Genomic DNA, 288,358 nt, shown 5'->3' with positions numbered 1-288,358 from the left:
GAACAGAGATTTGAGTGAATTCACAAGCAAAGTTTTAGAAATCATATTGAATTTTTGCATTTATATCTTTGAGGGGAGTCCCAGGCACTGCTAACCAGCTCAGTGACCCTGAAGGAAATGTCCTCTATGGTACCAGTCCATTCATCTGCAAATGAGAAACTAGTCTAAGAGTGCTTTTTGGTCTTTCCTATCCAGGCATCATGGGAATCTATAACGCTGGTTTGTGAATTTCTTATCAACATGATGGGCCCCCCCATGTCTGTCAGATAGCTCTGCCATTCTTTAGCAGTCCTTGATGCTCAGTAAATACCTGTCAAGAGGCCACTATGGCAGCTGGCTCTACCCAAAAGAGTCCAGTTTCCTAGAAAGTCAGTTTCTGTCAAATGAATTCTATTTTGCTCCTGGTTTACACTGTCAGAAATTAATTTTGCTTGGGCTGCCAGGAAATAACAGCTGCAAGATATAATAAAAGCACACTCAGAATGTCAGCAATCAAAAGAAAAGCACACAGTTTTCCATTTCCAGCAATGTAACGACCTAGGTAACTGAAACACTATGGCTACCAAAAAAAAAAAAAAGTTTAAAATGCTAAACAAAATATAGAAAGTCCTCCTTTAAATAAGCAAACAAAGTTCCAAAAAATAAGAGTACCTCACCTCCCTGAGGCCAAGGTTGAAGCAAGAGACCAGAGCTCAGTGACTGCCTATGCTGGGGACACCTATGGATCTGCAGGTACTTCATAGTGAAGAACCAGACCAACTTGCAGAAAGCCAGGACTCGAGTAGCCTAGGCTCTGAGAAAAAGCTGAACTAGATGAAAACCCACCCTGCAGGGGCATACAACAAAGAAAATGGGCTGGCATAGCATAGTCCTGGCTCTGGGTAAAACTAACAATACCAAAAATAACAATAAAATTTCCCTGAGATTTTATAACCACGAATTTGACCACAGACAGAGATCTAGGGCCACAAATTATAGTACCTGCATTGCCCCCCAAAAAAGGCAAGGAAAATTTCATATAAAATAAAAATTTTAAGCAAATGAGTTCACAATCAAAAATTACATAAAACAAAAGGAAACAAGCCACCAAGAGTAAAAGTCAGAAGAAATAACCAATAACAGAACCTGATTCATAAAGACTTCAGATATTAAAATTATTAGATACAAAATATAAAATAAGAATGTTTAATGTTTTTAAGAAATAAAAGAATCAAAAACACAAATAAAAACACATCTGAAAACAAACCAATTCTAACTTCTTGGAATTAAAATATTAACATTTAAGTTTAAAATCCAATGAAAGGGTTAAACCACAGGTTTAAAAAAAAAATCACAACTAAAGAAACCAAATAGATGTGAAGAAATTAAACAGAAGACAACACAAAAAGAAAACCAAGAAATATGAAAGAGAGGGTAAGTAAACAAAAGGTCTCACAGACATCTAATTGATATTCCAGAAGGAGGTAAAAGAGAATGTTGAGAATTTTCCCAAATTGATCCAATTCCAATCTCTTATTCAGGAATTCCAATGAATTCAAAGCAGGATGAATTCTAGACAAAGAAAGGATGTTAAAAGTAGCCAAAAAGCCAAGATAGAATTCTCAGAGGAATGAAAATTAAGCTGACAGAAGACTTCTCAACAACAATGACAGTAGTCAGGGGCACCTGGGTGGCTCAGTGGGTTAAGCTCCTGACGTCGGCCTAGGTCATGATCTCACGATTTGTGAGTTCGAGCCCCGCATCCAGCTCTGTGCTGAAAGCTCAGAGCCTGGAGCCTACTTTAGATTCTGGCTCTCCCTCTCTCCCCCTCCCCCACCCTCGCTCATGCTGTCTCTCTCTTTCAAAAACAAACAAATGTTTAAAAAAAAAATGACAGTAGTCAGTACACAGTAGAATAACATCTTCAAAGTGCCGAGAGAAAATAACTTCCAACCTAAGATCATGTACTTAGAGAAACTATCTTTCAAGAATAAGAGTAAAGACATTTTTAGGTAAACAAAAGTTGAGAAAATTCACCAAAAGACCCTCACTAAAAGTGCCTCTTTTTTTTTTAATGTTTATTCATTTTTTGAGAGAGAGACACAGGGCATAAGAGTGTCAGAGAGAGAGAGAGGAAGACACAGAATCTGAAGCAGGCTCCAGGCTCTGAGCTGTCAGCATAGAGCCCAATGCAGGACTCGAACTCACAAACTGCAAGATGGTGACCTGAGTCGAAATCAGACACTTAACCAACTAAGCCATCCAGGTGCCCTTAAAATGCTTCTTAAAGCATATTCCTCCAGGAAGAATTTACCCCAGAGGGCTATCTGAGCTACAAGAAGGCAGATGAAACACAAGGTATACATGTGAGTAACTAAATAATTCTGACTGTAGAATCACTACTAATAATGTTAACAAGAAGCACTTCACTTTCTAAAAACACAGCCATACTCCACTCTGATATTTCTCTGAATAATATTCATTCTTAAAAGAAACCAAAGTGAAAACACAGCTTTAACAAATATTTTTTACCCTTCCCCACTTCTTTCCTCATGCCTCCTTGCCTTCAGTTTCTCCACCTTCGGGTACATGAAGTTAAAAGTTAAACTGGCCACACCATATCTAAAGATAGAAGCAGTCATCAGAGTGTCAAACACCATAAAAAGATCAGCCAGGAAATATTTGGTGACCCAAGTAAGAGCAGTTTCGGTGGACTCTGCTGAGGTTGGAAGGGAGACACAGTAAGGGGAGAGGGGGAGGTAAGTAGCGGATGAGATGTTCGCAGGAGGACAAGGACAAGCACAGAGGTTCAGGGGCACCTTGCGCATCTGCAAAGAGCTCTTATATAGCCCCCACTCTAAGACTAGAGGTAATTCTGCCCAGGGTAAACCAGGATTCACTTAGCAGAAATTCAAACATCAGGAATACATGAATTGTGTGCAATCCAGAAGAATTAATATCCTTCTCTTTTAAGACTTATTTCTTCAAAGTTTGTGAAGATGATACTTTCTGAGTGCTGACTCCATACCAGTCATACAGCACTTTAGATTATTGTTTACTCCTCAAATGAACCTTATGAGGGGATAGCTATTTTTATACAATAAGGAAACCAAAGCTTGAGCAGTTAAATAATTTGCCCTAGGTCATGGAACTAGCAGCGGATCAAGTCAGGATTTAAACCCAAGCCAGACTAACTTCAGAGCTCATGCTCTCTCTCAGTTACTGAACTTTTTGCCTCCCTGAACTCTCTCCACTATAGGACTCTATTTACACTTTAAGTGAAGACCACCACGTGATAATAAAGCAACTGTGTGTGTATATATATTTAACTTATGTTACCATGTGTATATTTTACGTAATATGTTAATAACAAAAATCATCTATATTCTATTATAAATGTATGTATTACTTGCTTTATTTTATTTACTTTAATATAAGGCAATGACTTAAGGTCTTATGAACTCTGTAACCCACAGTCTGGGGCATCACTATTTTAGAATGCTCTCTGTCTTATTTGTCTTTGTCTTCTTTGTCTTTAGCACACAGCAGGTGCTTAATAAATGTTTGTTGAATGAAGTTCTATGACTTTCTCAGTAGTCTGTATATACATTCATGCTTTTGAATGGAGACTGTTTAGAGATTTAATAGATGATGCCAATAAGGTAAGGATTAAAAAAAACAAGACCAGTTTTCCAAAACATGGTCCAAAAATCTCTGACAGAGTCAGGAGAGATGGATTCCTTTTCCAGGAAAATAACTACTTAGCTATTTTACTTCTCTGCAGTGGTATAAATACTGTGGCGTAAACATTTAACAACAGTTTTAAAAAAAAAAAGGCCTTGATTTGTACCACTTGCTGATTTCCATGGTATAAATACTCCCGCCGTGGCTGATTTCCAGGTAACATGCCATTACCTGGTCACGGACATCTGTACTGATACCACTTTGAACAGAGCTGGAAAGAGACATGTAGTAGCCCATCATTTTCTAGTATTTCCACCCTACACATCCAATAGACACAAATAACCCCAAGAGCTTCAATTATAGAAAAACACAGTAAAATAAGTAGGAAGTAACACATTTTGAGTATGTATGACCTATGTCTTTGTTACTTATTTAATGAATAATTCATTTCATTATAATTCAGCTATGCTTATATAACTTTTTAAATGGTTGTGTTGAACAACCACATTACAAAATTCCTGAAAATGTAACAACACCTCCTCACAAGCCACCGTCAACACAGCCCTGCTGCCCTAGATCTCATTTTTCTCATCTACAAAATTTTCAGAATCATCCAAAGGAAACAGCTGAGGATTTTTGCAAAGATTTAAACTACAGGGATATTTACCACATTGTTATTCATAAAATCATAAACTATAAACAAACTAAGCCTCTGACAACAGAACAGCTACTACAACAACAACGGTAACGTTCCCCGAACACATACTGTGTGCCTGGCACCACAGTCTACTCGTTCCTAGCCTCCAGTTAACAAATTCACCAGCTGACCACCGATCATTCTGAAAAACATCCTGCCTGCAGCAAGCTGAACATCTGGCCTAGCTGGCCTCTCTCCCATAGACTGTTCTTGCGAGTAAGTCTGTGCTCTTCACAAGTAAGGTGTGCTTGGGGGGGCGCCTGGGGGGGCTCATTTGGGTAAGCAACCAACTCTTGATTTCAGCTCGGGTCATGAGCTCACAGTTTGTGAGTTCCAGCCCTGCATCGCCCTCTGTGCTGTCAGCTTGGGATTCTCTGTTTCCCTCTCTCCACACCTCACTGCTCTTGCTCTCGCTCTTTCTCCCCCTCTCTCAAAAATAAACATAAAAAAAAAAAAGTCCTTGTCCCCAAGCTTGCCTACTTGTTACACTGTGTGCTCTAATTAACCATTACATACTGCAAAGAAAAAAGTGTGATGAGAGAGTTACTATTTCTCTGAATCTCATTTCAATGATTTGGAAAGATTGCTCAAGACAAAAAAAAAGTCTTTCAAATTAGGTGGGAGAAAAACAACTCAAAAGATGGGGGAGATCATAAATATAAGAGAGTGTACTCAGGGTACACACTTACACCAAAAAAAAATTCTTTGCTGTTTATCTGAAATTTAAATTAAACCGGGTGTCCTGTATTTCACTGGCCACTCTACTGGTGACCCCTCTACATACTCCTTATCCTAAACACCCCAAGCATCAGCTTCAACTCACAGGAAAGTGTTTTATACTTATAGTAACTTTTGTGTCCCTACAGACGCCTGTCTGCCAGGAGAAAGAAAATCATTCTCCTCCTCTAGGACAAGGTTTGGGCCTCTGCTAGTCTGAAATGAGGGACTTCCCTAAAAGACAGCCTGAGCAGCTGGCTTTGTGGGAACCAGAAGTTCCCCAGGAGGTCCACAATGCTCTTAGTGCTTGGGGGCAGTGAAAAGGCAAGGCACCGCCCATAAGATAACCCTCACCTACTTGACACTTTTGACCAGGACTAGCCTAGCTCTTAACTAGGTCTGGGAAGCAAACCCAATTTCCCACAAGACCCCCTGTGCCCTTCTAGCAGCTCATCTCATACATCCAAACCCCTTTGAAATCCCCACTCCAGGATTAAACCCATCTTCAACTACAAATGAAGTCACATACATATCCTTCAAATGAGTCCAAATTCCGCTTAAACAGGAAAATGCCCTTCCCAGGCACGTCTGCCCAGAATAGAAGGTGAGACATTGTCTAAAAGCACTAGAGCATTGCACAGAGCACACGTGTGTAAACTTTTCCCTTGTCTTAAGGACCATCTATTTGGATGATGCATTTTGACACCCCCATGAAAGGTGAGGTTGCTTTTGCAATGAGGAAATTGCCTATGATTAGGGGAAAATGTGCAAGGACAGGAATGCCTCTTTGGAGAACCTCACATGCAGTAATAGCTGCCATGAAAATGACCCCAATTTTGCCTCTTCTCACTGGGGAACAAGAGAGGAATTTAACTTCCCAGCCTTTTGAAGGGGTATCCTTGGCATTAGTTTGGGATGTAGGGGATTTCTAACTTTCAAGAAAACCTATAGGTTTTAGGCAGAGGTCGCAGGAAGGCCCAGAGCTGGAAACCACATCTTGGATTTTGGTGAATGGAGATTTAACAATGATGCTGTTTGATAGTGGAAAAACTGAAAAGGTCATAATAGGATCGCTAAAATGAATGAGAGGCCTCACGGATAGAATTCTCTGTTGCCAGTAAACAAGACTAGTTAATGATGTGGAAGACATTCAATACACAATTAGGTGAAAGGTTGCAAGGGCGCCTGGCTGGCTCAGTTGGCAGAGCATGTAACTCTTGATCTCACAACCCTGAGTTTGAGCCCCACATTGGGTATAGAGATTACTTAAAAAATAAAACTGAAAAAAAAAAAGTTTCAAAACATGTGCAATAGTAATTCACCAACATGTGGGCAGTGGTAATCTCTGAGTGGTAGAATTACTGATTATTTTCTTTTTCACCAATATTTATTTACTTTTTTTAAAAACAATGAACATGAATTGCTCTCATAAAAAATAAATCAAAAAAATTCATCCTACACATATTAAAAGCCTTTAAACACTACAGAACCAAAAAATTGTGCTTTTAATTCAGGTAAAAACCAAGGAACCAAAGATCTATTAAAATCAAACCATGGCAAAGAAATTCAGTGGGCCTTCAAACCACTCTCCACCTAATAGAAATGATATTTTTGAAACTTTAGGTTTATAGACTCCCCATGAAGCCAAAGAGGGTATATGTAAGTTATAAAGATCACAATGATAACACAGTGAATGAACAGCTAGTACTTCCAGAACTGTTCCTTACTCTGCACCAGGTATCAGGCTAAACACTGGATTACCTCACTTAATCTCTTAGCAACCCTAACAAATAGATACTATGATTATTCCCAGTTTTCAAGCTTGAAGATGTAAAGTACCTTGCCTAAGGGCCCATAGATAAGAAACAGGTGATTCCGACCTCTGCCCTCACATAACGGTTTCCTCACTTTCCAAGTGCCACACCTCTGAGTGTGTCTAATAAATAATGTCTCTCAGCCATTAGGGCAGCATCCTGACCTAACTGTCACATCAAGGTCTTTTTTCTATTTTGATTATCAGAAAAGAGAAACTTTAAAGGCACAAAGAATCTTTGTACTTTCTTCAGGAGTTCTGGGTGAAAAGCTAACCCAGGTTTATGTCCTGTGCACCAGAACCAAGGTCAGCAAACATCATAAAAGGTAGAGTCTGGGGGCGCTTGGGTAGCTCAGTTGGTTGAGTGTCTGACTTCAGCTCAGGTCATGATCTCACAGTTTGTGGATTCAAGCCCCACATTGGGCTCTGTGCTGACAACTCAGAGCCTGGAGCTTGCTTCAGGTTCTGTGTCTCCCTCTCTCTGCCCATCCTCTACTCACGCTCTATGTCTGTCTGTCTGTCTGTCTGTCTCTCTCTCTCAAAAATAAATGTAAAAAAAAAAAAGGTAGAGTCTGGTCAATCAGCTGGTTATTTGTAGAACAACCAGTTGGCCTGGATTGCTTTTTTAAATGTTCTAATCAGTTACCCCACTTCTATTCCCTACTCCTACTCCTGTACCAACCATCCCACCCAGGGAGGAAGAAAAATCAAGGTGAGTATATAATAAATATAGTCTGCACAACAGGGCAGGGAATGCAGACTAACAACCAGGTGTTTCTCTACACAACAAACAATCTTTTGATGTTTGTTTTTGTTTTGTTTTGTTTTTCTCCCTGAACGGCTGTTTGGTTATCTTGTCTTTGAAAACTATGGCAACATAGAAATATACTGGCCCTCTCTTCCTGGGGTCTGCGAGCTCCGTTCCCCATTACCTAGACAAAAGTAATACAATCTTGACCTCTAAATCTATAGGTATTTACCACCAAGACTATCAACTACGCTACTTGTGAGACTTTTAACTCGTGAAATGATCCCCACAGCCCAGATCTCACTAGCAACATGGCAGTGAGGTCTATTTAGAAAGAGCATAAACAAGGCAAAGTTAAGAGGAAGCTGGTGCCTTCCCTACACAGGCCTCCTTGGCATTAATCAGGGAAAGGGTGTGTTTCAGGAGTGCCGCTTAAAGGGAGTAAGAAAACCCGAGGCTTCATTCCATAATTCTTATTCGCTACTACAGCCGTGAGGCCAGGATGTGTGTTTAAAGCCTCTTTAATTCAAAGACCTGTTATCTTTACTTGACCTTATTTCCTGTCATTGGCAAGAATCAAGCTGCTTCTATTCCCCCTAATAGCCATATAGTATAACTCTTGCTGGGAACAACCGCTGTGTGTACCTTCCTTTGTGGCAGGCCGCAATCTTGGGAAGTAATATGTCTGTTTTGAAAAGAGTCATTTACAGCCTGCTGTTTGACCTAAGGGATCCAGGAGCCCACCCTTTTCTGGCCTCATACACTGTATTTCCTTCCTGGGTTTTTCGCAGGTTTAATGCAGCACAGGTGGTGGTGTTTCCAAACCAGGTGTCTGAGGCTAAAGACATTTGCTAAAATATTCAGCTTATATCTTTCTTTTTGGCTTGGAATTTAGCACTGTGAACTGCGGAGACTTGGTGATGGCTTTACTTGATTTTTATTACATTTTTTACTGTACTTTACACGGTCTTTCCTCCCTGCAGTTTTCCAGTCCCTGGAGATGCTATAAAGTCCTTGTAGTTTATTTCCCCACACTTCTCAGTGTCCTGTCGATGCCACATACACACACACACACACTCTGCCCACTCTCCAGTTGACTGGGTATAGGCCTAGGGCTGCAACTACCTATCACTTTAAACATGGAGACATCAGAGTCCAGAGATGGTAAGGGACACCCCCACCCCAACCCACCCCCACCCATCCACCTCTGCCCTCCTCCACCCAGCCCCCTCAACTACATAGTATCATGTAGTTGATGTGACAAGGAAGGCCTGAATCCTGTCTGGTTCCCTTTGACATCATAATGGTTTCTTTGGTATAACAGAAAACCTTTTACTTCACAGTGTTAGGAGGACGAATAGAGTTGTGTTTATATCATAAGCAATGCATATTTATATATTATAGGATATAAATAAAATTTCACATCTATTTGTTTGCTTACTTAGTGTCTGTGTCCCTAACTAGACTCTAAGCTCCATGTGGGAGGGAACCAGGTAGATGGGAACCTAGAACCTTAAACAAAGGAGCTCAAAAATTTTTAAAAAGGGTTAATTTAGGGGTGCCTGGTGGCTCAGTCAGTTAAGCATCTGGCTTCAGCTCAGGTTGTGATCTCATGGTTCGTGGGTTCAAGACCTGCATCAGGCTCTGCCGATAGCTCAGAGCCTGGAAGCTGCTTTGGATTCTGTGTCTCCCTCTTTCTGCTCCTCTCCTGCTCCCACTCTGTCTGTCTGTCTGTCTGTCTCTCTCTCTCTCTCTCTCTCTCTCTGTCTCAAAAAAAACATTTTAAAAATGTTTTTAATAAATAAATAAATAAACATAAAAAATAAAAAGGGTAAATTTACAGATTTACAGATGCTAAACAGCACCATGGTGAAGAAATCATCAAAATCCAGATTGCAGAAAATATACAGGACAAACATCAGTTTCTTCAACAAATATGTTTCAGGGCCAAAAAAAAGAGGGAAGGTACCTACAGATTAAGAGAGATCCAAGGAAATGTATGAATCAGATGTGATGTGTGGCTCTAACTTGAACCAACGAAATGTTAGATTGATGAGATAATCAGGAAAATCTCAGACTGTATGGATGTTTGTTAATATCATTGTTATTTTCTTTTAGGTGTAATAATAATACTGTGGTTGTGTTTAAGTAAGAGTACCTGTTTATTAGAAATACGCACCGAAATTTACAGCTGAGCTGACAAAAATGTCAGGAATTTTGTGCAGATAATCTGGGGTAGGAGGGGTGATTGGGAATAGAGATGAAAGAAGACTGGCCTCAAGTTGATAGTTGTTGAACCCAAAGGAAGTCTATCTGGGAGGTCCATGGGACTATTTTGCCATTTTTGTATATGTTTCAGAGTTTCTATAATAATTTAGAAGGAAGGAAAAAAGGGAGAGGAAGGGGAAAAAAGAAGGGAAGGAAGATCTCAGTCTTTTCTGTCAAACTTGGGTTCAAGCCTTGGCTCTCCCATTTGCCAGCTGTGACACAGTTACTACTAATCACCGGGTTCCTTAACTGTAATGGGATGAAAAATAGCACCTGTCTCCTAGTGAGAATCAAATAAAATATATGTAAAGTGTGTCTAATAAATAGCATGGAATAAATGGTAATTGTTGTGAAGACCAAATGTTAAACATGTTACCAGAGTATAATCGATGCTAAAAATAATTACACTTTAACAACAAAAATAACTAAATGGCAGAACCCTTAATAGACCCCATGCACTGTTCTAGATGTTAGATGTTCTGCAGTCAAAACTCATTTAATCCTCATACTTAAAGTGAATCCTCTCCAAACAAGATGTAAAAGTTTGTAGTAAAGGGGCACCTGGGTGGCTCAGTCAGTTAAGAATCCGACATCAGCTCAGGTCATGATCTCGTGGTCTCAGTTCAAGCCCTGCGTTGGGCTCTGTGCTGACAGCTCAGAGCCTGGAGTCTGCTTCAGATTCTGCATCTCCTTCTCTCTCTGCCCCTCCCCCACTCGCACTCTGTCTCTCAAAAGTAAATAAACATTGAAAAAATAAATAAATAAAAGTTTGTAGTAAAGAGTGACACACTAAAGAGTGGCAAAAGTGATGGAAATTTATCTTTCAAGAATGAAGATGGAATGGGAGAAGATATTTGCAAACAACAGATAAAGGGTTAGTATCCAAAATCTATAAAGAACTTCTCAAACTCAACACCCAAAAAAACAAATAATCCAGTGAAGAAATGGGCAAAAGACATTAATAGACACTTCTTCAAAGAATACATCCAGATGGCCAACCGACACGTGAAAATGCTTAACATCACTCATTATCAGGGAAATACAAATCAAAACCACAATGAGATACCACCTCACACCTGTCAGAATGGCTAACATTAACAACTCAGGCAACAACAGATGTTGGTGAGGATGCGGAGAAAGATGATCTCTTTTGTCTGCTGGTGGGAATGCAAACTGGTGCAGCCACTCTGGAAAACAGTATGGAGGTTCCTCAAAAAATTGAAAATAGAATTACCCTACAACCCAGCAATTGCACTACTGGGTATTCATCCAAGGGATACAGGTATGCTGTTTTGAAGGGGCACACGCACCCCAATTTTAGAGCAGCACTATCAACAATAGCCAAAGTATAGAAAGAACCCAAATGTCCATCAATGGATGAATGGATAAAGATGTTATACACACACACACACACACACACACACACACACACACACACACACAATGGAGTACTACTCGGCAATCAAAAAGAACGAAATCTTGCCATTTGCAACTACGTAGATGGAACTAGAGGGTATTATGCTAAGCAAAGTTAGAGAAAGACAAATATATGACTTCACTCTTAAGAGGACTTTAAGACACAGAACAGATGAGCACAAGGGAAGGGAAGCAAAACTCATATAAAAACAGGGAGGGGGACAAAACATAAGAGACTCTTAAATATGGAGAACAAACAGAGGGTTACTGGAGGGGTTGTGGGAGGGGGAATGGGCTAAATGGGTAAGGGGCATTAAGGAATTTGCCCCTGAAATCATTGTTGCATTATAAGCACTAACTTGGATGTTAAATAAATAAATAAATAAATCTAAATAAAAATAAATTGATTATATCTTACATTAGACCACATTTGGAAAATAATATTAAATGTGCTCCAATTCATAGAACAAACAATAAATGACTAAGTTTTGAGGTTTTTGGTACAATTTTTCCTATATTACATAATAGCCTAATAGTAATATCCTTTTATTTTGTGGCATAATCATAAAAATAGTCATTCTCACAAAAATATTAGAGGACTTCATCCATTTTCTGAAGACTTTTTAAATATCTCATATTCGAATCATTCGCTTTGGAATCGTCCTGTCAATTATCTCTCCTCCAATTAATAGGTGGACAAATTCTGCCAGATTCACATTTGTTAACAGCTTTGTCTGAAATCAAGGAATTCTCCAACATCACCCTTCAGAATGCTTCATGAAGTCCTGCATCTTTGCAAAATTTATTTATGGTTTTAATTTGGATAGATGCTGATGTTAGGTTGGGTGGAGGGGTTAGAGGTATTCAAAGGGTATTAATTTTATAAATTGTTACTTATTAGAGAATTCTACTCCCTTGTGCAACCTGCCAATTGTTGGAACTAGAATACTGGATCTCTGCTGACCTCCTATGACAGTGCAAGTTTCTCTTTTTAAATTTTTTCAACGTTTTTTATTTATTTTTGGGACAGAGAGAGACAGAGCATGAACGGGGGAGGGGCAGTGAGAGAGGGAGACACAGAATCGGAAACAGGCTCCAGGCTCCGAGCCATCAGCCCAGAGCCCGACGCGGGGCTCGAACTCACGGACCGCGAGATCGTAACCTGGCTGAAGTCGGACGCTCAACCGACTGCGCCACCCAGGCGCCCCGACAGTGCAAGTTTCATGAGTATCATGTATAGCCCCATACTCCTGAAAAGCATTATTAGAACTGACATTAGAATACTTCAGTCCAAAATGGTTTAGGCCTAATTATCTTTACAATTCCCCCAAATCTCTATCTCTCATTGATTTTTATGGATGTGGAAGAAACAACATTCTCCTAAACCCATCAGACGGACAAAGCTTGGAAGAGCACCAGGGGCTACCAAAGGCAACGTTAAGAAGTTAAATATGTATCTTGGCCTTTTATAGCTCAGTGTTAACCAAAATTCAAACTCTTGCCACTTAACCAGAGAATTCCTTTCAATTCAATTCATGCAAATAAATAGTTCAGCTCTAACATACAAAGTAAAATGGGGAATGTCACCACAGGGGACAAAAGTATCACTGCATTTTAGCCTTACCTCCTAATATAGACATAGTCTTCACTGATTATTTTAAATAAGGTCTAATTTGGGGCGCCTGGTTGGCTCAGTTAGTTGAGCATCCGACTGCGGCTCAGGTCATGATCTCACAGTTTGTGGGTTTGAGCCCCACATTAGGCTCTGTGCTGACAGTTCAGAGCCTGGAGCCTGCTTCAGATTCTGTGTCTCCCTCTCTCTCTCTCTCTCTCTCTCTGCCCCTGCCCTGCTCATGCTCTCTCTCTCTCTCTCATAAATAAATAAACATTAAAAATGTTAAAAATAAATAAGTAAATAATGTCACAATGTAAAAAAAAAAAAAATCTGAGCAGATTGGACAGAGATTGGGGGAAAGTACATAAATATAACATGAGAGATTTTACTTCCTAAACCACATAAAATCTTGCAAAGATAAACACTTTATAGCCAGCTGAGTTTATATCCATAAACATGAAAATCTGCCTATACCAATGTTGACCAAACTTGCCTGAGCACGTGGGGAATCAAGTTTGGAGCATGTTAAAAACAGATACTCAGGGGGTGCCTGGGTGGCGCAGTCGGTTAAGCGTCCGACTTCAACTCAGGTCACGATCTCACGGTCTGTGAGTTCGAGCCCCGCGTCGGGCTCTGGCCTGATGGCTAGGAGCCTGGAGCCTGCTTCCGATTCTGTGTCTCCCTCTCTCTCTCTGCCCCTCCCCCGTTCATGCTCTGTCTCTCTCTGTCTCAAAAATAAATAAACGTTAAAAAAACAAAAAACAAAAACAGATACTCAGGCTCCTCCTATAGAGATTCTAACCAGTAAGTAGTTCTAGGAATAGAGCCCAGGAATTGATATGTCTTAACAAACATCCCAGGAATCCTTAGGTTCACATAAATTTAAAAAACACTGACTGAGCCAAATTAGAACTTTAAAAGCCCCTGTTAAACAATGAACACAATGCCTCCAGCTGATCTCTGGAGTCAACGTGGAGAGTAAACCGAAACAGGCTTTGGCATCCAACAGATGTTAGGTTGGATCTTGACTTTGTCCCTTAGTTGCTCAGGGCCCTTGAACAAGTAGCTACCATTACCAAGCTTCTTTTTCCTTATATGTAAAATGGGTGTAACATCAACCCACAAGTTTGCTATAGAACTAAATAAGGTAAGTGTGAGAACTCTGCACTATATATGACTGTTAGTAGTCAGCGTGCTCCATTGATTCCATTCATCTTTTATATTGCTGGAAAACAGGCCCAACAAAGAATACGATAGGGCAATACAAGCTATGAGTGTTGGCATCCTTTATACGGGTCAGGTGTATACTGCCATTATCTTTCTCTGCCAGCCCCCTAACCGCTGCTTCCCATTCATCCCTCACCCCACAATCACACAGGACTTCTTCGGATGAATGAAAGTAGACACAACCCAGCTGTATTGTGCCAGTGGAGCCACCAGGGGACAGGCTGAAGAACTAATTTTCTCTTCCCCTCAAGGGGCTCATCTCCATGCTGCACTCCCGCCTTTTATTGTCACCGCTTCCCCTTCCATTACTAGCATCGGGCATTGCTTGCACTTGCAACCTCTCACTTTTCCTTCCCTTCTTTTGCTCAGAGGCCTCAGAAAACTCTTCCTCTTACCTGCCCCCAACATTCCACCTGTGTTCCATCTGGACACCAAAACCAAGCTCAACGGAGTCTGATGAACCGAAGGGCAGCTGTATGAGCTCTTCCATCAGAAGCACAGGACAGAAAAGCCATCCGTTCAAAGGTAAAGTTGGAATAAAAAGCATTGCTATCAACCTGGGATCCTTGCGCCTCTTTCTTAACCTTTAAGAAAAACTTTCTCCAATACCAACACTCATGACCAGTCACAATTGATCTCTGTTTTCATCTTTTTTTATTGCTGCTCCTGGAGGTGAGGAACCCTTGTCCAGGCTCATGCTGGAATCACCAAGGCCTGTAAATGTGAAGGTAGAGACATTCCCCCTACTCTGAATTGTTTCTTGACACTCATTCTGGTGTGCTCTTCAGAGGCGAGTAGAGAAAACCCTGTGGCTATTGGCCTGCTCAGACCCACACTGAGTTTCTCCCCTCTTCTGTCTTTCTCTCTTTTCTCTCCTCCCCATTCATTGCCTTTCCCACTTCCCAATTCAGCACCACCAGACCTGGATTAAAATTCTGGCAATATGACCTACTAGGTGCATGACACGCAGTAACTACCCTTCTGAGCCTCAGTGTTCCCATCTTTAAAATGGGAGTACTGACAGTACCAACTTCATAAGGTCACTGTGAAAATTAAATGTATTAATAAATTTAGAAAATGTGTGTGTGCATGTACGTGTGTGCACACAAGAGGATGTGTGTGCCTGTGTGTGCTGTACTCAGCTTCATGGCTGGCACAGAGTAAGCACTCAATAAATGTTAGCTCTTGCTTTTTAGTTCCTTTGTGTCTTTTACCTATGCTGGTGTGGGCTTGCCAGCAACCCTGAGAGAATATTCCTGGGCTCCTCAAGTGCCAGACTCATTCTTAATGCCAGCGATGTGTTTAAGTAGCAGCAGAGAAGGAATGAACAAGCTTTGGTGGGGGTAAGGAGCCTGCTGGACTTTTCCTAAAGGAGATTCACTTTTCTTAGGTCCTGGTTTTCAAGCCACGACAACTTCTTCAGGTCAGGAACCAACAGAAGCTAATTTAACCTTTGAACACACTTTAATTTTCTACCCAAGGTAAGGATACATTTTAATTACGTGATTATAAACAAGGCATGATTATTGAGGATAATTTGGGAAAACACAGAAAGGTTCAAAGAAGATAAAAATCACCTGAAATCCCCTCCTTCCAGAGAAAACCACTAACATTTGCAGCCTTTTCCATATACATATAACTCTGTTTGTTAAAAATACACTCCTACCAATTTTTAATGTTTTTGTTATGTGTTTATGTTCTGCTTTTGCCACTTATATAATGAACATTTCCCAGGATTAAATATCCATCAAAAATGACTATAGTGAGGCGCCTGGGTGGCTCAGTCGGTTAAGTGTAGGACTTCGGCTCAAGTCATGATCTCATGGTTTGTGAGTTCAAGCCCCGTGTCAGCTCTGTGCTGACAGCTCAGAGCCTGGAGGCTGCTTCGGATTCTGTGTCCCCCTCTCTCACTGCTCCTCCCCCACTCACACTCTGTCTCTTGCTCTCTCAAAAATAAACATCAAAAATAATTTTTTTAATGACTATATCATAACCCATTATTAACATCTGCCATAATTATTAACATAGCCTTCACTGTTTCCAATTTTATACAATTCAAACAATCCCGAAGTGAACATTTTTATCAGAAATTTTTTATCCTCAATTCTGAGTATTTTGGGGGAGGTGAATATCCAGAGGGGGTTTTGCCTGGGTCAGAAAGGAATGCCTCTGTAGATATTGCAAAATCTTTCAGGAAGGTTGTACCACCTTACAATCCCATCAGCAAAGTCGCAAGGCCCTAAGAGGCTCCTTTGTAGTCTCGGGGTCCCCGGTGAATAGCCCCTGTGGCTTCAGACTAGAGGTTGTAAAAGGTTACTTACGGGAGCACTGGAGAGGGATCGACACTGCTTCCTGCTGCTTGCTTCAAGGGAAGCTCGGGTGTATTAAAGAGGTATCATGCTTCAAACAATTCCTGTGGCCTGACACCACCCTAAATTTCTCCATCATCATTTTAGCGAAACTCCAAAGGCACCTGCACGCAGAACAACACTGCGAAAGCCACCAACACTACCCGTAATTAAGTAACTCAGCCCGTCATTACTCCCTCCCTAACACTAAGCCCAAGTGGTAACTCTCCGCTCCCTTGTTTCTCACATGTCTCCCCACTACGCTGTAACCCCCACGAGGCGCCATCTCGTCTCAGGTATCGCCGTACGCCCCGCCCCCCTGGGGCCGTCTGCGCAGGTGCGCCGCTAATATTGTTGAATGAATGATTCCTCTCGTCCTTCAAACAGCCTTCTATACCACACCTGCCCGTAGGTGCTGGTTTTTGTGTTTGTTTGGTTTTTTTTTTTTTTTTTTTGAATTTAGGTAAAGATAAGTTATTTACAAATATTTAGATTAATAGCACTTGTTACCTCAAATGAAGAGTACAGCAGTCTGATGAGTCCCGTCACAAAAGCAGTAAGACCCACTGTAACTAACTTTGGGAATCAGGGTACTGCACCCAAACAAAACCACAGTATTTAGTTTGCTGCCTTATATCCCTTATATATCTTGTAAATCCTCCCCCCCCCCAAGTTTACAAGTGTTGTTTTGGGGCCCATAAACAGATGAGAAACTTTAATACTAGGGGCTCCTGGGTGGCTCAGTCAGTTAAGTGTCCAACTCTTGATTTCGGCTCAGGTCATGATCTCACGATTGATTAATGGGATGGAGCCACCTCCCACTGCCCCCCAATCAGGCTCCACACTAACTGTGCAGAGGCTGCTTGGGATTCTTTCTCCCTGTCTCTCTGCCCCTCCCCTGCATGTGCTCACGTGCATGCTCTCTCGTGCGCTCTCGCTCTCTCTCTCAATAAGTAAACTTAAAAAACTTTAATACTGACTTATAATATAGCCAGTTATTATATCACCAAGCAGGATGGAGTATCTTGATTGACAGACTATTTCGTCAACAAAATCCACTGCTGTTCCACAACTTGCCAGATTTAGAAAGTCACTTGAAGCAGCACCACCAGCACAAGGTATTGGCTCCACCACTGCTCCACTGCTTCCACTGGGCTGGAACTCAATACCAGATTAGAAAGTCATATTGGCCTAGGAGTCACCTCTGGAATTCCAATTCTAGTGGGATATTTTAGCTGTTCAATTTGCCCAGCTGAAATGTTCACAACACCACGAGGCTAGAGTAAGCTAGACTGTCGGGAGAATTAGTTTGCTGTCATTTAAAGTTCGAAGTGCCCAAATTAAATGTACCCCAGCCCTCTCACTCACTAGTTACATGACTCTCAGTAAGTTACTTATCCTTACAGTGCCTCAGTTTCCTCATCTGTAAAATAATCCTAATGGTATCTTTCTCATATTGTCTTCAGGAAGACGAATGAACAAATACATGTAAAGCACTTGGAATAGTACCTTGCACATAGTAAGGACCAATGAAAAATCGCTGTCATTGTCATTGCTGTGCAACAGCCATCATCCCTTCCTGAAGACATAACCTTCAACTCTGTCTCCTTCAGCTCTGTCTACCCTCACCCCTCCTGGTTCCTCCTTCTCACATCTCAGTCATTTGATGACCTCTCGAGCACCAGCAACTATGCTAAGGGATAAGGACACAATTTGCCCTTCTTTTGGTATCTAGTACAGGAGACAGATAAGAAGTTACACCTGTATGATAAAAGTTAGGATGGGGGTAGAAGTGGGCTGCCTTTGGGGGCATCTGACCCAAGCTTGGCATACCAGAAAAGCTTTCCTGAACAGAAAGACCCAGAAGATAAGCAGAAATGAGACAGCTGTGGGTCACAGGAGACAAACACAAAGAAGCAAATTGTAAGAAGAGAGCAGAGCACACAGAAAAGCCTGGAGACAAGAGAGAAGGCAAATCCAGGGCACAAGAAGAGCTTCTTAGGACAGGAACAATTGGGATGCTAGGAGGGAGCACAGAATTCTAAGGGAACAGGAGTTGAACCCCGCAGGGCCAGATCATCTTAAGGAGCTTGAGTTAGTTATAGTGGGTCTTACTGCTTTTGTGGCAAGACTTATCAGAGACTGGTTAAGAGGCACAAGACCCACGTAGAATGGTGGCCGGATCCAGGGTGTCAGTGGGAAGTGGAGAGGGAGAGAAATGAGTGAATATGTGAGAATTTAAGGGGAGAGTGAGCCAGCCATGGTGAGGGACTGGATAGGAAGTCAGGACCCTCCTCCAGACGCTGACCTGGCCCTGGATCCTGCAGTGTCTCCGGGACCACCTGCCTGTTTCACTCACCTGGAAACCCAGTGGCTCCCACCTCCATTTCTCACTCAAACAGCTATCCTGCCCACTGTTTCCCTGCCTGGACGGGCTTTCCAGGCACAGAGCTTGCTCATCCTTCCGACCTCTGCTTCAGTAGCACCTCTCAAAGGGGACTCCCTGTGCTCCCCCATGATTCCCTCTCAAGGCACTGACAGCATGCATCTGTAGCCTGCCTGATCCCCACACCCCACGTACACTTTGAATGTCAGATCCTGATGCCTGTTTTCCATCATCTCCCAGACACCTGGCACTGTGCCTCCCACACACTGGGGCTCAACAAAGATTTGTGTGGAGTGAAGGAAACACAATTCGTCCCCGACCATCAGTTGGGGCAATTCCCTTCATAATGCAAGCCTTGTGCTCCTCTCAAGAGGCATCTCCAACTTTACCCTTACATTCACATACCCCACCATTCCCTTATGGATGTGCACACACACACACACACACACACACACACAGACACACACACACACACACAGACATCACACGCATGCACATACAATTTAGGCTCAACAATGCCAACCTGACTACAATTCCCTAAGTACAAGCCTGTACACAGTTTCCCCTACAGCCCTCTTATCAGTCCAGTCAACTCCTATCTATCCTTCAAAGCCCAGCCCAGACATTACCACTTTCAGGAAGACTTTCCTCACTATTCTGTCCCAGCTAAGTTACTCCCCCTTTTCCTCCCTGCTCCCTCTGTACTGTATGGTCATTTCAGTGTGTCTGAATTCTCTACACATCTCCCCTACTAGACTCAACAGAAGGTACGTTCTACCTTTCAACTCTGGAGCTCCAGAGCCAGGTTTCTGGACTAACACTATACTTGTTACACAGGTTACCTCCTCTATTCCGTTCTGAAAGACCTGCCCCAACCTCCCAAGGCCCTGGCACCAGCAGCCTTTCTGCTTTTAGATATGGTGCTGACTCTTGATTTGGTCTGCCTGGTCCTTGCCCTTCAACAGCCAAGGGCTAGCAACAAATCAATATCCCTCCGTTGCCTTCATCCCCAACATTTTCATACAAGTAAAAGTAAATACACAAAATGGACATAGCAAACAAGAAACCAGGTACAATGGCTTCCTCTGGGAAATGAGAGAGGAGGTCTGGGGAGGGTAGGAGACTTCTTTTTGGTAAATGCCTTTTGTTGAATTTTATTACAGAAACATATTAGCTTTTCAGCTACGTTGTAATAACAAAGTCATTACTTAACAAACTGTACATCAAAGGCAGAAAGTCTTGAGACGGCAAAAGCACCATAGGTCAAAGGCCTCAAGGAGCGTGTGAAGGGGACAGGGGAAGGGGCTTCTGGGCCCATCTGCTTCCCCATCATCCCCACCCTCCATTGCTGGATGAACAAGTAGAGACATCCCCATACCCTGACACCACCACCATCACCAAACAAACAAAAATAGAATTGGTACTGTCCTCCCAATCCACCTGACCCAAGAGTTACAGGTACTGTCCTACAGGGCAGGAGAGAAAGCCCACACACCCATAACGAATGTGCCCTGGGGACTGTCTATCCCAGCAGCTGTGACCCAGGGCCTCCCCTCTCCCCATGAAGAGGGCAGCATATACCTTTATGAGCCTTACAGGGCTGCACATGTGTAAACAGCTACCCAGGTACGGTGCAGTCATAAAATGAGCACTGGGTACAAATGTGAATGGAGAAGAGATTAAGGATTTTTTGTTCTGACCATAGCTTCAGTTGGTTAGTGTCTCTGGGTCACATCTCCCCCTCCCCACCTATGCATATGGATGACCCAAAGCCATGTAGGCCCTGTTCCCAGCCACTGGAGGGGACTGGGACACCCAGTCCTGACATCAGGGCAGTGAGACTAGGGACCACTGGTGCTCTATGCCACCTCTTCTCCCAAGAGAAAGTAGCTCCTTTGTCCACAGGGTTGAAGCTAGACTGTGGGCTTCATGGGCTGGAAAACAGGGTGCCCGGTTTGTTTTATCCCCACCCCTTTATGAGCCTTGTTGAAAGGTCCTGTGTTGAACCTACCTTTGGCCATTGCGTCTCTTCATAATTATGCACAAGGCAAGGAAAAGCAACAACTGTAACTCGACACTTGGCAATTCAACTTGGCCACCTAAATGACTGCTAGCATGGGAATAAAACGCCCCGCAACAATGCAGACCCTATGGCTATTAGGGTGATTTACTCTGGACCACATGAAGTTCAGTGGCCGGGAAAGAGGGCTGAGCCTGAAATGGTCTTTCACGCTCTGTCGTAAATTCAGATCATGGCTTCAAAGGTGGTGCCAAAGTATTGGTAACCCAAAGTCAAGGGGCCTAGGTTTTGTTTTCCAGGGCAAAGGGACATCATCAATGATGGGAGAGCTCTGTGGAGGTGACCCAGGGATGGGTTCCCAGCCACCTCTCCCCTCGCTGTGTCCCTTTGGCCGGAGGAAGGGGCATAAAAGGTGTCAGTGGCCCCAATGCTCGGTAAATCACTGGGTCTGAACCCAGCTGGGCTGGGTGATGGCCTTCAGGGCCCTTTCTCCTAGAGGCCAAGCCCTGCGGGCCCCATACTCAGTGACCCCATGGATGGGTCACCAGAAGTGTGAGACCAGACAACTTGCTCAGTCACCAGAAAGGACTTCTTCCAGGGTTAGGGAGAGGTGACAGGAGAAGAGTCCTCAATTCCCCAAGAGAAATGGCCTCGACTGTCTCTCTGGATGGGAATTTTATTTCACAGAGCTCTCAGGAAAACACCACATGCTCATACTGACAACTGCATATTCTCCAACATTCATTGAGTATAGGCTTTATGCCAGGAATAGTGCTACTGAAAAAAAAACTTTTTTTTTTGTTTTTGTTTCAGAACCAAAAAGACCAATTGGACAAAGTAGATACACTTCATGTGAAACAGGTACTAAGGTCATTCATCAACAAGAGCTCCCATCTGTTAAGGGAAGGCTTTGCCCAATATTGACTTCTAGAGGTAAATAGGGTTGGAACCGCCATTTTACAGGAAATTGAGGTCAAGACCTCACCACAATTTCACAGCTAGCTGCACCTAGGTGGGTACATGCTCTTTTATATGACATTGCTACATTTAATTTACATTTAAAAATTCAGATTTGGGAATGGTGCATTTACACTTAGTGAGCAGGTCATTTTAAGCATTAAAAAAACACTCGTTTTTATACACTTTTACACATTTTTCTACATTTTCTACATTTATTTTATTGGGTGCAGTAGAGAAACAAGTTGGCATAACTCCATCCTAAGATGGATATTTATTAAGTGGAGAGAGTTACCAACCAGAGTGACCCCAGGGGGATCGGGGGTTCAGGAGACCTGGGGTCCAGTCCCACCATATCATTGGCTTGCTGTGTGATCTTAGCCATCTTCCTTTCCCTTTCTGTGCCTCAGTTCATCTTCTAAGATGAGGAAGCTTATATCTCAGACTCCCCCAAACCAGTCCTGGAGTTGGAGTTTGCATTGGTGCACTGGGAGGGGAATCTGCCACCCGACACCCCATCCTGAGAGGGTGAAGGTTGTTAGGACCCTTTATTCTTGCCTTACTGTGTTGGTCAAGCTAGATGTGCACTATCCTGGAACTGTAGAGAAGCCTCAAGTTTTATGTAGGACAAGCTTTCCCCACTGACACTGCCATAAAGACCCGGCCCAGGGATGGCAAATAGATTTTATTTTGTTTGCGTTATGTCAGTCAGGTCCAGTCAGAGGACAGAAATTGCATCAGTTATTTTAATAGAACTGCATATAAAGAATTGTTAATTAGGTAGCCAAAAGGGCAAATAAAAAAACTCTATGTATCAAGGGGAAATAAAGAATTCTATCAGCTATAGGAAACAGCTACCAACCCTACAGTCAGGGCCCAAAGGGAACTATTAAAACACAGAAGCTCGGATGAGGAGACCACGGAAGCAAACCTCCGACCCTTGAGGAAGGGGCTGGCAGGCTGGTGCCCAAATCTCTCGAACACCTCCACACCCCACACTCAATGTGTCCCATCTGGAATTCTTTTATTTTTTAATTTTTTTTAATGGTTGTTTATTTTTGAGAGAGAAAGCGACAGAGCATGAGCAGGTGGGGCAGAGAGAAGCAGAAGAATCCAAAGAAGCTTCCAGGCTCTGAGCTGTCAGCACAGATCTGACACAGGGCTTGAATTCACGAACCGTGAGATCATGACCTGAGCTGAAGTCAGACACTTAACTGACTGAGCCACCCAGGCACTCCTTGAATTCATCTTCCCTCTTCTCCTGAGATTTACCATGGTCTGCCTTCTCTATCCTAGTGATTGTTACTTCCATTTCTAGTCATTTCAGAGAGCTCCTTCACTCTTGTTCCTCACATCCAGTTAAGAATTCCTATGATTCAACTCCCTAGAGCTGCCTGCTTCTGTAGCCCTTCTCCCCAGGTACCTGAGAGCAGCCATTGTATCTCATGAAGACAACCAAATTCTCTTACAAACTCCTTTCCCTTCCCTTCTGCCTTGCTCCCTTTCAGTCCAGCCTTCAATGCCTAAAACCAATCTACATGTATTAAAGTTCCCTATTCAAGGGCTTCTTATTACTCATGTTCTAGAGCTGGAACTTTGGCAGGACACATATGGCTCTTCATCAACTGGAGATAACGTCCTGATCTTCAGCTTTATCTAGTCACTCTCTGTGCTGCCTGCTCCAGCCACACTGAACTACTTGTGCTTTCTAGGTCTTTCTAGTTCCTTCTAGCACTATTTTTTTCTGTTTGTACCTGGTAAGTCAGACCTATTTTTACAACTGTTTCTAGCTCCTCCTCTGTGTAGCCCTCTCAGATTCCCAACCTATTTGATCAGAGTTGATAAGTTCTTCCTTGAGGTGACTTCTGGCATCTTTTAAAACATCCCTCCCTGGAGATGTTATATTAAAATCACCAAAGTAGACTTCAAGACAAAGAATACTGCAAGGAAGACATTTCATGATAATAAAAGGGACAATTCTTCAGAAGGTATAATTATCCTAAGTAGAGGGGTACCTGGGTGGCTCAGTTGGCTAAGCATCCAGACTCTTAATCTTGGCTCAGGTCATGATCTCATGGTTCACGACACTGAGCCCCAAGTCGGGCTCTATGCTGACAACAAGGAAACTGCTAGGGATTCTCGCTCTCCCTCTCTCTCTGCCCCTCCGCCACTCACGCTTGAGCACGCGCACGCTCTCTCTTTCTCAAAATAAGTAAACTGAAAAAAAATCCTGAGTGGGTATGAACCTAATAATAGAGCTTCAAAAATCATGAAGTAGAGGTGCCTGCATGGCTCAGTCAGTTAAGCATCCGACTTCAGCTCAGGTCAAGATCTCACAGTTGGTGAGTTTGAGCCCGGCATTAGGCTCTGTGCTGACAACTCAGAGCCTAGAGCCTGCCTCGGATTCTATGTCTCCCTCTCTCTCTGACCCTCCCCTGCTGACACTCTGTCTGTCTGTCTGTCTCTCTCTCTCTCAAAAACAAATAAACATTTTTAAAAAGTCATGAAGCAAAACCAAAAGAGATAAAGGGGGAAATAGACAAGTCCACAACTGTAGTTAGAGATTTTGACACTCCTCTCTCAGAATTTCGTAGCGTAAGTAGGCAAAAAAGTCATAAAGGACACAGAAGACAGAAGCAACCACATCAAGTACTTTGACAACCAATTCGAAAATATTTGTGCAGCTTCTTATAAAATTAAACCCACATCTACCCTTTGATCCAACAATTCCACTCCTAGGCATTTACGCAAGGTAAATGAAAATCTATGACCACAAAGACTTTGTTCACAAATGCTTACAGCTCTTTATTCAGCCCCAAACTGGAAACAGCCCAGAGGTCCATCAGCAGATGAACAGATAAACAAATTGTGATTCATCAATAACCTAGAATTTTACTCAGCAATAAAGAAGGACAAACTATGCATGCATCAACATGGATGACTTTTTTTTTTAAGATTTTATTTTTAAACATTCTCTACACCTAACATGAGACTGAAACTCACAACCCTGAGATCAAGAATCACATGCTCCACCGACTGAGCCAGTCAGGTGCCCCAACATGGATGACTGTTTAAAAACATTATACTGAGAAGGGGTGCCTGGGTGGCTCAGTTGGTTGAACAGTTTGTGGATTCGAGCCCGGCGTCTGGCTCCACACTGATGGTGCAGAGCCTGCTTGGAATTCTCTCTCTCTTTATGCCCCTCCTCCACCCTCTCTCTCCAAATAAATAAATAAACTTTAAACAAAACAAAAGCATTATACTGAGCAAACGAAGTCAGATCTGAAAGAGCACATACTGCATATCATTTACATGAAGTTCTAGAACAAACAAAACTAATCTACAGTGACAGAAAACATATTAGTGGTTGGCTGGAGGAGGTATGAACTCCAACAGACATGAGGAAACTTTCTAAGGTGATAGAAATATTGTATTTTTTTATTGTGATGGTGATTACGCAAATGTATACATCTGACAAAGCTAATCGAACTGTAGACTATAAAATGTATGCAATTTACAGTATGTAAATTATACCTCAAAAAAAAAAAAAAGAGGCTGGGAATATAAATGGTCTGGCCACTGCAGAAAACGGTATGGTGGTTCCTCAAGAAGTTAAACGTGGAGTTATCATATGACCCAGCAATTCCACTCCTAGTTATGTTCCCAAAAGAACTGGAAACAGGTACTGAGACAGACACACGGACAGGCACATTCATTGCCTCACTACTCACAATAGCCAAGAGGTGGAAATGGCCCAAATGTCCATCAACAGATTGCAGTGATGGTTTCATGGGTGCCTATGAATGTCAAGATTGTTGCATTTTTATACTTTATATATGTGCCATTTATGGTATGTGAATGATTCTTCAATAAATCTGTCAAAATAATACAGGCATAACAAATTTTTGAAACCTGCCCAGAATCAGCATTTTTGTTCAGAATTTCTTGCAGCTGCTGTTTTCCTGGTCACTTCCTCTCCCTGCTGCATAGAGACTGGGATGGGGCTGGAATGGCTGTGGTCAGCAGGGCATCAGGCTCTATCCCATCCCCATGTGGCCCAATACAAGCTCCAGGGCCTTTTCAGCTCCCTCCCCCACAACTCCTCCCCCAGATTCCCTGGAAAGGCAAAGCCAACTCCCAACCCCTACTGATGCCCCCACCTTTCTGCCCTTCTCAGTATGTGTGTCCAATTGTCCTCCACAGCTTATCAGTTGTCCCCAGGCAGCAGCTGGAGTGTCTGCAGTAGAGAACCCCTTCCCCTGCTCCAGGCCCTTCTCTCATCTCCCTAGGCTGAGGACAGCACCTCCAGGGCCCTTCCTGTTTCCTAAACCCCAACCCAGCCCTCTGTCAGTTATTTCCAGGATGTCGGCAGTTGTCCCTTGGAGGAGATTGAAACAGTTTGGCTCTGCATAAAGCTTCTATTTGCATTAAGGAGTTTGTCACACATGCTAATGAATGGTGAGCAGACACAGAGGTGGAAGAAGGGGGGTGGCCTCTAACGAATTCTTCCTGGCTGCTGGCTGATAAGATGCAGACAAACAGATGAGTGGGGCCTCTCCTATCTCCTGGACTTAGGCTAGCTCACCTTCCCCAGCAGCTAAGCCCCCAGGCCTGTGTGCTTCTGAGGACCCCCTGGGCCAGAACAAGGCAGGAGCGGATGTGCTGGCCCAGTGAGGGTGGTCAGCTGGAGGGTTGGCAGGGCCCGACCCCGGACGGTTCCCCCACCTTGGCCAACTTCTGGGCTCCTAAGCCAAGACCCAGGGGTAGCTGAGCAACTTAGCCAAGGGCTTCAACACTTCAAGAGAACTCTCTTCTCCCTCCTTCACTCTTACTGGATTTTTTTCTTTTGACAAGAGTAGTTCTTATGTGTTGTATGGCATTTTGCAAATAAAGAAAACGTGGAAGGGGTGCCTGGCTGGCTCGGACGGTGGAGCATTCCACTCTTGATCTCAAGGTTGTAAGTTTGAGCTCCACCTTGGGTATACAGATTACTTTAAAAAATAACATCATTATGGGGCACCTGGGGCTCAGTCAGTTAAGCTTCCCACTTTGGCTCAGGTCATGATCTCACTGTTCGTAAGTTCAAGCCTCACATCAGGCTCTGCACTGATGGCTTGGAGCCTGGATCCTGCTTCGGATTCTGTGTCTCCCCCTCTCTCTGCTCCTATCCCACTTGTGCTCTCTCTCTAAAAATAAAAAAACAAAAATTTTAAAAATTAAGAAAAAATCGGGGCGCCCGGGTGGCTCAGTTGGTTGAGCAGCCGACTTCGGCTCAGGTCATGATCTCACGGTCCGTGAGTTCGAGCCCCGCGTCAGGCTCTGTGCTGAAAGCTCAGAGCCTGGAGTCTGTTTCAGATTCTGTGTCTCCCTCTCTCTGACCCTCCCTCGTTCATGCTCTGTCTCTCTCTGTCTCAAAAATAAATAAATGTTAAAAATTAAGAAAAAAATCTTTAGAAAAAGAAAACAGAAGAAAATGAAGCCACTGTGGTGTGATTCCATCACCCAGAGATAACCATTTTCATTTTGCTTTCCTTTCTTCCTTCCTTTTTTATGCATATGTTTTCATAAGCAGTATCATAATAATGATGGTAATATTTATTGAGCAAGTGCTGACTATGCACTAGGGGTCATACTAAGAACTTCACATGGATTATCCCTTTTAATTTTCACAATAACTCTGAGTGATGATGTGATTATGACCCCCATTTATGGGGTAATTTATGGAGTAATTAGGCTTAAAGAAGTTAAGCAGCTTGTCCAATGTCATCCAACAATGAAGTGGTGGGGCTAGGATTCCAACCTGGGAGATCTGGTTCCTGAACCCACACTCTCATCCTCCATGCTTTGACTAAATATTCTGCAAACCTTTTTCTGAGTCCTTAGACTTTGGTTTCACTTTTGATGACTAAATGGTAAACTATTGTCCAGATATACCAGGATCTACCAAAGCCCCAATCAGTGGACCTTGGTTGTTTTCAGTGTTTTCTATAATACATTCTCTGATGAACAACTTTATAGTTAAGTATTTGCTCAAAAACTAAAATTAGAATTTTGGGGTCAAAGCATATGTATAAATTTAAGGCTTTTGGTACATGTTGCCAAGACTGTCCTCCAAAAGTAATGACCAAATTATACCTCCTACATCCTTATCCACACTGGACTACAAAGTGATTAGAGGCAGCTCAAATTCTGCCACATGAATAATACAATTTAGATTAATTAGGGGCTCGGGGTAGCCTAACCTTTTGCAGTGGAAATTCCATCTTCCCCAAGCAGAGGAGCTGGAGCCAGAGGTGGGGCAGGGAGGATTCTAGGGCCAAAAGCTCAAGACCAACTTCTGCTTCATCGAATCAGCTGAATAATTCCAAGCTTCTCAGAAATGCCTGTTCACCCATTGTCACAGGACAGTCACTGCCCGCGTCCAAGAGAAGAGTGTGTGCAATGCCCCTGAGTCCAGCTGGCAGCAGCACAGAGAAGGGAGAGCACAGGGACCCAGGAGCCAGGACTCACGGGTTCTTATCCCAGCCCTGGCATTGCTTCTGAGCATGAGTAAGTCACGTTAAGCCTCATTTCCTTCACCTGCTAATGCTGGGAGTGCTAATGCCTAGAGTTCCCACCCCCCCCCCCACCCCCTGCCGCACCCTGTATCCCAAACTAGGGCAAATCCGTGCCACACGGTCCCCTCCATGTGCCGTCTCAAACTCCCACCCTTCAAACCGCTTCCTTTAGGAAGGGCCTAGTCCCTTTTAAAGGTTTACCTGATGTTAAGGGCTTATCAGACCCACACAGGATAATTTCCTTTTTGATTAACTCAGCTGCTTAGGGATCTTAATTACATCTGCAAGTCCTTTCTGTCATATAAGGCATCCTAATCACAAGGCAAGCCCACCAGTCACCAGTCCTCCCTCACTCAGGAGGGGGGGACTATATAGGATGCATACCTCAGGGGTGGGAATCTGGAGGCCATCCCAGAATTCTGCCTACAGCAGTGACTGTGTGGACATGAGAGGAAATGATGAATGAAGGAATGCATGAATGAATGAAGTGCTCACCTGTGCAGGTGGCAGGGAAGAGAATGGTCTAACCGGGCACTAACTTTGGGATATACCCTAGAAATCAGAATTGGACAGACCCCGGGTTCACTTCACTCTTCAAGGAGCAGGGACTGTGATAGCTCCCCCCTTCTCCCCAGAGACCTTACAGAGAAGGTGAATGTGTGATTTGTTCTCTGAAGTTTGGAGCAGGGGTAAGTGATCATAATCCAGACTGGAGTAAAGACAAAACAAAAAACAAAAAAACAAAAAAACAACAAAAAACAAAACAAAACAAAGAAAAACGGCCATACTCTCTTTGTAAGGCAACAAACTTTGATTCCAAACCCCATTTTCCACTTCCCTTCCCTTCTCCCACCTTCTGAGTGTTTATACTGTCCCCCCCCCCCCACCCAGAGGAGCATCCTCTCACAGAGAGCCACTCTGCCTGCTCAGAGAATCCATCTGAGAAAGCCATATACATTCACCCAGCCATTAGAGACTATCCAGGAAGCCACCACCACCCACACTGAGCAAGTCCATGAAGAAAGGCAGGGCCCTCAGCGCCGTTAACTCCAGGTCTCCTCTTTGTAGCCCATAGAATCACCCTAATCCATGACCACATTACTCCTGAGTATCACATGAGCCCAGAGGGTTACACAGGAGCCAGAAAGAATATTCTCGGGGAGAGGCTGAGGCCACTTCACCATCGTTTGCCTTTCCCTGAGACCAACCAAGGCCTGGTGGTGACCATCTCAGATCCCCCCATGTATAACTCAGGATGCTTTCCTCATCTAGGGGACAAGAGGGAGGGCCATCCTGGTCTGTAGCCAGTGACAAGACGCCTCACTCAGCCTCACTCATGCTATCAACCTCAGGCACAGGAGTCCTGCCTCTTTCCGAGACCTATAATGGGCCAGGTACCTTTTGCTGGAAGCCAGCGGTATAGCCATCCAAAAAAATCCTTACCCTCAAAGACCTTATATTTGGTGAAGAAGAGAGTCTGTTAACAAGATAAGTAAGTAAATACTATAACTTATTAAATGGTGTTAAAGTGCTCTGAAAAAACAAAACATAACAATGCTGGTAAAGAGGAGAGGGAAGGCTCAGTCAGGGGAGGCCCAGGGAGGAAGGAAGCAATTTTAAATAGCGTAGGCGGGAAGGCCTCCCTGAGAAGGTGACATGTGAGCCAAGTTAAGGCTTAAAGGTGAAAAGGGAGTGAGTCAGCTGGATATTTGAGTAGCTGCAAGTGCAAAAGCCTGAGGCAATAGTGTGCAGAACAGCAAGGGGGCCAGATGCAGATGGAACCACAGGGGAAGAAACAGGAGATGGGACCAGGGGGCACAGAAGGCCTCCTCAGACGTTGTCACACCTTTCTTCCGCTTTTGTTCAGAGTGAAATGGGGGCCCTTACAGGGTTCTAAGGAGAAGAGTGCCAAGATCCTACTTGCATTTTAAGGACACCTTATGGCCCCTATGTAGAAAACAAACTGTGGGGGTGTGTAGGGGTGGGCAGCCTCCCTGGGCCAGGAACAACAGGTCAGGCCCAAGGGGCCTCAGATCACAAGATAGTGGTTCTCCAGAAACAGATCTTGAGCAAATGAATTGGAAGTCGGGGTCTAAGGCCAGCTGACAGTCTGTGAAAAGCATAAGGCAGGAAGGGGACAAGGGGACATGGTTCCCAGGACCTCAGGAAGCTGGATTGTAGCTAATGGATCAGCCAAGTAGAAAGAAGAAGTGGGTGGGATTAGCAATCTAGCTGGCCAGCAAGCCAGTAAGCCTCCTTCAGGAGCCTTCAGGCAGATGGTATTTGCCCTCTTCCCAAGCACTGTTTTGTTTTGTCCTTGTCCACTCACCAAATACCTACGGAGCTCCTACTATGTAGCAGGTGCCTTGAACACAAAGCAGTAAACAAGACAATCAAGAGCTCTCTGCTTAGTGGGAAAGATAGTCAACTGATCATATAAATAAGAAATAAAATAAGTACGGGTCGTAGTAAGTGCTGTGAAAGATACAGTGTTAAGATAAAATAGCAGGGAAGGTCTCCTAAAGAGGTGATAGTTCAGGTGAACCTGGGCAAAGACCCAACCACCCAGTCGGGGAAGAAGAGTATTCCAGGCAGAGAAAAAACAGCATGTGCAAAGGCCCTGGGCAGGGGCAATCCACAGCATTTCTAGGAACCAGAGGGAAAACTCTATGGGTTAGAAAATGATACAGCAGCCTTGGTACTTCCTGCTTAGACAGTACGGGGCTGTGGGGGGCCATGAGGAGAAACAGGTTGCAGCTGCCAGGGTGCTGGGGGTGGATGTGGGTCCTGAGCTCCGGCCATGCTCACTCCGACAGAGACCCCCAGAAAATAACTGTCAGCACCAGTGGTTCCCGGACTGACTCTGAACGAAGAGCAAAGGGCACCAGTAACCATTGCTAAATGGATCAAACATTTTAATGAGCTTGTACCTGAAAATGTGATCTGGAGTATAGGAGCTTGCTAACTGTTCTTTACCCCGTGAGAGTCACATTGCTGCTCAAAAACAGAGACAGGAGAGAATATAGACACTGTATTCCTTCCAGGTAGAACTCCAAAATAAAAGAATTCTATAGCTATATTTTTAGCTCAATTTTGGGATGAAAATAGAAAAGGGAAAAATAAAATCCACAGGAATGCCAGGTGAAGGCTGCCTTTGCCACACAGGGTTGTCAAATCACATAATCTTCCAGTTCTATTGCAGAGAGCGTAAAACGTGTAGAATTAGATAGATGACATCCCACTAAGAGAAAGATGCTACTTCTTTTTCTCAACACAATAGAGAAAAGTGATAGAACTCTTCTAGACCATACAAACAGGCAAACAGCATTACTGACAAGAAGAATCAAAGCACTTTCCCCTTGGGCCTCAGTTTCCCCACCTAGAAAACAACTCAAGTGCTTCTTCTAGCTCCGTGGCTGTGGCTCCTAAAGACCAGAAGTTGGGAGGCAGATTTGAATTTCCCACCTGTTTGGACCACATGTTTGTGTCCCCCTCCCCCCCCACCCAATTCATATGTTAAAACTCTGCCCTCAGTGTGACTATATTGGGAGACAGGGTCAGTGAAGACGTGATAAAGGTTAAGTGAGATCATAAGGCCCTAATCCTATAGGGTTGGCATCCTCATAAGTAGAGGAAGAGACATCAAAGTTCTATCTCTCTGCCATGTGAGGACACAATATGAAGGTGGCCATGTGCAAGCTCTCCCAGGAACTCAATCAGCTGGCACCTTGATCTTGGACTTCCCAGACTCCAAATCTGGTGAGAAAATACAATTCTGTTGTTTAAGCCACCAGTCTGTGGTATTTTGCTATGGCAGCCAGAGTGGACTAAGGCATCACCTCTTCCCCAAAACTGCGGGGGGGGGGGCTTTCTACAGTGATAGTTGCCTAGCATCACATCCTGAAAGCCCCTGGAACACATGTAGTCTTGTCTCAAGGAGAGCAGCCACCAGAGGCATGAGCAGGAAAGGTTCTTTGGGAAGCTCCAAAACCTGCCCGGCCCTCAGTCCTTAGCCACTGCACTGCCAGGACCTGAGAGCTGAAAAAACTTCTGTCCATCCCTCTGGGAATCCATCCAGTCTTCTCCGTGCATGCCTGCTGCCTTCTCGGTGGGGAGAGAAAGCCCTGCCTGGCAAACGGGCAGCCTTGGATGCAGGAAGCACAGCCCAGGCCTGAGTGGCCTAGGAGACCTGGCCGCTCCCGACTCCTGACGTGTTCCCCCAGCTTTCCTGCTGGGACGTGTGGAAAGTGCCAGACAGGCCCCCATGGAGTGCTGGGGACTGGATGGCCCCTCCTCCAACCAGGCTGCAAACACCCCCATTTACATAGAGGCTCCCCACTCCTCTCTTCTCTTCCCTCATCTCGGTTGACCCTTTGCCTCCCCTGAGGCTCACAAAATGCCATTTCATTTCATTGTGTTTTCACTCAGTCAGGAAGACCACCCTGTTCATTAATAGGAGGACAGAGATAACAAAGCAGATCTTCAACCTTTGTTTGTTTTAAGAATGAAAGCAATTTCCTCAAAATCCAATTTTTAATGTCTTTTTTTTTTTTTCAATGTCTCAGCTTCCCTCTATAGTTAGTTCTCTCTCTTAGGCCTACATCAAGTCTTGTGCCCTTCAGAGTTACCTCCTGGAGAGCTGTTAAAAAAAGAAAACCACAAAAGCCTTGCTCCCCACCCCCCCCACCTTGGCCTCTAGGCTCCATGGCTTCTCTCCCTCCTCCCTCTCTGGCTGGTCCATCTCTGGTTCATCCCCCTCCTCCCAATTCTTAGTGCCCCACCCAGCTGACATCATTCTCTCCCTCCGGACACGTCTCCACAAGCCAAGCTCTCCTGGAAGCAGATCTGGTGCAGCCTGCGGACACCTCCACCTGGTGTCCCGTGGGTCTCCACTCCACAAACCAACCACCCCTTCCCCAAACCAGTGCCTGCTCTCAGTCCCCATCCCTCTCAGGGACCTCACTTGTGCCCAGTCCCCATGGCTCTCAAGCTGGGGCTCCCTCCTGCTCATCTTTCCCTGACCTAGAGCATCCCTGAGCCCCAGCACATCCACCTCCCCGATGTCTCTGACTTCTGCCCCCTCCTTGACACACCCAATCGTGCCCTCACTTCCTCTCATATGAACTCTTCCAATAACCTCCCAACTAATTACCAGCTGGGGAACTTAGGACAAATCACTCCACCTCCTTGAGTTTCCATTTTCCTCTCCTCAAATTTGGTGTAATGACACTCACTGTAGAGGGCTGTGGCGAGAACCAACTGTGGTCACAGGTATAAACATAAGTCACTTAGCACCGCGCTCAGCATGTGCCAAACAAATGTTAATCCATTTCTCCTTCCCCCACTTCTTCAGCCCTGCTCTCCAGCATGTGGTTTACCCTCTAGAGACAAATCCGATTTCTAGAGTGATAGTTTGCCAAACACACCCAGCAATTTTCTGCTTCCAATCATCCAGCTGCAAAAGTATTGAGTGTCTTTTTTTTTTTTCCGTCTGAAACCAAGTTGATATTGTATAAAATTATCTGGTTATTTTGATTTATCTCAAATATTCAGATCAGGAGGATACCTGAATTTTAAAAAATAATTACGCTTTTTTAAAGCTTGTCTCAGGAAGTTTTTATAAAACCAAGGAGAAGGAACTCATTCCCATTAGGCATTACCCTTCCTTCCCACTCTGCTTTTGGAAGGATTTGCAATTCAAATTGAGGATAAACTGTATTTTCACTTAGAAAAACACATTCCCTCTAGCAATGAAATTCTCTTTTGAAGAAATGCCCCCAAAAAGAGCCATATCTTTATATGTGCAACAATTTAGCAAGAAAATGCTATTGATCTTTTCTTGTTCTTATTCTTTCCCATCATCTCTGTAAAGATGGACATTTAGAACTGCACACTCACACACACACACACACACACACACACACACACAAAATCTCCTGTGTCTTTCCAGATTTCTTCCAACAAATCCCCACAAATGACAGACCTCAGATTTAATTTAAAATTATTTTAGCTGACATCAGCTGAGGCCCAGATCCTCAGTGTCAAGACGGAACAGAAAACTGCATAAAACCCATAACTTGAGCTGAATTATCCTGACAATTGCCCAAATTTCTATACCCACTGAGAGAACTACTTTCAGACCGACATAGAAGAAAAAGCACATTGGTGTATTAGGTGATGGCTCTTGGAGTGTCCAGTGTGGGAATCAGGGGACCGACCTTCTGGCCCGGACCCCTGACTGTACCTCTTCCAGCTGAGGGACCATGGACGTGCTGATATCTCTGAGTTTCAGTTTTCTTATCTGGGGTTGTTGTGAAGATTACAGTAATTAACTCGTGTAACGCAGTAAGGACGAGGCCTGGCACATGCTAAGTGCACGGTGACAACAGGAGTTGTTATTATTCCAGATAAAATCAGTGCGGTTCCAAGTAGTACAAACCTGGAGGCAGTAGAATGTAATGACCAGAGACTTTTGCTTAGATATCCTGGGCTCAAACCCTGACTCCAGTACTCACTGGCTGTGTGACTCTGGGCAAGTTACATAGCCATCCTGTGCTTCAGCGACACCGTCTGTAGAAAAAAAAAAAAAAAAAAAACAGTCATTTAAATTGTACCTGGAATCATGGAAATGTTGTGAAAATGAAATGAGACAATATGAAACACCTAGCACCGATGGTAAACGCCCGGTGAATTTTGTCTGTCATGTTTCCTTGCGTCCTACAAAAATAAAGTTAATTAACTGCTTCCGCAACTACGCGGAGGCTTCCAAAGTGGTAGATTTTCCACTTTGGTGGGTTAGTAGCCAAATTGCCTCACAGTACGCCTCCAGTTCAAGCGGCATCCCCACAGGTGAGCGGATGGCAAGGCCCCTCAGCCGGAAGGAGGTCAGACATTCCCTCGCGCCGGCACGTGGGCACGTGACCTGCGCTCACCCAATCAGACGCTCACAACTGGCAAATCGGACATTGTTAAAGCAGGGGGGGGCGGGGCTGGAGGTGGGAAGGCTGGCGTGTCGGGTTTTTCTCTCTCCTAAGGTTAATGATTGCAAAATCAACACATGCTCTTTACAACCAGGAGAAGTAGCCCTAGATACATTCAGAAAGTGTGATTAATCTCTTTGCAAAACATCCTCAATTCTCCTCGCCAGTTTGCTAAGTCCCTCTGCAGCTGGTTCTCCCTAAGGTCATAGCCATTGCTCAAGGTCAGCGGAAGTCTATTGTACTCACTCTGTTATGGCTCCGGACTTTTCCATAGTATAAATGCACCACTATTTTTTAAAAACACTCCTCTTTGGACAGGAACCTTTTGGATATCCATTGCAGTTTTCAATGTACATCCTCATTGACCAAGCAACTCCCGTTTCAGTAATCAATCCTACAGAAATAAAGCACTAGTTTTCACGTAAGGCTGCACATACAAGGCTACTTATGGCACATTGCTTGCAATATCAGAACCTGGAAATAACCTAAATGCCCAGCAATCTCCCCCAATCTGTGTTGTTTATGGCATTTGGTTTGAGGGGAGAAAACTCACTGTGAAAGGTGTTTAATGAAAACCACTACTCAAACCCAGGTGAGAATTGGGAATTTTAGATTCCTTCCAACAATGAAATTTGAGACACTTTTCATTCTTGGGGGTTAGGGGAGGCAGGAAGGAAAAATGAGATAGGTGTGTCAAGGTGGGAGCACCACAGCACAAGTGGGTCATTGTTAGGTCTATTTTACTGACGTGGACAGCAAATCTGAATCCTTAGACAACCCAAGTTCAGATTTTGCTTCCATCCAGAGAGTCTCAAACCACTTAATGCATGAAACTCACCTGGGACTCTTGGTAAACTGCGGGGTGATTCAGCAGGACTGAGGTGAGGTCTGAGTTGGCACACCTCTAGCAAGCAACGGGGTGATACAGATGCTGCTGGTCCGTGGACCACACCTTGACTGTAAGGATCTAATCGATTCACATCCGCTATCTGAACTGAATTTCCCTCATTTGTCAAATAATGTCGTTGATTAGGATGGTCATCCATGTGAGTTTTCCCAGGACTATCTCTGTTTTTGCACTGAAATTCCTGAGTCCCAGGCAAACCAGGACAGTTGGATTAGGTCAGAGTCAGGCACCTCAGAAGCCTGAGAAGTCCTAAAAATGAATGAAGTAGGCTGGTTGGGGACTTTGGCAAACAGAAGAACTTAAATATCCACTCTCTCAAGCTCTACCCAAGATTTTCCAACTTGCAACCTTGGCCCAGATGATCCCTTAGAAATTCTGAGAAACTCTGTAATAGATTTTTTCTGATGGCAGCTATAAGTGTCCATAGGTAATGATGAAAATATTAGATGAAATGAAATATTACAATGAAAATTTTAGAAATCAATGACTGTCCAGAAACAAGATGAAAATAGTTTAAAGAGAGGGCAGAAAAGGAGGCTCCCCATCGATTCGAACACTTAGTATGGTAGCCAGCCCACAACGATTCTCAACTCCCAGTTTTCACATCCTTATGTGGGTCTCTTCTATCCTGAATAGGGCTAACCTGTCTAGTCCCTAGGATATTGTGATGACAACTGTACTTCAATAATAATTTTTTTGGAATAAATTTTTGTGGAAATGATGGGGCTTGACTTCCTAGGCCAGGTCATTGAGGCTTCTGTCTTACTGCTTTTTTAGATCACTTGCTCTAGGGGAAGCCAGCCGCCATGTTGCAGGGATACCCAAGCAGTCCTGTGGAGAGATTCATATAGCAAAGTACTGAGGCCTCCTGCCAACAGCCGTATGAGGGAGACATTTTGGAGGTGGAACCTCCAGCTTTAACCAAACCTTCAGAGGATATAGACCCAGCCAACATCTTAACTGCAACCTTAGGAGAGATTCTGAGATGGAACCACTCACCTAAGCCACTTTCTATCAAACTCCAAAAATTCCCAAGGACCCAAAAACCCAAGAAGTTGCAAACTGGAAGCCAGTAGGGCTGCAAACAAGTTGTATCTTGCCTGCATAAGTTTCTTTTAATGTGAATTAGTTACCAAATCTAAAAACCAGGATATTCCCATGCACAACTGGATTTCCAGCACCTCCTGAAAAATTAGAAGCACTTTTATTCCGACAGATCAAGGACAGGCCAGAGCTGAGCAGCACCCACCCCTCCAGAGGGGACTGGCCTGCCCTGTATCAGCACACACTGCCGCCCCCCCCCCCCACCCCTCCCGCTGTCTCTCTCCCTGCCTAATGCCACTTGTTAACATTACATGCTGGCCCTCCTAAGACTCCTCCTTTACTTAGAGATCAGAACCCTTTTCACTGGTGATTCTCAAAGTGTGGTCCAGGGACCAATAGCACCTGGGAACTTGCTAGAAATGCAAATTTCTAGCAATCCAGAAATCCAGAAATTCTGGGGTGGAGCCCAGTAATCCGTATTCCAACAAGCCCTCCAGGGGATTCTGACACATAAGAAAGAACCACTGTTTCTCACAAATGAGGTTTTTGCTTGGGGGCACTGTATTAGTTTTCTAGGGCTTCCATTAAGAAGCTTAGAACAGCAGAAATTTATTCTCCTAGTTGTAGGGGCTAGAAGTGTAAAATCAAAGTGTCAGCTCCCTCTGGAACCCGGAGGGGAATTCTTCATTGACTCTTCCTGGCCTCTGGTGGATTGAGATACGTCACTTCAATCCTCTGTCTCTACATGGTGTTCTCCACGTGTGTCTTCACATCATCTTCCCTCTGAGTGTGACTGTCTCTGTGTCCAAATTTCCCCTTCTAATAAGGATTCCAGCCGTGTTGGATTAGGGCCTACCCTAAGACCTCAATTGAAGTTGATTATCTCTGTAAAGACCTTATGTCCAAATAAAGTCATATTCTGATGTCCTAAGTGAGGGTTAGGACTTCAACATATTTGGGCGGAAAGGTGGGGGAATACAATTTACCCATAACAGAAACCATTTTCTGCTGGTCAGCAAAAAAAAAAAAAAAAAAAAAAAAGACAAAATCCTGATGATCTGGCTCTACCAGTGTGCAGACTGAGCCCTCAGCCGCACCAGAAATGCCAGAAGTCTGTACCTTCAGCCAGGCTTCATGTCCGATCCTTGGGGGCCACTCAACTCCAAGTTCTCAAGGCACCTGTGAGAGCCCGGGCACTTTCAGAGACACAGGAGGAGCAAGAACCTGGAAGCAATTTGGTCTTAAATAATCGGCTCACCTGCCCTTTTTCCCTGGCACATGTATAAACAAAGAATACGATTTTTTAAATTGAGGGCTAATCATAATGTATCGAACACTGAACTGCCAGTCCTAATTCTGTGTTGTGACTTTAAATTTCTTTGAGCCTCAGATTTCTCAGGTGTACACCGAGGGGTTCGGATGACCTGTCTGTAATCTCCCTTCCAGCTCCAAAAGTCTGTGACTAATTGACATTAAAGGAACTTTCCATTTCAGAATACCTAATCCGCTCCTCTATCATTGCATAAGCCACTGTTACGTTGACTGTATGACTGTATGTAATGAATCAATTCATGTGTTTTGTCAAATATCTATTATAAGCAAAGCCCCTTGTCTTCTTTTCACAATGCATTTGACCTAAGTGAACCCATTAGTGACTTCAGATAAAAATCCGGAAGCATCTATGGTCAAAAATGAGTGAGTAGCTTTCCAACCCCCCCGCCCCCCGCCGGACAATGGAGGGGACTGGCAGTCGTGAGAACTGCAGTGTGGGTCAGCTTCTGTGCTGCAGGGGTCCGGTTATGAGTACTGCAACATGATAACCCTCGCCCAGAAAACCCACCACATAATCCAGGGCTAAGTTTCCACCCTGTCCCAGGTTTCTAACTCAAGTTGACTCTACTTCAAAAGAAGGAGAGCTTGTTTGGCCTAATACCCATGAAGTGCCGATTTCAGGAACACAACATGCTGTTAAACCACAGCCGTGTAAGCTTGTGGCCACTGAGATTTTCCAAGGATGAGTTTCACTTTTCAAAGAAAAACATGGCACCGCAAAGCCAGAGAGACATGAGGTGACGGGTGTTGGTTGGCCCCAAGAAGCCTTCTCTCCCAAAGAACACCTACTATGTGTGGGTGTGTTCTGGGTGGGGGCCAGGGAGGCACAGGAGGGCGGGCTCACTTTCCAGCCATGAGACAGTGGCTACCTCAGACTAGCTCTCCAGAGGGGAAGAGAAAGGACAGCTGGGCAGAGTCCGGCGTGGACGCGTGGCATCGTGCAGGCTGGGGAGCACTGGGGAAGGTGGCAGGGTGTTACAACCCTAGAAGCTGGGTCAAGTGGATGCTCAGCAAGACACAGCCGGGCGAAGCCCCGCTGCCAGAGCAGATGCAGAAGCCGGAGCTGGAAGCGCTCGGCCACAGGGCGGGAGGGAGGGTCCCCAGCAATCCACACAGGAGACTCAGTGTCTCTGTGAGATCACATGTCAGGCCCCCTGGGCTCCCACCTTCATATTTGGCTCCCAAGTTTGGCAGAATGGTCAACAAGAGCTGCTGAATGCCACTGGAAGATGACGCGGGTATGTCCTGTCTCCCTAGATTGGAGTTCATCTGCGTTTCAAAGGAAAGTGAGTAGCTGCGGAACTGATACAGAATCAAAACTCAGAGAATCACGACTCTTTAATTTTGTGAAGGAACTAGGGGGTGATTGAACCTAACCTCTCCTTCCATGTCAGAATCCTTACAGTGGCTTAGTTTTCCAGCTTCTGTGTGGATGCCTCCACTGACAGGGAGCTTGTTCACTTGTAAGGTAACCTGTGTCATCACCAAGGGGCTCTAGTCACCTCAAAATGTTTTCCTTATATGGTGTTAACTTCTTCCTTCTAACTTACCCTCCGAAGTGCATGCTCTGTCCTTTGAAACAGGCCTGAACCTGTATTTTCTGCAACAACCCTTTAACTATTTGAAGGCGGAGCCGCCAAAACCTCTCTAAACATCCCCAGTTCCTTGCATGGTACTTTTGTGGGACGGCTCCTGGACCTGGTTAAGGTCATCCGAACACTGCCCCTGTCCTTCGAAAAACGTGTTCTCCCCTTCCCCAAACTGAGGGCCGTTTTCCAGAGATACCAACAGCAATGTAGGTCAGATTGTGGGCTGTATGTGGGTAACGCTGGACACCTGAGCCAGGTGACCTCAAAGACCACAGATCATGGCCACTTCAGGAACTAAATGGTGATCCGGATCCACCCAGGGTGCCCAGGGTGACCCTTCCAGAGAAGCCAGGCAGCCTTGACCGGGCCTGAGGCTGAGTACTTGCTAAGCCTGGGAAGTCTGTAGCCTCTCATTGTTTGGGGTAAAAGCAGGCCCCGGGCCAGAGTCCGTGGATGCTGGATTTCATGGACACTGGTGGGGAAAACCACTGGGCCCTGAGGTTGGCATAGAAGGGAGAAGCCCGCCCCCTTGTGGACCTCTGGGGTGTGGCAAGGTGCAAAAGCACCCTGAAACCTCACTGATAAGGGATCTAGGGGAACAGCCACTTCCTGTCATGCTCCCATTTTACTGGTTGCCTCTGGCAGCCTGCAAGAGAAGTGATCTGGCCTGTCAGAGGGCAGGGGAATGGTAGCAGGGGACACATCCAGAAGTTAGGAGGTAGAGACCCCTGAATCAACTTGTCTGCCAACAGAAAGTTGGAGATAAACCAGGCAGGTGTTATTAGCTGCTGGGGAAAAAAAGCAAAAAGCAAAAAGCAAAAAAAAAAAAAAAAAGGCAGCAGGAGGCCTTTCCTCATTCAGCCACTCCCTGGGTGGCCCCAGGCAAATCACAGTCCCTCAGTGGGCCTCCCAAGGCTGAGCTGGGTGAAGGCTACATCCCTCTGAATGCTCACACATTATAGACCCAGCTGGAGGTTTCCACATGCCTGTACTGACAATAGCTTGTCATTGGTGGTGCCACACCCCCTGACTGAAGACAAGAGGGTTTATGGGGTGGCCGGGGCAAGGGCACGTGTGGAATGGGAGGCAGAGGGCACCGACTTGGCCAGCTTGGCTTCCCCACCAAGGCCCTGGAGAGCACACCATGACGTTCAGCATGCCGCAGGAAGCCCTGCAGCCATTTCTCACAGTGGTCTCCCCTACCTTGGGCCAATCCATACCTTGGGCCAATCCTAAATCTAGAACAGTCACCTCATCCTGAAACACTTCTCCACTGAGTGATGCCTGAACACTGACCCAAAGGTGTCCGTGTCATAAAATATGCTTGCCCCAGCTAGACGTGATCCAGGCCTGTTTAATGTTCAATATGGCAGTCCACAAACATTGATTCTGCCTCACGTCCAAACATCTCTACACTGTCTTTACGCAGCACTAAGCGTATTATCAAAGGTTGTGTTTTTAACGTATTTTCAGGGTAAATTCTGTACTACTCTGTAATCGATGAGCATAATTGGGCTAAATGTAACCTGGGAGATTCAAGCCAGAAGTGCTTTCCTCAACATTCTCCAGATGAAAGATAGAGGCAAATTTTAAAAATTGCATTATATTTTTAAACGGTTCGATATTTTTCCTGCACTATGCTCACAGAGACAGAGAGTCACCAAAGATGTTATTTTAAAACACTTAACTGTCCTCTGGCAAAATGAAAGGTATTGAAACCTTTATAAAATATGGCCTTGTATAAATTACCTGAAATAATGTCCTCAGGCTAATGTGCTTCTAGCTGGAAGGATCTGGGGCAAATATTACGAGGGGAGGGGTCATCTTGCACACCAAGTTTCACTAAAGCTTTGGCTGAAACTAAATAAGCCTGTAATTTCTCATTTAAAAAAAAAAGCATTATAAAGTTATTATAAGACATTTTAAGTTATTATACAAACACCCCTTAAAAATTAGAGGATTCCAGCAAGAAGTACAATCCAAGTTCTACCTAAAAAGTAAAGTCAGGTGGAACATGTAACTCTAATTGCAGACAGAACCCTTTTCAAACACCTATTTAGACCACCCAGCTTCTGCAGTATTGCCAAATTCTAAAATTGTAATGAAAATTTTAAAGTCCAAAACCTACAAGCCATCAGAGGTTCAGTAAGCAGATTGTGCCATTTCAAAACTGAAAATGTGCTTGCATAAGCAAGTCACCGGGGCTAACCTTTCTGGATAGAGAGTCTGGCCTCCAGTTCAGAACATGGCTATGCCAGGGTCAGAAATGTGACCAAACTGCGCTTTCACGGAGGTTAGCCAAGGTTCACAAGGTCATGACTGGGCCATTTTATCAGTCCTGTCAGGCTCACACCCTATTGCCTGGCATAGATAAAAACTTTATCTGTCAGCTTGCTAAATCTACTCCTCCCGCCTTATTTTCAATAAAGAAAAGCCTGGACTAGCTTATCTAAACCAGAGACTGGCCTCTTCCAATACTGTTTTCAGATGCAACTTCTGGTCTCATTTTGGGTCACTAACTGTCCATAATTAGAGTGACCGGCTTCCTCTTACCTGAAACCTTCAGAAAAACAGTGCTGGCACTCTGCAACAACATAGATTCATTATGTTTATTAAACGTACTAAGTTTATGGCTGAAGGTTTTAGGTTAGAGTAGGATGTTCTCAAGCATTACCTTTTCAAATTCATCTTTCCCCAAAGCAAAGCAAGCAAAAAAAAAAAAAAAAAAAAAATCTAAAATTAACTTTGATAGATTTTCCAAACAGGGAATCTAAACCACAGAAACATTTACAAATGTTGGACTAACTCACACTCACATTTGTATTTTTCTGATAACAAAGAAGAGAAAAAGCAGCTAAAGTTTCTTCCTCACAGAAAATAGATATGCGCAGATAACAAATAAAGCCATGCAGGTAGATGCTTAGAAATCTGGCTAAATATACAAATATAAAACCAGTGAGCTTTCCCCCCACAGGAATCTTAAATGCAAGACAAGCACCTTCAGATTTTACTTTATTTGGAAACTATCCAAATTCATTATTTTAATATTTAAAGACTGTGGTACTGTAGTAGAGACACATAAATATTATAATATACATTTAGAAATTAAATATAATAAAATCAACATGACACTATGTAAAACCTCATGTGCACTTCAAATAAGTCTGAAGGCTGGGCATTCACACCCATCAGGTTTCCCCCTGGAAACGGGTGAACCTTGCAGGGAGATCATCCACAGGGTACACGGTGGGACTAGTTTTCATTGTAGGAGGTCCATTTAGAAGCCGCCAGTCACAATGCCTGGCCAGCTCCACCGTAAATATTTTGAGAAGAATTTTTGCAAACTCTTTCCCTACGCAGCTCCTCAGGCCGCCTCCAAATGGAATGAAGCTGAACCTGGACGCATCCTCTGGGTGAGGCAGCATAAATCGGTCAGGATTAAATTCCTCCTTGTTGGTGAAGATATCTGCCACATCGTGAGTATCACAGATACTGTAGATAACATTCCAGCCCTTGGGAATCTGGTATCCCTGCAAAAGATTATGAAGTCCCAAGGGCTGACAAACTGGAATCTAACTTTCAACAACAAAAAGTTATCACTGATAACCGGACCAATTATGAGTTGAAAAAAAGGGATGTGTGGAGAGAGACAGGGCAGACAGACATTTTGATGGTGGAAACACGTGCGCACAGGGGGCAGGATGATGACATCAAAAGCATAAGAAATTGAAACCAATGCACAGGGAAGCAAGGGGAGATTCAAAACCACAACAAATTAACTTACATTTAATTCAAAAGTCTTAAGAGCGACCCGAAACCCTCCTGGAACTGGGGGATTCAGTCGAAGGGTCTCTTTAATAACACACCCAATGTATTTAAGCTGTCCCAAAATTTCCATGTCCAACTTGTTGTCTTGATTGCTTTTGCAAAGTAAACCCTATCAAAACAGTCATACAGAGGTGAGCGGTTATTTTGTGCTCCAGTAAAATCAGCCCAGCAGACGTAAACAGGGCTTAAGTGGCGGCTAGACCCAAAGGGCCCCATGTTGGGAGTTTTCCCCCTGAGGGGGAAACTGTGAGCAGCTAATGACCATTTGCCTCCACCCCTTGGCCCAAATCCACTATCTATTTACAACTCCAAGAGAAGGCTGCTCCCCACTTAGAACCACCAAGTTTCTCCCCCGCCCCCATCACCACCACCACTGTCACCACCACCTAGGAGTCCCCATTCATGCCCTTGAAATACAAATTCAAGAAAGTGGAATCCAACTGAAAATCTCCAATGCACTGCAAAAAGTGGAGAACGCACAGGAATACAAGGATCAAACCCTGCCTGAGTGGGATCACAGCTCACAATTCCTTCCTTTTTATTCACAAAGCTAATTCTCTTTCGTCACCGGCCCACCCACCCCTTGGCCCTGCGCTTTCAAAATACTCAGAGAAGTCAGCACACTTACATATTGGCAAGATGGCTAGGGGACAGCAGAATTTCTCAAGCTAATTTCAAGGCCAGTGTCCCCCTACCTTACTCTTGAGCTCCTCTCGAACCTTCTGGAGAACATGGGGGTAGAGCCCCAAGTAAGTAATCAGAGACGTGGCTGCACTAGCTGTGGTTTCGTGTCCTCCAAAGAGGAGTTCGGTTGAAGATTGCTTTAGTGCCTAAGGATGGAATAATTCAAACGTTTTTTACAAGTTTGCATGCAATTTTACACAGCAATTACTCAGAACCCAACTGAAGGTTCTGGAAAGATGAGCCGAGCTAAAAGTTTGCTGATAGAAAGTCAAGGAAGGCTACACTTTTAAACATAATGCATAGTCCCTTTCGTTCAGCTAGAACAGGGAGGCCAGTAAAATCCCACTACGCTGGGAATTCTTGAATGAAAGCCTTGGTTGTATTAAAATCGCCCAACATTCTTTATTTGTATTTTGCAAATTCCAACGTTCCCCGGAAAGCCTGGTAGGGCTAGGGGACGCTCCCTGTTCCGCTGCATCCTCTCCCACAGCTCTCCGGACCCGGTGTCTCAACGTTCCGGGTCCCATCCCTGGGGTCTGGGCGGTCTGCTGACTGTGGAGTCTGGGCGTCACCTTTGGGGACCCCAGGTACCGCCCTTGGAAAGCCAGAGGACCAAATTCCGCAGTGCCTCTTCCTGGAATTGCCACTCACCTGCATGTCCAGCCTCTCTCCCCTCTCCCACGAGTGCTCAATCAACAGCTGCAGCGCATCTTTGCAGCCACCGCCCGCCTCCGCCTCCGCCTCCGCCGCCCGCAGCCCGCAGATCTTGGCGCGAATGTTCTCCTCTATGCGCGCGTGGATGAGGTTGCGCGCCTTCATGCCCTGAGGGCAGAGAGCGCACCGCAGTGAGCTGACGCCGAGCCCCCGCGTCCCCGCGTCCCCGCGTCCCCGCGCCCCTAGCTCCTCACGCTGCAAGCTCCCTTACCCGGTACAGCCCACTGAAGGGCACGTCGATGGGCAACGAGAAGAGATTGCGGGTCATTTCCTCGAAGGCCTCCACCAGCTGCTGCTCCGCGTCCCCGCCGTTCGCCAGTCGGGGCTCACAGCCCAGCAGGATGCGCATGGCGATGCGGAACATGAGGCGCTTCACCTGGGGGTAGACCAGGAGGCCGCGTTCGCCGCAGCTCAGCCACTGCTCCAGGCAAGTGCCCACTTCTTCCGCGATCACCGGCACGTAGTACTGGAGCGCCTCGCGGCTGAAGGCCCGCATAATCACCTGGGCTCCAAAAGAGGCAAAGTGTTAAAACCGCCCCCCTCGCCTTCCGGGATCCCCTTCCAGCCCCCCTCACCCCTGCCAGATCCAAGGCACTTCTCGGCTGATAGAGCTAAACTGGGCTTGAACGGGTCCCAACCGACATCTCGTGCAGCTAGCGCTCGCCCGGCATTTATCTGCTAGAACCCCTCCAGGGGACAGGGTCCCCCTCCCTGTCCGGGCACCGCCGCCCTCACCTTCTTGCGCTGCTTGTGCGAGGAGTCGTGCAGGTTGGAGAGGCAGCCGGAGCCCAGGATGGTGCGCACCGACGCGGGCCAGTGAACCGACACCAACCGGTGCTCCCCGAGCAAGATGCGCCGCACGTTGTCGGCGCCCATCACCCGCACTGTGGGCCGCCCGAACAGATGCGTCTTGTAGATGAAGCCGTATTTCCTGCGCTTCATCTGCAGGAACTTCCTTCGCTGGGAGAGGAGGGCGGAGGAGAGAGACAGGCGTGAGGGGGCGCCGGGGAGCGCCGCGCCTCCGGCTAGCCCGGATCCTAGCCATAGTCACCTCCCTCAAAGGGACGCCTACCCTGGCTTCTGGAAGCCCTGAGCCCAGTCGGGCTCCTGAGAATCGTCCTGTCCCGCCCAAGCTCCCTTACCTGTAGCACCATCTGCAGTGTTTCCCCAAAGAAGGGGAAGCCCATAGTTCCGGGGGGCAAAGGGAGCGCGCAGCTGCGGTCGCGGCTGCTCACGCAGTACAGGTCCCAGAGCTTGATCGCGGCCAGGAAGAGCAGCAGCGGTAGCACGAAGGTGCAGAGCGCACTGGCCAGCAGCGCCGGGAGCCCCATGGCGCGCCGCGGCCTCCCGCGCCACCTGCCGCCGTCGCCAGCGCTCCGAACCCCGCCGCGCGCCCGCTTTATAGGCGGCCCAGGTTGCTGCCCACGTTACCTTGGTCAGACAATTAGTTCACCCAAAGTTCATCTTTAATTGCGGATTGGGCCCCTGGCTCCTCCCCCCGCGAGGCGCTGCCCAAAATCTTTAACCGTTTGTTCCACGCCGAGGCAGAGGCGGCACGGTGGCTGCTTCCCTCCGAACGCGCCTCCTGGGGTGCGAGGCTAGAGAGAAGCCTGCCTCCCCCTTACAAGGTGTGCGGGGCTGACCGAGACGGCGGCAGAGGCCGACTTGGGCTCCGGGGAGCGGGAACTCCAAGCCCTGGGCTTTCTGGTGATCTTTTTGGAATCCCTCGCGCCGGGTCCGACGGGCGGTCCCAGAGCTGCCTTCAATGGCTTTTCATTTTCAGGCGCCGTGTGGGCTCCCTTCCACCTGCTGGCGGAAGCAAAGGGAAGTGCGTTCAGGGCCGACTAGCTTGCCACGTCCCACGCTGGGGAAACTGAGTTCCAGAACGCAGAGCAAAACGCAGACCTCCCGAATCTCCCGAAGATCCCGCAGAAGAGCCCAGGGCCGGAACCTAAGCGAGAGCAGGAGTGGTGTGTGTGTGCAGGGCGGGGGTCAGACATGATGGGAGGATCATAGATCCCAGCTCCCCAAACCCCTCAAGGAGGTCAGCACTCATGAAGTCTTGAAAGGTCCAACTTAAGGGTACAAGAGAGCCTCCAGATCCCTCAGGACTCCGGGTGTAACCTTGCGCAAGTCAGAGCCCCAACTCTGACGCCCCAGCGGGAGACCACAGGGGCAATTCATCCACGGCTCAGCGCTCTGAGAACCGGCAGCAGCCGACCGGATTCCGAGGGCCCTGGGACTCATAGCCCCAGCTAGGCAGAGAGGAAGGGGATCCTTAGGCCTGGGAAGATGAGGTGACAGAGATGGAGAAAGGAAAGCCCAGGAGTCTGTGCTCCGGCGCTCGGCTCCATCTCTACTTGCACGACCTGGAGTGAGTCACCACAAATCCTTGCTCCTGTCTCCTTCTCCTTAATATGGAGGCGGTAATTCCCAATCCGTCTACACAACACCCCGGGATAGTTGTGTTTTCAAGATGGGCTTCTGGTTGCAAATACTTTCCCCAGTTCCGCGCACTAGATTACGTCACCAGGATGACCTGGAGCCTTCCTCCCCTCTCACGGCCCCCGCCCACCGAAGCCACCCGGGTGAGAGGGGTGCTTGGCCCTGAACCCAGGCCTCTGCCGGCCGTTAATGGGAGTGTTGAGAGAATCCATCCTCGGAAGCAAGTCTGGCCCTTGCCCAGCTGCAATCAGCGGCTCCTGCAGCCGATGCCTGATGCCCGGAGCTCGGACACTGCGGAGTGCACGTGCGCTCCCCACTTCTCACCTGGTGGGGCCACACGCATCACATCCTCAGTTTGAGCGCCGGACTCACCAGCCGCGCGGAAAGCGAAACAGAATACGTTTGTTTAAAACTAAACGCCGGCTCTTGCAGGAGCACGCCGCATGCCTCGGAAGGCGTCCTTTGTAAATGGAAAACTCTTTGATCCTAAGGGCTGTTAAATACGTGACCCTCCCGCGGTGGTCCCCAAAGCTGGCGGGATTGGAAAATGTGGAGTCCTAGGGACTGCATGGTCCCGCAACGCTCCACGCCGGAGTCGCCACAGAGCTTGCTTGGCAGTCTGCGTTTCCCGCGTAACCCTACTCGGTGTTTCAGAGGCTCTAGAGAAGGGTCTTTCCCACCGTCATTTCATCTAACCGTTTGGCGACTGCAAACGGTGCCAGCCAACTTCTGGGCACCGGCAGGAACCGCGCGAGACGCACCAGAAGTGATTCGCAGAAATCCTGGGCCCGCCCCTTTCTAGACAGCGCTCGAGCCGGTGAGCAAAACTGGCGAGCGGGGGCGTGACCTGGGGCCCATTCCCAATCCTCTGGCCTGACCTGCCTGTGACCCCTGCAGCCCGGACCGTGACATCCGAGTGAACTCTGCAGGGCCACCTCGCCAAGTTCAGCGCGCGCCGGGTCACAAGATGAGTGGGGCCTGCGTGCTGGAAATTGCCGGGGGAGGGGGAGAGTTCTAATAAATCTGCCCATCGAGACACGCGGGGGCGTCCAGCGGGGTTGTCAGGCAGGAAAGGATTAAATGTGAAAGTGAAGATCATTAAAGAACATCTTGAATGGGGGAAGAGGTCAATAAATTATCAACCCGATAAGAACTTTGATTAGAAAACTTGCCAAGCTTTCTTCAGTGGTGGTGGGCGGGATGAGCATTGGTTCCGGGGGAAAACAAAATATTTCCAAGATGTTTACAAAATAGCCTCCCGGTTGCTAAGGGTTGGGGGTGGAAGGTGTGTTGTTTTTGTTTTGGGGTTTTTTTTTTTGTTTTTGTTTTTGTTTTTGTTTTTTTTTTTTGCTGGAGGAGGGGAGTGAGGACCCAGAGGGAGACCAGAGTCAGGTCAGTTCCCAGCACCCTTCCTCACCTTTTACCCTCCAATCCCTTTCCACATCTTGGGCACCCATTCTTGTCTCAGGGTGTTACACTCGCTGTTTCCTCTGCTTGGGGAGCACCTTTCCCAGATCACCGCTGGCTGGTTCCTTCCGAAGTCACATGCCACCTCCTCACGGAAGTCTTCCACCTTCCCACCCTGCAGAGTCTAGCCCCCAGGTACCAGGTATTACAGCCAGCTTTTATTTTCCTTACAGCACTTACCACCGTCTGACATACTCTCGCTCTTTCGCTTGCTAGTTTATTTATTATCTACCTCCTTCGTAAGCATATGCAGCCCGTGAGGGCAAGAACCAGTATGCTCCTTCCTCAGAGAATCTGGAACTACTGAAACAGGAGCTCAGATATTCCCTGAAATTACTGAAAATGATGTATCGCTGGGAAATTGAAGCTGCCCCTACTGGAGCTTATAGTTAGTACCGATCCCAGAGCAGGTAAACCAGGTCTCTTACCACATACACCATGGAGGCTTTGGAGAACCTCCTTCCTATGTTTCTCCTCTCTTCCCCCCAGTCGAAATCCACCCCAAGCCTCGATCCTCCTGCCCCCTCCCCCTGGTGGAGCTTCTCAGCCCGGATGTTGTCTGCAGCCTCAGGGAGCACCCTGAGGACAGGCCCCGGTTCTGCCATTTTTGCTGGCTCCACTGCCTCCCAGAGCCCATGGCCTGGCGCCGGGCCTGTGATCAGCAGTGGGTGATGAATTGCCCTGCATGGGGGTTATGGCAGTGTCAGCCGAGCTCTCTCGGAAGGGCCCGCTGCGCTCTTGAGCTACTGGCCCTGCCTGCGCCTGCTGCTTCCCCCTTTCCTTCTGGCCCGGGGATCCACCTTAAGCATAAGGTCAGGAGGGCACTAGCTTCCTTCTGGTTCACTAAGGGGTCAGCTTGGGGCCTGGGCGGCAACTTCCCTGGCTCACCCATCATGTCCAGCTGCCCTGGCCTGTCTGAAGATGGGTGGCAGGTTGCAGTGGGCTGTTGGGAATGGTGCCACTGGAGGCTCTTGGCTTTGATTTAAACACCAGTGGAAACCTCTGTGTCAGAGTCCTTAAGCCATAGGGATCACTATGAAAGGACAAAGGGCTGAGCCCTACATGGTAGCCACAGGCCCAGAGGCCCGAGCAAGGAGTAAGTGATGGGGTAGAGGAGTCCAGATGGGGTGGCCAGTCCACTGGCCAAATAGCCCGGGAGCGCATTGCTAGTTCCTCAGGGAAGTCTTCTGTTTGTCCTATGCCATGGAGGGGGTTGAGGTAGTGAACCGGAAGGTCCCTGCAGCCAGCTATTACAGAGAGAATTCTCAGCCCAGCTCTTGGGATGTGCTCAGGAGGAGAGCTCTGGTCATACTCTGGGGTGGGTCTTTCCACCTTCCCACCAGGAAGCAGCTGCCCAGCTAAGCCTTAGCCTCCTCGCTCAACTGCTGCCGGGAAACTTCCTTCTTGGCCTTTCTGTTATCGCTAGAAATATCCCAAACCTCTATTATGTCTCAACCTCCCATGAAAATAATCCAGCCTTAGAGATATCTCCATGTGCCTGTTCTCCCTTGTATATGTGGAAAGATTAAACACGTTCTCGAAGTAGGAATTTTTCTTTTAAGTCACCAGCAGAATCCAATGATATTGAGCTGTTCAGAGCCCTAGGAGAGCCCACAGTCATGTTTCTGCTGAGACTGAGACCAGCAGAGTGGCCGCAGGTCCCAAGCCGAGGCCCGCTCCCTGAGGGCCTTCTGTTGGGCGCCTTCTCGGTATGTCTTAACTGTAGCCCAAAGCCAGACCGGAGATGCGCTTCTTCCCAAGGGTTGCAGGTCCCAGCTGCGTTCGCTGGGCCTCTGGCACGGTCCAACCCTCCCCTGGCAATCGTCCCCGCGGCCCCAAGATCCATGCAACCTCCTGGGCTTGGCACAGGGAGGCGAGGACCCGCAGCTCCTAGTGAAGATCTGTTCCCTCCACCCCTGTTAGCAAACCTAGTAAAGGTTTAAGAGGCTGGGCTCAGGACCTTTCCTTCCTCAGGGCTCAGAGCCCAGGAAGCACCTTCCCACCGGCCTGGGCGCTTCTCCCGGGCTCCGCGGGCGCAGTGGCGGGGGCTCGCGTTCCTCCGCCCTCAAAGTCTGGCACAGAGCTGCATTCGGTGACCGTTTGTTGAGCGAGTGAGCGAGCGCCCTGCCCGGCACTAAGAAACCTAAGAAGCCGCAGATGGGCGGCGCTGAGAGCGCGCCGCTGCCGCTGGCCAAGCCTTGTTCCGAAGCGCAGAGGGTCAGAGGCGTAGCCCATCTCGCGCCGCCGAAGGCGCGAGCGGGTGGAAAAAGAGCCGCAGCCCGTCCACCGGGTGCACGATGGGCACGGTCTGCATGGCGGGGAAGGCAGGCGTGGCCAGTTCCCAGCGCGCCGTGCGCACCAGCTCCACGGCCAGCAGCTGGAGCACGGCCTGTGCCAGCTCCTGGCCGAGACAGCTGCGCGCTCCGCCGCCGAAGGGGATGTAATGGAAGCGGCCGCAGGCGCCCCGCGACTCCTCGCCCGCCGCGCCGAAGCGCTCGGGGTCGAAGCCCTCAGGCGGACTGCCGTACACTGCGGCCGTCTCGTGCGTGTCCCGGATGCTATACATCACGCTCCAGCCCTTGGGAATCTGGTAGCCCTGCGAGGAATGAGGAGACCCACCTGACCACGAGGCACCTGGGACCCAGGCCCGACCCGACCCTCCACCCCGGGTGCAAACAACAGGCTTCCAAAAATCGGCAGGAACGTTCATCTAACCCGGAAGCTAGGAGAACGCTCTGCGTTCCAATTTCAGCTCCTTTTCTGCTGAGCTGTGTGACCTTAGGATGGATACTCAATCTCTCTGAGCCTCAGTTTCTTAACTGGTAAAACAGGAACAAAAATGCCCGTTTTGTTGTTGTGAGAATAGAATAAGTCTGGCATATATATTGATGGTCAGTAAATGTAATCTGTTGTTATGTATGCTTCAGTGTTTTGTTTTGTTTTGTTTTGTTTTGTTTTGTTTGTCTTTCTTTTTTCTTCTGACATTAGATCAAGAGACCTAAGTTCTAGTTCTGAACCCACTCTCTGCATGGGCGGGAACAACACAAATGACAGGGACCCTCATTCCTCTATGATCTCCTCAATTATAAGGCTCTTCTTTGCATTGAACTGAAAACTGACTCTCTACCCGAACACCCTCCCACCCCCATTCCACTTGCTGTACAATCATATTCAGGTCTGGTAGCCACACTTCAAGGAAGTGAACATGGGACTCAAACCCAGGCATCCTTAAAAGGTTGTAAGGCAGCCTTCATGTTTCCTCTATCCACCTTCAGCTTTTTCAACTATTCTACTTTTTGATGTGTCTTCCAACCCCCTAACTCTCCTGCTTCCCTAGCCTGAATAGCTTCAGGATGTCTATTCAGTGGGTCTCAACAGGTGACAGATCTTAGAATCACCAAAAACATTGTTTCTCTCTCTCTCTCTCTCTCTCCTCTCTAGGCCTCAGTTTTCCCATCTGTAAACTGGACAATGGCTCTCCCTCTGCTCCCCCTGGTGGACCTGTGCTCCTCTTCCTCTGTTTCCCTTAGAGACTGTAGAATAAAGTCTGAATTCCAAGATGCAGCATCCAAAACACTTCTAAACACCTCATGATTCCACCCACCTTTGTCTGAATGGTCCCCCTCTCTGCTGGTGTGCTGTTCCATTTCAAATGTCAGCCCCCAAAACATTTTGGTGTCATTCCTTACTACAGATCTCTATCTTCCTCACATCCATTTGGGATGAAGTATAGGCCCTGGCCTCCTTTCTCTCCTGATGATTTCCTCCAGGGCAGAATCCCCGTGGCTATGGTTCACTCCACCCCTGGTGTGGAATGGGCCACAGATGTTCCTTGGCTGTTTAAAGCGAGGGTCAGGGAAGGGAGTGCCCCATCTCTGCTTGGAGCCGCCCAGCGACTGAGCTGGGGGTCGAGGGGGACCGCAGTGACAGCCATTCAGGCAAACATCCTCAGTTTCGCAAGTTTAGGGCTCCACTCTGATGCTGCCACTGTGCCGCCCAGCCCTGACACCACCTGACTGACGTGTCAGAGCTGGAAGGGACCAAGACCACTTCCTTCCAGAGAGCAAACTGAGGCCCAGAGCGAAGAGGGAATTGCCCAAGGGCTTAATACAAACGGAGCCAGATCCGGCTAACAATGGCCGGTTCCTTGCTTGTGAGGCAGCAGAGGGTGGGGTACGGGACACAGTTGGGGGCTCTCCTTGTTTCCCACCCACACTCACTGGCTAACGGGAGTGCTGCTAACGGGAGAAAAGTATGTCTTATTCTAAAACTCGGTTCTGATTGAGTTGACCGACCCTCACCGCCGCTGAAAGCTCAAGTAGGCGGGGTTCCTAGTCTTATCCGCTCACCAGGCGCTAGGCTTCGCGCCCCCTCAACCGTGCTTTCCGGTAAACGGGACAGGGCTCGGCGCCCTTCGTAGGCGGAAATCGGAGGCCCCGGGGGGGGGGGGGGGGCGGGAAGAGGTGACCTCGCGGTCCTAATCCCCCCGACCCCGCCCGGTCGACCCCGCCCGGTCGACCCCGCGGCAGGAGGCGGCGGGGTGCGGGGCGGCGCGCGCACTTACGTCGAGCTCGAAGGTGTGCAGCGCAGTGCGGTAGCCCCCGGACACCGGCGGCAGGAGGCGCAGCACCTCCTTGACCACGCAGTCGATGTAGCGCAGACGGCCCAGCGCCGCCAGGCTGAGGTCAGGCTCGCAGCCGCAGTCGGGCCGGGGCCCCGTGCCGCCCCCCGCGGCCCCCGGCGCGCAGCCGCAAGCGCGCCCCAGCCCCTGCGCCGCCAGCTCCTGCCGGATCTTGGCGACGGCCGCCGGGTGCTGCAGTAGCAGCAGGACGAGGGACGTGCTGGCACTGGCCGTGGTGAGGAAGGCGGCGAAGAGGAGCTCCACAGCCGTCTCCTGCAAGACAGCCCGGGCGGCGCTGAGTCTCCCGCAGCGGGCCCTAGCCGCAAGGCCTCCCGGCCCTATGGCTGGGGAGCAAAGGGCCCAAATTTACCGTTGAGCAAAAGCCAGAGTGGCGGCTCCGTAAGCAGGCCCGGAGTCGATCGAATCCCAAGTCTGCCCCTTGAGAAAGCCACATATAGCAACGGCCCAAACCAGGATCTATCCACTTACTTTGGAAGGGCTCCCAGAGACGCGAGGAACTTATTCTGTGTGCTATTCTTAGTGCTTTAAGCGTTACTCCTTTGATTCTCATCCCAACCCTATAAGGCACAATTACTGCCCTCGTTTTACAGAAGTGGAAACTGAGGCTCCAAGAGGCGTTCAAGGTAGTCCCAGCGGTCGGGCTCAGGAGTCCAGTGCTCTAAACCACCTGGTGGTGCTGCCTGAATTCCTGTTGGGCGTCCTGACAGTGAATTGGGATGGGAGGAGGACAGAGGAAGGCACCTGTAGCAGCGGCGCCAGCCTCCAAGCAAAGGAGTCATCAGGGCTTCCTCCTCCAGCTGGGTGGAGTGGTCCAGTGAGTGATTAAACCTCTTCTTGGTCTGCACTGACTAGTAAGCACAGAGGAGGGCTTCATCCTCCAAGCCCCAGCACTTACTGCCTCCCTCTGCCCTCCCAGCTCCTGGTGTCTTCGTTCCTAGTGGCACCCACAGTTTGTGTTTATACATTTATTTATTTGATCATGGGATGAATGTGTACCCCTCCCTTCCCGCACCTCAAGGCCAGGGGCTGTGTTTTGCTCACCGCTATATCCTCAGTCCCAGTGTAGAGCCTGACACCAAATAGATATATCATAATATCTGTGGAATGAATGACCTGGTCCAAGGCTAACTGCCCGCCCTGGACAACATGGGGAGTCCCAGTGTCCTTCCTGGCCAGGCCTAATCTGCTTGGCCTGCCCCTGATGCCCAGACCAGAACTGAAGATTCCTGATCAGTGGGTTTCTTCCTGAGAACCTGGAGGGTGTTGTCACACCCTGTCAAACACTCCTCTTCAGAGCTAGGAACTATTCCTATCCAGGGGCTCTCCCAGGACTCATTTACTTCTAACCCCCTGGATTCTTGCAGCTCTCATAACCCCAGGAGTCAGGAGACAGATTATTAGCTCCATTCTCAAAGAAGAAACTAAGGCTGAGCTTTACCCTGCATGGGTCTTGGAAAGTGGGAAATTAACTCAGAAAGACTGGTAGTTGCTTTTGGAAGGGTTGAGGTGTTCCCATTTCTAACTTTCCCCTGCCTCCCCAACCTCTCCACTCCTTTTTGTGTTCTCCAGCAGGTCCTGGGGGCCATTCCAAAGCTTCTCTCCTTACTTCCATTGCCTGTGCTCTATGCATACATGGGGAGGGGCTCTAAACTTGGAGAGACCACGCAGTGGCCAAAGAGGTTAGCAGTGCCAGGTGACAAGGTGGCTCAGGGAAGGAGAATGTCGATTTCCAGAAGAAGAGGGAGCTTCAAGGAAGATATGGAGTTCGACCCTGAGCCCTTAGGGTTTGTAGAGAAAAGGAGTGGAGGGGGTTTCATAGACTGGGGACTGCAGAGGCAAAGGCATGGAGTGACAGAGAAGGGGGTGGGTGAGCAGGTCTGTTTGTGGCCAGAACCTGTAAGTAAGGGCCAAGAATTCATGCCTTTCCACACTCCTACAGAGAGGGATGGTGACTGGCCCAAGGCCACAGAGCTGGTGGGTATGGCTAAGCCATGGCTGGAACCCATGTCTCCCCTTTCCCCTCCCCCTAAGGAGTTCCCAGGGCTTAAAGTGGAGCCAAACAGGACTCTGTTAGGGGCCAGGAGGAAAGGATGTAGCATGTGTATGGAGACCTGCTAGGAATGCAAAAGGGGGAGAAGTAAAACCTTCCCACCACCTACCTTCAGCTCCTGCACTGAGAGCTCATGGCCCAGCTCCCTAGTGCTGTGGATAATCATGTCGAGGGCGTCACTCAGCTCGGCAGCCTTGTCTTCGTGAAGCTTCTCTGCGATGGCCTCCTCCAGGTACCGATGTAACTGGTCTCGTGCCCGGATGCCCTGATATGTGGGGAGAGAGGGGAGGTGGGACAGGAAGTCTGAGGGGGCCAGGACTCACACCTAACCCCCAAATCTTCTTCCTTGGGCTGCTCTGGTCCACTGAGATCCAGGTGTCAAGTTTCTCAGCTTAGCTTCATGCCTGGCACATAGCAGGAGCTCAATAAATGCTCAGGAATTTATCCACCATCTCTACACATAATTCTCTCTTGGTGATCACATTCTATACTGTCCCTGGTGGGGTGAAATCAGTCCATTGCCCTTTGCCTTCACTAGACTAGGCAGGGGCAGTGGGCACCAGTGTAGACAGGAAGGCACACTTTAATGGATCCAAAAGAGCTCTGGCTTAGAGAACACTACTGGAGGTGGGTCTAAGCATTAGCCTCTGTAAGCAGGTAGGCAAGAGGTAGGCAGTTCAGGGAGCAAGCACAGCAAAAGCATCTGAGCACTTGGGTTTTCAGATCATAGGAGATGGGGTTCAAATCCTGCCTCTGCTGGCCGGCTGTGTGATCTTGGGTAAGTCACTTAACCTCTCTGAGCTTCAGTTTCTTCATCAGTAAAATAAGAATAATAACACTTTAAATCAGAAAAAGCATTCAAAGCCATCAGCCTACAGCATGCCCCTTTATACATAACCATTCTTTTTATTCGGGGAAACAAAAACCAAGGCATCAGGACTGTGAGAAGCCCCAGCTTACAGACAAGGAAAAGGCAAATTCGGCCCTCCTGGTTGCTCTCTGGGCCTGGCCCACAGCTCTGAGGTCTGAAGAAGCAGCGGTTCTCTGATCCAGAAATTAGTGGGGCCGGGGCCGGGGCCGCGGACGGGAAGCCGGCACGCACACCTCTCCGACCCGGGCTAGGCCGGGGGAGTGTCTGCGGGGCTAGTGCTCCCATCGGTTCCGCAGCCATCCGGGCTTCCACAAAGGCGCTGGAGGCCGGGCCAGGGGGCACCGCTCTGGAGCCGTGCTGGGATGACGGGCTGGGTGCCCACCACGGAGACCCAAAGTCAGGAAGCCAGCGACTGCTGGGTCGAGCGCGCGGGCCCGGCAGGCGCGGCCCGGAGAGGCTGGGATCGCACAGCCAGTGAGGACAGAGGCCAGCCCCGACGCCCACCGCCACACCATGCCACCTCCCCACCCTGGGCGAAGCCTCGGTTCCCCGGGAGAGGCGACGCGTGGGGTGCGCAGAGAGACTGGTCTTCGCCTGGAAGACACACCCACGCTGGGAAGCCCCACGAGGAAGGTCTGAGGCCAGAGCGGCAGTACCTTGCGCAGGCCGCTGAAGGGTACGTCCAGGGGCAGCGAGAAGAGGTTCTCTACAAACTGCTCAAAGGTCCGGGCCAGCTCCGCGCACTGCGCGTCGTCCAGCCGTAGCCCCAGTAAGATGCGCGCAGCCATGCGAAAGGTAAGAGCCTTGGAGGCCTGGTAGACAGCAACCGGCCGGCGGGCCGCGCACCAGGAGCGCACCTCGCGCCGTAGCACCCCCTGCAGGCGGGGCACGAACCGCTGCAGCGCCGCACGGCTAAACGCTCGAGCCAGGACCTGTGGGAAGCCCGCGGCGTCAGCACTGGCCATGGTCCGGCTTCCTCTGCTCCGCGATTCCAGAGGCACCAGAATGCCAATGTCGGTCCCCTTCTCTTCTCCTAAGCGGCCCAGACCTAAATGTGTTGGCTTTTGCTATCGCCATTCCCAGACTCTAAATCTCTGATGTTTACAGTCCCTCCCATCCATCCAGGTTCCAGCTGCCACTTCCTCCGGGAAGTCGTCCCTGGTCCCTCTCCAAGGGGGGCTTTCTGGTCCCTTTTCCCCACCCATTCTGGTATCATCCACACATAGAAGATTGGAGATGAAATGCCCCTTAAGTCCCAGTCCTAGCCTTATAACCCAAAGCGGCAAAAGGTAAGGGACTGGACCAAAGCCACCACTGGTTAGCCAGGGGGCTCTGCCAGCTTCCAAGTGTGCCCCTAAAACCTAGCCCCGGCCTGACCCACAATAGGTGCCCAGGAATCGCAGGTTTTGGCTCACCTTGCGCCGCTGCCGATGAGGCTCACCGACTGAGCCGATCAGGGTGTGCGAGCCCAGTAGGATGTGCGCGCTCTGCGGCCACTGGCTGCACACCAGGCGGTGCTCGCCCAGCAGGATTGTGCGCACGTTCTCGGCGCCGCTCACGCGGATCACCGGCCTGCCTAGCAGGTGCGTCTTGAACACTGTCCCGTAGCGCTCCCGGCGGGAGCTGTGGAAGCGAGAGCCCTGCAAGCGAGGCGGAGCGAGGCTGGAGCTGCTGGGTCTCGGCTGGGGGTCTGGCCCAGGCCTCCCAACCGCCCCTTGGTAACAACTCCCTGCTCCAGGCCGGCGCGTGGAGTCTCTACAAAACCGAGTCTCAAATGGGCCTCCCGACTACCCTATTGAAATGTAGATTCTCCTGTTCCCGTTGGGGCGAGGAAGAGACTGAGGCTCAGAATGGGGATGAGAGCCCGAGGGCTCAATGGCTGAGAGCGCCCGGGCTTCCTGATTATGTGCTTGCAGGGTATAGAGCGAATGCTTCTTAGAACCCCTCTGTTCACCCTGGCGTCGTGTCGTGTCGTGTTTAAGTAGCGCTGGGGAGAACCCCGGTGACATACGGTCCCTTCGAGGGAGCAGCTGGACAAAGGCGAGGGCTGTGTATGCTCTCTGGGGCCCTGGGCGATAGGACGAGACCGGCTACGAACCCTGGGAGCACACTGAGAGCGAGGAGGGTCCCGTGGGAGTCAGGGAGGAAGGGGTCATGTCGGGGTGAGAGCACGATGGGGTGTGAGCCACTCACCTGAACTAACCAGTGCAGCGTTTCGCCGAAGAAGGGCCAGCCCATGGAACCCTTGGGCAGGGGCAGGGCGGAGGCCCGGTCCCGGCTCAGCGTCCAGCGGAGCGTCCAGAGGTGCTGGGCCAGGCTGAGCAGCAGGCCGGCGCACAGGAGAGCGGTGCCCGCTGCCCCCAGCACTGACAGGCAGCTCAGCCCCCAGGGGAACATGGCGAGCCTGCGGGGGACGGCCAGGCGGCTCGGAGCACTGGGGGCGCGAGAGCTGGGGCGCTGGTAGCACGCAGTGCTCACCTGTTCGGTCCGGAAAGGGCCTGGGGCTTGGGGACCAAAACCGAGATGTATAACCTCGGACAGGGACTTCGCTCCAGAAGCAGACCCGTAGTAGAAGGCGGCAGTGACCACACGCCCTTAGGGAACGTGCCTTCCTCTAGTCCGACGCCTTCTGGGCCCAAATGCCAGGTCCTCGCTGGGGTGCCGGCTGCCTGGGGACCGGGGACGCCCGGCACCCGCGGCACCTCCCACCTCCTCCCCGGGTCAGCGCTCCTTTGATAGAAGCAGCGAGGGAGAGCCGAGAGAGGAGCAACTCACCGGTGTTGCCAACTTGGGCTGCGGTCACCGGGGCTGTAGACCCCCGCCCCACCTCCCTCTCTTCCCGGCCCACCCTGGTCACATTTATATAGATATTGGCTCCCTCCCTACGGACCGGTCCCGACTCATACAACGTGACGTGCCCATGCATATTTAAAGCCCTCCGAGCAGAGTAGTGATTGGAGGCGGTGGGCAGCGGCACGCTCACCCAGGGACGAGGAGTAAGGAGTGGCAGCCGCCGCGGCGCTCGGGCTGGGCTGGGGGCCGCGCCCCGCGCGGATCCTCGGGCGGGGCCTGCGATTTCGCGCCAGAAGTGCCCGGCTGTACGCCGCAGCCCCGCGGGTGGGCGAACCCCGCGCTCTCGGCTAACGCGGGCTCTGTGGCATCCCCACCCTCGGGGTTGCAGGTGCCCCTTCCCCTTCCGGCACTGCAAGCTGAAAGGGTTATCCCCTTTGCTCTGTTTCAATTCCCAGGGAAACCGGGGTCTTAGATGCCTCGCATTGCAAGGACCTACAAGGGGTAGCCGGGGTCGAGATTCCCGGGCATCCCCACACCGCCCCGGTTTCTGACCTACCACTTCGGGACCCCTTCAAAACATGGTCGTGCGTGTCACTGCTGCCCAGAGCTTCACTGAGACACCCTAGTCCCACCAGAGGTAGAGATCTCCGGGCGCCCTACGGGTCTCAAGGGCCGATTTCACCGTTCCTTCCCACTCCGGAGGCCACCCCGCTCGACCCCAGTCAGTCTACCTGGTTGCTTCTCCGTTTTGTGTGGGTCCGTCCGAGGGCTCCAAATGCCCCAGGGTTCGTGCGGGTCCCTACAGTGCCACCCGCGGGTTGGCGGGAAGGGGGCGGGATGTTGTATGTATTATAGAAGAAAGGGAACCCCACACCATCACCGCCGTGGACCCACGGTGGTCTACTCCAAGCAGTCCTAAGGCGGCGTCTCTCCGGATCCGGGGACGCCTCAAAGAAAGCCAGAGAGAGACATCCCGAATGCCCTGCAGGGCTGGGTAAGGCGCGCGAGGGGCAGCCACATTCCACAGTCTTCAAAAAGAGCTAGCTGTTCACCGCTCTCTTCTAATTTCCAGATTTTATTGTGCCTGAAGAATTACCATGTTCTCCATGTAGGTTTGTTTTTTTTTTTAAATGTGCAGTACTTTAGGATTGAGGCGGTCAATAAATACTTGTATCTTTGTTTTGGTGACACTCCCCATTCCAATAACTAGGGAATAACATCAGTCTTTCTGAAGGAAGCAGTTATTTTAAATCAGGAAGCTCTGAATAGATGCAATAGCAATGCATTTTCAACTTGCTCAACATTTTTAATATTTCATCACAAAATCAAGAAATGTACATATAATTCTTTACACTTATTTTACAGAGTTAAGTATAAGTTTCTTACAGGCATAAATCCTGAAGATGGAAAAGAAATATTCAGCATAAATACAATGAGAAGAAAGTTGCGATCAGACTGATATTATCATTAGGACCACGGTGGTAATTTACACAGAAGAAAATGTACGTTCATTTCAGATTTTCCAGAGTTCATTTGGTTTGGCTTGTTTCCATACCGCGGACAGGTACTGAGATCTGCCACTGAAGAAAGGAACCTGAGCCCTGGGGTAACTTCTGTGTGTAGGAACATATCTACCCTAGCACAAGCAGCACCTCAAGTAGCTTACCCCACTTCGTTCCTGCCCTCTTTTAACTTGAATCAAACCAAACCAAATAAATCCTAGAATGGGGTCAGCTACAAACAATATAGTTAGAAATATTAACCCTGCTCAACAGCAACACTGCATCTCAAGAAAATACAAACACCTTTTCTTCATATTCAGAACCATTAAATTAAACCATCCAAGGAGAACAAATAATTCATATTCTTACAGAAATCAAGTTTGATTTCAGGGACCTTTAAAGATTTGTATACCACCCCCCTGCCGAATCTGCAGAACTGGAAAATTTAGTCTACTTAAATCATATTGAGATGAAAATAAAAGTTAACAGTCACAAAATGACAGTGAAATACTCCCATATCAGACATGATTGCATTCCAAAACTGGATACTGATGAAAAAAACCCAGAAAAATCATTCAAGTCTGAATAGAAAAAAATACTTATATGTAGAGGCATATAAGGTTTTTCTAATGTATTTACAATCAATTTCATATACAATTTTTGACCTGATTTATATGTTTTACCTTTTTTCCCTAAAAGTGAAAAAAATTAATGTCACCTTTTCCACATATAAAATAGTATCCAATTATTTAAAAATCCGTAGAAATGATATTTTTATTGTTTCTTGTTTAATCTCTCATTAGTGTCTTTTTTCTACTCCATTTTTTAATTCTGCAACCAAATGACTGTATCATGACCTGTGCCTGTTAGAGATCAATGTTGAATCACAGATTTGGTGTCACTGAGTGCAATCGAAGTCTAGGTGTGCTGGGACATACCATTCACCAAACTTCTTAGCTGTTTCACGACTGTCTCTATCAACTTCTGTTTGTCTCGATCATTCTTCCTGAACTGAGCAAATATGTTGTTCTTTTTGCTAGTATCCTTCATCCTAGGAATATATGTGAATGGAGAGGCTTGGTAAAAGGAAATTAAAAGCTATGCTGTCATAAGTAAATTATCTTGGCATGCTCTGAATTATCTCACACCAGTCCTATGCTTGAAAAATATTCTTCAAAGAAAATAGGTACTAATAAAAATACATAGATAGCAACCACACAAAAAATTAGCAGCTTCATTTTACATTCTATATGAAGTAGTGTTTTTGCATTAGTATGTAAATCTAAAGTATGTTACATTTTCTAATATCATACTATTTTCTAATATCATTCCACAAAGTATGCTAAAATACATACCCTCTATGGACTCTGCAAATCACATTCATAACAAGACAAGGTGAAAGAAAAATAACATTAGAAAATTTAAAGCAATATTTATTTATTTATTTTTGGCCTCAGTAGTGTTTCATGATATGGTAAATTTACATTTATTTTATTTAAAAAAAATTTTTTTTAACGTTTTATTTATTTTTGAGACAGAGACAGAGCATGAACGGGGGAGGGGCAGAGAGAGAGGGAGACACAGAATCGGAAGCAGGCTCCAGGCTCTGAGCCATCAGCCCAGAGCCCTACGCGGGGCTCGAACTCACGGACCGCGAGATCGTGACCTGAGCTGAAGTCGGCCGCTTAACCGACTGAGCCACCCAGGCGCCCCTACATTTATTTTAAACATCTCACATCAAATACATCACAGATATTTGAAATGTGGGAAAATAATAGATATTTTTCATACTGATAACCTAAAATGAAATATGATTAAGCGAAAGGAAAATCTGTCACATAGTGAGGGAAAAGTAACCCCTAAACTTCTGTCATTTTTAATTGGACAAGATGCACCAGCAAATGTCCTGTTACTTCAGTTCTTACTATTTTATTTTTTCTATTTATTTATTTTTTTTATCACATAGTTCTCTATCTGCACAAAGAATCCAAGTCCATCATGGTAGGATATCGACAGCAAACATGCCAATTGCTAGCCACATTTTACAAAACACCTTCTTTTCTGTGTTATACCATTAAAAAAAAAAGTTCCAATTCTCACTCATCTCCAGTAAACGTATTCCTAAGGCCAATTAAGCCTGCTATTGAGGATGCAATAGGAAAATTTTTGTTCACATGAACATAAACAGCAATCTCATATAAAAACTACACCAACACTGCACCAAGAAAGAAAGAGGCTTATGTTTTGGCCATTAAAATGGACTGAGCTTTTAAGCTCCATTTAGACATTTCTCTTTTGTTGAAAATCTCTAGTTCTTCAATCATCACTAAATCACAAAATGCTAAAATGTTATGCAAAAATGTTTTCAGAATATACTCACTTCTCCAAAAGAGTAAGAGCTGTGTTTGGATTCACCCGAAGGTACTTAGAAGCAGGCTGTCCATAATCAGCGAGATAAGTAGACCAATCCCAAACCATAAACAGGTCAAGGAGCTGAGGAAGACAGGGCAAAAATGTTAAACCAACTTTTGAGTATTTATCCACAGCTAACACATAAAGTATATGTCATTCTTGATCCTTGATCTTAATGTGTCCTCCTTCCTAGGTGGAACAGAATAAGGAATTCAATTTTTAAACTTTATCATTAACTATACTTTATAACCAAAATAGCATGTACTATCTTTTTACTTTTGAAATTCCTAAATTGGCAGGGGATGATTTTCTAATACGGCACCTGATTGCATTTTCAAACAAGTATACAATAATAAACACACTGTTCATAGAATTATATTAACACTTGTACTGATGTATAGAGATTTAATCTTTACACATTATTCAGTTTATACTCATTTAATTAGTAAGGGTTGGTGCTACTACCTGTTTGAAGAATTTCAAAGAACTTAAATTGAACCTTTTTTCTTAGAGGTTAAGTATGTTTACCTTTCAAAGAAGCCGTTTGTACCTAGACTTTTCCCAAAGTAATTTAAACCAAAAGCTCAGATAATCTCAATTAAGTGCATTAAACAACCTCTGCTGAATTCTCCCTGGTGACAGATCCTCAGTAGTGTTATGAAATGTGGGCTTCAGGACTCAGCCTGTTAACTCTAGGCAATCATTTTGTATAAACAAACAACAACAAAAAGAAGCCCTCTTGTATTCCATAGTGTTTTAAAATTGACTATTTGCTTTATAATCTCCAGTGAGAATTGTTGTCAAATATGGAAGTAATCTTTTAAAAGCAATGCCATGCCTAAACCAAAGCACCAAACTCCTTATCCAACTTTAAAACCCTAATCTCCCTTAAGCCATTTAAAACCAACTTCCTATCCCCATTTGAATTGTTTCAGAAAGCTAAATACTTTACTTACTACCTTCCTTCAGTTTTTATATTATTCTTTCTTCTTGTTTTTTAACTCACTTTATAAGTAAGGGGTGTACTGGTTTTGCTTCCAATTGAAGGAAGCATTTGTATTTACTCATAGGACATGTTAGCCAACCCATGGGCCCTAAGAGGGATAAAACTTCTGGGGTGATTAAAACCTAAACAAAGGTTACAAGAAACTAGCTCTTCTATAGGAAGGTAATGGACTTGTTTGACTCTTTTCTTATCTAACATAGAGACTTCCCTGTAAAAGGGTGAAAATTCTATAATGAAAATATTAACTGTTACTAATAAAATAAAAACCACTCTATTTTCCTTTGGACAATATTCTAGGCTACATCCAAAGTTAAAACATGGGTACAGGATCTACACCGAAACAATGTTAAAAGAATATATTGTCTGAGAGAGAGAAGTTATTTAAAGTTTAAATTTATTTAAACTTCTGTGTAATTTTTGACTCTTGCTTGGCAACAAGTACAGTTTTCCCTCCTTGTGAAAGGAGGGAAAAGTTATTTTCACACACACCCACGGTGAAAATGAAAACTGGCATAACGTCCCTGGAATGTGATTTTGTAATACCTGGTTAAGAACTTTATAGAAATGGTCGTTCTTTTTGATTCAGTAATCCTACTTCTAGGAATCGAACCTCAGGAAACAGTAATAAAGGTAGAGGACAATGATATTAATCTCAAAAATGTTATTTGTGTTATCAAAAAACTGAAGGGGAAAAAAACACCTGAAAACAGTCCAAATCTCAATATTAAGAGAATGGTTAAGTAGTAAGGTGTATCTATCTGTAAGATGAATATCATGTAGTTATTAAAATTGATGTTCACACAAAATTTTAAGTATCTGTTAAGATGCTTATGCTAAACGTTCCTACTAAAATTACATAAAAACCCATCAAAAAAGACTGGAAGCAAATTTGACTGAATGCTAAGAATGGTTGTTATTTGTGCGGTAGGATTATGGGCAACTGTTGTTGTCTTCTTTATTTTCATAACATCCCACAATGGACACGTATTAACTCTGAGTTAGAAATAAAGTTTGCCTATTTATATATTAAAATAAATTTCAATAATAAATACTCCTCACACAGTTGTTAACAAAAGCCTCATTCTGAAGGATTCTTCTTTTAGGTATAAGTATGTTTGCACAAGTGTGTGTGGGCATGCGCACAGTCAGCAGAAAGTAACCACTTAATATACTGGCTGTAATCTCCCTTTCTTTCCAGAAGGCATTAGCAACATGACCTTTGGGATTTGGAAGAGGAAGAAGCCTTAAAATAAGTCTCTTTTTCTCTTGGGCTGATCTACCCCCAGGTGGGAAAGGAGGAGTCCACTTAATGAATTTAAAACCTACACCAACTCCAGCTGTGAATACAGAATTGACTCTTTTACACAACAGCACAAAAACAGATAAAGAAATACTATGCTTACAATTTTCACAAACTTCACAAATGCTTAAAATTTCACAATTTTCACATATTCATATGCAAGTCTCTTATCACTAGAAATAACAGGAACCATAAAATTTAACCTGCTTGCCTCCATGCAGACAAGTCTAATCTACATACTTTCAAATTTATACTAATACTTTATAGAAATACTCACCGTGCATCATTAACTTGTAGATATCTAAGGAAATCTCCATAAGTCTGCACATTCATGGTTAAGTAATATATTACCAATGTGGATAAAAGGCCAAGAATCTAGATAAGATTCATTTATTCATTCAACAAATATTGACTGCCCACCTTTTTTCTTTTTAATGTTTGTTTTTGAGAGAGAGAGAGAGGGAAACAGAAGGGCAGGGAGACAAAGAATATGAAGCAGGCTCCAGGCTCTGAGCTGTCAGCACATAGCCTAACGCGGGGCTCGAACTCACTGAACCCACGAGATCATCACTGAGCTGAAGTCTCATGCTTGACTGACTGAGCCACCCAGGCACCCCTCAAATTTTCATTGAAAGTCCAGCTAGTTAACATACAGGTAAGCTCCAATCAATTTAGCATGAAGATAGAAGCTACTGATTTCTTAGGAGCAAGTGACTGGTTGCTCATTATTCTCAGCCAACAAACCCAGTGGCTATAGACTCCAGCACCATTCTGTGTCTGTGCCCCAAAGGATGCATACACATGAGTGCAGAGGAAATACAGGGCCAGGAAGCACACTGATCCCATAGTCTGATTTCTCATTTCCATGTGTGTAAGGATTTTTCAAAAGCAGAATATTGCATTTAATAAGTAAATAGAAACAAACTTCACAAAGCTAGGCAGCCAAACTCATAGTGTGTCCAACAGAGTGTAACCACTCAAGAGATATTCAAGAGGTAACTAATTGATGATGCCAGACTATTCCAAGTTTACCCGGGAGCTTTTTCCTTAGGCTTCTCAAAGTATAAAACTTGAACACCCTACAGACTTCTCTGGCTGATGCTCACAGCTTCCTGAAAAAGGTCAACGTTGGTCTGTGGACAAACTAGGGTGAGTGAATGCAGTCAACTGACTTCCCTCCACTGCTCCCAGTCTTTCCCTGGGGCATTGGTAAAGAAAATAGTTTCCCTCAAAGTAAAGAATTGGGTCTAATGTTAGTAGAGTTAAATCATCTTCCTAGAGAAAACACTAATATTTCTGAATGGTCTATCAGTGTCCTTCATCCCTATTACAAGGTCCTGTTTCACTTTTTTAAATTGAAGTAGAATTGATATACAATATCCTATTGGTTTCAGGTATACATTGTAGTGATTTGTTATTTTTATACATCACAAAATGATCCCCAAGGTAAGTCTAGTTACCATCTGTCACCATACAAAGTTATTACAATATTAATGACTATATATCCTATGCTGTACATCACATTCCCATCATTTATTTATTTTACAACTGGAAGTCTGTACAACTAAGTAATCCCTTTTACTTAGTGTGCCAACCCCCCCAATCACTCCCCTCTCTGGTAACCACCAATTGATTTCCTGTACCTATGAGTCTATGTCTGTTTTCTTTGCTCATTTGTTTTTTTAGATTCCACAGTGAAATCATACAGTATTTGTCTTTCTCTGACTTAGTTCATTCAGCATAATACTCTCTAGGTCCATTTATGTTATCACAAATAGTAAGATTTCATTATTTTTTATGGCCGAGCAATTTTCCATTATATATATATATATATATATATATATATATATATATATATATATTATATATACATATACATATATGTACATATATTAGATTTATATATATAATATATATATATATTATATATATATACACCACAGCTTCTTTATCCATTTATCTGTTAATGGATACTGTTGATGGATACTTAGGTTGCTTCCATTATCTTGGCGACTATAAATTATGCCACAATGAACATACTGGGTGTATACAGCTCTTCAAATTGGTGTTTTTGTTTCTTTGGATAAATACCCAGAAGTGGAATTGCTGGATTTTATGACAGTTCTATTTTTAATTTTTTGAGGAACCTCCACACTGCTGTCCATGGTGGCTGCACCAATTTATATTCCTACCAACAGTGCACAAGGGTTCCCTTTTCTTCACATCCTTGCCAACACTTGTTATTTTTCTGTCTTTTTGAGAACAGCTATTCTCATAGGTGTGAGGTTACATCTCATAGTGGTTTTGATTTGCATTTCCCTGATGATTAGTGATGTTGAGCACTTTTTCATGTGCCCGTTGGCCATCTGTAGATCTTCTTTGGAAAAATGTCTATTCAAATCCTTTGCCCAATTTTTAACTGGATTGTTTAGTGTGTGTACACACACACACAAACACACACACACACACACACACACACACACACTTTCACACCCACACTAAGTTATGTACATTTTTTACATATTTTGGATATTAACCCTTTATCAAATGTATGATTTGCAAATATCTTCTCCCATTCGCTAGGTTGTCTTTTTGTTTTGTTGACAGTCTCCTTTGCTCTGCAAAAGCGTTTTAGTTTGATATAATTCCACTTTTTAAAGTACAGATCCACTGAAGCAAAAGATATAACACAAAGCTAGGACATTATTCTTGGGTCCTACCTAACCTTATGCCAGGCAGTTATGGCATGAGCCCATTTTTATAGGCTGCTACCCATGCCTGCTTTGACCAAAAGGCATGTTCCCTGGTTTTTGGAGTGGTTTAAAAAGAACACAACTGCTCTGGAGCCACAGTGTGATAGGAAGGGATGAAGAAACTGGAGTGGTGCCAGAAAAAAAATCACTGACACTCACCTTCACTCTACACAGTCATAGCCTTGGGGTCTACCTCTCACATCTGGTCAGGTTTCACAGGATGCACTATATCCTTAATATTAAAACCTAAATTATGGAAAACCTCAATTCTCTACCTTAAGCTTTGCTCCCTTCAGATGGCAGTACACAAACAATACATTTGTTATTAATTACACAAAATCTCTCTCAGTCTTGTAAATAAACAGTAAGACACAGCTTTGACAGGTGAATTTATTAATTAACATATATACCTGAAATTCAAAGATGTAGATCAAACATGAACAAAAACAAAAATCTTCCCTAGATTATTCAAAAGCAATTTTACAATTACTTATTAAAGGATAAAGTCAGGTATATTATAATGAAAATTGGTATTAAGTTCTATAAATGGGTTTGTTCCAATAGTCAAGTAAAGTAATTCTACCTTAAATCCTTTTGGGAAGTAAGCAAAGTATGGATCATACAAAAATGAATAGCAAAATAATATGCCTCAGTTCTATCTCATCATGATTTATAAGATTACCTAAAATTAGTATCCTAACTTCTTTTTTCACCAAGGATTCAAAAATACCCTTCATAACTAATCTGATAACATAAAGTAGATTTATGCCAATATCTGTAAGTGAGTTGTAAGTTTCACTTCCTCAGCATTCCTTGTGTGTGTCCAGCAAACAATAAGATTCAGCCTTAAGGAAAGAAATGGTTGCATGGGTGGTCCCATTTATATGCTCAAAATAGTTGAATCGCTTCAGAATCACTGAAGAATTCATGTGTGTCAAAGCATTTGGCTTGCTGACAGTTTCTTATCCTGTCTCACTCCTGGTCTACCCCCCAAGAAACTTGGGGTCTTGGACCTGTTGAGACCACTTTATGCAACTGACACAATGAATCTAGGCCAACTTAAAACCATTCTATGGAACTCTTGAAGTGACTTTCTGTCTTTGTAAAAGTGAACCCAGATTGCCAGGTCATTTTTTCCTTGAATCTGGTTTAACTTTCTTTGTTTTGAGTCTTTTGGGTTTTGCTTTTGAAGCACCTCAGGGGCAGTGACCCAAGACAGAAGATAAATAAAGTTAAGCCAACCTCAAGAGAAAAGCAATTGGGGATACCAGGTTTGCTTTTGTAAATGTGAACAGTGACCTGGGGGCTCAGGGTCAACCTTAGTCCCCCAAATTCCCTTTTCCAAACACCAATTCCACCTGGGATCTCAGAGTTGCTCTGCAGATTCCAAAAGTAAAGCAGAAGATCATTTTTCCTTTGCCTCCAAAACACAAAGCCAATGCAAGGGTTCCTAGAGCGCTTTGGAGATTTAAACAACAACAAAAATCCTAAACCATAATACAGCTTTAACAAAGAAATATGAACAAGTAGTCACTGGGGATTCAAGAAAACTGGATCTTACTAAATTAACCCAATGGGGGGAAATACAAGTCTCCTTTTTCCAAACAGATATTAAAATCAAATGATGAGCTTAGTATGATTTTTAAAGCTCTTAGCTCTACCCCCTTTCCAGCTACCTGAAAACACCACATTTGGAGAATTCCATATGAAGCACAGAAGAGAAATTTAAGTAGCAGCCAGAAAGTACCTAGGCAAAAACTGTAAAGAAGCAGTATAGTGCCTCCATCCACATCACTTTTTGCCTTCAGGGGTTAATTGTCCTTATGCTGCCTCACACTCTCTGATACACCTGACCCCTAACCCACGCCTGCCCTCTTCAAATGTCCCATGTGCCAAACCTGTTCTCAGTCAGCCTTTCCACGCCCACCTACGTAGGACCAAGAGCAAGCTCTGGGCACGGCCCTCTGCAGAGACCTTTTAAAAGCACTGATCTCTTCAGGTTATTTCACTCAGATGAACTGCACACAGAAGAAGAATGTTCTCAAGGTATTTAAAAAAATTTTTTTTAACGTTTATTTATTATTGAGAGACAGAACGTGAACAGGGGAGGGGCAGAGAGAGAGGGAGACACAGAATCCGAAGAGGGCTCCAGGCCTTGAGCTGTCAGCACAGAGCCCGATGCGGGGCTCGAACCCACAAATGGTAAGATCAGACCAAAGCAGGACGCTCGACTGACTGAGCCACCCAGGCGCCCTTCAAAGTATTTTTGATGGTAAGCTATATAGTAGTCAGAGATAAACTAATTGGGTGGGTTCAGAATTTGGGAGAAGAGGCAAAAAAATGGGATTTATGTAATCAGATTTGTACATATCCACATTTGCTTTAATTGTTTGGTCACTATCATAGCTAAAATGGCATACAAATACATGCTATGTGTGGTTTTATGTGTTTAATTTCTTTATTAAAATTAATTTTACCAAGTAATAAATGGTTAATCATCAAATAAAGCCTATCATAGGGGCACCTGGGTGGCTCAGTTGGTTAAGTGTCCAACTTTGGCTCAGGTTATGATCTCACAGTTTGTGAGTTTGAGCCCCGCGTCAGGCTCTGTGCTGACAGCTCACAGCCTGGAGCCTGCTTTGGATTCTGTCCCTTCTCTCTCTGCCCCTCCCCACTTGTGTTCTGTCTCTCTGCCTCTCAAAAATAAATAAATGTAAATAAATAAATATTAAAAAAAACAAAGCCTATCATAAAAAATGATAGTCCACTGCCCTACCCTTCCCATTCTCAGAAGCAATCAACGTTTAACTACTTCTGTTTTTAATTATGGTGATTACTTCAGTGTCTCTATGCTTATTTTTCTAGTTTTTTAAAAGTTTATTTATTTTGAGAGAGAGAGAGAGCACGAACAAGCAGGGGGAAGGGGGGGGGAGAGAGAGAGAGAGAGAGAGAGAGAGAGAGAGAGAGAGAGAGAGAGAGAGAGAACGCATCTCAAGCAGGCTCTGTTCAACACGGAGCCCAATGCAGGGCTCAATCTCACGACAGCGAGATCACAACCCGAGTCGCTATCAAGAGTTGGACACTTAACGGACTGAGCCATTCAGGTACCCCTCTAATTTTTGATTTATCAGCTTGCAGCTATCACATATGATGGTTTACCTTAATTATACAACCTTCCTATTTTTGGTAGCTGGCACAATTTTTCTCCATATTTTGCTTTTATAAATTTATAAAATATATATAATCTTTTATAAATAATATATAAAAATATATATTATAAAAATATAAAATATAATTAAACTTCTTGCTATGTCACCTTAAAAATGTTTTTTTTTTAATTTTTTTTTTTAACGTTTTATTTATTTTTGAGACAGGGAGAGACAGAGCATGAACAGGGGAGGGTCAGAGAGAGGGAGTCACAGAGTCTGAAACAGGCTCCAGGCTCTGAGCTGTCAGCACAGAGCCCGACGCGGGGCTCGAACTCACGGACTGTGAGATCATGACCTGAGACGAAGTCGGCCGCTTAACCGACTGAGCCACCCAGGCGCCCCTGTCACCTTAAAAATGTTTTAAGACAGCTTTGAGATATATTTCACATACAATACAATTCATCCATTTAAAGGGTACAAATCAGAGGCACCTGGGTTGCTCAATTGGGTAAGTGTCTGACTTCAGCTCAGGTCATGATCTCACAGCTCGTGGGTTTGAGCCCCACGTTGGGCACTGTGCTTACAGCTCGGAGCCTGGAGCCTGCTTCAGATTCTGTGTCTCCCTCTCTCTGCTTCTCTCCTGCTTGCACTCTGCCTGTCTTTCTCTCTCTCTTAATAATAAAAATAAGCATTAGAAAAAATAAAGTCTACAAATCAATGGTTTTTAATATACTCACAGAGTTGTGCAGCCATCTCAATCAATTTCAGAACATTTCTCTCATCCAAAAGAATTCCCATGCCATTAGCAGTCACTCTCCAAACAGGGGTCATATAACATGTGGTCTTCTGTAAGGAGCTTCTGTCACTTAGCATAATGTCTTCAAGGTTCATCCACATTGTAGCATGTGTCAGTACTTCATTCCTTTTTATTGTCAAATAATATTCTATTGTATGGTACCAGCTTTGTTTATCCATTCATCAGTTAATGGACATTGGGTTATTTCCATTTTTCAGCTATTATGAATGATACTCCTGTGAATGTTCATATACAAGTTTTTGTGTGGATATATGTTTTCATTTTTCTTGGGTATATACCTGGGAGTAGAACTTGTTTCATAAACTTTTAAGAGGATCTTTCGACTCTCCATTTAGTAATATAAGAAATTAACACCTGAGGGGCACCTGGGTGGCTTAGTTGGCTAAGCGTCCGACTTCAGCTCAGGTCATGATCTCGCGGTTTGGTGAGTTCAAGCCCTGCATCCAGCTCTGTGCTGACAGCTCAGAGCCAGGAGCCTGCTTCAATTCTGTGTCTCCCTCTCTCTCTCTGCCCCTCCCCTGCTTGCACTCTGTCTCTCTCTCTCTCTCAAAAATAAATGCTAACAAAAATTAAAAAAAGAAAAAGACATTAATTTCTGATATGGTTGAGTTTTAAAATAATCCTTTGGCAATTGGGGTTTAAATTATGTATACTACATATTTAAACCCAAATAACAATAGATATTTAACTAAAGTTTCCTTGAATTTATTTATAAATGCAGAAAGATGTTAATGAAATCATTATCAAGAATTTTTCTAGCCTCTATTTCTGAAAAGCAAAATCCCTATATTTTCCAAAACAGGAAAGAAAATTTCAAATAGTTTCCTCAGGTACATTTACCTGAAATAGTTGAGTATGACTTTGATTTTTATAATACCTTTACATATATACTTGGCTTGTTTTTCTTTGGTCGTGAGAATACCTAGTTCCGCTTCCTGATATTGAAAGGTGGGTTACACAGTGAACAACAGAACCTACCTAATTACCCAAACCAGAAATGTGCATACGGTCTGCTTTGACTCCTCTCTTTTACAACTCCAGAATCTAACTTATTACCAAATCATGCCAATTTAACCTCCTAAATATTTCTTGAATTCACTTGCTTCCTACTTTCCATCCCTACTACTACTGCTGTCTTAGTTCAGGTATCATAATCTCTACCCTGGGGACTTTGGTCTTGGCTATCCCTTCTAATAATGCAGATCTATCAATCTCCACACTGCTTCCAGAGAGATCCAGCTAAAATACAAATGTGATCACACCATTCACTTGCTTAAAACCATCAATGGCTTCCCAACTTTTTCAAGATAAAGTTCAGGTTGTTTAATATGACATGCAAGGTGATCTTGCACCTACCTATTCCAGGTTGGTGAGGAGGAAAAATCTTGGTCTAACTGGACTAAGAATCAAATTGACATGAGACAGATTAAGTGGAGAAAATTAAATAACTAACCTATGGAGAATCTACACAGGCATGCAAATTTCAAAGACAATGAGCAAACATGAACCTTAAATGAGCTAGAGACAGCTGAAGGGTCTGAGGATACAAAGGGAAGAAGGACCATTAGCAGGAAGGTGAAAGGAGATGTCTGGAAAACAAAGGTTGCCCTATTATGCAGAGAAGTATCTTAGGTGAAAGGGAATCGCTGTTAATAGCACTCTTCCTGGTACAAACTGGCAGTTGAGGGGGAGGTAAGGAGGTTTTCCTGTATCTGCTGGGTTTTAATTGATTTTAATGCAAAATAGTGTTCATGCCAAAGTGGCTCATCTTGGGTTGGCCTACCCTTGGCCCCTACAAGGTCAACCTTTTGGCTTCCTCTCCTGCCTTGTAATTTAAACTCCTATACAAGGAACTCCTAATAGTTCCCTTAAAAACCATGATGACCCCCAAGACATTGCTCATTTTCTTCTCTGTGTGGAGTCCCCTTCCCCTTCTTTGCCACCCATGTAACTCTTTATTCCATAACATTTAAATCTCTTAAAATTTAAATCTTGCCTCTCTTAAGAAGCCTCCCCAGAACATTTTGGGATGGTTTTCTGTTCCTCTTTCGTGTCCTCAGAGAACCTGCCACATCTCTATCATGGAATTTTTCACAGTATATTGATGCATCTGCTGACCCGCTAGAGAAGTAAATATTGCCTTTACTTCCTCCTAATAGTGTACTTTGTAAGTGCCTCAAAACTGGCAGTTTGTGTTGCTTATATGTGTATCTTCATATTTGGCCCCATACCTGGTATACAGTAGGCACCAAGTAAATGTATAATGAGATAAACTACATAGGTTACCTTTTGACACAGAATTTTGTGAGTCTACAGTGAACTCACTTCTGATATACTAATAAGATGGCTATGATATCTACTTTAATGTGAACTATTAATAATCTCTGAATTTTTGATAATGTTATAATTATTCTGAAAGCTAACCTATTTATTGACTGATTTAATTTGTCCTAAATGCACTAAAAATGAACTAAAAATATTTCACAACTAAAGTTCTGCTCCTGAGATTACCTTTTGTAAACCAGTGATACCACCATTGAGCATGTTAAATAAACATTCCCAAGTCATACCTTTGATTTTCTGTCCAGATTCATTATATCAGCTGCCACACTTATGTAACAGGTAGTTTACGTAATGACTTCACCAATAAAGCTCTCACTTCTAATACTCAGAAAATCAAACCATGAAACTCATAATAAGAGGTGTTCACTAGACTTTCAATTCTCTAAGTCATTTTGCTTCCTCGAAGCTATGGAGAAATAAGATCTGATTGCATAAACTATGTAAGAATTAAAACAACAAAGGAAGACAATATGGATTAGCCAATGAAGAAAGACTGCATGCCGAAGTGTCTATACTCCAGGATACAGTACTTGCTTGAATGAAGGAAGCTAGACAAGGCTGGAGCTTCATTATGTGCTCCTTTAAAGTGCAACTGCAGGTAGGGACACCTGGTGGTTCAGTCAGTTGAGCTTTCAACTCAGGTCATGATCTCAGGGTCATGATCTCATGCCCTATCAGTGAGGAGCCTGCTCAGGATTCTCTCTCTCCTCTCTCTCTGCCCCTCCCCCTGCTCATGCAATGCTCTCTCTCTCCCAAAATAAATAAATAAAACATTTTTTAAAAGTGCAAATGTAAGAAGAAAAAGGAAGAGGGAATAACCACTTTTTAAAAATTTTGTGAATCTGAGTGGATATTCCTCTCCCTACAGTTATGATTTAAAATAAGGCAAATGTGGGGGCATCTGGGTGGCTCAGTCAGTTACGTGTCAGGCTCCTGGTTTAGGCTCAGGTCACAATCTCACAGTTTGTGGGACTGAGCCCCATGTCAGACTCTGTACTGACAGCGTGGACCCCCTTGGGAGTCTCTCTCTCCCTGCCCCTCCCCTGCTCGCTCTCTCAAAATACACACACACACACACACACACACACACACACACACACACACACATACATAAAAAGTAAAATAAGACAAATGAAAACTTGGGAGAATCTAATAGATGGACTCATTTAGTCTTCAATAAAATTAGTCATAGGGTCCCTAGTGGCTCAGTCTTTAAGCATCTGACTTCAGCTCAGGTCACGATCTCACGGTTCATGAGTTTGAGGCCCGCTTCACGTGAGTTCAAGCCCCACTTTAGGTGAGCATGAGCCCTGCTTTGGGCGAGCTCCGCTTCTCTCTCTCTCTCTCTCTCTGCTGCTCATGAGACTGCCCCTTGTGGGATTCTCTCTCTCTGCCCCTCACTCACTTGTACCCTCTTGCTCTCTCTCTCAAAAAATTAGTCATATACGTTTTACTCTAAAACTTTAAGAAGTCAAGTAATGTGTATTATTTATAATTTGCCATTAGTTACAAATACTGACTTTTAGCTTTTGAAAAAGCAAAGTTAAACTAAAATTAAAACCAGATACTTCAGCCCCTAGAGTCACGTTGTCATTCTATTCTTTAAAATGACAAAAATAAATAAACTTTAAAAAGGGGTGCCTGCATGGCTCAGTCAGTTGAGCATCTGACTCTTGATGATTTCGGCTCAGGTCATGATCTCATGGTTTGTGGGATTGAGTCCTGAAACCGGCTTTGCACTGACAGCATGGAGTGTGCTTGGGATTCTCTCTCCCCCCTCTCTGCCTCTCCTCTGCTTGCATGCATGCATGTGCCTGCACACACGCTGTCTCTTAAAAATAAATAAACTTAAAAAAAATCTATAAAATAAAATAAAATAAAATGGAACTCAGGCCATTTGAAATTAATAAAACAAACCAAGACCATGAAATCCCAACCACTTCAGGAGGAAAAGGGGAATAGTTTCTACGGTAATTCCTTAGTAGGCAGGGACAAAAGTGGAGACCCAGTTCCAGTCACTGCATAACCAGACTTCACTTTGGTGAAATGGGGAGCTGAATTTCAGATGTGTATCTCATTTGTTCTGCTTTCTAGAGATGAGGTCTCAGTTTTATGTCTTAGAATATAAATACAGATGATTTACCATTTTGCCATGGATTCCCACAGGAAAGCAGAGTTAGCTAGACTACTATGAATGATGGAAATACAGAATATAAGAATCTTTGTGGTCTCCATTTAAGACAAATATTACACTATCTTGGTGAGTATTTGTATTTAAGGGGGCTTGTATCCTCATTCGTCTCTCTCTTTCAAATCTTAAAAATAAAGATTTTGTAATCTTTATTCAAACAATTTAAGAAAGTATTTATTTAGTTTACTTTTGTAGAATCTGAAAGGCATTTCTTTTATGCTAGCCAATTTATTAACCCTTAATTATCCAGTTACTTCCAAACCTGATTGTATATGTAATTACCTTTTGCCAGGTGTAATAATTTGGTCAATAAACATGTCAGAACACTTGCTGCTTAGTTTCAACAGATAAATTCAGTTTTTCCACAGCCTCAAGGCATAACTAAATTTGAAAAAAAGGGCAGTTATCAAACTGCCCTGAAGCTGGTTCACTAAGGTAGAAATACACAGCAGGTAGCCATGGCTTACTTTGGGGCCTGATGCTTGCCTGAGTGCTTAATTAGTAAAAGATTTCTGGGACAGGGTAACGGTGACAACCCTGTGATACTCTGATGAATGCAGGTGTCCACATGAACCTCAAAATGGCCAACAGACAAACTTTAAGATGAAACTTAGTTAAAAAACATCTATTGGTAAAGACCTACTGGCATCACACCTTAACTACAGGTTACAGAATTAAAATATGAAAAGAGAAACTAAATACAAACAGCAGGAGGAGGTCTCATCTTCTTGGGAACATGAATGCAGCCAATGGAATTAAACAGATTGTGATCTAAGTGCTACAATGCTTGCATGATGCGAATCTGTATTATAGGAGTGCAAAAAGAAATCCCTACTTGACCTCTGGATAACCTAAACAGGAAATTAGGACATTTCTAAGCAAAACAGCCTGTGTCATACTGTTAAAATAATTATTTCCATCGACACTTTGTATTAGCAATGTACATTAGGCCATCAGAAAAAAACTCAAGCCAAAAAAACTCAAGCCAAAAGAGTTTCTTCCCTGTAACAGATAAAACAGCAGTTGGCCCAGTGCCCTCAACACAGTTGAGGGGGTAAAATTTATTGATAATTAGGAGGACAAAGAAGGGGAGAGAGGAATAATAAACATGTAAGAAAGCTGGAAGCATTCTTTAAATATTCATAGATCAGTTGGAAATGAATTATTGAAATATACTTTTTATTTTTTAAATACTTATTTTGAGAGACAGAGAGGGAGCAGGGGAGGGGAAGAGAGAGAGAGAGAGAGAAAGAGAGAGAAAGAGAGAGAGAGAATCTAAAGCAAGCTCCATGCTGTCAGCACAGAGCCTGACACAGGGCTCGAACTCACCAACTATGAGATCATGACTTGAGCCAAAATCAAGAGTCTGATGCTCAATGAACTGAGCCACCTAGGCACCCCAATAAAATTTATTTTTTTAAGTTTTGCTTAAGTAATCTCTACACTGGACACGGGGTTCAAACTCACAACTTCAAGATCAAGAGTCGCATGCTCTGTTGACTGAGCCAGCCAGGTGCCCTATGAATGGAATTTCACTCTTAGTCAGCATCTGGGGTATTAAGAGAGTATTCGATGATTTTAAGAAAATATCCAACAAACACTACAACTTAAAATGAGTCAGCATTTTTTTTCGGAATAATTTTTAAATATCTGCTATTTGGTTATGGTGCTTCAGAATGTTAGAGACCGTCACCATTTGGTTGGGAAAATCAAGCCCCTCCAATGTCTCACCTAATCAATATTCTATGGATATTATTTGCTTATCCGATTATATTTCACTTGGATAAGAAGTGCTGTTTCTTATGACACCAATATTATTTATTTATTTGTGTTTATTTACAATGTATTTATTCTACGCCCTATTCAATTCCCTCCCAACTAAGTTAAAAAAAAAAAATCAAGGTACTTTCATTTTGAATTAATCATTTAAGGGAGTTGTAAACTCCGGGTCTCAATTTCCTGTTCTGTAAAACAAAGGAGTCATATTTGCATGTGACAAGCACTCTATTTGACACTAGCAGGGAAATGATGATGATGACCCAGTCTTTGTTTCAAGCAGTTCTTTAGTGTAATGGAAGAGATATTCACATAAGCATAATCATGAACAAAGGTGCAAATTACACTGGAGTTATGTACAGTTATTATTGGAGCATCCAGTCTTGTTTGGGGGTGAGAGGTAAACCCAAGAAGGCATCTGAGGTAGTACCCAAAATGAGTCTTAAAAAGAAGTTAATCAAGGGAGAGGCAGTGGTATTTCAAGCAGGTGGGACAGCATGAGTAAAGGCACAAAGATGGGAAACAGTTGTGCTTCTGGGGACTGTCATACATTTTAATGTTGCTTACACTTATCAGTAAAGGAGTAGTACAAAAAGGCTAGAGAAGAGGACAGGGGCTAGATCACAAAAGGACATATATGCCTTGTTCAGGAACTTTGGGAAATTTTTAAACAAGAAAGCTCACATGGTCAGACTCATTACTTACATATATAAATACAACAGCTCTGTGAAGAATGGATTTGAGGAGAAAAAAACTAAGGATGGGAAAAATAATTAAGAAACTGTTGTGATAACCTTGAAATACACTGGGATAAACAAGTAGGTAGCTGGGAAAGAGAGAAGCGGATGGATAGGTAATAGGGCAGGTAGTTAGGATGGAAAGAGGAGAATGGGTTTGAGAGGAAAAATCCCTAGGACATGATGATTGAATGGGGGGCATGGCAGAGTGGTGCCATCAACCAAAACAGACAACATGAAAAGATCTGATTAGAGAATGAGGGAAGATGATGTGTTGACAGCTTTGGTCACATAGGATGTAGGACACATATCCCAGTGGAAATGTTTATCAAGCAACTGCATATATATCTAAGGCACACAGCATTTGTGCCAGAGATATGATGGAGAGTGGATGAGTTCACCCAGACAGAGTATATACAGAACAGAGTTGTAAGTACAGAAACCTCAGGTACACCAACATTTGGGGGGCAGAGACATAAAAAGAACGTTAAGAGAGTAGCCTTTGAAGAAGAGAGAATTTTAATTTTTTTTCAGTTTATTTATTTATTTTGAGAGAGAGTAAGGGGGGGAGGCAGAAAGAGAGAGAGAGAGAGAGAGAATATCCCAAGCAGGCTCTGTGCTGTCAGCACAGAGCCAGATACAGGGCTTGATCCCACAGCCATGAGATCATGACCCGAGCCCAACGCTTAACTGAGCCACCCATATGCCTGAATAAGAAAGAATTTTAAAGAGGAAGTGATCAACATTATCAAACACAGCAGAAAGAACCAATAAGGTAAGGGCTAAAAAGGTCTAGTGGCATTCCTTGGGTGACCTAAGTGAATGCTGTTTCAGCACTGTGGCAAAGCAGACAGTTGACTCAGGAATGAGTGAGACATGAGGAAATAAGGAAACAATCAATTATAAATAATTCTTTTAAGGAATCAGTATACAAAGGAGAAAAAAAGAGATCAGAAACAGTTAGAATGAGACTAGAGAAGATATCCCCCACCCACTCTCTCTCTCAGGCAGGAAAAATTTGAACATGTTTTTAAGCTAAGGTAGTTATGAAAAGGATAAAGCAAAGGAAAGGCAGATGAATAATGAAACAAGTCTCATAGAAAAATGGGGTCAAGGGCATAGGAAGACGAGAGAATCCTGAATAAAATGGTTACCTATCATAGGAGTCTGAAGGAAGGAAAATGATGAATGTGAATACAGATAAACCGATTGCAAAAGTAACAGTGAGAGATTAATGGTGATAGAGATGAACGAAGGAAGCTCAAAGGGGCTGAGGCTCTCACTCAAAAGTGGAAGAACAATGGTCTACAGATGGAAATGGGGGCTAAGAGAACAGGCTCTCTCATTTCACACTGTGCAGCCTATAAAAGAGTGCGTAGTTACCACTAGAGAGGGCTACTGGTTTAGCAGAGCCTCACAATTCTAAGACCGGAGGGAAGAAAACATTCTGCCAAAGCACTGAAGCTGTAGGGCCTAAGTTTACATTGGAATGTCTTCAGATGGCACATCCTAAGAGGGCTAGAAGAAGCAAAAAGATACAGAGTTAAACAAACCAATGAGTGAATGAGACAGGAAATAGGCAGGGAGGGCCGGAAGGAGGGGAATAAGAAAGCAGGAAGAGTAGGGAGAAAGTAGTTAACTTCACTGAGTAATCAAACATTTTAATCTTCTAAAATGAGGGATGCATGGTTGGGAAATGCCAGAAATGACAGTGTCTGACACCAGGTCTCAGGAAAAAGTGGTGAAGGCGGCCATGTGGCTTTTCAAAAGGGCAAAGAAGCCTCTATTTGAATGTAGAGGTTCTCAAGACACCAGGAACAGCCTCAAGAGCCCTGCCTGGTTAAGGGGAGAACCTGTAGGAGGTTTGGTTAGATTTTCTTACGTGCCTTCCAATTCTCAAACCTTAGGATTTCATGACCATGAAAATCACTGAATCACAGACTGAAGGTAACTGGAAGATGATCTGACATTTAAGAAAACATAAGAGTCAAAGAAGGAGAGAACTATAAATGTAAAACACTCCAGGGACTAAACTGTCACTTACTATTAAGTACTAAGCACTGTAATATACACCTAAGAAGGAAGTTCAAGGAAAATACTATAAAATATTAATTCTCAAATCAAATAATCCCTTCAGCAATTTCATTCTTTCAATATATATTAATAAAACTTTTCATCATGACTATATATCCACTTGACTCTTAAGAGGTCACTATTGACCCAAAAACCCCACCAAATTTCTTTTAATATATGGTTTTATGGATATCAGAGGTGGAATGCACCCCTTCAGAGTGCTACCTGAGTATCGGCAGTGTTGAGTTCTCTCAGCCATCTAAATGTGAGGATGGGTGGCTCTGCGGGCCCCTAACGTCTCACTCCTAAGCCTGAAGTATGTACATACACCTAGTTTTTTGGGTATGTTTGCTTTCACTTTCCAACCAAGTTATGAGTTCTTCAAGGGCAAAGGTAATAGCTCTTCCTTCTCCCTTAGGGTACTCAATAAAAGCTTGTTGCACTGAACTAAATTATATTTCATAGAAAACTTTGAGAAGCTGAAGTTTAATGACTGTGTCTTTTCTGCAACAAAAGGAAAAGCAGAGAGATTAATGCACACACACACAAAAAGCTTTTAATTTAAACCACTGGAAAAGCTCTGCATAAATATTGTTTGATTAAAAAAAATTTTTTTAAAATATTGTTTGATGGGGCGACTGGGTGGCTCAGTCAGTTAAGTGTCTGACTCTTGATTTCAGCTCAGGTCATGATCTCTCGGTTTGTGAGACTGAGCCCCACATCGGTTTGTGAGACTGAGCCCCACATTGCACTCTGTGCTGTCAGTGTGGAGCTTTGTTTGGGATCCTCTCTCTCCCTGTCTCTCTGCCCCTCCCCCCTGCTTGCACACACTCTCTCTCTCAAAATAAATAAATAAACTTTTAAAAAATCAAAAAACAAATTGTTTGAGTCCGGGGCTCTTTCACACACAGATTACCTACAAGGGGGCCTGAGAGACTGATAAGAGTCTTATACAAAGTTCACTATCACCTACTGTTAATTTTTCTTTATCTCCATTTCAGACCATTACTTGTATCTGTGTACAGCTTTTCACTTGAACATCTCATTCCAGTGAAGTACAGGCTTTTCTATACTTTATAAAAGGGAAACTGAGCTTCAGAAAGATTAAATGTCTTGTTCAAATTTATATGTAAAGTAGGATTAGGATCTAATTTCCTCAATTTATAAATTAAGTGCTTAAAACAACCAGATTAGGATGGTTTAATTTACACAAGATTTTCTTTTATTTGTATGTATAACCAATCAGCTTTCAAAAAGAATGCATGGTAAAGTTTTTTAGAACACTGTTGTAGATTCACGCTGGATATGGCAAATAGTACAAAGGCAGTCTAGAGAATTTTGTTTCATACAGTGAAAAGATCATAATAGTGAATATGGTGGTTCTAGTTTTAATACTCATTAGTATGTTAAACAGTGCATTATTGCTGTTTTTTCTGACAAAGCATTTAAATATTTAAACTTCTCATTAACTATCCTTTCAACTTGCAGAAATCTATAATAGAAAAATTTTTTTCCATTCAATAAATAAAACAATTATCAGGGAAAAATAAATTTCTTCTTTTTAAGTTTATTTAGTTAGAGAGAGAGAGGGGGGGGTGGAGAGAGAGAGAGAATGAGGAGGGGAGGGGAGGGGCAGAGAGAGAGGGAGAGAGAAGATCCCAAGCAAGTTCAATCTCATGAACTGAGAGATCACGACCTCAGCTGAAATCAAGAGTCAGACACTAAATCAACTGAGCCACCCAGGCACTTGCAAGGAAAAATAGTTCTCATAAATGAATAATAAGGAGTTTGGCAAAAACGTGAATTAATGTTGAGAGAAGAATAACGTTCCCTGTTGCACAGTGTCAATATGGAGTTTATATCTAATACTTAATGGATGCATAATATTTATAAAAGACCAGCTATCACTATCCTTTCTTTACTGCTGATAGACAATTCTAAAAATTTTAACCTATCACTCTCAGTGAAAAAAAAAAAAATACCACGAGTATTGATGATTAAATTTGGGATTGCCTCTCTTTACATTATACATGAACTTATAATTCTCCATCTATGGAGACAAAGATTTACTCCTTGTGTAACACACTGAAAAATGCACCTCAAAATTAATCACAACATGTAATATTTATAAGAAATATTCCATATTTTCCCAAATACACACTTATATGTATAATTTTTTCTTGTAAATCTGATACTTTTCTTTATAATCCTATTGCTAAGTTAAGTACTTCTCTTAAAAATAATTCTGAATGGAAGGGCACCTAGGTGGCTCAGCTGAATAAGCATCTGACTCTTGATATTGGCTCAGGTCATGATCTCTCAGTTTGTGAGATTGAGCCCCACACCAGGCTCTGTGCTGACAGTGCAAACGGAGACTGTTTGGGAGTCTCTCTCTCTTTCTGCTCCTCCCCCACTCGAGTGTGCATGCATGCTCTCTCTCTTTCTCAGAATGAATAAATAAACTTAGAAAAAAATGTCACCTTGGGGGAAGCTGGGTAAAGTGTACATGGGACCTTATGGAACTATATTTGTAACTTTCTGTGAGTCTATAATTACTTAAAAATAAAAATCAAAAGAAAACCAAAGAGCATTGTATTATTTTTGTAAATATTATGGTGTTGGTCTGCTTATTTTTCTGGTTTTCAAAAAATTATTTTAGAGGGTAATTTTCCAAACTACAAAACAGCTCCAACCTTTATCCTCAAAACAACCACAACAATCTATGCAGTCAAAAGTTATATCAATAACTGAAGGTATGAGCATAAATCACATATGTAGTTAAGCAATAAACTGTAAACCTCCAGAATTAGGACACTGGAACAAAAAGGGACAAAAAGGCAAAAGTCATTTAGGTTCAGACTAATCCTTCATAATCTAAGCTCTTGCAAAGGGCAGCATACTTTTCTAATATCTGGACCTTAAGGTAAATTTTGTGAGATGTCTGGTCTTGTTATATTCAAGAGTAAACCCAGAGACATCTTCCTTTAATTCTTTGGCACTTCAAATGAATTTAGGATTGTCTAAGGAAAAAAAACGTTTGCTGGAGGAGCTGTGTGAACAAGCTTGTTGTCCTGCTACTCTACCTAGTCAAGCATTCGGATACTACAACTTTGGCAAATCCCATTAATACTTTAAGAAGTCAAAGACTTTAAAACTTCTGAACAAAGTTCCTGTGAAGTAGTCACAGGGACAAGTTTAAGCAAGCAGAGTGTGTATACAATATAGTAACAAATATAATGCAAACAAAAGAAGATTTGTTTAATTATAGTGGAAATAATTGTTATTTAAAAGTGCCTCCTTCCTCATCATAAAAGAACAAACTGGACTAGTGGCAAAAGAATTGTATGTTATGATGCCTTAAGATTAGAAACAGAAGACAGAAATTTCAAAGTAAAGTCTTGGCAGACGCCCAGTCTCCACAATAAGAATTATGGCCAAACAATTCTTTCATAACCTCCAAGTCTTGTTCATGTCCCTTTAGGTAGACTCCAAAGTTGTACATTTTAAATCAAACACAAGCCTATGTATTTATCAGGCTTTGTCTATCTTTCTATGGTAAAGTATATCTGAACTTCTTTCCTAAACTTTATAACCATTTGGGGGTGTGGTAGAGAGGGGTTATTAGACTATGTATAAAAGAGTGGAAGTGAGGGAATAATGAGAACAAGGAGGGGGGTGCCCAGGGTACTTCCCTTACCAGGCAATACTGTTACAAGGACCTACGCTCCTCATGGTTCACCATGATGCAGATCTGGTACACCAGCCTCACCATCACCCTGATGAAGTGTGGGAAGTACAGAGATGGTAACTGCCAACTCAATCAATTAATGGCATCTGTGCAACCCACGCTTCACATAATTCACTAATTTTAGCAATGAAGATTAAGCACACCATGGAAAACATCCCTCTCAGAAGTAAACTGTACAATATTTTTCCCCACACACTTCATTAAACCATTAAGCTATATAGTTGAAACAGTTCAGGAAACAGTTTCCTAAGGTCATATAATAGTTATTAAGAGAAGTAGGACTCCATCCTATTTCCTGATTTCCTACAAGAGTGTCCTCGTCAACACACCATCTGGATACTTCAGCAGCTTTCTTTTTTCACTCCTTAACTTCTATCCTTTAGCCAAGATACCTTTCTGAACCTACTAATCTTCAACTTTATCTTCACTGATACCAACTAACTCATCTCTCAAATGGTCTAGTCCTTATTTTATTGTCTACTGTTCAATTCTATTTCCTCAGTGGCTGGCTATAGGAGGCACTTAATAAACATTTGCTGAATAAATGAATGAGTAAATGAAGAAAGAAGTGAAAATCCGTACATATAACGCAGACAGTTTTAGCATTCCATTAACAAATGTTGATTTACATGCTGTCTTCTTCCAAAGGGGCTTTAAGGGGCAACTTATAAAAATACTTGCAAGATAAACACAACTTAATAATCGAGAAAACTCAGGGCCGAAAGAAAGTGAAGGTAGAATAGAAGATGTTGGTACACAAAATGTATGTGATGCTATCCTATACAGCTAGCTATAAAGCAGTGAAGCTATTTTTAACAATAAAGGAAATATATTGAGGTAACTCACAGTATTTCGGTTACTAGAATACTAGTTACTCAGGATAAATGCAACTAATTCCAATAATGAAGACAGCAACTTCTGAGTCTACATGAAGGCACTGTGAAATATAGTGAACCACATCATTAGTAATTAGTTAACGGCAATCTAGCATCTGTAGCCTAGACTACCAAAATGATCATCTGCTCTTGATTCTCATGTTGTCCATTTCCAATCTACTTTCCTCAGAGCAGCCAGAACAATCTTTTAAAAATGTAAATCAGAGTATGATACTAATTTGTTGAAAACCCTTGAATGGTTTCCCATCATACTCAACGTCCCAAACTACCTCACAAGGCCCTCAAGGCCCTATACGACCTGGCTCTGATAACCTTCCCAACTGCATGTGTACTTCTTCCCCATGCTAATTTATAGCCATACTATTATCCTTTCTCTCTCTAGGCAGCACTTTAGGACTTTGCATCTGCTCTTTCTTCCTTCTGCTAGGAAAGCTATTTCCTCCTATTTCTCAACGGCATTCACAGATCTACTAAAATACCACCTCCTTAAAGGTGTTCCCTGAGAACCCAATACAAAGTGGTCCACCTTACCGCCAGTGATTTTAACACTAACCGGTTCTGTTCTCACAGGATCGAAATCTATTTAAAATTCTATCTGAAACTATTTAGCAATCATCACTGTTGTGGATCTTCCTCCAACAAAATGAGATTGTGACAGTAAGGATTTTGCCTATCTTGTTCACCGCTTGCATCCCCAGCATTTAAATAGCAGTGCCCAGAGGAGGTGCTCACATAATTTGTTCAGTGAATGAAGAAATATCTCAAAATAGAATAGCTCTTGGTGATCTGGCTTAGTCTGGACAGCTTTTGGCTTCCCTAGAGCAGTGGTAGCTGAATAACTGTTGTTAAGTCCTATACAATGCCTTTGACAATGTGCTGAAAACACTGGACCCTCTTCTCAGAAAAATGTACATACAAACAAAAAAATTTTTTTATTGTTTTTATTTATTTTTGAGACAGAGAGAGACAGAGCATGAGCAAGTGAGGGGCAGAGAGAAAGGGAGACACAGAATCTGAAGCAGGATCTCACAGAATCTGAGCTGTCAGCACAGAGCCCGATGTGGGGCTCAAACTCACAGACTGTGAGTTCATGACCTGAGCTGAAGTCGGATGCTCAACCGACTGAGCCACCCAGGTGCCCCCATACATACAAAATTTTGCATGAACCTCCTAAAATCAATCCATGGTCCCCAGGTTAGAATCTCTGATCCACAGGTATATAAGGGCCTTTATGCAATGCAATCTACATTTCACCAATTCCTGTCAATGAAGTTGAAGGCTGAGTGTAAAGAAAATCAATACAAAGCTGCAAATCACTCCTAACAGATTTCTCTACAAAGTGGTAGAAAATGAAGAACAGCCCTGGTGAATGGCTGCCTAGTCTCCTCATGCAACACACACTGTACTGGGAAGCCCAGCTCTGCAATTCATCAGGGAAGAAAATGGCCTATGTGTTGATGACATATACAGTAAGAAAACAGATTTGTAAAGGGAGAAGCTTATGGTTGCCTCTTTAAAACGGCAGAGACTACACTGTTGTTCCAACTAAATGAGATCATACTGGATCAGGATATGAATAGAAAAAGTCAAGTTCCAGGAACTGATAAAGTTAAAAAAAAACACAAAAACCAAAAAAACCCACCTAAACTGAGGCGCCTGACTGGCTCAGTGGGTACAGCATCCAACTCCTGATCTTGGGGCAGTGAGTTTAAGCCCCACGATGGGCGTGGAGCCTACCTAAAAAAAGAAAACTCAACTAAAAAGAATTGATTTAATATTCAGAATGGTCCACGAACTCTTCTGAAGGAAGAGAAACTTCTGTGGGTACCTTTAATAAAAAGATGCCTGCTTAGAGTCACAAAGTGACTTTTGAAAATGTATTCTTTAAATTATGTCGGATCAAAGAAGCAACAGAAGGTAAGAATATATTTAGGTGTAAAACTCCTCCTTTGCCTGCGAGGGACTTGGGGGTCAAGTTAAAAAGTTCGGCTGAACAAAGTAGCTTTTGTCTCTGACCCCTTCTTGCTTTGTAGCTGTGGGTGCTTACAGCTAAGTTAGTGTGTAAAGTAAATCATCTGGGCAAGAAATTTCTACAAGTTCTAAAGGACTTAGAACTTTGTTCATCATATTTTTAGTACCACTAAATAGTAATACTCATTTTTCTTGGGGTTTTTTTTTTTTGGTGGCAGTTTTGGCTTTAAGGTGTTTATTTTGGCAAGTATTAGATTTTCTGTCTTAAGGAAAGGTTCAATTAATCTGGAAAAAAGTCACTTCAACTATATTTCCTTTTCAACACTAAGGGACGCTCTTTACAACAAACAAAATATAGAACTTACCTTGATCATTTTATCAAATAATCTCTCCTTCAAAATGTTCCCATCTCGCATACAGTGTATTAAAGGAAGAAAAGTAGCAAATATATCCTTTATTTTCCTGCGTGCATACTGTGGCTCAGTAACAATAGCCCTGATGATTCACTAAGGAATCCGACAACTGTTAGGATTTGAACTCCACATGAGCTGGTATTTTAATTTCCCACTTAAATCTTTTCATTCTTCAGGAGCAATCTTGTGTTACCGTTTCATGCTTCTTAAAAACAAGTTATTCTGTATGACTGACTGACTGGTTTACTGCAGCTAAGCAGCGTTAATCCTCTGGTAATTATCACCCTTCATAAAATCCTCCAAATGTTTTTTGTTTTGTTTTAAAGGGAAGTACAGCAAATTACTCTTGAAAATCTATTTTTCATCATTTTTGTATCATTTGCATTTTAATATTTAAATTTCATCTATCTATTGAAAGACTCATCTATTTGCTATCGCAGCTCTCTTAATGAGACAGCTCTAGGAATCTATAAAGGAATGCAATGGTGGTCCACATAATTCAGTGTTAAACTGTGTGCTGTAGAACGCTGCTTTGCAAGACAGTAAGAGATTTTCATTTGTGAAAAGTATTCAGTACTCAAACAAGTTTGGGGGCAAAAGGGGAAACACCTTTACTCTAAGACTTCTCAAAGCCTTTAATGTGCTAATGAAATCATGAATTCACAGAGAGGGACAAAATATGTCAGATTTCCGAAATTTATTTGACCTTAATCTATTTTCTTCTTGACTCATTGTTCCAAACAATACTAGTTTAATAAATGCTCCTTTATTTAATTCTGCTTTATATTCAGTCATTGCTGATCACTTAATTAAGGTGTATATTACCTTTGTCTAAATTCCTATAATTCTCCTGGCCAAAATATTTCTTTATCCATAAAAGAATAAGCAATTGGTTTTGGAGTGATGGCAACATTTCTTAGAAATAACTTATATTACTATTTGAGTATCCATAATGATGACTGAGATAAATCAAGAAATGTCTGTTACAGTTTTACTTGACAAAGCACAGAAATGTATCATGTATTTTTACAAATACTCTCCTCAAAAAACAACTGAAATAGAAAAATAAAATTTACTGCTTTTCAAGTATAAGTTTATATAGAATATCAACTTACATAGAATATCTCAATTCCTAATAAAGGTGTTTCTGTACCCCCCAAAATGCTTTTGAGTATAGCTAAAAAATGTGCATTCACTTATTCAACATGTACTGATTGTTCACTATGTGCCAAGAATAGCATTTAGGCAATGGATGTGCAGCAGTGAACAAAAAAGGCATGATTCTTGTCCTTGTGGGCTTATAATTCAGCTTTTTCTTTTACATTGCCTGCACTGTTATGAATACTTACTCTAGAATTGTTTTGTTTTAAAAAATACCTTTGATGTGGTAAGACTATAGTTAGGCTGGTATTAAAAAACCTCAAACCTACAACTAATTTGCTCATGAGGAATGGCATGAACCATGAAATATAAGCATATAGTTAACTGGAAGGCAATAGAAACCATTTTACTTGTACATTAGAAGCACATATCATTTATATCTCACAGTCTTGTATTTTACAATTACTTTACATTAAAATGCTAGGAGATTCAGTTCTTTTCAAAAATTGGTGCTGGGTCAATTGGATAGCCATATGGAACAAAATGAATCTTGAGCCTCCACTCCATACCATGCTCAAAAATCAATTCCAGATGGACTATAAACCTAAATGTGAATGGTAAAACAATAAAACTTTTGGAAGAAAAAATAGAAACATATCTTTATAATTTCAGGGACAGGCAAGACTTCCTAAACAGGACATTAATAAGCACTAACCATAAAGGGGAAAATGGACTTCATTAAAAGTATGAACTTCTTTTCATCAAAAGGCACCAATAAGAGTAAACAGACAAATCACAGAGCAGAAGACATTTGGAATACATATATTTGACAGAGGACTCATATTCAGAATAGACAAAGAACTTCTACAAATAAGTAAGAAATGGACAATCCAATAGGAAAAAAAAAAAAGGCCCCCCCCAAAAAAAAAATCCCTGCACAGGTTACTTACAAAAGAGGATATTCAGATGAACAGTAATAGGGGTGCCTGGGTGACTCTTGATTTCAGCTCAGGTCATGATCTCATGGTTTGTGAGTTTGAGCCCCGCATCAGGCTCTGTGCTGGTGGCACAGAGCCTGCCTGTAATTCTGTCTCCCCCTCTCTCTGTCCCTCCCCTACTTGCTCTCTCTCTCAAAATAAATGAAAATAAATTTAAAAAACCCAAATGAACAATAATATATGAAAAGGGATTCAATTTTATAAGTCAAATTTAAAAAATGCAGATTAAAACCACAATGTAAAATACTGTATACCCACTGGAATGGCTATAAAGGAAGAGGCAGATAATACCAAATGACGACAAGGATGTAGAGTAGTAAGAATTCTTCTACACTGCTGGCTGAAGTATAAACTAGTACTCTTGTTTAGGAAAACTGCTTCACAGTATCTATTGTAACTGATCATATGCATATCCCCTGACATAGCAATTCCACTCCCAGGTAAACACCTTAATAGAAATTTGCCTGTATGTTTACCCAAAAACATGCAAACAAATGTCATGTTAGTACAATTTGTAACAATAAAACTGCAATCTATCAATAGTAGAATGTATAAATTATGGTATGTTTTGTATGATGACAGACTGCACAGCAAAGGGAATGAAGGAACCATAACTACATGTAACAACATGTATAAATTTCACGAACATATTGAGCAAAAGAAGGCAGAACCTTCTAAAAAATTAATACTACATGATTTCATGTATACAAAGTTCAAAATCAGGCTGAATTGATCTGTGGTGTCAGGAGGTCATGAGGGGGTTACTCTTTGAGAGGGAGAACGGTAATGGCTGAAAGAACAGTAAGGGGAAGGGTCTCTTGAGGCACTTACTGCTCAAGTTTTCTTTCTTGATCTGGACGTTACCGAGATTATTTCAATTTGTGAAAATCAGCAACAGTACACTCAAGAATTGCCTGAATGTATGTTATACTTCAATAAAGCATCTATTTGAAAAGTGTTATGAGATGCAAATATATTTTGTGTAATTCAGATTCTTCAGAGGAATGATTACTCCTTTTTCCCCTAGTTTGCCTAAAATCAAATACTTGAAAACCAGATATAATCCTAGATGGGGAAAGGAATATTATAAGGTCACTTATGACACAGAACTGTCATAGGAAGAAAACAATGGTAATTCCTGACTCATACCCAGGCTAACAGGAAATACATATTTGATTTTTCCTTTAAGGCTTTAGACTACATATTCCCAGATTTTTAAAAGGCTCTTCCTATGACAAGGTATCTGGTCCCTCACTAGAGCTGGAATTTTCTCTGTATCTCTGCAATGTGTGTCTAAATCACTATGCAAAACTCAAGGCACCATCTTAACAGCCCCAAAGCACGGTAGTCTAACCCAAATATGACACTTAACTAATGCAGTCTAAGAATTCCTAGCACGCTGTTGGTTCATTTGAGATTAACTAAAACTACCAGACCTTTTTCATATTATAAGTCAGATTTTCTACATCTTGTATTTTTAAAAATTTAATTTGAAAATATTAAATACAGGGGGCACCTGGTTGGCTCAGTCAATAGAGCATGTAACTGGTTTTTTTTAATATTTATTTATTTTGAGAGAGAGAGAGCAAGCAAGCACGAGTGGGAGAGGGGCAGAGAGAAAGAAAGAGAGAGAATCCCAAGCAGGCTCTGCGCTATCAGTGCAGAGCCCAACACAGGGCTTGAACTCAGCAGCCATGAAATCATGACCTGAGTCCAAATCAAGAGTCGGACACTTAACCGACTGAGCCACCCAGGCGCCCCAGAAGAGCAAGCGACTCTTGATCCCAGAATCATGAATTTGAGCCCCATGCTGGGTGTAGAGATTACTCTAAAAAAAAAAAGTGAAAAACAGTATTTAATATTTTCCTTGCTAAATTTAACTTTGTTCACTTTCACTTATCACTCAAGCCTACTAAGAACACTTTGATTCTGTCTTCTATCATCTTAGGTACTCGGAGCTTTGTGTCATCTATACATATAATTCGTATTTCTTCTATGTATTTATTATCTGGGTTATTATTTTAAAAATATATTGATTCCAAACCGTCAAAGATAGACATCTAGAGGGTGCTTAAAGAAGCATTTCCCAAAGTATGTTTCATGTAATACAACCAAAACTGAGTAAGGGAGATGTTCTGTGATGAGTTTGGGAAATGCGGGGTTACCACAGAATTTCTCAGTCCTTACAATTCTAACGCACATGGTAAGTGTTTGAGAGGGAATTAGAGTATAAAATGTTTCCGAAACTTAGCTGACCTGGAAATGCCTTTAAAGAAATTTTTTCTCATCTTGAGAAATCAGTGTTCCCTGGAAAGACACTTTGAGAAATAAATACTGCCCAAGGGTAGTAATGATCCAAAGCCAACTTCTTTAGGCAAAAGACCGTTTTATTTTTATTTACTTATTATTATTTTTTTAAGTAGGCCCTATCCCCAATGTGGGGCTTGAACTCATAACCCTGAGATCACAAGTCACATGCTCTACTGACTAGGCCAGCCAGGTGCCCCAAGAGATCGTTTTATTAGCTTCAAATCCACCTAATTGCATTACCATCCAACCTACCTAAACTTCTTAATATTGTCTAAAAGTTTATCAAGACATTTGTTGAATGCAGCAATGATATCTTACAGTCTAATTTATCAGAAAGTGAAACAGGATCAGGTAAAGAGGCTTTAGTATTAGGATTAGTAAGCCATGGATGCTCAGTCTACTGTGAGAGTTGGGTTCAGTAAGAAGCTATAAAGATGAGATTTAGATTTTGAAGTTTCCCACAAAATCGGCTACATTTTAAAAGTTTTGGTGATTAAAAACTAATCTTTAGTTACCTGAAAAATTCACTTACATGGGACACTTCCTTTTCTAATGATATTTAGTGAAATATTTCTGTGTATTAAGAATGAGTTATAGGGGTACCTGGCTGGCTCAGTTGGAGAAGTACACAACTCTTGATCTTGGGGTTGTGAGTTCAAGCCACATGTTGGATTACTTAAAAAAATTAGTTATAAAAAATGATCACTGAATTCTGTATACCATCTAGAGAGTATTATAATAAAAAAAGCTGGAATTCTTTAAGGCTTTCATACATTGTCAAAAAATTTTACAATTCATTTGAAATCCATTTGAAAGATTATTTAACAAAATAGACGGTCTTTATAGAAAATAGACATGTGTAAGTTTCCAAAGTTCTTCGTTCAGTGAATTAATTTCAGAACTGGGGGTAGGAGGATGATAGGATCTACTTACAAAAAAAGTTTACACATACATATTATATTAAAACAGCACATCTAAAATTGACTGAGACAGTACCTTCATATAATGCAGTCCCAGTACCACTAGTCCTCTGCATCGTCCATGGGGTAGAAGACCTTAAGATGTTGTTGAGATAACTGGCTTCCATTAGCAAGCATGTGATTGGCAGGATGATAAAGTCTTTTCACTCACAGGTCAGCTATTTCCTTTTCTTTAAAAGAGGGCAATTCTGATGATCCATCTTTTAGCTACAGTCTCTCATTGAGTCCCAATTCTCCTGCCTTCAGCTTTGATATGGTTCTAACTTTCCTCTTGTATCAGCTCATACTTGTCATCAACTCCTCTATTCAGAACAGCAAATATCAGGAGTTTGACCTCAGGGCAAAGTCCGGGTGGGCAGGTAAAATTTGACCACTGGACCTACTTCCTAATCTTTCATACCCAGCAATTCATGAAGCAGTATCAAATTCAAACTAAAAAACAGAAGCATGACCCCTTATAAGTACTATGAAAAGGGCTCTTTTGCCTTTCTAAGTATACTTGAAAAGAACTGTCAGCCACCCTATTAAGACAGAAATGGATCACAGACTAGAAAAAAAGAAGGAAAGGTGCAGAAACCCAACTGAAATGTAAATAAAAGTGTTAGCACCCTCTTTATGTTTGGTAATATAGTACTTCATATAAAAGGTATTAAAATAATATTCCATGAAATGTCTTTATGAAGTCAGGAACATTAAAACATTATTGAAACTTTAAGACATCTTTATTTAAATAACACTGACATCGGATACAAAAACTTCTATCACCTCATATGAAACATCAAAGACTAATTTTATTTTCAGTCAATTCCTATACTTGGCATTTCACCACTTAACTGTTTACAGATTAATTTGAAAAACAAATGTATATGAAAAATAACTATCTTTGTCAAGTTATTAAATCCAAGCTTCTAATACCGTAAAATTCAAGTATGTCTCAGTGGTCTGGCAGCTAAAGACAAAAATTAATAGCATCTTGTTTCAGGATACAAAAGTACAAAAATAAAGCATGATTAATTTTTAACATTAATAATCACGGAAAATTATTTTAGCCTCCTTTTAAAAACTAGGATAATACATTAAAAATGAGCTCATTAAAATTTATCCACTAGTAACTTCCACTGCATACTAAGTATCATACTTTTTTAAAGTTTATTTATTTATTTTGAGAGAGAGAGAGGGGGGAAGGGGCAGAGAAGGAGAGAACCCCAAGCAGGCTCCATGCTGCCAGTGCAGAGTCAGAAGTCAGGCTCGATCCCACAAGCCAGGGGATCATGACCTGAGCTGAAATCAAGAGTCAGATGCTTAACTGACAGAGCCACCCAGGTGCCTCTAAATATCATACTTTAGAACTGTGGTTTTTTAGTTGTTTTTTATTTTAATATTTATTTATTGAGAGAGAGAGAGAGAGAGAGAGAGAGAGAGAGAGAACAAGTGGAGGGGCAGAGAGAAAGGGAGAGAGGGAATCCCAAGCAGGCTCCACACTGTCAGCGCAGAGTGCAGAACTCACGAACCGTGAGATCATGACCTGAGCTGAAATCAAGAGTCGGACGCTTAACTGACAGAGCCACCCAGGCACACAAAAACTGTGTTTTATATTAAATAGTTATTTCTATATAAATCTTTAACAGCTTTACATGTGTCATAATAGATTTCAGAATTCTAAATATTTCCGATAGATTTTTTTTATTCACTTAAAAGTTTCTTAAAAAGTTACACTAATGAGGAAGAGTCAACCAGGACTTAATGTCTGTAAGTGCACCTACATGAAAAGTAAATTCAACCCAAAAGACTTGAGATTTTTATTAATATTTCTAAGTATGCCTTAATAGTAATTCCATGAGGGAATGCTTTACATAGGGTTGTAAAAAGGCCTTCTTTGGTGTCTTTGAAGGAAGAAAGTACCTGGGATCAGAGTTTTAATCTGCACTGAGCCAACCACCTATCTGAACAAATCAAAGAACAGAATTTTTACCCATAGTTTCAAAAACTATGTGGTCCTATTCACAACTCTTCAACGAGATTACCAACTAGTTAACACCATACAAATTCATACAAAACTGAGAAAGTATCACATAATAAATTTCAAATTTTCTGGGAACAGATTATTCGTATATAATGGGAGATATCCTCAAATTACATACTCGTTAGCTTGGAGAACATATTCATGTCCTTGTAACAGGGAAACTTAACCCCAGTACATGGCTGTAACCTAACTGAGAAATGAACATACAACCAAGCCTATTTCCAGCTTGCTAAAGGACTCCATTTTTTGTATCAGATCATCTTATTCAGGGCAATAAGACTGCGACAGAATTCCTAAAAGAAATAGACCTACCTTCAACAGAAAGAATACCTTCTAGTAAACTAGAATAAAAGTTCAGAGTCTACCTTCTTCATTTTCTACTATCTTCTCCAACTTAGTAAGGCTAACCATTTACAGATCTAGGTCATCCATAACATTGTTCCTGGTGTGGCATAACGCATGAGTATTGACTGCATACAGAAATAAATATTAACATATATGTTCAGTGCTTTACAGATAAAATTGGGAGACAGGAATAATTTTTTCAGTTTCCTTCAAAACCTAACTTGAAGATATACCATTTATATCTACATGACTCACTGTTCTATAAGTATTCCTAAGCAGTTTGTGGGTGTTTTGTTTCTCTAAAAGAGTTTTAAGCTCCACAAGAACTAAACTCTCCCTTATATTATTTTTGTGTCTATTTCAACCACATCACCTCTCTCCAAATAATCAGTACATAGTAATACATCTTTATAGAACACTGGTATGGAATTAAAGCAAAAACACCTCTATTCTCAAACATTTACTGAAATCACAATTCTTTAACTGCTGAAATTGGTCCTGCTCTAAACATCACTGTTGGTAGAGTCTATTTATATCAATGGTGGGGCCCCATCCCAGTCATCTCCATCCCCAAAGGGGCTGGGACCATTAATAAACATTAATCACAGTGTTGTTGTTGTTTTTTAAGATTTTATTTTTAAGTAATCGCTATACCCAGTGTGGAGCTTGAACTCAGAACCCCTGGATCAATAATCACACGGCCAGCTAGGTACCTCCACAGTGGCTTTGTTTTAATTCCATCTCCATTTGGTTCTTCTTGTCAAGGGCAGCAGTCACTCCTGTTGTCAATTTTGTATCCCTGAGCCCTCTACCTTGGATCCACCCCCCCTCCATACTCCTGTGCCTCTCAGCTCTATTAAACTCCTTAAGCTTAAGATTAAGAAAAAAAAAAGGAGGAGGGGGGAAAGAGGAAGAAAGAAATAATAAGAAAAAATATGGGAGACATGGATAAAGGGTAATAGGAACTAAATAAAATGACAAGTGTAGAAATGTCAAAGAGTAGTAAAATGATTAGAAGAGATTAAAAATGATTAGGAGATATTATACTGGGGCACCTGGGTGGCTCAGTGGTTTAAGCATCTGACTCTTGATTTCGGTTCAGGTCACAATCTCACAGTTTGGGAGTTTGAGCCCCACATTGGGCTCCATGCTGATGGTGCACAGCCTGCTTGGGATTCTCTCTCCCTCCCTCTCTGCTCCACCCCTGCTCTCTCTCTCTCTCTCTATTTAAATAAACTTTGAAAAATTATCATATTTCTTTTTTTTTAAATTTTTTTTTTTTCAACGTTTTTTTTTTTTATTTATTTTTGGGACAGAGAGAGACAGAGCATGAACGGGGGAGGGGCAGAGAGAGAGGGAGACACAGAATTGGAAACAGGCTCCAGGCTCCGAGCCATCAGCCCAGAGCCTGACGCGGGGCTCGAACTCACGGACCGCGAGATCGTGACCTGGCTGAAGTCGGACGCTTAACCGACTGCGCCACCCAGGCGCCCCAAAAAATTATCATATTTCTTACTCAGAGTTACATGACCAGAAAAGAATTATGTTAATGTATAATTACCTTTTTAAAAGTAGTTTTATCCTTTTTTCTGGAGGCATACAGATAATTTACTGAAAAAAACATTCTTGGGGCACGTGGGTGGTTCAGTCAGTTAAGCATCTGACTCTTGATTTCGGCTCAGGTTATGATCTCATGGGTTCAGGAGATCGAGCCCCACATCTGGTTCTGCACTGACAGCTTGGAGCCTGCTTGGGATTCTCTCTTTCCCTCTCTCTCTGTTTTTGCATGCGCACGTGTGCGTGCTCTCTCTTTCTCAAAATAAATAAACATTTTAAAAAAGCATTCTTTATCACTGGCAAAATATTAAGCAAGGGGCTCCTTTCTACATTGTAATAATTTACATTTGACTTGGGTCCTGACACTAATTATATCACCAATTTTCATATAGGACCATGAAATCATTAAGAAATAACTCAAACTTCAGGGGTGCCTGGGTGGCTCAGTCAGTTGAGCATCTGACTCTTGACAGCAGCTCAGGCTGTGATCAAGATCATGCTGAGTGTGGAGCCTGCTTGGGATTCTCTTTCTCCCCCTCCCTCTACATCTTCCCTGCCTGACACACATGCACTTTCCCTCTCTCAAAATAAATATATAAACATTAAAAAAAAACCCAAAGAACTCAAATTTCAAGTGTCATTACACCAAAGTATAAAGTTATTTAGTCATGTGCTTAGAAGGTAATGACCAAGTTAGATATTCACCAATGAGAATGCTCCATGAGGTTGAGACACCAAATAGAAACAGAAGTTCAGAGAGAAGGGCCAAACTCATAGTTATCAAAGAAGCAATTTTTCAAAGAAAGGTTGTTTCAAGGCAAAAGAGCAAGCATTCCTGTAGCATTAGAAAAAAAAAAAAGACAACAGTTGATGGCAATAAGTGAGAACTACATTATTACATCTTACTTGTCTGAGGTCAATGAATGCTAGCTGCAGGGTATCCCCCTGGAATCCTGGCACGGGCTCAGAGCTGGCAAACACTATTTTAAAAAAAAGAATAAAAACAAGATTGTGAAATATACAAGGATTTAGCCACTAAATTAATTTCTACTCATTACAAATGTATTATAATATTTACACATAATCATTTCAAATGAAGGCTATTTATGGCCTTCAATTTCCACTACTAAGAATGCTCTCCACACCCATTACCACAAATATTTTAATAATTTTAAACTTCTAATCTACCGTTTAATCACTGTAATCCTTAATTACAATAAATTTAGAATGGTTATCCCAGAAAAAGTTCAAGAGTAGTAATATACTTCAATCAAGAAAATTTTTCTGACTCTATTTAGCCTTAGGTGAATGATTATAGAAGCATTTTGAAACTATACCAATTCCATGGCTGTCAACATATTTCAAAAATTCTCCTTTGTTACAGAACATGCTTATAAAAATCCTACCTCTAGCTAAAAGCAATAATGGGCAGACACATAAAAAGTCAGCTTTATATGCAGACAACAGGTAAAGTGTTCTAAGTAGCAAAATGACGATGATGCAGGAATGTCTGTTCATGTCTAATAATTTTTTTCCATAGAAGGAATCTCATCTCTTTAAAAACTAAAAAATACTCTAAAACTGAAAAATACTTCAAAAATTTTTTTCAACAATTTTTTTACTTGAAAATTTTTAATACTAGTAACATAGCTTGTTTAGTTACATTGAAGACAATTCCAGTATTAGTTATTTTGAAGACAAAAGACTTTTATCTCACAAAAAAGACCTTCTCACTTTACATGAAAGCTTCTCTGATAAAAGAATGCCAGCAAGCATTCTCTCTCCTCATTAATATCTGAGTTTTCCTAAAAAACATTACAGATTTTTCATTTATGAATTTATGTAAGTCAGTATTTTAGAAGCCATTTAAATTTTCAACCTATATATATAGTTCTTGGAATAACAAAAATAATTCTAAGTTCAGTGCATTATATGTGAAATATAGTTTAGAAAGGCTCAGAATCATGTATTTGAATTTAAATACATGAAAGCTTAGCATAGCTTAATTTATCTGGCGCTTTTAGGGAATGAAAATGTCAAAATAAGTTTTTGTTGCTGCTCTTGTTTAAAGATAGTGTTAATTTTGCTTTAAGCATTAAAACTTTTTAATCTTAAGTATTTTTTGATGGAATTTTAAACTGTAACATAATACTTCCTTTGGTTTTAAACTTTTTTTTTGAGTATTCTAAATATTATTCAAACATTTCTTAATTCTCTGGATTACTGTTAAGAACATTTTTTATTCTGTACAGTACAATACATTCCCAGGGCTGCCGCAGTATTAAGGTCCTTTATTTATTTATTTATTTATTTATTTATTTATTTATTTATTTAAATAGCTCAGAATGCTGTGCTGTTTGGGTTCTTGTATCTAGCCTTTATAATTTTTCTGCCTTCTCTCTTGCAGTTTTAACATCAATTCTTATTCCCTGCTCTCTCACTCATCTTATTAATATGCTACCTTTTATAGTCTTAAACTGGCTAGTCAGCTAATCAACTACTAGAATTGTGTCTAAAGAGCAAATACAGCCTGAGCAGGGGCCTCTCCCACAAGTAAGGTAAATGGGTTTTATATATGCCTTTGAGTATATGTACTTTTCTAGTAAGAGTAACCTTTTTGCTACTCAGAGGTGTATCATTTTTTCCCTTTATTTCTTGGTTCTCTGCTATGTACTTAACTACATATGTAGTTACGGCCATTAGATAGGTGACTCATTAGATAGATAGGTGACTCACTTTTCTCAGGCCCCCTATTTCCAGAAAACTACGATTTACTGAGCAAATCCAGCCACACTTCTCAATATTTAGTGTAATTCATTCACATCATTGCCTTTTCGTACAGCGAAGAGTAGCATACTTTCATACTGTAGCAACCCCATCACCCCCAACCATGTCCCCAGTAATTGAGTTGTCTTTCTCTAGTACCATCAGGTCTTAATTGAAAAATAATAAACAAAATTATAATAACCTATTAAAAGTAAAAGTATTTTTTTAATGTTTACTTATTTTGAGAGAGAGTGTGTGTGTGAGTCAGGAGAGAGGCAGAGAGAGAGAGAAGAGAGAATTCTAAGAAGGCTCTGCACGGACAGCGTGGGGCTTGATCTGAAGCACTGTGAGACCATGACCTGAGCCAAAATCAAGAGTCAGACACTTAATTGACTGAGCCACCCAGGTGCCCCAAAAGTACTTTTTAATTTAAAGAGTAAAAAGTAGTTTTCTTAAGACCACCCAGTATATTGTTGGCTGTTTTGACCACAATCTCAGGCTACTGTTTCCAAGTAACAGTTCACTATGAATCCCTAATGGTTTCCCACCAAGGCTGTAAATGTTAGCTCAGCTTCTACCATTTCCACGTATACATACCCATACACAGAAAATAAATACTTCCTTTAACACAAGGAGACTTACTTTATATATCAGGCATAAAAATAAACTCAATTTCAATTATTATCTAATTCTCCCAGATTTCTCTCCCAGATTAAGATTAATATCTTAATCTACCAGAATTTTTCTGGACTGAAAATAATCTGCCATTTTCTTCTCTTTCAGAAGTTCCTATTTAAGGCACTGTAGTTTAAGCCCCATTACTTGGCATCAAACCAAAGAGCTTAGTGTCAAAATTATAATAGTACCATACATTTAAATAGCACCTCACAGTTTACAAAGCACTTTCTCACACACCACCTACTTTGATCATCACAATAACTTATTTTAGTAAATAGGACATGCAGATGATGGATCATAAAATCTTGCAGCTAGAAGAGAAACTCCCTTTGAAATACTTTCACTAGTCTCCTGAAGGCTTTTAAAAGCCACTCAGTACTTCATTTCATAGATTAAAAAATTAAACATGTCGTGACATTCCCAGGATCACATAGCTAATTCAGATCTCCTAGCATTCAATCCATTGATCCAGAATCTGATCAAATATTTAGCCTCTATCTTTTATCCTATCTCTCACAAGAACCTAACTAATATGGAAGTGCCACTTACTAATTTATAGCTCTCAGGCTTCTTCTCAAATGTGTTCTAGGGATAGAAGACAATTTAGCAATCTGATAGTCATCTGGTACCGAGGACCATTTGTAATTATATGCTATTCAATTTGTTCAATGGCTTCATATTTTTTTCTTCTTTAAAACTCAAATTCACTCAGTCCTGTTGTCTCTACCTTCTGAAACATCTTGAGTCTGAATCTGACTCTACCTTAGTCCAAGCTATCTTCTTGCTTGGATGTTAACACACACTCCTTTCTGATCCCTCTGCTTCTTCTGTGCCACTCTTCCATCCACTACTCCCTGTGTGATTTATGTAAGATATAAATGTGATTGGTGCCACTTCATAGTTTAACATTTTTTTCAATGGTTCCCCATCACCTTCACAATAAAGCAAGACAAAAAAGGTCCTTTATAATCTGGCCTGTGCCTATTTCTTTAGCCTCATCTCTTACCACTTCCCTAGGAGCACCTTAAACTCTTTCTATACCAAACTACCTGCACTTCCTTGCATATGCCACAGTCCCTTTCCATAGTTTCTGTTATCCTTCTGCCTGGAGCAGCCTTTCTCCCCTTTTTTTCCATCAGATAACTCTTACTTATCCTTCCATTCAATCATCACCTTCAGTGAAAAACTTCCATTATCTTACAAGCTGGGTGAGTCTCTCCTTGTTCTCACTGCAACTTCCTGTGCACAGGCTAACCACACCACCCATTTTGCTATCTTTTAATTGTTTGCCTTTCTCCTCTTCTTTTCCATCAGATAACTCTTACTTATCCTTCCATTCAATCATCTTCATTACCCCACAGGCTGGGTTAGCCTCTCTACACCACCTATTTTGCTATCTTATAATTGTTTATCTGTCTGGGTCTTCCCACCTGACCAGGAACTCCCTAGGGTAGAGAATATATTTTCATTTCCACATCCCTATCACCTAGCACAATGCCTGACATGTAATGAGTAGTCAATAGAAGTTTCTTAAATGAATGAAGGAAAACTGAACAAATGAACAAATAAATTCTAAAGGGATGCTATCCAGTCTTGGTAATTGATATATTATGTAGCTTGTTGTTTAGCTCATGAATGGCGCTGTCCAATAGAATGTTATTCAATAATGGAAATGTTATGTATCTGCACTTAACTGAATTTTTAGTTAATTTAAGTTTAATAGCCACATATGGCTAATGGACTGTAGAACTAAAACATTCTGTGTTTATATACTACATTTATTTCAAAATAATTGAGGATGGCTCAAAAACATTAGGGGTATTGTTTTTACTAATTAAAACTAAATTGTTGAGTTCTTCCACTAAACAAGAAACTTGTGAGACGCAGAGATCATTTCTTTTACTTTTATATAATCCATGTCTGGTGTATCGGAAATATCCAGTAAATGGGTTGAATGAATGAATGAAAATAAAAATAATTCATTTCTCTGCCGACTCCATAAAACGGTCATCCCCCAACACTTGCAGTGCAGCTCTTCCTGCCCATGGGTCCTGTCCCTGTGCTTTAATAAAATCACCTTTTTGCAGCAAAAAAAAAAAAAAAAAAAAAAAAAAAAAAAAAAAAATTCATTTCTATTAATATTGCCTATTGGTCCTAATAATTTTATTTTTTTTTTAATTTTAAAAAATGTTTATTTATTTTTGAGAGAGAGACAGAACGTGAGCGAGGGAAGAGCAGAGAGGGAGGGAAACACAGAATCCAAAGCAGGCTCCAGGCTCTGAGCTGTCAGCACAGAGCCCGACATGGGGCTTGAACTCACAAAGGCGAATTTATGACCTGAAGTTGGACACTTAACCGACTGAGCCACCCAGGTGCCCCAATGGTCCCAATAATTTTAGAGATAGATTTCAACCTCTGAAGTTTTAAAGCATTGAATATTAATTTTTGGAATCCCTTTAAGTATTATCTTCAGATTTCTTCTTGGCTCATCCAGATCCTCATTTTGTATATGATTTGTCATATTTTGGGGTTTCTAGGTTTTCCCTCCAGTCATCTTTTCACTATTTCTATTTAATAATCCTACTTTCCTATTATGATATCTGTGTCTGTGTCACTTAGCCATGCCATGAGGGGTATTTTTAAAAAACACGAATTGGGAGTGCCTGGATGGTTCAGTCCGGTTAAGCATCAGACTCAATTTTAGTTCAGGTCATGAGCTCATGGTTCATGAGTTCAAGCCTTGCATCAGGCTCTGTGCTGACAGCAGGGAGCCTGCTTGGGATTCTCTTTCTCTCCCTTTGTCTCTGCCCCTCCTCTGCTTGTGCTATCTTTCTCTCTTTCAAAATGAATTAAAAACCAACCAACAAACAAACAAACACGCATTGATCCTGGTCTTCCAATAAAATTTAAACATAGTTTCCAGGAAAAAAAAAAGTTTCTGGGCTTTCTAAAGTTTTGTTTTTTGTTTTTGTTTTTTTAGGGGGGTCAGAAAAAGGCAGCAGAAAGAGTGAGAGAATCTCAAGCAGGCTCCATGGTCAGCATGAATCCTGACATGGGGCTCACTTCCACAACTGTGAGACTATGACCTGGGCTGAGATCAAGAGTCTGAGGCTTAACTGAGCCACCCAGATGCCCCAAAAGATTTTGTTTTTAAGTAATACCTTCACCCAACGTGGGTGGGGCTTGAACTTACATCCCCAAGACCAAGACTCTCATGCTCCACTGACTGAGCCAGCGAGGCACCCCTAAAGTATTTTTTTTAATGTTTACTATTTATTTTTGAGAGGGGGGAAGGGGTAGAGAGGAAGACAGAGGATCCTAAATGGAATCTGTGCTAACAGCAGAGAGCCCGATGAGAGGCTCTAATTCACGAACCATGAGATAATGACCTGAGCCAAAGTTGGACACTTAACTGACTAGGCCACCCAGGAGCCTAATCTTTTTTTTTTTCCTTAAATAAAGCTAGTATAAAACTTTGGGGGGTTTTCCCCTCTTTTTTTAAACATTTATCTATTTTGAGAGAGAGAGAGAGAGAGAGAGAGAGCACGCGCACATGTGGAACAGCACAGAGATGGGAGGGGCAAAGAGAGAGGGAGAGAGAATCCTAACCAGGCTCTGCCTTATCAGCACAGAGCCCTACACAGAGCTCAATCCCATAAGCTGGGAGATCATAACCTGAGCTGAAATCAAGAGTCAGACACCTAACTACTAAGCCACACAGGCACCCCTGGGTTTTTTTCTCTTAAATGTCCAATTTGACCATTTATTTTTTGAAAGCAAAATAACTTCATGACATACTCATTTCCTCTTATTTTATGCTAGAATATGGAACTTCATAATAATAAATGATCCAAAGTTTTAAAATACCCTAAAAGAAAGACTAGAAAGGGAGATGTCTGATCTTACTGGGAAGGTCATTTAAAATAACAGAGTAAACATCTGCTATATCAACCTAACCAGGAAGAGGACAAGTCTGAATTAATTTAGAAGAAAACTGAAAGCAAAAAATAATACATGCTATGTAAACTGTGATTATAATGACCAAAAAATGTCTCCCAAATTATCCATCTCTTAAGTTTTAAGATACTAAAGAATATTTGTAGATAAAAACACAAGTTATTTGTATATATAACAAAGCAATTTGCCTTCAGGATCTAAATAAAGACGTGCAGGATTTGGTATGGGAGTACAAAGACTGCTAGGATGTCAGACTGTAAGTATATATCCTGGCATGGAAGTACAAAACCTTCCCTGAAATTAAATACAGAGGAAATAAGTCCTTAAACAATCTTGTCCTAGGCAGACAGCTATTTTTACTGTGGGGTAGGGAATGTGCATTATTTGGACAACATCTACACAGGACATGTAGAATTGTCAGGGGGTGGGGGGAAAGGGAAAGAAAGAGTCATAAGAGCAAAAAGACCAAAAGAATTGACAAATGATTGAAAGAGAGGGTGAGGAGGTGAGGCTAGTCTGAAGACTGCCTGTGGATGGCAAAGCAGGGGCATATAAAATGGAATAATTTTGTAACTAAATAAAATGACTGGAAATAGTCTGCATATTGAAGAGATTCCTTATGATTCTGTTTCTTGCTAGAGCTGAAGATTTAAAGTAGCTAGGTAGAACTCAAGTTTTGGCTAGGCAAAGAAAGTATTTGAAGTGCACCAGTTGTGTCATTAGAAGGAATGACTAAGAGCACCATCTAGTGGTTTTTCTGATCATGAAGAACTCATGCCTGGGAGTCGAGGGTCTTATTAGAATTCTTGAGTCTTAGACTTATATTGTTACATGTGGTTGGCAGCAATGGGATATAAGCCTCTAGGACCAAATGCCCCTCTACATTCGTCACCTCACTTTTATATAAAGTAGTATCTAATCATCGCTCCTGGAATTACATATGGGCAAAGTAGTCTTATCTGATACCTTATGTCTATTAAAACCAGGACCAATTCACAGAGGCAAAATAGCATCCAGAAAGAGACACTGGGTTGGCGTCTGGGTGGCTCAGTCTGTTGAGCAACTTTGGCTCAGGTCATGATCTCACAGTTTGTGAGTACAAGCCCCACATCAGGCTTGCTGCTGTCAGAGCAGAGCCTGCTTTGGATCCTCTGTTCCCTGCTCTCTGCTCCTCCTTTGTTCATGTTCTCTCTCAAACAAAAACAAAAACAGAAGAAAACAAACAAACAAACAAAAACAACAGCCACAACAACAACAAAACTAAACTAAAAAGAGGCACTGGGGCGTCTGCGTGACTCAGTCAGTTAAGCGTCTGACTCTTGATTTTTGCTCAAGTAATGATCTCAGGGGTTCATGAGTTAGAACCCTGCACTGGGCTCTACACTGACAGCTGCTTGCAATTCTCTCTTTCCCTCTCTCTATGCCCCTCCTCTGCACACTCTCACTCTGTCTCTCAAAATAAATAAATAAACTTAAAAAAAAGAGAGAGATACGAAAATACTGTTCTATGGATATATCCACACGATTTTCCCTGAATCCTTTTATTTGGAGGTATAGATCTCTTTTCAAGACTAGCATTAAGAGGCCTTGAGGTCAAAGCCGTGTGTGTGTGCACAAAGACACACGCAATCCATAAAGAGCCTTCATCTTTTTTTTTTTAAGTGGGCTAAGCCTTTATCCAAATTGAAAAAGACCAAGGCCTTTACATCTAGAGATTCATCTGTTCCTCAATAACTCACCATTGAAGCAGAGGCTAGTACTCTTCAATCTGGAGCTTTTCTAACACCTATGGATTTAAGATGTTAAACTCTTAGGAATGGATACCCTCATTTGGATATTTATATAGAATGTATTAAAAAGGACATTCTAGATCTATTTTGGGGTACTTCAACTCTTTCTGATTGCCTGATGCTCTGGAAATACTCTGTATTTTGTTAGTGATGTAAAAGATTTCAGAGATACCCTTATAAAAACTTAAGAGGACATTTTGATCTTTTCCTCTATGCATTTGCATTTGTAAGGAACCTATGTCGGGGCCCAATATATAACAGGTGTTTAGTAAGTACAAAACAAAAGCACACATAAGATTTAGAACATCTGCTTCATACCAAGCGTGGAAAATCCTCTTCCAACCAAGAAGCAATTTCTCTTGAAGTTATACAAAGTCTATTATAGGATCAAAGGTTCTATGCAGCTTTCAGAGGCAGCTACATTTGCAATTCCAAATGGACGCCTTCCTGACTTCTCCAACCAGGTAGTTATAGTAGCATTGTGGGTTATAGTCAAGTTAATCAAAAGTATCCACTTCATTCATGCATAGACCCTACCTCATATTCTTAATCTATATAAATTTTTCTCTGAATTAGGTCTACTTCTTATACTTTCTCACAGTACCAAATACTTTCAAAAAATTTAACAATTTACAATCATATTTACCAGGTGCAATTATTTAATGATTGCCTCCCCTGGGGTTAAATCCCAAGACAGTAACAATCTTTTCTATTTTGTTTATCGTTGTGTTGCCTAAATACCAAACACACAGTAGATAAGGAATTAATTAGTGTATTTACTCCAAAGCCCCACATTGCTTTGCCTTAAATTTTTCTGCATCTCAATCTTAAACTACGATATATCTTGGAAATTATCAATTTCAAATCTTACATTTTATAGGAAAAATTGAGGCCTCTTGATTGTCGGTTTGTTCAAAGTCACTTGCCCAAAAAGAGCCAGGACTGGAACCATGGTCTCAACTTTCTGACATATATTCAGACCATCTTAAGGCTGATTTGAAAGAATTTTTAAAAAAATTCTATGTAAGGGGGCACCTGGCTGGTTCACTAGTGGAGCATGTGTCTCTTGATCTTGGGTTATAGGTTCAAGCCCCATGTTGGGTGTAGAGATTACTTAAAAAGTAAAACCTTAAAAAAAAAAGTTCTACATAAGTTCATATAATTCTGCATTCCTGAACCCAGACTTTAAAAAAAATTTTTTTCAATGTTTATTTATTTGTGAGAGAGAGAGACGGAGCACAAGCAGGGGAAGGGCAGAGAGAAAGGGAGACACAGAATCTGAAGCAGGCTCCAGGCTCTGAGCTGTCAGCACAGAGCTGGACACAGGGCTCAAACCCACGAACCGTGAGATCATGACCTGAGCCGAGGTCAGACACTTAAGCGACGGAGTCACCCAGATACCCAACAGGCATTTTATCAAGTTTTGCCTAGTATGCGTTAAAAAAGAAAACAATCCAAAAGGGTAGTAAAAATAACCCTTTAAGAATACATATTGTTTTCATAGAGATTTTCTTTTTTTTAATGTTTATTTTTGAAAAGGAGGGAGGGAGGGAGAGAGAGAGAGAGAAAGAAGGGTAGAGAGGGGGGGGGGGGGGGAACAGAGAATCCCAAGCAGGCTCCACATGGTCAGTGCAGAGCCCTATGTGGGGCCTGAACTCACCAACTGTGGGATCAATGACCCGAGCCGAAATCAAGTGTCAGACACAACCAACTGAGCTACCCAGATGCCCCATCCCATAAGAATATATTAAAGAAACTTTAACTCTTTAGCTCAGAACAGATAAGAGTTAAAGGGTTAAACATACTCATAAAATATGTTAAGAACTTTTATAAATGATTAGTTACGTCTGTATCAACAACTTAAATGGTCTTGAGTTAAAGTATAGCATATCAGTTGGCCTTAACTTTTTGACAACAAAGGCAGAACTTTAAGAGACAAATGTAAATTATAGAGACTTCTTGATTTGTTAATTTGTTTATTTATCAACAAATAATGCTGTGAACATAGCATTCTGCAAGGTGCCTACAACTAAAAATTCTATGTTGAATCTAACGATCTATCCTGGATGTTAAATCTCTCTTCTTCTCTCTCTGCCCCTCCTCCTCTCCCTCTCTCTTTCTCTCCTCTTTCTCCCCCTTTTCACACCTGTCCTCAGTATCCAAATCATGACATGCATTCTCTAGGTCTCTTCCACTGTGTGATTCTAACCATCTTAATCATATCAAATTATACCTTTACCCACTCAACAATTTTATGTATTTCCTCCTCCTAAAGGTCTGGAGTCTACCCTTTTCTCTTCATCCCCACTGCCCAAAGTCAAGCTCTTTTTATCCGTCATGCAAAAAAGTTCTATAGTCTTTTACCAGGTTTTCCTACTTGCATTATCTCATTTCAGTTCAATTTCCACATGACATAGAGTTAACTTTCTATGATAGATTTTATCATATCATAGTCCTGATTAAAAAGCTTCCATAACTCTCCACTGCTTATTAAATAAAGTCCAAGCATTAAATAAAGTCCAAGCTTATTAAATAAAGTCTAACTTTTTTCAGCCATATCTTCTAACGCTTTCATCATGCATCTTGTAGTCTAGTCACACAAGACTGTTTGAAGAGTCCCTAAGTGTTCTCTCACCACAGTGTTTTTGTCTATGCCATTCCCTCTGCTCAGAATGCCCTTCCCTGCTTTTGATGAAATCTTACTCATCCTTTAAGACCCAGTTCAAATTTCACTTGTATCACGGTCGGGGTTTACCCCATGGAGTGAAGAATTGCTCCCTCTCTACTACAATGTATATTTATGTGAAGAATCGTTATTAAAAAATAACTGTTGGGGCGCCTGGGTAGCTTAGTCGGTTAAGCATCCGACTTCAGCTCAGGTCATGATCTCATGGTCCGTGAGTTCGAGCCCCGTGTCGGGCTCTGTGCTGACAGCTCAGAGCCTGGAGCCTGTTTCAGATTGTGTGTGTGTCTCTCTCTCTGCCCCACCCCTGTTCATGCTCTGTCTCTCTCTGTCTCAAAAATAAATAAACGTTAAAAAAAAAAAACCTGTTATGTCCTATTGTAGTTATTTACGTGTCTGTCTCCTCCCAACCAACCAGACTGAGATCTTTGAAGCTTCATTCATCTTGGATTTCCCAGTACATAACGGGTAATAGGTTCTCATTAAACATTTAAATAAATGAATCTTCTTATAAATCAGTTGACTTTACATGGGAAAAAAGTCAGATACAGATTGAAATTTTAGTGCAAGCCAGTTTAATTCACAAATATGTGTGTTACAAGGAATACTAGAAAAAATTGTTTAAAGCAGTAAGTGAGCACAAAGATCACTGAGAAGTCTTTCACCACCAGAAAAATAAAACAAAACAAACAAAAACTAAAAGCACATGGTTGAATGATGACAGAAACTAAATTATTTCCATCCTCCCACTTCCCCAGCTTCGGTGAGATGTCCAGTGGTTTCTACCAGCAGACTAACACTCTGAGGCCTAGGAAATATAATGTTTTCACAAAGTAATGATGATGGAAAAATAAACACTCTGTTTTCTGATCAAACCCAATTAAAGGAAACTCTAATTCAGAATAAAGACCATTTTGATGCTTATATTTCATGCTCACCTCCTATTGCTTAAATTGTTTGATGTAAACCTCAAGTTTCCCAGGATCTCTGGTGGTTCATGGTCTCTAATTCCTGATCCCTACTACCTGAATTCCTTGGACTCTGGATCTCTTGCTAGTATAACACAGAGTAGTAAGATTTTATGTTAATCTCAAGAACCAGTCACTGTCTTTTAAGTAACAATTTCTGAGCATCTTGAAGAGAAAGTAATTACTATGAGTCTATACGGATTTATGAAGAATCGTAGTAGTATCATCTTCTTCTTTTAAAGGGTAGATTGAGAAGAAAAATCCAAAGGTCGTTATTATCCCTATATGCAAGGTATCTGACAAACTTGCTCATTACTTTGAGCAAAACCATGAGTTAGGTTCAATTAGGGAATTAGTAACTGGCTGAAAAAAACCTCTTAAGATACTCATAAAATTCTGAATAATGGAAACAAGTCAATATGAAGGGCAGGCCCATATAATGTGGTACTCAAAGTTTACTGTGCATCAAAATCACCTAAGAGTCCTATTTAAGGAGAAACTGCTGGGTCTGGTGCCCAGAGTTCCCAATTCAGTAGGTGGGACCCAAGAATTCACATTTCTAACAAGTTCTCAGGTCCTCACCTGGGGATCAGGTTCTGAGAACCACTAATGTACTGTAGCTCATGACATAGTTATATGGTTTTGTTCAACATTTTGCTAGTAGCCTCGTTAAATACATAAAAAGCATGATTACAAATCTGTGGATGATATTAAATTTTGATATAAAAAGATCTCAATAGGTTAGTTGTGGGACAAATCTTAAAATTTAATAGGGATAACTTTAAAATCCCAAAACAAGTATAGGATAAGAAAACAGAGCTTAATAATCTCCCTCCCTCAAGAGGCAAAGCATAAGAGACTCTTAAAAACTGAGAACAAGCTGAGGGTTGATGGGGGATGGGAGGGAGGGGAGGGTGGGTGATGGGTATTGAGGAGGGCACCTTTTGGGATGAGCACTGGGTGTTGTATGGAAACCAATTTGACAATAAATTTCATACATTGAAAAAAAAAATAATCTCCCTCCCCCCCCCCAAGCACACACACACACACACACACACACACACACATGCATATAAAGAGAGGAAGAGAACGATACAGAGGTTTTAGAAGACTACAGCTTCAACAATAGAAGAGTATACTCTGGCAACCAAAATAGGTAATCGTAGTTTAGGTTTTATTAATAAAGTACAGATTATGGCACAATGTATTTGATAGTCCAACTGCAGATTATACTGGTTCTCCCACAACTGGGTATCTCTGTAGTCAACTCTGGGTACCAGACATTAAACAGAAGGTAGTCAAACCAGTTTGTTCAAAGAAGATGTTTGGATCTAAAATGGTATTACATGAGAACAGTAAGAGGAATTGTTGATGTCTGGCCTTCAGAAGATTTAGAAGGATGGAAGAGCAGTTTTCATATAATGGTCTTGTGGCTGAGAATTTGTTTTTTCTCTGTATGACCCTAGGCAGAACTGCCACATACAGACTGTATCGGACTGCTTACTACATATGGGTGTCCAGCTGAGGAGAGGAGAGGGGAGGAAGGGAAGGGCTCACATTTCACTTGATAAGCCATGTGCCTTGGTGGGAGTTGAGTCCAGCTGGGAAAGGGGTGAACTTTTTCTAGTTCATATAAAAGGGACAACTCTAGAGGACCTTTTCCTTATAGTAGGGATCCCACTTCTAATTTGCACAAAGGCAGTGGTGACAGTAGCCAAGGTAGAAGTAGCTCCATTGAGAGGAGTTGAGAGAAAGGGATTTCACCTCACTTTAAGAAACTGATAGAGTGATGTATTATACGGAAACACATTTTCTGAAGAGTAGTTAATCCCCCAAACTGGATGTTCAAGGACTAGCTGGACAACTTCTTGGCAGGGTTATTTAGAGAGGATTTCAAGGTAGAGGAGTATGTGTATCTTTATTACCAAGTGAGTGGTGAAACTCCATGATCGTTTGGCTTTTAGGATTCTACATTTGAACTACCTGTCTATCTTCTTTCTGATCCATACCCCAATTGATTCCTATGGTATCCAGATCCCTTCTCTTCACAAATCTATGATGCATTCTAGCCTTCCTCCTATCTAGCCAAATCCCTCTCCCCCTCTGCCTGCCTCAGTATGTAGAAAGCATACACACTGCATTCATACTGAAAACAAACCTTTTACCTTATTTTTTAAACTGTTTATTTATTTTGAGAGAGAGAGAGAGAGAGAGAGAGAGAGAGAGAGAGAGAGAGCATGAGCAGGGAGGGGCAGAGACAGAGAGGGAGAGACAGATTCCGAAGCAAGCTTGGCCCTGTCAGCACACAGCCTGATGCAGGCTCAGTTTAATGAACCATGAGATCATTACCTGAGTCAAAATCAAGAATGGAACACTGAACTGACTGAGCCACTCAGGTACCCCTAAACTGTGTATTTAAAAAAACTGCTTTCTGGAGTGCCTGGCTGGCTCAGTCGGTACAGCATGTGACTCTCGGTCTCCAGGTTGTGGGTTTGTGCCCTACGCTGGGTGTAGACATTACTTAAAAATAAAATCTTAAATTAAAAAAAAGAAAAGAAAAACAAGAAAAAGAAAATACTGCTTTCTTCCAGGTTTAAAAAAACAAAACTACTACTTAAAATGAAATGAAAACTTAATTCTCTTAATATATTCATTAGAAAAAAAGCTGTTTCATTTTTAAGTGATTTGTGAATCAGTCACTAAAAGTCATGATAGGGGGTAGAGAAAGTCTTTTACGCCAGAAAGAGAGTGGAATAAACATGGAAAATGTAATGTTGGTTTATATTTGTTCCATGAGTACTAAATGTATGATACTGTATTAAATAATGATTAAGTAATACAGGATAAGTATTAAGGAGCAGTGCCAACCATAGGCATGATCTTAAAGAAAGCTGAATTATCTTGGGTGGTTGTCTTTGAATTCTGGTCTCTCCCTTTCCATATCTATAGAGTCTGAACCTTGGCCCCCATCAGGCTGGGGGTTACCCTTCTTGTATTTGAACTCAGATTTCCTGAGTTATACCTCATACTTAGGATTCTTCTTGGTCTCTTCCAAGAGAACAGTGCTTTAAGAAAATATCAACAGAGGTGCCTGGGTGGCTCAGCTCAGGTGAATGTCCGACTTCGGCTCAGATCATGATTTCGAGGTTTGTGTTCGAGCCCCGCGCCGGGCTCTGTGCTGACAGCTCAGAGCCTGGAGCCTGTTTCGGATTCTGTATCTCCCTCTCTCTCTCTGCCTCTCCCCTGCTTGTGCTCTGTCTCTCTCTCAAAAATAAATAAACATTAAAAAAAATAAAAAAGAAGAAGAAAATATCAACATAAGAAGTTAACTGAAGGTAGAAACTATCCTATAGAAAGCAGAGAGGCACAGATTTGGGGGTTTATATACCTTTCAGTAAGTAGAGCCAGGCTAGCCTTTTATGAAGAGGGAAGAGAACACAAGATCTAGATACCTAAAGATACCTAGCCAAACAGTAATTTCCATTTCTGAACAAAAAACCTCAGAAGACATAACCAAATGCCAATAAAGGGTTGAACCACCCAATTATTCTGAATCCATTCAAGATCTAATAACACAAAATGCCTGAAGCAATATTTATGTAAGATATTTACATATGTAATGTCATACTGGAATGATAACCTAAGATAACTTTTACAGAACTTTAAAAAAAAAATCAGTTTCAAACTACTTGTAGAATGGATAACAATTACTTTGAGCTTAGAAACTTGGGGGAAAAGGTGTTTTTTAATAAATATTTTTAAAATACAATATAAAAATACACATATTTTTTATTGTTTTAAATGTTTATATACTTACTTTTGAGAGAGAGAGGAGGGAGGGAGGGAGCAGGGGAGGGGCAGAGAGAGGGAGACAGAGAATCCTAATCTGGCTGTGTGCTGTCAGCATGGAGCCCAAAGTAGGTCTAGAACTCACAAACTGTGAGATCATGACCTGAGCCGAAATAGTCAGATGCTTAACCAACTGAGCCACCCAGGCATCCCTAAATACCATTTTTAAAATGATAGTTTTATTTTGAGAAAGATATATAATAAACGTTTTCTAACTAGAGAAAATAGAAAGGCTTTTTAGGAAAAGAAAATGAATGCTTCTCTTCCCTAAGGAAAAACTAATTTCCTTTTCCTTTGTGAATAAGCATCTCTCTTTTTTTTTTTTTTGAAGGGAATAGGTACGTTTTAAAAAAACTTTGGACTTATTTTTTTGTGCTGATCTTGATCAAACAGCTTACATGATTATTCTTTTTAATATTAATTATGTTTTTCTTAGCAGAATGCCTTATACAGTGGGCAAATATTCAATAATTGTTGAAAAAAAGTCACTCTTGCTTCAGCTGCAAACTGCTGATCAACATCAGCAAATTATTGCAAAATTTGCCTCAAACAAATATTTTATAATCCTTCTTGTGCCCCACTGATTTCCAATTTATCAACAGCGGTGCCTGGCTGAATTGTCAACCAGAGACTTTCATTATTTAATCAGTGTACCATTCATTTGAAAGCAATGTTTGAAAATTGCTCTGTATACTTACATTCTTTATTTAAGGTTATAATTTAAGGTGATAGAACACACCTCCAGAAGCATATATAAACAAGGCTAATAACCAAACAGCACATCTCGGTTTGAAGCAGACTGGCTAATGTCAACATTAGATTATAGAATCTGCTCACCTCTTGCCTACAGAAAACAGTGAAAAACAATGGCAAAGGTAAAAGCTTAAAAAATTGGGGGGGGGGGGGAATGAGAACCAAATATTCAGAATATAAAAGAAGCTTCATTTGGAATGTGGGGTCCTAAGATTATCTTTCCAGAAATTACCTAAAAAGCTACCTACCAGGGTGCCCGGGTGGCTCAGTCCGTTAAGCATCTGACTTTGGCTAAGGTCGTGATCTCATGGTTCCTGGGCTGGAGCTTGCTTGGGATTCTCTCTCTCTTCCCCTCTCTTTGCCCCTCCCCAATTAGTGCTTTCTCTCTTTCTCAAAATAAATAAACTTAAAACAAAAACAAAAACAAAAACTGCCTACCGATAAAGTAAGAATGACAAACTTAGAATGATTTCATTCATTTATGACCAATGTTAGGAGTGTCCTGGCAAGAATGACCAGAAAAAGGACTGGGGAGGAAAATGAATCAGTTTTCAATTATCCCAGTCTGTACTGCCACTTCAGTGCTTTCTAGATAGAGCTCTAGAGGCCCTAAACTGAAGATGAGGTATTTTTCTCTTTCTGGAAAGAAGTCACTTCTAAGGCTGCTGAAAATCTCACTGATCCAGGCCTTTTCCCTCTTTTCTGAACTATCCTTCTATATACCATTTTTTTCATATAATTTAAATATAGATTCCTAGAAATGCATGAGATTTAACCAGTAAGGTACTTACATTCACACTGTATGACATCTAAGTTAAACTGCTGAACGGCTCCCATGCTTATCTGTTTTAACTCACTGTCCAATAGCATCTGCATTAAGGATGTTGACAGATGCTGGCAGGCTGACATGCAAGCAGTCTGGGCAACTTTCCCCTGTTTAAAACAAATACCAAAAACAAAACATAAATAAGCAAATAAGTAAACACAGAAATACACCATAAAGTATCAGAAAAGTTATATACCTGACATTCTTTTTGTTGTCTTTTAGGGGGTACAACAGTGATTATTGGCCTTTCTATTTCTGTATTCTGAGTGGCTATGCTTTTAGCACAGGAATTAAAATTAATCTTGTTTACTTATCCTCCTCAGGACACAAATATCATTGAAGTTCTAACTGCACTCAGGAAAATTAAAAGACAGGTAAAAAACACATGAATTATTATTTTAGACCTCTTGAAATGTCCTACCAACATGATTTCAAAATCATCTACAGACCTAAATTTAGGTTTGTTTTTTTTTCTAAATTTAGTTTTAAAATCATCTGATAATTTAGAAATATATGGTTAAGTAAACTACAAATATTTGTGGTTTTCTTTCACATTTGTATCATTATAAAATATTTTCTACCATAATAGCTCCTAAAAACTACAGAAATTTTCCCGGATAGCCTTAATTATAATAGGCTACATGTTTCATCTCTAGATTACAAAGCTGAATCACATTACATCACTTTTAGTATAAACTGCTTCTTTAGACAGATTTCAATTAAAAGCTTAAAATAAATTACAAATTACTATAAAGACTCTGTCCTGTATAGTTTTCCTGTCTAATACTGCTCCTAGTATTTCTGTCTTCAACCTACAACGATGTGATTTGGTGATGGACTAACTCCTGTGATAGGATTCAAAGATCCATGAATATGGTCAGAAATAATGACTTTTGGAAAATGTGCCATGTTTTGCCTCATCTGCATTAATAAATATTTACTCAGTGCTATTTGATAATTATTCTTTTCCTACTTTCACAAAGGCTAATCAAGTCATGAAAAAATCTCCTAAACATAAATGCTTCACTAAATTAGTACAGAAATGTTTTACACAGTTGATCTGTCAGGGAAGTAAGAAAGAACATAAATATATTTTTCAGATATTTATTAGAACATTTGTTCATTAAACTACACATTTAAAGTCAGGCTAGAAACAAGGCAATCTTTTTGAGTAAGTCTTTAGCATCTAGACACTATGCAGTGAAAAACTGTATCTAAAATGGAATCTCAATTTCTCAATCAAAAACGTAGAGATAAAAGCCAATGCAAACAATATATTTGACAGATACTGATGAACTGCCAAAAAGGAATGTAACAAACAATGCAAAACCCAGCATGCTTCAAGATCCCCCAAACCCAAGAGGAATTAGTCTGGGAGACATGCAGCTCCATTCCCCAAGCACCATAATATCAATATGAATGGGAGGGGGACAAAAACGTAGAAAGAGGAGAAATCAATGGCATGTAATTTAATTATAATGTAACAGGCTTGACAATACTTAACAGGAATGTAATTTTGACCCAATGGAACAACTACTGCATTTTAGTTTCATGTACTTCTCCATCCAATCAGCTCCATGTTCTACTTATGTTGCCTCTATAATATACTAACTGCAAAACAGATTAATAAATTGCCCCCCTAAATTACTATTATATTCATTTCATAAGTAAACACACTGTACAAGGTAAGTGGTATAATTTTAAAGTGATACTTAAAATTCAACATGGGTTCTGAAGGTACAAATGACTATATAACAATAGTACTGGAGCCAAAAATGATGGTAAGAGTACAGAAATAGAGGCAGCTATTCCATAAACTTAGTGGAAATAGGTAACAAACACACACACACACACACACACACACACACACACACACACACGTGCACGCTAATTTAACTTTTTGTTTAAACAACATACGTAATAATAAAACCCTAATACTAAATTTCTTCTGATTAAACATATTAAATACAGGCTTATTGTTCTCAAAGATACAAGATTAAAGTATTTGTAAAATATTTTATAAATATTCAAATGAAGTAAGTTCTTTTTATAGCCCCAAATTAAAGTTAATATAAAAGGTTTGGATTCTGTAAGTATGTTAAAAGTTCTATAAGATTATACATTTTAAAAAAATGTTTAATTCCTAACCATAAAATGTGCACAAATATTCATAAATTTCCATCTATTACTTATATTTAGAGAGAAAATGTTTAATGTTCCAAATATTTACACACCCAAAAAATACCTATGGCAATTCATTTCTGATGTAGCCCTTGTACATTTGGCATAAACAAAACACCCCTTTCTGAACATTACTATTGTTTTTATTATTGACATTCTTATAATATTATCATTTTCTAAACAAAAATAATCTAAGTACTTTTGCAATGAATGATCTTTAAAAACTAGCCTGTTTCATTAGAGGTGCTCTGTTTTTTAACAGACAAAACCAAAATAATAAATTTCAAGCACCTAGAAATTTCTGCTGCCCTCATCTGAAAAATTAATTGCAACTATTATTAACATTTTCTTTCTCTTTAACACAAAGTTCACCAAGTAAGTAAAAACACCTGCCAAACTTTTAAAGGTAACTACTTTTTTACCCTCCTCTAACATTTTGCTGAAAAACAACTTGCAAAGAGAGAAAACCCTTAGACAAACTTCTTATATTTCAAAGGAACTTGTAAAAGAGAATCTGCTGACATATTAGATCCTTTTTGCATTACCCAAAAGCTTTTCTTCTAAGAACAATTGTGGTAAGAAGACATTTGGCTCCTAGGAAATTCCCAAAGGGTCAACCATATGCATCCTTCCATGGCACCTTCACAGCGCTGCTTTCTAGATCCATGTCTCAAAAGCAGCTTTCATCATTTACTTGTGTGTCAGTCAATATGATTTATGGACTGCATTCAACAAAGTCAAAGCATATAGAATGAGAAATATGACTACAATCTGCTAATTTGTTTTGTATTGAGCCACTTAAGAGTCAAAGACCTGATGTCAGACTGAGACCAGCAACACAATTAACCAGTCGGTGACAGATTCATCCATCCTCCCTGCCAGGCTGTGCCAATCAAAGACAGCATGAAGGCGACATTTGGTGAAATCAGTAAGAAAACTCATTCTCTAGGCAACCTATGTGAGACCTTGATTGACACTTTTTGAATTTAGTTTGTGGAACACAGCCACTCTTTACCCAATAGTCCCTCACTGCAAGCTGTGAAATAAGGCTTTTAATGCCAATCACAGGAACAATAAACCACAAACCACCAACCCTCAGTTTAAAAGGAATCAAGAAAACACATCTGTTTGTATGTCAAGCCAAATTTCTAAAATAATTTACTATTATAGATTAGGCTAAAGATACTCCATTTCCTTTGAAACACCGCAAAATGACATGGTAACAAAAATACAACACATTTTATTAGATTATGGCTCAAAACTGTTTTGGTTTCAAAGTAATGTTTTGATAGATCTACTCTGATATAATAATAGGAGAAATGTAGAATACTTAAAAACTAATTTGACACATTTAAATTTTCATTTGAAGTTTTCATTTGTGTCTCACCATTCTCTTATTTCAAAGATCTAATAAAAAAAGAAAGGTTTGATTTCAACAGTAATTATTTGAAAGCATTTTTCAATGCTGCTTTCATTCTCTCTCAACTACATGTAACATAAAAATGTGCTCTTGAAATCACAACCATTCTTTCTGTATTGGTCTCCCTTCCTTAAAGATCCCAGGAGAATCCATTTTACTCTATTTATATTCCCACAAAAGGTCAACTTTGCACAATAAACTACTTTTTATTTAAGTAAAAAGAAATATATAGACTCAAAAATATTGTGCATTGCATTTATTGTTCTTTAAATTGATAACAGGTTTTGTTTTAAAAGGTTACATAACTCTTGTCAGAAAAAAATGGAAAACTGAAGTAAAATCATGGTCAATTTGAATATTAACTCTAACACTGGCAACAGAACTTATTAACTAATTCTGATTCTGTACGGCTTTTTACAATTATTTAAGTTATTAATTTTTTAAGTTGTTTAAATTAAAGCAGTAAAATATTGCCATATTATTCTAAATCACTGCCTCTCCATTTGCTGCATAAATTTCAGTTGAGACTGTGAAATAGTCTTTTCAAAGGAAAGGCAAAAGAGAAAGGGAAGTATTGATGAATTGGTCAGTCTCCCAAAGAGCCACAATGCATAGCCTTTTTAAAAACTAACAGACTAAAAGAGTGAAGTCTTTCATCAAATGTGAAGTAAACACTAAAATTAGAAATAAATTCCTAATTGAAATATGAGAAAATATGTCTAGTTGAAAAGTAGATATTTTAACTTAAGAAATTTATTATTCTTCCATTTTATATACGAACCACTAATCTAAAGTTTTACTATATAAAACTACATCTTGCTCATATGTAAAGAATGTATTAAATAAATCATGAAAAAACATACCTAAAACATTAGAATACATGAAAATTTCCCCAAGATGACTTCACAAATGCACAAAGATCCTTCTAGCTCCTAAAATAGGCTTCTGTCTGAACACTGTAATACTGACATATAGAACACTGAAATGTCTCAGATTCCCAATAATACAGAATGGGTGAGTTAGAAAGGGTTAAATATCAAGATGAATTCCTTCAGTGAGTTTTAATAACTTTATAACACTATCTTGAAGACAGATTTTTGAGATTATGCCAAAAACATTCATAGGTCTATCAAAATATACTCAACTCTAAACACTTCCAACATTCTCCAAAATACCTCTTTGACACCTCTATAGTCTTCTCATACCCTTTCTATCTCCCCCTAAAGTAGCTCTAGCCCCAAAAGAGTTGGTTCTCACATCAGCTAACCATAATCCCATAGTGAAGTAGGAATTCCCATTCTCCCTTTTCTGGCTTTTCTCCTCCTAACAATTCCCAATCATAAGGATATGAGACTGTAACACAAATGCTTGCTCTTAGGAACACACACACACACACACACATACACACACAGAGATTAAATAGAACACAATCATTTTAAAGTTGGGGGAAAAAACTCCCCAAACTGGGAAAACTTTAAGATAGCTGTAATACATGGCTATTTCTCTTTCATTCAAAACTTCCTATAGGGCTCATCAAACTTTGGTGGCCTTTTATTATTTTATTTTATGTTTTTAACATTTTTTCATTTTTGAGAGACAGAGACAGAGCATGAGTGGGGAGGGGTAGAGAGAGAGAGTGACACACACACACACACAGAAACCAACGCAGGCTCCAGGCTCTGAGCTGTCATCACAGAGCCCGACGCAGGGCTAAAACTCGTGGACCGTGAGATCATGACCTGAATTGGACGCTTAACCGACTGAGCCACCCAGGCGCCCCTAATTTAAAAAAAAAAAATCTTCTGAGCATGGCCTTAGATGATATGCAATAACATGACTTTTAGCTTTCTGTAAATATCATTGTTGATGTCATGACATCTTCCAACTCATTCTACCTTTAATAGGTAGAAAGAGAATCCAAAGACAAACAGAGCAGTAACGGTCCAGAAAAGGTCAAGGTTTTGAAGAAATGCCTCTGCTTCCAAGCAATTGATAATATCAGAAATCAAGATAAAATGGTGAAAGCTGCATGCACTTTTGCCCAGACTAGCAAGAAGAGGAAACCAGTTTATGCTGTGTGGGAGCTGACAGGGATTATTTCTAACTCTTAAGCCTACTTGATAATAACAAATTGGGTAGTTAAGCATACGTTTAAGTAGGGAAACAATAAAATATTAAGGCTCTATAACTTTTCTCACTTGGCAACTGTAAGGAAAGGGAAGTTAAAGATGCGCTGTAATTTTCCCTGTGAAGACAGGGTACTATGACTAAGCCACAGAATTTAAGAGTGAAACAATGAAGCATCCCAGGAACTGTTTTAATAACAGCTCTGTGATAGCAGAGCCATATCTTCATTTCTTTACATAAGCACCCAGCTCAGAGTATAAGGGCTATTTAATCATTAAAATGTACTAGTCTGTAATCCCAGTACAATTTAAAATTTGCAAAGAAGTTGCCAGAATCACTAACATGTTAGACAATATAAGTCGTTTCCACATGGCCATTAGTAAAATGGAAAATGTCAGTCAAGCCAACTGACTCTCTCTTATTAACATATGTAGGTAGGTGGCTGACCATCATAAATGCAGCCACATATACACAAGGATAACTGAGAGCAGACTTTTGTCATCCAAGGATTTAAATTTAGGTTTTGACCTTTTAAGAATCTGAAATTCCAGTGCAAGTAGGGCTTAATTTGATGAGGCACACATTTGAATAATATGCTCTGTGAAACTGGGTATGGGTGGGGGTGGGGAGGGTGATAATCACTGGGAGACTGAATGCACTCAATGTAAAGTCCCAACCTTCGAACTCTGTGGCTTTGCTGTCTTCTGTTAGTTGACATGGAAACATAACTCTTGTTAAGGTCTACACTTTTCAGGTACATTTTATAGCACTTTCTGAAAGAAATTACATGGCATAGCAGTATTCTCAAATTTTAATATTCTCAAAGTTTTGGGGTATACTCATTCAGAACGTCAAGGGCTTTCTGAATAGGTAATTTCACTGGGCTAAGTCTTAGACTGTGGGAATGGGGTTGGGGTAGATACTGTCAGATTCACTTCTAGTTGAGGAAGTACCTGGAAATGGATTTTTTAAAAGAGTAAGGGAAATGTATCAAGTGGAGGGAGGTTATATATTTAAAACAAGACAAAATCTATACAAAGTGGGAGGGACTGATCAAGGTAAGTGATCACGTTAAGTTTTTTCTTGATTGTCATTTGCAAGACAATCTTGCAAATGACATTCAATGATACTCTGAGACTATCTACAGTATGCCTTGCCAACTGCTCCCTTCTTGTTTCCAAAGAATTGACAGAGGCTTTTAATCTCAATGCTACCATCTAACACACTGATTTTCATAAGTAGAAAGATTTAAAACAACATGACAGCTTTCCTACAATACCTAAGGTCTCCTGAATGAAAGAAAAGGAAGTGATTAAAATGTTGCTGGCCCTCTGAATTCCTTCCCCGTATGTAATATTTGTCTGCACATGCTCTTTTGGTGGGATTTTCCAAAGGCCAACCTCCTTACTTTTTGTGTTACAGTAATTTACATACTCTTTCTATAAGTATGTATCAGCATCTTGGCCTGCTGAATTTTGTTACCTCTGACCTGCAAACATACTGTAAATATAAATGCACCAAAGCTGTTCCACCTTTCCCATCAGCTCTATCCTCATCCTTTTCCATTCTTGTTAGGCTCCATACAGGGAAGTAAAAAGAAAAGCAGGTTCTTTGGCACCACTAGATAGGGGCTCGGACAGGAAACCTCTGACTTCATCTTTCCCTATCGTCTCCTATCTTTCTCTTCAAGGGATCTGACCTCCTTTTTGCTGTCTTTATCTGCTCACGATAAAAACATAATTCTAACTCATACATTCTCTTATTTGCATATTTTATTCCTTTTTCTTCTTCCCTGATTTCAACTTTTATCCATTTAACTTTGGAGAACAAATGATCTTTTGTATTTTTCTTTCTATTGTGGAATACAAGTTAAAGGGGAAGATACCATTTGCATTCCTAGAACTTTACCATTGCTATCTGCAACAACTTAATTAACTTTCTAAATGTGAATTCTCTGTTGTCATCTGGTAGTAAAACGGTCAGATATTGCATTTTCATTTGTTTTTAGTACTAAATCTTCCTGTTCAGAATGGCACTTTGCTCATAAAGCCAGCACCAATGATCTAGTCTATTTCATTGATAGTTATTAAAGAATAAACTTATACGATATTTGTAAGTGTGCATATGTATGATGCACATGCCTATACATACATTTAGTCTATGGGCTGAGAATAATCCATTCCAATTATATCCATTTATATCTCATTGATCTGTTACTTATTGGTTAGTTCATGAGTTCTTTCCTAATCCACTAGCTTTCTACTAAATCTCTCATACTGTTTCCTTCTAAACTAAAAGCCCTCTGTTACTATTACTTCTTCCAATTATGCCCTGAATCAAACTGCTATTTTCTAAACTTTTAACAGCAGAAATTATTTAAGTGTGCTATGTTATATACACACATAAGACTTACAACTTAATGCAATTAAATCTCTCACCAAGATTAGCCAGCATCAACTTAGTAAATACTTAAAAGGATTAAAGTTATAAAATTCAAGTACATTAATTTTCAACTAAAAAGCAAGATTCTCTTTTTCCCCAATTAACTTTTTTAGTGAAAATCATTTAACTATTTTATTACATTAACAAAAAGCCTAAGAAAAAATATAGTGGTGCCTAGCTGGTTCTGTCAGTGGAGCATATGACTCTTGATCTCGGGGTCATGAGTTTAAGCCCTACCTTGGGTGTAAAGATTACTTAAAAATATATGTATTAAAATAAAAAAGCTTAAAAAATATAAATTCCATTTCTAAGAGTGGGTTTTAATGGTTTTCAACTTTTTTATTTACATTCTTTCTCAAGGTTCTTTAATTCTCTCCAATGAACTGATGACTGTCAATGGTTTGTTCTAGTTGATTTTGTGTACTTGGAATTAACTTATTACATAAAGTATGGAAATGGGTATCAAAAATGCCATTAGAATACCTCCTTTATCATCAGAGAAAGAATTATCTCATATAAGTAACTTTTTTAAAACACTGGACATTCAAGTGTCACACCTTTTAAAATTTCTCATGCAAATTTATACAAAATTGACCCCAAAATCTATTGCTGACTTCTTAAATAGATGATAACAATTTGAGCATTTTGGATTTTTTTTTTTTTTGGATAACAGGGTTAGTATCACTTCTGAACATCACTTCTGTATTTTGAACATGTATATGACTTACCTGCAGGAAATCTGTTAGCAAGCTTAGTAAGTACTTAACAATTACTATAGCAAATGAAGAAAAAGTTGAAGTGAAAGCTTGAAGGTCTGTCCCTTCAATGGGACGAAGTACTTGTCCTTAGTGCTGCGAATTCACAACAGGTTATTTTGGTGCTATCATGTCTTTTACTTTGTTTCAATCACTGCTCAACTTATAGGTGTGAAGAGAGTTGTAGTTTGAATTAATATGTTATTCCTTCATGGAGATGTGCAAGGAAAGAGTAAACATACAAATGTTTCTAACCACTACTGAAACCACCTTTATCAAGTAACTTTTGTATAAACATTTTCAAAATTTTTGCCTATGAATAAGGGTACAAACTTTCTCTTCAAAACTAGAAAGTATTCTATATTTGACAAATAAATTCGATTCAAAAATTCTGATTTTGCAGTATGCTTTTTATATTCCTTATGTGTACAAGAAAATTGCTTTTATAACAGACCATTTCTTTACTATTTCTCTCATATTAATTTAAAAAATACTTATTAAGGACTTCCTCTGTGTAAAATATTGTTTAGGTGCTACAGAAGATATAATGAGTGGATAACAGTTCCTGACACAAAGGGATTAAATTCTAATAGCAGAAAGAAGGCGAGACTTCAAACAGCTATAGTAGAGGACAAAATATAAACAGTACTGTAAAAGTGGGACAAAGTATCCACACAAGGTTAAGTGGAATTAGCAAATGTTTCATGAAAGAGGTAGCATTAAAGATGCTTTTGGAAGAGATCCAGGAGTTTTACAATTACAAATGAAGCCAATGTAGAAAGTAAAAGACAGATCCAGGACACTGGATTTTCCACTTTGAATGCCCATATTGAGTAATGGTCAGAAATGTATCTGGAAAGAGGCTGAGATAATTCCTTTTTGTTAGCCTGTGAAATTTTGACTTTAGGTAAGCAAGAGACTTTGAAGCTTTTCAACAGGGAAATGTGATTAGACTGTACTCTAGAAAGAATAATCTAGTACAGGTATGTATGATGAACTGAAGTAAGGAGAAACTACTGGCAAAGACTAATTAGAAAACAATTACAATCATCAAAATTTGAATTTTGGTAACAGGAATAGGAACAGAAAGGTTAGGAACATTTTAAATTTCAAATGCTAGATGAGATTTTTTAAAGGTAAGAACTTTTAATATCTACACATTCAAAAAGTATTTATGAGTTCTTATTCTGGCCATTGAGAGCTCACAACTGGAGGTCAAAAGAAGAAACACAGTAAAACGCAAAATATGATGAAGCCATGAAAAAAGGTGAAAGCTAAGGCAATTCAGGGGAGCAATACTGGGTTTGTAGTGAAAAAGAAAAATGTGCACTTGGTCATGAATCATACTGGGTTATGCACTGAGATAGATTTCTACAAGTGGATTCTGGGATAAGGTCTGTAGAGAAAAAGCACTCAGGAAAAGCATAAACAGTCTTAAAAGCAGGTAATAATAACAGCTAGTATTTTTTGAGTGCTTATTATATGCCAAGTGCTTTTCTAAGTACTTTATGTATACTATCTCATTTAACCCTCACAAAAATCTATAGGGCATATACCCTTACAGCCCTCACTTTATAGATGAGGAAGATATCTACAAATTGTGCCCTGTCATGCATGGGGTGACCACAGTGAGGTTTTCCAAAGCACTGCACTCACCACAGATGCAACCATAATACTAACTTTCACAATCAAGTCCCAGAGAATCCTCCTGTTTCACCAAAATAACTATTACCTTCAAATGTAGGTTTCCACAAAACTACAAACATATGAAAAATATTGACAAGATAATTAGAATTTACCATAGATAACCAGGCAGAGAAAAATAAGCCTGCAGGAGGTTCAGTACTATCCAATTCACATGCTAGCTTTGGCTTGCATTTACTTACCGGCATGGCTGCATGATCATTGCTGTTAGTCTAAGAAGGAAGTCAGCCAGGAAATCAGATAAAAAAGGAAAATGTATTCCAATAGTAGCAGAGGCAGTGTATAAAGTAACAAAATACACTACAAAACAAGCAAGCTGGCTCTGTGTGTTTGCTATAATTTAAAGGCATTAATTTATTACATAAATGTGATCATTTTGAAGATTTGTATATTAATTTTCACATCTATGCCAATCAGATAAATCCTCCTCCAAACTTCTGTTTACCTAATCAAGTTGTCAGCATTAAAATACCAAGGGGGTACCTGGGTGGTTCAGTCGGTTAAGCGTCAGACTCTTGATTTCAGCTCAGGTCATGATCTCATGGTTCATTAGATCGAGCCTTGCGTCGGGCTCTTGTTGACAGCTTGGAGCACGCTTGGGCTTCTCTCTCTCCCTCTCTCTCTGTCTCTCCCCTGCTCGTGCTCTCTCTCTCAAAAATAAACTTAAAAAATATATATTTAAAAAAACACCAACGTGCTAATACTAAATTTGCTGAACTGTCAACTTTAGAAAACACCAACTCTTTGATAGGTTCTTTGCTATAGAGCAGCTGTTCTCAAATTTTAATTTAAAAATGCTGATTCCTAAGCTGAGGAAATTTTAGTGCATTTAGGTCTAGAGCCAGCACTGGAATCTGAATTATTGACAAGTATCTCTTCCTGTAGGGAGCTTGGATGGCTTAGTCGGTTGAGCATCCAACTTCGGCTCAGGTCATGATCTCGCAGTTCAGTTCAAGCTCTGTGTCAGGCTTTGCGCTGACAGAGTGGAGTGTGCTTCAGATTCTCTGTCTCCCTCTCTCTCTGCCCCTCTCCCTGATTGCACATGCATGCTCTCTCCCTCTCTCTCTCTTAAAAAAATAAACATTAAAAAAAATTTAGAAGTATCTCTTCCCACAGATGATTTTCATACAAAAAGAAATAAAATGTCCATTTCTGCAGACACACACAAAAACTATACTGAATATACGATTCTGAAGATGCCTAGAAAGGATAAGCCACTATGCTTCCGCATAATCTGCCACTATAGCACAAAAGAAAATACTCAAGGAAAGATGGCACACTAAATTATCTTATAACCATTTAAATGTATTTTCTCCCCAAAAAGTGAGTAACAAGTCAAAACAAAAACGAAATCATTGGTCTCAATTTAAATATATATAAGCTCCCACTGAAGTTCTGTACCAAATATACAGTACTACCTTGTTCCTCTAAAATATTAGGGATTAAATTAATTAAATATTAATTCCTTAATAAAGATTAATAAAATTAAACTAAAATTGCCTTAAATACTATTTTTTAAATTATCTAATTTACTTTTCAAATTCCACTAATAAACTATATAATATTTAAGTACTACTTTTTAAAAGAAGAAGTATTTACCCTGAAACATGGATTTAACTTTATTATATTAAACCAATGAAATTCAAAATCTATTTATTAGTGGTAGCTAAACATCTGTGTGGGAAGGTGTCCTCTTCACCAAACACACTATGAATAAAAAACACTACAAGTAGGAATGGAAGAACAGGCAGATAGACCATTCTAATTAACCCCAGTAAGCAGTGGGCTAGCAACTATGTTAGCCAGACAATTCCTTCTTCTGGAAGACTGGGCTAGACTCTAGATAATCTCTAAGTCCTTTCTAGATTTAACTTCCAATAAAAGTCAGGCAACAACATTTAACATTAAAACCACATAAGTCATAGGACTTATGTTTTCATCATAGTTCATACCATATCATTTGTATGACTTACAGGTAACAAATCAGATCAATGTGATTCATTACTATTATAGATTTTTTAAATTAATATCCAAATAAGTAAAACCAATTTGTAAGCATGTGTGTGTGTATATATATATATATATATATATATATATATATATATATATATGGTTATGTTTTCACTTGGTAAGCACTAAAATGTATTCAAAGCTGCCTATGCCACAATTTAAAAACTACAATCTTTTTTTAAAAAAATTTTTTTTAACGTTTTATTTATTTTTGAGACAGAGAGAGACAGAGCATGAACGGGGGAGGGGCAGAGAGAGAGGGAGACACAGAATCGGAAGCAGGCTCCAGGCTCTGAGCCATCAGCCCAGAGCCCGACGCGGGGCTCGAACTCACAGACTGCGAGATCGTGACCTGAGCTGAAGTCGGCCGCTTAACCCACTGAGCCACCCAGGCGCCCCTAAAAACTACAATCTATATTTTTAATACAATTCTTTCTGGTGTCACGTGAAAGAGAGGGCGATTAAAACCTCTGATTGTATAGTTGACTATTGAAGTTCTCCTTTACAATTTTCAGTCAAGTAAAAGGACATGTGAACCCATATACTTAACTCAGAAAAAAGTTTGAACCAAAGAATAAAAAACATAAAAGGGTAGGGCTGAAAGAGAAAATAAGGTGCCAGAATGAATAAATCTATGTTTAGCTTGGGACTTTACATCTGCATGAAATAATGATGCTTAGAAACATAATATTATATACAAGGACCTTAGAGATGATCTAATCCAATCATATTACTTCAAAGAGAAGGAGGCAGGTTGTTCAGAATCAAGATGGTAGACTAAGTTAATGTTTTTGCTTCCCATCCACCCTGAGATACAAGTGAAATAAAAAGCACAGAGCTGTGAAAAGGAATAAATGTTTAACAGTGGAGAAAATGAAAGTACTTGGGGGAATTCATAAAGGGGTAAGACACTGCCCATTATATGCTAACAGGAACTACAGTGGAGCTGAGAGCCAGCTGTGTATTAGAGTTCAGAGATGGCAGGCATGAGAGAGGATGGAAATCAAAATTGGGATGGAAAAATAGGGAAGGAAACTGAAGATTTCTCACACACTGTGCCAATGATCCCTTACCTACAGAGCATGGTCAATTTTCATAATGAAAGAACATTTAGGGGACAGCTGAGGCTTCTGGTATAGGTGGAAAGAAAGAGAGAGGGAAGGAAAAAGAAAGGGGGAAAGAAAAGCTCTGCTCATTCTGGCCTGGGGCAGTGATAACAGAAAGGCAGAGAAGGCTACATAATTTAAGAAGCTCAGTGCAAAAGGTAAATGTGGAGCCCTTTGTTCAAAAATTATTAAGAACCGCAAGAAAACAATAGCTGAGCACCAAATCACATGCAGGGGCCTTCTAAACTCAAGATCCATGCAACTTCACAGGTCACACATCTATGAAGTTGACCCTAAAGAGAAGAGGCCAGAATCTCATGGTTAGCTCCACACCTCCTCACTCTAAGAGGAATCCTAGGCAAAATTAACCCCATTTTTTAAAGTTTTTACTTATTTATTTTGAGAGAGAGAGAGAATCCCAACAGGCTCCCCACTGTCAGCATGGAGCATAACGCAGGGCTTGATACCACGAACCGTGAGATCATGACTTGAGCCAAAAGATACTTAACTGAGACTGAGCCACCCAAGTGCCCCGAAACGACCCCCAATTTAAAAAAATTCCCAGTCGATTTCTACTCAGGGGAAAAGTTTACCAAAAAATCGGGTACTTACACAGTAGCAAAGAAGCTCATATTAGTTCTCCAGGCCTTCTTTTTTTTTAAATTTTTAAAAAATGTTTTATTTATTTTTGAGACAGAGAGAGACACAGCATGAGCAGGGGAGGGGCAGAGAGAGAGGGAGACACAGAATCCGAAGCAGGCTCCAGGCTCTGAGCTGTCAGCACAGAGCCTGATGAGGGGCTTGAACTCATAAACCATGATATCATGACCTGACCCGAAGTTGGACACTTAATTGACTGAGCCACCCACGCGTCCCCAGGGACTCTTTATTAAAAGAGAATGAACAAAATGAAGAAACAAAAAAGTATTCAAGGGTAATTAGATAATTTAAGAAACTGAAAATATCTATCAAAAAAAAAAACAACCACCTTCTAATACTCGGGAAGAGTTGAAAGATAACATATCCATTTTTTTAAGAATAGTACTCTATGACAGAGGAACATTAAAAAGAGAAGTGCTTCACTAGAAATTAAAAGTTAATAAAATATTCTATAGAAGGACTAAAAAACAGAATTGGGAAAATCTCCCAAAACAGAGCACAAAAAAAGATAAAGAGATAGGAAATGAAGGAGAGGATAAAACACATAAAGAACTGCTCTGGGAATTCAAACATCTAACTAAATGATTTCAGGAAAGAGAGGACAGGAAATGGAAGGAATAAAATTATCTAAAAAATAATTATCAGGCACAAAGCCATTCAACCTAGAATTAGATAACCAGCTAAACTATCAAACATAGGACAGAAGAAGATATTTTATGATATGCAAGGACTGAAATAGGAGGAAGTTATTGAGACAGCTTAGCAAACCAACCAGTGAGGCAACAAAAACATGTGGAATCCAGGAAACAGTTCTCTACCCAGAGATCAGAAAAGGAAAATGTCAGGTTAACAGCTACATAGCAATTCTACCAATTCCAGAGAGCAACTGGTACAAATTCGAAGACAAAGGCCTCTGGAGGCACCTGGGTGGCTCAACAGATTGAGCATCCAACTCTTGACTTCTGCTCGGGTCATGATCTCCCGGTTCGTGGGTTCGAGCCCTGCATCAGTGCAGAGCTTCCTTGGGATTCTCTCTCTCTCCCCCTCCCCCTCCCCTGCTCTCACTCTCTTCAAATAAATAAACAAATAAACTTGAAAAAGAAAAAGACGACAAAGGCCTCTGTAGTCAGAAGATAGATGAAGAATTAATAAAGCGAAAGGGTGGGGGGACTCATACCTTTATCTTACATAGAATTAAGATACTGACTAAAGCAGGGGCGCCTGGGTGGCTCAGTCGGTTAAGTGTCCAACTTCGGCCCAGGTCATGAACTCACAGTTTGTGGGTTCAAGCCCCACATCGGCCTCTATGCGGACAGCTTAGAGCCTGGAGCCTGCTTCAGATTCTGTGTCTCTCTCTCTGCCCCTCCTTTGCTCATGCTCTCTTTCTGTCTACCGGAAATGAATAAACATTAAAAAAATTAAAAAGATACTGACTAAAGTAGAGGAGCAAGACAATAGGAATATAATTATTTTATATAAAGAAACAATAAATAGAAGAAATAAAAACAGTATTAACAATCAATGGGAGAAATAGGGGGAAAGGAGATGTTGCTATGCACACACCTATCTTTCATAGTAAGGAATCACTAGATAGTCTCTATCTTTATTAAGATAACCACCAGAAGAAATAAAAACATATGGTGAAAAATGGCAGTCTGGGAGAGTGGGACGAGGTGTCAGGAAAGAGCAAGGAGAGTGGCTATCTTCCATCCCAAATTCTTCTGGACTATTTGACTCATTTCTAGGTACATGTATTAACTGGAATAAAAGTAAACTGAAACAAAACAACCTTTATTTTAGGCTCTATGAAATCAGACAGATGTTAACAAATTAATCCAGAGGTTGAATGATGTGTCTGTTTCCACAGTGCTGGTTATTGGAAGAATCAGGCCCAGACTCCAAATCTCAAAAGTTTTAATATAGTGGTGCATCTTCAGAAAAAACATTTTAAGGAGAGAATGATTTTTTTTAAGTAAGCTCTACACCCAATGTGGGACTTGAACTCATGCCATCAAGATCAAGAATTGCATGCTCTACACACTGACCAGCCAGGTCCAAGGAGATGTGATTTTTTTAAGTTTATTTATTTTTGAGAGAGAGAGAGAGAGTGAGCAGAAGACACAGATTCCGAAGCAGGCTCCAGGCTCCCAGCTGTCAGCACAAAGCCCCACGTGGGGCTCAAATTCACAAACTGTGAGATCATGACCTGAGTCAAGGTGGCATGTGTAACTGACTGAGCCACCCAGGTGCCCCGAGAATGATTTTTTTAAATATTAAAAAAATTTTTTGGGGGGCGCCTGGGTGGCTCAGTCGGTTAAGCGTCCGACTTCAGCTCAGGTCACGATCTCGCGGTCTGCGGGTTCGAGCCCCGCGTCGGGCTCTGGCCTGATGGCTAGGAGCCTGGAGCCTGCTTCGGATTCTGTGTTTCCCTCTCTCTCTGCCCCTCCCCCATTCATGCTGTGTCTCTCTCTGTCTGAAAAATAAATAAATGTTAAAAAAAATTAAAAAAAAAATTTTTTTTTTTGATGTTTATTTATTTTTGACAGAGTGAGAGACAGAGCATGAGCAGGGGAGGGGCAGAGAGAGAGGGAGACACAGAATCCGAAGCAGGCTCCAGGCTCTGAGCTGTCAGCACAAAGCCCGATGCAGGGCTCGATCTCATGAACCTTGAGATCATGACCTGAGCTGAACCGACTGAGCCACCCAGGCGCCCCGATTTTTAAAAATATTTATTTACTTATTTATTTTGAGAGAGAGAGCGTGAGTGAGTATAAGTGGGGGAGGGGCAGAGAGGGGAAGAGACAGGGAGCGAGAGAGGGAGAGAGAGAATCCCAAGCAGGCTCTGTGCTGTCAGTGACAGTACGGAGCCTGATGCAGGGCTCGATCCCATGAACTGTTAGATCATGACCTGAGCGGAAATCAATAGTTGCACACTTCATCAACTTAGCCACCCAGGTGTCCTGATTTTTAAAGTTAGATACTATCCATTTCTGTCCAAATCATATATCTTCATTTATTATTGGATATATATTTGTTTTTCACTTAAAGAAACCATAATATGTTTCAAAATTATATATGGAAATAAAAATGCATGTTAAAAAGTTAGTGGCACCAGATACATTTAGTAGGGAGGGAGACTATGGCCCTACACATAAAAAATTTACAAAGGATACTAAATTAGGCTGTCAATAAAACACTTATGGCCTATGGCTGGAAGCAATCAATTAAGTGAAGGGAAAAACCCTTCAAAGTAAACAATTAAAAAGGGAAATATTTTTAAAGGGAACTAGATGGGGGAAGTAGATACAGAATTTAAAGATCGAATAACATTTCCTGTCCTGAAAGTAGTTCCTACTATAATATTTTTAATTTTATTTTTGAACATACATACTCTGATTTATTTCTTGAGTTAAAAGTAAATCATTTTTCTTTGGCAATGTGATTTTAAAATCTATACCATATTTAGTGCTATGCTGGTAAATGTTTAACAACAATTCTCTGGGAAAAAAGCCTTCATTAATAAGATTTGCTGATTTCCACAGTCTAACTACTCCTACCTACGGCTACCAATGTGATGTCACTGAATGCACAGTTAGGCAGAATTGTGCACGATAGGCTTTCATAATATGTATTGCCCACCACTATTTTAAAGCCATTTTCTCCCAGTAGAAAGGCATCTCTAATCTTAGAGTAAGAGATATGGGGAAATGATTCTATTAACAGATATTCTTTTTATAAACAGTTTTTTAGGCATCTATTCTGTAATAAAGATGCCAAACTCATTATTCCTAGCAATCATGTCTATTTTTTTTATCATTTGTCACAAGACTTATATTAATGCATTAAACCAAAAGTTAAGCATATTTGAAAGCAAAGAAACATATATCTTTCTTGGAAGAAAAACTGGTATTTACAATTCAAACAGAAACAAGATCAGTTTATTTAAGAACTTTAGAGTGGTAGCAAATAAAAGCAGAGAAAACTACATTATGGCTAAAGATAAAATGGAATTCTGAGAAAGGAAGAAATATGAGAAAACTGATCATTCATGATCTTCCATTTACTTCTACTATAAAAGATAACCATTTGTTAGCATAAAATTTGGGTAAATTGGGCCCCTTTGCAAATACACATATGAAGAAATTAAAGAGTCATTACCATTCATACATATCCTTTAGTGGTTGTAAATCCATAAAATTATCTTTATTGAAACAAACACATGACTATTAGCATTTATGAAGAAAGTAAATGTTTGTTGTTCTTTCTAGAAGCAGACCAGTGCTGGGTTTTTCGGTAGTACACTCACGGTAAAATGTTAGTGAATTCCATTGGCAGTCTTCATGAACAGTAACTACGTTTGTTCAAGTTGCTTAACAACCTTTTCTATTTACATATGTGTAAGTGGTGAATGAATGTTTAAAAGCTTCTTAAAATTCCTTTGGTTTTAAGTTTTCTAGCTAATATAAAATCTTACTTTAAAAAAACAAAACTTACTTATAAATCAGACTTAAACTAAGTCTCATAATTGCATAGAAGAAAATGACTTGTATAATACATGCCAAAATGTTAACAGTGGTTATCCTTTGACAAGATAACAGGTAATTTTTATTTCTTCTATACTTAGATGTATTTTCTATTGTCAGGAAAAAAATATGAGAAATAAGGGTTATTTACATATCTGAAATACTATGAATATTAATATTATTTTAGGGATTAAATTTTAGATTCCAAGAATATTAATCTAGGGATGAAATAACATTTTCTTCACAGAGTAATGAGACTTCACTGGCATCTGTTAGTCATTATAAGCAGTGCACTCAACTTATACTTATTTATTCATATCAATACACTTTATAGTGAATATCTTTCACAATCAAATTTTTTAATGGCTATATAATGCAAAAGTATAGAATTCAGAGCTAAATAATATCAAGCTAAAAATGTAGGCATAAATACAACACACAAAAAAGTAAAGTACATTAAAATGAAACTAGTACTACAAAGGGCCTTAAAACAGTAACAGAGGAAGAAAAAAGAAAACAAAACTAACATTATTAATAGTACTTACTTTATGCCAAGAACCCTGCCAGGCGACTTTTTTACATACTATTTTAATTCATCCTATCTATGACAGTCCTATGGGAAAATGAATTATACCATTTTACGAAGGTAAAAGGTTTAGAGGTTAAGCAACTTGCCAGGATTCTGGAAATAGTAAATTATAAATCTAAGGTTCAAGCAGAAGTCATGCTAACTCTAGAGCCCATCCTATGCTCTCCCCACTTCAGCAACCTGGACCCCAAGAATGATAAAAGATAAATGGGTTTTGATTTAATTGAGTCATAAAAAGGCAATTTCCCTTGAGGCAGATAATATATTTAACAGGGCAGCTTAACATTTTGGGTAATGGGGTAATATTAGTCATTACTGCAAATACTGCCTATTTAGCTTGTTGTCAATTTCTATGGTCAGCAGAGAGCTGATGAATAAGTATTTTCATATGGAAGCATATTAAATTACTTTACTCTTCCCTCTCTTGCATAGACCTGTACTGGCTGAAACAGTGCAAGTGAAGAGACATAGGTAAGGGAAGTAATATACCAATTCTCTCACTCATCCAACCCTAGAAATAAGAAGTGCCTACAGTGAATATTATTGCTGGTCTTCCAAATCCTACACCTTTCTATTGCTACCATAATGTAGTTAAAAAGTGAAAATAACAAAAAGTTCTTTCCCTGGGCTCCAACAAAACCATTATTATCCATTAATTTCTATTGTTCTCATATCTTGTGAGCAGACAACAAAATTGTACTGGTTGGATAATAACTTTTTGGAACCGTTGGAATCTTTCCCAGGAATGTGGTTAGTAACTGGACATCATGATTACCTGTGATTGAGAAAATATTCTTTTACAACAATGGCAGAGACTGACAAAAACTAAATACACAATGACACTAAAAGTGGAGCTTTTAAACTAAGTGTTCTGTCTTAGGTATTTTTTAGGGTTGTGCAGTCAAAGAATCAGCTTCATCCCACAGCATCAACTTTTGTGTCTAATTATTTGCACTAATAGCCAATACTTGCACCATCTGAAAGAGTGATCCTTGGTCTCACAGCTCGCGTTGACTCTAACTCACTGCGTTGACCCTGAACAATGTCAAGCTAGGATAGTTAGGGCACATGGCCACTCTCCATGTCTGTGAGTGGGATAGCTACTTCTGTTAAAGCTGACTGATTTGGGACTAAATGTGATAAATAATCTTCTGAAGCTTGAGAATTGAAGGAGTCCAGAATGGGCCTCTCTATCAGGGTCCAAGTGTAACCTGAAACTAAGGAATTCTTTTCAGCCTAAAGCATTCAAACAAAAATGGTAGCTTACACAACTATGTTGCTTAGAAAAACAATACATTTAATAATACTGCTTCTGATCTTTGCTTAAAAGAAGACAAGACAGTCAAATATTTTATACAATTTCAGTATTTCAGGGAATATACTAAGCAATAATAAAATTATCAACTCTAGCTAAAACTTAGTATAGTAAATAATTTAATATTTTTGCTTTGGAATTATGTTTTTAGTTTATTGCTTGAATAAGCATATACTGTTGTCACATCCATTTTCTCTTTTCTTAGCTGTGAAATACAATTTCCTATTTATCTGATCATGTCCTATACTTATTATTGTATTTGTTGGTCTGCACTGTACAGCAGCTTATTTCCTTTACAGGAAAACCGATGTTAAATAACATAAAAATCCAAAATGGCATATGAAGAATCCCCTAAAACTATACAAAATATCATAATAGATTACATGAGCGATCTAGTTAGTCCAAGAAGATCTGTCTCTCTCAGTGTTACTACAGTACAAGAAAGCAGCCTTTCCCTCCAGATGTTAGCCTCCTGAAGTGAGATATTTGCCCCAACCATTTCTAACATATAACCTCTCTTAATCTTCTCAATTTATGCACAAAATTCCTACCCATCATGTTGTGCCAAGCTGTGAAAGATATTGCAACATAAAAATATGATGTGTATGTATCTGTGTACATGTGCGTGCACACAGATCTGTTTACTTTTGTACACTGCTTTTGGCTAGAAACATGGAGATGGATGCTGGCAACGTGAATTCAAATTAATTCAACAATTATTTAAAATATACTACATGAGGAACATTTTCTTAGAAATTAGATGAAACAAGAATTAAACATATATACAGGTTCCCTTTTTCAACACAAAGAGAGCAGTTAGGAATATAATATAATCCCTGGGTAAGCTTCTAAAATCTCTTTGGCACAGATCCACTATTAAAATCTCTTTAGGAAATTCTTCTATTTATTTTTTAGCAACACCTGCCTTCAACTATTCTAAATGGTCCTCTGGAGCAACTCGCAATGGAAAGTCAAAAAATTAGGAGAGTAACTTTTTTTTTTTTCCATTTTAAACAGGAGAGATGGGCGGAGGCTGTTGGGGAGGCTTGAGATTAAGTATTTTTGTGTTCAGCTACACCTCCTTTCTTTTTTCTTTCTTTCTTTCTTTCTTTCTTTCTTTCTTTCTTTCTTTCTTTCTTACCAGGTGGGGTTTTTTTCTTGTGTTCAGCTACATTTTATTGTGAAATAAAAAGGTCAACAATTTTTTTTTCTATTTTATTTGTAAAAGAATTACTCCACTCATGTTTTAATAGTTCTATTATTTCTGAATACACCTAATGAAAAGCATGTTCATCCCAAGATAACACCTCTTTGGTCTTTGCATTCCTCATCTGAAGAATCCAATGCTTCAGCCTATTCAAACCCAAACATCCCTGTAATTTATATATATATTTTTAATGTTTCATCAATAGATTGCTCAAAATGTAGATGCATTATTACTATGTATCAGGATAGAACAATGTTCCAGCTTTACTCCTCATCTCTGGCCTAAAAACACCTAATAATTTCTTGGCTTTTCTAACTGGAAAAGTCATTGATTATACTGACTTTAATGAGAACTACCCCTATTAAGAGTTTATTTCAAGATGCTCAACGTTGCTCCTCATCAGGGAAATACAAATCAAAACCACACTCAGATATCACCTCACTCCAGTCAGAGTGGCCAAAATGAACAAATCAGGAGACTATAGATGCTGGAGAGGATGTGGAGAAACGGGAACCCTCTTGCACTGTTGGTGGGAATGCAAATTGGTGCAGCCACTCTGGAAAACAGTGTGGAGGTCCCTCAAAAAATTAAAAATAGACCTACCCTATGACCCAGCAATAGCACTGCTAGGAATTTACCCAAGGGATACAGGAGTACAGATGCATAGGGGCACCTGTATCCCAATGTTTATAGCAGCACTCTCAACAATAGCCAAATTATGGAAAGAGCCTAAATGTCCATCAACTGATGAATGGATAAAGAAATTGTGGTTTACATACACAATGGAGTACTACGTGGCAATGAGAAAGAATGAAATACGGCCTTTTGTAGCAACGTGGATGGAACTGGAGAGTGTGATGCTAAGTGAAATAAGCCATACAGAGAAAGACAGATACCATATGTTTTCACTCTTATGTGGATCCCGAGAAACTTAATAGAAACCCATGGGGGAGGGGAAGGAAAAAAAAAAAAAAAAAAGAGGTTAGAGTGGGAGAGAGCCAAAGCATAAGAGACTCTTAAAAACTGAGAACAAACTGAGGGTTGATGGGGGGTGGGAGGGAGAGGAGGGTGGATGATGGGTATTGAGGAGGGCACTTTTTGGGATGAGCACCGGGTGTTGTATGGAAACCAATCTGACAATAAATTTCTTATATTGAAAATAAAATAAAATAAAATAAAATTTGCATACATTAAAGTTCAAAAAATAAATAAATAAAATAAAATAAAATTCATTACACTGGAGAAAAAAAAAGAGTTTATTTCAATTTAAGTCTAAACCGAATTTCAGGGTTTTGTTTTGGTTTTGGTAGAAACAAAGTTGTAGTTATTTTGGCTGAAAGTAAAATAAATTAAAACTTCAAACAATTGGCTAGGTTATTAGAATTCTTCACAAATAGACATGTAATAATGGAAAGAAAATATTCAAGTCATGAAGTTGGTTTGAGCCAGTAAATCTCAAATTAAGATTAAATTCTACATATATTTTAGTAAGCAAAATTATAATACAATTTTCTGGGATTTTTCATACTTACAGGTAAATGAGTAAACACTTGAAAGATGCTTCTTAAAAAATTAATAAGATCCATTAAATAACCACTAGCTCTTCCATCTGGCTCAGACATTGTCCAGTCATAATCAGCAAGCTGAACAAATTCATCAATTTTTTGATTAAGTTTGGTATATATTTCTCCTTCTGCTGCATGTCGGGCATCCTGATAAGGGATAAAGTAACAAAAACAAAAAGTTATAGAAGCAGATAATTTAAAAACCTTTCTTGGGTGCCTGGGTGGCTCAGTTGGTTAAGCATCCAACTTCGGTTCAGGTCATGATCTCATGGTTTACGAGTTTGAGCCCCACATCGGGCTCTGCACTGACAGTGCTGAGCCTGCTTGGAATTCTCTCTCTCTCTCTGTCTCTCTTTGCCCCTCCCCCACTCTTGTTCTCTCAAAAGAAATAAACTTAAAAACAAGTGTTCTCAAAATTCTAAAATTTATTTTATATTTTCTTTGATCTAATATTTTAGTCATTTATTCAAAATCCAAGAAAATTGTTAGTTTTTTGGCTGGCAGTAGTCTATTTGACTGACATCACTTTTTCCCCCCAACCTCCTTTATGGGGTAGGATAATTTATGAGTTATTAATCCTGAACTGTTCTCACAGCTTTAAGAAGACTCACAGGAGAGACAGAAGTTTAAAAACAGAAGTTGTCAAGGACACAGAAGACCACCTCTGTCCACTGACTGAGAAGAATAAAGTTGGATGGTAACAGAAGAAATGGAATAGTTTCTGGTGTCTTAAGTTCAAGAGGAAAAAAAGAAAAGAGAAGAAAGAGATAGTTAACTTCTCAGAGGAGGAGAAAAGAAAGGAGGAGAGTGATGCAAAAACACCAGAGTAAAGATCTCCAAACAGTCTCTCCTCCATAAAAGCAACAAGAAAACTTGCAAAAATAGTCAAAATCAACTTTTCCAGGACTCTGGAAATTAATTTAAACCTTGCAGTAATCCAAATAGTGTTTATTCAAGAAAAACAGCTTGGTAAGAAAAGGAGCATTGCAGGGTTTTAATGTGCCCTTATTTCCATTCTTCTTCCCCTACTTTAGTTTCACAGTATCCTTGAAAATCAACATCCTACAACTATGGTAAAAAACAGTAGCCTGACAGCCATCAAAGGGAACAGGATGGGCTTGGAGCTCCTTCAAAACCACATTCCTGGAGAATTATCATTATTTCAACTACCTGATGGTTTCCTGGAAGACCCCACTTACAGGGATGTCTTTCTTTGATTTAAATTGGGGCTTGTCCAGTGCATAAAGCCTTTTCTCTGGGGACATTTGTTGAAAACAATTAAAGGTAATTGTTGAATATGGCATATGCCTGAAGGAATGGATAACAGGGCACACAGTCAACTAACTTTAGCTTAAAAGGAAAACCTGGGGAATGAGATATACATAGATGACTTTGAAAGGCTCTTACATATTCCTGGGAATCTACAAGGCTATGTACACATGTAGGGCTATGCACAAGCTCAGAAAAGACCTGAGAAGGCTCTAAGCTCTCATTTATGACTGACCTTGAAGCTCTGTACAAGCATGAAGTAAAGGCTAACGTAGAGTTGTCAAATGCCTGAGTGTTGAAGGTATGCCCCAGTACCTACATAGAGTTCTTCAGCAAAGACTGGGAAACTTATTGGTTCTAGGCTTTTCAGGAAATCTGTGTCCAGTCATTAGTTGGTCACTAAGCTAACCAAGCAGAGACTTCAGTGGCCACAGAGGAGAAAGAATAGAGACTTTATAGAATTAATTCAGAAAAGTCACAACCAACCAGCCAACCAACCAACTTTGGGAAGAGAGGAGAATCAGATTTTCAGAATTGCCACAATATATTATTTAAGTGTCCTGTTTTCAACAAATTTATGTCACGCAAAGTAACAAGAAAGTATGACTCATATACAGGGGGAAAAAAAGCAATCAACAGAAACTCTTAGTGAGAAGGCCCAGTCATTGAACTTTTAAGACAAAGACCTTAATTCTGCTATTTAAAATATGTCCAAAGGACTATAGGAAACCACATCTAAAGAACTAAAGGAAAATACTGCAATGCCTCACAAAATATAATGTAAGTAAAAAGGCAGAATTTTTTTAAATAGAAATTCTGGGGGTGCTGGGTGGCTAAATCAGTTGAGCCTCTGACTCTTGATTTCAGCTCAGGTCATGATCCCAGGGTCATGGGATTGAGCCTTGCATCAAGCTCCATGCTGAGCGTGGAGCCTGTTAAAGATGCTTTCTTTCTCTTTCTCTCTCTCTCTCTCTCTCTTTCCCTCTGCCCCCTCCCCTGCTCACACTCTTGCTCTCTCTCTCAAAGAAAAAACAATTTTTTTTTAAAAATAGAGGGTCCATCAGTTAAGCATCCCACTCCTGATTTCAACTTGGGTCGTTATCTTACCATTCCTGTGTTCAAACCCGGCATGGCGCTCCATACTGACAGTGCAGAGCCTACTTGGGATTCTCTCTCTCCTCTCTCTGCCCATCCCCTGCTTGTGCTCTCTCTCTCACTCAAAATAAATAAACTTTAAAAAAATAGAAATTCTGCAGCTGAAAAGTACAATAAGTGAAATGAAAAAATTACTACAGGGGTTCTACAGATTTGGCAGGCAGAAGAAAAGGATTAGATTAACAATATAAACCAACTAAATCTAACAGACATCTATAGAATATCCCACTCAAAAACAGCAGAGCATGAATTACTCTCAAGTTCACATGGGATGCTATCCAGAATAGGGCATATGTCAGGTCATAAGGCAAGCCTTAAAAGGACTGAAATCATACAAAGTATGTATTCTAACCACAATGGAATAAAATTAGAAATCAGTAATAGAAGGACATTTGGAAAATTCACAGATATTGGAAATTAAACAACAGACTAAAATAAATAACCAATAGGTCAAAGCAGAAATCATGATCAAATTAAGAAAACATTTTGAGATAAAAAAAACAAAAACACAATACCAAAACTTATGGGAGGCAATGAAAGCAGTGCTAAGAGAAACTGTTACAGTATACATGCCTATATTATAAAAGAAAAAGAACTCAAATCAATAACCTAAACTTTCACCTTAAAAAACTAGAAAAAGAAGAAATGGTAGTTGTGGGTTCTCATTCAGAAAACAGCACTCTGATAGAGGCCACAGATTAGGCACTGTGGCCTTTGAACCATAGCAAAAGATCCCCATGTCTATGCGTTTCTTTTAAAGGCTCATACAGACTTAGGGAACATCTTGTAAGTTAAAAGTTAAAACTAGATGGATCTCTGCCTTTCCCTCAGTTTTTGTTTTGTTTTGTTTGTTTGTTTTTGAACTGCACAAGGCCCTGGAATACTTTTTACAAAAAGGTGAACAACTTATCACTCTGAACAGTAAAGCATGAGGGACAATGTCATATTTCTGACAAAACTAATACCTATTTAGATTTCTTAATTTTTTAAAATGTTTATTTACGTTTGAGAGACACACGAGAGAGACAGAGTGTGAGCAGGCGAGGGGCAGAGAGAGAGGGAGACACAGAATCCGAAGCAGGCTCCAGGCTCCGAGCTGTCAGCACAGAGCCCAACGCGGGGCTCGAACTCACAAACCGTGAGATCATGACCTGAGTGAAGTCAGACGCTTAACCAACTAAGCCACCCAGGCGCCCCCCCATTTAGATTTCTGACTGATACTTCAGTATCACTAACCATTAGTAGTCACATATTATGTTTGTGTAGAGTTTAATCTAGTTTACATTTTATATCATGCCTATGAATAAGATCACTATAAAGACACTGAGATGAGTATCTCACAACTCAGGGAGAGATACAATACTGTAGTTCTCCCCTTATTCACGGTTTCACTTCCGGTGGTTTCAGTTAGCCATAGTCAACAACAGTCTGGAAGCAGATGATCCTCCTGACCTTTCCCCAGATGGTCAACAGCAGCCGAATGCTATGTCAACAACGCCTACATCATTCACCTTACTCCATGTCATCACATCGGCATTTTATCATTTCACATCATCACAAAAAGAAAGGGGAGTACAGTACAATAAGGTATTTTGAGAGAGAGACAGACAGACCGACCATATTCATATAACTTTTGTCGTAGTACACTTATAATTGTTCTATTTTATTATTAGGTATCGTTAATTTTTTTTTTTTCCAACGTTTTTTATTTATTTTTGGGACAGAGAGAGACAGAGCATGAACCGGGGAGGGGCAGAGAGAGAGGGAGACACAGAATCAGAAACAGGCTCCAGGCTCCGAGCCATCAGCCCAGAGCCTGACGCGGGGCTCGAACTCACGGACCGCGAGATCGTGACCTGGCTGAAGTCGGACGCTTAACCGACTGCGCCACCCAGGCGCCCCGGTATCGTTAATTTTTTACTGTGCCTGATTTATAAGTTAAACTTTATCAGAGCTAGGTATGTATTGGAGAAAACAATATAAATAGGGTTTAGTACTATCCGAGGTTTCAGGAATCCACTGGGGATGGATTGGACATACCCCTGAGGATAAGCGGGGGTGGGGGGGGGGTAACTGTGTAACAAAACATGACTAATGCTATATTATAGGTTTAGCAAAGTATCCTGAGGAAATAGCTACTACTTATTTGATAAAAAGCTTGACGGAGATAGTATGTCATTTGAGCTGCAACTTTAAAAAATATAATCAGAAACCCTCACTAAGTATTTTAGTTTGTGCGCCTTAAGAAATTTTCAGAACAGTGTACAAAATGGTAAACATGAACAACCAAAATGTGCCATTTTCATATTTTAAAATGCTTTTTTGCCTCCCTTTCCAATTTTCACAACGTCTAACCACTCACTACTCACTGCAACATTGGGCTGATAAAACCCAACTACTAGTAGACGTCTTTCCATCGGTGTGCCTGTTTTCACAGTAGGACTGGAACGGGAATTCCAAGAAAGATTTTTCTTCTCTCCCCACTCACATTAATATGCATTAATTAATTGCATTAGCCACAGCAACAATATACATCTCTTTAACCTAACAGCATTAGGAGGAGATATCCAAGATAGCAAATGCCTACAGCCCACAAAGCTATGCCACAACACGTTTTATTGATATCATTTAAATGTCAATGTCTCGAAGCAATGTAAATGTTTATTTACCACTTTGCATTTTGCCTCAGTGTTCAAAATCAGCCCCCTCTATTTCATGTCTCACTACCTTTACTGAATCTAAGCAGATGAATATCAATCATTATAGAGCTGAAGTGAGACCATTATTCTAGAAGTCATCCACATAAGGGGGGCCTAAAACTGAAAACTGTATTAATTATCCTGTAATACCCATTTCCCTTATATCCCAAAGCAAAGACAATTTGAAGTCTGATTGCTCCTAACCTCTACTATACCTATCTGTACTCAAATAGCTCTATGTGATTTTTCTTGCTTTTCTGGGATGTCTCCAACATAGGCAGAAAGAGAAAGAGCTGACAAAATTCTAAAAACCAGTATCAAGAGACTCCTCTCCCCCAAACTCGCAGAGCTAAAGTACTTGGTGAAACTTTACACATTTTTAAATAGCTGTTCCTTTAAAATTCTAATTTCAACCTAATTTTTTTAGTATTTTTAAAAATTAAGCTTATTTATTTATTTTGAGAGAGACAGGAGGAGGGACTGGAGAGGCAGAGAGAGAGAAAATCCCAAGGTGGCTCAGCACTGTCTGGGCAGAATCTGATGGGGGGTGGGAGAGCTCGAACAAGAGAACTGCGAGATCATGACCTGAGCCAAAATCAAGACTGGGATTTAAAATCAATGATATACTAGGGGCGCATGGGTGGCTCAGTTGGTTAAGTATCTGACTTTGGCTTAGGTCATAATCTCATGGCTTGTGAGTTCAAGTCCCACGTCGGGGTTCAGCACAGAGCCTGGAGCCTGCTTCAGATTCTGCGTCTCCCTCTCTCTCTGCCCCTCCCCTCCTTATGCCCTCTCTCAAAAATAAATAAACATTTAGAAAATTTATATTTAAAATCAATGATATACTGAGGTGCCTGAGTAGCTCAGTCGGTTAAGCGTTGGACTCTTGATTTCAGCTCAGGTCATGATCTCACAGTTCATGAGTTTGAGCCCCACATGGAGCTCTGTTCTGAAAGTGTGGATCTTGCTTGGGATTCTCTCCTCCTGTCTCTCTGGCCCTCCCCTGCTTATACTCTCTCTCTTTCAAAATAAACATTAAAAAATTTTTTTAATTAAAAAAAATCAATGGTATACTTTTAAAAAGTTTATTTATTTATTGAGTATTTATTTATTTACATAATCTCTACACCCAACGTGGGACTCAAATGCATGACCCCAAGATCAAGAGTTGCATGTTCTTCCAACAAAGCCAGCCAGGTACCCCAATGATATACTTCTTAATTACCCTTTTTACTATACAGGATTTTATTAAAAGAATATTATTTCACATTTTCCTGGATTTTTTAAAGCAATTTGGGACAATTAAAACATTAACCAAAAGTTGAGATGGAGAGAGGAACCAAATATCTAGAAATCTTGAAGTCATGAGGAAAACAAACACAGTATTTATGTGAAGAAAGAAAAATTATAAAAATGATGAAACCATTCACATTATAATGGAATTAATTTATTACAAGTATATGCTTTCTGGATAAAGTGATTCGAAGCCCACTAATTTTCTGAAAAGGAACTAAGAAAAATAAATAAACCACAAATGTATTTATTACTTTTTGTTGTTATTATCTGGAGTTCTGCTAGTTACAGCTGATCATTGAACCACATGAGTTTAAACTGCATGGGTCCACTTATATATGAAATTTTTTCAATAAATACTCATACAGTACTGTAAATGTATTTTCTCTTCCTTATGATTTTATCATTTTCTCTTCCCTTACTTTATTGTAAAGATACAGTATATAATACATATACAAAGTATGTGTTAGTTGACTGTTATCATTAAAGCTTTCTGTTAACAGTAGGCTGTTAGTAAAGTTTGGGGAAAGTCAAAAGTTACATCGATTTTTGGAGTGCCTGACTGGACTGCCTCAGTCAGTAGAGCATGCAACTGTTGATCCTGGGGTCATGAGTCCAAACCCCACCTTGGGTGTAGAGCTTACTTAAATAAAGAAGTTATACATGGATTTTTAACTGCAGGGGGTCGGGGGGAGGAGTCAGCGTCCCTAACTCCCAACACTGTTGAAGGGTCAAATGTAATCTATTTTTCTGAGATGATACCAAGCAAAGGTACTACTTTTCTCATAAACTATCCAAGCCAAGATAACTTTTCTCAACATAATAAATGTAATTTGGGGCATTTAAAAAAATGTATATTTTTAAAAGTTTATTAGTACTTTCCACAGTTTATAACAGCAAACAAAGAAATCTAAGGCAGTAGGTGGCTGTGCTGTGTGAAAGAAAAGTTTCAGACAGTAGTCCTAGGCAGGAACATGTTTTAAATTCAACACCTGAAAGAACCTTGCTAAGAGCTAAGGATTCTCCTTATAATCCAGGCAAATATAGTCATCAGAAAACATACATACATGAACCGCATGAACTGACTCACTACATTTTATTTTCAAAGAACGAAGAGCAAGCAAAGAAACAAAGTTTTCACTGCATCTCTTCCTGTACTTATACACAAGAATATACACAAGAATACACTAAATTATTTGATAAGATATTTCTAAAAAAGATTTCTAATTTTAATTTAGAGACTATTAAGAAAATTAGTTTGGACCTCCTGGTTAAGTTCTACTACAGCTGAAACCAAAATATTCTCAATCCTTAAGACTCCACCAGAAAGACAGGAACATATCAACTAACTCCTAAATTAAATTTTTAAAGATTTAACTTAGGGGCACCTGGGTGGTTCAGTCAACTGAACATCTCACTTTTGATTTCGGTTAAGCCCGGTGTCAGGCTCTGCACTCACAGCACAAAGACTGTTGGGGATTTTCTCTGTCTCAGCCTCTCCCCTGCTCACAAACACTCTCTCTCTCTCTCTCTCTCTCTCTCAAAAATAAATAAACTTAAAAAAAAAAATTTAGGGGCCCCTGGGTGGCTCAGTCTGTTAAGCATCCGACTCTTGTTGGTTTTAGCTCAGGTCATGATTTCATTGTTGGTGAGTTCCAGCCCCATGTGGGGCTCTGCACTGACAGCGGCAGGACTGCTTGGGATTCTCTCTCCCTTGCTCTCTGTCCCTCCCCCGCATGCATGCACATTCTTTCTCTGTCAAAAATAAATAAATAAACATTAACAAAAAGACAGCTTATAAACAAAACAATTAACTCTTCTGCTTGTTAAAGAAACAGTGCCCTCTGGAGGCAAAAGTCCCACACAATTTGAGAACTATTTTTCATTTCAATATATAAGAATTAAATGATATCATACGATCAGTGGTTCTCAACCACAGGTGTGCAACAGAACTACCTAAGGAACTTTTTAAAATCAACACATGCACAAACTCCAGCCAAGTCCTCTTGGAACATGAGCATGTGTGTTTTACATAAAAATTAAGTAGTAATAGCTAAACATTTTAGGAAACATCTATGATTTACTATCATCCACTCCCCCTTCTTTGGAACTATCTCCAAACATATTTTGGAAAATCACTCTGCCCCCTTTCACAGCTCTATCTGGTCTAGATCGGACTGAACCTATATCTAGCTTCAAGTATGAATCCTGATGAATTTAGATGAATTAGCAATTATCACCCTCTTACCCAAAAGGTGTTACATAGCACCTCATAGAGGGAACCACTCACTCTTCCTTTAGATGATAGAGCATGAGGATCTAAGGATTGGAACTGTGACTGAGCAGCCATTTTGTTACTAGAAGGAGAGAGCCTACAGCTGCTGAGGCACCACATGTAGTCGGACAATGAGGCCAAAACTGCATAAAGCGGAGCTGAAAGAAGGACACACCAACTGGGTTCCTGGTGACATCTGCTGAGCAGCAGGCTTCAGCTTCACATGAAATCTTCCCTATTCTGGGATTTCCAGTCACATTTAGCTAATAATTTCTCTTCATCATTTAAGGCAGCTTGAGTTGGTTTTTCTGTCAGTTCTTGTCAATTTTCTGTTAACAGCCTGACTAATACAAGTATCTTATTTAAAACATTTTATTCAACATTCTAAAAAAAAAAAAAAAGGTTACACTTAATATTACTCATTCAGAACAAGGGAAACCTTTCTTGGCATTTTTCTGAGCCTTAAAAAAATTTAAGCCAGAGATATAGTTGGAACTGTCAAAATGAAAGCGCTATGCTCGCTGGCTAATGTCTTCCTGCTCTAGTTCAAGATGATGATGCTCCAATAATCTATGATCTTGATCTAGAAATATTAGTAGCATATACCATCCAATTCATTAGCCACTTTCACTACTGCCACTGCAGAGGGGAAAAACAGATACAACTAAACATGGAACCCTACTAATTAGTTATGACAGGGAAGGGCTGTGATTGGGATAGTAAAAAAGAAATAAATCTAAGATAACTACAGGTTTTCCAGGAAAGGAAGCAAATGGTACTACCACTGTAAAAAATTAGATAGGCAGAAAGAAAAGCCAATTTAAGAAATTATGATTTTTTTATTTGGGTATTTTATTTTAAAAAAAATTTTAATGTTCATTATTTATTTTTGAGAGAGAGAGGTAAGACAGAGCATGAGCAGGGGAGGGGCACAGAGAGCAGGAGACACAGAATCTGAAGCAGGCTCCAGGCTCTGAGCTGTCAGCACAGAACCCCATGCAGGGCTCAAACCCACAAACCGTGAGATCATGACCTGAACTAAAGTCGCCTGCTTAACCAACTGAGCCACCCAGGCGCCCCTATTTAGATATTTTGGATGTCAGTGTGATAATCAGGGAAAATTTTTTTATTTTCATATTTGGCACCTAAAATCAATCGAAAAACAAAAAATGATTGCTTGCTTATATACTTCAAATTAATTTAGTGAAATGGCTACTTTTCACCAGATTTTTTTCATTATACTATATTACTATGATTAAAAAACAAAAGTTGTTGATTTTAGGATATATATTGTACCTTATACTCATGCAAATCATACACCTCCACTTGATAAATAACACTCTGGGTTAAAAAAAGCTTCAGATCTGCTCCATAACTGACTAAGAAGTCAAATATAAAAAGCCAAGGAAAACTTACATTAATTAGAAGACCTCAAGTTTTCATAAAGTTCTGGAAATCTCTAATAATTTGTCTTCATAAAAGAACACAGTAACATAAAGAATTAACCAGGGATTCATAATCTCATAGTTCTAAAGTCAGCAAGTCACAAACAATATACTGTATATTCCCTTAGAAGTACAGGTTACTGTAGGAGTTATAGTTAATTATGCCAAAACAATTTCTATGGAGCAAATCCAAAGAATTTCTTAGAGTAACCAGAGTTAGATATGTAAGCTGAAGCTTACATTAGCCTTTGCACAGAAAGCTATGGCCCAGATGAGGGATAAAGAAGCTGAAAACAGAAATTTAAGGAAACTGATCCTGACTGCTTCTAGAATAAATTATATTTTCCCCCAGAATAAACATTCAAAACACAATGAAACCAAAGCCAAGTTTTAAATAAACTATGCATGCTTATTAACATAAAACGAATAAATATAATTTTACATTCATTCTTCTGAGTCACTGTATTTTAAGTTCAGTATCTTTGAACTTTCTGATCTTGAGCTTTCTAGTTTCTGTGAATGGTTTTCCTTTTTAAGTTTATTTACTTAGAGAGAGAGAGAGAAAGAAAGCAGGTGCAGGGGAGGGGCAGAGAGAGAAGAGACAGAATCCTAAGCAGGCTCCACGGAGCCAGTGCAGAGCCTGATGTGAGGCTTGATCCCACAAACCGCGAGATGGTGACCTGAGTCGAAGTTGGACACTTAACCAACTGAGCCACCCAGGGGCCCCTCTGTGAATGGGTTTATACCAGTTCCTGCCTTCCCTCATCTCTTCTGATTGCAAATGTCTTCAAGATCCAGGCAGGTAACATGAATGAAAATGTCAGGCAAGGTGACTGTGGCAGGCAGGATGATTATAAAGCAGGAATCTCATCTAAAGGTATTCAAATTCACAACTCTATAAAACCAAATCAAATATGTCTACAGGACCAAATTTATCTACTTATTATATATACACTGTAATTATTTTTTGTAGTTATTTGCCCTTTTAAATTAACAAATTCTAGTAGTTAAGAACCAACCCAATTCAGCAGCTAGCACAGTACAACAGAAATATATTTTTGCTCAGTAAACATCATTTAATATAGCCTGCCAGGCCAAAACTATGTATAAGTTTAGAAAAAACTTCCAAGCAATTATCACTTTGTTCATAAGAACGTGTTTGGGGATACAATAAAAGCCTTATTATCTGAACTCTTAGCTTAGACAGGACAAAATCTTTCATTTCTTATTCCTCATCAAAGTAGTCTGTCCTAGAAAATCCTAATTCCTTATTCGGCCATTTCACTTCCAGCGATATGCAGAAAAGGGTGATATATGCATACTTCATTTTATTGCACTTCGCAAATAATGCAATTTTTACAAATTGAAGGTTTGTGACAACCCTGCATCAAGCTAAGTCTAACCACACCATTTTTCCAACAGCATTTGCTCATTCTGTCACATGATGATAATTCTCCCAATATTCAAAACTCTCATTACTATTCTATTTGTTATGTGATCTTTGATGTTACTATGTAAGTGTTCTGGGCACCAAAAATGGCCTGCATATAGGTCAGAAATCTTTTTTTTTTTTTTTTTTTTTTGAGAGGGAGAGCACACGCTAGTAGGGAAGGGGCAGGAGGGAGGAGGACAGAAGATCCAAAGTGGGCTTTGTGCTGACAGCATGAGCGGTCAACCATGAGATCATGACCTGAGCCAGTCGGATGCTTAACTGACTGAGCCTCCCAGGTGCTCCAGAAAAACATGCTCTTCCTTTTCTTGTCCTACTGAACTAAGTAGGACTCCCATATGATGTTGAAAAGGAATGGTGAGAGGGAACATCCTTGCCTTGTTCCTTAGTGGGAAAGCTTCAAATTTCTCACCATTAAGTATAATGTTAGCTGTAGGATTTTGTATTCTTTATCAAGTTAAGAGAAGTTCTTCTCTATTCCTAGTTTATTGAAAGTTTTTCTCATGAATGGGTGTTGAATTTTGTCAAATACTTTTTCTGCATCTATTGATATGATAATTTGTTTTCTTTAGCTTGCTGATGTGATGGATTATATCAGCTGGTTTTAAACAACTTTTTATTGTAGTTGACAAACAATGTTACATTAATTTCAGGGGTATAACAGTGATTTGACAAGCTTATATATTATGCTATGTTCACCAGAGTATGGCTACCATCTGTCACCATACAATGCTACTACAATACCACTGGCTATATTCCCTATGCTGTATTTTTATCCCTGTGATTTATTCATGTATTAACTGGTTTTTAAATGCTGAGCTAGCTTTGCACGTATGGGATAAATCCCACTTGGTCATGATATTGAATTCCTTTTATAAATTGTTGGATTCAATGTGATGATATTGTGTTGAGGACTTTTGCACCTATGCTCACAAGAGTTAGTAGTCTGCAGTTTCTTTTTCTTGTAATGTCTTTGTCTGGTTTTGGTATTAGGGTAATGCTGGCCTCACAGAACGAATTTGAAGTATTCCCTCTGCTCCTATGTGAAAGAGATTATAGAGAACTGGTATAATTTTTTCCTTAAATGTTTGGTAGAATTCATCAGTAAACCCATCTGGGCCTGGCACTCTTCCTGTTTTGGAAGGTTATTAATCATTGATTCAATTTCTTTCATAAATACAGACCTATTCAGATTGTCTATTTCTTCTTGTGTGAGTTTTAGCAGATTGTGTCTTTCAAGAAATTGGTTCATTTCATCTAGGTTATGAAAGCTGTGGACACAGAGTTGTTAATAATCCTTGACTCTCCCTTTCTTCCTTGACTCACATGTTATTTAGAAGTGTGTTGTTTAATCTCCAAATATTTGGGGATTTTCCAGCTTAGCTTTCTGTTATTGTTTCTTATTTAATTCCACTGTGGTCTGAGAGCAGACACTGTATGATTTCTATTCTTTCAAATTTGTTAAGGTGTGTTTTATGGCCTAGAATATGGTTGTCTTGTGAATGTCTCGTGAGCTTGAGAAGAATGTATATTCTGCTGTTGTTCAATGAAGTAGTCTATAGATGTCGATTATATCCATGTGACTGATGGTGTCATGGAGTTCAACTATGTCCTTACTGATTTTGTTTGCTGGATCTGTCCATTTCTGATGGAGGGATGCTGAAGTCTCCAACTATAACAGTGGCCGCATACTCATTCATTTCTCCTTGATGTTCTATCAGTTTTTGCTTGACGTATTTTGACCCTCTGTTCCCAGGCATATGTATACTATTGATTCTTATGTCTTATGGAGAATTGACACCTTTTATTGTGATGTAATGCCTCTCTTTATTCCTGATAACTTTCTTTGTTCTGAAGTCTGCTCTGTATTAATATAACCACCCACTTTTTTGATTAGTGTTAACATGGTCTTTCTCCATCCATTTAATCTATATGTATCTTTATATTTAAAGTGGGTTTTGTAAATAACATATAGTTAGGTCTTGTTTTATTGATCTACTCTGATGATCTCTTTCAATTAATATTTTTAGTCTATTGATGTTTAAAGTGATTATTGATACAGTTGGATTAGTATTTGCCATATTTGTTGTACCTGTTCTTTGTTCCTACTTTTGTGTTCCACTCTTTTTCTGCCTTTTGTGATAGTATTTGAATGATTCCATTTTCTTTCCTTTCTTATCAGTTATGTTTTTTTAAAACTTTTTAGTAGTTGCCCTAGAGTTTCCAATATACATTTATAATTATTCCAAGTCCACTTTCAAATAACACTATTCTTCCTCTTGTACCATTACCGGCATTCATTTCTCTTACATATAAACATATAAGCATACATAATTGAATACACTGTTGTTATCATTCTGAACAAACTCTTATCTATGCAATTAAGAATAAGAAAAATAAAAGTTTTTATTTTACCTTCATTTACACTTTCTCTGATGCTTTTCCTTTCTTTATGTAGGTCTGAGTCTCTGACCTAGATCATTTTCTTTATCTCTGAAGAAGTCATTTTAACATTTCTTGCAAGGCAAGTCTATTGGCAACAAATGTCCTCAATTTTTGTTTGTTTGAAAAAGACTTTCTCCTTCACTTTGGAAGGATAATTTCACAGGATATAAAATTTTAGGCTGGTGGGTGTTTTTCAATACTTTATAAATATTTCATTCCATTCTCTTCTCGCTTGCATGATTTACAATGAGAAGTCAGAAGTAATTCTTATTTTTGTTAACTCTAGGTAAGGTGTTTTTCCCTCTGGCTTCTTTCAAGATTTAAATTAAGATTTAATTTTGTGCAGTTTGAATATGATATGCCTAAGTGTAATATTGGTATTTATCCTGCTTGATGTTCTCTAAGCTTTCTGGATCCATGGTTTAGTGTCTGACATTAGTTTGGGGAAATCCTCAGGCAATACTGCATCAAGTATTGCTTCTATCCCTTTCTCTCTTTTTCTTCTTCTAATATTCCCATTGTGTTTATGTTAGAGCTTCTGTAGTCATCCCACAATTCTTGAATATTCTGTTTAATTTTTTTCAGTATTTCTTTCTCTTTGACTTCCTGTTTTACAAGTTTCTAGTGACATATTCCCAAGCTCAGAGATTCTTTCCTCAGCTGTGTCTACTAATGAGTGCATCAAAGGCATTTTTCATTTCTGTTATGTTGCTTTTGATCTCTAATATTTCTTTTTGTTTCTTAGATTTTCCAGCTCTCTGCTTACATTATCCATCTGTTCTTTTATATTGTCTATGTTATCCATTAAAGCCCTTAGCATATTAATCATAGTTTTTAAATAGATTATTCATCTGATAATTCCAATATCCTGACATATCTGAAACTGGTTCCAATACTTACTCTAGCTCTTCAAACTGTGCTTTTTGCCTTTTAGTCTTCCATGCGCACTTTTTCTTGATAGCTGGACATGATGTACTGGGTGAAAGGAACTGCAATAAATAGGACTTAAGTAATATGGTTGTAAGGTGTGAGGAGAGAGGAAGTGTTCTATAGTTATGATAAAGGTGACAGGTTTGCTTTTAAAAAATTTTTAAGTGTAGTTGACTGGGTCGCAGTCTTTAAGTAAGCTTTGCCCCTTAGCTGTAAACTTTGCAAGTGCTTCTCATTTCTACCCCTTAGGTGGGACAGGATGGCTAGAGCAGGCTGGAGTTGTGTATTTCCCTTCCCCCAATTTGGTTAGGCTCTGATAAAACCCCAATAGTTCAGGCACTGGTACATAGTTTCTTTTGAGGTTAGGTCTGAAGAAGAATAGAATACTTAAGGAACAGAATGGTCTGGTCTATTTCAAAATGGATCCTTTTTCCTCCCCCTGCTGAAAGCACAAGAAGATTATTCTTCGGTCCTCAGTGGGAGAACTTGGTAGAGCTCCAGGAGGTACAACTCACAAAAGTGTGAGCTCCACTATGATTGGGTCCCCCTGGAGTTTTAACTCCGTGACTTGTCCACATTGAACCTCCAGCAATTTGTCAATTACAGTTCAGGTTTCCTAACCCAATACTGGTTCCTAGGGAAGTTTCTGCTCCGTTAAACTGTGGTTCTCTGTATTTTCCTATCTGTCTTTCTCCAATCAAATTGTTGGAGAAAAATTGTTGTTTTTTTAATCAAAAACAATTTACCACTGTCACTTTAACCATAATTCTAAAAATACTCTGCTACAGTCAACCACAGATTTTAAAAAGGCAAATTAGAAAAAGAATCAGAAGCATACTCCTTCCAGGCATTTACAGTTGACATCACCGCCAGGCCTCTTTAGAGTGGCAGGATGGAAAAACTCCCTAGAGCAAAAGTTAAAGAGCTCTGATGCCAGAGAAAAAGAACAAGGCCATTTCTCTACTATACAGATTAAAAAGGTAATGGTATTCCCATTTTCCCCCTCCATTCTGATGCAAATCTTTTCAGGCAGAAGTCTTAAAGTAGCTCTCAGTGTGGGTCCAGGTTAATTTCAAACAGCTGAGGTACTGCTTGAGGGCAGGAACTACTTACTTAACCTCTTTTGTATCACTCACAGATTTACAAAATGAAAGGCATGCTAACAAGAGAGTTTATGTAATATTTCATAAAGTAAGGAAATATGGTAAAAATCAAACACTTTGTGTGTGCATCTGTGCTTTTTGGAGGGGAAACATGGGGATGTGGGTAAAAGAGTTCTTAGGTGCTTATTTCCATAATCATTAGGCAACTAAATAGGAATATATTTGCTAGGGTCACTGGACTGAAAAGAATTAGGCTAAGAGGTTAACTAAGCAATTCATGCTAATGTCTGTAATCAAGACTGTACACTTTAATCAGCTCTGTGAAAGAGGCAACAGACTGACTATTCCCTAGGAATGGAAATTCCCCCTATCTCACTGAATAATTCACTTGATTATTGATTTAATGATTCTCACTATTGAATTGCTTCCTCATATCAGAGTTTAAGTCAGAGTCCTCTTGAAACAGGCAAAAGGTAGAAATGACAACAGCTCTTATTCTCATATCATAAAACAGAAAAGGTTTCCTGAGTTCCATGTGAAAATAAAAAACAAACAACAAAAAAACAAGGATGCTCTACATTTGTGGAGCTGCAATTGATTTCCTGATTTCCAAGAAAATCCAAGGAGTATCCAAGGAGTTGTAGTTTCAACTAAATACCTGTAACTTAAGGGACCAGTGAAATGATGAACCAGAACTAACATTTCTAAACACTTCCTCCCAACAGGCAGATTTTGAAAGTACAGTTCCAAGATCCCTTAATCCAAAAGCATCATGTTCCAGTATCTTTAGTTATTTGACTTATAACTGACAAGAAAATTTGCTTGAAGATCCCTAGTTATACCAGATGTCAAGGCAGTTCACATTTTAATGAAAGTACAGAGTCAGCCTGTTAAATTTAATGTTAACAGTTAAGATGCTTACAATTCCAGTCCTTAGTAAATCTCTTCTTGACAGTGTATGAGTAACACATGGACATAAGGACAGAGAGCAAAAATGAAAAAGAAGAAAGATTGTGTAAAATCTAATATAAAAGAAAAGAATTTGTCTCTGGATTAGAAAAATGCACAAAAACTTGTGGACTTTCTTCCCATACTATGGTACTTATCACACCATATTGTCAAGTGTCTTTTTATAGTTTTTTCTCTTATGAGCTTATCGAGGGCAGGGATACATTTTTATATTCTCAGCACCTAATAGAGTACTCAGAGCACAGATGATGTACAACGAATGGCACCGTGCTAAATATCCCCTTTAAACTTCATAATAATTGTATGAGGTAGGTAACACCTTACTACTCAAATTTTACAGAAAAAAAAAAAAAACCCAGGAAACATTATAATTAAAGAATATGCCCAAAGTCACACAACTGTCTAACTCCAGAGTATATGCCCTTAATTACTGTACTATACTATCTGCATAAATGAATGCCTGTTTTGTCCAATTTCTGTTCAGTTTTAGTAACTAATTTTATCTACTCACTCAGACATCATCTGCATTTGTGCCTTATGTATCAGGATGACTATATGAGCTCAAAATCACCAGAAAAACATAAGATTTGGGGACCAGCCAGATAATTTTAGGAGTGACGAGTCATTTCTAGACTTCACATTTTCAAAGTGTGGTTACAGTTAACATTAGTTATTTCTAAATACAAGAATACTGAATTTTTTTAATGTAAATGACTGTACTATAATTTTAGGAGACAAGCTGGGTAATTTATTTTTTTAATTTAATTTTTTTAAATTTACATCCAAGTTAGTTAGCATATATGGGTAATTTATAATACAGCAAGAGTCGAAACATAAGAACTCTTTAATAAGAAACTTAGAAAGGGCTATGAGGTTAAACTAGCCAGCCTATTTTTTCTTAAATTTTTTTAATGTTTATTTATTTTTGAGAGAGACAGATAGAATGCGAGTGGGCTGGGGCAGAGAGAGAGGGAGGCACAGAATTCGAAGCAGGCTCCAGAGCCTGACAGGGTGCTGGAACTCATGAGCTGTGAGATCATGACCTGAGCCGAAGTCGGCGGCTCAACAGACTGAGCCACCCAGGTGTCCCAGCCAGCCTATTTTAAAGAGAAGAGGGGTGCCTGGGTGGCTCAGTTGGTTAAGTGTCTGACTTTAGCTCAGGTCATGATCTCACAGTTCGTGAGTTTGAGTCCCACATGGGGCTCTGTGCTGACAGCTCAGAGCCTGAAGCCTGCTTGGATTCTGTGTTTCCCCCACCCCCCCTCTCCTGCTAGCACTATCTCTTTCAAAAATAAATAAATATTTTTAAAAATAATAATAAATAAATAAAGAGATCAGGGTCGCCTGGATGCCTCAGTCAGTTAAATGTCCAACTTCTGCTCAGGTCACGATCTCACAGTTCATGTGTCAGGGTGTCTGTGCTGACAGTCCAGAGCCTGGAGCCTGCTTCAGATTCTGTGTGTGTCTCTCTCTCTGTCTCTCTGCCCTTCCCCCACTCACATGCTGTCTCTCTCTAAGAAATAAACATGAAAAAATTAAAACAATAAATAAACAAAGATAAGAGACCAGGAAATAGTTTGTATTAGTTTAATAAACTATTCAATGAAAAAGTTTATATTACTAGACTATGCCAGTATCTCATGTATATGACCCCAAATCAATAAAATTATAAAATAGTTTATAAAACAAATTAATGAAATTATTTAATCTTCCATTCTGCTTAAAAAAACCATTAATTAGGGGCATCTGGGTGGCTCAGTCAGTTGAGCGTCCGGCTTCGGCTCAGGTCATGATCTCACGGTTTGTGAGTTCGAGCCCCACGTCAGGCTCTGTGCTGACAGCTCAGAGCCTGGAGCCTGTTTCAGATTCTGTGTGTGTGTGTCTCTCTCTCTGTCCCTCCCCCGCTATTGCTCCATCTCTCTCTATCAAAAATAAATAAACATAAAAAAAAAAAACCATTAATTAATCTTTTGGGACATCCTGCAGTATTATACAAACAGAAATCTTTCCATTCAGAAAAATGTAGGAATTTAGTAACATGTAACAAGGTTTGTAAATAAAAAAATATTTATTTTTCTTCATATCAGAGCCAACAAAGAGTGTGAAGCCAATTTAACACTTATCTAATTCATCCCACATTTTTAATTTCCAAACACACATGTATATACATTACATACAAAATTAATTATGGAACTGTGAGGTATTAATGGAAATCCAGTTAGGCTGATTCAGCAATACTGTAAAAGTCTTCAAAACATGAACAAAATGTAATACAGCTTTAGGAAATCAATATATTTTTCTCCATTTTAGTGAAGATGTTTAAAATGCCAAAAGGGAACTGACATTTATGTACTTTTTGTTGACAGTGAATATCTCTAATTTTCAATTGTTTGGAATATAATGGAATCAAGTACATAATAAAAATTGTCTTTGATTTTTAAAAGTTTGCTTAGAGTGATGGAAATAAAAACTTTTTGGTCGGGGTTTTACATACCTTAAAAGTAGAAAGTCCATAAAGTCTTGTGGTATGAACAGTCTCTTGAGAAATGTTTGTGATGTTAGTTATAAAGTCCTCCAGGTACCTGCAAGCTTGTTCCAGGTGTGTTGTGTTGATGATGATCTGCACCAGCTGGAAAATACAAAATATGTCTGGTGAGATGCAGGTTACATGTACACAAAATCATTTGGTTTTTTATTTCTATTTTTACTATTTTTTTTTTCATTTGGTTTTTTAAAATGGATTGTTACTTCCAGCAATTGTGCCATTTTTGTACAATTATAGCTTTATAGGATACAAGGGATTATCTGATTTCAAAAGCCTGCTGCAAATACTATGAATGCTATCACTTAAAAAAAAAATAATCAAGAGTCTGCCAATTGATTTAAAATAACTCTTAAAAGTACTTTTCCAAATTTTATACATTTACCAAGTAAAAAATGAGTATTTTCACTTTTCATGTAAAGTCTGGCAATCATAAATCTACATGTATTTTCTAACATCATCAACCATCTACCATATTCTCCATGTATACCTTTTCCCCTCACATGGTTTGAATTTACACTGACAAAACAAATCAACTTCTACTAATAAATTTAAAATAGAAAGCCAGTTTTACAGGATGATGTTTAGCAATACTTCATAAAACTTTTTGCATATAACGAAACATTTAGCTATTAGTATTTTTTTTTTAACTTACCTCTGTCAAACCTATATGAGGTTTTCTAATAAGGTTCAGTAAACAGCTACTCAAAGTTCTGGTCAGCAGCAAATTTGTAGATTTTCTAAGCATATCATCTATTTCTGTTGAGCTAAAAATAAAGATTGATTATTATTCAGCTTTTCACAAAGGTATGGTTAGCTTCCTAAATAATTTAACACAGTTTACTAAAATAATTTCCTCCACCTCATTCTTTTGTATCTTTAAATAAGTTACTCATATTTATTAAATCCCAAAATTAAATTCTGTCACAAAAGGGACTTTTTTTTTTTTTTTTTTTCAACGTTTTTTATTTATTTTTGGGAGAGAGAGAGACAGAGCATGAACGGGGGAGGGGCAGAGAGAGAGGGAGACACAGAATCGGAAACAGGCTCCAGGCTCCGAGCCATCAGCCCAGAGCCTGACGCGGGGCTCGAACTCACGGACCGCGAGATCGTGACCTGGCTGAAGTCGGACGCTTAACCGACTGCGCCACCCAGGCGCCCCCAAAAGGGACATTTTCAATAAAATAGAATGTTCATTTATGGCATAATTTATTTTTTTAAATGTTTTATTTATTTTTGAGGGAGAGAGAGACACACACACAGAGTACAAGCGGGGTAGGGTCAGAGAGGGAGACGAAGAATCCGAAGGAGGCTCCAGGTTCTGAACTGTCAGCACAGAGCCCAACGCGGGGCTTGAACTCATGAACCATGAGATCATACCTGAGCTGAAGTCGGATGCTCAGCCAACTGAGCGATCCAGGTGCCCCATTTATGGCATAATTTAAATGTATTCAGTTAACCACCACAGTAAAACCATGGGGTACTTAGTCTAAGGAAATAAAATTATTCTTAAATCATGACTCCACTATGGGACACTTTCATAAACACTTCAAATACAATACAGCTAAAATTATTATTTTTTTAATGTTTTATTTATTTTTGAGAAAAAGAGCACGAGTGGGGGAGGGCAGAAAGGAAGGAGAATAGAGGATCCAAAGTGAAGCAGGCGCTGCGTTGACAGCAATGAGCCCAACGCAGGGCTTGAGCTCACAAACTGTGAGATCATAACCTGAGCTGAAGTTGGACGCTCAACTGACTGAGCTACCCAGGAGCCCCTACCGGTAAAATTATGTTTAAAATGCAAATTGATGTGAGCTCTTTCTAGATATAAGTCATTACTAGATTTAACTTTAATATAATTAAGCTATCCATTTCCATTGAGATTTTTTTTTACGATTCAAAGAAATAAACGTAATTACATACACTAAGTTTAATTTGGTATAAAGAAAAAAAACCTCTACAATATTCCTTAACATCTTAAAAACTCCTAGGCTAGCACTAACAAGCTTTTTATTTTCTAGGCCTTCAATTTAAGTAAATAATGACTTCTTCACATATATATGGATATATATAGCTTTGTTATCAGAACAGTTAAACTGTCTTTACACCAAGTTTTCTCAGTCTTAGCACTATTAACATTTTAGGCAAGATAATTTTTTGGCTGTCCTGGGCTTTGAAGCAGCATCCCTGGCCTCTACCTACTAGATGCAAGTAGCACCCTTTTCCCTAGTTGTGACAGCCCCAAATGTCTCTAGACAGTGCCAAATGTACCCTGGAGGGCAAAATTACCCCAGCTGATAACCACTGCATTAAACATAGACTAAAATTTTAGCATTTTATTTTATTTTATTAAAACATTACTCCTGAAGCACAAACATTTACTAGTTTATTTTTTAACTGCAAACAGAGCAAGATTTGACAAAATATACGTGCTTCTCACTACTACTCCAATGTTTTTAATGCAGGCACTCTTTTCAATACCTGCTAACCCTAATTCTGGGAGACCTAAAAAGAATATTTCTCTGATTCTTTACAACTAAAACCAAGACTTCCCAGACATACTCCCAGTGGGGCTTCAGGGTTTCTTGGTATCAAAACTCTCAAACAGAAAACACTTTCTAATCTACCAACAGTGTCCTAGAACAATCAATGTACTCACCCTGATAAAAAGAGGTGGTCGCCCACTCCTCTGGTTTCTTTTCTAACACTCTCAAATTATGCTTAAAGATATCCTGAAAAGCATACTTCCCAGATGAAATATCCTGCAATACTTAGGATAGATAATGCCCTTTGTTTCAATTCCCTGAACTTCCTTGAACGCTGAGTCAATGCATACTTTTTTCTTGCATAAGTAAAAGTAGAGAAAGAAAACCTATCAGCACCTACGTCCTATTTGTACCAACAAGATTTACCTGACAATGACCAGTAGTGCCTCCACTACATTTTTATCCCAATTGAGCATTTTTTTTCTTAACTCCTTGTCCTTTGAGCCTATAAGCTGTACTCTTTTGTACTACCTTTAAAAAAAAATTCATGGTAATTAAATCTTAATTATAATAAATCTCCTAAAATTTTTTATAGCTTAACCTCTTCTGCAAACTGAAATTTCTTAAAGATCATATTAGGTCCAGATGTTTCCTCTGCAACTAAATAGTTGAGACTTTGAAGTCTCTTCATGAAGTCATTTCATTCTCCAGTCCTACTTTTATTCAGATATAAAAAGAAAGCCAAACATTTGTACTACAAAGCTCTAAAGCATCTTCTGGTTCTAAAAATCTAACTCCAAAATCTATTTAAACATAACAAAAGAGCTTTAAATCCAGAAAGTGATTTTTCCCATAAGTTTTTAATGATAAATAAAAAAACAAAGGAACTCTAATAGCTCAATTTCAGGTCACAGATACAAATTTTTAAAATAAAAATATGTCAGAAAGCTGATAATCTAAATTCAGATTTACATAGTTTTAAAGTAACTATGCTGCATCTGTCTCTGAACTGTTGATTCTCTCATGAGCAAAATGAAAATAGCTGATGTATTTAATAAAGCATAATTTTTAAAAGTGCAAAGATAAGTCTTGTTGAATAAATAACTTATGATCATAGTTCATTAGAATGACTAGATATTGAACTAACAAAAGTAACAAATATTTTATCAAAGATAGAGTCTGGCTGGGGTGCCTCAGTCGTGTAAGCGTCTGACTTCGGCTAGGGTCATGATCTCCTGGTTCATGGGTTCGAGCCCCACATCAGGCTAGATCTATGCTGACAGCTGGCTCAGAGCCTGGAGCCTGTTTTGAATTCTGTGTCTCCTTCTCTCTCTGCCCCTCCCTGTCTCTCTCTCTCTCTCAAAACTAAATAAATGTAAAAAAAAAAAAATTAAAAAGATGAGGGAAAAATTGACAATCTTTTCTGCTGTAGCATTAGTCCACAACATTGACTTTCTAGAAGGCTAGGAATTCACATACTGAAAAAGTCAGAACTGAGGTGGCAATTCTAGTTCTACTCAGTCATGAGGGAGGCTTTAGGGAAAATTATACATAATATATTACAACTAATGACTTTTATCTTTGGTGTTCTAAATGCAATAAAGAATCAAATAACAATTAGATAGCCAATGTCTCTCCTCTATAAATAAAACAAAAGTTAATTCTAAATTTCTCTACTTTCTACAGTCACTAACCAGCATTTAGATTAGATAATAAAAAGTATGTGTTAGGACCATGCAAATTGTATACACTACCAATTTTAAAAAATGTTAAAGTACTCTACATTTAAAGTAAAAGATGAGGGGAACCAGTATTATAGATTCAAGACTACAACTTCAAGAATAATTCTCAAATAGGGGCGCCTGGGTGGCTCAGTCAGTTGGGCATCTAACTTTGGCTCAGGTCATGATCTCACGGTTCACGAGTTCGAGCCCCACGTGGGGCTCTGTGCTGACAGCTCAGAGCCTGAAGCCTGTTTCAGATTCTGTCTCCCTCTCTCTCTGCCCCTCCCCTGCTCGCACTCTGTCTTTCTCTCAAAAATAAATAAACGTTAAAAAAAATTTTTTTAAAAGAATAAGTCTCAAATAGAACATTTGAGCCAAGTTGTAGGATGACTTTTTTTTGCTTATATATATATAATATTTATGTACATAATATATATTAGATATACATATATAGACATAATATATATTAGATATACATATATAATATTCATATACATATTAGATATACATATATGATATTTATATCTAATATATATTAGATATACATATATATGTATATCTAATATATTAGATATACATATATAATACTTATATTATATATACATATGTAATATTTATATTATATATAATATATACATATATTATATATATATACACACATACATATTTTTTTAATGTTTATTTCTGAGAGAGAGACAGAGTGCAAGTACAAGCAGGGAATGGGCAGAGAGAGAGGGAGACACAGAAACCGAAGCAGGCTCCAGGCCCCGAGCTGTCAGCACAGAGCCTGATGCAGGGCTTGAACCCACGAACTGCGAGATCATGACCTGAGCTGAAGTCAGCTACTTAACCGACTGAGCCACCCAGGCACTCCTGTAGGATGAGTTTTAAAGACATACTTCTTGTTTCTCCCTTTCACTTGCATATGTTTACCTCGAAAGAACAGATGAATACATGCATCATTGTTTCCAAAGATGACTAACTATAACCAGAAACTGAGAGCTTCACCTACAGATAATCAAATTATTAACTTCCCTTAACTTCTTCATCTAATTATTCACAAGCACAGGTAATATCAGGCTCCTTATGCTCCTCCCTCTTCATCGCCACTGATCCTATTTCAGTCTTTCTTCATCTCTCTTCTTGAACCACTGCCTTCACCAGTTCAACATGACTATTTTTTTTTATCCCCCTCTAACGTATTATCCACATTAAGGTCAGAGTAAACTTTCTAGAATATAACTCTAGTAACGTCATTCCTTACTTAAGAATTCTTCAACAATTCCCTGATGCTTACAAAATAAAATATTAACACTCCAAGTTCCAGTCTCACTTCTAATATTATAGTATCCCATCCTCTCTGAAGTACCTATGTGCCTATCATATGCCAGGCAGTATACCAAGTGCTTTATACACCTGTATTACCTCATTTAATTCTTGCAACCACCCTATGAATTATTTCACTCATTTTACAGGTGAGGAAACTTGTCCAACATCTTACTACAACTGGTGAGTGTCGCCATCAAGATTAAACTAAGGCCTAAGTCTGAAGCTTATATTCTTAACCACTGCATTATACTGCCTCTATCCAGATCAGAAATTTAAAGTATTAAATAAAAAACAAGACAGGCATAAATTATTGGGGGTTCTCAGACCATTTGAGTTCCGCAATTGAAAACTACCATCATAATCACTTGTTATTTATCTTCAGTTAATATTCATATATATCCATCAGTTTTCAAATGCTGGATTATATGGTGTGTATTGTGTTGTGCCGTATAAGGAACACAGTAACTTTAGTGAGTTTTATGACTGAGGTTAAAAGCTAATGTCTTTAAAATATACCTTTAGAGACTCTTGTATAAGAGGTGGTAGAGTATTATGAAGCTTAAAGCAGTGGTTCTGAAAGTTCAGAATGCATCAGAATTACCCAGACAACTTGGTAAAACCCAGGGCCCCACCCTCAAAGTTTTTACTTCAGTAGGTCTAAGGTGGCATTTCTAACAATTTCCCATGTGATGCTAATGCTGCTGGTCCGGGGACTAAGCTTTGACAATCACTGGCTTGTGAGAAACACATAGCACAGCAGATGCCATGCATTAGGTATTTATCTTCCTTTCTTTTCCTTCCCTCTCAAACTCAGATGTTATTCAGGAACAAAAGTTAAGAAACCTTTTAAACCATCTCTATTCACAAGGAAGAAGCAGTGTAAGACCTAAGATCAGAAAACTCTTTTACCCTGGCAGGGCACACATTTCTTCTTCCATTTATTTATGTGCTCCTTAAATCCAAAATCATGGTAGCTTACAATAAGAGACATGTACAATACAATACAATACAATACAATACAATACAATACAATACAATACAATAAAAACAGCTGTCATTGTTCTGTTTCAACTTGGAAAATAAATATTATATCTGAACTGTCTTCATGCCTTTCTTATGACTTAAAATTCAGAAGAATTTCACACTGAAGGTATTTCCTGCTATCCAATATACAAATTAAGAATGGAATTCAGAAAGGGAGACTATAAAGCCAGCATCACCACTCTCTCCTCCAGAGTGTATTCACAATTAGAAGTATGTGAGTGACTATAATGCATGGTCCATCTAGGTAGCTGGAACAAGGTGTGGCATAAAGATTAATGTTCTTCTAATATTAACTGATTATTCCTTATATGCCAGACACTTTCTCTGATATGGGAGTCTTAAGGCCTGCTCCTTCATCCCAGCTCTCAAACTAACTAGCTGGGTCATTCTGGGTGATGTAGCCCCCCTGAGCTTCAGTTTCCTTATCAGCAAAACAGGGATAATATCACATTTCCCATCTCCATAAATGTAGGGTATTGCTTTCATCACACCAGATAAATGACATTCTCTAGTCTAAATTCAAGTTGGCTACAGCTACCAACAGTTGTTGTGGTGCTCTCCATTACTGAGTATGATACCAATTTGCTACAACCTTCTTTACTTCTATGAATTTTGTTTGAATCCTCATTTTAAACCTAATTAAGGAAAAACAAAACTATTGAGAATATCATCTTTTTAACAAGGGAATGACATAAAGGAGGGATATTGTTTAGCTACTGCTACCTTAGCAATAGAAAAACTAAAAAGCATAAGATCTAAACAACTAAAGAAAAGGGGGAAAAAAAGGAATATTGATAAACAAACTTAACAACAAATCCAAGGTATGAGCCTTATTTGGACCATGATTCAAACATACCAACTGTAGCAGCCCACGTGTCCACTGAGTGGACTAAGTGAAATAAGGCTAAGTGAAATAAGTCAGTTGAGAAGGAAAAATACCGTATGATTTCACTCATATGCGTAATTTAAGAAAAAAACAAACCAGCAGAGGGAAAAAAAAAAAAAACTGATAGTTCCCAGAGGGGAGGTGAAGGGGGGTGGGGAGGATATGTGAAATAGGCAAAGGGGGTTAAGAGTACACTTATCATGATGAGCACTGAGTGACGTGTAGAATTGTTGAATCACCTATATGGTACACCTGAAACTAATATAACACTGCATGTTACCTATACTGGAATTAAAATTTTTAAACTTAATAAAAAGTTTTTTAAAAGAGTAACAGTATCAAATTGTTATTCACAAACAAACATACCAACAGTAAAAAGACATCCTGGGGACAATCAAGAAAATAGTGATATGGACTAGGGAATGGAATAGTGTTAACTTTAAGTATGAAAGCTGAATAATGAAATGTCTTTATTTTGTTTTAGAAAAACATACTGTTTCTAGGGGTAAAGTGTCATTATTTCTGGAATTTGCTTTAAAATACTTCGGCAAAAAAAGTTAGACAATATGGCAAAATGTTTATTATTGCTACAGATGCTGAGAACTCAGGAGTTTCATATCCTATTATCTCTATTTTTATGAGTTTGAAGATCTACATTATAAAAAATAAAAAAAATATATAACATCAAATTTATAGCAACTTAACTCCAATGTCGCTAAAATATGCAAGCTTTTCCAATGAGATGATAATCCATTAAAGAATCAAGGCCTGCAAATCAAGTGTTACTATTTCACAAAAATAGCTATGATGAAGACACATTTATTAGTAAACTTACCTCCGGTGTAGTGACTCTGAAAATTTAAGGCTAGCATAAATAAATTCTTTAACTTGAATGTAAATATGAGGCACTGACTGAGACATGGGAAATTTCTTTGGGAAAGATTGCTGTAGAAAGAAAAACAAAGTTGATATTGTTTTTGAAATTTTAGAAAAAGATATTCTAATCACCTGAAAGTGTAAAAATTAAATTGCTTTCACATTTGAATAGGAAATGACTGCATCTCAAAGTCTACTGTTACATTTCTAATCATGTTTGAGATTTTAAAGAAAACTAAAATATTTCTGAGAAAATAGTGGCAATTTACCTGTTTCTTAAATCCTATTATCAGACTTCTAAGAAGCAGAGAAAGTACATATCAATACCACTGTATGTTCTGATGAGAAACATCCTGCAGAAGAGGTCTAGCTGTCTGTTGCTTTGCATTCATAATACAAGAGTCAGGTTGGCCATGAAAGTTATGGGCCATCTTCCTGGCTCAGTATCATCAATTAATTCTAAGACTCCTCTCACTCACGTTCAGTGAAGGCTTGACACCAACAAGGTATCTATTTCATTCCATAATTCCTGTAATACCTTACAGCAGTGCAGCCAATGGTTTACAGGGTACCTTTTTTTTTTTTTTTTTTTTTTAATGTTTATTTATTCTTGAGACAGAGAGAGACAGACCATGAACAGGGGAGGGTCAGAGAGAGAGGGAGACACAGAATCGGAAGCAGGTTCCAGGCTCTGAGCTGTCAGCACAGAGCCCGACGCGGGGCTCAAACTCACGGACCGTGAGATCATGACCTGAGCCGAAGTCGGACGCTTAACCGACTGAGCCACCCAGGCGCCCCTACAGGGTACCTTTTGGATAAAGTGCTTTATCAGCCAAATTTTATTAGCAAATTCTCAGTCTCCAAAAGGTAAATTCTCTCCAAGATTTCTACCCAAAGCTCCTATTTACACTTAATGAATTCTAATTTATACTTCCATCTTCATATTTGTTGCAACATAGTTAACCAGTGAAAGTATTCTCACCAAGGTGACTAGTGACCCCACAGATGTTAAATCCAACAGACTTTGCCAGCTTTCACGTTACCTGATTTATCTGAAATATCTGACACAGTTCCCTCCTGATTCTTAAATGATCTCTCCTTCCTTGGCATCCATGCCCCACATTGATTTTCCTTATTTGTCTACCTTCCCAGTAGCTCTTCCTAGTCTAGCCATCTCTTAATTATTGCTGTGCCTTAGGGTTCTAGCCCACATCTTCTCTCTCTCTCTCTTTTTTTTTGTTTGTTTTGAGAGAGAGCGCACACAGGAAGAGCAGAGAGGGAGAGGAAGAGAATCTCAAGCAGGCTCCACACTGTCAGCACAGAGCCCAATGTGGAGCTCAAACTCAAGACCTGTGAGATCATGACCTAAGCTGAAATCAAAAGTCAGACACTTAACCAACTGAGACACCCACGTGCCCTGCACCACACGTCTTCTCTTCTTACTACACATACTGTCCTTGGATGATGTTGCCTAATATCATGACTTCAATCACCATGCAAGCACCAGTATCTCCCAAATCTGTTACTCGAGGCTAACTCTCCTGAAGTCCAAATCCATATACCTAACTGCCACTTGGACACTTCCATTAGGCTGTGACATTTGGGACATATTCAGTAGATCCAATAGTGCAATTACCATCCTTTCCTTCTAAATCTGTTCCTCTGGTATTTCCTATCTTAGTAAATGCTACTACTCTTTAAGGCAGAAACTTGGCTATCATACCTGACCCCTCTATCTTCATCATCCCTCATATGCAAATAACTACCAACTTCTGTTGGTCCCCACTCCTAAACATATCTTAAATCAAATTCCATGGCCATAACTCCCACTCAGGTCACCAATCTCTCTTACCAAGATAACAGCAACAATTCCCTAGCTGGCCTCCCAGCCGCTAGTCTTACTCTTATCTAATCCATTTGCCACACATTGGCCAAAGAGATCTTTCTAAAGCACAAATCAGACTATGTTTTTAGTGGTTAAAACCTTGTTGTGACTTCTCAATAGCCCTCAAGATAAAGGCTGAACTCTCTAACACTGTTTATAAGCTCTAGAATAGTCTGGTCCTTTCCACTTCTTCATCTTCATTTCTTGATCTTCATCTCTTGTACTTTATCAACCTTGCATTTTATACTACAGAAATAAAGCCTTTCTGCATGCTGCTTCCTCTATCTTAAGGAGTGCCAAATTCTGTGAATTGTAATTTCATGTTTATCCCTCACTTGACTGTAAGCTCTTTGACAGCAGAGACTGAAAAACTACCAAATAGCACAATGTCTAGTAGATGAATGATCAACATCTGAATGAACGAAGTATTCTTAGGTACCTCTAGCAGAAGGAAACTTACAACTGGCTGCTGGTGAAACAGTCATATACAGCAGTGTCTCTCCAAAACTGGTAGGTTCAATCTTTCCAAATTTAGAGACTCAATCGGGAGTACTACAAAAACCAACCAAAAAGTTGGTATTCTTTAAAATCACCTGATGATAATGTAAGTGCTAATTCACCTCCAAATTATGCTTTACAGAATAATGAACCCAATACTGTTTAAAAGGCATTTCAGCTTTAAGAACTATTTTAATGACATTAAAGACAGAATATAAATAAGTTCTTCTTTTAGCCAAAGAGTTCTTATCAAATTAGCATAGTTATCTGCAAAAAGACAGATCTTTGCATATATGTTCAGTCTTACTTCTTGCTCACCTATAATATACACTAAAAACACAATTCAAGTTATTTGAGAAGCAGTTTTACATCTTTTCTAATAGTTTTAAATGAAAATTATACTCAAATTAGGAAAAAATTGAATATATAAACACACAACCAAGAGAATGTTACTAAATAATTTTATGAGTTTTTTCAGTTTGCAGATTTAAATCTTCCAAGTGGTTTTTATTTTAACATTAGTTCTTCTTTTCAATAAGTAACACAAGAACCAATGAATATAACTCGTAATGAGCTTAATCCTAAGAGATACTGCATGTTTTGGAAGCACCCTACAAGCAAAGTCAAACTTCCTTTTAACTATAAACCTATTTAGAATGACTTAGTGTAATTAGAAAGGACATTAGAGATTATTTAGTTCGACATGGACAGATGTGGCACAAATGCCTAAATACGGTAAGACATCTGCCCACAAGCTACAGGTAGAGCTGGCATGTGAACCTGGACCAAATCCAATGTTCTTTATATAGATGTTACACCCTGAACAAACTTATTACCAGTAACTAAAACAAAATAAAACCAAGCCACAACATGCAGAATATTCTGGTCTTTTGTGTTCATTAAAATACAACTATTATGTATATGCAGTGGCAGTCTTGGCTATAATCTAAAAGCTATGCATTTAATTACTTGGTCCTATATTTAGTGACTATTATACATAACATGTCTAGTTTATACATACATAAAAAATAACAAAAATTTGGTCATAGTTCACACATTCACTGAGAATTCACTCTTGTTCACTGTGAAGAAATAAAAACATAGAAAAGGACTAAATTATAAAGAGTTAGAAAATAACAAAGAAAAGTAAAGAGAAAAAAAAAAACAAGAATAAAAGTGACAATAACAGGAAAGATGATGCTGTTTTCCTGGGAGATCAGATTCTACCCAGAGATACTAGATAGGTTCAAGTGTGTGCTGATGTGTATGGATGATCACACATATGCAATCATGTGTATTCCCACAATACTCTATGTGCTGGTCTCTTTCCTTTCTCTATCCTGTCTTTTGTTAACATACCTTGACTCTAAAAATACATATTCCCATTTCAGGAAAAAAATCTACAGGTGGCAACTGCCTTCATACAACCCTATTTAACCAAGATAAACTTTTTGCAGAAGTGTATTTCTAGAAAAGAAAACATAAAATAAGATCTTCCACAATGATGAACACTTCAGATCAATTCTCCTCTCTTTCCCTAGAATATTCTTATTCCTATAATCTACTTGACATTTACTTCATCTAATTTGGAATCTATATAATGTTACTAATACCTGTCCTGGGAATTCACCTAACATTTGGGACAACTGCTCCTAGTATCCCCAGGAAAATCCCTTCTTAACTTCACAAAAACAGTAGTAGTAGTAGTAGTAGTAGTAGTAGTAGTAGAATAGAAGTAGTAACATAATCTTTAACAGTCAACAGAACATAACTGAGTTTCTCAGATAACACAGTAACAACAAAAGCCTCAAAAGAAGCCACTCTCACAATGTCAGGTTAATATTATATAGCAATAGCTATTTATGAATTTGTTTCAGAGAATTCTTAAATTAAAAACTAGCTTATACCTTTTCAAGGTCTGGATCTTGAAAGGGAAATTTACTGATGACTACTTTATATTCTTCTTCATTAACAATAGGGATGGGGCTATAATTATCTTCTTCAAAAATGTCCCTGTTGAGAAAGAAGAGAGACTTGAAAATATAATATTGAAAAGGTATCACTGAAGTGATATAGAACAATACTTTTTTTATAAACCAATTACTACAAAAGCATTTTCGTTAGTCAGTTAAAAGTTGAAATAGGAAAACACTGCCTACTCATCCAGAATTCTAAAATTCAATACCAAATAAATCTTGTCCCTCAAAATTCATATGCAGTCTCTTCCTTCCACTTGTTTTACATCCTCTCAGCACCTCAGTTTTAGTTTTTTACTCTAGAACAATTCTTAAGATGCACAGTCTGAACAAACTCATTATCTACAACTAAAACAAAGCCATAAGATGAGTATTACAGTTGTATTTCTTGATAGGGACAATTCTCAAATTGTAAGTCTTTTCTCTCTCTCTCTTCTCAATTAGATCATTAAGTGCCCCGAAGATGTAAACAGCGCCTTCGATTTAGTCTTTTCAAAATGCTGTATTTACAAAAGGACCTTTCATATTTAGTAAGGCAATACGATTACTACTCACGCAATATCCCTATGCTCTCCATGTGCTCACACAGCCCCCACACAAACAGGCAGAGACATATCACTAGTTTTGGCCACTGGGTTGAGAGTGGAAGTGACAGGTGTTGCTTCAGGTCCAAAGCATTTATGAGCTAACTGTGTGACTCTCTTTCCCGTGGTAATAGGGAATACTACATGTCAAGAATGTGTAAACACAAATGCAAACAGCCTGGATCTAGGACTACTAGACCCAGTAGGGACTTCTGGGTGAGAAATAAAATGTCTGTACCCACCCGCTGAGATAGCGGGCATTTTTGTTACTATAGCATAACCCAGGCTGTCCAAATATACCTGCTGTCCAATCATCAACTTTCTTTTAACCAATAATTCAGCTTGACTAATATTTATTGAGCACTTATTGTGTGCCAGGAGCTGGAGTAATTGTGATGAAAATTCCCTAATTCACGAAGATAAAAACAAGATCTTTGTTTTCAACCTAACAGAGGAGATAAAGACATGGAAACAAATTATGTTTATAATAATGCGTTATACATAATAAAAGGGGTGCAAGTTTCAGAAATAGCACAAAGGAATAAATGATTAAGTTTATCAGAGTAGGTGGGAGATGATCTCATGGAAAGTTTTATAGAGAAGCCATGGGCTCTGTAGGGCCTTCCAAGATGAAAAAAGAAATAATTCCTTTTTTTTTTTTTTGAAAAAAGAAATACTTCTAATGAGATTATGGAAGAACAGCATTTCAGAAAGATGGAACATAACAAGCAAAAGCATAAGGGGTAAAAAAGTATGAGTGTGGGAGTGAGTAAAACCATAGGTAGTGCAGTACTACCAGAGCGTAAAGTACACAAGGGATACGGTGTACATGAGGCCGGGCAGGGGGACAAACAGAGTCATCCAGATTTTATCCTGTAGGCACTGGAGTACCATTAACAGGTTTTAGGCAGAGAAATGTGGTATGTCCATTATGTGGAGGATAAAGTGGGAGGACAATAATGAACACAGAGGCCAGTGAGAAAGACTGAAGAATAATCTAGATTAAAGGTGATGAGGATCTGAATTAAAGCTGTCCTAGTGGGGACAGAAAGGAGGTGGCAAAAAGAAGAGGTTTAAGAAATAAAATATATACATAGGATTTAAAAACTAAATGAAAATTATGAGGGGAGATATATTCTGGATGAATCTGTAATTTCCAAACAGGGCAAATGGACAAATGATGTATATGGCACCTCATTAGAGACATTTGCTGAAGTATGGAATACAAGAGAAGGATATGATTTCGACTGGATGACTGATATCTCATTGATAAATGGGGTCTGGAGCCTTGATGAGATTGGAAATAAAGGCACAAGTTTGTAAATCCTGATGGTGCACAAAATAGTTACAATAAAACTCTGTTCGGGGTGGGGGAGGAATAAGACTCTGTTTGGCTAGAGGCGCCTGGTGGCTTAGTCAGTGAAGAAGCATCTGACTCTTGATTTCGGCTTGGGTCATGTTCTCATAATTCGTGAGATTGAGTCTTGCATCGGGTTCAGTGCTGACAGTGAGGGGCCTACTTGGGATTCTCTCTCTCTGCCTCTCTCTCTGCCCCTCCCCAGTTCTCTCTCTCTCCTTTTCTCTCTCTCAAAAGAATGAAATCTTGCCATTTGCAACAATGTGGATGTAACTGGAGGGTATTATGCTAAGCAAAGTAAGTCAGTCATAGAAAGACAGATGATTTCACTCATATGTGGAATATGAGAAACTTAACAGATGATCATAGGGGAAGGGAAGGAAAAATAAGATAAAAACAGAGAGGGAGGCAAACCATAAGAGACTCTTAAATACAGAGAACAAACTGAGGGTTGACGGGGGCGAGGTAAATGGGCGATGGGCACTAAGGAGGGCACATTTGGGATGAGCACCGGGTGTTACATGTAAGTGACGAATCACTGGGTTCTACTCCTGAAGCCAAGACTACACTGTATGTTAACTAACTTAAAAGTATAAACAAACAAACAAGATATAAAATAAAAATTTAAAAAAGACACTGTTCACCTAAAGTATCGCGAGAGGTTTCAACTAATCCTACTTCCTTCCTTTTTTTTTAAATTTTTTAAATTTATTTTTTATTTATTTTTAGAGAGTGAGAGAACATGAGCTAGGGAGAGCGAGACGCAGAATCAGAAGCAGACTTCAAGCTCTAAGCTGTTAGCACAGAGCCCGACATGGGGCTTGAACTCATGAACCTCAAGATCATGACCTGAGCTAAAGCTAGATGCTTAACTGACTGAGCCACCCAGGTGCCCCAATCCTATTTCCTTCTAAATAGTGTTTTAAAATAAGGGTTTAAAAGACAAGTCACACTATAGAGAACAAATAGATGGTTACCAGAGGGAAGGTGGGTGGAAGTATGGGTGAAACAGGTAAAGGGAATTAAGAATACAATGAATTATTATCTTGGGGGCACCTGGATGGCACAGTTGGTTAAACATCTGGTACTTAGTCTCAGCTCAGGTCATGATCTCACTCACAGTTCATGGGTTCGAGCCTCTCGTCAGACTCTGCGCTGTTGACATAGAGCCTGCTTGGGATTCTGTCTCTCTTTCTCTCTGCCCCTCCCCCACTTGTGCTCGCGCTCTCTCTCTCCCTCTCTCTCTTAATAAATACATTTTTAAAAAAGAATACAAGTATCTTGATGAACACTGAGTGACAGAATTGTTGAACCACTATATTGCACACCTGAAACTAATATAATACTGTATGCTAACTATACTGAAATGAAAATCTTTTTAAAAGGCAAGTTACAGGTTAAGAAACTACCAGAAGACCATAAACTACTTACTTTATACAAATGCCAGGGAATCGGTTAATATGAAAGGCAAGATAATTTAATGAATGGTACTTTCACATTCTGAAAATGTTAATGTGGTCTTCAAAGTGACTGTTTACTGAACTGAATTCTATAAACATTTACTGAGTTCCTACTCTGTGTAAAGCACTGTACTTGGGGCTAGGCAATCAAGAATATAAATATAAATAAAACACTGGCGTTCACAATATAGCTGGAGGGAACCATATACACACATAAATAAACTATAACAGATTATAAATTCTATCATGGAAATAGTCAAATCTTAATTATTCAGTACTGATGATAACTTTTACCTCTTGGCCATTGTTGTCACTTCACTACTTGTGAAGTCAAAGTTTATTTTTGAAGATATATAGGTCAGGAATAAGAAAAGCTTAAATTCTGCTATTTTTCCCCCCAAATTTTATTTTTAAGTAATCTCTACACTCAACATGAGGCTTAAACTTAAAACCCTGAGATCAAGAGTCACATGCTCTACCTACTGAGCCAGCCAGGTGTCCCTCTATTACTGCTTAAAAATTTAGGCAAAAGGCATGATCTAGAAGGGTATTAAAAGTAGAAGTAAAAAAAAAAAAGTAGAAGTCAAAAAACATTTGAGAATTATACAGAAAACAATACTTCATGGTTTTTCCCCATCTTGGGCGACAATCTCACTAGTAGAAGTCTTATGATAAATAAGACAGCTGGCTCAATACAAATCTATCAACAATTATAAAAACTTAAACACTCTTCTGAAGACGGCAAGTTATTAACATCAACCCTATAAGTAAAGATTTTATATATAAAGATAGATTACATCACATTACATCAAAGCGTAGACATTATAGATTGCCACCCATCAATAAGCACTACCCATATTTCTAAAATACTGAAGATCAAAAATTGTTGATGCATTGTATGTTTCATCAAGACTGTCAACAGTCCCCTTGAGACAACATCCTGACAATATAACCCCTAAGAAATGTTAATACAAAAAGTGCAAATAAGAATTTATTTGGTTGATGTTAATAAAAGTGAAAATACCTAGTGAACAACTCAGGTATTTTAAAAAGATTTCTATCTGGAGCCCCTGGGTGGCTCAGTCAGTTAAGCATCTGACTTCGGCTCACGTCATGATCTCACAGCTTGTGGGTTCAAACCCCGCATCGGGCTCTGTGTTGACAGCTCAGAGCCTGGAGCCTGCTTCAGATTCTGTGTCTCCCTCTCTCTTTGTCCCTCCCCTGCTCCCATGCTCTCTCTCTCTCACAAATAAATAAACATTAAAAAAAATTAAAAAGATTTCTATCACAGTATTCAGGTCATCTCTGTTTAGTTTTGAAAACTGATGAGGCAAATGTCAAGCTGATGTTAAATCATTTAACATATTTTCTGTTTTAATCTCATTAAATATTACTGCCACATCATTTCTATATTTGGGTGACCTAGATGTAAGATCTCAAGATTTACATTTTTATTTTTGAAAGAAAGAAAAAAAGAAAGGAAGAGAGGGGAAAGGGGAGGAGGGGGGAGGGAAGGAGGATGGAGGGATAAAGGATTTTAGAATTAGGGAACAGATTTCTCTTTTCAGGGCAATACAAAGTTATATACATTATAACAGATTATAAAATACTTTTTCCATACCCTGCAGGCAAGTGATTAAAGCAAAAGTAATTTTCCTAATTAGATGCTTTAAAGATTTTTAATCTAGTTACATTGTTTATAAAAACAGCACTTTCTCCAAACAAATTTTTTTTTATTTTTTTAAGTTTATTTATTTTGTGTGTGTGTGTGTGTGTGTGTGTGTGTGTGTGTGTGTGTGTCGGGGGGGGTGGGGGAGGAGAGAGAGAGAGAGAGAGCCTGCGTACGTGTGCAAGCAGGGGAGGAGCAAACAGAGGAGGAGCCTGACAGAGCCCATCAGCAGAGCCCTACTCAGGGCTCAATTTCAGGACTGTGAGATCATGACCTGAACTGAAGACCAAGAGTCAGACGCTTAACCGACTGAGCCACCCAGGAGCCCTTCCAAACAAAATTTAAAAACTATAAATCTCTGTTTCTAATACTAAATACCTTTGAATACTTACAGCCTTACATCTATCATTTATGGGGGAAAACAAACTACAGAGATTAGAACTAAAAGTAGTTCAATTAAAAATTTATTATAGGGGCACCCGGGTGGCTCAATTGGTTAAGCCTCTGACTTCAGCTCAGGTCATGATCTCACAGCTCATGAGTTCGAGCCCTGTGTTGGGCTCTGTGCTGACAGCTCAGAGCCTGGAGCTTGCTTTGGATTCTGTGTCTCCCTCTCTCTCTGCCTCACCCTACCTGTACTCTGTCTCTCAAAAATGAATATACATTAAAAAAAATTTTTTTAATTTTATTATAAATCTTTCAGCCATTATGGAAAACAGTATGGCAGTTCCTCAATTTATTAAACATATATCTGCCATATAATCCAGCAATTCCACTTCTGGGTATATTTTCCAAAGAACTGAAAACAGAAACTCAAACATGTATTTATACATCAGTGTTCATAGCAGCATTACTCACAACAGCCAAAAGGTGGAAATGACCCAAATATCAAAGATGAATAAATAGATAAATAAAATGTGGTGATATACATACAGTGGAATATTATTTAGCCTTGAAAAATGAGATTCTGGTACATGCTACAACATGGATGAAACTTGGAAACATTATGCTAAGTGAAATAATCCAGACACACACAAAAAAACAAATACTGTATGAGTCCACTTACATAAAATACAGAGAGTAGTCAAATTCATAGAGACAAACTACAATGGTGATTGCTGGGGCTAGAAGAAGGGACTAGGAGTTAATGTTTAATTGGTACAGTTTCAGTCTGGGAAGATGAAAAATTTCTAAAAGGATAGTGGGGATGGTTACAACAACATAAATATACTAATGTCACTGAACTGTACATTTTAAAAAGGTTAAAATGGCAAAATTTGTTATGTATATTTTACCACAATAAAAAATAATTATAAGCATTTTTATTGCTAAATGCGAAATAATATAAGCATTTTTATATTCTAAAGTATATAACAAACTTTTTCCTTACATTAAGGTTCCATGGCTTTAGACTAACCTGAAAACTCCAGCCCATTTCTTAAGCAGTGTTTCATTGTACTGATCTCTTATTTCAAATAAAAGGTCGAAAAGTCGGTTCACTGGAAAACCATAACCCTAAAACACAACACAAGCAGATAAACAAGTCAAATAAGTAAAGGTATACATTAGAGAAATGTTGAAAATATTGGAGAACTATTTGCAAGTGATCACTACATCATATTGTATGTCATTCCAACAGCATAAAAATAAGTTATCCTTTTGACTTTCTACTAGGTTGCATGAGATAAGAGAGTTTAGAAAGACTTTTATGAAGCTGGAATAATTTTTCCATTTCTCCTCTCTCTTTTCAGTCTGGATTACATGGTTAACCTTCAAAAGTAGTAGAAGTCAAAACTGGAGAAAAAGTTCAAGATTAGTGACCTGCATATATAATGGTGTCTTGGGAAGTGGCCCTAAAAAGGATAAAAGAAGAAAAGAGAATATATTTTGTCTGAAACACACTAGCTTCATTTTGCACCTTCAATTTAAGATTGACTTCACTGTACAGGGGAAATATACACCTTTCCATCAAATATACACTCTCCAAAACTTTATTCCTTTCGAAATTCATTGAAATCTTACCCATTTCAGGACCAAATATTTCTGCCCACCTACAGATTTGTCCTTTTTCCCCTTCAAGGTTTCCCTCTTCTTTATTTTTGGTCATACTCTGCTTGCAGGAACTGTTTCATGGATTATTTATTCACCATTGTCTTTAATTTCCACTAGTTCCTTTCCCTTGGCTAAATAAATATGCTAAACAACCTCCCATCTTTAAGCCAAGAAAAATAAGAAAAAACAGTAAGAAAAACAAAAAAGCCTTCCTCAATTTGCTGTGCCTGCCAGCTGCCTCCCTTTGTACTCTCTTCATATAGCCAAACCTACTACAATCTAACTCCCACTGCTATTCCTTTAAAACTTCTCTCAACAATGTCACAGATTACCTCCTAAAAGTCAATGATCTCTCACTCTACATTACCTCTCTCTTGAAACTTGTCTACTTTGAATTCTGTAACATCACTCTCTCTCTTTGTTCTCCTTTTATCTATGAACAGTTCTTCCAGTTTTCCTTTTTCTTCTATCTCCATCCTTCGATGTTTTTCTTCTAGGTCTCTAGCATAATGTGAAGTCTACTGACTTCAAACACTATTTTCTCTGATTATTCTGAATCTACATCTCCAGTTATTTGGAAACTCCAAATATTTAACTCCAACACCTGTTAGACATCTCCAATGAGGCTGCCAGCAAGTAAACACACTAAAGTTAACTTATCTCTTCCGTTTCTAACTAAACCAAGTGTTTTTCCTATTTCCTATCTCTGTTAATAGTTCTACCATCAATTCAGTTATTAGAAAGAAACTTGAAAAACATTTAAACGACCCCACACTCAAACACATCATTTAACAAATCCTTTTGATTTTACCTCCTTAACAAATCTCTTTCAAATCCATCATTCTTCTCCACCACTTACTTTCTTTTTTCCAGAAATATTCCCAGTGCCACTGCTTTATTTTGGTCTGCCACATCTCTTGCCTAGACCATTATAAGAGCTTCCTAAACTGAAATTTCAACTATCTGTCTCTTTCAAGTCAATCTGTTGCAAAGACTCTCAAGATTATCATTTAAAAGTGCAAATCTGATCACGCCATCCCCCTGGTTAAAAACTACAGAAGACTTACTGAAGTCCCACAAGACCTGCCATAATCTGGGTCAAACTACCTTGTCAGTTTCATTACCACTATTTGCCCTTCTTTGCTCACACCTATCTTCTTTCTATCACCATACTATCCCTCTATCTACAGTTTACACATGGTATTTTATTTCCTTTGTCATTCATGTCCCTTTCCTAGTGTGTATTTGCTGAACTCATCTTTTAAAACCCAACTCCCATTTCAACTTTCTGTACAGACTTTCCCAATCTAGAATTACAGTCAGACATTCCATCTTCTGTGAGCCCAAAGGTTTTTAATATATTGCTATATTAGTATGTTTTATACATCTTATCTGTTTAAACTGTAAATTTATTGAAGAATTTTTATTTCCCTATTGTCTGATTTTTAGGTCTCTATCGTTTTATATATCATCTAGCTACTAGTACATAGTGGGTGCTCAAAAAATGTTAGTAATGAATCATAAATGTTTACTTGTGATTTACTTAATACGTAGTAAGCGGAACTATAATATGTTGGTGTTATTTTTTAATGTTATTGTTTAGTCAGCATTGTTTTAAGTAATAAAATGACATATGAAAAGAAAACTTTCCTTAGGGTGGCAAAGGGCCAATTTTAAAAACTAAATATTATGCAATGTTTTCTAGTTTTTATGAAAAGACCCTCCCCAATTCTTTAATTAAAAGGTATAACTTGACCACAGTGTGTAAGACCTACCTAATACTCAGCCTGTCAATTTTCAGTGGAATGAAAATATTGCAGGATTTCTGAATAAGTAATATGGATTGGTTTGTCCTCCTCAATCTTATTTCAAAGCAGTAAGATTAGAAAGGTATGCTTACAAGGGCTTATACACCTATCACTGTTACTTTCTAATGCCTCTATTACCTGAATATTGTCTATTACTCTTCTTTGATTCTCTAGAGAAATCCTTGGAACCATAGCAAATATTCTAGATTCAGTTGTACTCAAAGTGCCAGTTCAAGAACAGTTTGTTATGGCTTACCAAGAGATAAGGAGCTTGCACCAGAATATAAATGAATGAGGCTAACCTACATAGAGAAATTCTTGCTACAAAATATATGCCAACTAAGCTAAATTTTGTACTTAGTAATGTAGTTGATTTACATTCGGACAGAAGCTCCTTTATGTTATGGATCCATAATAAATAATTTGTGGACTAGTAACATTTCCGGACCAGTGACTGGTATTCCCACCATGCTTTAAGTAGCAATGCTTTAAGTCATTAAGGATAGCAAAACTCCCTCAAGTTACTTAGAGCTAGACCTAAAAAAATTAAGGTGGTCTCCAATAAAACTTACCAAGTTTTTTTTTTGCAGAGAAAGCAATAATATTACAGGTATATTTGTCACAAAATTTACGAAAACAAAAAATCCACATTATCCTGGTGTTACAGTATAAGGCATACAAATTAATAAAGATATAAGACAATAAAACAATTTACTAAAGGAACTTGTAGAATCTTCTTCAGTTTAAGAACAAAGTAGACAACTATTATTCTAGGATGGAAAAACTCTAATGACGAAGCAAATAGTTTAAATTAGCACTTCCTAAAACATATTACATGAAGCTCTATACCTACAAGATGTCATATGGGGGAAAAAGATTCAAAGCTCAAATATATTGGGAAAATGCTGCATAAGCACCTTCCTTTTGAAATCATATGGTATAAATTTGCTCTGAAGAGGCTATTAGTGAAGAAGTCTGTTTTACTTCACTTATTTCCCAAATGTTTTGACCACAGAACTCCTTTTAAAGTAACATCTATTATCACACTTTGGAAAATGCCAATCTATATTTCAGGAAATTATTCCAACCATAAAAATCCCTTAAGTTTAAACATGAAAACAAAATGCAATCAATTCTTGCCCATCCGTGATCAAGTAAAAGGGACAAGCTTAAAACTTTGATACTGAAAATCACAAAGGCATTGAGTTTTGAGACAATTCAGTTTAAACCTTATTTTTTTTTTATTTTTTTTAAACGTTTATTGATTTTTGAGAGAGAGAGAGACAGAGCATGAACAGGGGAGGAGCAGAGAGAGAGGGAGACACAGAATCCGAAACAGGCTCCAGGCTCTGAGCTGTCAGCACAGAGCCTGATGCGGGGCTCGAACTCACAGACCGTGAGATCATGACCTGAGCCGAAGTCGGACGCTTAACCGACCAAGCCACCCATGCGCCCCTAAACCTTATTTTTAAAAAGAAAAAAAAAAGACACAAAGAAGTAAAGTGATTTGGTCATTGTCATAGTACACCTAAAATTAGGAAGGAAATGAGTGGAAACAGCTTTCAAACTATATGTTTTCTTTTTTTTTTTAATTCAAACTATGTTTTCATATTTATTATCACACTTAAAACAATCCTGAAAACTAATAATAACCCAATTTTCACAAATGAGGATCTAAAGTTTAGAAAACCTATAAACATATAATTAGTCAATAGTAGGGGCAGAATATAAACTCAGGGTCATGTGTGACTTCATAAGGCAGTGCTTATATCTTCTAATTTCTAATTTTTTTTAATGTTTATTTACTTTTTGAGAGAGACAGAGCACGAGTGGGGGAGGGGCAAAGAGAGAAGAAGACACAGAATCCTTAGCAGGCTCCAGGCTCTGAGCTGTCAGCACAGAGCCCGACGCAGGGCTCGAATCCATGAACCATGAGATCATGACCTGAGCCGAAGTCAGATGCCCAACCGACTGAGCCACCCAGGTGCCCCTTTATCTTCTAATTTCTAGTTCAGGGTTCTTTTCACTATAACATGGAGTTTTTTTTTCTTTAACTACAAAAATAATTTATCTACAAAAGAAATACTTTATCTATTCTCTCTGAATAATCAATATTTTAAAAGACGATAATATTCCCTGAGTTCTGTCCAGGGTTCATAATCAGGAAGGGGGTAAGAATGAAAAGTCATGGGTAATAGGGAATACCAATACATAAGCAAACATCTGGTTACTACTAATTTACCACCACTAATCCATAATAAAATAAATGAGCATGATCTGTATTTTATATATCTTTAAGTGCTCAAATAGTCATAAATTGAATGTTATATTATCACCCACCTGCAAAGTATCTGCAAATAATACAATGAGATTCTTCAGCTCCAGAACAAGATCAGGATCAGTACAATAAGACTGGGGTAGAGGTGGAGGGGTGGAAATACAAACAAAGAAAACAAATATAAACCAGAGTCAAATAAAATATAACCAGAAAACAATATAAACCAGAAAACAAATAAAACCTGAAACATTTTCCTTTAATATGCCAGGCTTATAATAAATTTAAAATCTTGATTATTAGTTAAATCCATGGCTGGCTTCCTGTATCCAGTAAAAATTCTTAGGGAAAGACCATAACATAATTATTCTTTAATATGTTAGAAAAAGTTATAGTTCATTGGACAAACAAGTGTATAAAGAATCTACATTCCTGATAAATAAAAAATGTATATTTACAATCTAAATACTATATGAGCTAATAATCCTTTAAAATATTTTCAATCTCTATTCCTAATAATAAAATTATAAATAATTACAAAATTTTAAGTATGGGGAGATTTTACTGAAGGTAAGCTACTAAAACTGTCTTAAGAAAACATCTACAATAAGCAATTATTAGTTTCAACAGTCTCTATAGTACTAGTATATTATTTCTACAAAAGGTGTATTATGCAAATTTTGATCATTTTACTTTAATGCATAAAAAAATTTCCCATTACATAGAAGTTCATTATTTCAAATGGTTTAAATTTTGACAATTGCATATTTTTAAGAAATCTGTAATTATATTACTGCAAACAAATTATAAACATCGAAGAACAAGTTCTATTGAGTTTTAATGGTGGAGTTTATTTTGGAAACAAAGAATTTGGAATGATAATTAAAAACCCTTTCTTCACGGTGCTTTTCAGTGATCTAATGAAGAGGTCAGTTGAGACTAATGAGACCAGCTTAATTCTTCATTTTCTATTAATGCTGGACTAAAAATGTCTTGGGAAGCCCCAGTCAGTTGCAAAATTACAACCCAGTATAACCAGACAAAAGCCCAACATTACTGCTTCCAAATCTGAGCTGCTACCAAAAATGCAGAATGATGGAGGTACGGTTTTCTTCTGACATCATGCATTTCAGAAGTTCCTGAAGTAACTGAATTAAAAACTTAGTAACATAATTTGGCTGACTTACTGAATGAGCTCTAAGGACAGCAATTATCTTTGAGAGGGCCATGTTCCAAAGTTCATCAGTGTATGCCCTGGTTACTAATCCTTGGGTCACATGTAAAATGTGATCTTCCACCACAAAGAACCTAAAAACAGTAATTACCAACATAGCATGTGTTAAAAAAAAAAAAAAATTAAAACCCAAACAGAAAACAAGCAGTTCTGACATTTAACATAATATAAAAATAATATTTATCTCCATTTTAGATACATACCCTACAATTTGAGTGAAATATCTTCTATAGCCATCAACTGTTTCATGCTTTAAATGAAAAATAAAAATCAATTTAAACCAATAAATACCAGTAACAATAAAGTAAGTTCCAAGTCACTACCATATTTATTAACAAATATTTATTGAGGGTCTACTATATGCTGCATACATTTTTAAGGTATCAGGGTTACACTGGTAAAAAGCAAAAAGCCCTTACCCTCATGGAACTTGCATTCAAAAAGAGAAAGACAATAAACAAGTTAAAAAGTAAATATAACTTCAAAACCTTCTTCACAGTAAGCTAGTTCAAGCCACCATAATTTCTCACTTGGGCTATTATATCATTCTCCTACCTAATCTCCCCAGCTTTCAGGCTTGCTCCCTTCAGTCTATTCTCCAGATACCTGCCAGGATGATACTTTTCAAAGAGTAATCAGATCATTATATCTTCCGCTAAAAACCTTCCAATGACTTTATATCTGATTCACAATAAAAGCCAAACTCCTTAAAAATGATCTACAATTGCGTGTTAATAATTTTAACAAAAGGTATACAGGAAAATATTTGACCATTTGAACTTCATTCTTAGAAGTTAATTACATGAAATATTTCATTATTTTAATTACGTTCAAATGCTGTATTTTGCATATTTCATAAATGTGATCAAAATTTTCAAACATCTAAAAAAATTTTTCAAACATCTGGGTTTTTTTTTCAGGTTGTGGGGAAAGAAATAGTTTTACCTTTCAGCTTTAAAATACTATGATCAGAGATGGGGCACCTGGGTGGCTCAGTCAGTTGAGCAAACAACTTCAGCCCAGGTCATGATCTCACAGTGTGTGAGTTCGAGCCCTGCGTCAGGCTCTGTGCTGACAGCTCGGAGCCTGGGGCCTGCTTCTGATTCTGTGTCTCCCCCTCTCTCTATCCCTCCCCTGCTCATGTTCCGTGTCTCTCTTCTTCAATAATAAATACACATTAAAAAAATTTTTTAAATAAATACATAAAATAAAATATGATCAGAGAGAATGGAATCTACATGAGACCAGATGTTTGATATTTCTGGATACTTGCTTTATTAGATAGTATATTAGTCACATTTTATAATACGCCATGTGTGCTTGAAAAGAAGAGGTTTCTACAGTTGTTGAAACAGGCTTCTATATGGTTTATTAGAACAAGCCTGTTAAGCATGTTGTATACTCTTATTGATATTTTATCTATTTGGTGTATAAGATACTGAGACATGCTTAAAAATTCACTACAGATTTCCCATTTATCCTTTTAGTTTTGGCAATCTTGTATTAAATATTTTGAGTCGATGTTATCAAGTGCTTATAGGTTTCAATTATTTTTTATCAACACTAAGACATGAATATTTCATTTTTTATCATTCTAGATTTTTTTAATATTATATGAAAGTATATATTTTGTTTCCACTCTTTTACTGGTTACCCCAGAAATTGCATTATGCATACTTAAATAATCAAACCCTAAAATCAATCAATATTTTTACTCTTCTGGACAATTTAGAAAACTGTAGTATAGTTTCATTTCATTAACTCCTACCTCACATTTATGCTTTTGTTGTGTATTTTAATTTTATCTTGTTTTAAAGCCCATAATATTTTATTAACATTATTTTCTATGGTTGACATAGATTCACCCACATATTTATACTTTCTTTGCTATTCATCCCTTCCAGCATCTCATATCTTCCATTTGGCACCACTTTCCTTTTGCCTGAAGTAGATTCTTTAGAATTTCCTTAGTAAGGGTGTCTTAGTAACAAACTCTCCTCTTCTTTGTCTGAAAATGTCTATCTTTGCCTTTGTTTCACTGGATATAGAATCCTAGGTTGACAGTTATTTTCCTTTAGCATTTAAAATATGCCACTGTTTTTATTTCTCATGGGTAAAAACCTAGGAGTAAGACGGCTGGGTTGTAGCGTAAGTGCATGCTTAACATTGTAACAAATTGACAAACTATTTTCCAAAGAGGCACCATAGTTTTTACACCCACCCGAAGTGCATGAGGGTTCCAGATGCTCCACATCTCACCAGCACTAGCTATGATCAATCTTTTTAATTTTAGCTAGTCTAGTAAGTATGTAGTGGTATCTCACTGTGGTTTTAATTTGCATTTCCCTGATGAAACATTGATATTGAACATCTTTTCATGTGCTCATTTCTCATTTGTATATCTAGACAAATCTCTACTTGGATCTTTTATCCATTAGTTTGGCTTTAATTATTTATAGTTATACAAATTCTTCTATATTCTGAATATAAACCCTTTGTTAGACATGAGTTTTACAAATATTTTCTCTCCATCTGTGTCTTGTCTTTTCACTTTCTTGCCAATGCCTTTTGAAGAGTAGTTTTTCATTTTAATGTTCAATTTAACAATTTCTTTACCTTATGGTTTATGCTTTAGGTATCTCACTTAAGAAAATACTGCCTCACCCAAGGTCACAAAGATTTTACCCTTTGTTTTTTTCCTAAAAGTTTTAAAGTTTCATCTCTTGCATTTGGGTCCATTTCTTGAATTGCTGATTGAGGTAAAAGTCAGTATTTTTTTGCATATGGATAATTTAATTATCTTGTAGTCAAAAGATTTCAAGTCTTTTATATTTCCTGAGATTTATTTTATAGCCCAGCATTTGATCTACCTTGGTAAACCTTCTATGTGCATTTGAAAAGCATGCGTATTCTGCTATTTGGGGAGGAGTATTCAATAAATGTCAATTAACTAAAGTTAGCAGATACTATTTTTCAGGTCTTCTATTTTCTCTTTATGGTCTGCGATTTCACTATAAGATCTCTCAGAATGTATTTCTTTTTACTTAACTTACTCGGGATTCCTTGGATATGACTCTGTAAAAGTTTATAGTTCTTGTCCATACTGGAAACTTCTCAGCCATTATGCCCTCAAATACTCTTCTGTCTCACTTGTTCTAGCTTCTCTTTCTGAAATTCCAACTAGATATGTTAGACTTGCTATCTGTATCCCCTCTGTCTCTCTTCGGTATTTTTATCCTCTCATCTCTCTGTGAGGCTTTCAAAGTAATCTCTTCAAATCAACTAAGAATTCATCAACTGCTAAACCTATTCATAAAATTTTTAATTTTGATTATTAGATCTTCAATTTCTAGGTATTCCACTTGATTTTTCTTCACTTTGGTAAGTATTTACAGTTTCTTGTTCCCTATTTATATCAGCAAGCTTGCTTTTTATTTAAATATATTCAATAATTACTATATTAAATGGCTAATAATTTGGGGCATCTATCATAAATCTTTTTAATCTTAGTATAGTAGGTAGATAGTGGTATCTCACTGCAGTTTTAATTTGCATTAAATTCACAGTTACTCACAGTTCATGAGTTTGAACTCAGGCTCTGCACTGACAGTGTGGAGCCCGCTTGGGATTCTCTCTCTCTCAAAATAAATAAAAATAAAGAAATAAAAATAAGTGGCTAACAATTCAAACACTAAAAGTCTCTTATTAGGATTTATTTCTGTTGCCTACATTATATATTTATGTACACACACACACACACACACACACACACACACACATATTTTTTTTTTTTTTCCAGAGAGAGCACAAGCCGGGGAGAAGGGCAGAAGGAGAGAGAGAATCTTACCCAGGCTCCACAGTCAGCACAGAGCCCAATGCAGGGCTTGACCCCACAACTACAGTACCATGACCTCAGCTGAAATCAAGAGTCAGACACAACTAACTGAGCCACCCAGGAGTCCCTCTGTTGCCAATATCTTTAATGATTCTCAGTTGTTTTATAATTATTTTTGACTGTGATTTGCTAATTTTCCTTGAAATTATGATATGAAAGTTCAGAGATCTGCATTTGTTTCTACTGGCAATATCAGCATAGAAATACTTCAAACTAAATTTTCAACCTGAGATTTTTTTCAATTATCCAAGTAGAATAAATCTGTGTAGCAAACACATGTGAGAATCCACTTGTTATGTATTCTCAGAGATTTTTTTTCGCCTTGTTCCTTCAGCACCAACATTTAAGATAAGCAATGTCCTTACAGTGTGTGGAGGAAAGAACAGAGAGGTTTTGCTAGATTTTTGAAATATATAACATTGTGTCCATTTGTTTTTTTTAAGTAATCTCTACTTCCAATGTGGGGCTCAAACCCATGACCCCAAGATCAAGAGTCGCATACCCTACTGAGTGAGCCAGCCAGGTGCCCCCAGATGTTTTTTATCTCTAGGTCATCCTAATAATGAGGCTCTAATTCTTTGGAGTCTTAGCTTCACAAGGGAGACAACCTCTTATCAGCTACTTTGGGTGGCTCTCTGTACACCCATGTCCTCAAAATTCATGCTTTCCCATTCAACAGATGCCTCTAAGATAAAAGCCACAATTAGTGCTTAATTAAACCTATCTGGATTTCTGCCTTCATTTAAGTTTCCCTGTTTTATTTGTTCTATAATGGGATATACTGTATAAATTACATACAATAAAACTCACTTTTTCATGCACTGTTTTCACAAACACATCTAGTCATATAATTATCACAAGTGCAATTCCATACAGAGCAATTCCATATTCACTTAGTTTTTCTCCTAACTATACTTTTCTACCAAATCCTCAGTGCAGTTAAAAATAATTTTTAAAATGTTTAAATGTTTTATCCAGCATCTTTAGTTGTTTTGTCAGTAGAACAATTAATCCAAGTACATAGTCTTCCATGTTGTCAGAAACTAATTATCACTCCCTGATACTTTATATATCTTCTTATTTCTCTTTTTATTTATTCACTATTTTATTTGTTTACTATCTATCTCTAATAGAATGTAAGCTCATGAGAGAAGGGACTTACCTGTTTTGTTCACTGCTATACCCTTAGCACCTAAACCAATTATTGGAAATGGTAGATAGTCAATAAATATTTGTTGTTGAATGAATAATGATACATGCTCTGAAGAAATTAAGGTGGGGTAAGAGGTAAAAAATGACAATATAACCAATTCAAAATGTTCACATAACTTACCATATTTGACTGGGGCTGCAATACCAGTCTTGCTTGTTTCTTCCTTTGTTTTCGGTAATAATTTTCAAATGTTTCCTCATCACCCTAAAATAAAATCAGCAGAGTAATGAAACATAAACATACTACAAAACAGATAACTTCTTTACCACTAAGAATCATTTAAATTAAAAAAAAATTTTTTTAACGTGTATTTATTATTGAGAGACAGACACAGAGCATGAGCAGGGGAGGGGCCGAGAGATGGAGAGACAGAATCTGAAGCAGGCTCTGATAGCACAGAGCCCGATGTGGGGCTTGAACTCACAAACCACGAGATCATGACCTGAGCTGAAGTCAGACGCTTAACCAATTGAGCCACCCAGGCGCCCCTCATTTTAAATTTTCTAACAAACGGAATATAACTGAAATGGTATTTCATACTGATGTCAGGAATAAATTTTTGACTTTATAGTTCAAAAAGAGTAACCTTGTTTGTTATCATGACATTTAGGAAGACTAAATGTAAATTCAAGCAATTTAACAGTTGCCCAACTTATCACTAAGGTTTTATAGATTTCTGACTAACTCAAAATATGGCTGTCAGTGAGGAGAACTAAATAAAGAAATTGGCTGTAAAGTCTCAACTTCTGAAAATAATGTATAAGACTCTACATGATCTGTCACCTTCTTCCATTTCCTGCCTCATCTCAGTATATTCAATATAGCATTTTCTTTTCACTTCCAGACTTTTGTACAAGCTATTCTTGAAAAGCGCTTCCCAGTTGTTTCTCTATATGACTTATATTTATCCTTCAGGACTCACTATAGATGTCACTTCCTTTAGAAAGCCTTCCTCAACTTCCTGAGGCTTGCTATTATCCGTGTTATCCCACAGTAATCTGTATATCCATATCACTGCACTTATCAACTGTGTTATAACTTTTTTTTTTTGAGAGAGAGAGAGAGAAAGAGGAGCATGTGCAAGGGGGGGAGGGCAGAGGGAGAGGGAGAGAGAGAATCTCAAGCATGGTCCACTCCTAGCACAAAGCCTGACGCAGTGCTCCATCCCATGACCATGAGATCATGACCTGAGCTGAAACCAAGAGTCAAATGCTCAACCGACTGAGCCACCCAGGTGCCCCTGTGCCATAACTTCTTAATTAGCAGTCTATTGGTCCATTGTCTAATAGCACTTTCTGTGACAATGAACATTTTCTATATCTGCACTGTCTTCTGTGGTAGCCACGAGATAGATATGGCCACTGAGCACTTCAATGTGGCTAATATTACTGAGACTCTGAATTTTAACTTCGTTTAATTTTAATTAATTTAAATTTAAGTAGCCACATACAGCTAATAGCTACCACACTGGATAACAGAGATCTATCTTTACTACCTGACTCCAGTCTTTTAGAACATGGTCCTGTCCAACCAGTTGGCCGTTGTATCCTTATTACTTAGCACAACATTTGGTTCATGGAAGGCAATCAATTGCTATTTGTTGAATGAATGAATGAATGATTGAAATGATATATCCATTTCTTTTGTCTTCCTCTCTGCTTAAAAGGAGAATCCATCCAGAGTGAGAAAAAAGGACTAGGAACCCATTCCCCTACTCAAGACTCCAAACAGAATCCAAAAGAAAAAAAAAATTACTAGGGAAAAAAAAATCAAAACTCCTATTTTCACAGAAAAAAATTTTTGATAGTTTTACTATTTAAGTAGTTATCTAAAAAAAATGACTTTTAAAGTTTTTTTTTTTTTTTAATGTTTATTTTTGAGAGAGCGTGAGCAGACGAGGGGCAGAGAGGGAGACACAGAATCTGAAGCAGGCTCCAGGCTCTGAGCTGTCATCACAGAGCCTGATGCAGGGCTCGAATTCACAAGCCACGAGATCATGACCTGAGCTGAGGTCAGACACTTAACCAACTAAGCCACCCAGGCACCCCAAAAAATGCCTTTTCTTAATGCTACAAAAACTAAATTCACAATGCAAAAAATAAGTTTACCTAGGTAACCCCTAGGGCAGCTCTCCCAGTATTTTTGTACTCAAAGAATTAAAAGAATTTCAAAAAAAACTATGATCCCCCTCACACAGTTTTTATTTTAGTAACTAAATTTTTTCCATTATGAGTTTAAATAAATACAAAGGACGCAATTTCAAGTATATTATAAATAAAACTATTACATCCTCATTTAAACATATCCAATGGTTATCTATAATCATTTAAAAAATATATGAACATGCTCTTCCTTAATATTTAGAAATAAATTAGTTTTCCTTTTTCTTTTTTAATTAATATTTTCAGACTACCACCCTTATAGATATTTTCTAATTTAATGTGTTTTTTTCTAATACTGTGTATTTTTTTAAGTAAACTCTACCCCTAATGTGGGGCTCGAACTCATGACCTTGGGATCAGGAGTCACATGCTCTACTGACTGAGCCAGGCACCTCTCTAATACTATATTTTCTAGTGTAGTATGTTTGTATTTTTATTTTATTCCTGAGACCATAAAGATTTAGGTGTTAAGGTAGCTTTTTCCTTCTAGGTTGAATTATCATTACAATTAAGAAAGAACTGATCAATACACTCTAAGTATATTATAATTTTAGATAATTAATAAAACAAAACCTAAATTTTTATTGGAAATTAGTTTCTTAATATGATGAATGGGGCTTTCCTGTTTTTGCACCTAACAACATACTTTTTAGCTAAAAACTCTGAACTACAGATTTAGTGTATTTAATTTACCGATAAAATACCCACCCTAAAACCCAATTAGCAAGGGCAGTCCTCACAATCAAACTATTAAATAAGGCAAGTGTATTAGTATCACAGAAAAAAATCTGACTTCATGTTTTGACTGAAATAAATATGTTAGTATGCACTATGGGATATAACATTATGAAAACCACTGAGAAATAAATTATAAAATTAGTCAAGATTAAGATTATTTAAATCCAAGGTGACTGTTTTATCCATTCATGTACCTTAAAAAGCAAGGTAATAAATCACTTTTCATTACTTAAATGCTGAAGTAATTACTGAGAGTAATTACTGAGAGCATTACTTAATGCTCTCATTACCAAATTTATAATAATGCAATGTAATATACGGATACAATTGTAAGTTACTTACAAAAGGAGGAGTATGATTAAAAAAAATCAATATGCCTTCAGTAAATATGTGGACATACATAAAATTTTGATGTTCAATTTTGGAAATAAAATAAAACCAAGTATAAAAGTCAGGTACGACACATTAATTTTGTTAGATATGGTAGAAACTAATCAGTCTAGCAGCCAGTTTTTATTTTATTTTAATATGAAGTCAAAAATATCACCAATTTGGCAAATGGCTTTTAACAGTTTTTCTGAATCACAACTTACGTGAATATGAAAGAATGGGTTAGTCAATGTAACTTCGAAACTTTAGCAGCCCCAGAAAATACTCCAGTTATATTTAAAAGATCCCACTTCACTAACTCATATTATTTTGGCTGTTTTTCTTTACAGCAAATGACACATCCTAAGGATGAGTATTAAGATTAGCCAAAAGCACTGTCTATATTTAAACACATACATCAGTTTTACATTCAAATTTTCCTATGTTCTTGCTTCTGTACTCTCACAATATTCCCTCTTAAAAAGCAATATATTCACTGTCAACAGCTAGAGAACAAAAGAGATCAGGACCTTAAATGAAAATTGGTCATTACTCCCACCTACCATGTGTCAGAACTAAGAATATCCCAGGGCGCCTGGGTGGCTCAGTCGGTTGAGTGTCCGACTTCTGCTCAGGTCATGATCTCACTGCTCATGGGTTTGAGCCCCCATGCTGACAGCTCAGAGCTGGGAGACTGCTTCGGATTCTGTGTCTCCCTCCCTGTCTGTCCCTCCTCCTGCTTGCACTCTCTCTCCCAAAAACAAAAAACAAAATTAAAACATTAAAATTAAAAATAAAAAGAACTAAGAATATCCTACCACAAGACAAAATATATTTTTTCTAACATGGTTTATCCTTTTCTGCACAAGAAAAGAAAGGCACACTTATGTGTACACACTCCCTTAATTAACCATTAAAGGAGACTTCTTTATTTGGTACACTGGAAGTTTTTACACGACAATGCACAAAGGCAGTTATCAGTGAAGGATCAATACAATGAGTATCAGTGATGGACGTGTCTTTCTTTTATAAAGTTAGTGTGGTAACCTCCAAGATGGCTCCAAAGATCTCTTGCGTAGTCCCATCCCACAGTCCAACCAGGGGTTGATCTATGTCACCAGTAGGATATAGCAGAAGGTATGTCATTTATGATATTAGATTACAAAGGACATTATGTCTTTCCTTTCAGCCTCCCTCAGATCACTCACTCTGGGGAAGCCAGCTGCCATGTCATGAGGATTGTCAGGCAGCCTTGTAGACAGCCTATGTGGCAAGGAACTGAGGCCTTCTGCCAATAGTCATAACAGAGGCAAATCACCCAACCCTTGTCAAGCCTTCAGAGGACTACAGCCCTCACTGACATATTGACTAGAACCCCATGAGAGACTTTGGGCCAGAATGGCCCTGCTAAGCCACTCCCAGATAGCTAACCCTGTAAAATAATAAATGTTTGTTAAGTGCAGCAGTAGATAATTAATATAACATCTTAGGTAGTTTTTCTATAAATAGACACCAAATGATACAATAAGGAAGCATTCAAAAGGGAGACTGTTCCAGAAGTGAGGAAAGCAAGGAAGGACATGAGAGGAAGCCAATCAAGAATGCCAGATTCAGAGTCCCTGAACAGCTCAGTCAGTGGAGCATGTGACTCTTGATCTCAGGGTTGTGAGTTCTAGGCCCACGCTGGGTGTAGAGATTATTTAAAAATAACAAAATGTTGAAAGATTTTTTTTAATGTTTATTTATTTTAGAGAGAGAGAGCGCGCGCATAAGCAGGGTAGGGGGAGGAGGAAAGGAAAAGGCAGAGAAAGAGGGAGACAGAGGATCCAAAGTGGGTTCTGTGCTGACAGCAGAGAGCCCGATGAGGGGCTCAAACTCACAAACTGTAAAATCATGACCTGAGCCAAAGTCAGACGCTTAACCAAATGAGTCACCTAGGTTCATTAAGATTAATAACAAAATCTTAAAAAAAAAAAAAAAAAAAAAAAAAAGAGTGCTTGATTCAGGCAAAAAAGTCTTGAAGAGGATAGGCTTCAACTTGATCCCACAGTAAAACTCTAAAGAATAAATTATACTGCAGAGGGATTTTTTTTCTTTTTTGGTTTTTGATTTTTTTTTTAGGGGAGTAACCTGTTCTTTTATTGATGCAAGTACCTCCAGTCACACCAAAACTGACATCTTACATTATGGTACAGCTTTGTACTCAGAGTTCATCTCAAAATACCAAATATCATAGTTAGGGTATGCATCAAATTGGGAAAATAAAGGAGAGAATGTAGGCACATGGTCAGGCAGATAACAGAACAGATGACCCAGTTCAGCGCACACTGATGTGAAAGCTCCTTAACACATGTACAGGAAATGTTCTAACATTGTATTCCAAATATATATTCTCAAGTTCTAAGCCCTGATTTATCTCAACTATAAAAACAAAACCGTATGTACAATCTAGAACATCTGAAAAGTGCAAAAACACTGTAACAATACTGTGTAAAGATTTGTGCTCCCCCCAGGGCTGAGGACTCTAAGGAACTTCTAGCTGTTATGAAAAGAGATCCAAGGGGATCTGGGCAGAGCACCAAAAGTAAGAGAAGGTGAGCTGAGGTTGCCAGAGAGATCATTTTTAGGAAAAACCGGAGGATCTAAAAATTCTTTCCTTAAAAATTCTAGGCCAGGACCCTTTGGAAAGCCTATAAAACCCCTAAAAGTCTGAGGACAGCAATTCTCCCATTACCTTCAGTATTCCTTATTTTAAGAAAAATGGTCCCTGTACACACAAACTTTATAACATGGCCAGCTAAGGAAATTCACATAGCTCTTAGGATTTCTCAAAGCCTTAAAAATGATAAGCTATATTGTGGTTATTATTTGCAGCATTTTCCAAAGAGAACCTTTTTTCCCCCAGTATACCTATTTTCCTTTCATGGTGCATACATCTGTTCAAACAGAGCTTGGACAATGCTACCTTAATGATTTTGGACATAGAGTTCTTTGGCTAAAATGGACTTACAACCAAAACACCTAGTCCTTGAAATCATATATATTAATGAAACCCTTCTATGATAATCCTTTTATCATTTACTGAGTGTTACTATATACTGGGCACTACGCTAAGCATTTTATTACTTCTATTTACTCTAATATCCAACATAGCTTTATAAATTGTTATCCATATTTTGCAAATAAGAAAATCAACTGAGAAGACTAATTTGCCCAGTTACTACTAGAAAGTAGTGGAATGAAATAACAAATGAAAGGAAAATAATTATAATAATAAAGAGGAATTAGCTTTATCAAATTTTGGTCATAATTTTACTTTTACCAATTTTTGGCCATATATACCAACTAGAAGTTTTCTTGATAATGAAAGTTTATTTACATTTATAGAACAGTAAAACCTTGCTCACACAGTAAAAAAGGGAAAAGGTCTTGCCTGAATTAGTCAAAACTGACATCTTTTAAAATGCAGGTTTCTTAAATTTATAAATTCTTTAAAGAAATAAAAGATATTGGGGCGCCTGGGTGGCGCAGTCAGTTAAGCGTCCGACTTCAGCCAGGTCACGATCTCGCGGTCCGTGAGTTCGAGCCCCGCGTCAGGCTCTGGGCTGATGGCTCGGAGCCTGGAGCCTGTTTCCGATTCTGTGTCTCCCTCTCTCTCTGCCCCTCCCCCGTTCATGCTCTGTCTCTCTCTGTCCCAAAAATAAATAAAAAACGTTGAAAAAAAAAAAAAAAAAAAAGAAATAAAAGATATAAAAACATACAGAGAACTAAAAGTAAGTTATCAAAAATTATAAATCAATAGTTCATTATAATAACATAAATTCTGAGACTTTTCATTAATTTGAATATTTGGCTATTTGACTCACAGATTCTTTATGAATAATCACAAAGCTGACTGGAGTCTAAAACTTTCTATCATTCTATTGGTTCTCTACCACTGACTTTTGATCATTTTGATAATTTAATTAGGCTTTTGTTTCTTTCATTTTAAATCATGAAAAATGAAACATAATCTAATACCCAGCATATCATTCTCAGGAAAGCCACACTGAAACCTCACATAATATCTGTTGGTTCAACATTTTTTTGCACAAGGTATAAAAGACATATTCTTTCCCAGAGATTAATGCCTGTTGACATAAGCTACCAGGATAAAGATATATGAAATAATGTTATTAACATTTAGTGTGGTGTTAAAGAGCCAATTACTAATTCAGCAAATTTTTATGAAGTATCAGATGCAATGAAAGGCACTAGGGAAAGAACAATAAACAACACTGTCATGGTCACTATCCTTGTGGATCAGGCAGACATAGAACAAGGATAACACAAAGTAACAGAAGTGCCTGTTGGCACTCACTGCAGTTTACTGGGCCCATGTAAGACAGAAAAATTAAGCATTATCAAAGCAAAAAATCATTCTTCTCCACTAAGACCAAAAACCTATAGGGAAAAAAAATCTAATTTGAAAGGAGTTTTTAAAGAATCAAACCACAACACAAGCCACTTTAACGACTGAGATAATTAAGAACCTCATCTTGATTAGAATCCAATATGATCTAATTTAAAAACAAAACAAAGAAAAAAAAGAAAAGAAAAAAGAAAAACTTGAGATCAGACAATTGGAAGCCAATTTTTCTCTTTTTTTTAAATTTTTTTTTAATGTTTATTTATTTTTGATAGAGAGAGAAAGACAGCATGAGCAGGGGAGGAGCAGAGAGAGAGGGAGACACAGAATCAGAAACAGGGTCCAGGCTCCAAGCTGTCAGCACAGAGTCCAACGCGGGGCTCAAACTCACAAACCGTGAGCTCATGACCCGAGCTGAAGTTGGATGCTCAACCGACTGAGCCACCCAGGCACCCCTGGAAGCCAATTTTTCAATGTTACTATATATATCAATGTAATCAATGTAATCTTGATGGAACCTATCCTCTCTCTCAGGTTATAAATGTGCGTAAATGTATATACTACTACCTGATATTATAAAAGATAAAACACTAAATTTGAAAAGAATCTAAGCAGTTAAAGTATTTTATAATCACACACACATTTGAAAAATTATTTCATCATAGAATAGACTAAAAGTATGATTGTTTTTACACAATAGTATAATTTAGGGGTGCCTGGGTGGCTCAGTCGGTTAAGCGTCTGACTCTTGGTTTCGGCACCAGTCATAACCTCATGGCTCCTGAGTTTGTGCTGTAAGCATGGAGCCTGCTTGAGATTCTCTCTCTCCCTCTCCTTTTATTTGTCCCCCAATCATGCACATGCGTGCATGTTCTCTCTCAAAATAGTAAACTTTAAAAACAAAATAAAAATGATGCTATAATTTATTACAGCTTTACCAACAAAAAAAATTTTATAGGTCTATTCAAGAATGCTCAACACACTTGAAACATCACTAATTTGTAAAACAATACATTTAGATTGATACTGTGCTTATCACTTTTATATTGGCTCATAAGTACAGAGTTGGTCCTGCTTTTACTAGAGAGCTAAAAGAAAAAATTAAGCTAACTAATGAAGATAATGCTATTTGCTCTAATTAACATAATTACCATTCCTTTTCAATTATTTTAATTTTAACTTAATCCAATTTCAGTGAGTAATCCAAACCTCAAAACTCCTTACCTATAAATGCCTTCTGTAGATATAGTTAAATATAAATGCCTTCCATAGACATATTCTAAGTGCTGAAAGAAAAAGACCAAAAATTCTATATCTAGAAAAACTACTCATAAAAACCAGAGAAGAAATTAAGACATTCCCAGATAAACAAAAACTGAAAGAATTTGATGCTAGTTGACCTCCCTAAAAGAAATACAAAAGGCAGTCCTTGAGGCAAAAATAAAAGGACACTAGACAGTAACTCTAATTAACATGAAGAAATAAAGTCTCAGTAAAGGTAATATAGAGGTAAATATAAAGACAGTATAAACATACTTTTATTTTTGTAATTCCATTCTTCTGATTCAGAAAACAACTATACAAATAAATAGTTATATTATGGTTTATATGTATAAAAATGTAAGTAGTATCTCAATAATAACACAAAAGAGGAAGATTAATATGAACTAGATTGGTTTTTTAATTTTTTTTAATGTTTATTTATTTTTGAGACAGAGACAGAGCGTGAACAGAGGAGGGGCAGAGAGAGAGGGAGACACAGAATCCGAAACAGGCTCCAGGCTCTGAGCTGCCAGCACAGAGCCTGAAGTGGGGCTCGAAACCACGAACCGTGAGATCATGACCTGAGCCGAAGTTGGACGCCTAACCGACTGAGCCACCCAAGAGCCCCTAACTAGATTGTTTTAAGGTAGGATGTAAATTATAATCTCCAGGGCAAACACTAAGGAAATACTATATATATTACATGTGTGTACATATATATGTTAATTATCATATATTACGTTTATTTATATATTTAAACATATTTATATATAATTAACATACATATATATGTAGTTATGTTACTAATATATACATGTTTAGATATGTTAAAAGAAATGACAAGAGAATTAAAATGGTTCATGAGAAAACATCTACTTAATGCAAAAGAAAGTATTGGAGGGATAGAACAAAAAAGAAATAAGATATATTAAAACAAATGGTAGGTACAAATTTGATCTTATCAGTGATTACATTCAACGCAAATGAACTATGGGGCTCCTGGGTGGCTCAGTTGGTTAAGCATCCGACTTTGGCTCAGGTCATGATCTCATGGTTCATGAGTTCGAGCCCTGTGTCGGGCTCTGTGCTGATAGCTCAGAGCCTGGAGCCCGCTTCAGATTCTGTGTCTCCCTCTCTCTCTGCCACTTCTCCACTTATTCTCTGTGTCTGTCTCTCCAAAAATGAATAAACACTAAAATAAAATTAAAAATTAAATTAAATTAAAATGAAATGAAATGAAATAGAAGCAAATGAATTAAACACTCCAATCAAAAGGCAGAAATAGGCAGACTGGATTTTTAAAAATTCATCTATATGCTATCTACAAGAGACATACTTTAGATTCTAAAACACAAAGAAATTGAAAATAAAAGGATGGAAAAATATACCATGCCAATAGTAACCAAAAGAGTTAGAGTGGCTATACTAGTATCAGCCAAAATAGACTGTAAGCCAAAAAAAAGAATACACAAAGAATGACATTTCATAATGAAATAAAGTTAATCCATCATGAAGATATAATAATTATAAATATACATTCACCTAAAAACAAAGCCTCAAAAATACATGAATGAAAAGTGGCAAAACTAAAGGAAAAATAGATAATTCAACAGTTACGATTGGAGACTTCAATATTACCACTTTCAATAACAAATAGGCAGAAGACCAACAAGGAAAGAAGATTTGAGTAACAGTATTAAATCAACTAGACCTAACAGATGTCTACAACACACCACAACAACAGCCAGATACACATTCTTCTCAGATGCACATGGAACATTCTCCAAGATAAACCATATGTTAGGCCATAAAACAAGCCTCCATAAATTTAAAAGGCCTGAAGTCATACAAAGTATGGTCTCTGACCACAGTGAGATAAAATTTGGAATTGGTAACAGAAGAACTTTTGGGAAATTCACAAACATATGGAAATGAAACAACACACCCTTAACTACCTGTTGGGTTAAAGAACAAATAACAAGAAATTAGAAAATATTTTGAGATGAATGGAAACAAAAAAACATACAAAAACTCATGGAATGCAGCTAAAGCAGTGGTTAGAAGGAAATTTATAGCTGTAAATGTCTGTATTAAAAAACAAAAAAGATCTCAATCAATAACCTAAACTTCCAACTATGTGAAAGAAGCCAAGACACAAAAACCCACATTTACTATGATTCTATTTATATGAAATATCCAGAAGAAGCAAATCTATAGAGACAGAAAGTACATGAGTGGTTGCCAGGGGCTGAGGGTGGGGAGAATGAGGAGTGATTATTAATGGGTAAGAGGTTTCTTTCTTTGATAATGAAATGTTCTGGAATTAGTTTATTTATTTTGAGAGGGAGAGACAGCATGAGCAGGACAGGAGAGAGACAGAGAGTATCCCAAGCAGGCTTAAATTCAAGAACTGTTATATTGTGACCTGAGCCAAAACCAAGAGTCAATGCTTAACTGACTGAGGCACTCAGGCGCCCCAATAATGCTATTATTTTTCGAAAGAATAATTGTTTAATCAAAAATGAATATAATGTTGAAGAAGTAAACATATGTAGAAGCAATATATTTTAAAATAATTATGATGCAACACTAGCACAAATATAAGAAGGGTGAAATGAAAGTATATTGTTAAGGTTCTTCTACATGAAGTGGTATATCACTTGAAAGCAGATTATGATAATTTATAGAAAAAAGTAAGTGCTTTACTTGCAGGGAATATTTCACAAATATTTATGCATGAAGATTTACAACTCATTGAATTTATGGTAAGCCTTTAGAAAAGCAGGCCTAAAATGTGTACATGTCTTTCTTATTATACAGATATTTATGTGTGTATATACATACATATGTGCACATATACACAGACACAAACACTATACATATACAAAAGATACTCACCAAAACAGAATAAATGTGTAAACATCGGTAAACAGGAGAAAAATCAACCAGATCCTGAACAGTTAAGACCTGAGAAATAAAACCACATTTTAAATATCAAACTACTAGCTTACTGCTGGATAATGTAAGTTAAAGATAGACAAGGAGACTCATAGACTTCATGTTATAACATTTATCAACTATAAAAATCACATAGTATTAACACAATGCCTTTTAATTGTCTTGGCTTTTATTCAATAGTTCATTCTTTATGTATTAATCATCATTGTTGAGTATTTTAGATTATAAGGTAATTAAAGGACAGAGACTGTATATCACTAACATGCTTGGGAGGAGAGAATATAGAGATTCTCTGAATACCGATTAAGAAAGAACAAAAAAGTAAATTTCAAAACCATTTATTTAATTTCCAGAGACTAATCAGGACTCACTAATTCCACATTAAGAAGACACTAAACTGTCTTAGGCAGTTTATTTGTCTGTATTCAGTACAGTATCAGACTCCACAACATATGCATATACATACAAATACATGTGTGTACATACACACATACATGGAGATACACACACATAAATGCATATAGTCTCACTCATCTTCAGGCATATAGTAGAAACATACATACTGAACATTCAGTTGTTTTCAAAGCACAGAGAAGACCATGGGCATACATTCATATGGTTTATCAGTTAATTAAAAGTTCTACTATGCCCTGACTAGGACCTTAGAAACAGAATTTAAAATCTCAATGACAAAGCAAAACTTAACAGCCTCCTCATGGTATGAACTAAATTCAAAAAACATTCAAAGGAAAAGACAGAAAGTAGGCTCAACTGAAGACTTTGTGTACAGAGTAAGATTAGGAATAAATTTGGATATAGAGGATGAAAGAAAGTGAATATTTAAGAATAATTTCAAGTTTTCTAGACATAAAACTTTTTCAAGAATTAAAAAACTTGCACCATATTAGAACCATTCTGTAATATCTCAGCACTAATGGGGGGTGGGGGAAGGTGGGCTTTCCAGAATTAGTCTAAACAAGGTCAAGCCATCATGAAATTAAAAGTTTGCCACAGATAATTAAAATGAGTGATCACTACAAAAAAAAAATCATTACATTTACAATTTTACTGCTAATTATGGCAGAACACCCAGGTTCAACTACCTATGGCTTATAAATGTAATCTAGAATATATCCTGTTTCTCTGTCAATTAGGCAGTCTATTATTTCAGATGACACATTGCTCTAATAGCTCATTACAAACTGATCTACATAAATTCAATTTGCACATAGGAAGACTGACAGTCACAAAGATGTACATCACAACTGAAAAGAAGAAATTCGTGGAAAAAAAAAAAGAAAGAAAGGGAAGAAGAAGAGGGAGGGAGAGAAGGAGGGAAAAAGGAAGGAACTCCTGTCACCTCTTCTTCATTCTCATCCTCTTCCTCAAATGCACGTTTCAATTCAACTTCATTCCTTTCTTCTGGAATTCTACCATTGAAGTGCATATTCTTCCCAAATTGTACACGATTTTGCTTCTGCAAAGCAACACTGAAGGTTTTCTGCTGTTGTGCCTATATTGGAAAAAGAAAAATTCAGATTATTACAACAATTATTATGATCAAAATCAGTTCAAGAATTTGTTCATATTTTCCCATCTTTTTAATGGGCTTGGGTAAAGGATTTAGAGTAATGTCTCATTTTTTATTCATGATTTATGTTCTCAGTCTTCTTTCTGGACAGTTGTGCCAGGGTTTATCAATATTATTTGAAAAGACTAAGAACCAATTTTTGGCTTTGTTGATCCTCCCTAATGTATTTTGTTTTCTATTATGTTGATTTCTATTCTTGATTATTTCCTTCCATTTTTTTTTTAATTTTATCTTACTGTGGTAAGTGTACTTAACATGAAATTTACTCTTAACAAATTTTTAAGTGTATATGCATTTACACATACTAATATTAATATATTAATACATTGCTGACTATAGGTACAAGGTTATGCAGCAGACCTCTAGAGCTTATTCATCTTGCCTAACTGAAACTTTAGGTTTGCTGATGAGTAACTCATTTCCTCTTTGCCCCAGTTCCTGGCAACCACGATTCCACTCTGTGAGTCTATGAATTTGACTATTTTAGATACGTCACAATTTCCTTTTTAAAGACCGTATACCACATACCACTATACGTATATACCACATTTTCTTAATCCACTCATCTGTCAATGGACATCTGTATTATTTCTGTATCTTGGATATTATGAACAATGATGCAATAAGCATGGGAAGTGCTAATCTCTCTCAAGATTCTGATTTCAATTCGTTTGGACTGATATCTATCTAGGATTGCTGGATCATACTGTAGTTCTATTTTTAACTTTTTGACTCCCCCTCTCTCTGCCCTTCCCTCACTCATGCTCTGTCTCTCTCTCTCTCAAAAATAAACATTAAAAAAAATTAATAACTTTTTGAGGAACCTCCTCAAAATAGCAACTATACTATTTTGCATTTCCTCAACAGTATGCAAGGCTCTGATTTCTCCACACACCTGCCAACATTAGTTGTCTTTTGTTTGATAACAGCAATCATGAGAGGGGGGAGGTGATATATCCCACAGTGATTTTGATTTGCATTTCCCTAATGGTTAGTGATATTGAGCATTTTTTCATATACCTGCTGGCAACCTGTATGTCTTCTTTGGAGCAATGTCTATCCAAATCCCTAGCTGATATAAAAAAATTTTTTTTCTTTAATCTCTATTTATTTTTGAGAGAGAGAGAGAGAGAGAGAGAGAGAGAGAGACAGAGTGAGAGTGGGGAAGGGACAGGCAGAGAGGGAGATACAGAATCTGAAGCAGGCTCCAGGCTCCGAGCTGGCAATACAAAGCCCAATGCGGGGCTCGAACTCAAACTGGCTTGAACTCAAACCATGAGATCATGACCTGAGCCCAAGTCCCCCTCTGAACCAACTGAGCCACCCAGGCGCTCCCCCTAGCTGATTTTTAAATCAGGTCATTAAGGTTTCTTGCTATTGAGTTGTATGTAATCCTTATATATTGTGGAAATTAATCCCTAATCAGACCTACAGTTTGCAACTATTTTCTCCCATTTTGTGGATTGTCTTTTCACACTGTTAATTGCTTCCTTTGATGTGTAGAAGCTTTTTAGTTTGGTATAAACCCACTTGTTTTGTTTTTGTTACCTGTGCTGTTTGGGTCATATCCTTCTATTTTCTTTGAATTTGTTTATTGTTTCTCTAACTCCTTGAGATGAATATTTATGTCACTGATTTCAGCCTTTCTTTCCTAATTCATAAATTTAAGGCTTTAAATTTCCCTTAAATGTGACTTTTGCTGCACCCTACAAGTTTTGTCATACTTTCGTTATAATTCAAAATATTTTCTGGTTTAAATTGAGTTTCTTCTTTGATCTATGGATTATTTAGAATTTTACTTCTTAATTTCCAAACCTACAGAGATTTTCTACTTACCTATTTTTTCTGATTTCTGGAATAATTCCAATATGGTCAGAGAACATACTATCATTTCAATCCTTTTAAATTTACTGACATTTGCTCCATGAACCAGAATGTAATCAATTTTGGTAAATGTTCTTTAAAAAAATGTATATTCTGAAATCATGCAATATACTGACATATGTCAAGTAGGTCAGTGTTGTTAATCATATAATTTGAAAGGACTGTGTATTAATTTTGTCTACTGTTCTAGCATTTACTGAGAGAAGTGTATTATTAATATCTCCCATTATGATCAAGTTGTCAATTTCTTTTAATTCTGACAATTTTTGCTTTATAAATTTTATTTTATTATGGGAACAAATTTAGAATTATTTTCTTGATGAACTGAGTATTTTTATCTCTATGAAATGTTCCTCTTTCTTCTACTAATAATTTTGTCTTCAAGCCTGCTTTGATATTAATACATACAAATTTTTGCTTTATATATTTTGAGACTACATTATTATGGGAAAAAATTTAGAACTGTTTATTTTCTTGATTAACTGAATCTTTTTATCACTATGAAGTGTTCCTCTTTCTTCTAATAATTTTGTTTTAAAGGCTGCTTTGATATTAATACACACACATCAGTTTTTTTAATTGATGTTTGCATGAGGTACCTTTTCCATCCCTTTGCTTTCAACCTCTCTATATGTTTACATGTAAGGTATGTCTCTTATAAGCAGAATAACTTAATAGAAATTTTCAAACCCATATCAATTCTCCTTCTAACTTATATGTGGTTGTTGTCTTGCACTATTTTAAATAAAGGGGCAAAGGTAAGAGTTGATAGTAGCTGAATCTTATCAAAGTAAATATAATACAGGTATGTGAGAGGGAAAGGTATTATCCTTGTGCAAGTCATGATTTAGAGGTAGTGTGGGTCCAAAACCAACATGCCAGCAAAATAGTTGTCATAAAATAGTTTCTATAAATATGTAAATCCTATGTTTTTGTTTTACACAGCCAATATAATATATGCAATTTTACCCAAAATAGTTGTCCTGTTTACCTGTAACATCTCTGGGTTTTTAACTGGGATCATTTTCTGTCTGAAAATAGTATTTCTTTTATGTAGGTGTGCTAGAAATAAATTCTCTAGGTATTGTTTATCTGAAAAATATCTCCATTTCATCTCAATTTCTTTTTTTTTTTAAGTAAACTCTATCCCCAACTTCTTTCTTTCTTTCTTTCTTTTTTTTAAGTAAACTCTAACCCCAACATGGGGCTCGAATTCATGATCCCAAGGTCATGTCTACCAAGATGCGTCACACGTCATACTAACTGAGCCAGCCAGGTGCTCCCATTTCACGTCCATTTCTAAAAGACATTTTTTGGTGGGTAAACAATTCTAGGTTGACAGATAAGATTTGTTAGCACTTCAGATATATTAGCTCACTGTCTTTTGGTTTCCATTGATTCTGCTGAGAAGTCAGCTATAAATTAGTATTATTACTGTTCTTTTAAAGATAACAAATTTTCCCCTCTGGCTGCTTTTAAGATTTTTCTTCTTTTCTTTACTTTTCTAACATTTTACTATTCTATGCCTAAGTATGGGATTTCTGTATTTCTCCCACTTAGAATTCACAACACTTTTTGAATCCATGGCTTCAAGGTCTATCCATATTATTTATGTCCATCTCTCTTTCTTCCCTTTTGGGACTATAATTACACATATGTTAAACTTTTCCATCTTATCTCATATGTCTTTAAACTCTTTATTTTCTATCCTTCTGTTTCTCTGAGCTTCAATTTGGATAACTTCCTCTGACCTACCTTCTGGTTAATTAATTCTCTCTTTAGCTGTGTCTAAGCTGTTCTGCCAACTATACACTGAGTTCTTAATATGTTCATATATTTTCAGTTCTGAATTTACAGATGGTTTGCTTTATGGTTTTAACTGATCTGCCAAAATTCTTAATCTTGTCTTATAGTGCTTTGACTATGCTAACTTTAAAGTCCATGTCTAACAGTTCCATTGCTTAGACTTTGGTTCTCATCCTAGAGTTAGCTTTATATGAATTACCAAAGCATATATTCCTCTTCATTTCAATGAGTCAAGTTAAATAATGATTCAACTATTTTAATGACCTTCGGTTTGGAATATTGTCAGTTTTACAAAAGAATTCCCACTAATTCTTTCTTAAGTGAAAAACCAGCCACATAAAATCTAAAATACCAGAAAAATTAAAAAGATATACATGCATGAATGTACATAAAATATGCTGCCTTAACTTCAATTGATTATTGCTAGTGAAAAAAAAAGTTTAATTTTCTGAAGCCCTAAAGTTACATGGGACCATTTACTTCCTGAGCTGGCATGTGTGTCTGTTGGTGGGAGGGAGTGGTTCACTCTTTGGCCAAAATCCCAACTCTATGAAATATCCACTAACCAACCTCACGGAAGGAACTACAGTATCAAGCTGTCCAAACTAACTTTGTCAAGGGTTTTCTGTTTTCAGAGAAGTATAAATCATTTTTTAAAAGCACTGCTTCCAAACTGTGTTGTATGCAAAACTAGCAGTATCAACAAGTATTTCTTGAGAAAAGGTTCTATACTGATTTAAGTTAAATAAACATTATATACTGTATCCCTTTTCAAGAGATTTAGAATTCATAACTAAAGAAATATGCTTAAAATTAACTCAGACTTCCAAAAGTTATTTGACCATTTAGTCCCCTGTTTTCCACTATTAAAATGTGTGCCAGAAAATATAATATGGAAAGTGTTAACTGAGACTATGAATTTTAGGTATTTAATTGTTAATTAAACATTACTCTACTCACAGTGGGCTCATCTCTCACATTAGAAAGAGGGGGGAAAAACTACAAGTACTGTAGTACTACAAGTACTACAAGTTTTGTTTTTCACCTTACAAATTTTCTCTGGGGACACCTGGGTGGCTCAGTCAGTTAAACATCTGACTCGATTTTGGCTCAGGTCATGATCTCACAGTCATGAGGTGGAGCCCCATGTCAAGCTCTGCACTGAGTGAGGTAGCTGCTTAAGATTCTCTCTCCTTCTCCCTCTGCTCCTCCCCTGCATTCTCTCTCTCAAAAAATTTAAAAAATTTTTAAAAACAAAAAATTCTCCCCAAAGAAGCTAAAACTCAACTCTAAGATCCTTTAAAAAAATAACTTTTTGTGCGACTCAATTTGAGCATGGTACTAGATCCCAGGAAGTTAAAAATAAATTGGATATAACCCATCACTTAAAAAGCTTACTGCCTAGTTAAGGATACAAAATTAAGCAATTATAATGTAGTGAGAAAAGTATACAGGATATAGACTGAGGAGGAAGTGACCATCTCTTGCTGGCAAGAGTGAGACAGAGAAAGGCAGATTCCATAAACTAGGAGATGCTTAAGCCAGCTTTTGGGGGAAAATGCAGGAATTCAGCAGAAAGGAAATTTGGAAAAATGGAAGGCATTCTAAATAGAGGAAACAAACTGTGTATTCAAAAATTTGTAAGAAATCCATTACTGCTATATCACAGGAAGGAGTACCAGGAGATGAGGCTTTTGTTTCACGCTGAAGAATTCAGATTTAGGTAAAGGGTCACTGGGAGTCACTGAAGAGAAAGTTGTCATACTCACATTTTAGAATAGCAAGCAAAAGACTAGAGATAAGGAGAATAATTAATTTGATATAACAACAGTCTAGGTACACAGAAAGGAGGATACAGAATCGATAGAAATTGAGAAGCAGAACTGATCGTTACCGAGTAGAATTTAGTAACAAATTACATAAAGAATATAAATACTCCTGAAAAGTCTAAAGTGTTCCCCAGTTTCTGCCTTGTGAAAACTGGACATATTACTCTGTGACATAATAAACATAGGAAAAATCAATACATTTTGTAAGAAGATAGTTTACTTTTAGAAATGCTAGATTTGATGTGCCTACAGGATACTCAAGCAAATATATAACAAGTAAATCCACAAATGGGACATTAGATAATGGAATTAAGACATGATTAGGAAAGGTTTCTGTGATGAAAGGTCTGTTTAAGTTGCAGAGGTAGGGAGCTTGACGCTTTTTACAAGAAAATAATGGTAATAAACTCGGAAGAGTCCATTCCCTTTCAGTAGGAAATTCTCATAAACCTGAAATCCTAGGGCCCATGACTTGGTGGACTGCCTCAGTAGAAAGAGTCCAAAGCTGATTCATGAAAAAGAGGTCTGAGAAGATAAGTTTAATAACGAAACTTAGTTAAAACTGACTATATAATAGAACATGAACTTTAAGTGGTTTTTGTTTTGTTTTGTTTTGTTTTGTTTGTTTGAGAGAGTGCAAGAGGGGGAGGGGCAGAGAGAGAGAGGGTCAGAGGGTCCAAAGTGGGCTCTGCACTGATAGCAGTGAGCCTGATGTGGGGCTTGAACTCATGAACCGCAAGATCATGACACTCAACTGACCGAACCACCTAGGTGCCCCTAGAACATGAACTTTAAACTATCATTGATATCCTTGTGCTGAAAATACCTTACCAAGTGATTATGGGTTTTTTATCCCCATTACATACACAGAACTCCTTGCTCTTAGGAGACTTAGGAGAAAAAGTACTGAAGACATTGTGATGCTGAAAGCAAGAATGTAATGTTGAAGAACTCTCCAGTGTAGAAGAACACTCACTGATCAGAGACAATCAGTCAAAAGGACTTTCTTTATATCCTGAGAAGAAATGGGAGATGCTACAAGAAGAATCAGAGGCTCCCCTGATTCTCATTTTATTTATTTTTTAAACCAAGAGTTGGATTTTTTTTTTAATGTTTATTTATTTTTGAGACAGAGAGAGACAGAGCATGAGCAGGGGAGGAGCAGAGAGAGAGGCAGACACAGAATCTGAAGCAGGCTCCAGGCTCTGAGCTGTCAGCACAGAGCCTGATGCGGGGCTCAAACTCACAGACGGTGAGATCATGACCTGAGCCGAAGTCGGACGCTTAACCGACTGAGCCACCCAGGCGCCCCCCCCCCCCAATTCTCATTTTATTATAGAATGCTTCAGTCCTATTAAGTATCTCTTGAAGTGTCAACAGTGAAGGACAAAGATGATCACTTCAGAGAAAAGCTATGACATCTCATACTTTATTCCACCTGAATAGTGAGGTAATATCCAATCTTTTTGGTTCCACTTTCCTGGGGCTTTCTTTTATTTTTTTTTTAAATGCTTATTTTATTTTTGAGAGAGAGAGACAGAGAGAGAAGGGGACAGAGGACCTGAAGCAGGCTCTGTGCAGACAGCAGAGAGCCCAATGCAGAGTTCACTCTTAGGAACCATAAGATCATGACCTAAGCTGAAGTCAGATGCTTAACCGACGGACCCACCCACTCGTCTTTCCTGGGGCTTTCTTAACGGATGTAGTTCTCTGGGATAATGACAGTCTCTAGATTCAGCATCTCTGGATTCTTCTGAACTCTAGCTTCAAACCTTATTCTCTCATACTTACTTAGTCTTTATCTTTTCCAGGCTATTAATCTAAGGTTCCAACTCTAGCCTGCTGGCCAACACTTCTACCACTTCTTTTCCTATGCTACTGCCCACAATGAATCACATTTCTATCATTCCAATGGTAAGGAAAATGGCCTCAGACGTAGCTTCCAAAGGAAAGACAGGAAATTAACTTTGGCTTAAATTATCTTTTGTAGCTTTTGTTTATTCACAGAAAACAAATATATATTTTTATCAACCAAGTATTTATCTGAACAAAAGATGCTATCGAAAATAATTTGAGGGGTGCCTGGGTGGCTCAGTCGGTTGGGCGTCTGACTTCGGCTCAGGTCATGATTTCACTGCTTGTGAGTTCGAGCCCCACATCGGGCTCTGTGCTGATAGCTCAGAGCCTGGAGCCTGCTTTGGATTCTGTGTCTCCCTCTCTCTCTCTGTCCCTCCCTCGTTCATGGTCTGTGTCTCTCTCTCTCTCAAGAATAAATAAAACATTTAAAAAAATGTTAAAAATAATAATTTGAAAATCAAATCTGCTATAGCCCACCTGTAGATAAGCTACAGATAAGCAACAGTTAACGGGAAATTCTTTAAAAAGAAACAACTTTAAAAAACATTATTGCACAAATCTTACATTATTATATATGGTTTTCATTTATTATTAAAGTATATTGATCCTGATAAAGAATTTTCAAAATCTATACATCCCCAAAATAAACAATTTACTAAACAAATTTATTAAATCTGTTAAACAAATTAACATAGAATACTGTGCAAAGCTGAAATGATTAATAGGAATATAATGGAGATTATCTGATTTGAAGATAATTCTGGAAAAAGTTAAAGTAGAGGGGCACCTGGGTGACTCAGTCAGTTAACCATCTGACTTTGGCTAAGGTCATGATCTTGTGGTTCATGAATTTGAGCCCCACACTGGGTTCTGCACTGGTGGTGTTGAGCCTGCTTGGGATTCTCTCTCTTTCCCTCTCTCTCTGCCCCTTCCCCACTTTCTCTCTCTCTCTCTCTCAAAATAAATAAATAAACAAAAATAACTAATTAAAAAATAAGTTAAGTAGGGAAAAAGTTCATATACTGAATTTTAATTTCCTCTGTTGTGACAGTCTGATACAGATACATTGCTTTAATTAAAAAATAAAATAGGGGCACCTGGGTGGCTCAGTCAGTAAAGCGGCTGACTTCAGCTCAGGTCATGATCTCGCGGTCTGTGATCGAGCCCCACATTGGGCTCTGTGCTGACAGCTCAGAGCCTGGAGCCTGTTTCAGATTCTGTGTCTCCTTCTCTCTCTGACCCTCCCCTGTTCATGCTTTGTCTCTCTCTGTCTCAAAAATAAATAAATGTTTAAAAAAAATTTTTTTTTAAAAATAAAAAAATAAAATAAAATAAAATAGAGGCACTGGGTGACTCAGTTGGTTAAGCATCTGCCTTCGGCTCAGGTCATGATCTCACAGTTTGTGAGTTCGAGCCCCACATTGGGCTCTCTGCTGTCAGCCCAGAGCCCACTTCAGATCCTCTGTCCCTCTCTCTCTCTCTCTTTCTGCCCCTCCACTGCTCCTGCAGGCACATGCATGAACTCTCTTTCTCTCTCTCTTTCAGAAATAAATAAATAAACTTTTAAAAAATAATAAAATAAAGTAAAAAGCTTCTCTGGAAGCCCTGGCAGGAGAAGGAAGCGAAGGTCGCACCTGCAGGGTACTCTCTGGCTCTCAGCTCAGGTGCTACCCAGTCTGCCTCCCTCTGCCCCACCCTGCCCCACCCTGCCCCACCCTGCAACAGAGTTGCTGTGAACATCACAAGGACATGTTTTCATTTCTCACTGGAATTATCTGGAAGAACTGCTGATTCAAAAGGTAGGTACCTCAAGCTTCTCTAAAGTAGTTTCTAATACTTGAGAAAAAAAATTAGGAGGACTGTTTTATTTTTATGACACTGTGATTATTAGAAGTTTTAGTTAAGAAATTTTAAAGTATAATCACTTTAAAACTTTTTACTAAAAATTTCAAATATAAACAAAGTGAACAGATTAATATAATTAACTCCCAAGTACTCATCACCTACCTTCAACAATATTTATACATTCTTGTGTCATCTATGTATCTTTACCCACTCAGTGCACAAACACACACACACACACACACACACACACCAATGATTTTTTACAAATTTCTTTGAGGTCAGATTTATATATGCTGAGATGTATAGACCTTAACTGCACAATTTTGACAAGTGGATGCACTTTTAGCATAAGACAAAACATTTCCATCTCCCCAGAAAGTCCCTTCATGTCCCTTTCCAGGCAATCTCCCCAACCAGAGGCAACCATTGCTCTGATTTTTTTTTAAGTTTTATTTTAGTTTTGAGAGATACAGAGCATGTGTAAGCAAGCAGGGAAGGGGCAGAGAGGTGGGGGGAGGAGGGGTGGGGGAACATAGAGATCTGAAGCAGGCTCCATGCTGACAGCAGAGAGCCCAATGTGGGGTTCGAACTCCTGAACCCTGAGATCATGACCTGAGCTTAAGTCAGACACTTAACGCACTGAGCCACCCAGGCACCCCATGACTTTTTCCCTTTGGTTTCTCCTGCTTTAACAACTGCAATATAAATGGAATCCCACAACCTGTGCTTTTTTGTGTGTCCAGCTTCTGTAGTTTAGCATAATGCCCAGGAGATTAATATTTGTTTTTGTACATATCAGTAATTTCATTCCTTTTTATTGCTAAGTAATACTCCATTATATTTTTATACAGCACAATTTGTTTATCCACTCCCCTGTTGATGCCCCTTTGGGTTGTTTCCAGTTTGGGGCTAATCGTGAACAGAGTTGCTGTGAACATGACAAGGACATGTTTTCATTTCTCACTGGAATTATCTGGAAGAACTGCTGATTCAAAAGGTAGGTACATTAACTTTATAACTGCCAAATCTTGTCTACTATTTTTTTCTTCTTCTTATTGACCTGCAGGAGTTGTCAACTCAAAGATAATACTTTTAAGGAGACAGTAATTTAAAATCTTATGATAAAAGGAATCCCATTTGCCTCTGTTTGTGGTTCAGCTAATTTTACAGCAAATTTGTCTGCTGGCACAAGTTAATATTATACCTGACTTAACCAGGAGAAAGGCTGGTGAGTCAAGTTAGATTGACTTTACTTAAATACAGAATAACTGCAAACCAAAAGAAAATGCTGATTAAATCCATTCCAAGCAAGATTCAGGAAAAATAAGAAAAGGGTTAAGCTAAACAAAAATAAGCATTTTAGGTAACTAAAAAAAAAAAAAGGTAAACTTTGGATATATTCTATAACTTACACCACTGAATAACATTAAATTAGGGGCTCCTGGGCGGCTCAGTCGGTTGAGTGTCCGACTTTGGCTCAGGTCATGATCTCGCAGTCTGTGAGTTCGAGCCCTGCGTCGGGCTCTGTGCTGAGAGCTCGGAGCCTGGAGCCTGTGTCAGATTGTGTCTCCCTCTCACTCTGCCCCTCCCCCACTCATGCTCTGCCTCTCTCTCTCTCTCTCTGTCAAAAATAGATATTTAAAAAAAATTTTTTTTAAACATTAAGTTAAGAATTTTCTTTTTATTCTCACCTGTTTCATTGCTGTTTCACCTATTTTGTCAGAATGTTTTCGAATGCTTTCCAAAAAGTCTTTGAGATCAGACATGGAAATTTCCTTAATATCCTCACGGAGTTTAGGAAGATTTTCTATCATTAGCTGACAAAACCGGTATTGACTAACCCGGGGAAAATACACATTTTCTAATTGTTCCATAGTTTTTAGAGCAGAATAATACCTGTGAAAAGTTAAAAATAAAACTCTATAAAAAGTTATTACATTAATTTTACAAAATAATCAGTCCAAACACTCCAATCAAAAAGGACACAGTTATAGTTAAAATAGGAAAAATTAACATTTATTTCTATTTACACAAACTATAAACCATATGAACAAGTTTGCAGGCTGAAAATTCATGACTTATACTACCATACAGCTTCCTTATTTCATTTCATCTAAATCTATAACACCATAAGCAGTATCATAGTCATCACAGTACGTTAAATGTATACCTTTAAAAAGTTCCAAAATTTTTAATGAGAATATTTAGTTATTTGACATGTGCTTTCATAATATCTCTCCCATCCATGTACTGTAACATAAATAATGTACGGGTTTAATTCAAATGAAAGTAAAATGTATACTAAGGAGATTTTTTTTTTAATTTTACACTATTTAAAGCACTTAGTAATAATAATAGGCATCATAAAAAACAAGTAAAAAACCACAGATTGATTTATCTTCAACCCAACAAATATATACTGAATGACACAGTGAGTATGCAGTAATTAGTAAAATACAGCCTATGCCCCAGAGAAACTGCTGTGTATTTTCATATACATACTTTGATTTTCTCTAGTCTTCTATGAGGTAGATGTCTATGGCAGACATTACTATTTACACTCTATAGATGAGAAACTGAAACACAAAGAGTATATAATTCGGCGAAGATATTATTTCTTTTTAAATTTTTTTTTTAACATTTATTCATTGTTGAGACAGAGAGAGACAGAGCATGAACGGGGGAGGGTCAGAGAGAGGGAGACACAGAATCTGAAACAGGCTCCAGGCTCTGAGCTGTCAGCACAGAGCCTGACGCGGGGCTCGAACCCACGAACTGTGAGATCATGACCTGAGCCGAAGTTGGCCGCTCAACCGACTGAGCCACCCAGGCGCCCCTCGGTGAAGATATTATAATTAATTGGTAGAGAAAACAAAACTCTCAGTTTCCTACAATAATATTCACCACCAAAATCCACTGAAAGTAGGTAGAGGGATTTTTTTTTTAATATGAAATTTATTGTCAAATTGGTTTTCATACAACACCCAGTGCTCATCCCAACAGGTGCCCTCTTCAATACCCATCACCCACCCTCCCCTCTCTCCCACCCCCCATCAACCCTCAGTTTGTTCTCAGTTTTTAAGAGTCTCTTATGTTTTGGCTAGAGGGATTTTTTTTTAATTAATCAAATAATATTTGACACTTTCCCATTGATTTGGATATTAAAAATGAGGAAAGGCACTATCTAGAGAACAAAAATTACAGGTGCCTGGGTGGCTCAGTCAGTTGAGCATCCTGACTTTGGCTCAGGTCATGATCTTATGAGTTCAAGCCCTGTGCCAGGCTCTGTACCGACAGCTTGGGGCCTGGAGCCTCCTTCAGATTCTGTGTCTCTGTTCTCTCTGCCCCACCTATGCTCGTGCTGTTTTTTTCTCTCTCTCTCAAAAATAAACAGTAAAAAAAATTTTTTTTAATTCAGTTTAAAGATATTTGTTGATTCTCCAGCCTATATTCCCAAAGATAGAGTATATTTTGCAAACTGTCACAAAATCTACCACTAATTTAAAAATTAGATGACTAGGGGTGCCTGGGTGGCTCAGTTGGCTAAGCATTCAACTTAGGCTCAGGTCACGATCTCAGCACCACCTGATGCTACCATGTAGTAATTACCTCAATTTGGCCACGATTACATCTAGTCAATATCTACAACAATTCCAGATCTATATGCTTACATCCTATTTTAAAACATATCATGGAAATTATCTTTAAAATTATTCTAGAACAGATTAATACCTACTTGTAAGTCAATTGCAATAATCTAGTGATGTCCTCATTATTGGCATTTTTTATTTTTTATAAATACTAAAATAAATTTCTCCCTATATTAAACCTCTACTAAGATGTCTGCTTTTATAAGTATGAGACATTTCAAAAAAATTATGTGTCATTCTTAAAGGGAAAACATGTGAATACCCTAATGGTTCTCCAGCCCACAGGGTACAAATTATGTCACTGTTCTTACTTTATTTGCCCTCCCTGAGCATTTCCAATTCACCAGATTTTTAACTATCATAGAAGTTGTTACTTCAGTCTCTACTATCCTAAATACAATATCCTACATATAAGAAAAAATTACAAGATACATAAATAAGTAGAAAACTGTGACCCAAAAGTAAAAGAAAAAAGTCAACAGAAGTATACATACAGGTGGCCTAGAGCTTGTAATTAACAGATGAAACTTTAACAACAATATGTATTATAGAATCTAATAAAAAAATAGTAGTTAATAATCATGAAGAGATGGGGAAGTGTAGTGGAGAAACAGATATTATAACAAAGAATCAAAAGAAAAAGCTGAAAATAAAATATCATAATGAAGAATTCATTCACTCAATGGACTATTTAATAGCAGACTAGATACGGAAGAAAAAACTATTCATAAATGTGAAGACAACTAAACAGACATTATGCAAAATGCACAAATACATACACACAAAGAAAAAAACAGGATCTCAGAATACTGTGAGATCAATAAAAATAGGCTCAGTAAAGTTTAAGATAGGTCCAAAAATTTATCCAGTATGAAACAGAAAAGAGAAAAGGAGAGTTCCTAGAAATTACGGACATTAAATGATCAAACATACATATAACTGGAGTTCCCAAAAGAAAGGAGAGAGAGAAAATAATGGTGAAGAAATATTTGAAGAAATAAGAGTCCCCAAATTTTCTAAATTGATGAAAAGTATCAACTCACAGATTCAAAATAAGCTAAATAACCTCCAAGTAATATAACTGCAAAGAAAATCACACCTAAGCACATCACAGTCAAACTTATAAAAACAAAACATATGAAGTAAAATCATAAAAGTAGCCAGAGGAAAAAAGATCTAATTACAAATCTAATATACAAATCTAATTACATTTGTAATGTGTGAAATAAACACATTTCCAGATACACAAAGCAAGAAACTTTTCTTCAGAAGACAGATGTGTACTACAATAAATACTAAACAAAATTTATCATGCTAAAGACAATTATACCAGTTAGAAGTCTGTATCTGCAAAAAGGGAAAAAGAGCAACAGAAAGGTTAAGTGGGTAAGTTTTATTAAAAACTCTCTTTTAATTATGGTTAATAGGTGTATGATATATATAACATATATGTATATCATAAGTAAATTATGTTAAAACAAAAACACAACAAACAGAGGGCGGGAATAAATACAATTATACTGTTATAAGTTTTATATTTTGATGAAGTCTAACAACATTATTTGAAAGTGAACTGTGGTGAGTTAAACATGCATATTGTGCTCTCTAGAGTAGCTGCTAAAATGTTTAACAAAGATATATACTAGTAAGTGAACAGAGTTAGAGATAAATATATATACTAAAAAAACTTAGTCATAAAAAGGAAGGAAGGAAGGAAGGAAGGAAGGAAGGAAGGAAGGAAGGAAGGAAGGAAGGAATCAGACAAACAGAAAACAGCAAGATTAAAAAGTCAACCATAATAATATTAAATAATTGTAAATGGTCTAGAACAAAGTAGAGATTGCCTACTGGATGAAAAAAAGTAACACCCAGCTATATGCTATTGGTAAGAAACACATTTTAAATATAAAGAGGTTAAAAGTAAAAAAAAAGTCAAAAGATACATCATGAAACATCTAGTATAAGCATGCTGGAATAACTAAAATGACCACATCAACACCAGGCAAAGTTGAATTCAAGACACAGAATATCACCAAAGATAAAGAAGGACATTTCATATGATACAGAGTCAAACAGTAAGATTATAAAACAATCATAAATGTGAATGCATTTAATAACAGAGCTTTGAAATACATAAAAGAACATTTAAAGAACTAAAGGGAAAATAGACATACCACAATAGTTGAAAACTTAACACCCTTTTCTTACCCCTGATAGAACTGGCCAACAAAACAAAACACTAAGGGAAAAGAAAATTTGAACTGTTTTAACACTAACACAACCTAACTGGTATTTCTAGAACATTAAAGCCACAACTGCAAAATACACAGTCTCTTCAAGCACACGTGAAATATTCATCAAGACAGGTGATATGCTGGGTCACTAAACAAGTCTCAATAAATGTCAAAGGTCTGAAATCATACAGAGTATGTTCACTCACCCAATAGTATTAAACTAGAAATTAATAATAAAGATCATAATATATCCCAAAAATCTTCCAAGTACTTGAAAAGTAAACAATACACTTGTAAATAACCCAAAAGTAAAAAAAAAAAAAAAAAAAAGAAAATATTTTAAACTAAAAGATAGTAAAAACAACATTTCAAAAGTTGTGGGGTGCAAATAAAGCAGTTCTCAGAGGAAAATGTATAACTTTAAATGTGTGTAATAAAAAAGAAAGCCATAAAATCACTGTTCTAAATTTCCACTGTCTGAAGAAAGAAAAAGAACAAATTAAACCCCAAGTATAACAATGGAAATAATAAAAACAAAAACAGAAATCAAAGAGTAAATAAACTCAAATGTTAGATCTTTGAAAATATCCATAAAATAGGCGCCTGGATGGCTCAGTCAGTTGAGCGTCCAACTCTTGATTTTGGCTAGGGCATGATCCAAGAGCCATGAGATCAAGGCCTGCATGGTTTCTGGCTCCACGCCCAAGTTGGGCTCCAAGCTAGGTGTGGAGCCTGAGGATTCTCTCTCCCTCATCTTCTGCCCTTCCCCCACTCGAGCATGTGTGAGAGCTCTTTCTCTCTCAAAAAAAAAAAAAAGAAAAGAAAAGAAAACATCCATAAAATTGATAAGCCTTGTTTCATACAAATCAAGGCAAATTAATACAAATTGCTAACACTGAAAATGACAAAGATGAACATTTCTACAGATCCTGCAGACATTAAAAGGATAAAAGTTTATGCCAATAAATTAAACAACTCAGATAAAGTGGTCAAAGTCCTTCATAAAACATAAGATATGAAAACTGTCCCAAGAAGAAATACCGGACTTCAAGCTGCATTACAAAGCTGTAATCATGAAGGCAGTATGGTACTGGCACAAAAACAGACACTCAGATCAATGGAACAGAATAGAGAACCCAGAAATGGACCTACAAACATATCGCCAACTAATCTTTGACAAAGCAGGAAAGAATAGCCAATGGAATAAAGACAGTCTCTTCAGCAAGTGGTGCTGGGAAAACTGGACTGTGACATGCAGAAGAATGGACCTGGACCACTTTCTTACACCAGACACAAAAAGAAACTCAAAATGGATGAAAGACCTAAATTTAAGACCCGAAGCCCTCAAAATCCTTGAGGAGAAAGCAGGCAAAAACCTCTTCGAACTTGGCTGCAGCAACTTCTTACTCAACATGTCTCTGGAGGCAAGAGAAACAAAATCAAAAATGGACTACTGGGACCTCATCAAAATAAAAAGCCTCTGCACAGCAAAGGAAACAATCAGCAAAACTAAAAGGCAACAGACAGAATGGGAGAAGATATTTGCAAACAACATATCAGACAAAGGGTTAGTATCCAAAATCTATAAAGGACTTCTCAAACTCAACACCCAAAAATCAAATAATCCAGTGAAGAAATAGGCAAAAGACATGGATAGACACTTCTCCAAAGAAGACATCCAGATGGCCAACTGACACATGAAAAAATGCTCAACATCACTCATCATCAGGGAACTACAAATCAAAACCACAGTGAGATACCACCTCACACCAGTCAGAATGGCTAACATTAACAACTCAGGCAACAACGGATGCTGGTGAGGATGTGGAGAAAGAGGATCTCTTTTGCACTGTTGGTGGGAGTGCAAACTGGTGCAGCCATTCTGGAAAACAGTATGGAGGTTCCTCAAAAAATTAAAAATAGAACTACCCTACAACCCAGAAATTGCACTACTAGGTATTTATCCAAGGGATACAGGTATGCTGTTTTGAAGGGGCACATGCACCCCAATGTTTAAAGCAGCACTACTGAAAACAGCCAAAGTATGGAAAGAGCCCAAATGTCCATCAATGGATGAATGGATAAAGATGTGGTACATATATACAATGGAGTATTACTCGGCAATCAAAAAGAATGCAATCTTGCCATTCACAACTACGTGGGTGGAACTGGAGGGTATTATGCTAAGCGAAATAAGTCAGTCAGAGAAAGACAAATATCATATGACTTCACTCATATGAGGACTTTAAGACACAGAACAGATGAACATAAGGGAAGGGAAGCAAAAATCATATAAACACGGAGGGAGACAAAACAGAAGAGACTCTTAAATATGGAGAACAGAGGGTCACTGGAGGGGTGCTGGGAGGGGGGATGGGCTAAATGGGTAAGGGGCATTAAGGAATCTACTACTGAAATCATTGTTGCACTACAGGCTAACTAACTTGGATGCAAATTAAAAAAATAAATTAAATAATTTAGGGTAAAAAAAAAAGAAGAACAAACAAAAAAGCTATTAAGCTTAACATCTATTGAAGTAATGGGATTCATATCAAAATTTTGCCAGCGGGCCTTTGCTAAGAATACACTTAGGGCTTATTTCAAACTGGTTACTTTTTTCTTTCTTGGTTGGTATTTTTCTGTGATCTTCACTGGTAGGGCTCCACCAGATCTAGACTCTGGTAGGGCTCCTGAAGCTAAAACTCATTAAAGAGTAGTGGACTTCCTGGGCCCCTCCAAATTTTTATCTCTGAAGCCAGAACATGCTCAATCACCTTTAAATGTTCCTACCAAGCTCCAGCAGGGGCTTCTGCTCTCAGTAAACTGTGATAGCCTCTATTGCCTGTCTCTCTAATTCGGGGTGTAGCAGATTGCCCTATAATTTCAGTTTTCCAATGGATCTAAAAAAGGTTTTTTATTTTCAGTTTAACTTCTTGTTGTAAAGACAGGAATGATTACTACAAGGCTCTTTTACATGTCAGAACAGAAACTAGAAGTTCCTATTTTCATTCTTTTTTTTCCTTTTTCTTATTAATTTGTAAAAGCTCTTTACATATTATGGCTATGAGTCCTGTCACAAAAAAATAATCTTTCAAATGTTTTCTCCTAGTCTGTGGCTTGCCTACCAATTTTCTTACAAGAGTCTTTTGATAAATAAGTTTTTATTTGAAGTCCAATTTTCAATTTTGTATAGCTTTTTGTGATCCTTCTAAAAAATATCTTTGCTTACCCCAGTATTACGAAGAGAAACTCCTATATTTTCTTATAGAAGTTCTACAATTCTAGGTGGAGAACAAACACAAGATGCAACCATATGTTGCATCAAAGGAATACTTTAAATATAAAAATACAAGAGAGATTAAAAGTAAAGGGATGGAAAAAGATACACTATGGTAACACTAATCAAAAGAACACTGGAGTAGCTATATTAATTTCAGATAAAGCAGACTTCAGAGCAAGGAAAATTATGAGATAGAAGTATTACATAATGATAAAATGATCAGTATCTAAAAAGACATAACAATCCTTAATGTGCATGTACCTAATAACAAAGTATCGAAATATGTGAGGCAAAAATTGATAGAACAGCAAGGAAAACAAATAAATCCACTAATATAGTTGAAAACCTCAAAACTCCTCTGGTAATCGACAGATCCAGCAGCCAGAAATTCAGTTAAGGATATGGTTGAACTAAAGAGCATTATCAGTCAACTGGGTTTCACGGACATTTACAGAATATACTTCATCCAACAACAGAATATATATTCTTCTCAAGCTCACATAGAACATTCGCCAATATAGGCCATATTCTGGGCTATAAAACACACCTTAAATTTAAAAGAATAAAAATCATACAAAACTAACATCATACTTAGTGGTGAGAAACGTAATGCTTCTCCCCATGAGATCAGAAACAGGCAAGGATGTTCCTCCTCACCACTCCTATTTAACCATCATACTGATATTCATTGCTAATTCAATAAGAGAAAAAGTAATAAAAGGTATTCATATTAGGAAGGAAGAAAGAAAAGCCTTGTCTGCAGATGACATGATTGTCCATGTACAAAACCCCAAACAATCAACAACAAAAAAATTCCCAGAACTAGTCAGTGATTATAGGAAGGTTGCAGGATACCAGGCTAACATACCAAAGTCAACTGCCTTTCTGTAAACCAGCAAGGAAGAACTGGAATTTGAAATTAAAAACACAATACCATTTACTTTAGCACCAAAAAATGAATTATGTATAAATCTAACCAAATATATACAAGATCTATGTGAAGAAAACCACAAAACTCTGATGAAAGAAATCAAAGAAAATCTAAATAAATGGAGAGATATTCCATGTTCATGAATGGATTTCACAAAAATTAACTCATAATGGATCACAGACATAAATGTAAGACACAAAACTCTAGAAAATAACACAGAAGAAAATCTAAGTGACCTTGGATTTGGCAGTGAGTATCTTCTGTTCTAAAAAGACATTGTTAAGAGACTAAAAAGATAAGCTACAGAATGGGAGAGGATATTTTCAAAACACATAGTACTATAAAATATAAAAAAAAACACTTAGAAGTCAACAATAAGAAAACCAACAACCATATTTAAAAGTGTAGGGGCGTCTGGGTGGCTGAGTCGGTTAAGTGTCCAACTCTTGATTTCAGCTCATGTCATGATCTCGTGGTTTGAGTTTGAGCCTGGCATCAGGCTCTGTGCTGACTGTGTGGAGCCTGCTTGGGATTCTTTCTCTCCCTCTGCCCCTCTCTCTCTCAAAATAAATAAATAAACTTAAAAAAATTGAAAATAAATAAAAATAAAAGTGTACAAAAGATCTGAACAGATACCTCACCAAAGAATATATGCACATAGCAAAGAAGCATGCGAAAAAAATGCTATCACATGCCAATACGGAATTGCAAGTTAAAACAAGATACTACCATGCATCTACTAGAATGGCTAAAATCCAAAACACTGACAACACCAAATCCTGGTGACGGTGTGGAGCAACAGAACTCCCATTGATTAGTGCTGAGAATGTAAAATAGTAAAGCCACTCTGGAAGACAGTTTGGCTGTTTCTTACAAAGCTAAATACAGCCTCTCTCTATGATCTAGCAACTGTACCCCCAGGTATTTACCTAAATGAACTGAAAAGTTATGTCCACACAAACGTGCACACAAACGTTTACAGCAGCTTTATTTTTAACTGCCAGAAATTAGAAGCAACCAAGATGTCCTTCAATAGGTGAATGGTGCATCCATACAATGCAATATTTTTCATCAATAAAAACAAATAAGCTATCAAGCCATAAAAAGACATGGAGGAATCTTAAATGCATATTGTTAAGTGAACAAAGCCAGTCTGAACAGAACACATATTGTATGATCCCAACTATAGGACATTATGAAAAAGGCAAAACTATAGAAAGGTCAGTGATTGGCAGGGGTTTGGTAAGGGAGGGATGGGGAAAGAGATGAAGCACAAGGGATTTTTCAGGCAATAAAGCCTGTATAATGTTGTCACGGTAGATGTGACACTATGCATTTGTCAAAATCAACAAAACTGTATGATATAAGAGTGAACCCTAAACCCTATTATAAACTGTAGACTTAAAAACGTGTCAATATTGGTTCTTGAATTGTAGGAAATGTACTATACTCATACAAGAAACTGTGAGGGAGAGGAAGGCATATGGGAATTCTGTACTTTCTGCTCAATACGTCTCTAAACCTGGGGCGCCTGGGTGGCTCAGTTGGTTAAGCATCCGACGTCAGCTCACGTCATCATCTCACGATTCATGGGGTCAAGCCCTGCGTCAGGCTCTGTGCTGACAGCTCAGAGCCTGGAGCCCGCTTCAGATTCTGTGTCTCCCTCTCTTTCTCTGCCTCTCCCCTGCTCACGTTTTGTCTCTCTCTCTCTCCCTGAAATAAACATTAAAAAATATTTTTTAATGTGTCTCTAAACCTAAAATTATAAGCAAAGGACTTGAACTGACATTTTACAAAAGAAAATACACAAATGAATAGCAAATGAAAAGGCACTCAACATCAGTCATCAGAGAAATGTAAATTGAAACCACACTGAGATATCATTCTATATGTATCAAAATGGCTCATCTAGAACAGACTTACAGTATTGTATGTTGGCAAGGATGTGTAGTATCTAAAATTCTCATTGCTGATTGGAGTACAAAATGGTACAACCATTTGAAAAAATAAAAAGGTAGCCTACACCTACACTATAACCCAGCAATTCTACTCCTGTGCATATATTAAAGAGAAATATAAACATCTGCCTACAAAGACTTGTACACTAATTTTATAATAGTCTTATTCATAACACCTCCGAACTAAAAACAACCCAAATACCCACCAACCGGTAAATGGGTAAACAAATTCTTAGAACTGAATACTACTCAGCAATGAAAAGAAACAAACAATTGGTATATGCAATAATACGGATGAATCTCAAAACATTTGGAGTGAAAAGTACTAGACAAGAAAAAATATATATTCTATGATTCTATTTATATCACTTCTGAGAAAATGTTAAACTAACCATTGGTGACAAAAATCAGAAAGAAGTTACCTCTGGAGGAGGGAGGAAGAACCGATTAGAATGGGGCATAAAAGGGTGATGGAAGTGTTCTAAATCTTGTTTGGGGTAATGACTGGAATAGAGTATGAGAAAAGCTTTTGGGGTAGAAATAATGTTCAAATCTTGATCTTGGTGGTTATAAATAAAGGTGTATTTGCTTTTTAAAAATTCATGGGGCTACAGGGGCACCTGTGTGGCTCAGTCAGTTAAACATCAGCCTTCAGCTCAGCTCATGATCTCGCAGTTCATGAGTTTGATACCCACATTGGGCTCTCTGCTGTCAGCACAGAGCCTGCTTTGGATCCTCTGTCGCCCCCTCTATCTCTGCCCCTGCCCCATTCACACTCTCTCTCTCTCTCTTAAAAATAAATAAATAAACTTAAAAAAATGTATATAAAAAAAATTCATGGAGCTACAGACTTATGATTTGTGTATCTGGGTCTAAAAAAACCACTAAACAAAAAACTTAAAAAAATAAAAAACTGCACCACAGAGTAAATATTTTACAACACGTGACAGAAAAGGGACCAACCCTCAAAATATGCAAAGATTTTAAACCTGTTGCAGACATGTTGAACTTGAGATAGTGGAATATCCATGTGAAAAGACTCAACAAGAATCAGAGATGTCAAAACCAAGCTCAGGAGTCAAGCTTTGGGAGTCATCAGAACACAAATCCAGACATCTCTTAAAGAATGTGAAGTGATAGTAACTAACAAAAAACATTTTTTTTTTACATTTTACAAATCAAACCAAATATATCTGTGGGCCAGTTTGATTCTGCAGGTCACTAATTTGCAACCTCTAATGATCACCAGGAATAACATCTGCTCACGCCCTTTATTACTCCATATGGATATTTATCTTGACAAAAATATGGCAAGGCACCAGAAGTGGGGTCCTAGGTATCTAGTGCAATGGCAGCCTGAATACATGCTTTTTACCTTGACTCCTTCTTGAAATTCCAATAAACTAACATGAAGAGATTTTTTAAAAAAGCATAAGCCCACACAGATAAAAAGAAAAGGAGAACAGAGAACAAAATTTTAGAATGTTGAAAGCTGATGGACATGTGGTAAAAAAAACAAAAAACAAAAAACAAAAAAACAAACAAACAAAAAAAAAAAACTCAGCATATCTTAGAAAACTAAATTCTAAGTCAATAGTTGAGAAGCCAAGAATATTCTCTAGAATCTCCAAAAATGTCAATAATTTATAGGAATTCCACTACTTAGGGAAGAGGGAGTGAAAGGAGAGCTGAAGTAAGGAATATTGGTTGAAAATGTGTTTAAGAAGCAAACTCCACTTAGTCATCTGAGTCACCTTTCTGCATTTTGGCAAAATACTAAAGAGACTAAAATAGATAATCTCTGAACAGGGGAAGACCACCCAAGGCTGAGGGCAGTAGTACTGATATGAAAACAAGAGGATTAACAGAGTTTATATATACCAAATGCCCTCTTCACCACCTCAGATCCCAGAATGCTGGCAGTCAGATCTTTACCCTCCAGACAAGAGACAGGAAAAGTCTCCTCTAGGGAATCTGAGGGGCCCCAGAAGAAATAACTCCAGATATTAACATCAAAGGCTCACCAACTAAACAGCCCAGCTAGGTAATCTCACAGTGAAATTCACAATCAACAAGTCCCACCCACATGCCAAAGCTTCCAATCAGCTATGTCCACTGTATTTAAATATGAGCAGTCAACCAAGGAATTACCAGATCTGAGAAACACCTCTACCAACAAAGTCAGAGATTAAAGAAAAAAATAAACAAAACAAAAATGCGGGGGGGGGGGGGGGGGTGGAGGTACTCTGTGGAAACAGACTATATGCAAGGAGAGATATAAATAATAGATCTAAAATCTCAGAGGTAAGACAAAATACTGTTAGCAATGAATCAATAACAGGTTATGAAAGAAAGAAAGAAAGAAAGAAAGAAAGAAAGAAAGAAAGAAAGAAAAAAAGAAAAAAAGAAAAAGTACAAAGAAATATTTGGAGATCAAAACACAGTTCTTAGAAATTAAAAATCAGAGAGCAGAAATGAAATAAAATCAGCATTATTTTTTAGGAAATAAAAATGAAGAAATATCCTAGAAACTGAGTAGAGAGTCAAAAAAAATTGTTAAAGAAGAGTAAAGAAAATAAGAGGGCCAATCTAGAAGACTAAACATCACTATCTGTTCTAGAATCAAGAAAACAGAAAGACAGGGGTGCCTGGGTGGCTCAGTGGGTTAAGTGTCCAACTTCAACTCGGGTCATGATGTCACGGTTTGTGGGTTCAAGCCCCACATCAGGTTTTGTGCTGACAGTTCAGAACCTGGAGCCTGCTTTGGATTCTGTGTCTCCCTCTCTCTCTGCCCCTCCCCCACTTGCACTGTACCTCTCTATCTCAAAATGAATAAACATTCAAAAAAATTTAAAAAAAGAAAACAGGCAAAAATAATTCAAGAAAATGTCCTAGAACTTAAAGACATTATCAGATCAAAGAACAGCTTCCAGGTTAAATTCCAGACAGGTTCACCAAGTACCCAGCACAATGGAAGTAAACAGACCCACATCAAAGCACATCATCAGGAAACTGCAGACCACAGAAGAGAAGATTATTCTATTTTTTTTAATGTTTATTACTTTTGAGAGAGAGACAGAGAGCAAGCAGAAAAGGGGCAGAGAGAGAGGGAGTCACAGAATCAGAAGCAGGCTCCAGGCTCTGAGCTGTCAGCACAGAGCCCGACGCGGGGCTTGAACTCACAGACCGCGAGATCATGACCTGAGCTGTAGTTGGCTGCCCAACAGACCGAGCCACCCAGGCACCCCGAGAAGATTATTCTAAAAGAGAAAAAAAACAGATCACAAACTAAAGAAATCAGAATGGCTTCAAACTTTTCAACGGCAACCCTGGAAGCTAGAGGGCATGAGAGGTGTGTGTCTGGGGGAGGGGGGGGTAATAAGCCCACCTAGCAAGCAGATCTGTTTCTAAATACATTTCTTTACTAAAAGGAACTAGGGTACCTTAGGGGCACCTGGGTGGCTGAGTCGGTTAAGCATCCAACTTCGGCTCAGGTCATGATCTCACAGTTCGTGGGTTCAAGCCCCAAGTTGGGCTCTGTACTGACAGCTCAGCCTGCTTCGAATTCTGTGTCTCCCGTCTCTCTCTGCCCCTCCCCCACTCATACTCTGTCTCTCTCTCAAAAATAAATAAACATTAGGAAAAAAAACAAGGAACTAGGGTATCTTGGAAAATGGCTATTCTAGGTCTAGGGCAAGAAAAGGAAAATGTGAGCTTGGAACATGTGTGATAAACAAGAAAGTATTCAAAGACAAATGAGGACACAGAAATTGGCCTGAGGGGTTCCCCTAGCCAAATATGGGACAAATTTGAACATAAAAAAAAGAAAAGATTATAACTATTTATTTTCTTTTTTAAGGTTTACTTATGTTTGAGAGACAGAGAGAGCAAGCAAGCATGAGCAGGGGAGGGGCAGAGAGAGAGGGAGACAGAGGATCCAAAGTGGGCTGTGCACTGACAGCAGTGAGCCCGATACAGGACTCGAACTCCCAAACTCCGAGATTGTGACCTGAGCCGAAGTCAGACGCTCAACCAACTGAACCACCCAGGTGTCTCAATACATTTATTTTTTTAAAAAAATCCATGAGTCCAAAGTGATAATCAGAAAAAGGAAAAAAAAAGCAAAGGGAAATAAAAAGGAAGAGCTAAAAAAAAGAAAAGCTTCTTTATATTAAGAAAAATAGCTAATAAATGTCAAAAGAATGATAAAATTATTTTAAAAAATCACCATTTTGGAATGACAGAATTATAAAACATCACCATTTTGTAATCCCAATATAATAACTGATTAAAGCAAGAATCCTAAAACTGGTGGGTGAAAGGTTGTTAAGGAAATAGGACTCAAAATATCACCCCACAGATTACTTAGTAAATGCAAAGAGAAAAGATACCTTTCAAGTGATCTGTAGTCATCCTCTTAACCAAATGATCCAATTTAGCATAACCTAGAGACAATCTAACAGTATACGCCTTCTGATCTCATAGAGTAAGAGGTACACAATATCATTTATGTCATACTCATACCAAAAATATTTCATCTGAATCTAATCGTGAGAAAATAAACAAATCCAAAATGGCTTGGTCTACAAGACAACTAACCTGGACCCTTTCGGGAAAAACAAAGTAGGAAGACTGTTGCAGGTTAAAGGGACAAAAAAGTACATACCAACCAATGTTTCAGGAAAGGAAAGAAAATATAAGATATCTGGGGGGGGGGGGGGGGAGTGGGGGAACTGAATATAAATATTAGATTATGGGGGTGCCTGGGTGGCTCAGTTGGTTAAGTGCCCTACTTTAACTCAGGTCACGATCTCACAGCTCGTGAGTTCGAGCCCCACATCGGGCTCTGTGCTGACAGCTCAGAGCCTGGAGCCTGCTTCAGATTCTGTGTCTCCCTCTCTCTCTGCCCCTCCCCTGCTTGTGCTCTGTCTCTAGCCCTCTCTCTCTCAAAAATAACTAAACATTAAAAAAATTTGTTTAATATTAGATTATGTTATTGAAAAAATATATAATGCCCTAAATTGGAAAACAGTGAAGAAACAATAGAAGTTAGTTATTTAAAGGCATAAATGTAAATATCAAAATAATCCCTTAAAAGAGGTCAAAGGTTTTGCCCCTAGCAAGGAGGAATGATGAATGGAAGTAGGGAAGATGATATCTGTTTTTCTGCAACAAATACACAGAACTATTACCTGGATTTTTAAAATGTGAAGACATACAACTCAGATAGAAAAAGAAAATATATTCATTATATATATAAAACAAAAGACTTTCAGGATAATTTACGGTTCACGTATTAAGAATGAAAAAAATAATTCTACTAATTAGTATCAATTGGTAAAGGCCAATAAAATTCAATGTTTAGTACTATAAAGCAGGATATGCACAGATCTTTAAGTATAGATTTGTATATAATGTACTGTGATAATTAAGCAGTTATTAATAAACTAAGAGGAAATCACTACTTCCCTATTCTAAATGTGGAATATTCTCATTTATTCTGATTTTTCTGTTACTTTAAAATTGCTCATCTTTAAAACATTTTAAACATTATTACATCTAATGATTCTATGGTAATCAATAAAGTACTGCAAATTATTTTCATATGTCATGTATTCATTTTTTGTTATAATACAGAACATGACTAGCCTAGACTGTCAAAATATAACTACCTACACTGCTTCCATTGTGATCCCACAACACACTTAGCTTTTGATTGTATGCAATGTTAACACAGAAGCTAATCAATATTTTTTCACTCCTGTTCAGTTGTCTGTTTGTCCTTCATCAATATTATCAATCTTTGATTTCACTTATAAAGGACAAGGATCCACAAATCAGTGGCTAAGAATTGTTTTATTAAATGATCCTGACGGGCAAATTGCATGAAAAGGAATAAAGGTAGAGAGCAAAACTTCACATGACTCACTATAATTTATACTAAGTTTATCCATGCTTTCTTTAATAGAAAAAGAAGATTCCTATGAAAAATAAGAAAGAAACAACTCACCGTTTTGCACTCATCTGTTCTTTTAGCTTACTGTACATTTCCAGCACTGCATTAAAAAATAACTTATTTTAGCTTTCAAAATAAAAAAAAGTTGAGATGAAAAAATTAAAGGGAAGAACCTATTATAAATTCATCACTTTTCTCTGTACTTTAATTCAGGCTTATATTTTCAAATAAAATGTTATACTTCAAATAAATAAAAGACATTTTAATGTCTATGTATATTGAACATTACATTATTTATACACATTATCTGGAATTTGGAATACTTCCATATGCAGACACCTATAACTGAGGCTTTAACCAACTGATAATTATCATATTCAGAAACTTATATATCTTCTCTGCGGTGGAATTAGAAGTTTGGACTTTAGTTACTCAGGAAACAAAGCTGATTGAGATTAATTTTGATTCAATATCTCAAATAATATTCATATACCAAACACAAGCGTGTTATAGCTCACTAAGCAAAATTTTACACCAAATTGACATAGAAAAAAACCCTCAAAAGTGTACAGCAGAGAGTGAATTATAATAAAATCATAAATAAACATAACAAAGCAACTTTGTTTTACCATTTCTATTATGGACTCAGAAATGCAATTAGTCAATAAAAGTTGTTATAAGCTTCAGCAAGAAGCATTCAGCTTTGCCACCAAAAAAGGTTTTAATGCAACTATGCAGATTACCATTTATCCTTAGTAGAATTTCAAAGTATAAAGTGAGTAAGTTATTATTGACTCATCAAGCCAGCTCACATTTTCACAGACCAGAAAGACAGAATACTTTTTTCCCAGATTTTCTATTTTGGCTACTTCCCAGGGGTCTTCAAGTTCATAGAAGACATTATTCATTTATCTGAAATCCGTAATACTGCGATGGTGGCAACAGTGAACCACCTCAACCCTGTGGTCCCTATGTGTATCTCTATCACAGCCCCTATATTGCAAGCAAGTATTTCTCATATTTTCCAACCAAAGCATTACAGTGAACACATAACCTGGGAAAAAGCCTAAAACTGCTGCTACAAGTATAAACTTTCTTTGAAGTCTCCTGTTTTACCTCAACAACTCCTGCAACTTTCTTATCTATCTTATATTATTTCCATATAAAAATAATACTCTCCTCAAAAATAATCAAGTAAAACTAATGTACCAGGAAAATACATTGTTTACCCTATGACTTCTTATACCCTCTCATACTCCTAATCCAAGGAGGAGTTAAGCAATTGTACAATAATTAATAGCTTATTTGTCTTTATTCACATTAGACTGTAGGACTCTTCAGGGCTGGGAATGTCTCATTTTCAAATTTATACTTCCAATATCTACCATAATGGCTGACACAAAAAAGTATTTACGACTGGATAATTAGATAAAAGGCTAATAGAGGAAAGGAGGTAGTTCTCAATGTGGCTATTAGGAACACAATGTTTACATAAACTCAGATCACCTGCCCAGCCTTGAAAGCAAAAACAGTAGCAGTAACAAAAGTCTAATGTCTACTTCCCTTTATTTTTCTATTCCAAATAGCTGCATAGGGGAATAAGCCCAATTCAGCTTTCTCATTCTATCAGTACCCAAATTTTTAGGCTTATTACCATTTAGGGACAAAGCAATCAAACTTAGAGACTGTCTTCATGGCTACTTCACTGTATCTGATGGTGGCAAAGACATATTATTAAACATTACTAGAAGGAAGTACATTCTCAATCCTGAAACTGAACATAATAAGCAGACATTTTATTTACTCAAAGTTAGTGTGCAAGCATCCAAGATTAAACTGGGTAGAATTTCAGTGATTCTAAAAAAAAAAGAAAAGTTAATCTCACAAAGTCAGAAAACAATGTTTTTTAGCTAATAAGATCTGACAGTTTTTGGGTGCCTGTGTGGTTCAGTCGGTTAAGCATCCGACTTTGGCTCAGGTCATGATCCCGCGGTTCTTGAGTTCAAGCCCCACATCGGGCTCTGTGCTGACAGCTCAGAGCCTGGAGCCTGTTTCAGATTCTGTGTCTCCCTCTCTCTCTGCCCCTCCCCCACTCACACTCTCTCTCTCTCTCTCTCTCTCTCTCTCTCTCAAAAATAGACATTAAAAAAATTGTTTAATAAAATAAAATCTGACAGTTTTAACATACAATTTGTGTTCAAAGGTAATTTTATATTATATAAATATCACACAAAGCATCTCATTCTATTCTCCAGGATAAAGGTTCAGGTTCTTTCCTTAAAAAAAATAAGTTTAGAAGATGGGACACTAAGATGGATTCAGTTTACTATATGAAGAAAAGAGGACATACACATGCTTCCTTTTGTCTGAACAGGATACATCAGGGGAAAGAAAATACTGGTTAGTTTCTTCAGAATTTATTTGATGTCCCAGTAATATCTGAGCTGTAACAGAGAGATCAAAAACTCAGAAACCTAAAAAGTCAGTCTTTCCAAAACATAGGAGTAAAGGCAAGACCAAAGAAGTGAGAAGACCTAGCACTTTTGGATGTTTGCTTATTTTATCAGCAAAATGAGACTGTGAGCAAAGCAACACCAACCTGCTTAAATGACAAACAGAAAACAATGGAAAACTAGTTATAAAAAATGAGGCAAATTAGGAAAAGGCAAGGAAACGTAATGAAAAGACACTCTCCTCCATGGGAAAGTATTCTGAGGAAAAACAAAAAAGCAGTGGGAGGGGGGTGAGGGACAAAGGACAAACTAGGCGGGAGGAAATGGGAGAGGGAGAGGTGCAGGTTTTTCTAGGAACCTGATGTGACAGATCATCAAACAGGGACTTTATAAGATAAGAAGACCATGAAAATTCAAGGGCTAAAATGGGCAAGGAAGATAACCATGAGCTTTTGGGGGCAATCACCAAATAATCTGTAATTCCCATAATGAATAATGACCAAACACTATCATTAGATTATAATTTTACCAAGCCAAGCATTACACTGTAGACAAGTTTAACTCACCTGGAAGACATAACTGCAATTTTTCTACTACTGTTGTAATATTCCTCTGCTGAATTCTACATCGAATAATATCTTCAGTCTGGACTATCACCTTAGAAAAGAAGAAATGTTCATATTTTTAAGCAAACAGTTAAACTGCATCCACAAATTGAGCATACAAGAAATATATCATATTCTCACCTCCTTTCCAGCATCTTGAAATTTTCGGTTGGTATCAGTAACTTGTACCTTAAAAATAATTTCACCTTAGTTAGACAAATATGCATAAAACTTCCCTGATATAACTGCTCACCCTTGTAATTAGATCATGCTTCATGAGAAACTTAGAACAAAGAAATGCAAATTCAAATTAACTCTACAGCTTGAACTTGAACTTTTGATTGAAAAGGGCTTTTGTTAACTTCAATTACTTATGACAGTTCTTTTTAACAGATTCTGTGGCAAACTTCTCAAATTTAATCTAGATTTTTGAACTTTACTTGCTTCTCTAAGTCTGTCAAACAATTCAAATCACTGACCCAATTGACCACTGGTCCCTTTTTGATAACTTCAATGAGGTCTATGTGCCATTCATTGTCTGTAGGAAATGGTGATTGCATTTTATGGTAATTAAACATTCATACTTTGCTGAATGCAAACACTGGGTGGTTGATTAACATCAAACACGGAAATCTCAATCCACAGCAACATTTTAATGCTGCAGGTGCAGACAAAGCTCAACTTCAAATTTTCCCACATATTAAGTGACTCATTAGGTCATCATCCTAAGGAAGCACATTCTAGTTTATTAAAAATCTCATTAATTTCTGAACAAAGATGCTCAGTGACCTCATTGATGCTGTATTTGGTCTCTTGTTATCTGAATATCCTTTATATAATGGTTTTTTAATCATAACCTTTGGTGAACCAGGGTCATTTTATCTGCTAAATTCTCCAAATGTAAAGAAAGATAAATAGCACAATTCTTAGAACTAAATATTTTGAGTTCTGGCTAAACAAATCCAGGTCTCATTTAATAAATAACGTTTTTGCTCTGTGGCAGAAAATGCACACCAACTTTCTTTAAGAAAATTATGCTTTGCTATTAAACTAAGTTTCAATATTATTAAATAATTTTGAGAACATAATCACTTATAGTAAGTTTTTAAAGGTTTTTAGAGGATAGTTTTTATCATTATTGTACTAATTGTCTTTAAAATTCTAAAACTGCAAATGAGGTCTTTCACTGTATGAATTCTTTTCGTTCATTTCCCTGCATGGAAAGAAATCCTGTTAAGTCAATGCATTACTTGCTTTACAAAAAAGAGATTACTCCTGTCATTAGCATGACAACTATGTTAATAGAGCATAAAGAGCATTCCCAAATATACACACTAACTCACTTCTTGAAAATAGTACATTTAATAATTATTTGTACATATGCACTACAAACTAATACTTCAGTAATTTAATGACAGCAAAGGTAAAGAGAATTTTTTTTAAATAAGTTTCTTTTATTTTAAGTTTATTTATTTATTTTAGGAGAGAACGCGGGCGCACAAGCAGGGAAGGAGCGAGAGAAAGGGAAGACAGAGAATCCCACTCAGGCTCCACACTGGCAGCATGGAGCCCCATGTGGGACTCATCATGCCTAAGCTGAAACCAAGAGTCGGATGCTTAACCAACTGAGCCACCCAGGCACCCCAAAGGTTAAGAGAATTTTAAAACATTTCTTACCTTCAGTTTTTCTGCATCAGTCCTTACTTTAAGGAGTTCTGTAATAGCATCTACAAAACCCTGATGATGAAAATTACACATCTTTTCAATTTCCTTGTCATGATTACGGATACAAGCATCTAACTTTTCCATAAACTTCTTGTGTGCATTTGGTTGGTCATCATAAACAGACCTAAATGTATACAAAAAGAAAGCTAACATTAACTTCCCAGTTCACCAAAATTTATTCTTTATTAGCCCATTCTTTGAAACAGCTAATATATTTTGGTTTTTTGCTTTGTAATCAGTATATTAAGGTGATATTCATACATTTCAAGAATTGCTTAATTCTGATATCCAGATTTAAGCCTGTGAACATGACTTTTTTTTTTTTTTAACATTTTTAAAGTTTTACTCATTTATTTATTTTGAGAGGGGGGAAGGCAGAGATAGGGAGAGAAAAAATCCCAAGCAGGCTCCGTGCTGTCAACACAGAGCCCAACATGGGCCTTGAACTCATGAACTGTGAGACTGTCTCACGTTCAAGTCCCAACGTGGGGCTTGAACTCTCAAACTGTGAGATCTTGACAACTGAGTCAAGATCAAAAGTCAAGACGCTTAACCAGCTGAGCCACCCAGGCACCCCATGAATATGACTTTTAAACATACAATTAAAGCTATTAATAATAATTTGGTATAGTAGCAATATTACATTACAGTTTCTTTGGAGCATAAGTTAAATGTTTAAAGTAAGCCTATAACATACCTAAAAAATACCTTCCTATCTCTTACATGTAAATTACTTCTCCCATGTAAAGGTCTCTTCACAAAGTCCTGCTCCCAAAGTCACTACCCTGAAGCTTTTCATGGTCCAAAGAGAAGGAAAAAAAGGATAATCAGGACTGATTTAAAAACAAAACAAAACAAAACATGGCACAGGAGAAGGGAATGCAATTCTACAAGTGCAAGCCCTCAAGCGGCAGCGTATTATGATAAAGCCCTTCTTTAGAAAGATATCATTTCTATCATGGATACCACAGGCCAGATGACATAGCATGCCTTCAAGTAACAGCTGAAGCCACAGAACAGATGCAGAAGTATCACAATGAATTCCACTTAATGTAACTATGGTTCAGCACTTCTCTCCAAATTAAGTTATTTGACTGACTGCCAGTTAAATACAAGTTTTAACTTCATAGCAACAGCTGATAATCTTTTTTTTTTAATGTTTACTTATTTTTGAGAGAGAGAAAGAGAGCCGGAGTAGGTGAGGGGCAGAGAGAGATGGGGGACAGAGGATCTGAAGTGAGCTGTGTGCTGACAGCAGAGAGCCTGATGTGGGGCTAAACTCACAAACTGTGATATCATAGCCTGAGCCGAAGTCAAACGCTTCAACTACTGAGCCATTCAGGCGCCCTGCAACAGCTGATAATCTTAAAACAAAACTGAGTTAATAGTACTGCCAATAGTAAAAATCATTTGTGCGAAAAATTATTTAATTTCTTTTTGAACATGTTAATATTAAATCAGTCACAAACCCTGTAGATACCTGGAAACTGCCTAGGTATCTAGAACTCAAGGTCTGAGGCTCAGAACATGAGTCTTTAACATACTAGTGCTCAAAAAAGAATCACTGAGTAAATGATTAAGGACATGATGATGAATTTCATCATTAATGATGAACAAACTCCTGATTTCTACAGCATTTACTATGTCAGGACATACTCTAGGTACTTTGTACAGTAATTCCTCACAACAAGCCTATAAAGAAGGTGTTGTTACTACCCTTGCTTTACTGATGTTATAGATTATATAACTGCCATAAATTCCACAGCTAGCAAAGGGCAGCTGGGATATAAATCCTGGCACTATGTCTCCAGAGTTCATATTCTCAAGTACAAGGCCATATTGCAGTCACCACGATGTTCTCTAAACATGGTGTACACATTCCTACTGTATCTCAGCTCATGCTTTCTCCACATAGAGGGCACCACCCTCCCAGCCAACCACCATGCAGAAAAAATTAACCTTACCCAAAGAAAGGTTTGGCCCTTGTCCCCAGCTCCTGGGAGGTAAATCTCTGGGATGTCCTGATAGTTGTCTTTGTTTACTTGAGGGTCTTGGGCAATGCCAAATAATCTAAGCTAGCAATGTGATTTACAATGTGACTTACAGTGGATGGGGACCTTGGGGCCACATCATATCAGCTCTGGAGAGTCCATAGATTAAGGGTAAACAACTCACAGCAGTGTGTCATGTGTATGTGACCAAACCCTAGGAAAAACCCTGGACACCACAGCTTAAGTGAGCTTCCCTGGCCAGCAATATTCCATGACTACTGCCACACATCATTGCTGGGAGAAGTTAAGGGGTGTCTATATGACCACTGGGAAAGGACAATGGGGAGCCCCCACTTAAAACTCTCTTAGACCCTGACTTATGTGCCTCTTCCTGATGTTAATTTTAATGTTTCTTTTGCTGTAACAAACAGCAACTGTGAATATAGAAGCTTTCTAAATTCTGTGAGTCCTCCTTCTAAATTACTGAACTTCAGAGTAGTCTTGGGGACCTCCCAATCTGTGCCCCCCAATCTGTTCCTCATTATTTGAGATTTAGTTCAATTCTCATTTCCTCCAACAGACCTTCGTCAATCATTTCCATGCCAAGTAATCTCTTCATCTGCAGAATAGGTAAATTTACAGTCCTTTCCACTCATTGTGACATGTAATTATATATTATCCTTTTACTGTAATTTAAGCCTTTCAAATATATGTCCTATATTTTATTTCTTCGTATCATCCAAAAGCTTCCTGAGGGGCAGCCTCCATGTTATAGGATTTTAATGAGTATCTATTAATAATACTAGAGACAGCAATATTGGATAGCTATTATCAAGAATTTGAGCCTTGGGGCACCTGGGTGGCTCATCTGGTTGAGTGTCCAACTTCAGCTCGGGTCATGATCTCGCAGTTTGTGGGTTCGAGCCCCATGTCAGGCTCTGTGCTGTCAGCCTGAGCCTGGAGCCTGCTTCAGATTCTGTCTCCCTCTCTCTCTGCCCTTCCCCCACTCATTCTCTCTCTCCAAGAAATAAACATTAAAAAAAAAAAAAATTGAGCCTTTAAGACCTGAGCTAGAACTAGGCTCTAATCTTGGACATCTTCTCTTTTCTACCTATACTATTCTCTCAATCTCATCCAGATTTGGAGCTTATTATTCCATAAACAAATGGACACCTCCCAAATGTATGATTCTAGCCCCAACCTCTCCCCTAAACTTCAAACTCATATATTTCTCCACCTGGGTATGTGATAAGCACCTCAAATATGTTCAAAATGAATCCCTACCTTCTTCCTCAAAACCTGCTCCTCCCACGGTCTTCCTCCATCTCAGTAAACCTCACTCTTCTAGTTGCTCTGGCAAAAAGCCTTGAAATCACCCCTGTTTGCATTCTCTCACCCTCACTGCCAAAACAATCCAGCAAATCCAACTACATCTCACAACCTTTACTGGTGCCATCATGGACTAAGCCACCATTATGTCTTGCCTAGAATTCTGCCAACTGCTTCTGCAATCAGTCTCCTTGATTTCACCCTTGGTCCCCTTCAGTCTGTCTACAACACAGTAGACAGAATGATGCCATTAAAATATAAATCAGATCCCGTATCTCCCTTCTGCTCAAAACCCTATTTCTCTTATAATAGCCCATAAATCGCTATATAATTTTGCCCCATGTTATCTCACTGACCTCACTTCCTAATACTTACTCTCCACTTTATTCTGTGCCAGCAACACTGGCCTCCCTGTAGTTCCTGCAACACACCAAGCACATTCCTGTCCTATGCTTTACACACACACTATTTCCTTTACCTGGATCACACTTCTCACATGTGGGATGCCTCCCTTACCAATTTCAGGGGTTTTTTTTTATCCCCTTCCTGATGAGGCCCTTTCTGGCTACAATATCTACATTATAAACACACACACACAAAATTCCCTTCCCTGCTTTACTTTTTTCTGTTTTCTGAAACAAAGTAGTTTACTTTATCACTGTATCACTCTTACCACTATACTCGAATATATGCTCAATTGCATACTTTTATTTATTTTGTCTTTGCCCACTGGAATGTAAGTTATATGACGGAAGAGCTTTTTGTCTGTTTTGTTCCCCAATGAATGCTCAGCACTAGAATAAATAATACTTATCACATAGCAGATGCTTAATAAATAATTGATGAATAACTCGATGGATAAATGGATGGAGACAGATGGAATCAGAACGGACACTGACTAACTGTTCTATGTCAGAAAAGCCCCTTCTCTAAATCGCAACTTTCTCAACAATAAAATAGGGATGAAAAATAGTAGCTACATCAGAGAGTTATAAGGATTAAATTAGTAAACACATGAAAGATTCTTAGCAGTAACTGACATATGGTAAGTGCTCAATATATACACTGGCTACTAGCATAATATGCACATAAAAAACAACCAAATCCTTATTAAAGAGTGAACTGGCTGTTGAATAGGTACTGGTTGCAATATCAAATATAGCTACCCCATACTAAAGGAGCTGACTACCACTAATACTTGACATCTGCATGGGGCCTTCTGTATTTTTTATATCCAATGTTTTATTTCTTATACAGCACCAGAGAAAATATTGCCTCCTTTTCAAAAGTGAGGGAGTAGGCATAGAAATGGCAAATGGTGGGGTGCCTGGGTGACTCAGGTCGTGATCTCACAGTCTGTGGGTTCGACAACTATCAGCACAGAACCTGCTTTGGATCCTTTGTCCTTTGTCCCCTCTTTCTCTGCACCTCCCTTGCTCACTCTCTCTCAAAAAGAAAAAAAAAAAAAAAAAGAATTGGCAAATGGCTTGCTCATTTGCTAGTTATTAGTAAGGGACTGAGGCAATACTACAATTCCCAGGATACTTTTTTGCTTCCCTTGTGCTTTTCCTATAATTAATACATATAATTAATAAGAATTCTTAAACAAACATTACTCCACAGGAAAAACCACATGCAAGAGAAAGTTAACCTGATATTGGTGTGCTATAAACAAATTTGTATTTCATAACTTTGAACACTTTATTAAAGTAATATATATACTCATTTCTAATTTTTTTTTACCTATTTGAATAAAAGTTTGAAATTTATCTGACTCTTAAAATACCAGGTAGTAAACAAACATACCAAAACAACTGTCCTCTCTTTTTTTTTTTCCTGTTACAGCTGTAGCACTGTACCAAAAATCTAAGAGATATTTTAGAACAACCCTACTACAATGTCTCTCCAAAGAGGATTTGACTCTGTTTGTGAGTGCAAAGGGCAATATTATTACCTCTTTTAAAAATAGTAATAACAGGGGTGCCTGGGTGGCTCAGTCAGTTAAGCATCCGACTCTTGATTTCGGCTTAGGTCATGATCTCGCAGTTCGTGAGTTCGAGCCCTGCATTGGGCTCCACACTGAGAATGTGGAGCCTGTTTGGGGTTCTCTCTCTCTGCCCCTCCCTCCCTCTCTCAAAATAAACAAACTTAAAGCTGCCTTTAAAAAAACAGTAATAACATATAAACAGAAAGAAAAAAAGTTATTTTCCAGAAGTCTATTTTATTCTAGAAAGTTCTTAAAGCCCATCTTCTAGTATATCTTTCTAATTTATTCTCCAGGATTTTAAAGCAAAACCACTCCCGTCTTATAGTAATTCAGGACACTGCCAGTGCATCTATTATAGCATCACAGGTGAATGACTCTTTCTCTACAAAGTACATCAGAACATACGCAATACCCACCCACCATTAATAGAAAACCAAAGCCTGAAATGGGTGAACTATTTACATTCCATGCCTTCTGCTGTTAGAACTGTAAGCCCCAATAAAGGAAATAAAAATAACATAAAGGAATCAGTACTGTGAATGATCCACCTATAACTAAGTCTTAGTCTCTCTTGACTGTTACACCACTGATAACCACTTGCTGTTACAGACATAAATACAAGCTGCAGTCCAAGCTGATATAACCACACATCACCCATAATCTACACCAATGAGATCATCCTGAACAGAACGCACAGGAATAAAGAAGCAGAGATGAGGAAACGTTCTAAATCACAGGAATAAAATGCATTTTTTTAAAAGCACTGACGGTTCAAGCAAGTGCCAGAATCCACAATTCATGATTAGACAGAATTTGGCCTTAAAAACGACCCTAGAAAGTTCCTAGTTCTGACTTTCTTAACTTCGTAGATGCAGCACAAATCTAAAAGCCAAACGCAAGCACTCAAAATGGAATTAATCAATACATGTAGTTGATTTAACCCTCTACCCACTCTGATGAAAAATTATATTCGAAATAACTAGTCTGATAATTTGCTAATAAAGCCAACAATAAATAGCTGGGTGAATAGAGAGAAACAGGAAGGGAGAAAGGGTGGGTATGTATAAGATCCCTGGAAAAAGGAAGAAAGCAGAAACAATACCTCTCCCAAGTATTTCTTGACACCAGAGGCATAGTAGGAATTATCCATCTTTTCTCTGAAGAAGCCTATGTTTAATTATAGAGATAATTTGGAGAGACGGTGGAGGAAGGATACGGAAAGCAAAAAAAGGTGTGCACTCCCTATCAACAATTCCCCACAGTGACTAAACTGACTAAAGAGGAGTCATATATCTATTGCTTCTGGCTTAATGTGGTAAACATCGAAAAACAGTTAACAACCAAGATTTACTATTAAGTACTTTGCATGCATTACCTCATTATATTCACTACAGCTTTACAACATAGATTCTATTAGCATCCCCATTTACAAATGTAGTTTGGGAAGATTAAGACTTTAGGTCCAAAGTCACACAGTAGTAGAGCCAAGATTTAACCCCAAGTCTACCTGACTCCAAATCAGTGCTCTTAACCATTATGTCATACAGACTCTCCGATCAGAAATGGGTGATAAGCAGCATGAAATGCAGAGAAGTTACGAGTATAGCAACTAACCAGATCACCTTTGAAGATCAACAATTGAGAATGACTCAATAGGGAATCCCTGATGTGCACTGTTGCACCCATCAGGTGAAATCATCCAATGGACAGAAAAAAAGGATGAGAACTGAGGCATAGCTAATTGTTAGGCAGTATTAAATTACAAATGCAACAAAATAAAGAGGAGCAAAATATGAAGTAGAGAAATCTAAGGGCCCCATACTCATCTAACCTTAGGCAGAGACTCTGAAAAGTCTATTTTTTTTGTCTCTAAATGACATCACTACTCTTTGAAATTTTAATTTGCAGGATAAGAAAGGAAATGCCATGCAGTGCTATTCACTCTTTGAATCCTAAATTGGTTAACAGTTTTATCCATCTAATTATTAATGTGCAGATATATTACTGATCTAACTTTCAAGCAATATATAATTTTAATGAAAATAATTTTTCTTCTTTCAAAATGTCCCTCAGAATGCTATAATGTCTACTGCAGGCCTAATTCAAATCCTATAAATAAATACACACAGATATATGGCAGAACCAGGAAGAGTGAACATCAAAAAGTTGGTAAATTTTCCACCATCCCACATCCACTAAGCTTGTAAATTAGTGCTCCATATACAGAGGAAACTTGAACAACAAGGATGTGAACTGAGCAGGTACACTTACAAATTTTCTTCAATACAGTATGGTACTGGAAATGTATTTTCTCTTCCTTACAATTTTCTTAATAACATTTTCTTTTCTCTAGCTTACATGATTGCAAGAATGCACTATCTATAAACATATAAAATATGTGTTAATTGACCGTTTATGGTATTAAGGCTTCTGGTCAACAGTAGGTTATTAGTAGTTAAATCTTTGGGGAGTCAAAAGTTATATGCAGATTTCCAACTGCACAGGGGGTCAGTGCCCTTAACCCACACATTGTTCAAGGGTCAAGTGTACATATAATAACTTCAGGGTAAGAGAGTTCAGTCTTCCCTTCCAAAAGCTCAGCACAATAAAATCTTATTTCTACCAAAATGTAATGCTAATCAGGCCAAAATGCAATGTAAAATCAATTTTAAAAGAAGAGATGATTTAAAAACTTCATGTGAAGATAAAGATGGACCATGATACACTAAAGATTTTAATTTACATATTTTAATTTTAGCAAGTAGGAATGCATAAAAATAATGTAGGTCTTAAAAAAGCATAGCTTAAAAATTCTTTTAAGTACACATTTTCTATCTTCATTATATCTAATCTTCCACACCAAAGCAAAATGTTGAAATATGAGTTATCATACATTATTTGATCATCTGATGTATCAGGTTTATGGCTTTTAAACAAGTAAATCAGCTTTCAGAAATGCCTTCTTGAATTGTATGCACAGGGCTCCACCTAGTGGTAATAAAATAGATACAAGAAAAACCAAAATATCATTAAAATGTTAAAATTGGCTCTTTAAAAATTAATGTTACCAAATAAAATGTCTTAATGGAGGAACTCGGGCTACTTCGAGTTTTTGGACAGATGCTATATTATTTATTAATCATATTCAAGGTTTCTTTTCTTTCCTTTTTTTAAGGAAAACCTCCTTCTTTCTGACAAAACAACATTCTTTTTTTTTTTTTTTTTTTTTTAATTTTTTTTTTCAACGTTTTTTATTTATTTTTGGGACAGAGAGAGACAGAGCATGAACGGGGGAGGGGCAGAGAGAGAGGGAGACACAGAATCGGAAACAGGCTCCAGGCTCCGAGCCATCGGCCCAGAGCCTGACGCGGGGCTCGAACTCACAGACCGCGAGATCGTGACCTGGCTGAAGTCGGAGGCTTAACCGACTGAGCCACCCAGGCGCCCCAAAACAACATTCTTAAGATATTACGTGAACAAGGACTTTCTTATTACTGGTAACATACCAGGATATTTTTTGCCAAAAGGCACATAATATCCTCATACCATTTTTGGTACCTTTTTCTTTCACTATATTTTCACTGTAAAAAAAAAGCCGTCACAATAATTAAAAAGAATAAAATGCACATGTTTCTCCTACTATTGGAAAGTAGAGAGCTCCCATGAAACAGGAATGGTATAAAGTGAAGAAGCCATTACTCCTAATTTCTATGGAAAATTTTTTTAGCATTCCCAGACGCACAAAATAACCTCTCTTAGGCTTTTCTGATATACTTTAGGAAACATCTTGTTAACAGATGCACAAAATAAATCAAGATAAAACACACATGCTCACACAGTTCAGAGCTATGGTGGCTTGACACTGAGTACAGGTCCCCAGAAAAGAACCTGACATTGCCACTTTTGATGCTTATGCTGCTGAACACAATTTTCACTTTTTGCCTTTTTCCTAAAAAGCAAAAATCTTCTTTGGATTTCTTTCAGTTAGTGGAAATCGGTACTTATTTAGGTCTTTTATAAAAGTGAACTGATGGGGCGCTTGGGTGGCTCAGTCGGTTGAGCGTCCGACTTCAGCTCAGGTCACGATCTCACGGTTCGTGAGCTCTGGGCTGATGGCTCAGAGCCTGGAGCCTGCTTCTGATTCTGTGTCTCCCTCTCTCTCTGCCCCTCCCCCATTCATGCTCTGTTTCTCTCTGTCTCAAAAATAAATAAACATTAAAAAAAAAAATTAAAAAAAAAAGTGAACTGATGAAACACAAACTTTCAAAGAGCAGGGGATAACCTGTATTTATTTGCTGAGAAATGACTTCTTAACTTTTAATAAAATGTTTATATTTTTTAAAAAATTGATAAAATCTCAATATACCCAATCCAATTTCTCTAACCTACCTATGTTTACTGGAGCACCATAGTTCCTTTTCTAGACAAAATAAAAATGGCTTTTCTCTATCTCAGAATCCTGTGTTCTCCAATAGCATGGATATGCTGGTGCACAACCACAAAAGAACAGAGCAAAGCCCTACACAGAATAATGTGAAGATATTCCCCTAAAGTGACTACCATTAAAATATTGGACATTGGCAGACTTTCCTATGAATCTTTGAAAAAATATACATAATTCTATGTAGCAATATAAAATAGAAAAAAAGCAGTCAATATAAAATTATCATACCTAGTACTCCTCTAACATTTTCCCAACCATTTTATCAAATATATCAAGCATGAATAACAACATTCTCATTAACTTTCCCTGACACCCTGTAATCCAGGAGCAAATAAGAAATGAAATAGCTCCAAGACAGTAACACCTGGATAAAAGACAAAGGAGTATTCTTTCCAACAATACTCAATATTTATTAAGTACTGATTGTAAGCAATAGAAACTGAAAATCAAGTGCAGAAACAACTCTTTAACTTCTATTTATTTGTATATCACTATCTTTTTAAAAATTCATCTTTCGGAGCACCTGGGTGGCTCAGTCGGTTGAGCTTCCGACTTCGGCTCAGGTCATGATCTCATGGTCTGTGGGTTCGAGCCCCACGTCGGGCTCTGTGCTGACAGCTCAGAGCCTGGAGCCTGCTTCAGATTCTGTGTCTCCCTCTCTCTCTGACCCTCCCCTGTTCATGCTCTGTCTCTGTCTCAAAAATAAATGAACATTAAAAAAAAAATTCATCTTTCATTTATTTGTACCTTTTATTTGTGTAACACAAAAAATTTATTTTCTAATTATTTAGTGTATATTTCATCTTCCAATCTCCTTGAGAACTAAAGGTGTCTTCTATTTCTATATTCAGTTCACAAGTGCCAAAATGATGCAAACTGCAAACCTTAATAAAAAGAACAGGCTCACTAGAGGGCACCCTTCACCAAAAAGTAAAAATCCAAATATTTTCTTTGACTATTGCATCAAAGTATGGTGTGAATCGCATATTCAACCTAATTAACAAATAAAAACTATGAAATCAAAATAACATTTCCTCTTTTTTGAAGCTGCTTTATCCTGATATCTACTGCTTTAATGTAATGGTTAAAAATAGCAGAAATGAACCATAAACACCATAAAAATTCTCTGGCAATTCTAGGCTCATAATAATTTTTGGAGGTCCTAGAAAAGATACCAACATAAACATATCCGAAGTAAAAACAAGAACTTGAGGCACCTGAGTGGCTCAGTCAGTTAAGCATCCAACTCTTTTAATTTTGGCTCAGGTCATGATCTCACTGTTCCTAGGATCAAACCCTGCATTGGGCTCTGTGCTGACAGCAGGGAGTCTGCTTGGGATTCTCTCTCTCCTCTCTCTTTGCCCCCCCTCGCCTCCGTCCTCGCTCATGAACACGCTTACACACTCTAACACGCTTACACACTCTCACTCTCTTAAAATAAACATTTTTAAATAAAAAGTAACAGTAAAAACAAGACCTTTACTAAAATGTACAATATATTAAAAATGAAAGCCAGATGTATTTAATTTGAACTTTGGAAGAAAGCATTCAGAACTATGCATTTAAAAAATAAATATATACTAACTAGTATTAATTTGATTTTTATAATGTGTTTTTCAAAAGACAAAAAAAAATTGCCAAGTAAGTGTAATTCGTAAGTAGTATGGAGGAAAACAGAAACATGGTTACCCTGATATAAGGCTGATCCAAATTCACATTGATCCTGACCATACAATCCACTGCTGTACAGAGAAAGTCACAGCTTTGCAGAAAAACAGTAAGTTGAGAAAAACAATTCTGTGTCCACTCAAAAACAGAATGTAAGTAACAGAAATAAATAAATAAATAAATAAATAAATAAATAAATAAAAATAAGCTTTTACCTTTGTATTAGTGTTTTGCAATCTACAAAGCCATTTTGCACAGTACATCATTGCATTTGATTCCAAGAACCCTTGGGAAGTAGACAGGGTTTTATTTCTATCTCACAGATGAAGGAACTGAAATTTTGAGAAGTTAAAGGATTTGCTCAACACCATGTCCCTACTTTTTAGGCCAGAGCCAGGTATACAACCCAAGTCTTGGACTTATAAGAAGTGTTGGAAACTATTGTACAAAAAAGGTAAAAGCAGCTCACTGCACACAAATCACCATCCGATTACTGAAATTATTTACCTTAAATCTGTCAGTTAAATATTCATTGCTCATTCCCAGAGTACCTTTCTTATTATCAATCATGACAATGCCTCTATTAACTTAGTCTGTCAAAATTAAGCTCCTTTATAATAAGGTTGGCCATACCCAGGCATCAACAATACATACACACACTCTCAGAAACCACACAAAAACTAGTTGCCTGCCTTCACATTCAGACATGAAAGCAAAAAAACACACCGTTGTACACAGATTCTATTAGGCCTGGTCCACCAAACTGAAAAGAACCAGCCCTTCTAGTAAGACAGGCCTAAAAGCAAACCTGATTTATGTTCTTTTTACCACAGGAATGAATGAAAGTATAGGAATGAAAGGGGTAGGTAGGCAAAGTTGGTGGTATTTTGTTTTTTCCATCATTTAAAACTGAAAAAAGGTATGGAGAAGATATAAGGTCAGGGATTTTGCTTGCATCAAGCAGCCCCTTAAAGTTACCAGAGCCCTGTATCTATCTGGGAGCTGCAGAGGAATAAGCGACCTACATCACTTTTTTTGTGAGTTAATTTCAGTATCTGAGCCTCCTCTGACCTAGCACAAGTTTAAAATACAGTACCTTCCCTCCCTGAGTACAGCCCTGGTCATATTCCTTAGTGTTCCAAATCTTAATGTAAACCTTTCCATTTACTTTTAAGTTAAAATTTAATACAGCTTTTACACTACATCTTTAATTATCTGATATTCTAAATTAGAAGGCAAAACATAATGATTGAGAGTACAGATAGGCTCTGGGGTAGGCGCCTGGGTGCCTCAGTTGGTTAAGCGTCCAACTCTAGATTTCAGCTTAGGTCATGATCGCACAGTTTGTGTGCTCGAGCCCCACATTCGGCTCCATGCTGGCAGTGTGGAGCCTGTTTGGGATTCTCTTTCTTTCCCTCTCTCAGACTCTCCCCAGCTTTCTCTCTCTATCTCAAAGTAAATAAAGTTAAAAAAAAAAAAAAAAGTATAGATAGGCTCAGAGGCCAAATGGCCTATGTTCACATCAAGCTCCACCACTTACTATGTGCCTGGAGCTAATGACCTAATCTATCTCTACCCCAATTTCTTTATCTATAGAATAGGTATGTAATAATGGTACCTCATTTGCTTTTTGTGAAGATTAAATAATACATTTAAGTGTTTAAAAAACAGGCACACAGTAAATGTTCAATAGATGTTAGCTATTACCTATTATCTACATGATTACTTTTGCTTTGGGAACAAAGAACCTAAAAAATTATTTTAGAATTAATATCATTGTTTATAGAATTTGATAAAAATAAGAACCACTCTAAAGGTACAATAATAAGGAAATAATTAAACAGGATGAAAATTTTATACAATGCAATTGGAACCTCATTTAACAAATATTTAATACTCAAAATTTAACATGTTGAATAGCAGAAATCCTTTCAATAAACATTCAACAAATAAAAAATATTTGTCATTTCTAATCTAAGAATTAACTAGAATTAATGTCAATTGTGATTGTTCTTCCGTAGTAGGAAACAAGTGTTTTTTTCACCTCTCTATTCTTCTATATTTAAGTTTTCTATAAAACAAAAAGGGGTTTGCTTTTCATTAATTCAGTTCAAAAAGTATTTATTGAAAGTCTGCTATACCCAAGGCATTATACTATGTAACATGGTCGAAACTAATCAGGTATGTGTTGACAATCATAGGCCTCAGGGACAATTTCATTAGACCTGCATTTAAGATGTTTGTTTAAAATATACATACTAAAACATATATTCACAAACAACTAAATAACATTGTACAGCATTTAAAAAGTCCATGGCGTAAGAATTCAGACACAAGAAAAAAATACATATATATATATATATATATATATATATATATATATATATGAATATACAAATATATCCACCTATAATGCTGTGTTCTAAGATGCAAAGATTTCATGGAGGAGGTTAGACCTAAAATGAGAATTGAACGATAGGTAATATGTGAGTAGGTGGAGAAATAAAGACAGGGTAATCAATCATGGTAAACATAGGCAGAAAAGAACATGGCACTGTGAAAAAGGCAAACAGTTTAACTAATTTGAAGGATGTACTAAGTAGTAGGAATTCTTTTTTTTTTTTAATTTTTTTAAATGTTTATTTATTTTTGAGAGACACACACAGTGTGAGCAGGGGAGGGCAGAGAGAGAGGGAGACACAGAATCTGAAGCAGGCTCCAGACTCTGAGCTGTCAGCACAGAGCCCGACGTGGGGCTTGAACTCATGAACCACGAGATCATGACCTCAGCCAAAGTGGGAGGATTAACCGACTGAGGCACCCAGACACCCCTAAGTAGTGGGAATTCTATTATAACTCTTAGATCAGTTAATCTTTATTTGGACAGTGGCCTGGGAGTGACCAGATCCTCCTCTATGATTTTGATCAAAGTTGGATCTTCTCCCCAAAAAAGTTCGCAAACACAACTGTAATAGACACTTTCTCTCCGAGAACTGATGACCAACTACAAAGTTGGAAAAGCAATATAGCGTCTTCCATTCACAGGTACATTGCCCCAGAGGGGTACAACTGATCCAAACTGGTTCAATCAGATACACTCTTTCATGAATTCTGAATTGGAATTCAGAGACAGTCAGCTATATGTACCAACTGACACATGGAAGCTGTAGGTGGTCATCCCCCACTAACTGCAGAGAGGAGAGAAAGCTCCACTTCAGAGGAAAATGAAGACAGAGAGAAGCAGGAAGGAGAAAGAAACAGTCTTCTACCTCTTTGTCTTTTAAGAAGCATGTCTGTCTTAAGAATTTTGTGAGATACCCAGAAAGCTTTCATTCTTTTTTTTCCAGATTTCCTCAAGCTAACTCAATTTGGTTTGGTACCTACAACAACAACAAATCCCTAAGACGCCTATCCTTGCACACATTTCACACATACACAAGCATTTCTTAAAATTATAAGGGGTTTAAAAACCCCCTCATCTGACCCACACACTAGAGTACATCTTCCCAACTGAATAGGTTATAGACATATATAATGATCATCTCTCAATCTAACTTTCTGGTTGTGCCATGACATAAAAAATGTGGGAAGCATTACCACAAAATAATCCATAAATAAGGGTCCCATAAAGGCATAGGTTAAGTTAATAGACACCTGAGGAAATGAACATGTCACATGTCAAACGGGGTGGGGGGAGGAGGAGGAAGAGAAAGAGGGGCAGGAGGAAGAGGAGGAGGAGGTGAGGGAAGAGAAGGTGGAAGAGGAGGATCAGCAGCTGCCACCACCATGTAGCTTTTACACAGTACTTTTAATTTTTCCAAAACATCCACAACACTGTACAGCTAAGTAAAGAATTTGGGATATGCTAAGTATCTTAAAATACCACTGTCAGGTAGCTAAACCAAGTAGGTATCCTGAATATCCAAAGCAAGTGAGTTTCTAGCAACTCCAGAAGAAAAAAAAAAAAAAGTATAAACACAGAATCCAATTCCTTGCATCACAGAATACTGAAAAAGATTTCTTATTTACAAAATATTCACCTTCTGTGTTATTTTCCCATGAAACATTTCATCTAGTTTGCCACATGCATTCTTAGAATGCTTTACAAAATAATGCTCAGGTGCTTCCTCCTAATTCAACTGGAGACATTCAATTGATATTCTGTCAAACAATTTTTTAAATGACAAAGTTGACAGACCATAATTTTTTTAAAAAAGGATACAACCATATCTTAAAGGATTATACAACCTGTCAAAGCATCAAGATCAGGCAAAGGCAAAAAATACAGGATGATGTTCCCTCTATTTCTGATTTTGAATTTTATTTGCCTTGTTTCCCTCCATATGCAATTTCTGTGACTGGTTCTCACTAACAGTATCCTGTTCCCATGCGTAGGCAAGAGCCTAGTACAGTCTGTTAGTTAACATTACTTCTTATAACTAGGGTCAACATTCTATAACATTGACATTAACGCTTACTGTTAATTCTGGGTAACAACAAAGTGCAATGCTAATCGCTAATGGACATCCTCTAGAGTGCAACCTAAATTGATAATCGGCTAACACAGATTTGCAATAGACTTCCTCCTTCCTGTTTTTACACTCCTGACCAGAGATGTCTCTTCCTGTTGACTTGTGTTACTTGGTAAAATGCAAAAGATGAGAAATGGAAACACCCAATACATACAAAATTGTATTTGTCCTCTAGGATTACAAATTGAAATGCTAAACAAATTTTAACTGAAAATGCTTAAAGCAGATTAATGACTGCAGATGTAGACTGCTTTCTTAGACTTTGGAAAGTCAAACAAAATATGTTAAACTGTCTAAAGCAGATCTAATGTGATGTCTGCCTAATAGCTTAAAAGATAATCTATATACTGGAGAGTACTATGCTAAGTGAAGTCAGAGAAAGACAAATACCACATGATTTCACTTATATGTGGAATCTAAAAAACAAATGAATAAACAAACAAAAAGCAGAATCAAATCTATACTTTTATACATATACAGAACAAACTGAGAGTTGCCAGAGGGGAAGGGGGGAAGGAGGAGGGGCAAAATGGGTAAAGGAGAGTAGGAGATACAGGCTGCCAGTTATGGAATGAATGAGTCATGGGAATGAAAGGTACAACATAGGGAATACAGTCAATGGTACTGTAATAGCATTGTATGGTGACAGATGGTAGCTACCCTTGTAAACATAGCATAAGCATAGAAATGTTGACTCGGATGCTGCACACATTAAACTAATATGTCAACTATACTCAAATAATGATAATGACAAAAAACTTTTTAAATTAAAAAATAGGTAGAATCACTGGGAACCCCTTGAAAAAGGAGCAATGAGGTGAAGGTAGCCCCACCAAATAAAACAATAAAATCTCTATAATTGAAAGTATGAATAGACATACAGACAATGAACAGAATGAAGAATCAAGAGAAAGACCCACCACATATGAAAATTCAATAAATGATAATGGCAGCATCTCAAATCAAGGTGAAAAAAATATGTTTTTTAAATAAAAAGTGTTAGGATAGTTGGACTGCCATACAAAAAAAATTTTTTTTTAGGTAAAACCAGGGCACCTGGCTGGCTCAGTTGGAAGAGCGCAAGACTCATGATCTCAAGGTCATGAGTTTGAGCCCCATGCTGGGTGTAGAGATTACTTAAATAAATAAATAAACTTAAAAAAAAAAAAAAGATAAAACCTGGAGCCATTCATTATACCATACCCAAAGAAAATTAAAAAAAAAAAAAAAAAAAAAAAAAAACAGAAATGTAAAGGTAAAAAATAAACCATACAAATACCAAAAGAAAACATAAGTAGATTTCTCTATAACCTGGTACTATGGAAAACTCTCCTATGGCTCAAAATCTAGAAGAAAAAGATTGATAAATTTCATTTTCATAAAAATTAAAACCTTTGACATGGCAAAAAAAAAAAAGGCAAGCATAGTAAAAAACAAAATGAAAAAAAAAAGATTTCCAATAATGGCAAAAAAAATTGTGAAAAATTTTGAAGTGGATGAAAAGGATTACTCTTACACATTTTCTGTGCCTTTCACTGTCTGGCCTATTTTACATCTCTATACATTGTGGAACTGATAGTAAAGCAAGTTATTCTTGTTCATGGAAATACAAAACATTTCAGCCTATGGAATGCAAGTAATTACTGCCCTGCAGATAGTCACCACTTATGTCTCTATTTATAAATCTATTTCAGCATTCCCAAATGCCTGTACTGTTTTCTGCCATTGTTTTTGAAACCGTTGTTAATGCCTTATTAGATCCCTCAATAATTAACAAGTTAAATAAAACCTTTGACATGTATTAATTTTATATCTGTATGAGAGTCATGATTTTATCTTTTTTGAAAACTCTCTTTTAAGTTTTGGAAGTTTCACCAAAGTGCCCAGTGGATTCGCCTGACACAGTCAGGAAACTGGACTGCCAGAGAATTGTACCTCACGAGCTGCCTAAGCTTAGGCACCTCTTTTCTTGGATCCCAGAAGTAAAACCCAAGTGGAAATACACATTTAACTTTGCTGACTCTTACTTCTCTGCTTGTTGTTACCGCTTCTTCTCCACAGATTGTATGTTTTGGTCTGATTTTTAATTACTGCGTGGCCAATACATTATTACCCTAAGTGCTAACAATGACTAAGAATTTGGTTTCATGGCTTAACCATTTATTTGGTGATCCCAAACATGGATGACAGAGATCTCTTGGGTAAAAGATAAAAGACACACTCTGGCTTGATAATCTTTTTTTGTCTATTTAGAATTTTATGCCCACCAAGAATAAGTTTTTGGTATCTGGACCAGTGAGGTTTTTTGTTTGTTTTTAAGCTCCACAATTCATGTCTCTAGACCGGTAGGTGAAATCATAGACACAAAGCTATAAAGCTCTGTATCTGCAGTTCAGAAAGTTTTACCTCTCATTAAAGGAACTCTGTTTTCACTGGCTCAGTGGTTAAAAATAATAATAAGTACTTGTATAAATAGATTATAAAACTCCCAGAAAACAAGTAAATTAAACTTCTTATAGTTTATTTAAATGTGTTAGACTTAATAAATTATTCTTACAGGAATTAACTCAGAAATATTTTTAAATTTTTTCATTTTTATTTTTTTAAGTAGACTCCATGCCCAACATGGGGCATGAACTAAAGACCCTGAGATCAAGAGTCACATGTTCTACCGACCCAGCCAGCCAGGTGGCCCTAAGAAACATTTAAAAAGTCCAAGTTCACATAAGTAAAGTACAACTTTGATACAAGTCTAGTTTAATAACTCTGCTTTAAGAAAAAAGCTATTTATTTTCTCTGATTGATCATTTTATTCTACTTAGGTTTGTTTTTCCTAAATGCATAAACATTTACTTTTCAGATAAGCTAACATTAGCCTATATAAATATTTTATTTAAATAGCTAAAATGTAAATTTGTGTTCAACTAAGTTGAATCATTGTTCTGACAAACTTTTTATTACAACATGTATTGACACTGATTTCCAAGATCTTTTAGGTAGCTTATAACTTTGATATTAAGGGGCACCTGGCTGGCTCAATTGGAAGAGCATGTGACTCTTGATCTCAGTGGCGTGAGTTAAACTAATAACCATTGGTCATCTAATTTTTTTAAATGGTAGAATTTTAGAAGAGGGATTACTACCCATAATTTACTCTATATACTGTTTCTTATTTTTATAGACAAGCTATATTTGCTATAGACAAGCTATATTTGGAGGACGTGCTAATAAAAGTGTTCATTTTTGCCACTTTAAGAAGGTATAAAAGGGACATTAGTGTCTGCAGGGAGTTGTACTGGGTGTGCCCATGAGCTTTGCTAGTCTGATAAAATGCTGGTTGTATGTAACAGACAGTTCTCAATGTTCCACCTCAGTGTTTCAATGTGAAATGTAAATTAAATATAGTTTTGGTTAAAAGTTTAAATCATTACCAGGGGCGCCTGGGTGGCTCAGTCGGTTGAGCGTCTGACCTCAGCTCAGGTCATGATCTCACAGCTCATGAGTTCGAGCCCCGCATCAGACTCTGTGCTTACAGCTTGGAGCCTGGAGCCTGCTTCTGATACTGTGCCTCCCTCTCCCTCCCTCCCTCTCTCTCTCTCTCTCAAAAATAAACAAACATTACAATTTTTTTAAAAATAATAAAATAAAATGAAATTTTGCAACATTTGCTCAATTTTATTGGGTTTGCTTCCTTGGTTTACCAGTTAATGACATGCTTATAATATGAAAGGTTATTCTTTATCTTCCGTACAATTTGCCTAGGTAGCAGCAGTGGGTCTATTTTGCCAAAATAATTTTCTGTTCTTCACATGGACTTTATTATATTCTTGATTATTTAATAAATAATTTTCCTCTCACTTATGAAAGAACTAAGGTTCTTTACAATCAAGTTACCTATGTTTATTTTTTAAATACTTCACTTTCACTTTAATTAAATAAGTACCCAAGTATTGCTTCTCAGACAATATCTGGTAACTGTTTTGATTTTATTTTCTTTTATTTATTTATTTATTTATTTATTTATTTATTTATTTCTGAGACAGGGACAGAGCATGAGTGGGGGAGGGGCAGAGACAGAGGGAGACACAGAATCAGAAGCAGGCTCCAGGCTCTGAGCTGTCAGCACAGAGCCCGACGCGGGGAGGGGCTCGAACTCACAAACCATGAGATCATGACCCGAGCTGAAGTCAGTCGCTCAACTGACTGAGCCACCCAGGCGCCCCAGTTTTGATTTTGTTTTCTAAAATTTGGAGCCTAAATAAAGAAAAAAAATAAAACTTTCAAGATATGTTTTACACCTAAAACTGTCTTTGAGATTTCCCAGAGCAACTCTGTAAGAGCATAGTTAGTTGTTTACTTTCAACTTACAAAAAGATATGCTAGAAATAATTAGGTTTGTTGTACTACTGTAGTAAAACTTGCACTGGAAAAGTCAAATTAGAAGAGATGCTCAGCCTTCCTACATTAAATTTGTATAGGTAAAAAGTGTCATAATACAAACATTTCTGAAATTGTGCTCTTTACGGGAAGTCCTTAAAGATTTGTCAATTTGCTAGCTGTGATTATGTTTCCACTAGCCAAAAATGTTTAAAATAGTAATGCACTGTACATTACAGAAAATTTCACCATTCCAATATTAGTTATAGTAATAAGTTAAACATAACCATTAAGTCTAACATGGATAGTTTTTGTTTTACTCTGATGCTTGCCTAAATTACCTCTGCTAAAAGCTGTAAGTCAGAGTTTGCGTCTTCAATAATGAAGGACAGTATTATAGCCTCATGTCAAATTACTGATATTCCATAAAATACACTTTTTTTTAAGTTAAACACAGAATAACTATATGACCCAGCAATGCCATTCTTAGGTATATACAAAAAAAAAAATATTGAAACCAGTATTCAAACAAAACCTTGTACATGAATGTTCATAGCATATTCGTAACACCCAAAAGACAGAAACAATCCAAATGTTCATCAATTGATGAATGGATACACAAAATGTGGAATAGCCATACCACAAAATATTGGTCAGTCTTAAAAAAGAAAGAGGTATTGATACATGCTACAACACTGACGAATCCCCAAAACATCATGGAGTGAAAGAAGCCAAACAGAAAGTCACATATTATATGCTTCTATTTAAATGAAATATCCAGAATAAGTAAATCCACACAGAGACAAAGCAGAATAGTGGTTGCCAGGGGCTAAAAGAAGAGGAGGAATGGGGAATGACTGCTTATTCCTTCTGCAATAATGAAAGTTTTGGAATTAGACAGAGGTGATGGTTATACTTTGTTAATGTACTATAAATTCAGTACTAAATGTCACTGAATTAAACCTTTAAAAATAGCTTATTTTGTTTTGTGAAATTTACCACTATTAAAAACAAGAAGCTTCCAGAACTCACAAAGCTGTTTCCTAGTAAAACAACCATACTTAGTAAAAATTATTTAAAACAAACAAACAAAAAAAATTCTAAAGTCTCTGGAGGTTGTTCTAAGAGCATACAGCAAATGAAGAAACATTTATTCAAGAAAATCTACTAAACGCTTAATAAGAACAGTAAGTCTGTGGCCCTTGAACCATGACCCACATCCTTCCTCTGTAACCCCCAGCTCAGCATGAAAGAAGCTCCATCCTGGGTGGGTGTGGCTAAGAAGGCAGGGTTTCCTCTCCCCCTAGGTTTCAGTCAAGGGTGGAAAAAAAGGACAGACATCCAGCATTTCCCATCCTCCCTCCCACCAACTTTGTGTTCCAGGTAAGTGTGGCCAAGAAGGTTGGGGGCTCCCTTCTTCTACCCAGTCTCCCTTCCTCCACTCAGCCCCCTGAAAGGGTCACAGAACGCAGCCAGGAATATTAGGCTCCTAAATGCCTCACTACAGCTCACTCACAGGACAGAGGCTCTGAGCACACCAGAATTTACTCCCATATCCAGAGTCCTGCTCTTAAAGCAAGGGTGTCTAAGAGAACCAAGTCACTGTTCCTAACCCAGCTTTGGAGAAGTGGCTCCCACAGGGAGATACAGGAGGTAAGTGCAGACAGCTGCAAAGCTCTCCCCAAAGAAAGCGACTTTATCTAAAACAGAGTGTAGAGAAGTTCAAACATAAGGGCACTCTTGAAAACAATGGCGATTTTGGTAGCACACAACTGAAAAAGGAGGCTCACAGGTCGCCTAGTTTACCAAAGAGAACTATGGAAAGAAAAGATTGAGAGCCCTCCTGCAGTCAAAACACATCTCAGACACTGGCCTGAAAAACCTCCACTGCACTCAAACACATATTTGTACAACATGCTCATAGCAGCATTATTCATAACAACCAAAAGATGGAACCAATACTAGTATGTATTGATGAATGATAAACAAAAAATAATGTATACATGCAATGCAGTATTAGCCAGCCTTAAAAGGAAGGAAATTCTCACACATGCTACAACATGGATGAATCCTGAAGGCATTATGCTAAGTGAAACAAGTCAGTCACAAAAGGACAAATATTATATGATTCCATATATATGAAGTATCTGGAGTATTCAAATTCACAGAGACAGAAATAGAACGGTCATTGCCAGGGGCTGGTGGGAAAAGGGAATGGGGAGTTAGTGTTTTAATGAACACACTTCCAGCTGGGGAAGATGAACACATTCTGAGGATGAATGGTAGTGATGGCTACAGAATAACTGTGAATGTACTTAATGACACAGTATATTTAAAAACTGCTAAAATGGCAAATTTTATACAATGTATATTTTATCATAATTTTGAAAAACAGGGGTGCCCGGGTGGCTCAGTCAGTTGAACAGTCACCTCTGAATTTTGGCTCAGTTCATAATCTCATGGTTCATGAGATCAACCCCCGGGTCGGGCTCATGCTGACAGCCTGGAGCCTGCCTGGGATTCTCTGTCTCCCTCTCTCTCTGTACCCCACCCCCACATGCTCTCGCTCCTGCTCTCTCTCTCTCTCAGTAAATAAATAAAAACTTTTTAAAAAATAATAATTTTGGAAAACAAGATACAAAAATGAAGATTAGAAAATTAGAGGATTTCACCCCCCAGAAAAATCATTAAGCCAGGAATAAATGTAAAAACTAGAGAGATAAATAAAAAAGTTATACCATTTATTCCTTTGACATTTATTGAGTACAATCTGCTTAGATGGGTTCTAGCTGCTGGAGTGTGCAATAAATCCCTGTTACCTGAGGGTGCATTCATCTCCCAGCTGCTGAGGACTCCCAGCTGCACCCTCCTCTGGAGACCAACAAGTGGGAAGCACGTGGAAGTCATGCCACACAACACACACACACTCTAGGGGCAACCTGCAGCAGATGAGAAATTTGTGGAGATGAGGGAAAAGAGAAGCCCTGTGGCTCAAAGGAGAACAACTCCCTGATGTCATTCAAGCTCCAGAGCTACCCTTAGACTCAGGTGATAGTCAGTATCAAGAGTTACTACAACATATTATCTAAGCTTTCTAGTTTTCTACAACAACAAATTATGAGATAAACAAAGAAACAGGAACTGTGAGTCATACAAAGAAAAAGAAACAGGCCCCATGAGATGGCTCAGATGTTGGATTTCACAAAGGCTTCAAAGTACTATAATTCATAATAGTGAAAAGAACTTTACTTAAATTAGTAAATGAAGGTGTGATGACAATGTCTAATAAAAGACAATATTGATAAAGATAGGTATTATTTCAGGGGCATCTGGGTGGCTCAGTCAATTAAGCATCTGACTTTTGATTTTAGCTCAGGTCAGAATCTCATGGTTCATGAGATCAAACCCCACATTAGGCTCTGCACTGACAGCACAGAGCCTGCTTGGGATTCTCTCTCTACCTCTCTCTGCCCATCCCATGCTCTCACATGAGCACAGCTCTCTCCCTTTCAAAAATAAACATTAAAAAAAGAAATTATTTTTAAAAATGGAAATTCCAGGGGCACCTGGGTGGCCCAGTCGGTTGAGCATCCGACTTTGGCTCAGGTCATGATCTCGCGGTTCCTGAGTTCGAGCCCTGTGTCGGGCTCTGTGCTGACAGCTCAGAGCCTGAAGCCTGCTTCAGATTCTGTGTCCCCCTCTCTCTCTGCCCCACTCCTGCTTGTGCTCTGTCTCTGTCTTTCAAAAATGAATAAACATAAAAAAAATTTTTAATGGAAATTTTGGAGTCGAAAATCAGCAATAGAAATGAAAAAGGCATTAGAGGATGTCAACATTAGATGTGAACTGGCAAAAGAAAGACTATTTGAAAACAGACTAATAGAGATTATACAATCCAAAGAACAGAGAGAAAAAAAAAAATGAAGAAAATGAACAGCACCTCAGACAAACGTAAATGCCATTAAGCACATCAACATATACATGATGAGGGCACCACAGTAATATTTTATGATGGTAAAAAAGTCAGAAAGAATGTTTGAAGAATATTTGATGGAATTATGACTAAAATTCCCAATATGCTAAAAAATAATAATCTGGACATCGAAGATAACCAAGGAACTCCAAGAAGGATAACACAAAGAGATCCATACCCAAGCACATCATAGTAAAAATAATGAAAGACAAATAGAACATCTTGAAAGTAGTAAGAGAAAAACCACTTATCACATACAAGGTTATACCAATAAGGTTAACAGAAACAATGGAGGCCAAAAAACAGTGGGATGACATATTCTAAGTGCTAAAAGAAAAAACTGTCAACAAAGAGTCTAATATCCAACAAAACTGTCCTTGAAAAGTGAAGGTGAAACAAGAATGTTCCCAGATCAACAAAAACTGGGAGAATTAGTTAACAGCAGACCAGCTTATAAGAAAAACTAATGGAAGTTCTTCACAATCAAAAAAGTGAGCCCAGATGTCAATATAACCACACACACACACACACACACACACACACACACACACGCACACACAGACGTAGACACACACACACACACACACACACACACACAGAAAGAGAGAGAGAGAGAGAGAGAGAGAACACTAGTAAAGCTAACTGTGTAATTATAAAAGATAGTATAAATAGCATCTCTCTTAACTGACTTAAAAAGCAATTGCAAAAAACAACATGTGCATAGTTCTATTTGTGGGCCTAACATACATAAATGTAATATATTTGACAGTAAGAGCAAAAAGGAGGTGTAGGAGCAAAGCTGTATTGGAGTAAGAAAATGACACAAGATGACATCCTACAACCCAGCAAAAAATAAAGACAATCAGAAATGGTAATTAAGGGTTAATACTGTTGTAACAAACTCTATAAATACATACTTGCTCTTCTTTCTTCTCTCAGCTTCTTTAAAAAACAGAAAGTTATATAAAGTAACAATTACAACAATGTACTGTTGGGTTTGTAACATATATAGACGTAAGACCTATAACAAAATAGGACAAAAAAGGGAAAGAGAAAATAGAGATATAAAGAATTAACATTTCTGTATTTCACTGGAATTAAGTTAGAATAAACCTGAAATTGATCCTGAGAACCACCACTAAGAAATAACTTTTAAAAAAAAATTTTTTTTCAACGTTTATTTATTTTTGAGACAGAGAGAGACAGAGCATGAACAGGGGAGGGGCAGAGACAGAGGGAGACACAGAATCTGAAACAGGCTGCAGGCTCTGAGCGGTCAGCACAGAGCCCGACGCGGGGCTCGAACTCTAGGGCCGTGAGATCATGACCTGAGCCGAAGTCGGCCGCTTAACCGACCAAGTCACCCAGGCGCCCCAAGAAATAACTTTTTTTTTTTTTTTAATTTTTTTTTTTTAACATTTTTTATTTATTTTTGAGACAGAGAGAGACAGAACATGAACAGGGGAGGGGCAGAGAGAGAGGGAGACACAGAATCGGAAGCAGGCTCCAGGCTCTGAGCCATCAGCTCAGAGCCCGATGCGGGGCTCGAACTCACGGACCGCGAGATCGTGACCTGAGCCGAAGTCGGACGCTTAACCGACTGAGCCACCCAGGCGCCCCAAGAAATAACTTTTTAAAAGATACTGAAAAACATCATTAAATTAAAATGTTATACTGTAAAATATTCACGTAAAAAAGAGTACTGAAAAAAGGAACAATGAAGCAAAAAGGAAATGTGACATATAGAAAACAATAAGTAAAATGTCAGTAAAATAAATATAACTAGATAAATAACAACATTAAATCCATAAATGGATTAAACAAAAGGCAGAATGTTAAAATGGGTGACAAACAAGATCCAACAATATGCTATCTATAGGAGGCAATCTTTAGATTTAAGTATAAAAACAGGCTGAAATTAAAAGTACAGAAAAAGACATATGATGCAAAAAGCCACCATAAAAAAGCTAGTGGCTTAACTAATATCAGACAAAATAGACTTTAAAACAAGTCTACAGATAAAGAATATTTTATGATAGTAGAAAAGTCTATCAATCAGGGATATATGACAATTATGCACATACAGCGCACACCAACAACAGGGTCCAAAACAACACAAAATAAAAGCTATCCATTATCTAACAATGGACATTCCTCTCAAGTGCACATGGAACATTCTCCAGAACAGACCATATGTTAGGCCATAAAAGAAGCCTCAATAAAATTAAAAGAACTGAAATTATTCAAAGTATGATTTCCAACCACAATGTAATGAAATTAGAAATTAATAGAAAGACACTTGAGAAATTCACAAATATGTGGACATTAACACACTTCTAAGTAACCAATGAGTCAAAGAAGAAATCATAAAAGAAATTTTAAAAATACTTCAGGACGAAGTTAAAGCAGTGCTCAGAGGGAAATTTATAGCTGCAAAAGCCTGTATTTAAAAATGACAAAGATCTCAAATCAAGAGCCGAAGTTTCCATCAGAAGGCAGCAACAGAAAGAAAACTAACACAACACAAGCAGAAGAAAGGAAATAATAAAGATTAGAAATAAAATAATCAGGGGCGCCTGGGTGGCTCAGTCGGTTAAGCGTCCGACTTCGGCTCAGGTCATGATCTCGCGGTTCGTGAGTTCGAGCCCCGCGTCGGGCTCTGTGCTGACAGCTCAGAGCCTGGAGCCTGTTTCGGATTCTGTGTCTCCCTCTCTCTCTCTGACCCTCCCCCGTTCATGCTCTGTCTCTCTCTGTCTCAAAAATAAATAAACTTTAAAAAAAAAAAAAAAAAGAAATAAAATAATCAGAAAATAGATAAAAATCAATAAAATGAAGAGTTGTTTGGTTTTTCGAAAAGATCAACAAAACTGACAAACCTTTAGCTAGGTTGACCAAGGGAAAAAAGACAGACTCAAATTACTAAAATCCAGAATGAAAGAGGTCATTACTACTGACCTCACAGAAATAAAAAGGGTTATAAAGGGAATGCTATGAACAACCGCATACCAACAATTTGATAACCTAGAAGAAATGGACAAGTTTCTAGAGAGATACAAATCTGATTCAAAAAGACTAGAAAATCTGAACAGATTTCTACAAGAAATTGATTCAGTAATCAAAAATCTCCAAAGAAACACCATATGGCTTCACAGATACCAAATATTTAGAGAATTAACACTAATCCTTCACAAACTCTTCCAAAAAAGTGTAAGAGGAGGGACACTCCCTAACTTATTCTAGGAGACCAGCATTACTCTAATACCAAAGCCAGATAAAGACATCAAAAAGAAAACTAGACTTTTATCTCTTGCGAATATAGATGTAAAAATACTCAACAAAATTGTAACAAACCAAATCCAACAGCATAGTAAAAGGATTATACACCATGACCAAATGGGATCTATCCTAGGAATGCAAGAGATTCAACATTTAAAAAAAAAAAAAAAAAAAAATCAATGTACTATATACCACATGAATAGAACAAAGGGGAAAAAAACCCACATGGTCATCTCAGTTCAGGGAACACTAACCAACTCACTCTCAGATACTATTCTCATACCAAAACCAGACAAAGGCATCCCCAGAAAATAATAGACCAAAACCTCTTATGAATATACATGCAAAAATCCTAAACAAAATACTAGCAAACAGAATCCAGCAACATATAAAAAGCATCATACGGTATGATCAAGTGAGATTTTTCCCACAAACACAATGATGGTTTACATCTGAAAATTAATGTGGTATACCACATAAATACAATAAAGGATTAAAAACCACACAACCATCTTAATAGATGCAGAAAAAGCATCTGAAATATTGAACATTCTTTCATAATAAAAACATTCAAGAAACTAGGAATAAAATGGAACTTCTTCGACATAATAAATGGCACCGTGAAATTTCCACAGCAGCTCATGAGAGTGCCTGTTGTTCCACAACCTCACAGATACATGGTATGGTCAGTCTTTTTAATTTTAAACATTCCAATAGTGTGATTCACTGTTGTAGTTTTAATTTGCATTTCTAACGACTAATGTTGTTAACCATCTTTTCATGCACTTATTTGCCCTGTGTGTACCTTCTTTGGTGAAGTATCTAAATCTTTTACCCATTTTTTAATTGGATCATTTGCTTTCTTATCTAGGCTCAAAGACTTTTTTTATACAGTGTGGACACAACTTATTTTTTTTATTTTTTTTAATGTTTATTTATTTTTGAGAGAGAGAGAGAGACAGAGCATGAATGGGGGAGGATCAGAGAGAGAAGGCGACACAGAATCTGAAACAGGCTCCAGGCTGTCAGCACAGAGCCCGACGCAGGGCTTGAATTCATGAACCGCGAGATCATGACCTGAGCCGAAGTCGGACGCTTAACCGACTGAGCCATCCAGGTGCCCCACAACTTATTTTTTTTAATGAGATACGTGATTTTTCAGATATTTTCTACCTGCCTGTGGTTTTTCATTCCCTTAATGGTACCTTTGATATCCACATGTTCTCAATTTTGATGAAGTCCAGTGTATCAATTTTTTCTTTTATATATTATGCTTTTGGAATAGTATCTAAGAATAATCTCCTTAACCAAAGTCACAAAGATTTTTGCATACAGTTTCTAGGAGTTTTGTAGTTATGCATTTTATATTTATGATACACTTTGAGGTACTTTTTAAATATAGTGTAGAGTATGGATCAAAGTTAATTATTTTGCATATGGATATACAATTGTTTCACCCATTATTTAAAAACACTACCAGGGCTCCTGGGTGGTTCAGTCGGTTAAGTGTCCTACTTCAGCTCAGGTCATGATCTTGTGGTTCGTGAGTTAGAGCCCCGCACCAGCTCTGCGCTGACAACTCAGAGTCTGAAGCCCACTTCACATTCTGTGTGTGTGTGTCTCTCTCTTTCTCTGCCCCTTCCCCGCACGTGCTCTATCTCTATCTCTCAAAAATAAATAAACGTTAAAAAAAATTTTTTTTAAACACTACCATTTTCTGGTGGGTAAGCATCCAACTCTTGGGTCTCAGTTCAGGTCACGATCTCACTGTTTCATGAGTTTGAGCCCCTCGTCAGGCTCTGTGCTGGTAGCTGGGGGCCTGCTTGGGATTCTCTCCCTACTTCTCTCTCTCTATCCCTCCCCCCACTCCTGCTGTCTCTCAAAATAAATAAACTTTTAAAAAACTACCCTTTTTTAATGAACTGCCTTTATGTCTTTGTCAAAAATTAATTTGACCACATGTATGAATCTATTTAAGGAGTCTCTTATTCAGTTTCATGGATCTATTTATCTCTTTTTTTGTGTGTATTTATTTTTGAGAGAGAGGGAGAGCAGGTGCATGCCAGCAGGGGAGGGGCAGAGACAAACGGGGACAGAGGATCAGAAGCAGGCCCTACAATGACAGCAGAGAGCCGGACACAGGGCTCTAACTCAGGAACCATGAGATCATGACCTGAGCTGAAGTGAGATGCTTACCTGACTGAGCCACCCAGGTGCCCCGTGAATCTATTTGTTTATCTTGATGCTAGTATCTCACTGGCTTGATTACTATAGCTTTACAATAAATCTTAAAAACAGGTAGTGTAAGTCTTCCAGCTCCATTCATCTTTTCCCAAGTTAGACTCTTCTAGGTCCTATGCACTTCTTTTTTTTTTTTTAATGCTTATTTATTTACTTTGGGGGCAGTCAGGGGTGCAAAGAGAGAAAGGGAGAGAATCCCAAGCAAGCTCCACACTGTCTGCTAAGAGCCCAAACCAGGGCTCAAACTCACAAACTGTTAGATCATGACCTGAGCCCAAATCAAGAGTGAGACACTTAACTGACGGACCCACCCAGACGTCCCAGTCCTATGGATTTCCATATGAACTTCTGAATCAGCTTATCGATTTCTACCAAAAAAAACAAAAAACAAAAAACAAAACCTTCTGCCGGCATTTTGATTTTGTCCAAATCTAAAGACCAATTTGGGGAAATTACCTTGATAGTTTGTCTCTTCCAAGGAATTTGTCCATTTCTTCTAAGTTGGCAAATGTATTGGCATGAAACTGTTCATAATATTCCTTTAATATCTGTAGAATCTGCAGTGATGTCACCTCTCATTCTGATACTGGTATCAGGAATTGGTAATCCCTGATAACTGGTATCTTCTCCCTTTCTTTCTCAGAGATTTATCAACTTTATAAATCTCAAAGAAACAGGTTTTCATTTCACTGACTCTCTCAATCGTTTTTCTATTTCCCATTTCATTGATTTCCATTCCAATCTTTATTATCCCCTTTCTTTATTGGCTCCTTTCTTTGGCTCTTTTTGACTTCATTTGCTCTTCTTTTCCTAGTTTCTTAAATTAGAAGCTGAGGCTATTGATTTGACACCATTCTTTCCCAGTGAAGACATTTAACACTATAAATCTCTAAATATTCTGTGTGCTGTACCCCACAAATTCTGATGTGTTTCCATTTTATTTAGTTCAAACACCTTCTAATCTTTTTTTTCTGGTTTCTTCTTTCACCCATGGGTTATTTAGATGTGTGTTATTCAGTGCCCAAATATTTAGGAATTTTCCCGTTTTCTATTATCGACTTCTAATTTAATTCCACTGTGGTCAAAGAACCATATTATAGGCCAGCTCCAATGAAAAGTCACATGCTTTTCATTTAATCGTTAGTAATAAAAAGTAAATCTGGAAGGGGCACCTGGATGGATCAGTCAGTTAAGCATTTGAATCTTGGTTTCAGCTCAGGTCATGATCTCATGGTTTTTGAGTTCGAGCCCCACTGCAGGCTCTGCGCTGACAGTGTGGAGCCTGCCTGGGATTCTCTCTCCCTCCTTCTCTCTCTGCCCCTCCCTCACTCTCTCTCTCTAAATAAATATACAAACTTTAAAAAAAAAAAAAAGTAAATCAGGAAAAGGTGAGGCTGAAAAAGTCTCCCATGGAGGAAAAAAATAAAAACAGAAACAGTATCAGAAGCCAGTAGGCCAACTAAAAGATAATTGGGAAGTAACAAAAACTAATCTTAATAGTAAGCTCTCTGAACCTCAATTTTCTTATTCCTATGCTTACAAAGGGGGGTGGGTGTTTAGATGCCCAGGACATTAGAGACCTTACCTATTTGTTCACTGCTCTGTCCCTAACACCAAGCATGTGATAGGCACCTTGATGTCCAGGTGAATTGATGTCCAGGATTTGCTTCAAAATAATCCAGGGTGAGGGAGAGTGGATAGGGGAACAGATGGAATGACACTGGCCAGGGTTGAAATGAAGCTAGATGATGGCTTCATGGTGGTTCATTATACTATTTTACTTTGTATCTTTCCAAAAAAAAGGGTTTTTAGAAATTTAATATTAGCACTTATTGGAACCTAGAGAAAAATCAGTAATAGCTTAAACACTGTTCAGAAGAAACGACTGCTAGCTGCGCCTTCTGCGTGTATGTAGTGTGCGCTTGAAATGAGATGACAAGTGTGTGTATATATATATACAGGGTAAGTATGAGTCACTGGAGTTGACCAAAGAAACAGCATAGGTTTCAACAAAGTGACACAATTGCCCAGCAAAAGAGAACAGAATAACAGTGTGAATACATATATTCTTTTTGTGTTACAAAAGTCTCAATATATTTCAAAGTTTTCTTCTAAGTTAATTTCCTCTCTTTTCAAAGATAATGCCTACCATTTTTTCCCAGCAGGAAGTCTCTCCTTCATAACCCATACTATTTTTAAAAATTGGCTGTTCTGATAACTATACCACATACTGTACTCTTTCAGTTTCACCACGCAGTAAGGAAAACAAAGCTTCCTTTTAATCTATGACTTCTACTTTCATCACCAAATGTACAGAGTTTCATGAAAAGAAAAACTATGTTGGAAAATTAAGGAAATGCACTAATTATGCTTATCGGAGCATAGCAGGAACTTCATGTGACCAAAAAAAAACATTCATCAGGTGCCTACCACATGCTTGGTGTTAGGGGCACAGCAGTGAACAAATAGGCAAGGTCTCTAACGCCCTGGGCATCTCAACACCCACCCCCTCCCCAAGTACAGGAGTAAGAAAATTGGGGTTTAGAGAGCTTAAATGATTTTTGCCCACGACTGCACACTTCTCCAGTAGTAGGACTAGGGCAAAACACTCCAGACTTTCAGGGCAAGGTGAATTTACATTATAATTTGATATGGCTTCACTTGATACTACATCCAAGTCCACAAAACATACAGTGCTTCATTTCGAGGAAGTGTATCCTGAAGAAAATACTGTTAAAGCACAATCACGCCTAAGTACCCTAAGTGAATAATAATTTCATTATTATCCTTACGAGTTGAAACCTTATATTTAAAAGGCACTTATTCTTTTTTTTTTAAGTTTACATATTTACACATTTTTAAGTAATCTACACCCAAGGGAGGGCTCGAACTCACGACACCTAGATCAAGAAGAGTCGCGTGCTCTTCCGACTGAGCCAATCAGGCTTCTCTAAAAGGCACTTATTCTCGATGAGAATGCCTAACCTAGTCTAGTGGATCACAACAGTGCCCGGCTGATATTCTATTATTATATTAGGGCAGCCAAGTGTTCAGTCTGGAATATTCATTATCTAGTACTATTTTTAAAGGGTGCCTCTTTTTTAAAAATAAATGGGAAAGTTAATGCAAAATTAATGAAACGTTCGTAAATAGTTAAAAGCTTCCCTAACTCCAGAAAGCGTGCCGGGCGAGCGCTCCTTAACACTAGCGCGCTCCTGAGCATCAGCTCCTCCCCGCTAGCTCACGCTCCTTTCTCGCCCACGCTCCGCTCACTCCCACTCCCGCCGCGCTGAGGGATAATGGTGCCGGCGTCTCCCGCCCAATTTCAATTCTCCCACGCTCGCCGCAGCCCCTGGCGCCTGGGTTTCCACCTGCGCGCGCCTCCGCGCCTCAGTCACGCCGGCTGCTGGCAGTTAACCTTCGCCCCAGCACAGCCGCCTGCAGCCCCGCCGGGAGCCCGGGAGGCCCAAGGCGCGTCCTCCAGACCCCAGGCCAGGGCCGGGCGGCGCCGCGGATCCCGCGGTCAGAGGCGCCGCGGTGGCCACACCCACCGGCTGAGTGGTGACAGCTCCTGCAGCTGAGGCGGGCCTGGCCGACAGGTGCAGCTGTCCGTTCGGCCCCTCCCCGCACGGGCCGGGCCCAGGTCTCGGCCCGCCGCCCTGGAGCGCCCCCGCCCGCCTCTGCGCGCACCACCTGTCGGGACGCCCCGCGCGCGGCCGGTGGCTGACGCCCCGCCCGGCTCCTCATGAGCCGCCAGCAGCGGCAGCGCGAGGTCCTGGGGGAATGAGAGCTTTACCGAAGGGTGGGCCCCACGCAGGCGGTGTCGGTGCTCTCGATCTCCTGCAAGATCCGCTCGTGCTCCGGGACGGTGCCCAGACCCTCGCCATTCTCCGCCATCTTGGCTGGAAGCTGAGGAGCCGGTGAGGCGCGGCGCCGCGCAGACAGCGGGGGCGAGCGCCCTGAGGCGCGCGCGCAAGGGGGTGGGGAAGGGGGCGTGGCGAGCGGGGAGATGGCGCGGGGGCGCGCGGAGTGCGTGGGAGGCAGCCCGCGGGCACGCGACCGACTCCCGGGCTCAGCGCCAGCACCTGTCCGAGCGCAAGGTGCTGCCCGCCCAGGCGAGGAGTGAAGACGCGTCGCCTTCGGCTCTCCCCAGCTACTTGCCCCTAGTTGCTATCTAGTGACAGACCTGACTTTCCCGTACATTCTTGTATTCTGTGTGCCACACCCTCTGCTACGCGCTGGAAATACCTGAATAATGAAGCAGATCGACCGTGAAATAACCACCCTCGATCTGTAATAAAAACTACGGGAACATTTAACGAGGAGGCCTGATGTACTCTGTGTGGTGGAGAGTCAGAGAAAAGAAAATGTGCACTCAATAAAAATTGTGTGTGGGAGTAAGATTTATTTTAGGAATGTGCCAAGAAAATCCCATGACTACTGTTCTGGGTGCGTTCACATCTCTGCCTGCGGGAAGTTCACGGTGGCCAGTCTTGACCCTTTATGGCAAGGATACAAGAGAGGCTCAGAGCAACGTGTGACTTCATGCCTAGGCCCTTCAAATCCTTGAACCCAAGTGCCTTCCAGTTGCTGTAGCTAGGATGAGGAGGGGTGGAAACTCTTGAGAGGAGCAGGCATCAGAGAGATGGGAAAGAGGCGGCGTGGCTTCGCAAAGTACTAATGTAGGAGAGTCCTGCATAATGACTTGTTGTGGGACTCTGAGTAAACCAGTTTGTCATGACCGAAGCAGCGACTGAGGAAGATAATCAAGGAATGCAAACCTAGCCCCAAGGGACAACTATTTTCCAGTCCCCATTAATCCAAGGCTCTGAACTCCCCCCCCCCCCGCCCTTTCCTTACATTTATTTATTTTTGAGAGACCGAGCATGAGCGGGGGAGGGGCAGAGAGAGGAGACACAGAATCGAAGGAAGCTCGAGGCTCCCAGCACGGAGCCTGATGCAGTCCTCCAACTCACAAACTGAGATCATGACCCGAGCAGAAGTCGTGGCTCAACCAGCTGAGCCACTCAGGCGCCCCACTGAACTTCCCTTTGAGTGAACCATGCTCTTTCCTATCCAGCTGTGTAACTCACTCCCTTCAGTGAGTTTTTACTAGAAGCTTACCTCCATCCTCCTTCCCACAAAATTCCTGGGAGGTGGTATTGCATGGGCTCTGAACACAGGGGTCCTCAATTTAATTCCCTGCTCCTTCACAGCTGGGTGACACTGAGCAGGAACCTAGTTATCTTTTTCAGTTTCTGCATCTGTAAGTGACCACAACTGTAGGGTCTACCTCATCTCACTGTCTCATATTAGTTTTCTTTTTTTTTTTTTTCTTTTTTTTTCTTTTAACATTTATTTATTTTTGAGACAGAGAGAGACAGAGCATGAACGGGGGAGGGCCAGAGAGAGAGGGAGACACAGAATCGGAAGCAGGCTCCAGGCCCTGAGCCATCAACCCAGAGCCCGAAGCGGGGCTCAAACTCACGGGGCTCAAACTCACGGACCGCGAGATCGTGACCTGAGCTGAAGTCGGACGCTTAACCGACTGAGCCACCCAGGCGCCCCTCATATTAGTTTTCTAATGGTGCTGTAACAAATTACCACAAACTTAGTAGCTTAAAACATTCAGATATATTATCTTACAGTTCTATAGGTTAGAAGTCCAACAGGGGTCTCACTGGGCTAAATTCAAGGTGTCACCATGACTGGTTCCTTTCCGGAGAATTGATTTCCATACCTTTATCAGCTTATAGAGGCCACCCAGAATTCTTAACTCATGACCCCCTTCCTCATTCTTTAAAGCCAGCAACACCGCATCTCTCTGACCATTCTCACATCTCTCTCTCTGACTCTGACATAGGCCATCAAAAATTCACTGCTCTTAATGACCCCTGTGATTAGTTTGGACCCAACCATATAAGTCTGGATAATCTTCTATCTTAAGGTCTTAACCTTAATCACATTTGCAACAACCCCTTTTATCGAGTACAACATATTTACAGGTTCCAGGGATGAGGATGTGAACCTTTTGGGGGAGCCATTATTTTGCCTGCCACATACAGTAAGTGCCCTATAAACATTACTATCATATATAAATGCTCTATTTTCCATTAATCTGAAATTTCTGTCCTTCCCGAAAAACAACTCAAATGTATCTCCTTCATAAAGATTCCCCTATCTCATCACAACCTTCTCTGCTAACTCTAGATTCAATTTAGCACACACTTGTCCACTCCACTACCAACTGTTTTACTAGTGTGCACTTGTTTTGATTAGTTCCTTTTCATACATCTGTGAGTTTTGTTTGTTTTTGTACACTTGGTCCCCAAGGTATCAACATGTGACTGATCTGAGTACACACTGGCTTAGAAGATCAAGGAAGCTCTGCTACATCCAACTGCCCATTCTGCCAAGAAACCCCATCAGAAGCCTATTTCCACTGTCTCAATGGTACAGAAGAATCCAGATCTTCTCTGGGAAATCACACTTTCTCAAGATGTAACAATAAGCCAAAGGAAAAAAAAAGTCTTCCTGAGGCCACCAGCACTGTCACACTATGTTAAAAACCTGACGTTCAGAGATGACTTTTTTTTTTAATTTTGCAATTTTGTATAGTTCCCCCTTGGAGTTCTGCATGTGGCTGAGAGAAAGGGGTTTTGAAACCAGACAATGCTGAAGATCAGAAGCCACTGGAAAGAATTGAGGATGAGTTAGAAAGGAGCATTCCAAACAGTTCTGAGCATAAGGCAAGAATTTGATTAATCTGTGATTGGTAACAATTTGGAATTATATATATGAATTTTATATAATTTATATAATTATATATATGGAATTTTATATACTTATATATATATATATATATATATATAAGTATATAAAAAAGTTTATATACTGGCATTAAATACAGCATTTTATATAGTTGTATTCAGTTGTCTTAATAGAAATCTCTAGTATTAACAGAAAATGTGTACCTCAAATTCCATGATGCCCACTTTTATCAAGAGCCTCAATGCAAGAAACAATATTTATGGACTTTTGTCAGAGGATATAAACTTCATCCATTCCTCTGGTTATTTAAAATTTTATCTGTGAGTCAAGCCAAGTCCCTGTACCTAGACCCCACTGTTTGGGCCCTTCATGCCATTGTTTTTATTGAGTTCTAAAAAACTGAATCTTTTTCTTAGCTGACTGTGTCTCCAAGTATCAACAACCACCATCTGGTGTTAGTACATCTGAATTTCAGGTTCAGCTCTTGAGAAGGGAAAATAAACCTTTTGAAAATTGAACCTGAGACCAAAACATATGAAATGAAGACAACATTTGTATCTTCCTACAAAGAGAATGGAAAGCCATTTCTCCCTGCAGGAAATGGCAGACTCTCTTAGCTCAGTCAATGTGCAGAATTCATTGTTCTGAAGAGTAAAGCAAGGTGAATAGAGCAGGGCAAGTGGTATAGGCCACCCTCTTATTTGGCAGCTGTCTCCTAATGGAGCGTTCCTTTCCTGAGCATTCATTAGCCAAGACTTTTTCCCCTTCTCTTCACCAATCCTGACACCATCTACCCAGACCCAGACCCTGTTCTGGGAAGCCAGTCCTGCTTTGCTACTCCTCACTCCAGGCCTATTTCAACACCTGCCCATAGAGATTACTGCAACATAAGCAGCGGCATCTTCCCCTCAAGTCAAGTCAAGACAGAAGGAAGTCCATATTACCACTTCTCCTTCCGAAGCAGCTTTTGCTGGTTCTCTTTATGACTGCTGACATTTCCGTTAGCACCTGAAATTTTTTGGTAAGAACTTAAAGCTAAATGTTCTAAATAACTATGTAAATTCAAATTTTAGACATAGATATAACAAATGTATAAATGTGCAAAAAAAAAGCCTATTATAATTCTATTCTAAGTGATACATTTCTAAAAGACCAAAATAAAAACCATAGTAGCTATATATTGAGCACTGTTCGCTAAGCCCATTATATCATCTAATTTAATCTTTACTAACTTAATGAGTAATTTAACTGGGTATTTAATTAGTACTAATTTTACAGAAATCTAATTTAATCCTATGGGGTACTTTCCACTATCTCCACTATCTCCAGTTCCTTAATATGAGGAAACAGACTTATAGAAATTAAGTCACTGGTCCAAGGCCACACAGCTAGTAAGCTGAAGAAGGTGGAGCTGTTAACCAGTTCCTGTTTCTCCCACTAATAAAAAAAAGTCAGTCAAGAAGCCTGTTCCAATATTGTTTTACCCATGGGATAGATGATTTACCCAGTCTGGTCTGAGGAGGTTGGAGGCACACACAGACAGATTGGGTTATTTTTCAGTCAGTGGATATTAACTTCCAGAGATCCACTCAAACTCTCTTCAGGACTCCTAGGAAGGAAAAGGTAAACTAGGAAGACTGGCAGGACAAGAGATGCACTCTGTGTCCAGTAGGAGACTAACCAGCAAAGGCTAGGGATTTAACCTGTAAATAAACTTTTAGTCATTAATGACTTAGACTTTGAGCCACTTGTCTGCAGACTCATAACCAATCTTCCAAAGCCCCTCTTTCTGAGGAAAGAGGCTGTAGAATGCAGCTGCCTTGGTCTGGCATTTAACTACTTGGGTTCAAATTCCAACTCATCTTTTACTAGATGTTGGCCCTCCAGACAGCCAGTGAACTTGTCTAAGCCTCAGTTTCTTCAAGTGTGAATTAGGGACAATAACAGCTCCTAGCTCACCAAGTTGTGTGGGAATTAAAGAAGATAATACATGCATAATGTTTAGCCCAGGGTTCGGTCAACCTTAGCATTAGAGACCAGAACTATCAGACATTTTTTTAATGCTTATTTATTTTCGAGAGAGAGAGAGAGAGAGAGGAGAGAGAGCTAGTGACGGAGGGGAAGAAAGAAAAGGAAAGAGGATCCAAAGCGGGCTTTGTGATGACAACAGAGAGCCCAATGCAGGGCTCAAAGTCACCAGCCAAGAGATCATGACCTGAGCCAAAGTCAGAGGCTTAACCAACTGAGCCACCCAGGTGCCCCCAGACATTTATTTTTAAACCAGGAAGCCCAGAATTTAGCTTCCTCTTTGATAAAATACATATAAAAACCAGACATATAAATGTTCTTTTTTTTTTAATCTGTATTTTTGGGAGAGTGAGAGAGAGACAGACTGAGAGCAGCGGAGGAAGAGAGAGAGAGGGAGACACAGAATCCGAAGCAAGCTCCAGGCTCTGAGCTGTCAGCACAGAGCCTGATGTGGGGCTCGAACCCACAAAACCATGAGATCATGACCTGAGCCAAAGTCAGACACAGCCTACTGAGCCACCCAGGCGCCCCTCAATGTTCTTTTTTCTAATCATTAACAAAATATCCTAGTTTTATATCAGGGCTTTCTGAACCTGAGCTTCATTTTTTAAATGCTTGATGGATAGAAACTGCCTGAACTTTGTTTCCTGTCGTAGGGGAGGAAACAGGACCATGTCCTTGGGTTAGACTCGTGGTTCCAGATCGACTTCAGTGAGCCCTCCAAATCTCAAGAGAAGTCAAGTGCCTCTTTGCTGTCCGGGGAGGCCGTGCTCATCCTTTGAAGTACATATTGTGATGGTAAACAAATTGCTGAGTCTGCCTCCACTTCCAAGCACAGGCACAATTCTGTATTGTTGACCGTCCAGCCCAGTGAATAGTTGTTAAATGAATGAATCACATGCAGATACTTCTGGTGTTAAGCTTAGTGTTGTGAAACCATGTTTCATGAGGTAGGTACATCTCTACAGAAAGATTCCCCTCTGCATTCCTGGGAACCCTAGAGTTGACTCCCTGATCTTCATCTTCTCAAGCCTGTGCTAGTATCATTCCAATGCTTCTTAGGGAGTGTAAGAGCTGTCATTACATAATTGTAGAACTGTATCGAGGTAAGTAGAGGCAGTTCTTTATACTTTGGCTCTAATAACGTACCCCTTATTGGTGCCTTTTAGCTGCTCTTTGGGGTTGTCTTGACAGCTGCAGTCCTTCAACTTCTGTCTTGTTGGCGCAGCGGCCTCCAGTGGCCACATTCTGTAAGTGCAAGAGGATGTGAATTGAGCCCAGCCAGGCCCCAGAGGATTCCTGCTGCAAAATCAGGTCCAGGAATCCGTTGTTCCGTAAAGATCTGGATCCCGTGGTGGAGAACAATAGAAGGAAATTTGAAATTGGAGCCAAATAAAGTCAGTTTTTCTGAAATATGGGCCAGTCCTCAGAGAAGCTCAAAAGTAATTAGCCCCAGGTTCTGTTCATTCAACAACTGTTTTTACTGAATGCTTTCTGAGCGCCAGGATCTGTGCTAGGCTCTTAGGGCTGCTCTGTCAGTATGTGACATGTGCAGTTGTTCTTGGATTAATGCTCTGCCATCACCATCTTGTAATTCTTAATAATTTTTGAACAAAGGGGCCTTTTTTTAAATTTTACATTGGGTCTGGCAAATGATGTCACTAGTCCTCCTTTCAGACCAATGTCCTGAAAGCTCCATTAGCTTGCTCATCCCAAAGCTAAACATTTTTGAGTCCATAATCAGGCAACTAAAGAACAATATTATTTTCTCTGAGTTCCATTCTAGCTTTTCCTTCCTCTTCCCTCCAACCTCCAGCTTATAACATCAACTGTTTTCTCTTCTCTTTCCTTCCATCTCCTCACTGTTGGTTTTGCTGTTCATCATCCTGTTCCATGCATTCTCTATTCCTCACTCTTGTCCCACTTAGCTTTTCTTTATTCCTTTTGCCCTTTCTCCCTCTCCTCTCACTTGTCCTATTGTTCTTCTGTTGGCAAAATGGATTTGGAAATGTAACAAATGTCATGTAATGAAATAGTACTAATGATGACGATGACAGCTGACATTTACGCCTTGGCCGTTCTCTGCAAATTAGCATCCCTGGACCTCCCTATGCCTCACCCTGTTTTGTTATTCATCAGAGCACTTTAATACCACTTTTTTTAAATATAAAACTATTGATTGACCACTGTTTACCAGTATTTACAATAAATTAAACATTATAAGGCCGGATAACATTCCAGCTACAAAGTTATTGTTTCTCCTGGTTTCAGCTGAACCAGTAACTCAAATACAGAGACGATTGAGCCTCCGTGTAAGGAATGAGTTGAGATAAAGAAAACACATGAAGAAGTTAGATTACAGAGGTTTGTCCCCCCATTTATTCCAGCAGGTGCTAAACTGCCAACATCTCTAACCACGTGATTGTGATTAGGCTTCCATGAATGAAGTCTTGAACATTCCATGAATCATGACCTTTTGGTCCATATAGCACCGGGATTTCAATTTTTTGAAAAGGAATGGTTCACTAGAAGGAAACTCTAGATGTCCATTTAACTAAGTTTTGCTTACCTAACTAAAACACACCAGGACTTGTCTAGTTTTCTCATTTGGGTGGGGAGGTTGTTGATAGTGACGAAATTTTCCTTTCAGGGATCTTGCAAATAAACTTGTATTTATATGACTGTAGATATGGATATGGATGCTAATATAGCTGTTTTTACATTGTCCAATTTAAATTGTTTACATTATGTTTAAATTGTCCAATTAAAAAATTTGAAAGGTTAAGGCGTCAGGAAAAATTCCAATTTAAGTGATTTATTTCTTAGGTTGCTGAAAATGATGGCATCCCAGAAACATGGTCTTATCCATAGTTACAAAATGCTGTTTTTGTTTGGGTGAATGTTAAAAAAAAAAGAAAGAAAACCATTTAAAAGTGTATTTTAAGTACACACACACATACAAAAAAACAAAAAAAACCCAGAATGGTCCTTAGGCATATAGGAGTTAAACACAAATTCTGACCAAGTAACAACTATGAAGACAACCCCCAACATTTAGAACAGGTGTTCTCTAATGCTGGAGAATAATACGCCATGATCTCAAATATTCTTTTCTGATATAGGAAGCAACTACAGAAAGCTTTTATTTGTTCAAAGTAACCAATGCTAGAGAGGCAAAGAACCCCAACACCCCCCCCCCAATCCTACTTCAAAATGAACATAGCAAAATTGATTTTCATTAGAATGTTATTTCTTCACACTAATAAATCAAAAAACCAAGACCCAGATGCCATATATATACCAACACAAACAATTACTGAGCTGCATCTCCTGGAATCGAGCCAAGTTAGTCTCTCTGCATAAAAAGCAAGTACAATTTGAGGACATTTCATATTTTCCTCTTTTGCCAGCACCAGCTCTGCCTCTTCTGAATCTTTCCATTTCATGAGAAACATGAATTCCCCACCGCTGTCTGTGGCACCAATTTTTCATTCAGGATCAAGCCCTCTGGCAAAGCCTCTTGGTTCAGCAGCAGAATCTCTTTTCTTCTTTGACTTGCTATCATCAGAGTCACTGTCAGGTAAAGATTTTCTATTTATACCATCTTTTCCTTTACTTGTTTTTTGAGAATTAAGAAATACTGCATCTGGGGTGCCTGGGTGGCTCCGTCGAGTAAGCGTCCAACTCCTGATTTCGGCTCAGGTCATGATCTCCCAGTTCATGGGATCAAGCCCCACATGGAGCTCTGCACTGACAGCACAGAGCCTGTTGGGGATTCTCTCTCTCCCTCTCTCTCTGCCCCTCCCCTGCTCGCTCGCTCTCGCTCTCAAAATACATAAACACTTTTTAAAATTTATTTTTAAAAAAGAAATTCTGCTTCAGTTAACTCTGGCCAGTCTAAGTTTCTTCAGGTTCCCAAGTGTTGTCAGCATCTGTAAATCCCTTCCACTTCAGGAAATACTCTACCTTCGATTCACTACACGTTGGTCCAGTACTTTTTCCACCACAAATTCTTCAGGCTCTGCCTCTTCCACTTTTTTTGCTCTTTCTATTCTGTTTCTTCCCCAGTTTTTGCAATATAGTTTTATTGGAGACCCTTTTTCTTTATGGCAGACTTGCAGAGCCTCCAAGCTGCTCTGGGTCCGGGGTCTTCTGTGTCTCCAGCCTGAGTTGCCTCAAGCTCCAGCCACATCTGAGGGGGTGGCCCTGGGGAGCGGTGCCAATACTACTTTTTTATTTGCTTATTTCTAGCTTCCTTCACTAAAATACAAGGTCCCTGTGAGCAGGAATGTCCAGTCTTCATCTTGCTATATCAATAGCAAGACCACTGACCATCCTAGACCATTGCCTGCTGCGTTGTAGACACTCCATAAACATGTATTTACTGAGTGAATGAACAAATAACTGAGTGTGCTTTACTATGTAGGAGGCATTACATTAAATACATTTCATGCCTGGGGCACCTGGGTGGCTCAGGGGGTTAAGCAGCCTACTCTTTTTTTAAATTTTTTTTTATGTTTTTATTTTATTTTTGAGAGAGAGAGACAGAGTGTAAGTGGGGAAAGGGCAGAGAGAGAGAGGGAGACACAGAATCCAAAGCAGGCTCCAGGCTTTGAGCTGTCAGCACAGAGCCTGATGCAAGGCTCGAACTCACGAAGAGTGAGATCATGACCTGAGCCAAAGTCGGCCGCTTAACCGACTGAGCCACCCAGGCTCCCTGAAAGCAGCCTTCTCTTGATTTTGGCTCAGGTCATGATCTCATAGTTCCTGAGATCGAGTCCTGTGTGGATGTCAGCCCAGAGCCTGCTTGAGATTCTCTCTCCCTCCCTCTGCGCTTCCCCAGCTCACAGGTGTGTGTGTGTGTGTGTGTGTGTGTGTGTGTGTGTGTGTGTGCGCATCCCCGCCCTCAAAACAAATAAACTTTAAATACATATATACACACATACATACATATGTACGTACATTTCATGCCTAATTCATGTAATCATTTCAGTTAGCTCTCTTAGTAATTATAGACGCAAAATTCGAACCTACATCCTTCTGGCTCCAGAGCCCATTCACTTCACCAGTAGATAAACAAACTGTTCCCCTGGTTAGAATACTTGGTTCCCAGGTATAAAATGTTTTTTAGCTTTTCTCTTGTGTTGCACTGAAGATAAAATAGCTAATGCTATCATTTAAATGTTCAGCAGAAATTTGGCAACTACACAGCCCACAGTCATCGGGGACCCCAGGCTTTCCTGAGATGCTGCAGACACAGCAGGCCTCAGTCACAATTAGGCCCACATTTATTTCTGGACAGTTTCTCTGGACTCCATGTTTTATCCACAACATGTAGCATATTATGTCACTCTCATCAGAAATTAAATGTGGTGATGATATTACATTAGTATGAAATATAAGCATTAGCAAATATAGTTTTGAAAAGAGGATACCTCTCTCCTCTGGATGTTATACAACCAAAATAAAATTTACATTACTCAGTATTTATTTCCCACTTGCTCAGAATTTCAATATGTTGTGAATGCTTGTTTACTTCAACATTCTATACACGTATTAAATTATACTGGCATATGCATCCCAGGTATAAATTAGACATAATAATAATAGCTAATATTTATTGAGCATTTACAGTGTACTAGGCAGGCCTTGTGCTAAGCACTCTGTATATATTAACCATTTTAGATGGGTTATATTATAAGTTTGAGATGGGTTATATTTTTAGAGTTTCAGACACTAAGGGCAAAATCAAACATCTAATAAAACCTGCACCTTTGATGTTAATCATTATCCTTAAGGGGATAAGATTTAATAGAAATATCACATTTCTGAAGATATAAACAGCAAGAGCATTGCAGAATGTCTACAGCTGATTTAACAAGTTATATTTTTTTTAATCACCCCCAGATTTTATTGTGTATATGGTTTATACTATTAGGTGGATTTTTTAAAAAATGTTTTCTGTCCCTTCCTAAAAGCATGTTATCTTCATTCCTAAAAACATTAAAGTCAAAGAAATAACAATATCCTGTTTGCTCTTAAGCTGGTAAAACTTCATGGTCAGCTTTTGGAAAAGAGCCCGAGAGAGTCTGTGAATACAAGTGTAAAACAATTATGTTATCATAAAACAATTACAAAAATTTCTTCTGGTACGTCATCTTGTACAATTCCCTTTTCCTCCTATTTTTCCCAGACCTCTGTAAGGCCATTCTTTGGATATGTCCCCTTTCTCTACTTCCTACTAACTTTGCAGTGCCCTCAACCTGCCCTTATCTTCTCTCAGATCCAGCTACAGCAGTAAGACATGCTGTGATGTGTGAACCCTGTGACTTCAGGACCTGTCCTAAGAGGCTAACAACATACCTGCAGAACCCCGAGAGGCATAATGAGCCCAGGCAACATCCAAGTTGGAGTCAGGACCCATGGGGTGGGCCAGGTCTAATGGGCAAATCTGGCAGCAGGAAGTCGTAGTGTGAATGCGGTAAATGTTATGAACACTGCCACTGCCCCATCCTAAGTACATAGTGGCCATCACTAATTTATCAGAATCATCCCCAAAGTAAGATTCAGGCAGCTGCTACTGATGCATTGGAACTGATTTGCTGCTTGAGACCTACTGACCATCCTTGTTAAAGGACGTTGGTGATGCTGAATAAGACTAGTCCTAGTGGTTTCTGGGAGCGTGGCTCCAGACAGCCCTGAAGCCTACCAGGGACAAGCACGCCTCCCAGATGGAAGAGCTAGCAAGGAGCTGGAGATATCTAGACCCAATGGAGGGACTGGAGTGAAAGTCAGAAAATCTGAAGACAGGAGCCCCTGGGTGGCTCAGTCGGTTGAGCGTCCGACTTCGGCTCAGGTCATGATATCACACTTCATAAGCTCAAGCCCCACATGGGGCTCTGTACTGACAGCTCGGAGTCTGGAGCCTGCTTTGAGTTCTGCTCTCTCTCTCTCTCTCCCTCTCTCTCTCTCTCTGCTCCTCCCCCACTCATGCTCTCTCTCTCTCAAAAATGAATAAATATTTTAAAATTTGGGGGGAAAAAAGGAAAGAAAATCTGAAAAGAATGAGAAAATCCAGTGGAAACTGGCATACAGTGGTAACATGGTGAAAACAGTTGTGCCCAGGACAAAAGGGTTAAGGCAGCAAAACTAATTCCAGATCCCCACCTGCTGGTGAGTTTCAGCCTACCAGCAATCTGAATACCCAAAGCCAAGCAGGAGACCTTTCCTGACATTTCTTCCTTTTCTCCTAAATTCATTCACCATCTGTATGGCTAATCTCAAATTCTACTTTTCTACCCTGGAATTTTATTCCCCAAATTCCACTGTTGTAGCTACCTGTGATGTCTTTAATGAATATTTCACCGACAACACAAACCATGGAAACACATAAGGTCTCAGCTCTCCCCTGAAACTCTCTCTCCTTTAAACTCAATAGTCTAGGCAGTTGTGCCATTTTACATAAAGAATGAAAACAAACGCAGGACCTCAGAATCATCTGATTCTTGTCCACTTTTCCACACATACAAAAAAGGAGGGCCAAAGGAACAGACCCAAGGTCCCATTGGGGGAGTCAGGCAGAGACAGGCTGGACTTTCTGAGAGAAGCCTGCTGTGGGAGCAGCCAAGTCTGAGGTCAGGAAGAGGAGGAATGCAGCTGGGCAAGGAGAAGAGACTGTGGACCACTGACAGTCCCCAACAGCAATTCCCCACAGCCCCTCGGGGAGAGGAGACCCATTCTCTCACATGATGTGTGGGGCTGAGTGCTAGGAAGCTTGCACACCCTGTGAAAGGAGAGCTGTTGAGTCTCCCTTCAATGACATGACCAGAAACCATCTCTGAGCCCTGAGTCACTGAGCTCTCAGGGCTCACCTTGTCAGAGAAGGAAGTCCCACCTGGCTCTGATCTGAACACTGACCGTAAGCAGGGCACCTCAGACTCCCTACCTGGAAAACAAAATGGGCAGGGGGAGGGAGCTCACAGAGGCTAAGATTTTATGACAGAAAATGTTTGTTGAAGCAGTGCCTTGCATCTCTGACAAGGAAAAATGAACAGGAGAACTATTAGAACTTCTCTCTCTCTCTGTCTCTCTGTCTGTCTCTCTCTCTCTCACTCTCAATTCCCAGATGCGAGGCTTTCCTTGAGAATGTTTCTCTCCTGTGTGGTCAGCCCCATCCTCTCACTGTCCTACCCTTCCCTCACTGTCCCCTCCAGCCACCCCCCACCGCCCACCCCCAGCAGGGCCCGTGCAGCCCAGCTGGCCAGTCTGCATCCAACCAAATGCACCTTCCACTGTCTCTGCCTTTAGAGCTTGTAGCTATTCAAATACTTGGACCACCTCCTCTTTTTCCCTGAAATGATAACTTTCTCTCTCAATTGCCTCCTTTCTTTTGCTTCACAAGGTCACCATTAGTTCAGAAGCTCATACAAATCAGTTCAAGAAATATTTATCTAGCTACTCCGCTGGTAGAATATTTTGCAGAAGATACTAAAATATAAGGAAGATACATTCCTGCCCTCAGGAATCTGTAGCCTGAAAACGGTTATAAAATAACAACACACACACAAGTGAGTCAGAATAAATGCTCTCGATTCTTTGGGGGCTTCAAAGGATGGGCATTCACATGTGGCTGGGGGATCAGGAGAGGCTTCATAGAAGAAAGAGCATTTGAATCGTGAGGTAGGGCTGAGTTAATAATTAATAATAATGATAATAATAATAATAATAATAAGCAGCCATGAACACGAGAGGAAGAAAATCTCAGAACACATTGTCAAATAGTTAACAAACTAGTTCAGCCAAAATGGAGGTCCTGTCTTGATTTTCCAACCCTCATATTTGGCCACACAAGCTGACGTGTTCTGTAAGAGCAGTGGAACAGAATAGTTGACACTGGAATATCGATGCATGCATAGGTATGTATAGAAAGGCATTGAATGTCAGCCTAAGAAGTCTTCATCTAATAATTATGAAAGCAAAGATTTAAGAAAACTAATTTTAGTTAATATTGTCCCACATAAAGTTTTATTAGGAGCTCTGAGTCTACCCTCCACATAACACTGGGGTGTTTTAGCTGGAGCCTTTGGAAGAGAGTGTTCTCCCGGCTTGTTCAATAACCCAGACGTGAGGTTAACAGTGAGTACTACAGGCCCACTCTGGTGGTGACAGGGCAAGACCTGGAGAAAATATCAGTGCTGTCTCCCCTCTTGAGGGTAACATTGGGAGAGTGTTGTGATGACCAGATCTACATTGATTTTTTTCTTCAGGAAGACCAGGTACAAGACTGGGGATATTTGCCCTAGCAACAGAGGGTAGGAAAGCTCCAAGATCCAAAGCAGGAAGTCAGGTCCAGTATCAAGGAAGACTAGGGATAGTTCCGTGGACGGATGACATGTATAGGCATTGGCCAGGGTTATGAGACCAGGGAAGAGGGTCAGGGGTTGATGACCAAGGGCTCTGAAGCAGCAATGGCAGCAGAGGCCACAGTAACTAACACATGTCTAGGCTCCCCTCACCCTTTACCTTGTTTCCCTTTAGACTTCTGATCTAGCCACGAGGCAAATGCACAAGTTCTAGAAGGCACTGGTACAGTATAAAGTTTGTTCCATAAGGAGAAAACTACTGAGCTTCTCACTAGTAAAACAGCTCGGGGGGGGGGGGGGGGGGGGGGGGAGCCAGGGACCTGGTGGCTTAGTCCGTTAAGTGCCTGACTTTGGCTCAAGTCATGATCTCTCGGTGGTTCGTGGGTTTGAGGCCGCGTCAGGCTCTCTGCTGTCAGCACAAAGCCTGCCTGCTTCTAATCTCTGTCTCCCTCTCTCTCTGCCCCTCCTACCCCTCTCAAAAATAAACATTAAAAAAAAAAAAAAAAGCTCTGGTTTCTTCTACCTATTAAATAGGGTAGAAATAACCTGCCCTTCTTCATGGGATGTTCATGGTGCTTGGATAAAATGAAAATGTAAGGAAAAAATTGTAACGGAGTTTAATCATTTTACAACTGCACCTACATATTGATAACCCAAGAATCAACCAATAAAGAGCAATACCTTCCCATGCCCTCAACACTACCCTAGGCCCTCTGAAGATATTCAAAATATATTTAAATGCAAAATCAAATTTAATTTTTTGGAAGAAATTTACTCAGATTTAAACTGTAATATATTTCTTTTTTTTTTTAATGTTTATTTATTTTTGACAGAGAGAGAGAGAGCGCGCGCGTGTGTGGGCATGAGCGGGGGAGGGGCAGAGAGAGAGAAGGAGACACAGAATCCGAAGCAGGCTCCAGGCTCTGAGCTGTCAGCACAGAGTCCGACACAGGGCTCGAACTCACAGACCACGAGATCATGACCTGAGCCAAAGTCGGACGCTCAACTGACTGAGCCAGCTAGGCGCCCCTAAACTGTTGTGTATTTCAAAGCAACTTGGCCCTGGGCCCTTTCTGAGGATGAAGAGACAATACCCCTCCCCCATCCTTTTATTTAATTAACAAATATTAGCCAACAAATATTTCTTGACTGTCACTATCAAATTCAGTGGTTGCCATTTCATTCCCACACTGATAAGTGTCAGTTACAGGCAGGCAGGTAGAAAGAATTAAATTTTAAAAGCTGCTCTTTTAACACAAAGATACATGGTCTTTCATTTTAATCCTGTTCTTGAAATGTGCAAATTAATCCCCATATTACCAAAGAAGCTATTTTTAAATCGTATGTGGAAATAAAATTAAAAAAAAGAAAAACGTATCTGAGAGGCCACCACATCTTCGAGAGTAGCAACAATGAAAATAAACATTTTACTTCTTTTTCCCTAAAACTCACATCCACCCAAATAGAAACTGGTTTCACTGACATGTCTAATTGTTCTCAATGTTTCTTGCTAAGTGATAGTTTAGAGAAAACCTTTGAAATCTCATAAGATGGGATATGTATTTGGAGATGGCATGACGCCCTTTTTGATCTCTTGAAATTCTATTTTTTAAACCCCGTGGTGATGAATCAGGAAACAAATATAATCCCCAAAAAAGTGGGTTGTTTATTGCAGTTTCTCTAAAGATAAGAGATAAGGTTAGGTATATACAGAATTGTACCTATTTTTTCAAAAACTATTTTTTATTCTGTTATGGAGAAAAGTATAAAAAGAAGTGAATAACACCACCTGAACACCACTAAAGAATAAACAAATACAAAGGAGTCCTACCTTAAAGTCGCTTCAATGGGCAGCTCAAAAGACTGAATCTCAGCCAGGACATTCTCATAAGTCTGATCCGGGTCTTCTTCCAACATTGCTCCACATGCCCCTGATTTTCCAACTGCAGACATCGTATTTTGAGTGTGCAAAATGGTTGTAATTTACAAAAAGCAATGTGGGTTTTGTTGTAATTATCACAAGCGTTCTCTCTTGTTCACCCAGAGTAGCAGCAAAGGCTGAGCTCACAGTCTGACTTCATGCTATCAAAATCTTCGCTTCCAAGAATGTTGCACAGCTGTTGCTGTCCAGTCTCTACTTATAACATTTTACTTATTATTAACCTTGACACAGTTCAGAAAGTTCCTGCCTGATGTCTGCTATGTTTATTTATTTGTTTCTCAAAGATAGTGACTGCAACCATAAAAAAAATTACTACATAGTATCGACTTGTCAGGGCACATATTTTAATTATTTATGCTAAATACAGAATACAAGCCATGCTCCTACTTATTCTTGTGATTATACCCTTGCCAACAAACCCAAGTAGGTAGCTTGTCCAAGAAAAATGTAACCTCTTGTAGGATATGATTTTGGAGTCACCTGGGCTAGTTCCTTGGGTCCCCCTGTCCTCCACTACTCCACCATAGTCACTGTTGTGTGTTTGTCCGTTTACAGTAAGAGCCATTCCTTCTTCCGTCCCCAGCTCAAATCCTTGTTGGTCACTTATGCGTCACTGTGAACGAGTCTGCCAGATCCCTTCCGCAGAATAGGTTTTGATGGAGAGGGGGAAAGCACAAAGATGCCGGGATGGGAAGGGGACAGGCTGTCACTGAGAGGAAGAAAGAATGCAGAAAATAAAGGCCCAAAATATCAAGGGCAAGTGTGGCCTACAGCCAGCCTCAAGATGGTCTAAAATTAAATGGCACATTATTTCCCATTACCATTTTCATTAGATCTTCCTCAAGCCCAAGTTTAACCTCATGTTTTCTTGCCCAGTACTAGAAAGTTGGTATTTAAAGGGATGGCTAGTGGGGTGCCTGTGTGGTTCAGTTAAGTGTCAGACTTTGGCTCAGGTCATGATCTCGCCAGTTCGAGACCTGAACGGGGGGCTCTCTGCTGTCAGTGCAGAGCCTGCTTCATGTCCTCTGTCTCCCTCCCTCTCTCCCCCTCCCTCACTCGCGCTCTTGCTCTCAAAAAGAAATAAACATGAAAAAAGTAAAATAAAGGGATGGCTAGCAATATTCTTCCATATGAACCTTTTTTTTTAAGTTTTTATCAGATTTTTAAATTTTGCTCTGTAAAAAATTTAAAGTTCTTTCTCCTAAAAATGTAGTGTTTATATAACCACAAGGCATATGTCATCAACTGCATCAGTTTCTCATTCCTCCCTGCACCCATACCCTTGCCAGTACTTCACCAAGGGCACAGTGTTCCCCCTTGACCCATGACTCTGGGCTTAGCCTGTGACTTCGGCCGGCCAGCCCTAAGGCACGGGGGTGAGAACTCTGAGCCCAGGCCTTGTGAGGCCTCACGTATTTCTCTCTGTCCTCACCCACCTCTGCCATCACCTGGGAGCGCAGGCCCTGGCTAGCTCGCCGGCCCAAGGAGGATGAGAAATACGTACATTCACAAAACTGGATTCACAAAACTGCGGAGAGAGGCACATACTCCCATCCAGCAGCCGCAGCTCGAAGTGAAGCCGCCCACCCAAACCAGGGTGAGGCCAAATGTGCCCCCACTGAGCCACACACACAGGAGCAACAATAAATGGTTGCTGTCTTCCCCCCACTGAACGACGGTCACTCGGCAGGGGCAAACCAGCACAGCCTTCTTCACTCCAGCCCCACCTCAGCCTCACCTCTCTGCCCCGCCGGTCCTCCCCCAAAGGATGGAACGAAGCAACAGGAATATGCCTCCCACAATTTCTCCCCGCAGGAAGTGGTGATGCCCTCCTTCAAGACCTGACACGGAACAGTGACCTTCCACCTTGTGTTAAAGTCATTTGTGTGGAAGGTTTTTCATTTCTACGAAATTATCAGATTATTTCAGAACAGAGTGTCTATTTTATTCACACCTGTGTTCCACGTAATGCTTAACACACTGCCTTGTATGAATGAACGGTGGCAAAAGCGACAAGCTTAAGAGTTACCTCTGCCTTGTTAGGAAATGCTGGTCCAAATTATGCAAAACTCTGACAGTTCCACACTGAATTTATCAGAATCTGAGAATATGTACATGCAAGGTGAGAGATCACTTGGTCATAAGAGGACGTCGGTCATCCCTGTACTATGTTGTAGAGAACAATTCATAGGTGATGCCACACACCCATGAACATATACCTGTGATGACCCATCCAGCCCTAAGTAACATGTAGTTAAAAAACTACACGGATTCTTCCCCCCACCTACCCCAGATTTTTATGTTTCAAATTTACAGGAAAGTTAAAGAACCCAACAAACAGCCATATACCCTTCACCAGATTCACCAATTGTTAACTTTGCCACATTTGCTTTCTTTCTCTCTCTGTTTATTCAAGGGGATTTTACAATGTAGGCATATGCTTTTACTATATGTTGTGAGAAAATTGTATTCCATTATTGTTTCGATTTATTTTTAAGAGAGATAAAGAGAGAGAGAGAGAGAGCACGGAGGGGCGGGGGGGGGGTGGGGGGGTGGGGGGAGGAAGTCCGAAGCAGGCTCTGTGCTGATAGGAGCCAGCCCAATGTGGGGCTCGAACTCATGAACCTCGAGATCATGGCCTGAGCCATGGGAGGCCCAACCGACCAAGCCACCCAGGCACCCCAGAAAATTGTATTCCTCTAAAGAGAGTATTTTTTAAACAGTAATAGTATAGCAGTATACTACACAGCAGCATAATTAATAAATCACAATAGCTTTGACTTATTGTCACCGCATGACCCCATTCCTACTACACAGTGCCATCATTTGCTTCCTGCACAGCCAGCTCCCCCAGGAGATTCAAGGTCTTTCAACCTGTGCCCTCTGCTCCTCAGCGCTCCCCGCCCCTCCTCCACTCCCACCCCACTCTCTTCTCCTCCCGCTTCTGTTAAGTGCATTGTCCCTCTGCCTCTTACTTTCTTCTAAGCTGTGTAAGACACAGGCAACAACTTCCTGTTTCCACTGGCTAACCAGCATCTTCCTTTTATTCAAAACTT

At 39.2% G+C, this 288,358-nt stretch overlaps 3 protein-coding genes across 7 annotated transcripts; all 3 read right to left on the bottom strand.

Moving 5' to 3' along the window:
- Positions 1-43,279: 43,279 nt before the first annotated feature.
- On the bottom strand, positions 43,280-47,012 carry CYP26A1 (cytochrome P450 family 26 subfamily A member 1). Its single transcript, XM_019445103.2, has 7 exons — positions 46,653-47,012; positions 46,246-46,470; positions 45,722-46,012; positions 45,448-45,618; positions 44,808-44,942; positions 44,069-44,221; positions 43,280-43,814 (listed from the first exon to the last, which is right to left on the bottom strand). The coding sequence occupies exons 1-7, from the start codon at positions 46,839-46,841 to the stop codon at positions 43,473-43,475; spliced, it is 1,506 nt and encodes a 501-aa protein (XP_019300648.1). The 5' UTR covers positions 46,842-47,012; the 3' UTR covers positions 43,280-43,472.
- A 4,494-nt stretch (positions 47,013-51,506) lies between these two features.
- Positions 51,507-59,581, bottom strand: CYP26C1 (cytochrome P450 family 26 subfamily C member 1). Its single transcript, XM_019445105.2, has 6 exons — positions 59,179-59,581; positions 58,401-58,625; positions 57,642-57,917; positions 56,224-56,379; positions 53,987-54,316; positions 51,507-52,018 (listed from the first exon to the last, which is right to left on the bottom strand). The coding sequence occupies exons 1-6, from the start codon at positions 59,380-59,382 to the stop codon at positions 51,641-51,643; spliced, it is 1,569 nt and encodes a 522-aa protein (XP_019300650.2). The 5' UTR covers positions 59,383-59,581; the 3' UTR covers positions 51,507-51,640.
- Positions 59,582-61,059: 1,478 nt separating this feature from the next.
- EXOC6 (exocyst complex component 6) lies at positions 61,060-285,403 on the bottom strand. 5 transcript variants are annotated; one of them, XM_019445095.2, is made up of 23 exons: positions 268,996-269,155; positions 258,529-258,648; positions 235,334-235,505; positions 233,798-233,845; positions 233,618-233,708; positions 230,653-230,698; positions 214,281-214,485; positions 203,138-203,290; positions 201,718-201,786; positions 190,000-190,083; positions 184,975-185,021; positions 184,725-184,845; positions 183,603-183,674; positions 178,820-178,917; positions 172,264-172,369; positions 167,933-168,042; positions 160,284-160,395; positions 159,581-159,715; positions 140,021-140,200; positions 116,415-116,556; positions 99,086-99,159; positions 63,661-63,773; positions 61,060-62,331 (listed from the first exon to the last, which is right to left on the bottom strand). In XM_019445095.2, exons 1-23 carry the CDS (start codon positions 269,094-269,096, stop codon positions 62,199-62,201), a joined length of 2,532 nt encoding a protein of 843 aa, XP_019300640.1. In that variant the 5' UTR covers positions 269,097-269,155; the 3' UTR covers positions 61,060-62,198. The 5 variants fall into 5 exon arrangements, with proteins under 5 accessions (XP_019300640.1, XP_019300642.1, XP_053765706.1 ...); XM_019445097.2 differs by lacking the exons at positions 258,529-258,648; positions 268,996-269,155 and adding an exon at positions 285,192-285,403; XM_053909731.1 differs by lacking the exon at positions 140,021-140,200 and having other exon boundaries at positions 268,996-269,154.
- Between the last annotated feature and the right edge of the window lie 2,955 nt (positions 285,404-288,358).

Source organism: Panthera pardus, unplaced genomic scaffold (genome assembly GCF_024362965.1).
Source record: "Panthera pardus isolate Hobbes unplaced genomic scaffold, ASM2436296v1 HiC_scaffold_22, whole genome shotgun sequence".
Taxonomy (NCBI): domain Eukaryota; kingdom Metazoa; phylum Chordata; class Mammalia; order Carnivora; family Felidae; genus Panthera; species Panthera pardus.
This window is presented reverse-complemented; position numbering and strand designations above follow the sequence as displayed.

Bases quoted from the DNA above. Each gene is read 5' to 3' on its own strand.
- CYP26A1 (XM_019445103.2), bottom strand. From the start codon at position 46,841: ATGGGGCTCCCGGCGCTGCTGGCCAGTGCGCTCTGCACCTTCGTGCTA. The intron at 46,013-46,245 runs GTGAGGGCGGCG...TTTGGAGCCCAG, and splicing joins CGCACAAGCAGCGCAAGAAG to GTGATTATGCGGGCCTTCAG. The intron at 44,222-44,807 runs GTAGGGGGACAC...CTGTTTTGATAG, and splicing joins GAGAGGAGCTCAAGAGTAAG to GGTTTACTTTGCAAAAGCAA.
- CYP26C1 (XM_019445105.2), bottom strand. From the start codon at position 59,382: ATGTTCCCCTGGGGGCTGAGCTGCCTGTCAGTGCTGGGGGCAGCGGGC. The intron at 57,918-58,400 runs GTGAGCCAAAAC...GGCTTCCCACAG, and splicing joins CTCATCGGCAGCGGCGCAAG to GTCCTGGCTCGAGCGTTTAG. The intron at 52,019-53,986 runs GTAAGTGCGCGC...CATTCCTCGCAG, and splicing joins TGCACACCTTCGAGCTCGAC to GGCTACCAGATTCCCAAGGG.
- EXOC6 (XM_019445095.2), bottom strand. From the start codon at position 269,096: ATGGCGGAGAATGGCGAGGGTCTGGGCACCGTCCCGGAGCACGAGCGG. The intron at 159,716-160,283 runs GTAAGTTAAAAA...TGTATTTTCCAG, and splicing joins CTCATATAGGTTTGACAGAG to CTGGTGCAGATCATCATCAA. The intron at 140,201-159,580 runs GTATGTAAAACC...ATCCCTTATCAG, and splicing joins ATGGACTTTCTACTTTTAAG to GATGCCCGACATGCAGCAGA.